Below are 228,546 nucleotides of genomic sequence, written 5' to 3' on the forward strand. Positions count from 1 at the left end.
GTGGTGTGGGGTTTACATATTAGGTGGTTGGTGTTAATGTTGCACTGATTGCACTGTTATCTGAGCTTTAGCTCTGACATACAGTGCCAGAACACAAATCCAAGGAAACCTACAGGCTTTCATAAATAAAGTGTTGTATGGTGGGGATCAGGTCAAAACATCAGGACATTTATATGACTTTCAGTGCTCAAAAAGAACAAGGTGAACTCAATAATTGTGGCTTAGAGTAGATTTAGAGACACAAGGACCCAAGTGCCCAAACTGAGCAAACTAGTTATTATGTCCTTGGCCAGTGAAATGACTAAGCCAACAACCCAAATATCCCTCTAAGAAAGCTTTTAAGGTGGAAGCAGGAAGTTTATTTGATCGAATGAGTCACAAATTTGACTATCTGAGCAGAACTTGAACTACAGTGCATCTTCCTGAGAGTAGGGCAACTAAAATCTGTAACATCTGAGAGCTGAGGATGGCAAATTTGAGTTTAAGATGGCTGCAACAAAAACTTTACCAAACAGGACATAAAAATGTAAGCGCTGATGAAGGGCCTTCCAACGGCTGAACTTTCAAAAGACGTGTTTATCAATGTTTCACTTTTTCAACCTGAATTTTCATCTCCCAGCACTGCTGCTGCCTTCAGTGCACCAAATACTCAGTAACAAATCAACTCAGTAATGGAACATGGAAGAGCATTGCATCATAGCAGCTTGCAAAGGTATTTACACCCCTGCACATGTTTCCTACTTTTTGGATGGGCGGTTTTATGTGAAAAGTTGGAAAAATGATAGTCCGAATAAGTGAAGTGAAATGATAAATGGGGTGCAATCCCCAAGTCAGTACTTTGTGGAGCACACCTTTAACAAAAACTACAGGTCTCTTAGAGTACATCTTTATTAGCTTGGCTCATCTAGCCACGCATGTTCAAAGCAAAACTGCCTCAGCTACTTCACATTGAATAAATGAAGCTGGTGTACAGCAAGACATGCCACAGATTGACAGTTGGATCGAGGCCTTGAAGGGGGCATTCCAAAGCAATTAAATGTTTCCTCTTAAATCACTCAAGTGTTGCTTTAGCAATGTGCTTAGGGTTATTGTTTCTGCTGAAAGCTGAACCTCTGTCCCATTCTTAAAGTCTAAAACAGGTTTTTCTTAAGAATTTCACTGTATTTAGCTTTATCCATCATTCTCTCAATTCTGACCAGCTTCCCGGTCCCTGCTGGTGAAAACTATGCCCACAACATGATGCTGCAGCCACCATGACTCACAGTGGGCATATTGCTCTTGGGGTGATGAGAGATGTTGGGTTTGCGCCAGACGTAGCATTTTCTTTTGATGGTCTAAAGTTAGTCTTTTTGTCTCATTTGACTGAGGACCTTCTTTCATTTGTCTGGCAAGGCTCCCACAAAGTTTTTTTTGTGGGCAATGGGCTTTATAGATCCCAACCGGAGTTCATATATATATATATATATATATATGAACTGAGATCATGTGACACCTATGAATACATATACAAGCATCACTATACGTTTTTGTAGATTTTTAAGTAAAACATTTATTCAAAATGTTTGAGTAGAAGGTTGTCATGCAAAATATAAGAAAAACTCACTTAAGTTTATAGATAGCCATTTTTTTTTGTCTGTGACCTACCACTATGAATACCACAGACACAATTACCTCATTATAGACTTCCTTTTTAGTCACAAATAGCTGCGCTCTTATCAGATGACTTATATGTCTATTTGAGATATTTCAGTAATGTGATTAATATTGAGCTGAATTAGATCAGTCCTCAGTATAAGATTATTTCTTCATCTACATTTGATCAGAAACCCAATTCTGAAAATGATTCATATTTGTGAATCAAAAACAACTTTGATGTATGATACACCGTTGACAGTTGATGTTAAAAGTCAGTTTTTGTCATAATTCTAGTTGACACACGTTTGAAGCCAGACCTTTATTGCTGTCAGGCGACAGTGCACACCACACCTGCCCTTTGTACACCTCTTCCCATAGCAATGACTCTACACAATGACTAATGGCCAGTTTCCTTCCTTATACTGCAAGATCATTTCCCTTTTTTGAGAATAATTAAGTTTTATCTACTGAAATTCACTTCAACAAAAATCTAAATCAGCGATCTTGAGTTTTGAGGCTGAAACAACAGAAAGGCTCAATCCCAGAGCAAACTGGAATTACTTTTGATCATCTAGAAAAAATAAATATTGACAGTACTGTACTGATAATGAGAGGAGTCAAAGTAGCCAGCGGGGGAAAAAAAGCCAACCTTTGTCTCCCTTATCAAATAAGAAACGTTTATTAGTGTAATCTCACTGAGGGCTCTTTCGCAGTTTGGTCCTAGCGGCCCAAAAATAAGCCCAACTGTTTTGCAGTAAAAGTTAACCCTCTTTATTTGAACATAGGAAGTGAAACTAACACCATGCACAGCAGTGAAACATCTTTCGACCCAACTGGAGCTATAAATGGCACAGTCCAGCAGCACAAAGCAGAAAGTGTGAAACGGGCTTCACGATCTCCTGCTATCTCAGTGCAGCTCCGGTTCTATCTGGATGGTCAACTATTAACAGTTACTCTGGTTTAGTTCAGTTTATTTTTCAAACAGAAAAAAACTCTTGCTGTATTATTTATCTTATTTTAATTTATCTTACTTAATTAATTTTCTAACTTATCATTCCGTTTGGACTAAAGTAAGTTCGGCAAAGGGGAGGGAAATGAATGAGAAACCAATTAAATAAACCAATCAGAAAGTACTACCATGTATGTACATGTAAGGTAAAAGCCCAGCATTCTATAGGAAAATAGTTTATTTTATTAGTAAAAAATGTCCCCTTCAGAGAAAGGAAGTAACTTACCCGCCTGTGCTTCGGAATTGTACTTGCTGTAAGTTAATGAACTGAAAACCTTCCATAGAATGTGTTTGTTTTTGTATCAAAGTAGTCCACAATTTCTTATCTTAATTGAAAAAAAATCGATAAATAATATCTTTTACACTGTAGCCTTCAAAAAGAACTGCACCCATCATGTCACAGAATTATATTAAAACTTTCTAAGTTAAAATCAAGCATGTCGCAATTAAAGGATACAGTAAAGAATAGATAAAAGGATGATTTAAAAAATTTGAGGGGAAAAAAAAGAAAAAATGCAATCACATGTGGTAGGAGGTCAGAAGAAACATGGTAGGAGGAATATGTATGTGTATGAGGAATCGCTTGCTACTTAATTTACTGTGCAGCCTGAAGAGTCTGAGATGTAGCTCTTGAGTTTTTGCATTTTTTCTGAGCATTGCACAGTCTGACCTTGGAGTGAACTTGCCAGGAGGATTAGCAACTGTCTTGAATATTTTCACATGGGAATCATTTTTCTCACTGCAGAATGACAGACTCCAAATTGTTTAGAAATGGCCTCCTAACCCCTTCCCAGATTGATGGGCAGCAACAATTGCTTGTCCAGGATCATTGCTGATGTCTTTCCTCCTTGAGATTGTGTTAACACACACCTGAATGCTCCAGACCAATAAACTGCCCAAAACTTCTGCTTTTATAGAGGTGTTCACATCTGCTGATGATTTAGAGAATAAAGTGTGTCTGAAATCTGGCTGCTACCTACCCTCTTAATTCCTATGGAAGCAGAGAGGGTTTTTCCACACGCTACTTCCGCATTTTGGTTCAGTTTTGTCCAATAAATGATAAATGACGTTTTGTAATATGTCATGTGGTGTTATTCATGTGAGGTTAATCTAAAGACCAAGTAGGGACCTGTTGATTTTCTACTCTGTCCTCATATGCAAACCTTACATGACTGTACTTGTGCAAACTGTTCTGTTTACTATCATATTGTGTATTACTTTCAGGTTGGAGGTAGTAATGCCATTAAACTGTTTGAATTCATTATAATTCCACTGTTCGGGTTATTTACATGTTTCGCACCTTTCTGTGTTGTTTTAGTCTACAATTAACAGGAAAATTTGAACAGCAAAGAGGGTCGTAGACAATATTTACCCCTGATCTAAGGGTATCTCAATAATACTTAATGACTCCATCTGTTCTGGGGGGAAATTACACATTTGCAAACTTGGGGAGTACTTGTTTTTTTTTTTAATGGACTAACATCCAGATAGGTAGAGGAGGATAGTTTTTTCTTCTTCTTCTTCTTTTTACAAGAACACCAATGAGTGTTTTAAACACCCCACTTAAAAATAAACCTGGCAAAAATTAAATTTCATAGAAATTGGCGTGTTTACCCCGCAATTAGTCTCTTTTAAGGCGACCTTACAACCCGTAAAATGAAGAGCCGCCGCGTGTGGCAACCAGTGACGCGGCGTCGAGCGGAAGAGGAAGGGAAGAAGAAGAGAGGCCAACGTCCTGTTAGTGGTTAGCTGCTGCTCAGTTGAGTTGGAGTTTTTCCCTCACGGTTATGATTGACAGAGTCAGCAGAGGTTTACATGGGCATGTCAGCACGCTCGCTCGGTTGTTATCTTAACAGAGAGATCTGCAGCATGGCGAGTCAAGAAAGAGCCCAGAGCTGCCGCCGGTCGCATACAAGAACAAGAACAATGTGTATCGGATTATTGAGGATGTTATTTATTGCTTTTATTCACACGACGCGGGCAAATAAACAAGGTTTGTAACTTAGCTGGCTATGTCCGCATTAGCTAGCGCTAACTTCCGTAGACATTTCAGCGAAGTGGGGATTGTGTTAGCGTTACTTTTACGGGCCAACTTTATTACAGCTAGGCTGCTACCCTCCTCAACGCTGCCAATACAGAGTTGTCTCTTCTTGCTTTTAGCGAGGTCTGAGTGTAAAGTGGAGCGCGTTGATATTTGTATGGAAGAATAGTTCAGAATGAAAGAACTACTGTGAGGGAGCTAACTTTGTATGTGGCCTTAAACGTTACAGTGAGGAACGTTAGCTTGGTTTATTGTTTGCTTTCATGTTGTCATCCCTTCCATATATGGCTAAGTTGGGCTAACAGTTTACCTAGCAGAACTATGACATGAACAAGGCAGGAACGGGCAGAGCTGGTTAGCACCATGGCTAATTCTAATGTTAGCTTAAACCAGTTAATGTTAAACTGAATGGTCTGGAATGAAGATTTGTCTGATTGGCAACATTGTTGGCATGGTAGTCTACCTATCCCAGGTATCGCTTCCTCGTACTGGGCTAATTAAGGAAATGAATCCGGCATAATAGAGTAATTCGTAAACGTGGTTTAGCGTTTTGATTTTGACCCATGTCTGTCTTCAAACTGCCACGGTTCAGTCCACAGACCAAATGACAGCCGGTTGTTGTTTACCCAGCAGGCTGAAATGTGCCGCTGTCAGGTCTGCTGATCACGTCAGGTCAGAGGCAAACAGACAGCTGACATCCACGGCCAAGATCAGCTGGGGCTGACTTTGAAACGGGCCTTGGGGTTATTTGCAGTCTGTCCATAAACTTGAAACACACTCAAAGATTGTGATCTTTCAAGAAATAGACTCTGGTGGTAATAGGAACACTGCGTGCACTTTTTGCCAGTGTAGGAACTTCGTCATGCCCTCTACCAATGTCAACACTGCAAGCTTTGAGCCATTAAAACGTGGATCAGCGCATGTTGTGGCTGTCTGTTTAAACTGTACAGATTCACACTCTCAGGCCTGTTTGAGTATAAGTGACATGTGATTTAAAGAAGAGAAATTGCATCTTCCTGTTTCAGTTTGCCAGTCCAAGAAGCATAGGGCAACACTTGACCACTTGTTGTAAGGTATTGTTTATGATGGACGGATACTCATCCGTGGCAGTAGGTGGGACAGAGTAAACCGTGTGTCATGAGTGTGTGAAACCGAATAAGAACGTGTTGTGCTCAGATCTGCTGTAAAACATGTTTTATGGCCAGCAAAAACATGATTGAACCTCTGTTTAGTTTACACGGGTACACACTGGCATCTCTGCAGAAAGTATGCTGCGAACATGATCAAGTAAAATGTGACGGTGTCGGATGCAAAGCTGCTCAGTACAGTTAAAGCGTCCCAAACGCAGAGTCGAGTTTCACGCCTCTCACTCTTGTGGATCATACTTGGAGGGAGTCATGTGGCAGTTGATGCAAAGGATGTCCACTCCTCAAAATCCTGTTGATAATGGGATGATTACCAAGGATTTACTACAACGTTTCACACCCTGACACCTTCTGACTTCTTGAAATAGAGGCGCACTGCATGCACGTTGTTCCCAGTGGTGGTTGAAATGGCCAACCTCAGCTTAACCAGCGGTCGAGCCAAAGAAAAGGTCCAGCTTCGAGTGTATGAGAGCAGAGTTCAAGAAGGGAGTTATCTTTACTAAGAGTGTTACTTAGTGGCTGAGAAAGATACACTCACTGCAAACAGATGGCTTTTGCTCCCGGAGATTTGGGGAGAGGAGTTATTATCAGAGAGGTTTTTCATGTCATCTCTGATTCTGGGGAGTTTCTTTAAAATTCTAGTGCAATCCATTACTGCTATCCAGCTTGAGCCCTCAAACAGGTGTTCTGCCTTGCAAATTTGTTTAAATGGGTCCTCTTTGCCTGCCCAGTAAGTGGCACGCAGATGCCACCTAAGTGTGACTTTATTTGTTTTTGGTGTATCCTTTCAACTGTCATGATGACTGATGTTATGGTTCAAAGCAGGCGATGGAGATGAAACTTACAGTCTGTTGTTGTTGTTTTTGCAGCATTCATTCAGTCAGACACAATTCTAGAGGTCCTACATTTTGGTGAGGGAAGCCTTTTGCAGGTAAGGGTACTACTCCCCCCCCCCCCCCCCCCCCCTCCCTTTTTTTTTTTTTTTTAAACCAAACTTAGAACTCTCACTGAAAGCTAACATTCACACCACCCCTGATGATTCCTATTTTAATAACTGCTTCCTGTTGTGTTCTTTTTGCAGGCAGAGTCTGACATCGATTTTAGTTTATATCATCAACAAAGGTATGAAATATCCCTCTCTCTGTCTTTTGCTCAAAGAACTGACATGCATGTAAGCGACTGTTGCTGTACATCTTCGATGAGCTCAGAAATTTTATTACATCCTCCAACAACAGTGTCTTTTAGAGACGAGTATAAATGTTTTGTCATCTGAGCAGCAGGCTGCCAGAGCCTACAGGATAAGGCAACCAAAAGATAAAAGTTCTACCAATTTAGTTTGCTTATAACCATGAAGATGTACCCATGTCTAGGGTAACCAGGCAGGATTGCATAACTGCCTTGAGCACATACACAAACATGGCTGACTGTAGAGTAGTTTGGGGAAGTTGTAGTTTGCTTTCTAGTGACGGTTACTGACAGATATAAGACGCTGGTATTCTGTTGTTTGTGACTGCACTGTTTTGTTGTTGTTTTTTCCCCGGTGTGCATCTTCAGTGTGTGATTGGCTGAAGTGAGCTGTGCCTCCAATGGGCAGAAGAGTTCCAATGTGGAAATACTCTCCCTGTAGAAGTCAGCTGACATTGCAACATCATGTTCATGTGTTGTGGTCTCGTGTCATGACAGCTACTCTGTCTGTACCCCTCACGTGTGTTGAGTCCAGGTGCAGCGATCAAACGGCCTTTACTGTTTGTCAAGTATGTTCAAATCCATAAAAGGTTATCTTTCGGGGTCAGAGTGACCATAGTACTGTCAGAAGTTGTGACGGGGGTGGTTTGAGTGTTGTTTCAGGTTTTTTTTTTTAACTTCAGACTTCCTCTTTATCTCTCACTGTATGTGCACAGTACTCAGAAATCAGACAACAAAGTTGTTCAAGACATAAAACGTCAATATATATTTTCAATACTTATTCCATATTAAAGTTTGCCTGACACAGGGTATATGAGACGAAGAGGCACAGTCTCCCCCATGATCTCTCTCAGCCACTCCAATTACATACCGACATTCAACACATTAGCTCTGAAGCGGCGAGCGAAAGCCAGCATAGAATTCACAGCCAGGATCCATTTGAATCCTTTATCCCACAAGAATTTTGTCAGTAGTTGTTATATTAATGGGAGAAGCGAGGACAGGCTGTAGATGACGGATTATCCCGGAGAAACAGCGTGGTGGATCACTGTTCGTCCCATGGGATAGAAATCCATCCCATATCCAACCAGGCTGGCTGTTGGAGCACTGTGCTGGGGCCATTGTGTGCTCCTGTACACATAGGCTCGGTAGTAAATTGGTGAAATTGATCTCCTGCAAATTGTCTGACTCCAGGGTGGTGTTAGAGTAATTACATGCGAGTGATTTCCTAAGCAATAGAGTTTCTATAAACAGTTCTTTTATAGTATAATCCGTTTGAAAGATTTGAATCTGTATTTTTGCCTTGGATGTGAAATCTTCTCCACATTTAGTTCTGTTTATACATGGTAAAATGAGCATTTGACAGTCAGTTGCTATTTATCGAGTCAAAGCTCTGCTGAGTGCCACGTCTGCATCTCTGATGAACTTCTCTTTGCATGAGATTTACATAAAAGCTCACATTACACGTTCCTGTTGTTTAGTCCCGCCACCAAAGAGGGTGTTGCTTCTGTTTGGGGACGGCCTTGTCTGTTGTTGAGATACACCTGCTGTTAAACAGGTTAGGTGAGTTGCGCCACCAGGGCGGGTTTCAACCAATGTTCAGAAGCAAATAACTTTGTAAGAGACGCACCGCAGCCTGTGAGTGACATGGAGTCCCTCTTCTTTAAGTTGGTCCATTCTCGGAAGGACTTTACATATGGAAAGGGTGCGCGGCGGATGGGAGGTGTCCCATTTCCGGCTTAATGCTTTGATTAAAACAACTTTGAGTTGGAGTGTGCAGTTAGGCTTTCTGGTTTTAAGAGCACACAAATATGGATGCCGTTTTTCCGAGCCTGCTCCTGCTGCTGTCACACCTTCCTGTGTTTTGCAGCACATCCCCGCACCGTGGGAACTGCCGACCTATACGATTTGAACCTCCAATGTTGGACTTTCATGAACAGTGAGTGTCTTAATTCTCTTCAAATCCTTTCTTGCCTTTCTTGTTACCTGCTTGCTGTCAGTTTTGCCCTCATTTTCAGAGTAAAAAGCCTTCAGACTGGTGTGAAATATTACGGACTGCCTGTCAACAATAAAAGGCTCTAAACAAAACCTCAAGTTGATTTACTTAAGGGCCCACACCTCGCCTGAGCTATGGCAGACATATTGGATCACGTTCCATCCTGATAGTGGGCACGCCTGCTTATTGTGACCGAGTTTTACGCTGCACTTATTGGGCGTAGATTCAGGTGTCTGAGAGACTCAGCTGTCTCGGCCTGTCCTCCCCTGACCCACTTCCTTCATAAGAATTCAGCTTATCAGCGCTGAATGTTTTAAGGGTCTGAAAACCTTGGAAAAGAATTCTCACCTTGCTTCAGATGTGTAAGAAACAATGGTATGGTGGGATCTGAATTAATATGTCCCACCTGGATATGAGTATATAGCCTGTATGATAACAAAATTGCATCGCAGGATTTATGCCGCAGGAGAGTCATAAAAACAGAGCATCTCATCTCTTCAACATGATTTTCATACTAACCACAGGCTTACGGGGAAGTAGGAAATCAAAAAGTTTATGCGGTGCTTTGAATGTTGGATTAACAACGTGGAGATGATAATGCTTACAAGTGTCAAAGCTTCTTTTAAAAATGGTTTAGTCAAAGAAAATATCTTTGCAAATAAACAGTTGAGATCGTTCAGCCCTTTTAGCCCCCCCCTTTGTCTTAACAGTTAAACTCATGTTGTCCTGTCTCCGTCTCCTGTTTTCTTCACAACTGATTAAACTGTCTCTCAGTAGGCCGTTGGCATGCTTTTACAAAGCTATCTCTTCTTGTTTTACAGGCCTGTTGGAATGCCAAAAATGGAGAAAGTTTATTTACATAATCCTAGCTCAGAAGAAATTAGTTTGATATCAATATCGGCGACAACAGCACATTTTCACGCCTCCTTTTTCCAGAATAGGGTAAGTAGTTATTGTTATTTGTATGTTGTCATGTTGTCATGAGAAATCTGTTCATCCATTGTGATAAAGGGGGGAAAAAACAACTGTCACGTGGCCGGTGCCACTTCAAACATTTGAGGCTTGGAAGTGGGTTGTCTGAGGTGCTGTCGATGATTTCTGAGGTTTTTGAATTATGAAGTCCTTCTTGAGAATCTGTTTTCATGTGTTTGTTTTTTTGTTTTTTTTTCACATTTTGTCCGACTGTACTTGAAGAAATATTCAAAGTTCTTCTTCTTAATTTTCCGGACTGTTTCTGTTGCTGTTCTGTTTCTGCACATATCACCGCTGCACAGAGGGTATACAAACGCGACATGGGAAGATGAGAAACTGTCTGAAATGAATTCAAATCCATTTGAGGCGATGACCTCATTAGGATGGCTAAGATGAGGTCTACCCCGCAATAATGGCTATGTAACTTATTTCATTAACTGTATGCTTCTTTTAGAATAAAGCTGTTCTGAGGCCTCACTTTTGGCACAGTTTACTTATTTAAGTGAGGCTGAGAGCTGTGTGGGATTTTTAGGTGAAAGGTTGTCTTGAGGAGAGTGTCTGTTGTTGGAACAAGATGTGCCTCAGGTGTTGAAGATTAAAGAAGCTGATGAATGTGAGAGTCTTTGGCTGTTTCCTCTCTCTGTAGCGCTTTGTGGCTCTTGGCCAAAGCAGCTATCATGGCTCGTTTGTTTTTGCTTGTGTTAACTCAATTGCCATGGAATTGGAGAGATGAGCGGCAGCAATGCTGGGTTTTTTTTTTTTGTTTTTTTCCCCCATCTTCCAGCCAGGGTTTGATTATTTTTTTTTTATGTTACAGATGAAAGCAATATGACAGTCTTTAGATTCTGAACTATTTGTCCAACAAACCGTTCAGAATCAGTTCAGATTAGTTGAAAATATTATTACAGCCATTTTTGCACCATTTCCTGACATTTTGCAAACTAAACACACAGCTCCTACATATCTAGGTTAATAATTATTATTTTTTTTGTCTGCACACCTAAGATTGCGATTATGCTCGCCACATTGACCACTTATTGAGTTGTGACGACAACGCGGCACCATAGTTGTTAAACTGACGCTTCTTCTTAAAGATTAAGTGTCATTACTGAGAAAGCTGCTCGATGGTTCAAGGGTCACGACCAGCTGAGGGGACGCAACCATGAACCAGGCATAAGACTCCTGCCCCGACAACACTGCACTTATTTCTGTCCAGAGTTGTAGTAAGTTTTTCATCAAGTTCTTATGTTGACGATGGGAGAGTCCGGCGTGAAGCGGCTGGGATGAGAATCAGCTCCTCCAAATCCGAGACCGTGGTCCTCAGCCGGAAAAGGGTGGAATGCCCTCTCCAGGTCGGGAATGAGATCCTTCCATAAGTGGAGGAGTTCAAGTATCTCGGGGTCTTGTTCACAGTGAGGGACGAATGGAACGTGAGCTTGACGGGCGGATCAGTGCGGCGTCTGCAGTGTTGCGGGCTCTGCACCGACCCGTCGTTGTGAAGAAGGAGCTGAGCCAGAAGGCGAAGCTCTCTATTTACTGGTCAATCTACGTTCCCATCCTCACCTATAGTCACGAGTTGTGGGTAGTGACCGAAAGAATCAAATCGCGAATACAAGCGGCCGAAATGGGTTTCCTCCGCAGGGTGTCGGGGCCTACCTTAGAGATAGGGTGAGAAGCTCAGTTAGGGAGGGTCTCGGAGTAGAACCGCTGCTCCTCCGCATTGAGAGGAGCCAGATGAGGTGGCTCGGGCATCTGGTTAGGATGCCTCCAGGATGCCTCCTGGGCGCCTCCCTGGTGAGGTGTTCCAGGCACGTCCCACTGGGAGGAGACACCTGGGAAGGCCTCGGGGGTCCCCCCAGAAGAGCTGGAGCAAGAAGGAGAAGCGGTAGATGATTGATGGATGGATGGATGGATGGGTGGAGTCAGGCAATTTAAAAAGAAACCAGTGGATGGAAAAACCCGGTCATTCAGTGTGTTCAGCTAGTAAGTTGAGCTCATCTTTTGGATACATAATGCTGACGCCACAGTCAGATGGTGATGCTTTTTTCTTTTGTTTTTAGTTTTGTTTTCAGGCCACAAAGTGCAACTTCATGACATCATGGACATGGATGATACATTTCTTCCTTAGAGAGCGGCCTCTGCAGATTGCTCATGTTACTATAAATGCATCGGAGAACATTTCTGGGGAATCCGCTGCAATGACTCCCAAACAGTCACCAATTGAAACCGCAGTCTTCACCAAAATGCTAAAGTTGGCGTGTAGCTGTCATGTTTTCATTGCAGCGGGCCCTAAGGTCAGCTTTTTTGAAAGTGAACGTTAAGGTCCTTCAGGTCATTAGTCCAGCTTTAGGTGGGTCAGTACATGGGAATAACCTCCATTTAAATGGAAGAAAATAAGTCTGTTGCGCAGTTCATAATGTGTATGCCACGCTTTCTTTTCTTCTTTTAACAGATAATTCCACCAGGAGGGAACACGTCATTTGATGTGGTGTTTCTTGCTCGTGTAGTTGGGAATGTAGAAAACACTTTATTTATTAATACGTCACATCATGGAGTGTTTACATACCAGGTACAAACCCCAGCTTCTGATGGTTAGTTTTTACAGTCAGTATAGTGTCACTTACACTGCTTTTTAAATCTCTTCCTTGAAGGTTTTTGGGGTCGGTGTCCCAAACCCCTACAGACTGCGGCCCTTCATCGGGGCCCGAGTCCCAGTAAACAGCAGCTTCTCACCTATAATAAACATCCATAACCCCTACAGTGAACCACTGCAGGTAATTTAATGAGATTACTCTCCTTGACGTATACTTGCATATATTTGTTGATGATTCATTTGTGTTGCTTTCGCTTGTTTTTACTGCAGGTTGTCGAGATGTACTCCAGCGGTGGGGACCTGCATCTTGAGCTTCCCACGGGCCAACAAGGAGGCACTGGGAAATTATGGGTGAGGTCCTCTTTTATGATCCAGAGTTTGCATCAGGTCTCATCGTGAGGAGGGCGAACAGTTAAATGCAGACTCCATTGCTGACCCTCTCTCCCTTCCAGGAGATTCCTCCATTCGAGACGAAGGGGGTGATGAGAGCCAGCTTCTCGTCGAGAGACGTGGACAACCACACGGCTTTCATCAGAATCAAAACCAACGCTCCCAACGAGGACCAGTTCATCATTCTTCCTGTAGAGGTGGAGGTCACATCAGGTGTGTGATATTTATTTATTGTTTTCTAAGTTACCGCCGACAGTACATTCATTCTAACCCTTGTGCTTCCCAAATTGTTTTCAGCCCCTGGTATATACTCCTCTACAGAGATGCTTGACTTTGGTACACTTCGATCACAAGGTATGCAGTGATAAGAAGAAGCGGCGCCTCACATTACAGCGTTTCTGATGTAATCTCTCTGACTCACCTTCCTGCTCTCTTTCACAACCACATTGTGTTATAGATCGCCCAAAGCTGCTGAATCTACATCTTTTAAATTCAGGAACAAAAGACGTTCCAATCACAGTGGGTATCCTCGCCAGACTTCAACAATCAAAGTTTTTCTCTGAACCTGTGCGGGATCCAAAATTTGCTTTGTGCTTTTCAGAGTGTGCGCACGACGCCAGCAAACGAAGCCGTCACAGTAGACTTCAAAGCGGTTACACTCAAAGCTGGAGAAAGTAGATATACCAAAGTTGCAAGTATTAGTTTCGATGGTGAGTGGATTTTTTTTTTACGTTTATTTGATTTAGATAAACGTATCTTGAACAAAATGTTGGAGATTGAAGGAAATATAATTGTATGAGTCACAAAGCCCATCTGGTTGAATGTGCTGTTTTGAATGTGCTTCATGCACCAGCTCCACTGAACACAGGCTTATAAGAAGGAAACTCGGTTTCCTTTTCACTGATGGTCAGATATAGCTTCTGAATAAGCCTGGATGTTGTTGACACTTTTTCTGTCAGCGTCTTTTTTAAAAAAATCTCTTGTGTGAAAGTTAATGTTGAAAATGAACATGACTAAGAAGCGCCGGCGCCTCTTTCAGTCTTGTGCTTGCTTAGCAATTTTTCACTTTTTATGATTCGCTGTTTCACAACTTCCTCTTGTGGGGCCCCGGATCGTTGGGGCAGCACACTTATCTGCTTTATTTTTTATTGCAGCCTCGAGAGCAAGAAGGCCATATCAGTTCTCTGGTAAAATAACCGTTAAAGCAAAAGAAAAGAGTTACTCCAAGCTTGAAATCCCATACCAGGCAGAGGTTTTAGAAGGGTGAGCTATGTTATTCATATTCATTGAAAGAAAAACAAAATCTCATGGTAGAGTTGGTTTGAGATTTCATTGTTGTTGTTTTCTTGTCTTCTGGCAGCTATCTGGGCTTCGATCACACAGCTACTTTGTTCCACATCAGGGACAGCCCCGTGGACCCAGTTGAAAAAGCAATCTTCCTCACGAATGCCTTCAGCTTCGCGATCCGGATACACAATGTGTCGCTGCCTGAAGAGGCCAAAACTATGTTTAATGTAAGAGTCTGCTGGACTGCGTTACCACTGTTCAGAGGGCAAAATGACTTTTTAAATGTTTCCTTTTCGTGTTGTAGGTGCAGAACTTCAGCACATCTATCCACATCCCTCCACATGAGTCCCGTTACATCTTCTCCCTCCTCTTCAGGGCAGTCCGACCATCGATTCACATAGACAGCAATATTTTGCTCCTCACAAATGCATCAAAGTTTCACCTGCCTGTCAGGGCTTACACGGGATTCTTGCAGGTATAAATCCCAGATATTGCCAGAGATTAAAGTCCTTTCTTAAGAGGAGCTCTCTCCAGTTTCCTGTTTTGGATGTCCACCGCAGCTGTTGTTTGATTTTCATCTCCGTAATTTGTTCTGTTTTACTGAATTACAACCAAAAGCATCATGGCCTTTACTGCCGCGCTGTGTTGACACGACTTAGTTCAGTACATTCGCTTCAAAGAAGTCCGGAAACGATTCATATTTCTTATTTGCAGCTTTTCACACATTTGCATCCGATTCGCTGCGTTGGTGAATGGAAAGCCAGCTATTATTTCTGTTAGAAATAAACAGCCATATATTTACTCTACTTTATAGTTTCAGGACTATCACCAGGTGATAAAGACTTGATCCACACTTGAGTCACCTGATAAGCACTGTATCACTGTGGATGTTTGTGTTCTTCGCTCTCAAACTACAGATCATATTCATATAGAATTAGTCCGCTTTTTTTTTTTATTTATTTATCTTCTTTGATGCAACGCACTATCAGGATAGTTTTGTTTACATTCATACACTGACTGCCTCTGCTAATATCTAATCCTCGTAAGTCGAACTCAGTATACTGATATAGTTCTTGTTGCCTGGTGTGAACAGCCCCTGGTCCTGCCTCCCAGTCTGAAGGAGAACCTCCTGGACTTTGGTGTCCGCAGTGCAACAGACACCAGCAGCATCATATTCGTGGTGGTCAACAGTAATCCCATAGAGGTGAGAAGTTGCGTGAGCTGATGATGTAAGGATTGCTACATTTTGCATGCATTTTTCCAGTGGATAATGGAAAGAAGTCCCTCAGTACAGTCCCCAGTTTGTGTTTGTTTTCCTTGCCCAATATGCTGTTTGCTGTGTTGTGTAAGGCATGTTTAAACAGTCTTTTGATTGTGCTTACTTGTGCTTTTCAATATTTTGAGCGCAGCTTTATAATGTCGCAACATAAGCCTTTATGCTAACTCCTCAGTTCAACAGTGGTTGCTGATAAATTGTGGGCAACTTAGACTACAGTCGCACATTGTTCAGAAAAAGGGCAAACCGACTTCTTCCAAAGAGAACAATCCATTTTTGTTATTTCTGTCCTCCAGCTTGAGATAAAGTCCTGGCTGGTCACAGGAGACAGTCTTTCCATGGAGCTGTTAAAGACAGAGAAAGGAAACACAACAGTCGCCCTGAGTCGCCTGCAGGAGCTGCGGAACAGCTCAGCCTCACATCACAAAACCGTAAGATCTCTACAGTGTCGCATGTGACCACTGTGGCAATGAAAGCATTGTTGGGGCACCACTGGGCAGGGGTTTTGGATGAATTCCAAACTTTATGAAACTATTCAAATTCAGCTTTTGTGAAAACTAGGCCATGTTGTTTTCACTTCAACGTGATGGTCAGGATTACTTTATTTTATTTGTATTTCATTTGTATTTTTTACATTTTTTTTGTTTTAAAAAAGGTAATATTACATAGTTATAACAGATTAAATGAGGTGACAAGCCTTTTTATGTCACCTATTGATTTGAAAGCTGACATCAGTTACGCAACCGATAAGCTTTTAACTGTGGGATGATTAACAAGTTTTATTCTTCCTGAATTTTTTTTTTATGTTTAAACTATTCCTGTAGTTGGCAGTGGTTACTGGGGGCAAAAGCTTATTAGAAATGTGTCCGAATATTAGAATATTTGCCTGTCATTGCTGGCTATATATTGTGCTGCAATAGTTGGGTTGAAAATGAAAGAAGTACCCTCTCATATTACTGATTATCTCAGAGATGGCGAGCTCATAGAATGGATTTGAAAGAACTTTCCAGCAGCCATAGTTACGTGTTCTACAGTGTTTCCCTTGTACCGTTTGAAAGCATAGGAAATGTGCAACCATTCTGAAGTCGGAACTGTTGAAACATGATTAGTTTTACTGTAGAAAACTAACCTGTATGTTTTAATCTTTGTGCCCCATGTTTTGCATATCAGGACAGTAAGTTTCATGATGATGCTGTGAAAAGCAACGATGCAGTAATCCTGTGTCAGGTTGCATAGGCACTGGACAGATGGCTTCCCGAGAAGCTGTGATGGAAATTAAGCTGTCTAAACAACCTTTTTTTTTGGGGGGGGGGGGGGGGGGGTCTGTTTTAAAAGTCTAAAACCCTAAACGTGAAATGTGTTGTGGCTAAAACTTATACTGTTATTTTTTAATTTTTTTCAACAGAATAAGATAAAAACTAGATCCCTTTTTTATAAGTGAAAGGCCTCTTAGTTAAGGGGATGACCCCTTAATCACTGAATGAGAACTTTGGGACGCATCTGCTTTGCTGTTGCAGATGTGAAAAGTGTTAATCACAATATATGAAAACCACAGAGAGAGAAATGAGATAACAAAACAGAAAAACATCCTCTCTTTCTTTTTCTCCCCAGGTGATATTAGCATCCGGCTACTATGCTGCTTTCAGAGTGACATTAGTGGCCCAGGCACTGGAGGGCACATATGACGGAGCCATACACATTACAACAGATTACGAGGCAGGTTCATCTTTATTGGGGTTTTAGGCAGAAAATATCAACTTGCTTTCAACTTCCTGCTCACTTTACTTGCATTTCCGTACCCGCAGATATTAACCATCCCAGTGAAAGCTCTGATCGCAGTGGGAACTTTAAACAGCTCTCCCAAGCACATCATTTTGCCACCTTCATTTCCTGTAAGTAAGATTCATGTACAAAAGTAAAATCTACCATCCTGTTGAATGCCTGAGGTGTTATGGCGTCACGATTTTTCCAAATTTTCCTCCTTCAGGGAAAGGTTGTTCATCAAAGCTTCAGCATCCTGAGCTCTTTCACACAGAAAGTGAGGCTTCAGCAGATCCGCTCACTGACAGAGGATATTCGCTTTTACTACAAGCGGCTGCGCAACAACAAAGATGAGCTGGAGCCCAGACGCAAATCAAAGGTAGAACATCCTGGTAGAGCTGGGGGTGGGGGGAGGGGACAAAAAAAAAGTTTGTCTCTGCAGACGTAAACTTATTTTAATTTCTCCATGTTTTTCAGGTGGCAAATATTTATTTTGACGCCGGCTTGCAGTGTGGTGATCACTGTTATGTGGGCCTGCCATTTGTGCTTAAATGTAAGTTGTTGTTTATTGTTTTCTTTTTAATTTGCCTGCGAGCATGTGCGTTCGTGTGTGCTGTTCAAATCTCACACTTCTGAAGCCGCTTTCCTTCCCTGTGGGGATGTGGGATCCTTTTAGCATCCTTTATGCTGCTGTCGATGGTACGGATCGTTTTTTTTATTTTTTCATAATTACTGCCGTTAGGGTTTTGTGGCAAATTTGCTGACCTGCACGTAAACTATATTCCTCCGAGAGCGACGCTGATGAATTTTTAAGGAGATTTCTCTTCACACTTTTCCTTCAGTTGATTGTTAAGAGTGTGCTGGAAATGTAGCTGATAATTTGATTTGAACAAAAGTAAAGCCATCAGATCGAAACCTCATAAAAGTTTGTCATATGTTCCGTTTTTTTTTTGTTTTTTTTTTGAAAGTATAAACATTTTGAATATCTTTTATTCATAATAGAACATATAAAATGCTGAATATCAAATGCTGAAAGTGAGACGTTTTAGTTGATCATGACAAATATTAGCTCTTCTTAATGTGATGCCTGCACCTTGCTTAGTATAAAGTTGGAACAGGACCGTGTTTACCGTCGTGAGGAGACCAGTTGCTGGACCTTAGGGAGAGGAACGTCGTCCCGTTCTTGTCTGATGTAGGATTCTAGCTGCTCAACAGCCCTGGGTCTTATTTTGTCATTCATTATACTTTAAATGTTGTCAGTTGATGAAAGGTCTGGACTGCAGGCAGGTCAGTCCAGCACCAGCACCATGCTGTTGGAATAGATGAAGTGTGCGGTTTTAACACTGTCTTGCTGAAATATGAAAGGCCTTACCTGAAAGATGTTGTCTGGATGGGAGCATATTCTCTAAAACCTGTATACACCTTTCAGCATTGATGGAGGCTTTCCAGATGTGCAAGTCGCCAGTTCCATCGGCACTAATGCACCCCCATCATAAGAATAAGAGCACAGTTTTGATGCATTGACTCTGTCTGTAATAGATTTGAGGGGAGGTTTAGAGGAACAATCTCCATAATCATCCCCACAGTAAAATGCTGATGTGGTTTTTCACTGAATTGTTATTTCTATTCAAATGGGACTTAGAGATTTGAAGTAAATATATATTTTTTTCCCTTTTTCTTCCACAGCTGAGTCCAAACCGCATGGTCTCGCCTTACAGGAGGACATCTGGGATGCTGATGTAGATCTTCACCAGAAACTCCTCAGACGATGGAAGGAGCTCAAAGAGCGCTCGGGACACAAGTAAGCGTATGAGAGACTCGGTTATCCTGAATTAACCCCTTAAATTGGTCGTTCCTCTTTTGTTTGCTTTCCAAAGAACGTCACAGTATTTAATTTTTTATTTTTTCCTCCAAAGAATTGAAGCCGTCTTTGAAGTTAACACAGACCTTCAGAAGAACGTGCAAGCTAAAATAACAGCACACTTGACCTGGCCTTCGCTAGTCAACTCTTCCCAGCAAATCACGTTTCCCCTGACCAACACAAACAGCTCCTCTGTGAGTAGAAACCGTCTGGCTCCAGTTGGCACATGTATACACACACACATGCACACAGGTGTGTTTAACCGTAAAGTTGAAATTTCTGGATCTCTAATCAAGATTGGACACGTTTCTAATTGTCTGCAGGATGAGGAGGTGATTCTGCAGAACCCTGCAGATGTCCCCGTATATGTCCAAGTTCTCCCCTTGGCGCTGCTACCCAACCCCTCTGTGTTTTCCGGAAAGCTGGCAGACAGGTGAGAAAACGCCAAAGAAAAAAACTCGGCATGATCTTTATTCCATTGTCTAACTCTGACATGCACCCTCTTTTTTTTTTTTTTTTTTTTTTTTTTCCCAGGTTGCCATTAGGAAATTTGTCCAATATCAACATTGATACCAGCACCTTCGAGTTCCAGGTTCACAGAAATCAAGTGAGTGCATCGTCCATTATTTGCCTCCCCGTTGCTCCCTGGACCTCTTGTCCATGATCGAGGCAGCATGTGAAAGCTGTTAGCCTCTAACAAGGCCCTCTGTTTGCTTGGCAGACATCCCTAATGAAGAGCAGTACAGGGTTTGTCGAAGGCTCGACCAGACCCTTTGTGTACAACCTCCTCCTGCTGCCCGGAGAAGTCAAGACGTTCAGCGTGAGGTTCACTCCTGTGGGCAACCACAGCGTCTCCTCCATCCTCATAGTCAGGTAACCCCTATGTCTAATGCTTCCAAGAGGGCTGCAGCTTTGCTAAATAAATTGCTTCGTCTTCTGAATTTGTGCGCCTCATTTGGGAATCTGTTTAGGAATAACCTGACCGTGATCGACACAATTGTACTTCACGGACGAGGTACAACTGAGAGCCTGAAAGTTGCGGGGAAGCCTCCGGGACAGGGCAGCTCGCTGAGGTTTAAAATGACTGAAGCCCTGCTGAAAGACTGCACAGAGAGTGAGTTTATGTTGCCGGGTATGAAAGTTGATCCACATTTTCCACGTGATTTGATACTCAAATGTTACCAACTTGTTATTCCCAGCCTGAATACACATCACTGTCAGCCCCCTTTAAGCTGTCTGATGGTGCACCTGAAGCATTAATACAAAACCTGGAAAATATGCTAATATTAAAGGTTAGCAACATCAACTGTTAACCAAAAAGTATGTCTGTAATTTAGCCCACATACATTACAGCTTCTTCATGGTCACGTGTGTTGTAGCTGTCAGGGCCACTTTTCATGCATCAAAGGAAACAACGACTAATTTCACTGTAACTTTAACTGTAGTTACTGTTGGAGGGAGCAAGAATAAAAGGGCTAAATGTCACTCAAACTAACATATCATACCAATAGACTAATATTGTCTAAGCACATGCAGTTGAATAAACTCATGTAATAAACGCAATTCTTGGAAATGAAGATCTGCTAAATCCACTCAGATTTCACACACAGACAAAAAAAAATCTCGCCTGTTATGTTGAAAATCTGACTGAAAACTAATAAAACACACTGAGTACAGTAATGGAGGTGACGAGTAGTTGTTTTTGGGGGCTTTAAACATCAACCAAACGCAAACCTTTTTATTGTCTCCATGTTAATTGTAAATTGTAAATTCAGAAGTTCTTTGTCGTCTCTTTGTCTTCTAATGGAATCCTCTAATAACGGGTGTAGTTCACAGGTAGGTACATGAACAATCACTTCAATAAGGGAGGCGGTTGCTTATGTTAGTATGAGGTTATAAAGCAAGTATGTATCTTGCTTTATTGTCTCCTATAAAACACCCTGTTCCCATATACAAGAAGAAGATTTGAATAATACCTGCCCTGTGGCTAGTTTGGCTAGTCTCTAACAAAGGATGAGTAGCTCGTGCTGCACCTTTTTTTTTTTTTTGAACAATCGCAGCTCACTGAGCTTTTCAGGATGAGGGCCTTAAAAAGAAGAAGCATCCCAGACAGAAGATGACAGGCAACCATGGAAAAGATTCCATGGAGAAAGATTTTTTTGTCGTTGTCCGCCCTGGATTAATTGATGAACCTGTAAATAAGAACCTTCCTTTCTGTGTGAAATACTGCTTATTGTTAAAAAATTCACATGCTCGTTTATTGATCGTCCCAATCCCCCTTTGTGTATTTCAGAAGCAAAAGTCAAAGAGCCAAACTTCACTCTCAGAAGAACCTTCAGAGTGGAGAACACTGGACTGCTCCCAATCACCGTCAGATCAGCGGAAATCAACGGGCAAGCTTGTGAAGGATATGGATTCAAAGTTCTCAACTGTCAAGAATTTGCACTGAAGCCAAATGCTTCGAAAGACCTCATCATATTGTAAGTGTTCACACTGAACAGTGTAAGCGCGTTGCTTCTTTTCCTCCGCAGGCTGAGACGAGTTTGAATGTGTGTGGGTGTGTATGGGCTGGGTTCTGAATGTTCCAAAGTATTGGATCGGTCATACAGGTGTCGCTCACATGTCTGCATTCAACTCTGCAACTCAAAACAAACGTGGAAAGAAACGGCCTTGCCATCTTGCTGATTTCTCTGCTCTGCAGCAGAAACATTGCAGCTTTATTGGGAGTTCAGTTATGTGTGTGTGCTGCGAGGCATTAACGTGATTAACGGTGTATGTTGCCAGTCTGGCACAAAATGTGAAATCTGTGAAAGGCTTGCACCCTTCGGCAACTGTAGAAGATCCACATTTCAGGTAGGTCAGGTTACCCTCTTCTATAGTCTGGTGTAAAAAGATATTTTTAAAAAGAAGTTTTCTGAGATGGGTGGCGAAAATGACTCTGAACTGTCGAGTCGCCTGTTGATATTTTATTCTAGTCCGTTTAGCATTTCATTCACATTATCTGTCTGGAGTCAAGACGCTAAACCCCAAGTTTATTAAACGTCTGCAGTTACAGGTGGAATAAAACAAAGTTTTCAGTGACTAATTCGGATGTTGCCACATTTCTTTTTTTTAAGCAGAAGTAAAAGTAAGAAAAGAATCAATAAATAGCGCTGACTTCAGTTTGTTTCAGTTTGACTTCACAACAGAAGTCAAAAAAGAGCACAGTTTGTTTGCCGGCCGAGTGTCGGAATGAAATGATGGAGTGGTACAGAAATGCTGTCCGGATGTTGTGGCCGACAGGAACTTTGATTGAAGAAACACTTTCCTGAAGTTCTCAGTAAAACCTGTGCAGGAAGCGAGAAAATGTGTGTCTATTTCGGGTCAGAATCAGAGCTGTGAAGCAGAGTGTGATCAGAGCGACACGAAGGCAAAGTTAGCTTGGGAGGACGCTGTTTACAGTCAGCAGTGACGTAGGTTAAAGGCAGTAAAATGTTAGTTATTTCCACGTTTAAAGGCCATTAAAGCTGGAAGCAGGGCCATTTTTTCCATCTAAGTGGTTTGTTTTTAATGTTGCTGAGATTTTGAATCATTTTATTTAGATAAGGAATGATTTCAAATCATCACCAAAAGCCAAAGAACAATAGCAATAAATGTCATGTATGGTTTCTGCGGCTTTGTGTCATTTGAATGGCCTGTTACTGACACATCTGAATGGAATTCTGTGATTGTTGTTAATCTTGTCCTGCGTGCATACCTCATTTTGGGCGTGTAGCTCTTAACCGGTGGGTGGTCAGTCAGTCTCCTGACTTGGCCTTGAAACCAATCACAATCACGTTTTCTCTGTTAAGCGGAAGTGTCCTAATACTTTTAAAGACATCATCTTTTAAGTCAGCCACAGCTTACAGCATGTCTTCCAGCTGCATCATGTATGGAGCGCCGGTTGAATTCAGGCACAGCTCAGTGATTGTTTTGTTGCTCTTTGTCCTTTTCCCTCTCAGGTTTACACCCGACTTCACCTCATCTCGAGTGATCCGGGAGCTCAAACTCGTGACATATGGCGGCTCGGAGTTTGTGTTCATCCTGAACGCCTCGCTGCCCTACCACATGTTGGCCTCGTGTGCCGAGACCCTGCCCAGACCGAGCTGGGAGCTGGAGCTCTACATCATAGTGTCGGTCATTATGAGGTGAGTGTGGCTCAGCACTGAAACTTCACCCTTCAGATGCATTAAAGCACCTTATTTCAGTTTAACAACCGGTTCTTTTTTCTTTTTTTCCCCTTTGTTTTTTGCAGCTCCATGTTCCTGTTGGTGGTCGCCACCGCCTACCTGGAGGCTCAGAGCATATGGGAGCCTTTCAAGAGACGTGTGTCTGTAGAGTCTAACTCCAGCTTGGAGACCGGGAGACCCTTTAACCTCAGGGAAATTGTGCAAATTCACAGTGATTCAAAGTAAGTGTAACATGGAAAAAAGTGCTTGTTCTGGTCTAAAATGTTTGGAGGGGAAAAGAATGAGCACACTTACATCAGCAAGCAAACATTAAAACGGTATCTGTCTAGTGCTTCCTGTGCCTCATCTATTAGAAATTGTATATTTTTTAGGAGAAACAGGATTGCAGACATGGAGGTCGGCTGAATCTTGACCAACCCTGCTTCTGGTGAATAAAATGCGGCCTCCATAAACTGACTCAGTTTTGTAGACTTTGAACCAGCCTGTTCATCACTGTGGTGTCCCTCGGTGGAGGTTGCTGGTCTGGTCTTGTTCTTGTGGTTAATTGGTTCATATATTTGCAGATTGGCTTTTGTACCAGATCAGGTTGGGTGTGGATATTTACAAAGAAAAATACCAGACATGCCCACACCTTTTTTAGAGTCCCTGCAACACCCAAATACTAATTTGTCTTTTTGCTGCAGGTACTTCATTCTTTTCACTTTGAAAATCGCAGAAATGCACATTTAACCTGGGTTTTTGCACACAGTTGTGGTAATACAGGGAAAGATATGCCTTGGGAGATAAACGAGTATTAAGAATCTTTGGAGCTCCACTCTATCGGGACATTTTTCTCTCAGATTATCTAAATTTGTGTGTTAAGAAATGACCCATTGAGGACTTTAGATAGTGTTCAAAGGGCTTTCACATATACAGGCAATCTCTGGCTGTTGGTTTATGGCCAAGTACCAGTGGCTAACCACTGTCCACACATTTTACCATATCTGGTACTGTAACCACTCATTTGCCCATATCACCAGCCATGCAGGCAGTTTGCATAGTTAATCTGAGGGTGACTGTGAGGGAGAGGCTCAAAGCAAAGCTTTATTGGGGAAATTTAACTCTATTTGTCAATCATATTCTCAATTTGCATCCTGGTTTAAAGCCAGCACAGTTTCTCTGCAGTGGGAAGAAGTCGGTTTAATTAGTTGCCCCGGCAGCTGACGGGATTGTTGTTCAGACATTAGAACTGACCTCAGGCTGACCGAACAGCTCAACATGAAAACAAAGCCCAAAAATAGGTAGTTTCCTGTAACTTAACACAATAAAAAGGTCCGAGTTAAATGCGGACACCATCAAATGCATATTCCTCTGTTTTCTCTTTCACATTTCTGAAGTTTAGTTTTCTGTGAAATCTACTTTTTTGTCTCGGGGCTCATTACTGGAACCATCCTAAATAATACTGTTAGAATGGACAGAGAATGTGAGCTTGTTGCACAGAAGCAGCATGCGGACTGTAACTAAACAGACTTGTCTGTCACCACTCAGGTTAAACGACTACAACGACTCAACTCAGAGCTCCAAAGGATTATACGCATCCAGCAACGGAACCACGCGGGCCGGAAACCGACAGGGCAACAGCCGCACTTTATCGGACTCAGACAGCCAAGATAAGAGGACCAGGATTACATTCAGCCGACCATCTATGCAAGCTTCTTCTTCTCAGTTGGCCAAAGGAAGTTCATCCCCAGTCCAAGAAGGCTCGTCAGGTGTCTGCCAGATTATCAACCGGAAAACTCGGAACACCAAACAGCTGGACCTTCAGAGTCCAAGTTTATCAGGGCCATCACTGCCTCACAGAGGCCTCTGCCCTGAAGATCCAGATTACACCAACCTGATAGGAGCCATGGACAATGATCTTGACCGTCCAGAGTCTGTTGGTGCCGAAGCTCTTCAAGAGCAGAGTTCTCAATCCATACAAAGCAAAGGTACCCGTGTTTGTTTTAATTGTGGGAACGAGAGGGGCTCTCATATCGTTTACAGATTGTGACACTGTGTGTTGATACTGCTTTCAGTGTTGGATTCCAAAGGGAAGCTGCGAACAAAAACAAAAAGCCAGAAGAAGAAGGAGGAAAAAGAGAAAAAATCTACAGTAAAGACTCAGGGAGACGAGCTCAAAGATAACCTGGGCGACAACGACGACAGCTCCTCCACGACCACAGAGACCTCCAATCCAGATGTGGAGACAAACATAAAAGAAGTACCCTGAAATAAGAATTCTGTGGTCTAGATCATGTCCTCTGTTGGTTATCTTTCCAATGTGTACTTAGAATATGCCTAAATTCTTACAGGAACCAGTGAAAAAGAAAGGGAGGACAGTAATTCCTGGGAAGGTGAAAGAGGAAGCTTCAAATTTCCTGATCAAACCCAAAACAAAGAAACAAGGAGCTACAAAGAAAGAGAACCAAGCAGAGAAGTCCAGGTTTGTTTGGGGGTTTTTTTAAGCTGAAACTGACATGTTTAATTTTCTTTCTCTTATCTCTTTGTGACAAATGTTTGTTGTTCTCAGTTCTCTGGAGCTGCCGTATGTACCACTGGAGAACAAACAGCGCAAGAGCTTTGTGTCCAAAGCTTTCCCGCCCTCTCTAACCAGCATCCCAAAGACCAGACCCCTGCAGAAACAGAGATGTGAGTTTCTGCACTGAACCGTCATCGTGTTGCTATTTCTTTCAGCACCACATGCGTGCGTGTGTGTGTGACGTGTTTGTTTTGGCAGTAGACGGAAAGCTGGAGGACGGTCGCCCCTCCCTTTTGGCCAAACTGTTGTCCAGCTCCTCGGTGCCAGAGCTCGGCCACAGCAGCAGCTCAGAGGGCGAGAAGGAGTTTGCGCCTCCAGAGTGGGACGTCCCTCTTTCCAAAAACAGCATCCGTAAGTCGAGACCTGAAACTGCCCCCGCCACGTGTGCCCTGCCGCATGTCCGCTGGGTTTCAAACCACTGAGTGGTTAGACTTACCACAGGTGCTTTTCCTCTGTGCTCCACATACAGAAGAAGATAGCCTTCAGCAGATCTCCCTCCAGACGATAAACGCAGACCATTTCCTGAAGAGATCTGCCACAGCCGGGACCTACTCCCCTCCTCCGACCTCCCCCAACTTACTGTCCCGAGGCACCTACAGCAGTGTGCTCAACAGCAACAGGTATCCAATTACTCAAACCTGGAAACCGTCTCAGCTCGAAGCATTTCAGAAATAGCAGGCATTAAGAAACCTTGATTTCATTTCTTTTTAAAGGAACTATTCACAAAATGACTAAGAATTTTGGTGCTTTTGAAATAAGTCAACTCGACAGAGATCACCTGAAGCGATCAAAGTGAACAAAGGGAACGTGTGCAGGCAGGACAGATATTTGGACCGTTTGGAAGTTAAATGATGAGTCCCATGGTGCAACATCCTGATGATCCTTTAAATGCCTGTTTGCATTTGGTTCATGTTCCTGAGTGACCACTCGGATCTCAGTTACCCGCTCTCTTACGCCAGCTGAGAAGAACATCAGGAGGTCTGCGGATGTTTTTGTGAAATCACAAACGGGGCTTTCCTATGTTTAAAAATCTAGAGCCAGTCTAGTGTTTATTTGATTCAAGAATTTGATATTGTGAGTCACGCCCAATACAAAGTCAGCAGGTAAGTATAAATCGGGCTTGTATAAATCCAGTTTGTATCGCTGTTCATGAATACAGGTTAGCGTTAGCGTTAGATATTAAGGCTGCAGTTTGCAGGGAAAGTGAGACCAACACTGTAATCAGTTGTTTTTGTGAAGATAAACGGTGTGTATGGTCGTCAACAAAATACAGTGGAGGGGGGGGGGAACGGACATAAGACGCATACTCAGGCACACAAAGCACCAAAGTGGTTTCCTCACATTTTCTGGTGTTTTCCATCTTTTGCTGATGTTGGGCCACTAAAAGGACAGATACCAGCAGGTGTGGGTGTGAGAAGGGTTTCATTTGCACCTCGATGCACCACATTTGCACACACACACACACACACACACACACACACACACACACACACACACACACACCACACACACCGCACATTGTAAGTGAATTTGATTTTGTTAAACATTTCTTTGTTTTTTCTTACAGTGAGATAAACCAGAAGAAGGCCCCAGGAAATAAACTGTCTACCGGCAATCCACTCCCGGGTAAAAACGGTAACCCCACCTTTGCCGCTGTTGCTGCGGGTTACGACAAAAGCCCAGGTGAATATGCCACAATGAGGCCCTTCATGCTGACATTGTTCATACGGTGGTTTGTTTACAGTCATGCTTTGTGCTCTCGTCAGGCGGCTCTGGTCCAGGTAAGACTGACAACCAAGGCAAGACCCTTCCGCACATGACATCAGTGGAAAGTGACAGCTCTGACAGGTAATGAGAGAAAAGAGCTGATTAACGTCCAGGCAGGACATCAACACACCAACTTCATGTTACTGTTTTTCTTTTCTTTTCTTCCCCTCTTAAAGCTCTGGATTATGGAGTCCAATTGACATAGCTAGTAGTCCAAACTACCAATCTGCCAACTCCTTCTCAGCTTTTGGGCCAAACAACACCTTCAACTTGTCAACGGGTAACTTGCGTGGCTCACGTTGTTGTTTTACATGCCAGCAGAGAACAGTTACTGGTTCAACAGCTCATTCACAACTGACAAGCTGAAGTATATATGTGTGTGTGTGTGTGTGTTGGCTTTAGTTTTCGGTGGAATGAATCTCCCAAAGTCGTCTGTGCCTCAGTCGACCTGGCCCGAGTTCACCCCTGCCCCCCCCTCCATCTGGGACATACCCAGCAGTGACTCGCTGCACTCCTGGCCCAACAGTTCCAGCTCACCGACCGCCCCAACTGCCGTGAGCTCCACAGTTTGGTGTTAATGTACTTCCCGTTTACGTATTGTTTATGACTTTCTTCTTTAATTATTTACTTTGTGTGTGTGTGTGTGTGTGTGTGTGTGTGTGTGTGTGTAGTCACTCCTGGGAAACGCTGGTAACCCTTGGTCTGCAACCACACCCTTCAGCAGCTCCATCTGGTCAGCAAACGCAGAGCCAGCCTTGCACCCGTTCTCACCGACAACCAACCCGACAGCTCTGACTGATCTGGTCAACAGCCCCGCCCCCCCACCGCCGCCAGCTTCCACAGAGATGAGCAGGACCTACAACTCCTGGAGTATATGGGGCCCCACCCTGAGCAGGCGCAGCTCGAAGCCCTGGCCCAACTCCTCCGACACCGGCAATTAAACAGAACATGACAGCACTTAACAGAAGTACTTTGAATGCTACATAGAAATTATTTTAAGATCAGAGAATCCCACCAGGAAGAAAATTTATCTGGAGCGTCGCATAGCCCAGAGCATCCGGCCTGCCTTTAGTTCTCTGCAGCTTTTTATTCACAGGGGCAAAAATGCTAACTTTTATTTGGATTTGTTTTTAACAGGTGGCCCAACTTTAAAAATGCTGACGTCATGGTGTAAACGAATCCCAGAGCGGGCACAGCATTTCCTCTCAAAGTTTGGAAAATGGCACGCAATCTCTGAAGTTGATTTTCTTTTTTTTAACGTTGGAACAGACGTCTTCTTTTAAGCCATGTGTCAGTTTGGTTCTTATTGGTTTCTATTAAAAGCCGCTTTGAAAAGTCTCCTTTATGTATGTTCACATTGGGATCGTTGCACTTGGCTTTTATTTGTCAGCAGGGATGTTTGTCAGAATCCGAAATTAGATTTATGTTTGTTTTTTCCCCACACCAACAACCAAAAAGTGTTCCAAGAACTTTTATGTTCCCCATTTCTAAAGCAGGCTCTGCCTACTGATATCAAAGCCTTATGTGGGAATAATTTGGTTGAGTGATCGAAAAAAATAACTCCTAATTTTGAGGTTTGAACTGTACACCTCTCTTGCCTCTATTTGTCCGCAAATTTAAATAAAGGATTTCAGCAGAAACTTGTGGTTTTATGTTGCTTTATTTCATTAAAGATGTTCTTCTGTTTGTCACAAAGTCCTGATGGAAATGTGTGGCTTAACAAAATGTCACCAGCAGCAGAAGAAGCACCAGATGCACATGAAGGTGTTGGCCCTGATTAAGCAGGCTAGAATTTTCTTTGTCTGATTGTTCTGCTGCAGCTTAGAAGAACAAATCAATGCAGAATGAGGTCAGCCGCCTTTAAGCGTGATTGATCCAGTTTTTTTTTCTTGGGAATATAGATTTTTACTGGTAAGTTTCATGTTATCTGTTCCATGTCTTTTCTAAAGGGGGGGGGGGTGTATTGTACATGCAGATAGTTTAGAATAGTTTTACAGAATCCCCCAAAAAAACACCAAAAGAGGGATGTGAGGCCTGTTGGGTCAACGAAAAGCCGAAACTCAATGTACGAGTCATAAAAGCTGCAGATTTGGTTTATAAATCTCTGTAGGATCTTCACCTCGAATAGTGAATTGGTTTCTCATCATCTCATAGATTGTAATGATGACGATTTGGGTAGTAAAAAAAAAAGTCAAAGTGATGTATTGGCTAGAATTAGAGCTGATTCTATAAAAAAAAAAAAATATATATATATATATATATATATATATATAAGTAGTTCTAACAATCCTTTAGGTGTGTTTGGGCGGTATCCTGTGTGTCTTATTACACACACCCTTCTGTCACTGCCACAAATACTCTGATTTAACTTGGTCAAGAAAGCAAATGTGTTCACCTGAAATTAGAGCAGCACCGTGAACATTTGATCAACTTTCACCTGGAGTGGAGGCGGACAGATTGTCAATCTTTGATCTCTTTGATTCAAGATCTGCTCGTTTTTGGAACCTGCTACACTGATAAGATTCACACAAATTTAGGGGTTTTAGCTTTGGTTTATTCACCTGGGACTCTTCAGATTTCTGTGCTCCACCAGTGTTGTCAGGACAAAAATTCCAGACACAGTTTGCTTTGGCTGATAAAAAGATCTCCTTCTTCCATCTTGTTCGTCTGTCATGAACTCTGACTGTGCTGCCTTCGTGCTGTGGTCGGTCAGTTGTTTGTACTTTCTAACAGGTGATATTTGTGTTTCCAGAAAGAAAAAGCCCACTTTACCACTTCAGCACAAAAACTACTGACAATGCTTTGCTCATAGTATTATCAGGTCTATGCTGCTCTCTGCTGGATAGCATTGAAACACAGAACACTTCTGTCTCTCGACCTGTTTTCTTTCTTTTGACTTTACGACTTTGAAGCAAAAGTACTATTTTATATCCATCAGACTGTTTTACCTTTGGTGTTTTTGTAGATGCAACTAAAGAAATGGGAACAAATGATGTCTCTTTGTGGCAGGTTGCTGGTAGCAAAGTACAATTTAAGATTTTAAGATCTTTTCTAGGATGTCTGTTATGTGAAACACTGGTTCATCCCTTGAGTTAGAGACCTTGCTTATACTTGAGTGATTCATAGGTTAGTGTTAAGTGGCTTAATAAACAAACAAACTAAGCCAACACAATACTCTTAAAAATGATCAGGCTCAAGAACTGGACTAAAAACAAGTGGAAGCCTGGAGAACTATAAAATATTATAAGTCTGTCTTCTTCTTGAGGACTGGCTAAAGACTTTTACACAGTACTGTAAATGAAAACAGAATGCAGTGATTTAAAAATCCCTTTAAGCCTTTGTTTAATTAAAATAGTACACAGACAACATATCAAATGATGATGCTGAGAAATATCTCTTTTTCGTAAATGATTTATTTAAAAAATGATGTCATTTTTCCATTCTTGCTTCATAGGGAACTTCAGCTAATCAAAAACAGTGTCTAACTTTTCTATGTTCTTGGTTTCATTTCTGTGAGCAACAGTTGTGGACTGCAGACCAGAGTGTGGCAATGTCTTGCTTTAATAAGCAACACCATCCCTTAAAGAAAAAGATGTTGGCTGGCAGCAAATGTTGCTCCAAAACCTGTGAATATCATGTCTGCCACTGCACTCAGATGTGCACACTTACATAACACTGAAGTATATCCATCAAGGCACCAAACTTTTATTATTATTAGGTTGTCTAAGGGACTCCATTAGAAGCCGACTAAACTTGGCTGCATCACATCTAGTCAGAACAAACACACTGTGGTTCTTCTTCAGGCGGTTTGTGCGATCCAGCACCATCATGCCACGAGCGATGGAGCCCTGTAGTTCCACACGGACGGGACACTCGATGCTCTCCGTCACCACGCTGCCGTCGATGCAGGCCGCCATTGCATAGGCATCGTAAGAGACAAAGCCAGGTCCAAAGTACACGTCTCTCTTATTTATCATAGCCTCTCTGGAGTAGGCCCAGCATTTAGATGTTATCGTCTTCATGAAGCGTGCCGCTGGAGCATCCTGATTTATCAGCTCCTCAAAGAACTCCTGCGCAAGCGAAATCAGCGTGACGAATACACATCAAAGCAGGGTTGTGCAGTTCTGCACAGGTGCTTACCTTACCCATGTCAGAGCATTTCTGCAAGAGTACTCCCATGACGCGACGTAAGTAGGGCAGAGGAATTCTTCCAGAACAACATAAGCAGACTCTGGATCCATTGCAAAGTTAAACTCTGCACAAAGTGTCACATTCCCTTTTCCTGCAAAAACAAAAGCAAATGGTTCAAACCTGCTCGTCTCAAAAACAAACAGATGAAATCTCGGGCTGTGTTACCTTCCATGTTGCCACCCATTATGTACAAGTCTCTGAGCTTTTGGGGAAAACATGGATCCAGTCTGACGGCCAGCGCCAGATTAGTGAGCGGGCCGAGGGCCACCAGGGAGACCTGTGGAGAACACTGTTAGAACACAGGACAGCAGCCACACACTGCCACTGGCAAGCGTCTCACCTGCTTCTGGTTTTCAGACGCCATTCTAATCATCGCGTTGACTGCATGCTCTCTCTGGATCTTCTTCTCCCAATGAGGGTCTTTGTCCTCTATCACATCCCCAAGACCATCACTTCCAAAGTGGTCACTGACTGGATCACTGACTCCAACCAGAGGACCAGCGGACCCACGAAACACTGGAATCTGCAGGAAAAAGTGCAGCATAGTGCAGTTTTTAGAATAGATGGTGCTAAATTATTTAACTGCTCATTCAAACACAGCTTCCATAAACGTACCCCCTCACGCTCACAGATGGAGAGCACCCTCAAAACATTCTGACAGACGTCCTCCACTGCTGCGTTCCCAAACACGCAGGTCAGGCCCAGGATCTCCACGTCAGGCGCTGCCAAGGCCATCATTATAGCCTGAGCATCGTCTATGCCACAGTCCGTGTCGATGATCACCAGCTTCTTTGTCATAGTCCTCCACTGGAAAATTCCAAGATAACAATACACATATTACAAGTATTCAAGTAATGGTTTTATAAACTCCATAGTAGTTGCGTATTATCCTCTTTTCCATGCAATAGATGGTCATAAAGTGTCCTAAAGAAAACAGTAAGGTGTTGTTGTCATCGCTTCCTGTGCCATATCCAACACTTCTTGCTCTACATGTCAAATATAACCCGATGGAGGATTGATGCAGCTCTCTCTGGAACAAAGGGGATACTCAGTCCACATCTTGTCACAAGCATCATTTCCTTAAATTCCATTTGGACATCGGTTCCAAATCTTTCAGTCAAAGATTGAACTGTTGTCTAATGCTTAAACTGACCATTTAGCCCTGTCATTTTTTAATAGGTTATCCGGATGCATTGGAGTGTGGCATCTTCTCTGGCTGAGCGGTTTTGTTCATCCCATGGAGGCTAGATCCAAACTGAGATCAAGATTTTGGGCAAACTAAATAGAGACTTTTATTCTGAAGCTCAAACTTTTCCTCTTTACTTTTCCCTTATAAAATCCCCAATAGAGTAAACCAGCTGCCTTTTACCAATAAAAGTGCTCACAAATCATAGGATCATAGGATTAACTAAGTGATTGATTGATGAAATACGTTGAATTATTTTCTTTTAAGATTTTAATGTAAATCTGAAAGAAGAAGTTACACAATATTCCGTTTACAGCGACTACATTTTTCTATCCTATGTAATGACAATTTCTTTGCTAAACAGAACACGTAAACAGTCCCTTGCTATTTTCAAGTTGTTACAAGAAGTTTAGAAGTTGCTTTGCTTTACAGCTTCGGAAAAGGAGAAACTTATTTTGCTTGGAAAAGTGGGACAGTCAGTGTATGTGGACAGACTTACCTTCCGTCGAAGTTTATTGTGCCACACCAGTCACTCTTGTGATTGGTTTAAAATGGAGGACTGTTTCAGGGTAAAGTGACACGAGGGGCAAGCACCAACCAGGTGACATGTAAAATTACACCTAATATCATATAACGTATAATATGTTTTCACTAAAGGAACTGAATATAAAATTTGAGCTTACTGTCAACATGGGGGGTTTAATTATCGTATGGTATTAATTATTTTCACGTTTCTGTTTTCGGTTTCCCCCGCTTGTCACTTATAATGGTACAGTCCGATGAGGCAGCACAGGAAGAAGATACGGGTCAGGAGGAAGACGGACCGGGGATCATCGTTAATGTTTGTCTAATGCAGGGTTAATAATTACCGAGCATTACTTATAAGTAGTTAGCCTGACGCCTGTTACTCTATGGACCACTATAGTGCTTGGACATTGATTGAAAGAGTTATGAAAAAATAACATGACAGTAGGGCGTGTTTACGTCTGCTAACTACAGGGCAGCGCAGGTCTAACGGTTTTCACCTCGATAGCTGCCGCTTCACAGGTGATATGTCATGTTTAGTTAATGTTCAATAACCGTACCAGCTAACTCTTAGGCGATTAACCAGAGTCAAAGTATCTTGTTTTCGTTTTAGGCGACTTGTCAAGGGTTGATGGTGATGTTGTATGATGTTGTTTAACGTCGCTGGTTTAATTTAAAACAGTGAAACTCAATGTAATCATTTTAAAAACCGTTGTGCAAACATTGTTTCAGATCTGCAGAGTGTCCTCTGTGTGAGGTGTGTGTTACCTCACCTCCTCCATCTTCCCTCTATCTCCGCGGAGACCGACAGCAGGAGACAATCACCTCTTCATCGTCACACTCGTCCTCAGCCAGCTCTGTCATCCATCATATAAGCGGCGGTCCGATGCCTAATACTTCGGAAGGGCAAGCAGCAAACCTCCCGGGGCCGACGGAGGCGTCAGGGCAGCAGAGGCCCGCCGGCGGAGACGAAGAGCACGGTCTCATCAGCTCCCTGGTCCGGGACGCAGCGAAAGTGAGACGCGCTTCGAGTGCGGAGCTCCACCTGCAGTGGACCTGCCCGGTCACACACTCCCGAGAGAAGTTCTACACGGTCTGCTCAGATTATGCCCTCCTCAACCAGGCAGCTTCCGTGTACTGCCCCTCAAACGCAGCCAGGAACAAGCAGGGCGATGGTTCCCCGCTTGTAAAGCCCAAACCCTCGGCTGACTTCAGCTCTGGTCAGACTGGAGGCGCCCATGTGGGGTCAGACGGGGACTGTGACATGGAGGAAGTATCCTCTGGCCACTCCAAGCCTATTTTGGCCTGGGAGATTGATACAACGGACTTCAACGCTGTCCTCACCAGAAAAACAAGACCCAGTAAGCCTGTGATTGGAATTATGACTGAGCGGTTTGCTTCTATTTTCCATTAATCACTGCTGTTGATCCGCTCTATTCTTGTTGAACAGTTCTGTCAAAGCCGCCGCTGACTAACACTGTTTATTTCAGGCAATGGTAAGAAATGCAGCACCAAGAAGATGAGGTCATCAGACAGAATCAGCCGGAATCTGCAAGATGTCCCCCCTCATGCCTCTCTGGAGGAGATCAAACAGAGAAAAGTGCTAGACCTGAGAAGATGGTAATGTTATACTCTGTTTGGTAGCTGGAAACATAGTGAAGAGAACTTAACCAGATTGGGATGTAGATCTGTGGGATTTTCTGACTGGATAAACAATGAGGAAAGCTACCTCCTGAACTACAGTCGTTGGTGGCAGCTACTTTGATCCCCAACTTCCTCAGTTCAAATGTTGAGGTATCCCCTGACTTGACACTCACTTGTAAGTTGCTACGAATAAAAGGAGTTGCTGCATAAATTCACTGCACAAATTTCACGTTTCCTTGCATCTCTGCAACTGGGATGGAGGGTGAAAAGGTTTGCATGCATACACCCACAGTGGACACATTTATGGGAAATACTTGAATTGGAGCAACATTAGCTCAGCAAATGACAGCCTGGAATTTCTCAGTTTCTCTTTAATTTCAAATGGGTAGCGACGTCCATCGTGGATCAAAACATGCCAAGATGCATTTGGAGAAAGGGAGTGAACGACAGAGGACTGAGAGAAGTGATTTTGCTGTATGAAACCAGTGTAACACTTGTCTTTTTCTGTGATAAAGTGACTTAACCCCTTGATCTGTTTTACTTTGGTGATATCTCCTCTAGGTACTGCATCAGTCGGCCACAGTACAAGACTTCTTGTGGAATCTCCTCTTTGGTGTCTTGCTGGAACTTCTTATACAGCACTCTGGGTGCAGGGAGGTGAGCAGCACGTCTCGTCCTCTGTCAGATTTCAAGTAAAAACGCAGCTCATGAGACCCCTGGAGCTGTTTTCCACACATGCACTGCATCACCTGGTGGAGCTGCGTGTGAGAAACGTAAAGATCTCAGTAGGATGGGCATCAAAGAGACAATTTTATGTTCATTCACAAGTTTAGTTTAGATGCGGCGCCCTCTGTCTGTCTTTAAGGCTGAGTCTACCAGCTGGTTTGCCAACCAAGTGAAAATAGAGAAATGTTGGATATGCACAGTAACCTTTATTATGGACATAGGAGTTCAGCCTCATACATCTGAGACAGAATGAGTAAAAAATCCAGAGAGACTCCGGCAGATGTCACTGTTTTGTTCAGTGTACAATGTATTCATGCAGTGGATTTGCTTTTCTGAAATTACTCGCACCCACAACCATTTATTTTCTGTGTTTCCCATCTGGAAATGCTAAGAAAACAGCCAGCTTGTATGAATCGGTCTCTTGAGTTTCCAGAATTTCTGATTTGATCCATCTCTCAGCCTTTTAATTTAGCCCCTGGCTGTTGGAATACAGTCAACGCAAACGGTAACGTTAGCCCCGCTGGCCGTGCCTGGTGCTCACACCAAGGATGTTGCTATTAAAAGATCACTGCATATTCGGTTTCTCAGGTGGGAACACATGCAGACTCCTGGGTTTCCTCTTTCATCCAACTATAAAACATTTGCTGTGCTTTGCTCATGGCTTAAACATTTCAGAGCTTTGTTTGAGGGCAGGCCAAACCAGCCTCCAGGGGAAGTTTAAGTTGGCTTTAATGCTGATGAGATGTTTCAGACGGTTCACTTTATGCTTTGTGACTTTACAAACCTTTTACATGCACAGAAAAATCAAATAATTTGCACTATTTTAACAGACTTTATCCTGGTCCATGGTTTGTGTAACGCCCAGTCGGGTCCATGTGTGAATAAAGTAAGTGGTTTCACAGCGAGGGAGTGTCCACCCAGACAACAAAGCGTGTTTCCTTTTAGTGAACAGCATCTGATCAAAGCTGTCTCCTGTAAGTGTTACACGCTGCAGTCGTTTCCTAACAAGTGAATGTGTATTTGCATTGCTAGTCTTCCACCAATCTCTCAGGAGGAGGCGCTGCATATTCTGGGGTTTCAGCCGCCTTTCGAAGAAATCAAGTTTGGTCCCTTCACTGGCAATGCTACACTGATGCGGTACACAACCTCCTTCAGTTCTTTAAACAAATAGAATAAAAGGAAATTACTGCACTGTCTCATCATTATCTTTCTATCTTTTTTCTTCCAGGTGGTTCAGGCAAATCAACGACAATTTCCGAGTGCGAGGTTGCTCCTATATTCTGTACAAACCACACGGAAAACACAAGACGGCAGGAGAAACAGGCGAGTTCCTCATCAGTCAGCCTCACTTGTTTGTCCACTTGGAGCGTAAGAATAATGACATTTCCCCGCTCTGCAGCTGAAGGAGCGCTGATGAAGCTGACACAAGGGCTGAAGGATGAGTCAATGGCCTACATTTACCACTGTCAGAACCACTACTTCTGCCCAGTGGGCTTTGAAGCCACGCCACTCAAAGCCTCAAAGGCTTACAGGTAAGGCACATCGCTGCATCTAAGGCCGATCTGCTCCATTCCACGGGATAAGAGGGGGATAAGAGTCGAGTCATTACAGCTTCTGAAAAGGAGAAACTTCTTTTGCTTGGAAAATAATCTTAGTTGCTGAGTTTTTTCTTCATGGGCTGATCCTTTAATGAAGTAACTTTTGATTATTAAGAGCATCGTTCTCTTTTATGTGAAGGGGCCCTCTACCCACAAATGAAATGGAGCACTGGATCCTAATTGGTGAACCTAGTAGAAAACATCCCGCTATCCACTGTAAAAAGTAAGTCCGTCTTTGGTTTTTACTGCATTAGATCATCTGCTGTCGGGGAGCCGTTTAACAGGAACTTCTCTGTTCCAGATGGCTGGATATCGTGACCGATCTCAACACGCAAAATCCAGAATATCTGGACATTCGCCACACAGAGAGGGGGATTCAACGCCGCAAGACCAAAAAGGTTCCCCTTCCCATGCTTGTTGTTTTGAAGGTGGCGTGTTTGATGTAAATGTTACCCAGTTTACTAAAAGACCACCCTGCTGCTCGTAGGTGGGCGGTAACCTGCACTGCATCATGGCCTTCCAGAGGGTGAACTGGCAGAAGCTCGGCCCCTGGGCAATGAATTTAGAGAACCTGCGGCACGACTTTCACCACTCTGGCCCAGAGCGGGCGCACGGAAGCAACACAGAGGACACAGAGGAGAGGACGTCATCCAAGCGGCTGGCCCACCTTGGACGCTCGCACAGTATGGGAAGTCAGAAAGAGAGCAGCTGGAAGCGCCTGTCCAACAGCTCAGAGTACAGACAGAGGAGCTCCCCTGACAGCGACCTCCCGGAAGACATCACAGACTGAAAAGGTTCATGGGGACATGCAGGGGGAGGACATAACAGACACTACAACACACTGCAGAGGTGGTGCATTTTAAAGGAGAAGTCTGGTGTTTTTGCCTAGGTTACCTTTAATAAATCCCACGTTAGCACTAAAACCAACTTTGTTAGTGAGCAAGCTCTTTTAGAGAATTATCCTCAAATTGGAATAAATAAAGCATTCACTTAGGACTATTTTCAGCTACAAATTAATATTTATTCTGTGCTCGAGAGGGTTTTCTTTGGTTGGTTGTTTTATAGGATTTACTGACAGTAAGAAAATGACTGAACATCACCAGACTTCCTGAATATTTAGTTTTTAAGAGACTGTCACATGTTGATTCAGCTCATTATTAAGACCATTTTAGTGCTTTTAAACAAATATTTGAATGCTCCGTTAGTTTCAGTAAGTCTCTACTGTTCCTTGGCCTCGTCTGATCTGAAACAGTTTCTCCTCCCACTCTTCCGTCCAGTTGCAGCGTCTGTGAATAATTCACCAACAACGTCTTTAAATATTTAACCATGGCAGCTTCATGGGTTCCCTGCCGTCGTGTCAGCTCCGTAACAGAACTTTTACCAGCTTGAGTGTGGGCGATGGGATACAAATGACTCTCCTCTCCTGTTTTTGGTAGTATCCATCCACTGCAGCTCAGAGGAGCGCTTTGGACTCACATGACTGAAATTTTAAGAGTCATCCTCTTGAGTTGAAAACAATCTAACTTGGCTATCCAGCTGGTTTATATGGGGTTTCAGTTTATTTTTTGCACATGAAAACTTACACTGACAGCATATTAAAGGGACCAGTGTGACGAGGAGGACATAACACATCAAGCAAAGCAATCAGCACATGAGCACCGGACAATTTTATTCTTTATGGGCTGAATTGAGTCAGCAGAGGTCAGCAAATCAATGTGGAAGCATACAAACACACAGTTGGGGGAGAAAAGAAAAAAAAAAAGGCAGAGAGACAGAGCAGGTCGTCAACCCACAGCCTCAAACACGCGTTAAATCCACACCTGTTACAGTTTTAAAGAGTGACCTGGAACATCAGATTCATTAGAAATGTTTCCAACACAAGTGAGATGAACTGTTCTTACATTTCACAGCCGACACGATTTTCATTTCCTTCATCTACTAATCACACACGTCTCTGAATTTCATTAACTTCACCTTAAACTTACTGCAGTGAAACTCCATTTAAAACAATGACACATTCACTTTCCCCTCAGTTTGACGCTGGCGCGCCTCCATAGCTCCTTGTACAGGTACAGTAAGTGGACTTGTTTCGCGTCCGGCGTACTGTGGGTAGTTTAGTGGAAAATGCCGTCCGGGCGAAGTGTTGTGAAAGTTTCGTTGTGCTTCGTGAATCCTCCAGTGACAGTTGTGTAGTTGACCTCGGTTTTTGAAAAGTCTGGAGCTGTATGGACATGACGCGTCTCAAACTTTCAAATGCAAACTAGAGAAAATGAAGAGCACACGGTCCACGGCAGACATAAGCTCCTCTTAACACTTTTATTTGCACCTTTTGTGTCACACGCACAGGTGTGATTGTGCAGGCCTACTCATTTGGGTTTGTTGTAGTTGTTTATTTATTTGTTTTGCAATAAAATCTAATTCTTTTTAAATAAACTCTTGCCACATTTCTTTGTAGCAGTGGTTCCTTTGGTTCGTACTGTATACCACGAATTCTCACTGAAAACCGGACCTCTGTGGACCCAAAACAGCTGCTTTACACGACATAATCTGGGTGTGCAGAATTGTAAATTAGCACTTTAAAATAAAATGATGGTTAACTCATCCTCTTGATCTCGTAAAGGACATCAAAATGCTTTTTTGCCCCTCAAAAACACAAAGACGGTCCGGATCTAAAACTTTCACTTTTTATCTAACTTGAATACTGAGTGTGTGTTAAAGGGGCTGCAGCAGGTCGAAGCAGGTTATTTAATAAAACTAATATAACCCCCAAAATAAATGCACAGATTTGATTCGTTCACAGGAGCAAATACATCAAACTACCAACGGCACATTAAACCAAGTCCACAAGCTGTGCTGTTCAGAAGTCATTTGTTGCATCTGCTGTCCTCTCCTCTGCATGCGACTCGTCAAGCGATTTAAAAGAAATCCCAGCTGATGCCATTTGCATCGTATCTGTCACAAATCACAAGAGACAACACACAGCACGCCCCATGAAAGGGTGGACAGGCCTTTTCTTTCAGAGTGGGAGCAAAAAAATCTAATATGCATCAGAAAATTTTATGGAACTAAATATTATTGATATCTTATTAGCGGCTGTTTGCAAAGCACCTTTATTAACACATTTTACCATTATCACCGGAACCAACTCCTTTTTTCTTGACGGTTTTATTACCGTTTATAATTGATTAAGTTAAGGTATCTTTTTCATGTACTCGTGCATTTGTGGGCACTTACAGTAAGATTTATTAGATTTATAACAAACACACACCTTTAGTCATCCAGCAATGGGTCTGGTACTAAGACTGTCCTGCAGGGGATGCAGATGTGGAGGTTCCTTTTAACTGCCGCCTTAACTCTGCAATGTGAGCAGGAGCAACACGGCAGCATCCACCTGGTGGGTAAAAAGACACTGCTCAGAGAAGATACTTTAAAACAGGAGATAAAAGATAAACAGAAGAGACCACACCTATCAGAGCAGCTCCCTGCTTCAACCATGTGTGACTTAGGGCTGGCATCCATCCTGAGGTTTTCCCTGCTGTTAGCCACCTTTGTTTGGAAATAGAAAAGATCCTGAAATTAAGGAAAAGTAGCACAGCCACACTAGTGGGAGTAAAAAGGAACAATATTTCCCTCTGTAATGCAATGAAGAGGAACTAAAAAAGAAAAGGTTACCTCTGGTCTGCACACTATTAAAAGTCTTCGTTTCTTTAATAGCGTCACCTGACAAAAAGCCACCATTCATGGAATCTTAAAGGCAACGTCTGTGCAGTGATTCGATGATCTCCCACAGAAAAAGCTGGAAGTGACCGAAGGGCTTGAGCATTTTCTCACACAGTCCAGTGTGTGTGGCCAGTAACTCATTTTTGCTCCCGGGCGTGTATACTGGGACAAGGATGGTGGTCCAATTAAATGGCACCTGTAGTCCGGCTGTAACCTTCGCTCGACTCAACTCTGAACTTCCCTTATGTCAAAATTTGAAATAGTGGCTAAGCTACACTGGTAAGCTAGCTAATATCAGCAGGGGTTCTGTAGGTCGTTTTCTTTCCCCTCCGCAGTTGAATCCAGCAACAGCTTCACTTAATTATTTGTAAGAATTAAGTCATTTCACAAGATGTTTGTTGATGAATATACAGACAACAGCTGGATTGAAATCAGTCCTAAAATATTAGCTGCAGCTAATATTATCCACAGCTGCATCACCAGCTAGCTTTGATTTGATGTAGTCATATTTAGTTGTGTGGTTTACTGAAACAAATGTAATTTCTGTTCTGGCACGGTACGTTTACATATATTCATTTTGCAGTTACACTGTGTTGCGATTCAACAACACTTTTGCACAGTCGTGTTCAAAGAGCAGCTAACGTGCAGTATTTTCACGAGGAAAACAAAGCCCAGTTTGCCACCCCGGCTGCACACTCACCCCTGCTCCGTGTCCCATTCCTCTCCGCTGTTAGGGTACACCACCCAGCTCGTGTCTGGGCCGAGCAGCGACCGAGCAGAGTCAAGCAGCGGCTCCACCGTAGATGGAGGACAGCAGTTGACTCCCACAGCGAGCAGCTGCCCACATCTGCTCGCAACCTGCACTGCGTCGCTGAACGGGCTGCCGTCTGAAATATGCCTCCCATCCTGATGGTGTTTTTGGCACAAAACATGAGGGACTCATTTGTGACTGCAGGGAAATGACAAATGAACTGACAGTTGTTTTTACCTTACAGGAGAAGCACAGCCAGGCATTTGAGTTTGGGAACTCTCTCAGCAGCTCCGCCACGGCCTCTGCTTCTTTGATACTTGGGATTGTCTCAAAAGCAATGAGATCAGCTCCTGCTGCTGCTAAACAGTCAACTTGCGGCCGGTGCCAGGCTTTAAGATCCTTAAAGAGATGAACGATAATCGAGATCTGAGTCTCTCAGCATGCAAAGATAGCCTCTGCTCTGCTGACACCCTTACTAACATTGGAGATAATAAAGTCAGTTGCATTCTTGCCTGTATGGCTTCTTAAGCAGTACACAACAAGGAACTACTCACTTCAACGCTCATCTCCTCTGCATAAGCCCCAGAGTACTCTGAGCCGTCATGCAGAAAAGCTCCATACGGTCCAACTGAGCCTGCAACCAAGGGACATGTCTGCCCTTTGGGAAAGAAACAGACAAAAATCGTCACAGTTCACGGATACAATGTCAGCTGAGCTTGGGTTAAAGAAATATCAAAGAATTTATACTTTGTTACCAGAGTCAAATCTCTTCACCATCTCTTTGGCCAGATGAACTCCAGACATCAGCAGCTCTCTGGCACGTTCAGAGCTGACGTCCAGGTGGCTGATGAATCCCGGGATACTCGCCTGATATGTGGCTGTTGTGATAATATCAGCACCATTGAGGAGAAACCTGTTGATATACGGTAGCACTCATGATGAAGTGCGATCACACTAATGTTGACCAGAATTCCTTTGCACTGAGGACTCAGTCGTTAACTCAGTAAGTTATCCATCAAGACAAAAAAAAAAAAAGAGGCTAAAACTGTTATTTAAGAAACCAAAATCTGAACTTTTACATAAAAAAACAACAACAAAGTTCAGACTAATCTTCGTAGGTGTATCATTTTCACAAACCTACCTGTAATGAGCATCTTTTATGGCCTGGGGATCAGTGTGCAAAAGCCTGGCGCTCCACAAAGGATCTCCCTGTGTAGACACACACACACACACACACACACACACACACACACACACACACACACACACAAAGAAACACATTTTTACTCTGATAGTGAAATACTGATACTAATTAATGTCTCATAAAATCTGATCCTATATGAAATATCCTCTGACACATTTTATATGCAAGTTGTGCAACAATATCACACGGTGGAAAAAACGCCTCAAGCATGATGAATATTTATCAACCGAGCTTCACAGATTATTTACCAGCTAGTAAACTGTAATGACTTGGGTGAAACAGCTGAACTGAGGAAGGTAACAGTCTGTCAGCACAGGGGCGTGGCTCCATCTAGTGGATGCATTTACATCATACAGGAACAACATCAACTACAGAAACATGAATCTTGGTGCACAAAAAAAACCAATCACCCAATAAAAACAATATTTTCCGTCAATGTCAGTACTCAGACGTATTAATAGTATGTAGGAGGGTTGGGAGACCCTGTGCCACAGGCCCACTGTCTCATGATCTGCTAAAAGCATTTAAAGTAAGTACATATACATCTCATTTAATTGTGCTTTGATTGTTTTCATTTTTAGAGGCAGATTATTTTTACTCCATTTGTCAGCTGTAGCCAGTAATTTCATTAAATACGTGTGATCATGTGTGTTTTAAAAGAGCAGTAAACTGATAAACTAATGGCGTGCGGCAAAGTTCAGAATCAAGTTGAAGTATGTGATTATGTTTCACCTGCAGTTTGGCTCCATGCGCTTCCAGTTCAGTTGCCAGCCCTCCATCCAAGATCAACGGCCCATTATCACGTATGAAATGTCTCAGATGAGCAGAAGAACCCATGGAGACCCGCTGTTTTTAAGAGGTAGTTAGGTCAAGTCCAAGATTTATGTATAATTTCGTGAGGGTGATGAAACGTATACTACTTATAGATAGAAGACGCTTAACTTTGTTGTTGTTCCGGGTGAGAAAGAGAGAGAGAGGGGGGGGGGGGGGGGGGGGGGGTCGTCAATGGTTGCATTTAAGGCCATCCGAATCTTTGAAAATAACAGGCTGATTCCGACCCTCTCAATACCACCAGCCCCCCACTAGATGGCGTTTAACACAATGAGTGCACCAGAGCCAGAAGAAATGCAGTGTTATTAAACATTTTCTTTGCTCATATGTTGAAACCTCACTTGAATAAGATTAACAGCAACAAAGTTATATCTCTCTGATATATAATTATTCTCGTAACAGGTGGCAGCATTCACATATTTAAATTTATGTAAAACGGCACATCTGGCATGTAAGACTAATATACATCGTGTGATACATTTTCTATTACCGTTTAAGTTCTAAGTAGCACAAATTAAACTTAAAACGTTATACGTTATTCAAGCACGTTATTGGTTTGTTTGCGGTAGATGTACTGAGCAAAATGTATTGCTGTTACTTCCAATATCAGTGAACGCACCTCAGTTTGCAACGACAGTTACTATGGAAACGGAGCACAGCCGGAGATAGCTAACGTCTAATAACAATCTACAACACTCGGTCATGTATAGTTAGTTAATTTATTTAAATGGTAAGTTAAGGTTCCCCTTTGTAACAGCAGTGGTGTGAGGACGCTTTATGGTGCAGAACTTTGGTTGGAGCTCGAACGAACCAAACAGGCAATTGTTTGCTAACGTTAGCTTAGCAACCTCAATATACCACACTTTTATACTCAGATGCTAATCAAGGCTGAACTGCATAGTAAGACTTATATTTATATTGCCATTTTAGGGGTACAAATAAAGTCACATTTAGCATTAATCTGACTGCTAATTCTTGTAACCTGCTAATATGTTGAGTAGAATCTGAGTTAAACCGTTTGCTAATGCTAACAGCTCAGTGCTTGCTAAATTAATGTCTCACGTGTTAGTAAAACTGGCATTAAGGGTAATAGCTAATTGTTTTAAACTAATCTGATCGGGACAGCTGTATCTATGTCTTCTATCTGTGTTTAATCATTCTCGGTACTGATTGTAGGTATTGAGGATTTTGTTTTGAGTTGAGTTTGGGTTACTGTTTAGCTGGGCAACATTTTATGTTAAATAGAAATTTGAAAAGAAATCCTGGCCATGTGAATACAGTTGGTGTCTTGTTGAAAGAGGGTACACTTAAACAGCATTGTCTAATAAGAAAATAAAAAATGAAGGGCTAAAGTTAGACATTGTGTAAATTGATAGTTCAATCAACTTGACTAGTTTTACCATGTGGCCTTCTCCCCCCAAGTTGCTAGTTTTGTCTGTTTTTATTCATTTACTTGTATTTTTTGGTCATTAAAGGATCCTCTAGTCTTACTTGTCTGTATTTACATTGGGAATGAAGGGTTAAACATTTTTAGAAAGTGCAATCTTTAGCAAAAAAAGTTTTTTCTTTCACACTGCATCATTAGCATCCCACATGATGAACACAAGCGCTCCACCTGTATGTGTGTTTATGTAATCCACTGGAAAACGATACTATTAAAAAATGTCCACGTGATTTAATGTGGAACTCCCATGGTGACCATTGACAGATATTTGCCAAACAGCCCGTGTTTCTATGTGGCAACATTGCAGTAGTTATAATCACAGCAAACAAGCCAAGGTCACTTTGTTTCTTGCTTACTACAACAATACCAGAATATGCTTGCTAATTTATGCTTGCTAACTGTTCTCTTTTACTATCTTTTTACTATTGGAGTATTGGGTATATGGTGCTGCACTGCTGCTGGAGCCTTAATTTCCCTGCGGGAACCTCTTGAGGGATCAATTAAGTTCTATCTATCTATCTTCTATCAAGCTTCAGTAGGAGTTATGTTGGGGAAACCTGTAACTTTCGGTTTGTAAGAAGAAACCAGACTAAATAAATATTGAAAACCTCCCTCCCATCGTCTGCCATGGGATTAAACTCTACAATGGTGTTTCTGAATGAATGTTATCACTTAAAAACTCGCTTGAGTTATTTGATCGAACACAGTGCACAACAGCTTTAAACAGGTTTGTTTTTGACAAATCTTTACATTTCTACATCTTTACATGAAAACATTAGTCTGAGAAGAGTCAGTTGTTAATGTAAAAAGTACCTCGTGGGCAACATTATGATACCCTGATTTCATTGTTAAAGCTCAGTATTTTATTTCATTGCATTTATGTGAATTCATCTTTTCCTTGACTTTCTCAGGAGGATCGCTACGCTTTTCTTGCTGAGTGGTACGACCCCACTGCAGCTCTCCTTCGGCGCTACCAGCTATTCTTCTACCCTAAAGATGGCTCGGTGGAGATGGTACCCATTTCCTTCTGCACTTACATTTCATGTGAACTTCAGCTTATTTGGGCATGGCTGCTTCAGTTAAATTGATCAGATAGTTTTGACCTAGAATCAGAATATTTAAGACTTTTAAGGAGAAACATTTGAATGTGTTCTGTTTGTTTGTTTTTTTGATTTGCAGTTTGACGTGAAGAATCAGCGGATATTTTTGAGGAGGACCAAATATGATGACATCCATCAAGAGGACTTGTTTGTGGGGAATCGGGTGAATGTGTTCTCACGGCAGCTAAATCTGATAGATTATGGAGATCAGTTCACGGCAAACAAATTGGGCAGTAAAAAAGAAAGGTATGAATGGTTGGGCTGTGCAGTAAGTCTTTCTTATCCTCTCTAGTTACTTCACATACCTCACAGCTTTGAGCATTATATGCAAGATTAATGACCTTGTAAACAATCCACTTAACTGGAACTTGCTCACAGTTATACACTTCTTCATATTATACTTGCTTTTCGGTATTGTAAAGATTATTGTAAAAGTGTTACTTGATTTTGATATTTTTGTCATTGTGACTGTGTAATCATTTAAAGAGCAGTCTATTTGGATTTATAAATATTATAGGTTATTGTTTTTAAGCAGTACGATTTGTCAACAAAAGTCTCATGTGGTTGACTTTTGATGCATTATATTTTTTTTGCCTTTTATCTATGTGGCTGTTTTTCAGAATTTCTATAATCTTTTACTGATTTACTGACTGATTGAACCTGATTGGAGAAAAAAAATGTAATAAAAATAGCCTTTTTGCTATTTATTATTTGAAAAAAATGGTCAAATCTCCAGCTTCATTACTCTACGGTATTCAAACCCAATTTTACACACTTACATATGCTGTAGATGTGAATATGAAGTGGTGAAGTAGCATTTCTCCTATTAATCTAGCCATGACGCTAATATTAAAGCATGTTTTTAAGAAAATGTAGCAAATTTTGTCTGTTTAATCTCGAGTGTTCCTACTAGCACAGTGACCTTGAGAGTTGTGGAGTGGAAGAAGTTTAGAAACACCAAGACTGTTGTCCGGCCAAATCTAGGAACAAATGGATTTGATCAGGGATGTCACAACAGACTGTGAGCATCTCAGCAGTGCGCTGTCAAGCAGGCCGTCACAGTGCAGCCCCTGGAAAGAAGCCAGGGCTTCAAAAAGGCATGGCAGCCAATGAGGAGTTTGTAAAATGGCTTTTAAAGGACTCTGATTGTATGAGAACAGATGTTACTGTACTGAAAGTTGATGGTGGCAGCGTCCTTGCAGGAGAGAATGACCATTTAGCAGTAAGAACAGGGAGAGGGGTCAGAGTTCAGGGAAGATCGCCAAATAAAGAGAGGTCTTTGAGGGGAAAAAGCAGCTCTAGAGCAAAGTGAGCTGAGCCTGGGGTGACAGTTCTTTCAGAACCATGGCGCTCTGAAGAAAACAGCAAAGACAATCCTGGGATGGCCTTGGGGCAGGTCTCAGATCGAGTGGCCCAGCACAAGACTTCCATTGTAGAATTAAAACCAAATCCACGTGTACAGACTTTGTAGATATTTACCCAACAACACTTGAAACTGTGCGATCTTACGTTGACCATTCACTTCTTTTTTATCCTGTTTTTCCAGAACTCTTGCTTTGATAAAGCCAGATGTGGTTACCAAGATCGGAGATGTCTTTGAATTGATATACTCCTCCAACCTGAAAGTGACCAAAGCAAAAATGACAAAGCTTACATGGTAAGGTTACCTTCAGTAGTGTCTAATGATAATTCTACAATGATACTGTGTTCATGTATCAAACTCTTGTCAAAGAGGGAGACGTGGCCTGATTGTTGCCAATATCCTCATTAGAACAGATGGACAGCCCTGCTCTCTCACACATTGGGAACATATGGCATGCCAAGGGGCAGACGGAGTTGGCATTTAATTAACTGTTTTATCAGGTGCTTAGTCACGGTGCAATCATATTATTAAACTGCTTGTTTCCTCAGATAGAACAATGAGTGCAGCTTTAATTGTAACACCTGCTGGCACCAAGCTGAGTGAACTTTGAATCCAGGACGTTTACTCTTTTAACTGTTTTTCCACCATAAAAATAATCTTTGGATAATCAACTTAAACCAGCTAGAATCGTAATAGAGAGATAGTACAATACAAAAGTATTCACAGCCTCTGGCTTTTTTCCTCTTGTTGCCTTAAAGCCTGGCATTAGAATGGATATTTGTTTCATTTGATGACTACAACATACCTGTTTGGGGTAAAAGTTTGATTGGGAAACAAAACATATGGCACAAAAATGGAAAAGAAGCAGCTAAATAGCAGCATGTGTAAGTATTCACCCACTCTCCGATGTCAGGTAGTCCCGTATATGTCAAAGTATATATGTCAAAGTTTGGCTCATATAGCTGGTGTACAAAATATTTTTAGGCGATAAAACAGATTGTACAGTTAACCTGAGGTCTGGGCTTGAATAAGGGTAATACCAAGTTGTTGTCATGCTGACAGCTGAACCTCCTTCCCAGTCAATTATCTTGACTGGAACAGATTTCCCAAATAATCTGCCTGTTTTTAGCTCCATCCATCATTCCTTTTATTCTAAATAATTTCTCAGCCCCTTCTGCTCCAAATGTCCCCACTGCATGATGCTTCCACCACCATGCTTACCAGTGGGGATGAAGTTCTTAAAGGCAGAGAGAGGTGTTGGGTGTGCTACACACTTTGTTTCCCTTAAAGACCAGAAAGGGAATAACTAGTGAAGATAACTTCTTCTGGCAAAAAAGAGAAACATTTGTTTTTATTGAAGGAAATGCTCTTTTCTTCTTGTTTTGGCCACTGTAACATAAAGCCCAGCTTTGTGGAGTGCACAGCTTGAAGTGCTCCTATAGACACACTCCAGACTCAACGGTGGAGCTTCGCAGCCTCTTCAGGTTGACCTTTGGCCTCCCCGACATCTCTCTGCTTAATGTCCTTCTTGCCCACTCGAGGAATTTTTGCCCTTTTTTCTCATTTGCCCTTTTTTGGTAGGTAGGTTTGTTGTGGTCTCTCCTTCTTTACAGTTTCTACTTATGATTTTATTTGTGCTCCATATTTTTTATATTTTTTAATGACCCAGCCGTAATCCGTACTTCTCCTGAACGTTGCCTCAGACCTGTTTGCTACTCGCTTAGCGGTGAAGCAAACTTGGGCCTTTCCTGATAAGTGTAATTATACTAAGATCACGTCACACTTTGATTGACCCCAAAGTGACTTAGTTGAGCTACTTATGTCTTCTCAGGGTAATGAACAGCTCAAGAGAGGAGAAAAATACTAACATTTAATTTCACTTTAATTTCACATTTCATGTCTGCTCATTGGGGAAAATATAAACATATCAAAAACATATCCATTTAAATTTCAGTTGTGATGCAACGAAATGGAAAAAAGTTAAATTAGGCTGAAATTGAAGTGCAGAATTCTTTTGGGGATACACAATTTACCCCCAAAACTGTGAGGATGTGAAATTAGTGGCCTTGTTAGTAATGGTATAATGTTGTCTGATTTTATTTCCCAAACAGTTTAGAACACAGAATTATCACTGACTGCTCTTAATGTCACTAATGTGGTGCATAGAGTTCTTTGGAGGCATAAAATCATGTGGTCACTGATTAACTTTGGTTTATGGTTTTGTTACATTACAGGAGCCAAGCGGCAGACTTTTATGTGGAACATCAGTCAAAGCCTTTCTTCAAGTGAGTGCCTGTGTAAATGATTTGCCAGATCTCAGCTGAGAAGGTTTCTGATAGCCAGCAACCATGATTACAGAAGCTGTGATAATGATTCCAGTGACATTTAAACACATTTAGTGCTGTTTTTTCCATTCAAATCAGTGGGTTACTCTGGTGTCGCTCCATTTTGCAGTAACCTGGTGCAGTTTTTGTCCTCGGGCCCAGTGGTTGCCATGGAGCTCATGGGTGACGAGGCCATGTCTATCTGGAGGAGGCTCCTGGGACCCGCCGACTCCGCTGTGGCGCGGAAGGAGGCCCCACAGAGTGTACGCGCCCAGTTTGGAACAGATGGCATCAAAAATGTTGGCCATGGCTCTGACTCACTCGCAGCAGCAGCAAGAGTGAGGATGTTGAGCTAAAACTCTTAACTTTATTCATGCTCACGTGTGCTTTTGCAGCCAATGCTTCGCATTTCCAGAATTGATTATGCCCACTCTTGTTTGTTTTGTTAGGAGCTTGAATTCTTTTTTCCTTCCACAATTGGCCATGGTCCCTCCAACACAGCCATCTATACAGACTGCACATGTTGCATCATCAAACCTCATGCCATATCAGAAGGTAAGGAGGACCTGTGTTCATGTTTGCTGAGTAATCTATATGATCACCATGCAGCTGCGCTGACTTGTGTGACCCATTCCACGTATGGCTGCTCACATCCTTGTGGCACACAAAGGCACTACATGGTCGCTGACTCTCTCCTTGGATTTTTCCAAATCCCTGCCTTGATCCCTGTTCATAGAGCATGCCGCAGGAGCTCTGACCTGTGAAATGTGAAATTATCCGAGCAGAGCTGAAGTAAGCACACAGAAAGTTGTTGACCGAGGACTGGCCCGCCCCGGGCATGCATAAACGATGCATACACACATGAGTAAACAGGAGTTGTCTGTCCTCTGCCACAGCTGTGATGTGATGTATGAGCTGATGCACGTTTAGACCGCTGGTTTATATTCCAGTCATTTCCATTTTACCTCTGCAGGGTCACCTTTGCTCTGAGCTTGCACTTTGACTTGCTCTCTTCTTACTTTTTTCATTGAGCAGTTTTTGTTCTGTTAGTGATCAGAGTTCAGATCACCAAATAAATCTGACTTCCTTTTTCTCTGATTCTCCTTTTTCTTCCCGTGTAAAACTGAGCATCTTTGTCACAGAGCAGGACCCAAATAATTGTTTTATGTTTCTTATTTGATCTTGAGTGCTCATCCTCATTGATCATTTGTTTGTTATCTGACACGACCCTAGCACCAGACCCTTTTTTCCCTTTGGCTCTTCCAACCTTCCAACGCCACTATTTGGACAAAATTCCAGTTTCCCCAGTACTTTAATTTATGATCAAATACTTTCAAAACTAATGGCATTCCCATCAGCTGGGGTTGAGCTGATTGCACACTCATACCAAGCTAAACCAAGGTGAATGTTGTCATTATAACTCAACTTCTCATTAAAACTTAATCTTTTCATTCTGTTCAGGGTCTTTTTTTTTCTCGCTCTGATGAGACAGCCATTTTAAGCTATGACATTAATAAAGCCTGCATTCTATGTATCTGTGTGCCAGCACCATGATTCTGTGCATGCTGCTCACTGGCGTGACATTCTTACCACGCCCAAATGGACTAGAGCCATCTCTGATCTTATTTCTGTGGTCACAGTTGTGATTTTCCTGCTCTGACACGTCAAAATATTTGGAGCGAGAGAGGTCTATGGGAGGTTGTTTTTTTTTTCATTGTGTGTAAACGGAACGCTGAGAAACTGTTTAGCAGTGAGCTCCAGTGATAATGACCTCAGTCATAGTGCACGCATGCTTCAGTGAATTCTGTTCCGGACTGGACACAGTGATAGTGTTGTAATTAAAAGCTGCGCTACTGTGTGAGGTTTGTCAAAAGTATGTTACTGTAAACAACAATAGAAGACATTCAGTTCACTTTGGTTTAAGCATGTGTATTCAGCAATGAAAGTACCTAAAACTTGCCTTTCTTGTGTTGTGTTGACCTGGCTCTCCTTTTGCTTTAGTCTTCACGGTATTCTGTTAGTTCTACAGTTTTTATGTGAAAGGAGTTTGGGTTTACACAATGTGACGCAGTTAAACCAGAGATTTCTGTTTGTTCACTGAGGTCTGGCTGCTCAGCAGGTATTTGCTGACATAATTACAAGTAAGCTGTGGCGTTTACAGTGGAAGTGGCAGCTCTTTTGCTCACTAAGCCGAGTATTTTGTCCTCTTATATTGAGGTTGTGAGGAAGTGGCAGCAGTTCAGAGGGCTCAATGTGCTTGATCAAATCTCTCTGTACGTTTGTCCATAGTTTGTTTACATCTGCTGGACATTTTTCAGTCATTTTTAATCAGAATGACTTTCTTACAGAAAGTTTTGCTGGCCTACAGGTGGAGTAGCAGTGGTGAAAAGTTGCTCAAAGATAGCCCTTTCACTGTTTTAATGCGACCACACCATGTTTACCTTTCAGACTAGTGGTGGTATATTTGGTCTGAGCCAGGAATAGTAACTCAGGCTGAATGATTTGTCCAGCTGAGGACAAATAGTACCAAAGCGCCGGCTCTGATTTCCCTCAAGGATCACTTAAGTCGCTAATTTACGCGACAGCTACGTCTGCAGGACACAGCCTATCACAGTGGTGATAAAGGAAGTTGCCACTGAAAATTCACTCAGACATGACCAGAATAGAGAAGCTTCTGTTGCCAGGCACCCAGAATAGGATCTCCTAGCAACAGCACCAGCTGCTTTGGGGAGCTGCTTTGAGTGTGATCCAAGGCAGGCTGCTGGCTGCCGCCTGGGGAGGGCACAGAGGACTCGGGAGGTGGTGTATTACCTAATACACATAACTGGACCGTGACGGAACCGTGGAGAAATTCGTCGACACTTGCAGCCCTCACCTGGTCCAAAGAGAGAGTCACGACTGCACACGGCAACGTTTAGAATTTATGGAAAAATGTCCTGTCTAAGGAGTACATGGCTACTTTTTATCAGGATGACAGACTGAGATTGTGAGACCGGCGCCTTCATTCAATTATGTGTCTGACCTTCAAAGTCACCAGAACACGTTTGTCATTGCAGCTGCACTATTTTTCTTTTTTTATATAATAATGCACGTCCACAGTGACATGTCGTACATCTCAGTGTCTCACTTTCTAAAAGGTTGACTGGACAAAAATAAAGTCACCTTTACACACGGCACATTGGTGAGACAATCTCGCTCTGTCCAAATAAGACACAGAGGTCGCCGCAGTGAAACACAACCCTGATGTCTGAATAGGAGCGCATTCAGTTTTTATCCCATAACTACAGTCCATTCACATGTGTTTGCTTTCTTTCAGTTAAATCTAATGTAACAATTCTCCAGAGCTTTATTGGATCTGGACCACACTCAACAGTTTACTGCAGCATTAAAATACTTTACTCGTAAATCTGTGTAAACTTGGAGAAAAGATCGTAAAAGCTGGGAGACATGAACATCTCTGATGTGTTTACAGGCTCGACGGGGAAGATTCTCAACTCCATATCTGCAGCTGGATTTGAAGTCTCAGCTCTTCAGATGGTAAAAGTTTTCCAAATAATCCTCCTTTTCTTCCTCTTGTGCAAAGACAAGCCTCACATGTAAATGGAATGCACATATATCTTGGCTGTACACGTGTTTTTATGTAATACATGCGCTGTATTGGCTTCCTCTGATCCGCCCCCAAACCTCTTAATTGAACTTTGAGCGCCAGTGATGCAAACAGTGACCCTTCACACTCCATTCATTGTGCCCCATCAGACGTGAGGCTGGAGGGCAAAATAAATCAATCAGCTCCATCAATGTGGCCCCACTGTGGTGCATTAGTAGCAATACATTTTTAAAAAAAACTGAATGTTTGTAATCGAGTTTGTTTCATTTATGCTCTTGATGATACCTTATTTTAAATAGTATTTCTAAAAGATTTGTGTAAACCGAGCTGTACATTGTGTGAGGTACTTCTATCACCCTCATTTCTATCATTTTGTGCGCTTTTTTTTAAAGGAATATGCACTTCTTTTCCTCCAGTCTCTTCATTTCAATTGACATTTTTATCCTTTTTTTGCACTCTGATATCAACTTTTGACAGTTCAATGTTGACCGAGCAAATGCAGAAGAATTCTTTGAGGTCTACAAAGGCGTTGTTGCAGAGTATCCTGTGAGTATAAACACCACACTGTTGTGCCATCATAGCTAATCCCTGCGTCACAGTTCTGTTACTTGCTACTTTTTTATGATTCATACACAAAGTTGACAAGATCTTGCCAAGAAACAAAAGATATCTCAGAAAAACAGCTGTTCATTATCTGTAAAATGTACTCATGTGAGTTTTTTGGGGGGGAGTGGTTGTCATTATCGCTCATTGTGAATTTTACAGAATATGGTGACTGAGCTGTGCTCTGGACCCTGTATGGCCCTCGAGATCCATGGCACAGACACACCCAAGACCTTCAGGGAATTCTGTGGGCCTGCTGATCCAGTGAGTATTTCTTATTTCCTCATTATATTCTACCCCAGCGGCCTGCTCAAGATGTAGAATGTCAAAAGTGAGTTCTGATGCTGTGAAGTTCAATATTTTGTATACAGTGCAAATAATCATCTGTCCATCAGCCTCCTCTTGAAGAGTTTGCGTACACACACCTACTCCTCCACACATGCTGGTATTTATAAAGGAAGACTTGTAACTCGAGCATTCGTCAAACCACTCGTACACATGTTTGTTTAGCGACGCAGCTCTGATATGAGGTGGAAACGGAAGAAGAGGGGACATGATTCACCGTAAAACAAAAACAGACAATTTCGAGGAGTTTGCTCAGTGAGACATCAGTTTTTCTTCTTTCTTCTGTCCTATTTGTCTTCGGGTCATCAGTTTTAACAATACACTCTTATTTACAGTAATTGTGGGCGCTGTACAAGCTGTTTGTCATCCTTTGCAGATAAAACGGGAGGTGTCTGTCTTCTGCCGTAGCCCTGATAAGATGTGTGAGCTGATTACAGTTCCGACCGTTTCTTTTTTACCCCTGCAGGGTCCTTTGCTCTGAACCTACAGAGCCGATCTGTTGTTCCTTCCTTTATTGACAGTTTTTGTTCTGTCAGTGACTACAGAGCTGAGATCCCCAAATAAAACCGTTGTGGCACAAACTTGATATGCAAATGACACATTAGGGAAGTGGATGATGGAGATATATACAAATGGCTTTATTCATCTGTAGAAGACAAATGTGCCCATAGTTTTAGTCATGAAACTCACACAGTTTTACAGATCTGGTCCTTCATAATAACTTCATAGAGGCACACACACTCTTGGCTTTGAGTATGCAACAGTCCTTTATCAAAGCTCTGGTGTTGTTTAGCTGTACTTTTACACAGTCAAGTTTTTATAATATTTACTTTTAAGGTTAAGACAATTCTGCTGCTACCAAGGATTGCTTGTTTATTCTTTACTACACCAACAGCAGTGTTAAGTTTTTATCGTCCTTATCGGAGCTATTTGAGCCAGTTATGTGGGGCTTCTTTTGTGCTGTAGCCTTGCATACTTGTATGCCGGGCTAAATCCTCGAAGCAAAGCTTTTATTCTAAAATCTGGGACACATCTGCTTAAAAGCGGTTCAAGCTGGAAGCCAGGCCAGTGGGCGAAGGAAAGGCTCCGTGTTTGTCATTTGAAATGAGCTCATTACCTGCTTTCACACTCTTTGAGGTTCAAAGCTGAGCACTAGAAAAGTGAAAAACAGCTAAATCTTAATTCAGACTATGTCAACTTATGAGGAGTTATATTTTAGTCATATATCCTGCGTAGTGGGTTGTGGAAATGATGGCTGAAACAGACAAAAGACAAAGACAGAAGGGAAATAATGGTGTGTGTGCATGTGTGTGTGTGTGCGTGTGCATGTGTGTGTGTGCGTGAAGGAACATTTGTGCACATTTGTATGTTCCTGTGAAGAGTGGAACCGGAGCTGCAGGGCTGTGCAGGTGCGTGATGTGAAATCTAATGATAGGATGCCGTGCTTGGGTACCTTAAAAGTGAGAGACTTCATACCTGCGCAGTTTCTCCCTCTGACACAGCAGCTGCCTATGACTCAGCCATGAAGGATGTTAAAAATATCAAAGCTTCAGCTTGGTCTGTCATGTCATTTTCTCTGCTTCTATTTTTTCTGTTAATTTATGCATAGACAGTCGACATTTTACCATCAGTCCTCCCGATGTAGGCACAGAGCACAGATTATTATTAGCTGATGATTTCCAAGTCACATCACGATGCTACACTGCTCATCGATTCCAGAGTCCTGGCCTTTCGGTTTTTCCTCACTTACTACATCCACATCTGCATTCGGTTTTGTTTTCTTACTTGTAGCACTCTAAAGAACCCATGTAAGCGAATTGCATGATCTTTCAGATCCTCTTAATAGCATTCTTATTTTTTTGTAGAAAAATTAAGAAGTGAGTGTCAAAGCCAGTTTCTTATTTCCAACTTACTTAACTTACTTCCAACGTTTTTGTTCTTCCCCCAAAAATTTAAAATATATATAAATAATCCTCCAACAAGGGGCACCAAAGTTGGAAATGTGCACTGTTTTCATCTAAATTGGTGCTCAGATATTTAGCATTTATTTGCTGGAAAAGTACACATGTCCACAACCTATATTTAAAGAAAGCTACATAGAAAACAAAGAAGCAGCTACTGTATGAAGAAGGAGAACAGAAGTCACTGAACTCGTGTGACCTGTGCTGTACGTCTCTATTGTATTACTTGATATATGTTCAGACAACTCTAAGTAGACAAATTCTTCAGCAGCTCACATTTCTTGTCAGCATTCTTACCCCACTCGGGACTCTGTCACCTCTTTTGATTGCTTCAGACTTTACTCACCAACTGGGAGGTTAAGCAGTTTCATCACTCCATGACCTCAGACTCACCTCAGTTTTATCTGATAAATCAAATAAACATTTGCAATCTTACTCCTCAGTAAAGTTCAGTCGTTTGCTACTCAGTAGCAGCAGAAAGTCACAGCAGCACTGAGGTGTCTGAGGGAGGAAAATGTTGTTGGCTAGCTCAGCATGCAGGATGCGAACAGATCAGGCGGCCCGCAGCGGGTGCGTGGCTTTGTGTTTTTCAGTTTGGGCAGGTACCAAAGTACAGGGCATTTTCTTGTTGAATGCAGTGTATGTGTGTAAAAGTATTCCAAATGTCATTATCAGGCTGATGGGTAGAAACACTAACTCCACAACCCCAGACAGTATGAAATGGTCAGAACGTCTACGAACAGTTCAGGTTCATCTGTTTTTGGTAAGAACAGATTATTGATTCAATCAAGCTGGCGCATCTATAAACAGCACAGGTCTAATGTGAATGAGCTCAACTGTAGAGCTGAATTGATGCGCTGACTGTCCTCAAACTCCAGTTTATCATGGAAGTGCTGAGGGAAGATCAATTAAACCGAGTGTTTCTTTACTGGAGAGAGTAAAGACATTAATATATACAGAGCAGGGCGAACAACGCCTTTAACCAGGCGTCACATATCTTGAAATAAAGGACCTGCATGCATTCACACCTCCACACCCTCAGCTGCCTTTCCCTGCACTCACTCAGTCATGAGTGCGCTCTGTCTCGTGATGTGTCCTGATATCAGAGTGGACAGACACAGCGCTCCTCTGTTAGCCAGGCCAGAGCCCGCCTGCACTCCCTTCCACAGCTTCACTTTCTAAAGCTAAGCGCCCCCCCCACACTTCAAATGAGGCACGGCTGCCCTCTGCTACATATAACATGTACAGGGTACCCACCACGATCAAACAGGCATGAAGTCCCTGCTACAAGAGGACAAGATTTTATTATATCCATGAAAACTGCTTTTCCTATTGATCTTTCTACCCGTAATGGGTTTTTTTTGGGGGGGGGGACACCAGAGACAGCTGGTGTCCGCTGTGCTAAATTTACTGCAGTGTAGTACCGGTAAAGAGATGAGCATTGTTACTACATGTTGGCATTGTTCACTGTCAATTTCTGCTTAATGTACGTTTCAGCAACAAACTCAGCTTCAGGTTGTTTTTTTTAATTGGTGAGTGAAAATAAAAGAGGTGAGGTACTAACAGGCTGCAGTGTTGGTTATAACTGTGGCAAAAACATCATTTAATGACATCATTTAAGGGTTTTGTATTGTAGCTCTTTTATTTTTACTCCAAAGACACCCTCACAAACTTTCATGTTATAATTTTATACTATACACTGTATAGGTTTTTTTCTAAAGGCCTAAAAGCTCTGAGAAGTGCTGTAATGGCTCCGTAGTCTGTGTGCATGTACAGGACATCTGTCACCGACTAGAAAAGAACACAGTGGTAATACTTCATGGGTTCAGCTCGTGCTCACCTCAGCGGGGGGGACACTCAGCAGCGCGTGAAGGATCAGACATTTCTGGGCGGTCATGTGACCATCAGGTCACTCTGCTCCGGCCATTACTGTCCATAAAAGCCAGCAGTCATTATAGGAACATGGGTCCTTAATGCTGTGAGACTCATTAAAATCAAATTAAACGCTGACAGCAAGTCACTGATGGGTTGCTAATGCTATTACAGAGAGCACTGCCTTGTTAAGAATTTCTAAGCAAATTTCTAATTCCTTCATCTTCTTTGAGACTCACTAAAAATGAGGCTGCTTGGACAGGTCTGAAGATGTGTGTAACATGCCGATATTTTATTGTCCTGACAGTAAACTGTCATATTTAGGGTCCTAATATGATCTAACTGGCTGTTCAGGGTTTTTTTTTCATGAATATTTTCTTGTATAGACTTATTGAACCAGCTAGTTAGATAATGGCTTCTTGAATAGCCAAAATCGGATTTTGTGCTCATCAGGACAGATTTTTTGTTGCCTGAGTGTGAGATAGGCGCAGAGCCAAGTTTGGGCCTGTATACCTTACGTTGTTGCTTCTCTGTAGACTCCAGAAATGTAAATAGATATCATGGGGAAGCAGACCACAGCAGCTCTGTTTGCTTAACTTGTTACCGCCCCAGTGGAAGAATTCTTTTTTAAATGCAAGGCTGTAGTTGTGTCTTAGTTCTACAGTCATACACACCATCTTCCCTCGTCTCTGTGTTTCAGTAGAAAGGACTTGTTCAACATTTATTAGCCGTCCATGTGCTTGAACTGAAGTCACAGCCAGTGACATTTGTTTTTTCAGTCACCATTTTATGAACGCTCAGAAAGCCCGCTGCCAACAGCGCTTTTGGGGTGTTTACTACAGACCAACACAAAAACATATATATTATATTTTACCTGTAAAGAGATATCTCTTTATATGTAAATGTTTAAAAAAGAGCCATAAACTTGGTTTTAAGGTCATGCAAGCAGATTTGGAGGGCTGGCCAAAAGCTGAACTTGAAGTTGCTAAATGGCAGCTCTCATGCTCATAGTTAATACCAAGGCAGCTCAGTCCATTTATTTAGTCTATGGCTGAGCTGAGCTCGACAGGAATGTGATTAGTTGAAAAGGTATTTGGTCTTGATCCAACTCACATTTGAGTTTGTAAGCTATAATAATCACATACTTCATGTTACTTGACTTTTTCTTTGTCTTTATTTCAGTTTTGTGAAGCCCAATGTTGTTTTTGTCTTTTTAGGAGAGGGCTGGTTCATCTGTGACCTTGAGCCTTGTTCCTGCCTTTTGTGTGTGCTCTCCTGTACCACCAGAGTACAGGAAATGTTCCCCTGCCACAAGACGCAGATTCTTAATGTGACATAATCCTACATGTTACCCATGCGTTTCTGTCACAGCCGCATGATTCACTTCCCCCGGTTTGACCATGTTTCCCAACATTTCAGCGGCTTTCGAGTAAACAGTCCTCTTGGTGAATTAATTATTCACATGCTGCCCCTCCCCTGATGGCATACCCTGTGGGAGGGTTGCATTTCCTGGAGGCTTACAGGGCAACAGAGCCCAGCTTTGACCTTGGGAGTGTCTGATGCTAAAAGGAAATAGTTGCTCAAGATAAATGCTCTGCCTGGGCAGAAGTACCTGCTGTTTGAGAGCAACAGAAAAGGCCGAACACAAGAGCTGAATAAATAAACTGTTGAGGAAAATGTTTCCGTTCATACTTAGAAAAGTGGAGTAATGAGCCCATTTTTAAAGCTTCGGAAATTCCATTTCATTTTGTTAAACATGTCTCCAGTTCCAGCTGATGTGTTTTATCTTTAAATGAAATCAGGGAAATGCAAGTCTGAAGTAATAAGAATCTGACTCCCCTTTACCATTATTGGAAAGCCTGCTGGGTGTGATTTTTTTTTCCCCACTTCTTCTACAGGATCACATGTTCAGTTGCTGAGTAATCACTGTTTTAGTAACACGAGAGTGCAGGATGTTCAAACCATCGCTGTATCAGCCACACAACAGAAAGTGTGTCACCTCGTTGCCTTTAGCTCCCTGCTGTAAATGTTGGGTCTGAATGCCAATAAAATGATTTGCCCTCATTTTTAAAATCAGCAAAGATATCACTCTCAAGATGTTTTCATTCAACAGGAAATCGCACGGCATCTTCGTCCAAACACACTGCGTGCCCTTTATGGCAAAGACAAAGTGAGAAACGCAGTCCACTGCACGGACCTCCCTGAAGACGGCGTTCTGGAGGTGGGTGACACACTGTCCTCTCCAAGCACTAGACTACACCCACGTTGTTTCATCTGCGTGGCTCCTCTCACACTACAAATAAGTTTCCTCTTTGTCCTACGGTCCATGCATAAACAATTACCTTGCATTTAGCCAAGAACAAAACCCCCTCGACTCTGTGAAGCCATGTCTTTAGACGAGTCTCATGACTCCGCTCTGTGGGCCGGGGCAAGCTCAGATCACTGGTTTTGAGGAGAACAAGAATGGCAGAGGAATTTGAAACAAAACCATTGTTTTACAGGGAGTGGGTCTGACCCATCGAACGTCATTGTTCAGGAAAACTCCTGATCTGTAGCCGGGACAAATGCCCCCTTGTTAGAAATTAGCCTCCAACTGACTGAGCTGCCATTTTTCACCAAGACTGGAACATACAGTAATGATCAAGAAAGCGCACGTGTAGCGGAGAGTTTATGCTGGTATTTTACAGCGTCACTACTTCTAACATGAGGGAGCAGTTTGACACATGACACAAATTACTTTAGATGCTGTGACAAATTTCCTTTAAATTCCTTTTCCAGGTGCAGTATTTCTTCAAGATCTTGGATGGATGAAAGCAAAGGAGGAAACGAGTCCCCATTTAAAGACGTCACCATTGTCTCATTTATCTGTTTATTGTTTCAGCCTTATGCAGATTAAATAAAGTGACAAGAGCAGACTCCTGACATGTGTTTTGATCTTCAACATTGAATTGAGTATTTTCACACCAACTAAACATCTTATTACACGGGATACTGCATTGCCTCTGATATTCTCTAATGTTTTGACCAGCGACTTTGGTTTTGGATTCATACATTACACTTTGAAAAAAGAAAAAAAAAGAAAAAAAAATGTACAACTGCATAAATATAAAATTCTTCCACCATGAAAATGGCAAAAACATTCAATAGTAAGTTGCATCACGTAACGTGACGTCTCCAGCAAAAACAGATTTCAAAGCACTGAGTTGCCACTGTTTCCATGGAGGTGACAGTCTTCTAGGCTGGACCCACAAAGCTCTACACTACGACTTAAGAATGAACAGATGTAAGAGTATCAAACAGAAATGTCAAACCATATCTAACAGCTAAGATGAACAAAATGTGTAAAAATGTGTTCTTCCGCAGTCAACTTGAACAAAGAACACACGCAAAACAAAAAAAAGAACCCAACAACAACAAACAAAATAAAAAGATTCCATGGAGCACAGTCATTTACTCGCACACGGGCCTTAAAGGTTCAGAGTACCATGCTAGTATTTCAGTTAGTCAGAGCACATTGACAAACACTCCACGCACTCGCATAAACTGGAGCGCGCACGCGCACACACCTTGGACCACTAAAGCTGACATAAGACAAAGGAGATTACAACAGGACTACAGCTATGGACACTCCAGAAATATATAGAAACCACATGATGATAAAATACCTTGGGGACAGAAACACAACTCGCTACACATAGTAGTGGAATTGCTGCTTTACAGTAATAGATGAACATCCCATGGCTCAAGGAATATTTTCATTTACAGTAGAATAAATATTTGCTATTGCTACTCTTGTATTTTACATTCTAACTCGACAGAAAACACAGAAAAGCTAGTGTAAAGCACACGGATTAAGTGTAGGTCCTGTATATTATGAATGTTCAAAGACTAGTGGTGTTTATCTGAACTCTTGAATTCTTTCTACTCTTAGTTTGTTTTCAAATAGAGTGCTCATCGTGGCTGAGGTCACGAGTTTATGTTGAATTTAATGTCAAAGCGTCCCTGATAACGGTCTTTCTCACTGTAGCCGATGTTATCCCCAAATACTTTGCATTCGATACGGACATCCTGGCCCAAGGTGACGTTGACAAACTGAATGGCCACCAGAGGCTGCAGGTACTGGGGCTGCAGCCCTTTGCCATAGTAAGGGTAGTACTGCAGAGGAAAGCCTCCACCAAAACCAAAGTACTTGATCTCGCTGATCTTCCCTTCATCTTCCTCTCTCTGAAACACATAAATGTGGCATGCAATCAAACCATTTTCACTCACGTCCAACAGTGACTTTGTGGCCAGATAGTGCTGGATGAGACCTACCTTTATTTTGCAGAAAATGGGGATCAGGTTGTCATACGATTTGCCTTGCAGAGTTTCTGGGAGTGACTGATTGTTGGAGGGAGCCTGCAGACAAAGAAATTTATCGATGAACAAAATCGGGATCCAAACCAAATAAAAACCGCCAAATAACTTCTTTGTGTCCCCACAAACAAAACTGCATGTGCAGCAGGAACCAGAAAGATTTATCTTTATGGTTGAGGTTTGATAAGGAATTTGGGTGTGTTACGCTTGTTGTGGCAAACTGTAGGACTGCCTACAGACTTCTAGTCAACACTTCTAATTCGACTCCTTTGAAACAAATTATTTTGTTGAGACAACTGATTCAGTTTACCAAATAAAGCCTCTCTATTTTTAGACATTACAGTGGTTCCCACAGGTTTGAGTCTAAACAAATCCCCCCCCAGTTGCTCTTTACAGTAAAGGCTGCTTGTTTATAGTAGCTCCTCTCATTAAAACTAATTTTATGATTTGTGCTCATACAGATTGATGTACCTGTACCTTAACAAATTAAGTTAACAATGGCTACATATCTTTTTTTTTTCTTTTTTTTTTTTAAACCACAGCAGTTCCAGTGCTGGCTCACGGCTGGTTCTGGAGCGAATTCAAAGTATGTTCTATTAAGAACTGGTTTAGACTTTCCACAGAGAGCCACCAGAGCTGTGTCACTTTAAATGTGTTCAAACCCATCTGTAGTTTAGACCACAGTGCAGGGAGACGAGTTTATCTACACAGATCAGTGTTTGGTCCCTGCAAGCTGTTTTACACAACCATCTGTGTTTGAACACTTTGCAACGTGGACTGGAGATGCCATGGAATTCATGCACGCCGTTTCCAGTGGAATCTATGAAGAGGAATTGCTGCGTCGCTGGTGGTATTGAATGTTTGTAAGCCAAGCTGCGAGCACCGTTTATGAATTCAGTTGAATATAAAAGCCAACTGCAGCGCATTGGGCAAACACGACTAACTAATTTAAAACATGTAACTTGAAGAAACTAATGTTACCATCAAAAATGTATTTACCATGTCCCCAGTTCCACAGGTTCCATGTAAGAAAACTCTCGCAGCTAACATTAGGTGTGTTTAGCTTGTAGCTAAGGAGGCTCCAGCATGGAACTCATGGCAGAACAAGGCAGCTGTTCATCCTTACTAGCTGTGCCTAAACCAGCTGCTAAAGCAGCTTCAAGGTATTGTGTTACATCGTGATGGAGACCAGTACCAGGAAGGAAATCTACACTTTAGGTAGTTCAGGGTTTTCTGTGTGTGGTTTTATTTTTAAATGGTTTAATCTCCTGTGCACTCTTAGCACGTGCAGTAAACTCACCCTTGGTCTGAAGTTGACAATCCTGTTGAGCTTGACGATGATGCACGGCTTCCCGCTTGCGAAGCCGTAATCTTTGTCAGTCAAACCGGAGCAGCTATCGAGCCAGGCTCTGTTGAATTTGCAAGCGTTCTTCTGTCCCTGCGTCCCGTCCAGGCTGCCGCGGTCCTTGTATGGGAGGGGAGACTCTGCAAATGGAAGCACAAAACAACACATTGGACCTGGACGTGAAAGTGGAGACTATATACATCCTCTTTTGTTTGGTTTGTGACAGTTTTGACAGATTCTACTTGCCTCCACAGGCTTCATATTTCATCTCCTTAGTCTGACGCGCGTCATCATAATTCTTAAGCAGAGAGTCCATGCTGTCGACATACTTCTTAAATGATGCCGGATCACTCAATATGAAAGAAATTTCAGATTTCACTGAGATGGGGGTATGAGACAGGCCTGAAAGAGAAAATTTTAAAAAAAGTTTAGAAAGGGAGGGGAAATGTGAGGATTAAATGCAACAAGTCAAACACGCACACTATGAAGAACAGGTTTGGTTTTTTCCGTATTTGTAGAAAACAAAATAAAAATTCTCACAGAAACAACCCTACATGTCATGAGAGCCATTGTGAGTCTCATCTATTATCTTAAGACAATGTAGGATCTTGGGGATTTCCTCAGATGGTCTCTGCCAGCTCTTCGTGGTAATTTTCCACAGTCCATGTGCACAAGGCTTCAGCCAGGCGCGGCATGGGGAGAATTAGATGGGTTTTAAGAGCAATGAAAGGGAGCGTGACATTTGTGAACCCTTAACCATTCTACAGTTGGATTCATTTATTTGTTTTCATATATTTGAGCAAGTCTCTAACTGTTGCAGCAACAGAGGCTGAGAAATAACATTTAAATTACCCTGAAGGCTTGTGAAAGTTCACCAATACCCTGCCCCCACCCATCCACTCTCACGTGTGTCTCTCTCACAATGGAAACTTTTAGCCCCAGAGTGGGAGGCGGGCTTGTGCTCTGAAAGTGAAGAAGAAAAAAAGAAAAAACTACTGCTTCCTTGATCGTGCCTCCGCTGGGAAGTTGCTTCAGCTCAAAGCTCCCCACACTTTCTGTGCAGCATCGCTAATCTCCGATTGTCAACAGTCGTGGACGGAGCGGCAGGCACATGAAGCCAGTCATCTACAATGGCTGCTAAAAATACCGCCGAGGCTGGAGCATGTGCTGCGCAAACAAGTAATGGCAGTGTGCGACGAGGACTGGCGCTTCAGAACCTGCCTCAGAGCTCGCAGGGAATTTTCAAACGCTCGTAAAGTGACTGCAGCGCGGTTTCATGATGTCGAGTGTGTTCTCACAAGATAACAGATTAGACTTTTTGGGAGGGGTGGGGGACAAAGAAAAAAAAAAAAAGCAGCTCTGTGGCCTCCCGGCTGTGAAAAACTCTTTTTGTTTCCAAACTCAATCATTTTATTCCAAACCACGCACACCAAACTCTGGCCACACATGCACATCTAAACATGTCAGCTGTGACTCACAGCACACATGAATTGTTTTAGTTCCCCTGCAGCCTGAGGGGGGAACTATTGACTGGCTGAGAGGAGTGAAGGACAAAATGGCTGAACCTATTTGAGGTCAGAAAGACTCCTGATCGAGAAGCTGCTTAAAGGCACACCCCAACTGTCATTTTCAGCTACATAAACAGACATTTCTCATCGGTGGGAGAATGAGCTGATCACACACCCACTGCCACATCAGACCACTCATACAGCCAGGAGGGTGAGGGAGAGGAGGGTTCATTTACTTACCTGGGGGAGCGACTCTGTCCTGATAGGTGGGTTTGTAGTCGCTTAACGTGAGCAGCATTGCCTGAATGGTCCCGATGAAGATTCCAGCCAAGCATCCGTAGAAGATCACATAGAACAAGGTGATTTTAACTGGAGGGGAGAAAAATCAGTTCCACTCATCAAGTAAAATGACAGAACTGCAAAAATAAATCAATAACTAAAAAAAATAGACTGATTTCTAAGCTACTGTTTAGTGATCAGTAATAAAAACAAATAAAATTTTAGTTTCCGTGAAAAGAAAATCCGTTTTTAGTTTAGGAAAAGTTGCTCAAACGTTTAGAGACATCAACTCAGACTGGAAATAAAGATTAACAGTTTCATCCTAATAAAAAAAAAAAAAAAAAAACTGAACTTTATGAGGAAATGTGTCACATGATGTGCAAACTGTTGAGCAAAACCTCTCCACAGGCCACTTAAGTTTGCTCTCTCAAAAGTTCCAAACCAAAATCGTGGGGCGGACGAGATGCTCTACGAACTCTGGGTGATGCCGTCTTTCTCTCATTGTGGAAACTGTTTCAATTAAACTATGCTACCCCCCCCCCCATTCAACATTTGCCCCAATTACGCAACAACTCGAGCGCTTCCAGTGCCACAGGATGAGTCACTCCTTTTCAGGCACCAAAGCCACCTCTCACGCAGACACCCCCCCTTTCCACTGTCATTTCCAACAGGTTTAAAAAATGCTGTCCTTGTGTAATGAAACAAACTGCTACTTATTCACACTTGGATTGTACATGGACTCTTATTCGCATTCTTTGCTTGCCCAGTTGCATTTAAGGTCACTGTAGGAGTCATACCTCGGAGTTTCAGCATGTACTCACACTGAGCTGCATGTGAGATGAAAGAAATTGAGTTTTCATTTAATTTAATTTGCAATCCAATCTACTTGAGATGCTTGAGATGTGTGGAAATGTTTTGGAGTTGATGTCATACATTAAAAGCATCTGCTGAAAGAAAAAAATAAATAAAAGAGGGTTTGCATGAAAGCTATGAGAAAGAAATGAGATCCGACCACATCCATTAAAAAGGTAGAGCCAGTAATGTTACTCTCTTCTTTTTATAGTAATACTTTTATCTAATTTTCTATGCTCCTCTTGGACTAATATGAATATTTTATGTGTCGATCCGAGATTGATTCCAAGATCAAACTAAGGTCTATTTCAAAACAAAAAAATGCTGAAAACTTGGGCTTATCACTCTTTAAAACCTCTTCCACTACCAAAATCACCAACAAACAATTACAGTGTTGGTATCTGTTTGGCAACAACTCGTTTCTAATTATGCAATCTCAGCTAGATCAGTGCCCCCCCTCTCTATCACGGGGTTGCTGTTGTTTTGGGGCCTTCCGAAGATGTCTTCCGAGAATTCTCTCCCAGGTTCATGTCCAGATCAACCTTTGTAAAACCAGTTTGGCTAGTTGACACACTCAACGCCCCACCAGTCTTATTTCATGTGTGTAGGCCGGAGCCAGAGGTCTGCCTGAGATTCAGCTGTGGCACTGGCTCTCGCCTGCCCATGTCCTCCGTGAGATCGATATCATTTTACTGTTAAACAACACTGAAACTTGTACGCGGCGATTCCAAAAGATGCAAGCAAGAATGAGAAGGCAGTGAGCCATTTTCCATTGATCACGTCAGTGTGGCTCTGTGATGCACCTGTCAGAACAAAACTACGGACAGACTCTTCAGACTGACACTTGTGGGATTAGAATAACGCGAGGCGGTTTCCTTACAGTGTGCCAGCTAACAAATGGAAATGTTGCAGTCAGCACTGGTAACGTGACATTCAGGCAAACATGCATGTCACTCTTAGGAGAAGTCATATCTTCCTTTTCTGCAGTCATGTGACTATTTGTTTTACTTTTACTAACACTGCTAAGCATATTAAAATCAGACTGGGGCCTCTGAGAGCATTACAGCACGACTACAGGAACAGCCAATCACCTGGACATCACTTTTCCGTTTGTTCATGCGACTTATTTGAGTATCAACAGGTCAGAGGTGTAAACAGCAAAGAGAATGGCTTGGTGGTGGTGACTGGCAGTTTGAATGGAGAGCACCTCCCCCACCACACCGCTGCAGCATGTTGTGAAGGGACCTTCCCCATAAATTTACGTTTAACCAAGATGTGGGAGCAGGCTAAAGGCTGGAAGAGTTCTATAGTCTCTGTAAAATAGTCGAAAAACACGTCGAAGAGATTACATTAGCGCCCTGTCAGACAGGGCAACAATTTCTCGACGCTGACATGTTGAAAACTACAGTAAGGTTCATTTGAAACGCAGTAGTCTGATACATACAAAGCAATGAACCGGTTTTTTTTTTTGTTGCTGCGTAGACGAGCCCTGGCAGTTTAAGCTACTCAAGGACACAGACATACCTGTTGCTTTCAGAGCTTACTTTTACTTAGTGCGACATGACTCTCCCTCACAACAAAGGGCAACAGGGCGACAGTAATAGATGCTCACTAAGTATAACGACAGGCTTAGTAACATTAGAGCCATTTTGACATGTGGTGATTAAAATTCTCCACCGGAAAGTAGCTGCTGTAAGTTCGCCATTAAGCACCACGCGCCAGCAGTAACGGTGATCCTGCGCCTTCATAGCTGTGATTTTATTTTTCTAACCGTCATGGAATTGGCTTTTCTCGGAAATTCGCAGTTTGCATGAAGGTTTTATTAAACTTTGACGTATGAGTGCACTAATCTGGCGAAGACACGCCAGCAAATATCTCCCGTCTTTCAATGATATACGAAAGAACGAAAAAAAAAAAGTGGGAGACATAGAGAGGGGGTGGCCCATGAGACATGTGAGTCGTGATCCGCTCCAGCACAACACCGTGTTCCAAGGCGGTGTCTGAACGACGCCGGGTTTGGTTCACACCGTAGTTGGAAGGAGGAGGGGGGCGCTTTCTAATTGGTAAAACGGTTTAGGGAGCTTAATTGGCACCGTGTAACGGCTGGTAGTTATCCTATCAAATATACACCCACTGCTGACCGTATTAGGCGAGCATCCCCCCCCCCCCCGCCTTAAAGTATTGCGAACAGTGGTAAAACGATTAGAACGATTGGAAGGCTCAAATTAAAAAGATGGCAAAGCGATGGACACAACAATCTAGCCCAACTTTCACCATCTGATTCAGTTAAGTCCTGGCCTACCACAGGCTGTCCTTCAAGATGACCTTTTCATAAAGGCCAATAATTAATGACTGTCACGATATGGGCAACGCCTTGGTAATCATTGGCTAGTAAAATGGATATCAACTACATCTATTTGAATCTGGTCAAAATCATCTAGGCTAATGTTAAAGATTAAAAGCGAGCTCAAAATGGTACCGTGTCATTCATTTACAGCACGAGCTGATTGCTGTTTTAATCTGGTCAATTAGCTTCATCATTTTTTTTTTTGTCTACATTCGACCTGTGGCGTTTCTACCTGGCCAACTTTGTGCGTGGAGCTCGTTTCGAGTTTCACAGTTGAGGTTATTCTGATTTAGCAGACCAACTTTTACATACAGTCTCCATTGAAAACCGAAGTCACGACTCAGCATGTCAAAGCCATTGAGCTCTAACAGGTGCTGTCTGTGTGTACAATCAGGAAATAGAGAGAAAAAAAATGGTTTCCACTATCCTTCAGCTAGACGTGCTGTATCACTGAATGCATCACACTGTTCTGTCAACTGTTAACAAGAACTAGCTTGTTAGTTCATTCTAGTTAAGGAAATGGGAGTACTTACACCAACTGCCCCCAGTTCGTCCAAGAAACTCTCTCTTCTCTGAATTCCACACAAATTTCCCCCATCCGCCGTCACTGTCTTTATTTCCCGACATATTAACTCCACGGTAATGTCCCCCCCGTTTCGGTTGGTGCGGTTAACGGTTTGTCGGGTTTTTTTTACAAAGCTAAGACTGTTGACTGTCCCTTACAGGAAACGCAAAAGGACAGTCTCGTACCCGACTCCGTCAATTGTACCACTCACAATTTATCTCACAGGCAGAGCAGCTCCGCCTGCGAACTCCTGCAATAAGTTACCACCGAAGAGGGAGGGCTGAACCCAGCAAATCACAAGCATCCGCTGCTTTTTGCGTAACAGGCAAACGGGAGGAGGGGGCACTAGTTTCAGGCAGGCAGACACACTTGTCAACGAATAGAGGTGTTTCAGAGGTCGCGGGGTCTGCGTGAAATATACAACGTTTGGTTCTGACGTTTTGAACGACGTTTGCGTCTTGACAACCGGCGTGGTCTACGTCAAGCAAACGAACGTGTTTGTTAATAAAGCTAAACATGTTCCTCATATACCTGTGTGAGTGATACTCTGAATCTACCACTTTTAATTAAAGTAGGTGTAAAACGTAATGGTAGGAGTATTACCCACCACACAAGTGCTCACACATAGAGTAACTGCTGTTTATTGTGCTGAACGTTTGGACCCACCCGAAGGGTACATCCAGTACTTACGCTCAGAACTTACTGTAACGACTTCTTCAAGGGGTGACAGTGTCGCTAGTTTGAATGTCAGTTACTTTTTTAGCTAAAAACAGACTTAAACACAAACTACACTGACAACGAAGAACAACCAGCAAATAAGGAGTTGAAAGACCCCATTTTTAAGCTAAACTCTGCTCACAATTTTTATCATTTTGATTTCTGTCTTTTTAACATGACATTTTATTCATGCACAACTTATTCATGCACATTAGAGTGGTTAATTGTGGAATACGAGGTTATGCCTGTATTAATGTGGATATCAGTTACTTTACAAGCACTCCGTAGCACTGTGATGCTACACTTGTTGAGGAGCTAAATTCTAACACACAAATTACTATTTCTGGGGTAAAATTAAAAGGTGCTCAGATAATACCCATTTACAAAGTATGTACACCAAGGCTAAATAGAAGAATAGGTTTGTTTACAAAGAGAAAAATACAGTGGAGCTGCATAAAACCTGCCTATTAAACTGGCACAATGGTTTGATTTTTGTGGGTGACTCCAACATCATCAGTACTGTAGCTCAGAATCACTTGGTCATGAGTCACAAAATGATGACACTGTGCTGGGAAGTCAGACAGTTACGTCATGACTGCACACACAAGATAATCTTTGGTTTTGCACAAGAAAAATACAAGAAAATTACACCAAGAACCGAATAGCAATAAATGATAGGCCTACTAATTTCCTTTGGAGTTGTTTAATGTTTATGATTGAGGTGATGAGGTGAGGTGTTTATATCATAAAGCGGGCATAATATCCTGTAATTTTATTCATGGTGGATAAGTGAAGAGAGCTTTCTAAAATGTAATGTACGTTACAAAATAGATACAGTCAGGTGATACAGTCTATTCTATGGTTTGAAATATCAGGACATAATAGAAAATCATCTGGTTTATAACAGGCCTTAAAATGAGATAGATACAACCTTAGATGAACATCAACACATGTAGGGGGAATTTTCCTTTCATGTAGGTTTGCAGGCATCTGTTTATGCATAGCTTGTTTATGACAGTACATACCAAGTTTATGACAGTACAATTAGAAAAAGTCTGAACAAGCATGGCTTATTCAGAAATGTTGACAAGAGAAAGCATCTTCTCAGTAAAAAGAACATGGCAGGACAGCTTCGGTTGGTAAAGTTACATCTGAACAAACCACAAGACTTCTGGAACAACATCCTCCAGAAAGACAAGACCAAAGTGGAGATGTTTGGTCATAATGCACAGCAGCATGTTTGGAGAAAACCAAACAGTGTACAAACACCTCATACCAACAGTCAAGCATGGTGGTGGAGGGCTGATAATCTGTGCCCGGACAGCTTGCAGTCATTGAATCTACCATGAAGTCCTCAGTATAACAAAGTATTCTAGAGTCGAACTTGAGGCCATCTGTCTGACAGCTGAACTGATAACGGGTCCTGCAACAATGAATACATAGATGAGCAATGACCTGAAGCAACATTATAAAGAAGAGTGGATCAGAATTCTTCCATGACAATGTGAGACACTGATAACGTAGGTATACTTACTTTTTCTTACACTGCTTCTGCATTTTATGACGATCAATCATCTATTATCAAGAGCTGGCAAAGAAGAAAGTTTTGATATCTAAAACTTTAGACTTGACAGAGTGTGTACTCTGTTTTTTACATGACTGTACTTCTGTACATAGATACAATGTTACTTTACCTCCAAATGGTTTGTATATGTCTGTGTGCTTTAGAAACAACAGCAGCAGACCATGAGCACCCACAAATGCTGTGAGACTGCACTTACAAAAATATATCCAGCGGTACAAAAGTCATAAAAGAAGTGTGACAGCACTGATAACAACAGTCATTTTTAGAAGCAGATTGCAAAGGACCAGAGAAGTGTCAGACTTAATCAGTACCTGTTAGAAAGAAGAACGTTTCACAAAAAAACTAAGCAGTTTCCAAAAATATGCCTGGGAAATGAGCACATGTACAAAGTAGAAGTCATGTGGATAATTCAACTGAGAAGCGAGAGGACACTTTTAGATACTGAAATACTTGTTTACTGCAACCGAGCAATCAGTAATTCTGTTTGGAAAGACGAAACAGCGAGTGTAATGTGCTTTTCTGTTTTTTACACCGTCAAAAGTAAACAATGTAATACACTCCTTTGTGGGACCATTGATTCTGCAGTGATAACACAGCAGCCCACTGTTTACTTAGATCAAGGGTTTGCCAAGATTGCCAAGAGGTGCAGCATTCTGAGACAGGTTGTGGATGGAATCTGGAATGCAGCCTGTGAGCTGGACCTGAGCTCATCAACAATAGCGTGTCTATGCAGCTGGATGGAGGACCGATGGCCTCCTGGACTGAGTCTTTGACAGCCCAGTGGAGACGAACGGACGAAGCAAAAACACCTCAGTTCAAAACAGTCCTCCGTGTTTGCATCAGACATTATGAGAACAAAGAGGAAAAAATCTCCTTCAAAGTATACTTATTGGTTGTGAAAGGTTAAAGTGAGGTGACCTTTTCTGGAATTTACACTTGCAGTGTCTCAATAAGTGTCTCAATAAGTCTGACGCCAGAAAAATTGCATATTTGTTGTTTGACCTCACTATTAAATGATTTTGAACAGATTTTGGCAGATCAGTTTATACATATTCAGTTTTAAATACATCATCCCGAACACTGGAATGAGCATTACACGTGTTCTCATTTGCAGCTGAAATGCATAGTTTAATACTGGTTGAATAACATTTGCTAGAAATTACAGTGTCAAGCTGTTATAGGAAATTATTTACCCTTTAAAGTAAAACTACAGACATTTGGGAACCTACAGACCTACAGACATTTGGGAATTATATGGTATAGTATAATTTATGGAGATTTTAACTTCCACTTAATCAAAAGTGTTAATCAGGAAGAAAAAAACAAAAGCCTCATTATTACAATGAGTCAGTGACACTGGTGTTGTTGAACTTCATGAAGAAAAATTCTTCATGGTCGATCTACCAAATTTGTAGCAACAGAAATAAATTTCTATTTTAGTTGCAGTAGTGTTGAGCAAGTAATTCAGCAAGACCCATTGCAAGGGGCTCCAGGGAGAGAAGAGGTCAAAACTATGGCACATTACTGTTGGGAACCTTCAGATTTTGTATCACATGGTTCTGTTATTGTCTAGAGGAGCTGACATGATTTTCTCTTGTTAAAGATTATTCCAGGAAGAGCCTGTCCTGCATATTATTCTCTTCTTTACTTCCTAAACAACAAACACACCCTTTGGGGCACACATGGTTGACCTTTATTGTAGGAAGCCTCTCCCTGTGTGCTAACCTCTCTTTTATTTTGTCTCACAGGTGAATAAGCAGGCCTTAGCACGCGACCGCAGTGTGTGCGAAGTGATCAACAAGACACCGAGCTTCCCATAACAACCTGAGGCTGATTCGACAGAGAAACCTGCCACAGCTGGTTACTTAAATATGATAAAATTTCAGTCTTTTGATACTGCGTGAGATCTTAGTGAAGCGTCACATAATGTCAGAAATGAGGACAATAAGTTTAACTAACTAAATTTATAATATGGAACCCGACAAACCTTCCTTCTGCACAGAATCATATATTAGTGTGTGTATGAGCATTAAGAGGAATTGATGCACGTTTTTCTATGTGTGAGAGAATGCGGTGCACTCCTCTCCAGTAAAAGAAAAGTTTGCTACTTATTTGCAAAACAAATAAGTGAATGGGTAGTCACCTATACTTGGGATGCTAATATACCAGGGTGAAACACCTCTGCTGTATGCTGTTCATGTTTTTGCTGCATTCATAGGGAGTAGTATTGCAGAGTTTTGTAATAATTAAATGTAATTTGTACAGAGCTGCAGATCTCTGTGACATCACAACACATGTATAGGCTGTTTGTGCAGGAGGCTGTCCACATGACATGAATGTAATGGAGATCCATGAATAATAAAAGCTCTAACTATGATTATTCTTCTTTAATAAACATAAGTTTTTCTTTGTTTTTAGGTTCTTGAGTAATGAAACAATTCAATCATAAAACATTTCACAGTTTAGAGTTTTAATATAGACAATATTTCTGAATTATTTCACCTGATTTTCTTTTATATTGCTTCTGTTTCTGCACTTCTTATTTGACAGTATCAGCAGCATGGTAGTAACATCAGTTGCTGTCACATTTAACAGACATGACACCTTCTATGGAAGACATCTCAAACCACTCAATGGTAGGAACAGTGTCAGGACGTCAAGATTCAATTCAAGATTTCTATATTGTCACCATACAAGATGTATCTTAATTCAAAGCAGTCCTTGATGACGGATTTATCGATTATAAACAATGAGGGCCAAGCTTACACTGTAATCTGTTCCAGCCACTGTCCAACACTCAGCTGGCTGTCATATTTATAACTTAGTATCTGCACGCTCAAACACATAATTGAGTGTTTAAAAAGGAAAATCTGCATGCAGGTGAATCATTAGATAAATCTAAATAATAATAATAATAGGAATAATAATACATTTTATTTGCAGTGCCCTTTACATAGCAATATCTCAAAGGGCTACAGTTTAAAAAAGAAAAAAAAATAAGTAAGCAGTTCAGTATAAAAGTAAAAAGAATTTGGCAGACATCTAAGAGGGGGGACCATATGTTTTGGTAAAAAGAAATGTCTTTAGGCCCCTTTTAAAAGAGTCAGTGGGTTGTGGTGTCCTCAGGGTGTCAGGGAGGGCATTCCACAGGCGTGGGGCAGCAGCACAGAAAGCTCTATCTCCCATGGTCCTGAGCTTGGAGGAAATTTAAGAGAGTGGAGCGAGAGAAACGGGTTGTTTTTTGTAGATGGAGTTCTTTGAGGTGTTGGGGGGGGGGGGGGGGGGGGGGGGGGGGCATGTCCATAGAGGCATTGGTGTGTGAGGAGGGAATCTTTGTACTCAATCCTGGCGGAGACAGGAAGCCTGTGGTGTAAGTGGAGGATGGGGGTGATGTGCTCATATTTGTGAACTCTCATCAGGATCCTAGCTGCAGAGTTTTGGATGTGTTTACTAGGGATCCCGATGAGAAGATGCATTACAATAGTCCAGTCTGGAGGAGGTAAAGGCATGGATGAGCTTTTCAGCATCTGAGAGGGAGAGAAAGGGACGGAGTTTGGAGATGTTTCGGAGGTGATAAAAGGAGGTCTTGATATGGTGAGTATGGCAGAGATGGTTGATATGGGAATTAAAGGTGAGTTGGGGGTCCATTTTTACGCCAAGATTTGATTATTGGTGATGATTTGATTTGGTGAGGAGTGCCAACCAGGATGTCTTCGGTTTTAGAGCTGTTTAGTTGGAGGATTGCATGAGTAAATGCCCCATATGAGGACGTATTTTGGTGGAGGTCAGTCTCACCTATAACAACTGCTGCAAAAACACGAACATCTACTCAAAGCACATCATATTAGAAAAATTCCATTAGCCTTATTTGCAAAGGCACAGCCACAGTCCAGCCCAAATTCACAGGCAGAGCTGTGCAATCTGGCAGCATGAGCCTGTGAGCCTGAGCTCAGTGCAAACAAAACCCTTCTTCAAACACATTTACAGACCTATGACATATTTAGCAAACATTAGGTGTTAGAAGGCAGTCAGTCAGGAGTTACAGGTTACAAATTGTCTGTATTTACTGCTGTCAGAGCAAAGCATAATTTCTGTAGATGAGCTTGTGCAACATATCAGCATTGATTATAACCGTGATCATAAAAGAATAAAATATTGATATGGTGTTGATATTACACATTTGATAATATCTTCATTTGATGGCAGCTGATAGAATCAAATACTACTGAATGCAAAATTTTTAACAATTTGCAGTTCCTTTCCATTCTTTTGCCTAAATGCTTTTGGCCATGACAATTGTATAGCAAATTAGATTTATTTACATTTACAGATGCACTCACAAAGGCCGAATAAACATTTCTGGATTTTTTTATAATACATTTAATACTTTGTTTGATCATGGGACGAGTGATGTTATAGTACCAGAAATTTGGTAGTCAGAGCAAAACTGATTTAGATGTTTCAATTCTCAAATCAGTACCAAAAGAATACATTTAACGTATTCATTTCAACACGAATTCCTCTATTTAAAAATAAATGCTGTAAATGCACACATGCAGAGCCCTATATGCTGACATACTGAGTGGTTATTCAACCATACTACTGATGATTAGATGATACTGATGATTAGAGCTGTACTCTCCTCACATTGCTCATTTTTTCAACACTGACGCTTTGCTGCAACAGTAACCTTTCAGGACTTGAAGAGTTCCAGGAAATATGAAAGTTGAAACATCTGAAACTGCCTGTCTGTCTCAGACAAGTTATGAGTCTTTCCTACTTTTTTTTTAATGCTCTGTGACATCATTTGCATGCTGGAATTTGGTTACTGTGACTTCTCCCTGATCACCTGAGTCAAATGCAAAATATCTCAGAACGTGACTCTTAATGTTTGTTTTAAAAAAAAATCTCAAGGTGCAGATCTCCGGTGACTTATTTACTTTCTACTGTTATTTATCAGGGTTAAATTTGATGAGCGGGATTTTGCGTGTTACAGAGGACCTCGCTGTGTAATAAAAGATAGACTGAGACACAATAGGAAGTAGGTGATTGTTTGCTGCTGAGTGTACCGATGGAGGGCTTGCCCTACAGGCTGGGCTGTCTGGGTTACGCGGCAAAATCAATAAACTGCACGTCACATTATGTTCCATAGAGTGACCACAGCAGGAGATGATCCTCACCACTAAATTGAATGGTCTGTTGTTATCAAGCACGTTAGCAAGGGAGTTCTTTTTTGCCACCCTGAACAATCCAGTTCTATCCTACACATAGTATTTAAAGTTTGTTAAACATAATTGCTTCAGTGTATTAACAACGACTCTAATATTTGTGTAGCTGGAGTACTTGTAAAAGACAATTGAAAGACAACTGCTGTTGTTTTCTGTGTGGATTCAATCTTGTAAACAGTTGCTACTCTGAATTGTATGATCATAGTGGTGCATTTAGATTTACTAAATAGATATTTTTCCAGAGTTTAATAGCCAAGAATATTGATTTCGATATTGATTTTACTCTCCCTTTGAATCAGCTCATTGACAAAATCACAAACCTACAACAAAAAAGTTACTTTATTTTTGTCCTTTTTCATATCTATCTTTTGTTGGCTTTCTTTATCCCCAGTCTTAGAAGGAAGTAGAAGGTTGCAGAGCCTTTTACTCTGTAATATCTTTGCAGCTAACTCAGACAGTTGGTCTCCGCTGAAGACTTTAGATCTAAATTTGAAACTTGGCTTTTTGTCTAAACTCTCAGCTAATTTCTATTCAGGCCATCCACCCATTACTATTACGCTAACTGAATCTGTTACAGTAGTATTACACCTTTTTTTTCTGTTTTAGAGCACTGACTGTCCTGGGAACGCTCCCTTTTCAGTGGCTGCCAGTGCCTCAGTAGTTTTAGATCTTCATCTTCAAAAAGAGTCAGATTCTCCTCTTTCCTCTCTCCCCCTGTGCAGACATTATCCTTGTGTCTCTTCCCTTGTTTTCTGTCCTTTTTGATAATTAGAATAGTTCGATGTTTTTTTTACATTTGTTTTTTATCATTGGTTAAAGCTGACTACCGCAGTATTGTAATTGTAGTGTGGGGCATTCAAAATCTGAAAAATATGCTTATAGATATAAAGAATATATCTTGTATATTTCCTTAAACTGTCTGACTGCAAGAATCTGGCTGTATACCATAGGTATCTGTACAGCAATAAGAAAAAATGTCTTTCTGGTGTAAATGACTGTAGCAAGAACGACCAGAAAGACTGTGTCTCTCTGACTGACACGTCTATGTGAATCGGTACGGTTACAGTTGCACAGTGCTACAGCTCGACTGAACCATTTAACTGGACCACCATCCTGATAACAGTTTACATACATGGGACTGGAATCAAGTTCATGACTGAAGTGTGTCTGACACCACAACACAGTGAACCTTGTGAGTAAATGTTCAAGACATTCAGTCGTTGGCTTGGCTGTATTAATATACACTTACACTGATTTTACTGAAAATGGCAAAAAAAATGTAACTCTGGATATGTATATGCTGGAGCGATTCAAACCGCAACCAAATAATAGGGGTGAGTTAATCTGGTTTTGAGATACTTGTTGGTGTAAGATTTCAGTCAGAGTACTATAGTAATAGAGTGTTTACATGTATTCAATGGTCTGATTTTGGTCAGACAAACACTATAATTATTTTTTTCTTGTAACATATAAACATACTTAATGTCTGTTCAAAGCAACAAAGCTACATAAGCAAAACCTTTACAGGCGTGTAGGCGATTTTAAAATCAAGGTCACTTTAGAAGATGGTTTATATGTTGATCTGACCCATGGTTACTGAGTAAAGGGCATTAAAAGAAGGGGAGGCCAATGGCCTCTCATTTCTTGGACATAGTACAGTTTTAAGTAAATAAAAGCTGGGTATGTTGTCATATGTCCCTGTTTAAACTACTTAACCATTTCCTACACACTGGGTAACATATCTGTTGGGACAAATAAAAAATGTCTATTGTGCAATTTAAAAATCACCTTCAGTAGTAGAGCTTTGAAGCTGTGTTGATATGCAGCTCCATCACTCAGTTTCTTTCAGCAAACCCTGACCTACTTTTTGAAAAGCAAGAAAAGTGAAGTCTGTGAGTGTGTGATTTGGAAATTGAAAATCTGGGGTGTGATGTGAATCAGTGAATGTTTTGTCATGGGCAGGAATTGATCACGTAAGCTAAGAGAAAACTGTTTTAATGGCGACATTACACAGCACACCAGATTTTATCTCTTGTACAGGGCATGCAGAATGTTATCCTTGAATAAATAACATACATAAAGTGTGACCTTGGTTCACCATTGAAGCTAACATCACAGAGTTTTGATTTGAATTTTAAATATGCCACAAATCTAGACTCTAGCTGGAAGGGGGAGAAGAAACAGACTGCATATTGAGATAGCTTCTGTGCTATGAATTTTGCCAGTCTTTTGAATAACATTAGAGGCTGAAAAACAATGAGGCATTAGCAGAGTCAGTGTCACTTTTCACATCTATGACCACAACTAGCCCACTTATGATGCAGATTAGCTTGCAGATGACCTGATTGTGGAGATATTACATAAAATTACCTTAAAACAAGAGGTTTTTTTTGCCTGTCGGAAGTATTCTTACCACATGTTGACAATAAATTTAAAAAACTGGTATACATAAACTTCGGCTTGACATGTTTCTTCACATCGATCTTTCATAATTAGCTGTTGTTTTACTTCTATTTGTTGGTTTAATGCTTATGAAGTTGCTCCATGTTTTGCATGTTAAAAAGAGGACCTTGGCTAGTTTTACACCCACCTTTATAAAAGGCCTTGTGATGCAAATTTCAAAGCTTTCTAAGTATTCTGACTCATCAAACCTTATCCCAACATATCACAGAAGTTATCTCCTGCAGTAAAGGTAGCTGCCGTAAAAAGCTGAAGATGGAAAAAGGAAAGCCTCCACAACAAGATGATGATCCCAAGTACACTTAAAAATCTATGTACTTTCTCAAAAGGTTCAAGGAACAAATCTTCTACAGTCATGTGCCAGAGGAAGTACACACTCTTTCAGTTCTAAGACTCTACATTTCAGGACATTCAGTGACATTATCAGCTGCACACATTGTTGTGAAAGATTTTGAGCCCACTCTACAACACTCAGTACAGATACAATTGCAGTTGAGTCGAGTTGCAATCAGAGTTCGACCTGGCCATTTAAATGGACCACAGTCCCAGTCCCTGTATACACGCACATAGAGGGAATCGAGTTCCTGACTGAAGTATGTCTGATGGCACAAAGCTATGAACTGAGAAAACGTTCTGCCTCTTCTAACTTTCTCTTTGGGAGATTATCTTACATGTAGAGATAGCCTAATTCAATGCACAGAGATCTATGTCAATGGTGATCCTGTCAAATAACTTTGGTTAGAAAATCAGGGTTTTATTAGAGCAGAGCGACAGCCTGGTGACAGTTTACCAGAGTGACCCCGTGTTGACACGTAGACTTAATGAGCTGATTTTCAGTTGCAATTCCTGACCTGTTAGCTGTCTTACAAAAGAAACAAAAAAAATGTAAATAAGAGCAGCACTGTTGGGAATTCGACTGTATTAATTTACTTACACTTTACTGTTTTTATAAAAAGATGCAAAAAGGTGGAACTTGTGAGGACTGAGTTTAGCTGAGCTGCATTATCTGGTTGTGTTGATCCTGATTCTTTAAATTTTCAGTCTTTCTGTTGTAGATTTGCTGCTGTGTTTGGGATCATTGCTCTGTTGCACAACTCTATTCCTGTCAAGCTTTGCAATCAGACAGATGGCCTCACATTAGATTTTTATATTCAGTGGAGTTCATGATTGACTTACTGACTGCAAGGTGTCCAGGTCTTATGGCTGCAAAACAAACCCAAATCACCACCGTGTTTGACAGGTGGTATGAGGTGTATGTACTGTGTTTGGTTTTCTCCAAACATGGTGCATTAAATGGTAAATGGACTGTACTTGTATAGTGCTTTTCTAGTCTAGCTAACCACTACGCTTCTAACACTACATGCTACATTCACACACATGCATAACTACGTGCTTCATACACCGTTGGATGCATCGGTAGGCAACGTGGGGTTCAGTGTCTTGTCCAACAACGCTTTGACATGTGGCCTGGGGAAGCCAGAGTCGAACCACAGACCTTCCGATTGATGGGTGACTGCTCTTCCTCCTGAGCTACAGCCGCCCACACAACATGTGACCTAACATGTCCACTTTAGTATTGTCTTGTTGCGCTGCCATCTTCTTTTTAGAGAGTAAAGGCTTACATACGAGCAAAACTTGTTCATTCTTTTTCTAACTGTAATGTCATTACCTTAAACATTTAAAGTGATAACTGGGCTCTGTAGTCTCTGAGATGTAGCTCTTGTTTTTTTTCCAATTTCTCTCAGCATTGTACCGTCTGACCTTTGGCTGAACTTGCTGGGACATCCACTCCTGGGAAGACTGTCAACTGTCTAGAATGTTTTTAACTTGAGAATAATCTTTATACCTGGAAATTGATGGACTCCAAATTGTTTGGAAATGGCCTCGTAACCCTTCCAAGATTGATGGTGGCAATATTCTGTAAGACCATTGCTTATTTCTTTCCTCCTTGTCATTGTGTTAACACACTCCAGACCAACAAACTGCCAAAACATCTGCATTTATAGAGGTGCTCACACTTGATGGTTATCAGTTAATCGAGTACATTTGTGTAACAGCACATGGCTACTAATTAGTCTCTTAATTCCTATGGAAACAGTAAAGATGTACTTAGTTTTTTTTTTAAGTGAATAATGACAGTATAATACGTCATGTGCTGTTGTATTAACCTCATTCTAAGACCTGACATGTACCAAATTAGTTTTTTGTTATGTCCTGATGGATCAAACAGAACTGAAAGAGGGAAAATGTTATGAGTGATATAATAGGCTATGCTCTACTAGCTTTTACATATTAGTTGATAACTTTTATCAACAACGGCAAAGAAAAGACTTAAAGGCATGGCAGTTCTCTCCCAAAACTCTTATTCTGTTTCTTCAAATGAGAAAATAAGCACAAAATCGTTATCCTCCTTCCTCACGCAAAAAAATGTGGAAGCTTCAAGTTTCTGTTCAACTTCAAAAATTGGTACTGAGATCACTGCAGTGGCACTGAGTCAGTGGAAATGAGTTTCCTCTCGCTCTGGTAGTCCCACTTTCCAGGATATGTCAGAGGAGATGAGTAACTGTGCAGCATTTCCAAGCTGAACTAATTTGTAAGCAACAGTGTCAAAATATGAAACATAAATACGGGCAGCAAAAAACATCACAAGGAAATTTAAATAAGAATAGATTAGTATTTAGTGTTTGTGTGACATTTATTGAGAAAGATAATATTTAAATGTCTTGCTGTAGTCCCTTTTACAATCAGTTTAACATTTTGCTCTTCATATATCATCTCCCAGATAACCTTGAAGCCTGAGGGGAACACTGTGGCATCAGTGTACCCAAATAAATAAGAAGACGGTGCCTGAAATACTTTGGGCATGATTATTTTCTGGACAATCATCCCGCCTCACCCATTATCACTACTGTCAGTGAAGCTTATCTCGGGCTGCCTGTCTTTCCAGGGGACACATCCTCCAAGCAGTCACGTTGCATTGTTCTAATGAAGTTACAGCCTAAAGCAAAGTGATTTGTTTTGTAGACGTTATTATGGTGGCCTTTTGGTTGGCCCCTTAATTTCATCAGTGAAGCACTATTAAATGGTAAAGGTTGTATAGGAAAATGAACCATGCTGAGCGACCCTCTGACATCCTCACAGTGGCAGTTGTGTAACCCTGCATACCAGAGATAGTTGTGTTTTTAGAGCTGAAGTATAACACTATTCATTCATAGTCATAGTTTGAGATTCAATTAGTTTTGATAGTTTGTTTTGATGTTTTTTTGAAAAAGGCTCTTGATTCATACTGTCAAAGATAATTATTTTGACAATTGTTCATGCTTTGAAGAGTAATACAACTTGTATGAGGATTGCAGGTAACAATGAAGCAAGCCCCTCACAACAATGTTATTATGATCAGCCTGTGCTTTAATGGCAGGTTTATAGTAACATAGCAGCCTATAAATAATTAATGAAAAATATTCCAGCTCATTAAGTGTTAACTAATGGAATTTCTGTTAAACTGTCCTTATCAGTTAATTACTGCTCCACATATAACAATAAAATCCATGTTCATGGTGTTCGGAGCAATGTGGTTGGTATTTGCATGACCTTTCCATATATGCATCCACTGACCAACAAGTTTGATGCTTTTGCTTATTAACAAACTTCACTGACATTTAACATATTTGACTTTCTTAACATGATTTACGAGTAGCTCAGTAAGGATCCTACACTTCCCATAAGCAGGTGTGGGTATTTCTCTGCCTTAATCAAAAATTGAAAATAACGAGATTACAGAAACTGAGAGAGGAGAGAGCTGGAGAACAGCGTTCTGTGGGAAAGAAGCCAGAACAGACAGAAAGCTGGATGTGTTGATGTACAGTCTGACTCTTAATTTCATTAAAATTTCTGAATCTTTGGCACATTTCCTCAAAACTCTGAAGACAGAACCATTACACGTATCTCCACTAATCTCTAGTAGAAATACAGAAAGAAATGCTGGACTATCTCCCTCAAAAATGTTTTCTTTTTTGTATAAAAGTGGTACATCATGATATGAAGGGATCTACAAGCCAACAACACAACAATTGAGTCAATACAAATCACTACTAAAATATTATCTGTAAGTTTATGCCTTCTGCATTCCTAGTGATAGTTACACTGTGGTAGACTGTGACACACACATACACCAATTAGCCATAACATTAGGACAAACTGCATAATAGTGAGTAGGTCCTTCTCATACCACCCAAAGAGCTCTGACTAGTCAGTGTTTGGCCAAAGAAGCGCTGAGAAACGCCTTTCGCGGAATGCCATTTTTTTCTTTAATGCACATTTAAAGCATCCTCAGAACCCTCCTCCTCCTGCTCACCTTACATATCACACACCCATTCACATAGGATTTTGGGGAGCGCGTGCATGTGTGGGGTGTCCACAATCCACGGCCACCCGCCCCTCATTTTTAATTGCACCATAGACATTTTTTACACATGACACACTGACAACTCACACACACATACACTAAGGGCTTTGTGGGTTGGGTGTGGAGGACTCCCCTGGGGACCTCAGAGTGAGTGGGTGAGTGCCTGGATGTCCACGCTCTTCTGTCTCTATGAGTGTGTGTCTTTGTATCCTACACTATCTGTGGGAATGTATGTCCTCGTATCTCTGAGGCTGGGTCTTTGTGTTTGTGTGAGTGTGTGTCTGTGTATCTGTGGGAGTGTGTCTTTGTATTTGAGAGTGTATGTCTTTGGATCGTGTGCATCGTGTGCATGGTTGTCCACTGTCGGGCCTGGGTTGGGGGCCTGTTGTCCTCTGGCCCCCCTGTGTTGTCTCTGCTACTCTCACTGATGGGTGCATCTGGGATCCTGGGGCAACTTTGCTTTTGCCTTGAATGCTGTGGCGGGTGCTGGCTCGTCAGGGGCAGCTGTCTGGGGTGGCCCATTCTTCCTCGGCGGGTGGTGGTTCTGTCGGGTGGAGGTGTGGTCCTTGAGCACATGAGGCTCTTGGTCCCGCGCTCGGCTCACACCTGGTTCCCTGGCTCCTTTGCTCCATGGCTTTCGGGGCCCTACCTAGGGCCTTTCTCTGTTGGGTTGGAGCATGGCTTTTTTGTGATGGGCTGCCTGGTTTCTCTCTTCTTTATTTGAGGGGGATTACTTATTTCCCCGGTTCGGACCCTTTCCTGACTGCTCATAATCTCTGGAGTGGGTGTGGTTGTGGCCCCCTTCCCACATCAATTAAATTCAGTTTTATTTGTATAGCACCAAATCACAACAAATGTCATCTTAAGGCACTTGAGGCACTCAATAATACAGTCTACTTCAAGCCAATTCATTCAATTCATTGTAATCATTGCAATCCGCCTCGACCAGCAGGGGTTTGAGAGAACACAAAAGAGGGGACAACAAACACCATAACACCATTCAAAGGATACCTGTTGAGATGGGAAAACACGAGTTAATGACAACAATAATGTCACATGTACATAATATATGAGAAATACATATGAGAATACATATGAGAAATTAAACAGGTGGAAAAAAAGAGAGCAAAGTGAGGAAAGGTGTGACATAAGAGGCCCCCGCAGCAGTCTAGGATTATAGCAGCTTAACTATGGATGTTTCAGGGTCACCTGAGCCATCCCTAACTATAAGCTTTATCAAAAAGGAAAGTTTTAAGCCTAATCTTAAAGTTAGAGAGGGTGTCTGCTTCCTGGACATTTACTGTAAGCTGGTTCCACAAGAGAGGGTCCTGATAACTGAAGGCTCTGCCTCCTATTAGAAAGTAATTTAGAAACTCTGGGAACCACAAGTAAACCTGCAGTTTGAGAGCAAAGTGCTCTGTTGGGAAATATCCAACAATGAGATCTTTAAGATATGATGGAGCTTAGTCATTAAGAGCTTTATATGTGAGGAGAAGAATCTTAAATTCTATTCTGAATAAAACTGGAGAAATATGATCTCTCCTGTTAGATCTCATCAGAACTCTGGCTGCAGCATTTTGGATCAGCTAGAGGCTTTTCAGACAATGTGTGGGACAGCTCAATAATGAAGAATTACAGTTGTCCAGTCTTGAAGTAACAAATGCATGAACTAGTTTTTCTGCATCACCCTGAGACAGGATGTTCCTGATTTTGGCAATATTAAGAAGGTGAAAGAAGGCAGTCCTAGAAACCTGTTTTATATGTGCGTCAAGTGATAAATTATGGTCAAAAATAACTCCAAGGTTCCTCACTGTAGAACTAGAAGCCAAGGAAATGCCATCTAGTATAACTTATAAATGAACAATGTCTCCATGAAGTGCTCAGGTCCAAAGAGAACAACTTCAGTTTTGTCTGAATTTAGAAGCAGACAGTTCTGAGTCATCCAGGTCTTATGTCTCTAAGACAGGCGTGTAGTCTGATCAAACTATTGATTTCATCTGGTTTCATGGATAAGTACAGCTGAGTATCATCAGCATAGCAATGGAAGTTTATGCCATGCTGAAGAAGATGGGATATAGGTTGATAATTAGCTAAAACTTAAAAACTAAAACTGAATCAAGAGTAGTGAAGGTTTAATTACAGCAACCTTAAAATCTGAGGTACATATCCTGTCAACAAAGACAGACGGATCAAATCTAATATGGAAGTGTCGATAAAGGCGAAAACCTCCTTGAACAGTCAGTGGGATTAGGTCTAAAATACAATTTGATGGTTTAGGAGACCATTGCTGTTGTTAGCTCAGAGAGATCAACTGGGCAGAATCCATCTAAATACAATTCAGGTTCTAAAGATACTTCTAAAGCTGCTGTGCTTGATGATACATCAGTGATGATAGTGGAAGGATTTCATTAATCTTTTCTCTGATAGAAACAATTTTATTGATAAAGAATCTCATGAAATCATCACTGCTGAGAGTTAAAGGAATACATGGTTCAACAGAGCTCGGACTCTTTGTCAGTCTAGGTAGGTCTGCCCGGTAGTAATTTTTTGAGAGACATTTTAAGAGATCTGAACCACCATGCATGCACTCCATATGTTACACAGGTTCCCGTTATTTAAATACCAGTGTTCGGTAAAATACAGCTGAAATTCAAGTTAATTCAATTTATTTTCATTTATATAGTGCCAAATCAAAACAAATTTCATCTTGAGGCACTTCAAACATACAGCCAAATTCAAGCCAACTGCAATCCAAGTCAATGTAATACAATCATAGTTCAATCAATTCCAATTCATTGAATTCCAAATTAGTCCAATTCCTACAAAACCAATAGAAAAAAGTTATCTAGCTATTGAAACCAACAGATTGCACCACAACTTCTATTTGATCTATATCCCTGTCCTGAGCATGCACAAGCCACAGTGGAAAGAAAAAACGTCCTTTTGACAGGAAAAAAAAAAACAGAACCAGACTGAGGATGGAAAGCCATCTGCCTCTACTGGTTGAGGGTTGAGAGGACAGGAAAGATGGAACAACAATCACCTTAACACCAAGCCAGGGATACCTGCTGAGAAAGAGAAATACAAATTAATGACAACAGACAGAGAGTAAAAGAGAGCAGAGTTAGGAAAGGTGCATCATGGGAGGTCTCCCAGCAGTTTAGGCCTTAATTTACACTTATGTGTGTCCAAAAGGTAATGATACTTTTGACTGCTATTCTAGTAGTTTGTTAGCTTGTTTGCTGTTACTTGATTCAATAGATTTCCCAACAAACAGTTCAGTCTCTCTCCAAAATCCACTGTAAAAGTTAATATCTTTCAATGCAGTTGAGGCAAGTTCAGTAGAGGAAAAAAAAAACAGAAGGCGGAGTTTAGCACATCTATCAAAGATTACAAAGATTCCCAAGGAAGTCAATGGGCTGCAAGTTGATCTCCATCCGAAAACACACTTAATAATAATAATAATAACACATTTAATTTCTAATACACTTTTCATCGAGAAGATCTCAAAGTGCTACAAGTTAGGACAAGGTTTCTGAATAAAAAGGTTTTTAGGCCTGCTTTAAAAGAGTCTTGGCTCTGAATAGCCCTCAGCTGGGTAGGCAGGCTGTTCCAGAGGCGTGGTGCGGCCTAGCAGAATGCTCTGTCCCCCATGGTGGAGAGCCTGGTACTGGGGACCTGGAGGAGCAGGGTGTTTGTGGATCTGAGGGTGATGAGTTCTTGGAGGTATTCGGGTACATGTCCATAGATGCATTTATGGGTGAGTAGCAGAAGTTTTTTTCGGGAGTTGATCCGGAATGAGACAGGGAGCCAGTGCAGTGATTAAAGGATGGGGGCCCGTAAGCTTGTACTTATGGGCTCTCATCAAGAGCCTGGCAGCGCTATTTTGAATATATTGCAGCTTCTGGATGGTTTTGCCAGGTGATGTTATTATTTATTGAGAAACAAGGAAGGGATAGCAGAATCCCCACAAGGGGGAAGAGCTTCTTATAATTTCCAGTGTTCCTTTTGATGAGGTTGGAGCAGAATGTTGATTGAGCATCTTTTAGGGCCTGGCAATAGGCTTTTTGATGTTCGCGGAAGGCCAGTTTGTGAACGGTGAGCACAATGCATCTGAGTTGACGTTCCAGTACACCACCAGCTGTTTCCATAGGTCCTGTGTGTACCACGGAGCAGAGCATTCAAACGCCACTTCACGTGTCTCAACACTTATGTGAATACGAGCCATAATGGTTGGCACAATGTTCACGGCAGTTGCTTCCTGCCTAGGTATGAACAGTCGCTGTCTTCCACTGTGGCCTGATCGTCTCACCGATCTGCAGAAGATCCAAAAATATGACATGACTGATTACAGTAGGCTAAAACTAGATCTTTTCCAATAGAATATTACAGTACACAAATATTGGTTGACAATGAATTAATCACAACACACATACACCAAGAACAGTAGTAATAGTGAGGATAATTGGTCATTCACTGTACTTATCGCTAAACAAACGAGTTAAAGGTTGTACACATAGTAAGTCAATGTAACTACAATCTAATCTGATAACAACTGCTCTTACTCTTCATTTCTTGTATTGTTCTCGATAACTTAACAAATAACCTCCGTTTCACTTCAAAATAGGAGAGCTCACCTGTTTTTTTGTTTGTTTTTTAATAGTAACTTGCTGAGTTTCTCAACAGTCAAGGAATCATAGTAAAGACCTTATGTCCACCTGATCACACAAATTTTCTATTTTATGGCAAACTGGGCTGCCTCATGCAAACAAATGAGACAACAACAGAACACATTATCTGAATGTCTCTAGTCACTAGTTTCTTCATATTCTCTCTTTGGAATAAGTTTTCCGAATTTTTTTAATTCCAAGTGACGCAAAACTGATCTTTCAAGAATGGCCAAACCACAGAAAAAAGCTTTTGTAAAAACTCATGCACATGTGGACAGGGCCTTAGATTTGAATGTAATATCAACTAAGCTTAGCATGTGAGAAACACATGCACAACTTACAGTGAAATATGTGCAGGTTTAATGCAGCCATATTGTTGAAATGCATGACTGAAATCTTCCTCCAACCATAATAAAGTATCTTGATGAAAAGCAGATGTGTGCTGTAGCTTGCAAATATTTACTTTAGAAGGGCTGGTATTCATTTTTGCACATCGGACATGAAGATCTCATGACTTTATTTTCATTCAATTACCCATCAATGGACTGCATGGAAAATCAACCAGCTCAGATTACACTAAACTTCTTCATACTTTAAGTCAGAAACCTGTAAAGTCAATCAATATTTCTTTTGTCTAATCAGCTTAGTCTGACTCCAGGTGATTTCCAGGCGGTCCAGATTTCAGCTGGTTGATCTACACATTGATACTTAGCTCTCAGTTGCAGGCCTGGCTGCCTCCACTGGGTGATCTGCTGCACAGCAAAGCCTGGATGTCAGTCAGATCAAAGTATCGTAAGTGAAGCCCTACATTCTCAACAGGACTGCTCTAAATAGAGATTTTAAAATAGACATTAGCATCTATAAATACATCTCATATCTGCTCCATTTCAAAGTTTGTGGAACTCCTTTTGCAGTGACTCATACACTCCGTTCTTTAACTTGTGCTGTTGTTTATTTTTAGATACTTTGAGGATGAGCTCTCACATGAGGTCAGATTCTCTGCCGCCAATGATCCAACAGATTTCTCTCGTTGACAATCAAAGCTAAAAGATTACGGTATTCACTTTTAAGTAAAAAAAAATAATTCAGGACGTAAAAATACTTTATTGCAAGTAAGAAGTCCTCCATTGAACCTAAAAAATGAAAGTTTGTAAGGAATGTCATTGTTATTCTGTTACAGTGGCAGGAAACACATTAAGAAATGTTTGACTTTAGTGCAATAACACCATGACTTTAGCACACTGATAGAAATGCTGTCAAAAGCAGTAGCAAAATTAAATAAAATAAGGTATATATCTAAGGTATTTTCACGACTAAAGAGTACAATCGAGGAAATGTGACCACATCTATCTTAAATCAGAGTAAAATAAGTTTGGTTCCTTAATGTTTCTTTGACTCCTTTCACTCAAAATGTTCCTCTGGAGTTTATTTCAAGTGTACAGGCTATAATTATGTATGTATCTATTCATTCACCCACAATGAACAAACCGTAACAAACAATGCACCTGTCAACCACAGAGGTTGGGAGGTCTTATAAGCTGCATCCTTCAGTATTAACTGGCAGCCATTTATAGACCGCCATTTACTACTGTAATCCCCAAGTCCTACCTACAGGGTAACCTGATCCCAAAAGCCCATAAGAAAATCTACTACATGAATACTATATAGATATTTAAAATCAAACACTTCGCTGCAAACCATTAACTTTTAAAAGTTGTGTAACTTAGACTTGGTGTTTAGCCCCCAGTGCATTCTCTTGGCCTGAACACAAGAAGGCACAACAACAGAAGAATGACACTTACATTCAGCTTTACATAAAAAAAATAGCTTACTTTTTAGTGTGCTCAGTTGAATTTAATTCCTGAGGAGCCGCTATAAAAGCACCATCACTGAAGAATACATTCAATTCCTTTGATTCTGCCATCATTTTATATCTTTTACATTGTTGATATTAAAGCTAAATTTGAAGTGTTTTCTGTATGTGCGTGGGCTAATTAAGAAGTATTTTATTACATGCATGCTTTATGCATATTTTGTCATGACCTAATTCCTGCTATGCTATGAGGAAACTTTGTTACCTCCTGGTTGGCTTTAGGCAAGCAGAACATCATTTGGTTAGATGTTGATCATGGTTAGGGCTAAAATACATTTGTTTCACACTTCATAAGCAATGTATTCATTTGACTGTAATGACAGCATGAACTGCATGAACATACCAACCATGTTTTTGGAGGAGGGGAGTCTATTTGTGGAACATCTATTTGGTACTCAGCAAAACTGAGACAATAGTAACTCTATACTGAGACAATATTTTTTGAACATGAGTAGTTTTCTTTGTGATTTAAGCTAATATTGTAATACAGCTTTCATGTATCTTTTTCTGGTGTTAAATGTTAAATTTAACTTTCAGGATATGACAGAATATTTCCAAATTCTCATCTCCCCACCTGATTAGAGACAGTCAAGGAAAATAATAAACTGAACATGAAAAATATATTTCACAAAGACTTACAACAGCTGAAAATGAGCTATTCGAGGCATGCAACTTATCTCAACATTTTGTTCTTTCTTTTTTTTAAAAGATGGTTCCATAACTCCCTGAAGTTTGGTAGTTCCTTGAGTTCTATAGTTTTCAGCAAACATGATGCAGGCAGGAGTTAACAGTGTATATCTTTGGGGGGCTGATTTACTGTGTGGATTTAAACACACTTGCAATTAGTATTGGAATTAAAGTATTTTCAACACAGAATTGTGAGTCGACTCAAAATAAGCTTTATTTTATTTACTATTTGTGTATTGTTCTATAACTACTGCTGATCAAGCTGCTGCATACAGTATATCAGCCAGAACACTTTCGTAAGAGATTTCACATTTAAAAAAAAAAAAGTTATATGAATGTTAAATAAAAAATTAACAATATGGCTAAAGTTAGCAATAATGAAAAAAACACTTTATGTAGGAGTACCAGAGGCTTGTGGAAATTATCATTACACATAGAAATGATTTCTACTACTTTGGAATAATAAACAAACAGCACAGATAGTAGACTTTGGTTATTAATTATTATTGAATTATTGAGTTATTGTGACTTCAGATTTTAAGAGAAATATACTCTCCTACCATCAAATTATACTTAACTAATACTACTGTATTATATAATATACTGTAATATACCAGTATATTAGAAATATATAAACAGACTGTTATGAGACTGTTGAAATATATTGTTTGTATGACACATAACTATCAGGCACAACATTAAAACCAGCAATCATATCATTATGTACGGTGCTCAAATCCTGCCAGAGCAGCTCTTACATGTTGAGACTTGGACTCAACAAGATCCCATATTTCCTGCCTATTTCCTGCCAAAACCTCAACTCAAACAACTGACCACTTACCGACTAACATGTCCCACCTCTTGGCAGTTGCTATTGACAATATAATCAGTGTCATTCATTTCTGGAAAAAATAGAGATTTGTATATCTAATTCTCATTGAATGGAAAAACCTGCAAATTCTTGAGCATGCTCGTCATGGCAGTATATCTGATATCATGCTCCAACCTGCATGTCAAAATATCTGCATCATCACTTGTTGATAAGCTGGAGAAATGGCATTTATCTTGTACTGCTAGTTGTAACGCGAGTTTATCTGCTTGATAAAAAAAATTGGAAGGTGAGAAACATGCGTCATGTCATTCCCCTCTCTGTGTGTGCTCACTTTCCTATCTCTAGATTGTCAAATTTTGCCACTAGTGCCAAAGAAAATCTTTGGGAAGGGGGGGAAAACTGCTTAATGATCAAAATATTCAAGTTTTATTCAGATGCTGTAAACCTGTTACAAATAATATGTGATAAAATATGCTTCTACAGCAAAGCAAGCTGCATGAGCATTCAGATGGTTACCACGAAAATGCATTCTCCAGTCAGACAAAGCATCAAATAAATATCTGAATCACATGTAACCTGAAAGAGCTGTTCTCTTAAGGTAAACCCTTATCTGCATAAAGACTTTGTTAATGCTCTGTCTCAGAGTCGACCTTAAAATGTACAGCAAGGACCACTTTTGGATTTGTCCCGGACCAGCAAATTACACATCACCCCTGGATACCAAACATCTGGACAACAAAGGGCTCAGAGGAGTTTAAAGTGAGGCAGCTGTGAGGAAGCACAGCAGACGGACTGATCTCTTCAACATGAATCCTGCTCTGGTTGTGTTGGCATTTTCTTTGCTGGCCCCGGTGGCAGCTCAGTCTCAAGACCATTATGACATGGGCTGGGTCAACGGCTACCGCCAGGGTTTCAACTTCCAGTGTCCCCATGGAGAGGCCCTTGTAGCCATCAGGAGCTACTTTAGTGACAAGGACGGCTCGGACCGCTTGTGGGCATTTGAATGCCAACCAACACCTGAGACACTGGGTGAGCCCAGTGACTGCTGGTGGGATGACATCAACCGTGCTGGGATGGAGTGGTGGGTCTGCTGACTTTTGTCAAGGAATGTTATCTAATTCCTTTGTCTTCTTCAGCTGTACGCTGAAGTGTCAAAGCTGTTTATCGGTTTACAGTGAAATAAGGTAGGGTGCAGCTTACATATAGGAAGCAGAATGTAGTCAAAATTTTGATAATCAAGCAACAGTTTTGTTTGAGGGATGACTTCTCTTTCATACAGAAAGGTAAAGGATTCAATCTGGAAAAACGTTTCTGTTTAAAATCTTGAAATAATAAATGGCAAATAGCATTACAGTAACTGTAATAATGTCATATGAGGAATTTAACAGTTTGTAATATGAATAAGTGATGCAAAATTATATGAACGTGAAATGTTGGACAAGTACTAAAAGAATGATGACAATAGCTTGAAATAACTGTGCAGCTGTGTAACCACACCTGTGGACACATTTCAACCAAGATGTATTCTGAAAGGTCTTCGTTATTCGTTTTGATTGTTCGAGAGTGTGTGACCTCCTGAATTCAAGATGTTTTCACACATGTGCTGCAGCTCTGAAATTTTACAGCCATCAACCGGATGGGCTACATATGAGAAAACAAATATCCCTATCTTCCCATCAGACCAACAGCTCCGTACTCTTTTCTGCTTACCTTTATATTACTTACTTTTCTGTCAGCAATATTGCCCACAAAACACAAAAATAATAGTTAATATAGTTAGGTTGGGAGCCTTGTCTGCCATCTTCACTGTACAGGCATACCTTTTGCATCAATTTTTACTTCCCGTTTGCTCTATTTTTTCAGCACTTCAGTATTTTTGTGATAACATGTCCTATAGTCTCCTGCTGTGTCAAACATGTTTAGGATATTTGTGGTCTCTGAATTAGGACAAGCTACACAACACAACCTATTCCTATGCAAAGAGTATTTGTTTACTCAATATTTCATGACCTGAAAGTGTCATGTGCTAGTATTGTTTTGCCAACTAATATAGTTAGCTTACATGAAAAACGTAGCATTAGTGAGCTAACGTATGTATGACCTGGTTTAAGTAAGGAGTAATAAAGGTAAGTAGTAAGGAGTATAGTCCACGCAATGATTGCATAATAGAATGTTACAAATTAAAAGTTTAAACTATTGCTCTTGGGTAGCTATTCATGAACCCAGTGCTAACTTTGAGTGAATATAGTAAGTATGAAAGAAAGCACAACATGAACATATTTAATTACCACTGTGTATACTTCCTTCTGTGCTGTACATAGAAGTATGATTCCAGCTTAACACTGAAACATGTTTTTGTCCATAAATGCATAAATAGCAACAAAGAAACAGGTTATTCAGTTGGCGTTTGTAGTTAGGATTCATTTTTGTTTCCACAAAGACACTTTTTTGTAAGTCTTACAAGAATGAATTGGAAGTTCCATAGATTGCACTATTGTTTTACACCATTTACAATGTATCACGTATCTTAGGAAAAAAAATAGTTTGAACGAGTGACTTCATCACATTTAAGTTTTGACCGACTTACTAAGTGAGAATGGAGTTTACGAATAGCTTCCGAACAATTATAGATTAAACTTTCAATTTGTCTCTGCTAAACAAAGATTTCACCTCAGACCTTTCACATTTGTATCTTTACTGTCATAAAAAAACTGAATTCTGTCCAGTTTTCTCATTCAGAGGAACAAAGCCAGGTCCTCCAGGGCCAGAATGAATCACTGTCTCACTCCAGAGACAGTGATATGTCTTCAACTGCCAGTTCCTGAGAACACAACCACCTCCAGTGAATTCTAACAAGATTCATCCAACAGGCTTTGTGCGTGGTCCTTCAGAGACATCACATTAAAGTTTATAGGCCACATGTTTGAGCCTTTTCCTGAGCTGCAAGAAGTTGTTCATAAAAACTGGATAGACGAGAAAGATGATGCAACAACAACAATCTTTCAGAGACTCAGTCAGTAAATAAGAACCCACTCAAGGAGAGTTCAGCCTTTAATTTCATATCCATGAATTTTAATTTTAGCCCATTCTAAGTCCCACAACCTCACTTAAACTCATTTGACTAACTATCAGCTTCACTGGAAGGTTGATCTAATTAAGGGATTTGAATCAACCTTTAGAAAACCTGCGTGGAGAAAGAATTGTAGTCTGACAACCGTATCTTGAATCACATAGTTAAACTCTGCTATATTTACCTCATAACTTTTTGTGGTTTGGAGAGCAGAAAACATTTGTGCTTTCTTGATTTACTTTGAGTAAATCAAACCAGTCCACTTGTTGAACTGCAAAAACTGTGAATGATCCTTATCATTGCAAACTCTCTTTACCATAACTATATGTTTGACTTAAACTGGGTGGGATGTTGCCCTGCAGTGATATACCCTCACTGGCTGAATGGCTGAAAACTGAGTTCATGTTGCCATGTCTACAGGTCTACACGTAGTGTACAGGTCTACACATAGTGTAGTGGTAAGAGTGCCACCTTTCATGTGGGTTCACCCAGGTCACCCACATGAACCCAGGTCACCCATGTACCTACATGAAAGGTACTACTACCTCCAGAAGGGGTCCTTAGGCAATGCCCCCTTACCCTGTTTGCCTACCTGTAAGTCGCTTTGGATAAAAGCGTCTGCTAAATGCATAAACATAAACATACACATGCTGCACTCCCTGCTGCTTGGAAGTGGTATTCTTAGATGTGTTATGGTGCCAGCTAGTGTATGGGCCATGAACAAACTACACCATTGAATGACTAATATTTACCTCTAACAACATGGATATTCCTTTTATCAAAAGGTTTTCCCACTTAAATGCCATGTCTAAATGCAGAGAAATTGATTAATTTTAAGTAAGTCTATGCCACTTATGATTTGTGTCTTTGCAGGACTTCTACATGCACCCGCAATGGCCTGGTCGCAGGTGTTCAAAGCAAGTACTTTGAATCTGTACTTGACCGTGAATGGCAGTTTTACTGCTGCTACTACAAACGCCGCTGTCCCTACTCCTGCATGTAAGTTCTCACTCAGTGTTATGGGCATATTAAAGATATAGTCAGTAATTTTGGACAACTTTGTTGTTGAGAGTTAGATCATTAAAATCAAAAGCAATCTCAAATCTCAACAGCACAAAGATTGGAAGCAAGAGGAAACAATGGTTAATCCTTTTCATGCTTTCCGTTTTGTCCATAAATAAAGTGTAAAAGTGACTATGTCTGGGTTTAACAAGAGGCCAGTAAAGGTTTCAGGAAGTCACTGTCATACCCACACATGCATTTTTTTTAAATAGTGCTTTCAGATGAGGTCATGTTAACCATTCAAGTCCAAATAAACACCCCACTCTTTTATCATTCATGACCTTGTAAGTGTAAATTTTCTGAGTTACTTAAAAGACTTACCATGTTTTAATAAAGAGTCTACAAATTCCACTCAAAGGCAGCAAAACACAGAATAAATGTGCTTGAAAGGTGCTGGTAAAGCTAGGCTAGCTGTTTGGACCTTTTTTCCTTTTTTGTGTTTATATGAACTTCCTATTTCTTGGCTGTAGCTTCAAATTGAACAGGTAGACACAAGGAGAATAGATTTTTATCTAACTCTCAGCAAAGAAAGTAAACGAGGATGCAATTATTTTTAAAGGTTTATTCAGTAGAAGTTTTCTCCTCAGAATGTTAATCACTCCCTTGCTGCTATACACAGGAAGACCATTGACATTCCTAATTACTACAGAGAAGAAGGTGAACTGGTTATACCGAGTTATGGTTACTTCATCCGTGGTGCCCAGACCACCTTCAGTGGAGTGCTAAGGTTTGTTCAGACGTTTCATATTTTTCCTCAATACTTTCTCATCCAAAGCAGCGTGAACAAAAATCAAGATCTGTTCAAACAGTCAAAGCAAAATTGCTCGAATCATTTATGGTTGCTGAACTGACGAGTTTTGTCTTGCACTTTTTTGTTTCAGAGATCGGCAGTGGAAGTACATCTTGTGCAGAATGACAGACTTTGACTGTGACTTTGTCAATTTATAGACTTATAAGAAACATTTCATTGTCTCATAAACAGTTTAAATACATAATCACTCTTTATTTGAAGCTAAATCATAAAAATGACTCTACTGATATGGTCAATTTTGTCATTCATTTACCAACTTCAATAATGTTATGTACACTTGTAATCAGTAGTTGTATTAGTCTAGCTAAAGACGGATTCATATCATATAAACATAACAGTTAAAATAAACATATACATACAGGTCTAAAGGAGATTCTCACCTTCATGTTGTTGCGAGAGGAACTAAAAGTCCATCGACAGCAAGTGTTTCCCAAAGCAAAAACAATGATATGATACTTTGCTCCAAGATTTCCTATGAGGTCATGTGACTTTCAGGCTCATTAAAGTATTTATAGAGGAGCCTGACTTGCCTTTTGCCGTATACTCTTTTAGTAGTACTACAAGAGCTGAGAGTAATGAGCCCCAAGAAGAGCACTGCATGTCAATCCATTCCTTCTTCATCAAAATGTCATATTGTGTTTTGCATGTATACCCTGTACTTAAACTTATGTACATGTGTGAAAATGGGAATAAAATGCCATTTATTTAACAAGTAACAGAATGTGATGTATGAAAGTGAAATTATGAAAATCCATGAGCATTTAAGTAACCCAGGAAAGTGTTGTGAGGCTAAGAATAACTGTAACTATGGGAAAGCATAAGCCTTCCAAAAGCCCAGAGAAGATGAGCTCAGCCATGACAATATCAACAGCTCCTTTGGGCTTTAAACTTCTGATATTGCCATAAGACGAAGCCTGAAGGCAGATCAGGTTTGTGTTCACATGCTTCTTAGAAGGGTCTGACATTATCAAAATCTAATCACTTCTGTAACATATCACACACAGTATGAAAAGTGGTGGGAGCATTCTGTATAAACAAATACATAAACTTAAAGAAAATCAATTCAAGAGACTAGTTCAGCATATTAGGTCACGTTGTTTGCCAGGAAGAGCTGCAAGAGTAGTTTAACACTCCCACGTTTGTTCTTTTAAAAAAAAGGGGTACAGCTGCAGCCTTTTTGCTTAGACTGGAAACAAGGAAAAATAGCTAACCTATTCCTGTGCAGAGGCAGATTTGAAAGGTAAGTAAATCTGCATACAACTTAATCAGCTCATCTATAAAAAGAGAGGTGGGGCTCTCCTGTCGTTGACAGGCTGACATTTTATGAGAGTGCATCTTGTCTTCAATCAGATCCTCCATTCTTTCTGTGACAATAACTGACGTCCCAGTTGCTACATGGTGTATGGTCTCACCCTTAGACAGATTGAGGCCAGCTTCCTTCATTTGCTCATGCTCCAACTTTACACAGAGTTTCATGAGATTTTTTGCATAAAAAACTTCCAGGCCGAAAAAACACAGCCAAATAAATAGCAACAATCCCTTACTGGTTCCTTGGCTGTTGCCAAAAAAGTGACTTTGAAAATAGTTCTGAGACGAAAAAACAAAACTAAATCTAACTTAAGCTTGCAGATCTTTTTGTAGAACTTTCAACCACATAATTTAGTAGAAGCTACCAGCTTTTACTGAAAACATATTCTTTTAACAATCCTTGCAGTATGTGAATTCAGACCAAGGAGCCCAAGTAGAAACACAGGACATACTTTACGGGCAAATACAGTGCCTGGCAGCCTCTTTGTCCTCATTCTTACTCCTGTTGTTCTTGATTTCTTTACCAGCTCAACCTTCCAAATCCTTTCAGACTTGGACTTGACTGACTGTAGCTCAGTGGGCTCACTACGCCGTCTTGAAAAGAGCAGGGGATAAGGCCAGTAGCTTTCAGCACTGTTTGTTTATGGCAGCTGCTGTCTCAGGGCACGGGGCCAAACACCGCTGTGTTACACAGCTGTCCCTTGAACTAGTGGCTGGTGGCGAGCCACACGCCTGCGGAGGCGTCCTGCCCTCAGAGACCCACTGTCCCTGTGAGGGAAAGCCTCTTCCTGAACTGGAAGAGATTGGGAGATATAAAGTCCCACTCTATCCTTTCTTCCCTCTTACACGTTTTCATTACAGCTAGATGAGAAACGATCCTTTCAAAACAATATTCACACCGGCTGTAATTAAAGTTTATAGGAGGGGCCAAAAGGCTATTAAAGTCTCCTTGCTGCAGTCACTTCTGGAATCTGTAGTTAACTACCATATCATTAAGAGCTAAGTATAAATGTATGGTATCAAAGTGATATGGATAAGAGGGAAAAGAATGTTCTGATGAAAACCTGTGTCTGTTTTGAACAGAAAGCATGATGTTTGCTGAGACTATCAATTTTTAAAAGCTAATAAAGCATAACATTTTATGGCAGTCTTTTAACGCCACACTTGTGGATTCATAGGTGATGTAAGATGTCTTATTTTAGATATGAAGTCATCGACTGTTAAACAAAAGCAAACAAATGCTGAAAGACTTATGCTATATGGCAAAACAAAGAAAAGAAAAAGCTTCAAATTAAAGTCATGCAGATAAAAGTGTAACATCATTTTGAATTTATCTTTGAAAAGGTAGATTTGTCTATTATCAAACATAGCAAATTTTGAACTTACAACAATTTTTTTGCAAGATGTTGAACTTGTTGACCTCTGTCCATGAATTTTGATACCACAACAATACCACAACACATTACATGTTTACTTTATAAAAATGTTCTACCATTGGCAGGCTTGTCTTTGAATTCTTTTTTTTTTTACATTTAAGTTTATGCTACCCAATCCATAGACACCTCAAATGAATATCATGCTGAATCCAGGAAGCTCTCTTATACAAACAATTCTTTGAATAGAACTACATATACTTTTGTGTAAGTTTGATAAAATTGGAGGTACTGGTAAAACTAATTTAGTCAATTTATAGTAAAAAAGAAATGTTCCTCTTGTATAAAAGTAAATTTACTGCATTTTACGACAGTTTTCAGCTAAAGATTTCTTTCACATTTCTTTTCAACAAAACCAAGGGCTAGCGCACATTATTTCACTTTTATGCAAAGCTATCAAACATAGGACAATAACATTCCATCTGTTTCAACCATTGTAAACTATCACTACAGAAAATAGATCAGAGAATTGTTAACTATTAGATCGCTCAAGGATTTCAGGGGTTCGGGTTAGGGTTAGACACAACACATTTGCTATAAATCGCTTTCGCAGCTCACAACTTTCAGACAGTTCACTTAAACAAAGCCACAGATTACGAGTAACTTTATGCTCTGAGTCAGCTCTGTTGGGGTAAGATGGTTGATGTTTATCACCTGGTCTCGCTTGTTACGGGCTCTTCCTGGCACAAACTTTACATATTAGTCTGTCTGTCTGTCTGGTAAGTCACATCATGACATTAGGGCTGCCATGTGCTGATGAACACCTGAAAGGATTGCCTTAAAGGTTCCATCCACTATAGGTTAAAATCTGTCATCATGTTGGGAAGGTGCGCAGTAATTCATAATGAAAGATAATCTACAATTCCCATTAAATACATTCAAACTAAAGTAGACATACCTCTTTTGAAAATATAAGGAGTAAAAACTGCAAATATCTGTGCTGAAATGTTGCAGGTAAATGTAGAGTAAAACACGAGAAAATTCTGTTAAAGTACAAAAACAAAGGTTTTTTGCTTTGTTACAACCATTACAGTCTAAATTAAGCTACAGTAACTAAGGTAAGTAAAAGGCAAATAAAATAACAAAATAAACAGGAAATGCTCAAAAAGACTGCAGACAGGCCACGACACAATACAAATTATGGCACAAATTATTACTGTAAGATGAAAGCATTTCTGCAATATATTGGAATCACTTTTCACTGTTTGAGAAAACAATGTCATATAACCCCCTTTTTTTTGCCAGACCCAAATATAACAGCCCAATATAAGTTGAGGCTCAGAACAGCAAATCTCAACCTCAGTCATGTGGAGGAAAAGTTTATTGATAATAGAAATTCACTGACCCCTTGCTTTTTGGCAAGCTATCAATTCCTGTACACAATTTTATGGCAATCCCTCCTCTTGATTAGAGTGATAGACCTACGAACAGACTTTGCCATGCTATTAAATACTAAAAATAAATCAATAACTGACACAACAACCTCAACATAGGGATTCAGTGAAGTGGAAAGTTTCTGTTTCTGGTGACGCTAACATCCTAAAATGTTTGAATACTCCACAGATTCCACATTGTAATTGTCAAGATAGAGAATAGCAACACTCTCACATTTTACCACAACATTTCTTTTCATCAAACACCATTTCTAAATTTAAAAAGATGCAACATGTGAGGATTTTGTACTCACAGCCAATCCTTCTTTCTTTCCACACAGAATTTGAGGCCAGCTGGTGCAGTTAATGCCTGACTTCATTAGATTTGATTCGGCACAGCTTCAGTGCAGCCAGAGCTAAGACTGAGAGAAATAACAGCTTCCCAGAACAAGACGCTACTGCATTCCTGCTGAAAATCCATCCTGTTTCAGCTGCCCTTTACAAGTTTAATTTGACTGCTCAAAGGTGCAGGGCTTGGAAAAAATTTATTCAGATCTGGCCTTTAAGATTACTATTGATGACATTTAGAATTCTCAAAATCAACTGATTTAGACATATAAAACTTACCTGATATCTAGCATATTAACGCCACAGACAGGTAACGTAAATAACACAGTTTATTTCTTCAAAGTCCACCCTTGAAGGGGTAGGATTTCCTTATTCAGACCCGAAGAACGCCTAGAGATCCGATCACTCAAACCACATTTGAAGTTGGACAGGGCTGCACATTTTGGGTGGCACATTTTTTTGTCCTGAGCCGCAATGAAGGAGAACATATCTTAAAGGCGGTCTTGAAAATGGCAGTCCTGCACCAGCTGAGGCACCTGCAGCTATTATTATTCTTTGATTTTACATAGGGCCATTTGTAAAAGTAAAAATAAGGGACTTCACAGGGAGTGACGGCCTGTGTTACCACAGAGGCCAGGCTGCAGGACTTACATTGCAGAGACTTGAAGATTACTGGTTGGTTTTGGTAATCTACTGAACTATGTGAGGGCAGGCAGACTCTGGTTTTGCAAAATTAGACCCATGCGCAACTTCAGCATTGGGTCTGTGCAAGTGGAAGTATGTGTTCTTTTGTGTACAAAGCACAGAAGTCAGATCTGATCACAGTGCGTCTCTTGTGGAGACATATGATGGCATCATAGATGCCACATGTGAAAGCCAGGTTTGAACAAGCCTTCAGGAAGCAAGTGAATTATCAACTCTTGAAGTTGATTTGTTAAAAGAAAGAAAAACAGGCAAGGGTACGATTTTTACAAGGAAATCCATGGAAAACCAACTGGATCATGCTCTGATCCAGTTGGTTTTCCATGGTCAAACTAAGTCAAATTTTTGATGTAACTGGGGAAAGTATTTACCTTTAAAATTGACATTTTAATTTGCAGGTATTTACAGCAAACCGTATTCCTTAGTCTTAAGTCAAGTTAAAGGCTTTGTTCTCAGCCGGTGAATAACTGAGGGTCTGTGTTTGGGATGTGTGCAGTGTGAGCAGCATAGAGTATGACCCTGACCCGGTCCCAGGGCTGCACAGATAGCCTGTTTATTTTAGGGAGCCTCTGCACTCACTCTCACTGCTCTCACTTGAGGACAAAAACAGCTGCCTTGATTCCTGTCTGACAACAACGGGCGCACAGTGCAGAGCCACAAGTCAGTTTGACCAAAACTTTATTACTGAACTGCACCACAGAGGACATAAATGATAAAGGTGTGAATTAACATAATATGCGCTCATCAAAGGATATTAAAATTTGCTTTGAAATTTGATATGAAATTTGCTTTGATCCCGCTAAATAAAAAAAGAAACAACTGGTGACTGGGAGATGTTGTAGTTTTTTAGAATATCTAAAGAAAATTAAAAAAAATACATATTCCAACTGCGAGAACTTTCCCTTTTTTTTTTTTTCCCAAACAGCATTCTTGTTAGTCTAGATAATCCACAGACTCCACTCTCAGGAATTTTAATAGGGATTGTTTCTTTTGAGGAAAGTCATTGAAGTGAAAACGTTTGACCACAACTGCCATAGTTGGATGATCAGATACAACTGTCAGTTAGTAAGAACATATGGGTTTTTTTTTTTTTGGTTTGGTTAAACGATTCTCTGAGTTTTTCTGAGAATTTAATTGGTTTTGGTCACATTAAATTAAGACCATGGAAACTTTGCATTACAGCAGTCACAGAATACTGGCTCAATAAATTTCCCTTAACTCCCTAAATGTTCTTGAGTCAGCTAGTTTAAACCTTTAAGACCTGTGGCCACAGATGCTTTCAGTCCACAGGAACCAATGTACAGTTTTTTTGACAACTGAAGGCAGTTGGTTTTCTTTTTTGTGTGCGTGCCAGAGGAACTATGGCCAATAGTAGTTCATTGAACAGCTTTCTTGCCCTTACTTCAGAGCCTAAGCTTCCTATCATTAGGGGAACCATTTTTGATACAGATGAATGCTTTGAATTGATCAAAATTAAATAACTGTATGGGGACTGGATCGATTGGTTGAATGTACAAGCACAACACCAAAATCTGTTTGTACAGAAAAAAAAAGAAAAGTAAAAAGGTGTCAACATTAGTAAAAAGTCCATTGTATAGATAAAAGTTCATAACCTAAACAAAACGCAGCTTTTTCTTTGGATCGATGCAACCAAAGAAAAAGCCCTAGTACTGTTTAGACCAAATATGCCTCCTATCTAGTGGGTCCCATATGTCTTAATGGGTTAAAGATGTCATAAGATGGGACTTTGGGTCTTTGGGTCAGATATTACAGAATTTTAACATCAATTATCACAGTTATGTAGACAATACACAACTCTATGTGTCTCTGTTAACAGACGACTGCAGCCCAGCAGACGTACTGTGTCAGTGTCTGGAGGAAATAAACACCTGGATGAGGGAGAATTTTCTACAATTAAATGAAGATAAAACTGAGGTCATTCTGTTTGGTAGCAAAGAGAAGAGGGTCAGCACTGGTAAATATCTTGAGACTTGGGCCTTTACAATCACTAACCAAGTTCATAACCTTGGAGTGTTGATAGACTCAGATCTGACTTTCAGCAGTCACATCAAAGCTGTCACCAAGGTAGCTTTTTACCAACTCAGAAACAGCAACAGAATTAAAGGTTTTCTCTCCCAAAAAGACCAGGAGAAACTCATCCATGCATTCATCTCCAGTAGACTCGATTACTGTAATGGTCTTTTAACTGGACTTCCCAAAAAGAGCATGAAACAGCTGCAGCTCATCCAGAACGCTGCTGCTAGAGTTTTAACCAGGACTAAGAGATCTGAACACATCACATTAGTTTTAAAATCTTTACACTGGCTTCCAGTCAGTCACAGAATAGATTTTAAAAGCCTGCTGATGGTTTACAAATCCCAGAACGGTTTAGGCCAAAAATACATCTGTGATATTAATTTATCTAGTTAATTTATCTACTCTGTTGCTTGTCTTTAATCATTTGAATTATTTTATGTGTTTCTCTTTATATTCTTTTAATGCTTATTCCACTCCCCGCTGTAATGCTTTTATTTTATGTAAAGCACGTTGAATTGTTTTGTACATAAAATGTGCTATACAAATAAACTTGACTTGACTTGACTCTCACAAAGATTGAGTAGGATGGGAAAATAGAAAAGAAACTGAAAAAAACCTCTTGTCCTTTGTTTGGATGTAACCATGAGAGGAAAATAGTCATAAAGTCAGGAGACTAAACCAGTACTGTTGGTTACAGTCTTAATGAGCACTGACCATAATTAACTACCAGAATCATACCAGACAAAGTGAGGCAGTTTCAACAAAAACCATGAGAAACTAAGAGACAGTGTGTGAAGCCGAAATATCCCTTAAATATGACCACTTCATCTGCTGTTCAAAACTAAATCACGGCTTCTGACTGCAACCTTAGTATGACCTGGATCTCATGTGGCTGTACAGCTTTTAAGAGAAAAGATCTCTGGGTGAGTGAATTAATCAAATACAGAAGTTGCTGCCCAAGACAAACACAAGCAGGTGTAAACCTTCAGCATTCTGGGTGGGATACAGTTTGTCCTCTGCTGTCAAAGTTCACAACTGAAAAGAACATAGGTATAAGACCCACTCTTTGTGATCAACTCATGTACAGCCCGAAACCACAGTCTCATTATTCTCCCAAAATGGATTCCCTAGTGAATCTATGAAGAATAAATTTGTAGGAGGAAACATGAACCGAATGGGAATCTTCTGCTTCCCAAGTGTTACACTTCCCAGTCGTTGGCTCTTGGGAAAGATTTTTTTGCATCGAGGACTCGGGAGGGAGCCCTGCACTTGTGTTTACACAGCCAACTCAGGTTCATCCTGTGATCACAAAATGAAGGTGTTGGATAATAGAAGCTGGTTGAGATTTAAAGTTAAGAATAACAGCACTTTTCCCCCTCTGGATCTGTGCAGCAAAAAGTGTGTAATGTGGGAAGGCAGTCAAAACTTTGTGGGAACAAGAGGTGTGTAAGTTGAGCTCAGTGACCTACTGGTTCCCAGCCTTCCCCTTGGTTTTCTCACTTTCGCTGCTTGCAGTGCACCTCAGACAAAAGCATCATTATTGCTCTTGGATTCTTCACTGGTGAATTCTCGGCTGTGAAATGGCACAGAATAAATCAGATGGTTTATGGGCTGTGATGGAGGGAGCTGAATGGATTAAGCCATGGAGTAAGCCAACATCTGATGTTTCCAGTCATTTGGACTCTTAGTGGGAAATGCTACAGCCCAATGTTTCCTGTATTTATTAATTTTTTCCTACCTCTCATTAGCCATGATGAGCTTGTGTTTGCATACCTCAGAAAGCTAAGAATGATATAAATGGTGCCATAGAGAGCAACGTCTTTGTTAGTAAAATATATTTGGTGTTTTTACTGGGTATTCATGCAGGTGAAAGGTCAAGGCTGTGAGTGTAAAAGATGTACTAAGATTTGTCAGCGTGTTAATCTGCCTGATGCCCTGAGGCCCAGACAGAGAGAAGTGCAGGAATCTAACCGTATTACATTACGCAAAACAGGCTCTTCTCACACCACTGAGCATGTGCTTGTATCTTTGTTGTGTGGAACCAAACCGTGATCCAGAGTTTAGACAAACTCCAGGAGGTTCTCATGATATAGAAAATGCATCCCAAAGTTCAGAGCAGTTCAGAACACACACTGACATTCTTCACGAGACAGTTTTTTTAAGCTGGTGTCTCTCCCACCATGACATATACAGCAGTCAGGACTCCTTGGCATCTTAGTGTCTTCATTTAACTGAATAGATTAATTTGAGCCAAACCATGATCTTTACTTTACCCCAATCAAGCTGTTTTTGAGCCTAACCTGAATTAATGAGAGGAAAACAGAAAAAGTTCAATAGGTGTTTGGTTCCACTACCAACCCTACCTCTTAATGCAGACTTTGTTGGCTTTTCATAAGGCAGCATTTTGAAAATGACTTATGCATATCTGAGAGATGAACCAGTTTACAGACTCAATCTATATACAGTATGGTTACATTTATAAATCTAAATTTTCAGGCAACCGTAATTCAGAGTAGCTGTCAATTAATTCTGTCAAACATGTTAAAATGCAGACTTTTCATAGCTTATAGCAAAAACAAGCAAAAACAAGAAATAAGAAAACAGGAGTGTAGTACGAGACTGGAATCCAAAGTTATGAACTGCGGTATCTCAGCCCCTGGGTGTTCTGGGGCAGCGTCAGGGTCTGGAATGTGCATAACAAAAGATCAGTTTAATTCAAAAGAAGTCAGAGAAACCAGGAGCTGTAGCATCTCTTGCACCCTTACACACCTAGAGAGTTATGTCCTCTTGTGCAGGCATAGATGGTTCATCCTAACCGACGGCCCTTTCATCACCACTGGTTCCTGACATTGCTTTGTGTAAAAGGTAGCCAAATATGAAATGGATACGTTTCTGCTAAATAAAAAATGTAGAAGAAAAATCAACACTTTTCATCAACATTACAAAAAATGCTGTAAGAAACTATCACTTTTACTCCCAAACTGTAGGTTTACTTGTTCCCAGAGTTTCTAAAAGTAGAATGGGAGGCAGAGCCTTCAGTTATCAGGCCCCTCTCTTGTGGAATAAACTGCCAGTAAATGTCCGGGAAGCAGACACCCTTTCCACTTTTAAGATTAAAACTTTCCTTTTTGATAAAGCTTATAGTTAGGGATGGCTCAGGTGATCCTGAAACATCCCATAGTTAAACTGCTATAGGCTTAGACTGCTGGGGGACCTCGTCTGTCACACCTTTCCTCACTTTGCTCTCTTTTTCCCCTGTTTAATTTCTATTATGTACATGTGACATTATTGTGGTTATTAACTTGTGTTTCCCTGTTCCAACAGATATCCTTTGAATGGCGTTATGGTGTTTTTCCCCCCTCTTCTCTGTCTTCTCAAACCCCAGCTGGTCGAGGCGGATGGCCACCCTTCCTGAGTCTGGTTCTGCCAGAGGTTTCTTCCTGTTAAAAGGGAGTCGTTCCTTTCCACAGTCACTACAGGCACGCTCAGGACGGGAGATTGGACTGAAGACAAGTTTCGGTGCAATCTGTTGGTTTCCTTAGCTAGGATATTGTTTTTGAATAGGCTCAACATGAATGAATTGGATTATTTAGAAATGAATAAATGAATAATTAATTAATTAATTATGATTACAATGAATTGAATTCCAATTGGCTTGAATTGGACTATATTATTTAAGTGCCTTGAGATGACATTTGTTGTAATTTGGCGCTAAATAAATAAAACTGAATTGAATGGAACTTGAGTTCTTACTTAATTCTTAGAGCGATATTAGTGAATTTAGCAGTTTCTTTTTGTTCTATGGTTCCCCCTACAGTTAGGGGATGTAACACCACTGTCATAATGCCACATCTTTACAGCCACACACATAATTTGCTGTCACATTGAAGAGGTCACAAAGATGGCATCAAAAGCCAAATTGTCAAAGTACCATAAAGCAAAACAGTGTGGTGCGAGGCTGGAAACCAAAGTTGTGAATTGCGGTATCTCAGTCTCAGGCCTTGGAATGTGCATAACAAAAGTACAGTTTTAAGGTTCACAAACTTCTCTAGTGTTGCTTTAAAGCAGCCACACAAGGGGCTTTTGGAGCTCTAATGTCAACATCTTTGGAATACAGTGCAAACTTAGACCTGGAGTTTAAAAAAACTTGTAATAGAGTTATTTTAATACACGGCCACTTATCAAGTAGAGCAGAACATATACTGGTGATCAAATCTTTGGGTTTTGTTTCTCTAGAGTCTAGACACACAACAATGTGTTGTGCATCAAGCAAGCTGTTTGATTCAGCTACTGACAGATGACTCAAAACCGTATTAGCAAAAGAGAAACAACTAAGCTAATATGTTTGCCTGTGTTCAGCCCAGAGATAAACAATTCTAAATTCCTAATTATAGATATCATGCAATAAACAATATCACATGCTGCTCTACTGCTTATTAGCTCTAAATACACATAAAATGTCAGGCTTTTAAAAAGCCAGACAACAAAGCACTGAAGGATAAGTGAAAGCAGTGACATAAGCAGAGCCCTGATCGTAAGCTCTTACGTCATCGGCATCCATTCATTACTCTCTGTGCTACCATGCTCAGTTTCCTCGACGCACTCTCTGACTGCCAGTCTCCTTCTTCATGCTATATCCCTCTTTAATGTAAAGTGACTGTAAAAATTATTATTGAGCACAATGAATCATTGACATGTATATCTCCCGTTTCTGGATGAAATTGTGAGCCAAATCTTCATCTGCAGGTTGCCATGCTCCCTGCCTCTCCGGTAAATTTACTGCTGGCAGAAAGATCCTCCTCAGGCAGAGCGTAATGGAAAAGTACTCCACTGCCAGTACAGTTGTAGCAAGCTTTCTATCACTGTGTTTGGCCTTGGGTATAACAAGAGCAAGACACAGAAAGATAAGGCAGTCTCTGGTTGCTTGATTCTCCCACTGGCTTTGTTCTCAGACAGACTGATACCTTTATCTTGGCTGGGAGGTTGGGACAGACATACAGTAGGATCTTCCTTTTGACTTTAAGAGCCAGTACAACAACACTACTACAGATGCAGACCTCGAAGACTGCAAATACAGTTTACAAACCTATAGTATCCTTTAAACTCTTTCATCATCTGTACACATCATTTGCAAAGAACACAAATCATATTTTTAGCTTGTAAGCAGACACAGAGGATGTAATTTAGTTAAACAAGATAGACATTTTGCTTATTTGTTTTCTGGCAGAGAATCAAATTAACAGACAGATACTCACATGTCTGTCCATAATATTTAAGGCTACATGGAAAAAAAAGAGTTTTGTCAAATCTGTACCACCTCTAAAGCTCATGAATGAACTTACTGAGTGTTGTAAGGATAATCCACAAAAGTATTATATTATGAAAAACAGTGCCTGTCAGGCAGCTAGCAGAGACGTCAGAAAGTATGATAGCAGTCTAATGACAAACATCCAGTGATAACTGAAGCTACCACCTAATATCGTGTAGGTCCTCCTTCTGATCAGTCAGGGTGTCAACAAAGAAGATCTGTGTCCTTACTAGACACTGCACCTGTTCCAACATGAGGTGATAGCAAATAAGGATCCTTTGGGCTGTGGAGATCGGATTGAGTTTAATCTCCACAAATGCCATTAGATCTGTATTTTAGGAGTTTGACGACCAGGTGAACATTTTTTGTCATGTTCTTTGAGCCCTTTCTTAAAAGTTTTCGCAGGGCCTCCTGCTGTCATGCTGGGGGAGGCTGCTGCTGTAAAGGCCTGATGTTGCCAAATGGACGTGGGGATGTTTAGATAAGTGGAAAGTTTCAATTCAGTTTATTTATATAGTTCCAGATTACAACAAATGTCATCCCAAGCCACTTAAATAATATAGTCCAATTCAAGCCAATTGGAACTCAATTCATTGTAATCATAATCCAATGAAATCCAATTAGTTCAAAGTAACATCCATGTGAATGGCAGTTTTCCCTGGAGAAGATTAAACTGTATCAAACTTTTTAAAATCTTTGCTGCTTTTACAGTTTTATCATTTCCATTTTATAAAAAACAAACCATCCATCCAACCATTTTTTGCATACCTGCGTCATCCTGTTCAGGGTTGCAGGTGAATCCCAGCTGTCATCAGGCAAGACTGAGGGCACGCCCTGCATGTCACCAATATGTCACAGAGCCGACAAAGACGCAGAATACCATGCAAAATTTAGAACCAAGCTACAACTAATTACTGATAATAAAACCAAGAGTGGGGCGCCATGTAAAGAGGCCGTAGTTCTATGATGCAACTGGCCCAAGTTCAAGTCAAGGCCTGGGGCCCCTTCCTTCCTTTCTCCCCCTTCCTCTGGCTCCTTTTCTGTCTACCTACTTTAATAAAAAAGACCACTAGTGCCCAAAATCTTAGAAATTAAACCAAGTGACACAGAGACTAATTCAATTGCACAAAAGTACGACAATCCATAAACACCATAAACAAAGCACTTTTTTCCATTTAAACCCAGCCACATGGCTTAGGAGTTTAAACTCCATCAAACAGAAACTGCAAACAAAAAAATAACATCACTTGAAACTTTGGATCTCCAGGGTAGTCACAAACACTATATTGCCAAAAGTGTTCATTCACCCATCCAAAACATTAAATTCAGTTGTTCCAATCACTTCCATGGTGACAGGTGTATACATTCCAGCACCTCGGCATGCAGATTGCTTCTACAAACATCTGTGAAAGAATGGGTTGCTCTCAGGAGCTCAGTGAATTCCAGTGTGGTACCGTGATAGGATGCCACCTGTGCAAGTCTAGTTCTGAAATTTTCTTGTTACTAAATATTCCACAATCAACTGTCAGTGGTATTATAACAAAGTGGAAGTGATTGGGAATGACAGCAACTCAACTACGAAACGGAATCTCGTTTCTCCATTTGGCAATCTGATGGACGAGTCTGGGTTTGGCGGTTGCCAGGAGAACAGTACTTGTCTGACTGCACTGTGCCAAGTGTAAAGTTTGGTGGAGGGGGGATTATGGTGTGGGGTTGTTGTTCAGGAGCTGGGCTTGGCCCCTTAGCTCCAGTGAAAGGAACTCTGAATGCTTCAGCATACCAAGAGGTTTTGGACAATTTCATGCTCCCTACTTCCTGTTCCAACATGATTGCGCACCAGTGCACAAAGCAAGGTCCATAAAGACATGGATGAGCCAGTTTGGTGTGGAATAATTTGACTGGCCTGCACAGAGTCCTGACCTCAACCCGATAGAACACCTTTGGCATGAATTAGAGTGGAGACCGTGAGCCAGGCCTTCTCATTCAACATCAATGCCTGACCTCACAAATGTGCTTTTGGAAGAAAATGAAAAATTCCCATAAACACACTCCTAAACCTTTTGGAAAGCTTGTCCAGAAGAGTTGAAGCTGTTATAGCTGCAAAGAGTGGGTAGACGTCATATTAAACCCTATGGATTAAGAATGGGATGTCACTTAAGTTCATATGCGTGTAAAGGCAGATGAGCTCCACTACTTACTAAAACTGCTAAACATTGCTAACATATATGTAATTATTGTCCTGTCTGTGTCCAGAAAAGAAAAAAAGGGGAAAAAAAAGTCCTGTCCAAGAACACATTGCTATAGATCACATTTTGTGACAGTTTTGTGACAGTGAAATAAACGTGAGGTTTCTTTTCCACAAAGTATTTTAGAAAAAATAGCATCAAGTCAAACAAGTCTCCACTTGTATGAAACAAAAAGTATATTGCTGACATGGATAAAGTAAATTGCTTACTGACATGATGACATTTTTGTCTCATTTTACACCCTAGTTTGGAAAAATAAGAAGACTGAATTAACAACTTAGCATAATGTTGCTGTTGCCTTTTTGCTCCGTATCACTGACCTGCTTTGATATTTAGAAAATTTTGAAAACCTGAGAATTCTAGGACAAGTTCAGAATTCCTGACTCTTTAGTGTGTATAACTGTAGAATAGTTTAGTTTATCGGACCTTTCATTCGGGAGAAATACTTTTGTCTAAAGGGGGCTTTAGGATTTTAAGTGTTAGAGTCCACGTGAAAAAATATCTTTTTCTTTAAGGACAACACAATATCAGTATCACATAGGATGTTCTACTTTTTTCGCTGTTTCTGCATCCTGTCAATACTGGTTTGCTTCAAATGAGTGGGAAAAAATTAAACTGCAAAATAGGGGCATACATCAGTACTACCTCTCCCCTTCATAGTGCCAGAGGCTATGTTTATTCTCTCACATCGAGGTTAGAGAATAAAGAGAACTTGTTTGTTGTTTGAACAGAGGCTGATGAAGTCAATGAATGTGGCTGTGAAAAGACAGAGAAGGCAGCTGAGCAGCCTCTGAGGTTACATGTATGAGCGCAAGAGAAAAAGAAAATGACTGCCTCAGTGACAGTCATCTAAAATGGATAGTAAATCAAACACAAATCGGGAATTAGTTATCTCATGAATGCAGACATAACACCACCTCCGTCCATATGCATTATCTAAATGTTGGTAAGATTGTTGAAGACAGAGTGTAAATAAAGAGCAGATCTCAGTCTGTTGTTGAGTGGAACATACAAGTATAACCACAATGAAATAGTACGTCTAAATGTAGCTAGTTGGAAACAATGACAAAAACTGTCAGAAACTAGCTAAGTTAGCATGGTACAAGGATTACAATCAGGAGGAGTCGCTAACAAAATCCAAGACCAGCACTTAGAGCTCAATAATTAAGTAATAACATATAGTCTTTATGTTGAAGTTAAGCACCAAATGTTTAGACCCTTACATTTTTCCTTAAGTCATGATAGTGTTGTACTGTCATCAAACTAAATCTAAGTTTCTAATGGTCTTACAAAGCAAACTTTCAAAGACCATTCTGGCAGCTTCTCAAATTCTCCTTGCACGTAAGAAAGAAGCTCCAGTGCTTCCTTTATTATCTTCTGTAGCTGTCACAGATCTTGGAGACCCAAATACAGGTATACCAGGAAGGGAGGCGCGGACTGGCAATGTCTAAACAAAGGCGGTGACTAGGCAGGAAATGAAAAACTACAAACTAAACCAAAACAGAACAAAGGAAACATGAACCGCCCTATTTACAAAACAAGAAACTCACGAAAGGGTTCAGTTCAAAAAGTGACGGCAACAAACGGCATACAATAATCTGGCAATGCACAAAGGAAAATCTGTAACCCGAGGGAGTAATTAACGAATGAACAGCAGGTGAGACAATGAGTGATGGAAACCAGGTGGGACACAGGAAGTAAAAAGAACAAGATACACATGGCTGCAAATACTACAAAATAAAACAGGAAGTGAAGTAACTAAGGCACAAGCAGTAAACTGAAGACCAAAAACAAAGCCACAACATAGAAAAATGTAAATAAATATCAAGACAGGAAGCTATTTAAAGCATCATCAAGCATGGTCTGATTCTCACTGCAGCACAATCATCTGTTCCTTAGGAATTCCTCCTGCTATCTTTCCTTAGTCGCATGTTTCCCAAAGAAGTCAAAGAAAACTGCCATGGAAAAAGGTTATATAAGTTCCTTTTTAAAAACTATTCATCTGTACCCCTTTCCTAACTCAATAAAGCGCCCTTCTGCAATGACTTAAAACAAGCATTTTTTTTTTGGTGCCAGACTAAAGACACTTTTCGGTTTTAAGTCATGGATGTGGAAAAACCAAACAATACTTTGACAGAGAAGGAAATTAATGGTGGAAGAAATACCTAACTAAGGGGGAGTGACTAGATGAGCAAAATAACCGCCATGCTGTGAGGTGATGGCTGGATGAAACGCAGGAAATAAACAAAGGCTGCTCTGATGTGTGTCTGTGAAGCTATCGCAGATTATATTCGACATTTAAGCAAACTATCCTGGGAACCAGACGAATATGAGAGCTTGTGTTTCATTTGCTCTGGCAGAAGAGCTCTGGCCTTCCTCCAGGTCAAACAGGTTTCTTTAAACTATGCCAGCCAATCACAACGTTTATCTAATGTAAGACAGGTTCAATATAGAAAAACTATACAAAGAAGCACCATTGAGGCACATCAGTGTTCTGTCATATTTTGTGGCTTTAACTGGTTGTAGGTTTATCCACTTGAATCCAGAGGCCCTTTGACCTTTAGAACCCTCCATGTCAATTAAAGATAAACTGAGAAGTTCTAAACAAATGTTCAGTGGTTGCTAGATAGAGAAGGACCCTTACAGGATACAAATAACCTCTTTCCCAGTGTTCATATAAACAATCAGAAACTGGTGTTGGGGTTTATGCCAACAACTGTGAATGAACATATTACATCTCTGCCTCAGAGGAGAAGGAATCAAATACAAAAAATCAGCTCTGCAAGGGAAGTTAAACAATGAGAGGCAGCAGCACTTCAGGGAGTGTTTGTGCCTTTATAAAACTAAGACACAGTGCAGAAATAAAAAATGTTTTATTCCGTTACCAAGCAACAGTGAATAACTGTATGTACTACCCCAAAAAAATTAGTAATCTCTCACCAAGGCCAATTAGAGACGAATATTGCTCTTTATTTTGAGTAGTAACTGGAATCTGCCATTTTGTCCAGTCGGTGTAAACTGGAGCGCAGTAGTAGAACACATCACTGTGTTTGATGGCAGGTTTGGTATGTAACACACGGTTGAGCAATAAATGACGCATCGCCCCTCCCTTCTCAGCCAGTGTTATTTTGTGAAAATGTGACACTGTGTCAAGGTGCTGAAATGAATAATTTTTGCTTGCAAAAGCATTCACTGTTGGTCCAACATCAGACACATTCATTTGCGTAAGTTTCAGATAAAAAACACAAAGTAATTCCTCACCTTCTATGTGTGACACAGGCAGTCACAGTAAAACCAGCCAGTTCATCCTGAGGATGCCAGAACAGGTTATTATGTTTCTGGTCATCAGGAAAAGAAGTCTTCAACAACCAGAAAATAAATCCAGTTGCCCTCTATTCATGCATTTAGGATTACCCTGACCAGGAGGACCAGAATCCACACAGACAGATGATTGATGATGATCCTACTAATTTCATTGGACAGGAAGATCACCCTGTTGCTTGGTAGATTAGAAGGCTCTCTGAACATGCTGTTCATGCTGGCTTGTTTCCTGTTAGAAAACTTGTTTAACCTTTACACTGTTTTTAATTCACCCATCCAGACAGACAATCATACAGTGGTTGTTATTATATGTAAGTTAACTATATAAATGACTGTACTCACTGACTGAGCATTGATTATTGATCAATGGTCTATATACTGAGCAACAATCCCATAAGACTCAATAAAAATGTATGTATAAAAATGTTTTTAATGCTCTTTTTTGGTTCCTGAGGCCAACTTTTTTTTCAGTTTCAGTGTTAACAAGATGATTTGAGAAGTGATGCAACAGGCATTAAATGTGATGTAGTCTGCTTTCACTCTGACAAATCTCACAGAGCAACACTTTCAGACAGGAAGTGAATCAAAACCTCATCTCAATTTACTCAGATTATTTAAAATTCTTATAATGTCATTTGAGTGAAGACAGCTTTATTGACAGTAAATATTGTACAACATTAATTGTTCATATGGCCTGCAAACACCGAAGGGCCAGAAGGGTAAATTACTGCCATAAAACTTTGAGAGCTAGTGAACTTGTCTTTGACTAAGACAGAAGATAACAGAAGTGCTACATGCATGCAAGATGGTCTACCACATTGTATTTGATCAACAGGTCTTAGGTAAAGCACCTTTATGTTTTTCTTCACTTTCTCTGATGTGTACATTGTTGGGTGGGTTAGTTAGCTAGAGTGTATGTTAATTTTATCACATCAAAGGTAACTAACGTATCACACCTGCTGTAGGAGTCTACACAGCTTAGTCGAAACTGAAAGCGGTGGAATGACTGAATGCTGCTGAACAAAGGTCTATGCTGTGGCTGCCTCCGAAAACACTTTATCTGAAAATGTAAAAGAAATGTCTTTATTCAACTGATGTGAATGTCTAGTGTTTCTGCCTAAATCTAAAAACCAGGGGGTATTAAAGAGTGACGCACAGTTACTTTTTGAAAAGCCTCCTTTCACTCGAAAATGAGTTTTTAATGTTTTTAATATAGTTTAGGAATTGTATTAATATCTTAGTTAACTAAATAGAATATAAATTATCGTAAAAATATTAAAAGGGGAAAAACAGAGAACAACATTATCACCTAAATTTAATTAACATACATAATAGATAAATACATAAATTTAAAAAAAACTGACAAAGTGCCTATCTGATGGTGTTTTAACTTTGCATATTGTGCCACCTTGTGGTAGATACTTTTCATTGCGTACTTCCGCAAATGGTGCGCAATATCCGGTTGTGCAGCAGCCATTTTGTCTGTTCGGGCAAGTCTACCCTCACGGTTGCGAACTGCAGTTCCACCTTAGCAAACAATTTAAAATGTTGTTTTGATGATTTTGTTTCACGATAACCACGATATAGGCGCCATATAAAATTATATATATCTTTTAAGAGCTGAAGAGGGCTCTCCTCTTCGAGATAAATTAATTTTTCAGCGTGAAAAACGCGGGTAAGCTGAGACATGTCGTGTGAAGAAAGCTACTTGGCTATCATACGCTATCTGACGGATGAACGGGAACCGTACGCGCCGGGGACACCCGGTAATACCAAGAGAAAAATTCGCAAAGCGGCTGCCTGCTACGTTGTCCGAAACGGAACTTTGTTTTATCAGCGTCGTCTGAAGGGCCAAAATGATTTCACGGAGCTGGAGGTGGTGCTGCAGGACAACCGGAGGAAGGAACTTATCAACGAGGCGCACATTATGGTGGGAGGGGAGCACCTTAACCAGCAACTCACCTGGGAAGTCATCTCTCAGAAATACTGGTGGAGAGGTAAGATATCAAGGCTACGTCATACAAGTTAATTACGTGTATGGTACTGTGATGCGACTGATTCAGTCGGTGTTAACGTCTGTGACAAACATAAACGTTCGTCACTGCCATATGCATAGCTCCTCTCTGTCGCCATCTAGTGGTTAGTTGGAGTTGCTTGGTGTTGGACCTTTTAGTCTTTATCCTAGCAGTCATATATATTAAAACTTGAGATGGTTGGGTTAAAGTATTGGATTCAGTAAATGCACAGCCACGTTTTTTAAAATATCTTTATTTAGTTTATTAGTAGTATACGTATCAAAACAGGTGGAGGATCTTGGTGGGGACTGTCATGGCCATTATTAGCTGTTTTCCACCAAAATTATTACAGTTCTTTGATTAAATGTTGAGCCACCCCTCATTTCTTATATTTTGCTTCCAGCCCGACGTTCTTATAATCCTTTAAAGTGGTCTTGAGCAAGAGCACTCCAGGATTTTAGAAGTTTTTGTTTGAACACTGGCGGCTTTTACACTAATTTTCAATCCAGTTCTTGTGCCAGACCATTTCCAGGGGATTTGTTCAGCTGTCGGTTGCAGAGACACATAGTTTGTTCTCATTTCTTAAGTGGCATCTACAAAACATCCAAAGATGATACAGACAGTAAATAGAATTTTTGCATCAAGAAGTTAAATCCCCAAGGTATGACCTGAAAAGCTGGCATTTATCTGCATTGTATTCCTCGAAAAAGATTTAAAGAAGAGTGGCTGTCAAGAAGCCATTCTTAAAGCAGGGAAACGGGAGAAAAGGCTGAGGTATGCCAAATAACACAAGAAGTGGACTGAAAATCAGTGACAACAGGTCTTATGGAGGGATGAATCCTCCCCAGAGCCCGGACCTCAACATTATTGAAGCAGTGTGGGATCATCTGACAGAGAACGGAACAAAAGGCAGCCCACATCCAAAGAAGAGCTTTGGGATGTCCTTCAAAAAGCCTGGAGAACTATTCCTAAAGACTACTTAATACTTAACTACTAGAAAGCTTTTCTAAGAAGGTTCAGAAGGTGATCTAACCAAATATTGACTTTCATGCTTTCTAGAATTCTACATATAGCCTTAAATACTGTGTTTCCATTCATGTTTGCACAGATTCGGTCCGTTTTCCAATTTTCTTGGAGAGATTTAAAGAAACAAGGGATGACTCAGGATTCTATAAATGCTTGTTCAAGAAACTGACCTATCAACAGAGCTGCAGCTCTACAAATTCTTAATTAAGCCATATTGATGTTATTTTATTGATCAAAATGTTGACGACACAGCGTATTTCAGGCAGTGCATTTCAACAGCACCACAAGCTGCCTGCTCATTGTTACTGTGTGGCTGAAGCCTTACTCTGTGTTTGACCCCTTCAGGTATCCTGAAGAACGTCAAAGACCACATCAGAGAATGTGCTCACTGTCAGAGCAGGCGGAACGCTGACGATGGCTCTGGACCCCGGCTGTTCTCCCGGCCGGGGAGGCGCAGGGCCGCTGCCAGCGTAAATGAAGAAGAGGACGAGGAAGAGGAGGACGATGAAGGAGATGACAGTTTGTTCGTCACAGATTCATCCTCCCAGCAGAGATCCAAGTTGGCCAAGGGAATGGCCAAGCATGAAGTTGTCTTTGTAAGTGTCTGACTTCTGAAGTCATTTCAGAAACAAAAACACAACCCAGGAACAGAAGCAGAGTCTGGCAGAAAACTGCAAGGTGGTCATTCTATTCGTTTTGGCCTCATTCTAGGTTGACAGCAAAGGTGAGGTGAATCAGTTCCTGCCCAAACACAGCCAGACCATGTTGGACAAACTCAACAAGCAGCGTCTCAGCAATCAGTTCTGTGACATCACGCTGCTTATCGAAGGAGAGGAGTACCGAGCGCACAAAGCCGTTCTGGCTGCGTGCAGCGAATACTTCAACGAGCTCTTTTTTGAGAAGGGGGCTGCGACCACACATGAAGCGGTGGTCGACCTCTCCGGTGAGCCTGTGGCTTTGTGAACGTCTGTCCAAATTGTCCAAAGTTACTTCGCTTTAATCTTTGGCCTTTCTCTCCGCAGGTTTCGCCAAAGCCAGCTTCCTCCCGCTGCTGGATTTTGCGTACACCTCCATGCTCACCTTTAATTTCTGCATAATGGCAGATATCGCCAATCTCGCCCGACATCTGCTGATGACGGAGGTGCTACAGATATGCGAGTCGGTGCACAAGCAGGTGGAGGAGCAGAAGCTGACGGTGTATCAGAGGGGAGACGTGCACACGGTGGTGTCGAGCCAACTGGCTCCTCAGGAGGGCTCAAAAGACGAGGCTGAGGCTTACACGGTGACCATAGAGGAAGACGGCAGGGCGGTGGTCACACACGGTGGCGTTGCTGTGTCAGACGAGTCTTTGGCTTTAATTGCACCCGATAAAGAAGCCTACATCCAGCAGCCAATTACGGTTGTCTCCCAGACTGTAGAGGGAGAAGCAGTGCATGCTGGAGAGGCTGAACGCAATGAGACTGTGGCTCTGATCACTCACAGCGGGCAGGTGGAGCCGGGAGAGACCGTCACTCTTATCTCAGGCAGCGCTGAGGGAATGGAGGGCGAGACGATGACCGTGGTCACTCACAGCGGGCAGGCGGGAGCCAGTGAGTCCCTCGCCGTGGTGTCAGCCTGCTTGGCGATGGAGCAGCCACTGGCTGCTGAAGCGGGAGCTTTTGTTATAAACGTGGACCCAGACCGAGAAAGCCCCTCAGAGGGCAGCAAGCTGGAATCAGCAGCAGCGTCGGCACAGGAGGGAAACACAGAGCCCCAAAAGGAAGAAACCCCGGCGCCCCCCAAACGCAAACGAGGACGCCCAGCGAAAGTGAAGAAGGAGGTGGAGGTGGAGGAGTTCATGCCGCTGGAGGAGGATCCATCTACAGACGAAGGCTGCAGTGATAAGCAGGAGCTGACATCGGATGACCCGAGCAGGAGGCGACTCCGGCAGCGCTCCATGGCGGAGGGCGGTTACGCTCGTCTGCATATGGGGCTGGACGAAGAAGAGGAGGGGAAGAAAGGCTCAACTCCACCACGCGTCACCATCCCTAAGGTACAGAGTGGCTTCTTTTTTAACTTGGAAATAATTGGTTTGCAGATTTTTGGCGCTCTGTGTACAAGTAAAAGTTGTACGATTATGTAAATTCTTTGTTGAATTGGCTGTGTGAGAAGTTTTATAAACAGCTGATGTTTCTCTCTCTACTCCTTCCAGCCACTTGCTCGCTGTAAGTGGATCTTTGCATCGTAACGACTGCTGCTTGGAGAACTTTTGATGAGCAGAGATTCTTTGGTGTCAGATTGCCTCGATATAGCACCAAACAATAGCGTGGTTCCACCCCTGCCTTTAGGGGAATGCATGTGATGTCATCAGACATGTTGACTGTTCGGACCACAGAAAGAGCTCATGGAGACAGCTCGGGTCCAGAAACATGGATTTGTAGTGAATTTGTACGAAAAATCCTTATTCTAGAATATTTTGACAAATCTAGATGGGCTTTTTTTTTTTTTTTTTTTTTTTTTTTCTCCTTGGCTTAGCAGAAACCATAATTAAAGTGGCAAACGTAAAGTGTGCCCCCAAAACATGTTCCTTCTTACCTGGGCTCACATATAACATGGGCTGCACGGGGTCTTCTTCGCCTCAGTTTCACAATTCCTGTTTCAAGTGCATCAGACATCCAGACTGAACTGTGCTCTCACGCTTTGCTTCATAAATTGCCTGCACAATCTGGACAAATGTTCTATGCTCCACAAATAGCTAACCGCCTTTAATTTAAGATGGTCCTCACATCTGAAGCTCTCAATCCAATGACGAGAGGCAGCAGCTATGATGAGAACATGTCACAGCATCAGTGTCACATTCACTTTACTACAAAGAAAATCTGACTTGTAGATGTCTCCCAAAAAAGTCCAAACATTTTAGAAGATCATTTTATGTTTTAGGTGGGTCCAAGCCAACGGAAGAGGGGAAGACCACCAAAGCAGCCTGTAGAGACTCAAGTGGAGGAGCAGTCTGTGTGTGAAACTGCTGCAGAGGTCAGCACTGTGGAGAACACACCAGCAGAGGTCAGCACCGAGGAGGCTGCAGCGAAGGTGCAGGAGCCAGAGACGGAAACCAAGCAGCATCAAACCCCATCGCAGAGCGCTGTGGACGGAGAACACACGTGTTCCGAGTGCGGCGTGTCCTTCCAAAGACGCTACTCTCTCATCATGCACACGCTCAAACACGAGAAAGCTCGAGGATACAAGTGCAGCGTGAGTGTCGGCCGGTTAGGGATTATTTCTGTCTCTGGGTCTGCGTGTTCTGACTGTAACGTGTGTGTGTCCTCGCAGCTCTGCAGTAAGGAGTTCCAGTACGCCGCCTCGCTCCAAGCCCACCTGGCCCGACACAAGCAGCAGAGCAGCCAGCGAGCGCCCGTCGCCAAAATCTCTTCAGAACAAGGCTCAGAGGGTCGAACGGAGAGCGACTTGGACGATAAGACGTCAGCGCTACACACCAAAAGAGAATTTGTGTGCGACATCTGTGGGAAGACGTTACCAAAGCTGTACTCGCTGAGGATCCACATGTTGAATCACACCGGGGTGCGGCCTCACTCCTGCAAGGTGTGCGGCAAGACGTTCGCCCACAAACACAGCCTGAAGATGCACCGGGCGCTGCACGACGTCACCAAGCAGTTCCAGTGCGAGTTCTGTAAGAAGTCGTTCGTGAGCAAGCGGAGCATGGAGGAGCACACCAGCCTCCACACGGGTCAGTACTCACCCAGGTCCAGTTGGGATCTCTTTCTGCTTTCGTTTCCTGTGGAATGTCCAACATTTCCCACCTCCAGCTGATAAGGTTGTCACACCCAGCAGCTGCAGTTCAGATAATTTGCATTGATTGGAGAACGCCACCCCCACCATATAGCTGTGTAGTTGGAAATGTTTTCACAGCTCTTTTAGCTCCATATTCAGTTTGGACTTTGATCCAGATGTTGTTTCAGACGTTTTAGTGTAATGTTATTTTATAGTCGGTTCCTAAACATGTTTCGTCGAACCGCTTGCAGCCAGGACTGTGGCCCAGTGCTAAGCGCTTTTTTTAACATCTTGTGCGTGTCTGTGGGACTTGAACAACCCTCCGCCTGCACTGTGCAGGTAACTCCCTGAGGTGGAACCCCAGAATAGTTTTTCCTGCAGGCTTAAACTTCTGAAAGCAGTCCAACTCTTTGGATCACTAAGACCACAGAGAATTCCTGATTATTATTGGGTTAAGGTTGGATTAGTGTTTAATCCAAGGGCTCAGGTGTTTGTTTGGCATGTTTAAATCAGACTCTGTCAAAGAGATGGGAGAAGACTTTAAAAATGAGCTTTGTGGTGCAGCTGCCTGTTTACCCTGACCCGAGTAACTAAACAAAGTTCAGGAGTTATTCAAAAGTACACTAACTGCTGGTGTTAATTTTTATGTTGCCTTGACACCCAGTGAAACATTTACTGCTCTGTGTTTTTTTGGAAATGCTCACGCAGGTGAGTCAAAGTACCTCTGCAACACATGTGGCGCCACCTTCCACCGTGCCTCTGCTCTGAGCAAACACCTCAAAAAGCACCAGCCCAGACCTGAAGTCCGTCCGTTTACCTGCTCTCAGTGAGTCTACGTCAGCTTTATACCTGCGGGCCCGGAGGGGGCCCGAACTGAAATGCGTGTGACTAACCCCGCCTTCTCTGTCCCACAGCTGTGACAAGAGTTTTTATGAAGCCAAGGATCTCCAGCAGCACATGAACAAACACATGGGCCTAAAGCCTTTCCAGTGCCAGGTGTGTGGGAAGTGCTACAGCTGGAAGAAGGACTGGTACTCGCACGTCAAGTCCCACAGCGTGGCCGAGCCCTTCAAGTAAGTCCACGTAAAGCACAGAAGAAGAAGCAAGAAGAGCGCAGAGTCTCACGATTGTGTCTGAGCAGTGATGCTAATTAAATCCTGCCCTTCGCCTCTGCTTTGTTTCCAATTTACTGTTCCTTGGCTACCATCTTAATCAGCGTGTGTTTGCCTTTCCTCAGGTGTAATGTGTGTGGGAAGGAATTCTTCGAGAAAGCTTTGTTCAGGAGGCACGTGAAGAAAGCCACGCACGGCAAGAAGGGCCGAGTGAAGCAGAACCTGGAGCGAGAGTGTGAGCAGTGTGGCAGGAAGTTCACTCAGCTCCGAGAGTACAGACGCCACATCAACAACCACCAGGGTGAGCTCGCCGTGCGTTCAGTTAGGAAGAACCCTGCTGCTATAACTTCTCAACTTCATCATATGGTTTCTGTAGATGCTGATTACTCTCCTCTTTTTAGGAGTGAAGCCATTCGAATGTCTGACCTGTGGTGTCGCCTGGGCCGACGCCCGCTCTCTCAAGCGTCACGTCCGCACACATACGGGAGAACGGCCGTACGTGTGTCCCATGTGCCAGGAGGCCCACATCGACGCCCGCACTCTACGCAAACACATGGCCAAATACCACGTGGACAACCTGCCCGGGAAGATCATGCTGGAAAAGGACACCCTTCAGTTTCACAACCAGGGCACCCAGGTGGAGCACGCCGTCAGCATCTTGGCGTCCGACCTGCCCCCTGAGCTCAGGCCGGCCCAGCAGCCGCCCTCAGAGGAGATAGAGACGGTGCTGATCACGGAGGAGACGGTGGAGGCCGTGGAGGCTGTTCAGGCTGTTCAGGCAGTGACCGACGCGTCGGTGGCAACGCTCTCTGATCAGGGCATCATGCAGGTCGTCAACTACGTCCTGGCTCAGCAGGCGCTCACCGGGACCAAGACTGAGGAGGCTCCTGAGGTGATTCAGACCATGGAGGTGGAGGTGGCTCATGTTGCTGAAGTAGAGTGATGCTGGAACCAGCGGACATGACAGACTCATCGCACCGTTTCCTCCCAGTCTGTATAAAGTGTGTAAACATTCTGTATAAAACAGAACGGAAAAGATGCCTATTTTTCTGCAAATGTACAGTGAACCTGTCTGTTTAACCCAGAAATGTGTGCAAACACACATTTCTATTTGTGTTCTTTGTAAATATATAAACGGGAGAAATAAAAGTAGAATGAATTAACTTATTTGGCTGTGTTTGTTACTTCTGTTGACAGAGAAACTGTGAAACTCAGATTTACCAGCTGCTCTAAAATAGATTTTTTCTTGGGTCACATCTGTTACCACAATCATCAGATGAAGTGATGACATTAAAATCATAAGAACAAAGCTCTAATTGGGATTTCTTCAAAACACGAAAAAATAATTTGACACAAAATGTTAACATGCAATACAGCAAGTTTGGATATTTATTTCAAATTTATATCAAAATACCCTTGATAAATTGCAACATATTTACAATACATTGTACAAAAATATGAAACTGCGGTGGTTATCTGCCTTCTAACAATGCAAACTACTTGGCACCAAGCTGAACTCGTGCTTTGGGGTAACAGGTACACACTGTATGCACTGAATGCACAAAATGTCAATATGTTTCATAAAAGTCATGCAGTTCTTTAGGGAGACTATACAGATTTATATACATTTGTGTAAGGTTTAGGCTAATTAGCAAATGAAATGAACCTCTTCCAAAACATGGGTCATGATTTAAAAATAAAAAACTTGTGCTAGGCATCGGCTAAAATCAAAACGGCATCAGTCATAGTATCATTTTATTGTAAAACACTGGGTCAAGAGCATTAGGCCTATATATGGCTACATCAAATGAATGACCATCTTTCACTTAAACACTCATACTTCACAATAGGGGGACACGTTGGTCTCACCGCGCACTCAAAAATTAAAGATGAAAACTACAGCAGAAAAAAAGTTGCCCGTCCAGTGTCATAATACTTCTGAGAGGAAATGTATGAAATGTTTACAATCAACGCTGACTTCTGCCACAAATGAAAACCAGTGTACTCGACTAACTTGCACAACAATAAGGGGGAAAATGCAAAAGTATTACAAAGTAAAGTACATTAGCTATGGTCCATAGCAGAAATCCAAGCCCAGGTAAACCCTCTGATGCATGTTTGTCTCCAGTCGTGGGAATGAATTATGAACGCTCAACAACACCATCTCAAAGCAACATTGAAATACTCAGCATTTCTTAAGTGCTCTCAAGAAATAACAAGATAATAAAAATCACCACTGCTCAACAAAATGAATATCCTCTGTGATAACGAGAACCAGTACAAAAATGAAAATAAGTGCATTTCGCCGATGTGTTTTGTTCTCAGCAGTGTTTGTACCAAAAACGGGTTTTCAAATGAAATGTTCCGCAGGCATGAAATGAAAATCAGGAACATCGAGAACAAGGCTGAGGGCGTCTCACTCTCCCTCCTCCTTGATGCGCTGTTGTTTGTTGCGGCGAGAATCCAGGTCGAAGGAGAAGTCGGACCACTCGTCGCGGGGGGGGAAGGAGATGGTCTGGCGGAGGGTGAAGCGCACGGCGTCGATGACGCGCTCACCCCGGGCCTCGGAGGAGCCCATGCTGACAGCGGAGGCTCCGCTGGTAGTGCGCACTATGTGTGGAGGAGGGGAAAAATCCATGGCCTGTCGGTGCTCCATGATGCCCTTCCAGATGATGTGCTGGAACTCTGCTGGGATCTTCAGCCTGGACAGGTCCTAATGGTCATTACACAGGGGAGCGTTAGTATTCGCAGGGGGGAGGGGCCACTCTTCTCTCTAACCCATCATATGACTCGTGTTGGATAGGCAAGGGCTCACCTCCATGTTAAAGTTCTCAATCTGGTAGATGTTGGTTAGACCCTGTGCTGTGAAGTAATCCAAGCAGCCTGCGCAGCCCAGCCGAATGAGGAAGCTGCAGGAGGAGGAGGAGGAGGAGGAGGAAGAGATCAATGAACAAGTTTTATAATAGAATTTTAAGACTGAGGCTATATCAGTGAATACATTTATCACATTTCTCCATGACTTCTTTGATTTTAAAACCTGTTTGATCAGGAAAGGTTTAAAGCAAACATTCATAATTCTGGTGTCAGTTGCTTTGAGCTCATCATGGGACGTTTTCTGAGCTGACGCATTCAAATAGATTTTTTCCCAGTTTGGGGAAATAATTAATGCAACTGAAACATTTGTTTTGTGCAGTTTACAGTCAATTTTATTCTCATAGGTTGGTAATAAAGATAAAAGATAAGGTGACTTTGACGTGGTGAAATGAGGTGTGGAAAAGAGCAACGGTATCATCAAAGGTCATACAACCCTTTGTTAGTAACTGACATTGCTGTTGCTGGTGGGAGCTTTGATTGCATTTGATTACATTTCGTAGCAGTTGTTGAGCAAGAATGCTGAAGGCATTGTCGCTGTCTGAAATGTGAGGGGACGGAGCTTGCTGATGACGGGGGGGTGGGGGGTGGGGGGGTGGGGAGAGAGAAAAAACCCGATATGACATAAAAGACATAGGAAAAGGGTAATTAGAGATGATCTGATGTTGATGTGATGCGGTGAAACACAGCTATACATTTGGAATTATCACTATTTGGTGAAACGATTTTGTCTTTTGTGGCATCTGAACACTGTGAGCCTCCACACATTTAAAGGTAAACATAAAACCAAAGAAGCGCAGTGGATGTGTGGCACTAAGCTTTGCTGAGGTACCTGGAGATGCTGCTGTCCATGGGGTATGGAGGAGGGGGGGTACAGTGGGAGGAGGGCACCAGGGGTAGCTGTGGCTGCAGTGCGTGTGTGGGGCTCAGTGAACTCATGTCAGCATTCATGGGGATGTGAGTGCCCATCATGGGAGTCACTGCAGAGACAAAAGGAGCTACTGTGAGCCTTCTCTCACTGCTCCGGGCTTTACACATCATGTCAGCTGAAATGTGGGAGGGGACTAGCAGAGGTTACTTTCAACATGACACACGATGCATTATAACAGGTCCTGCGGGAGAATCTCACAGGGATCACATTCTTTTTGAGGATGAAGCTTTCTGTTATTAGCGTGGAGGGTGGGGGGACATAAGCCTGAACATGCTGTCCTATAGAGTGAGCCCAGAAGGGACGGTACGACTGGTGGAGGTGGGGGTGGGTTTGGGGGCGCAGGGCCTGAGACAGACAGGAAAAGAAATAAAGGGTCGCACTTACTGTCAGTGAGGCCTCCAGACATGCTGGATGGGGTGAGCGTGTTGCGCTGCTGGGGGTTCATGAGCTGGCTGACAGAAGGCAGCTTGTTGACTTTTCCATGAGTTGGGGAGCTGGAGCCGTAGGAGGGCTGAGATGGCATCGAGGTTCTGGGGCAGGAGAGAGGAAGTGACAGGTTGTTACAGACACAGGCCTGAAAATAACGTCCCTGAACAACGCGAGAACCTTGAATGAGAATATGACCTCATTCTGACCACTTCATTCATAAAAAAAAGAACTAGATTCAAGCAGTAAAAAGCCATTTATTATATTCTGACAGACAAAAGTGCAGAAGTCACTAAAATATAAGCATCTGTTTCAAACAGAATGGTCACAGAGGGTCAAATCTGCTCTGTCCACCACAACGCACACATTAGAAGCTTCTTCTGTTAAAAGACATGAAACACACAAACTGTCCTGCAGTGACTTTAGAAAACATGACCAGCACTAACAAATAGTTCTTCTCCATGGCAACGTCTCTTCCCACAAAAGTTTGAGTCCAGCTCTCATGACAAAGCAGAGGCACAACATGTTCACTTCGTTAGTCTCTGTAAGTCATGTAAGATTTAAAAAAAAGAAAAGAAAAAAAAGGCAGGTCTTTGTTCCTGTCCAAATTCGGCCTCAACGGCTGAGACATTGAACGGTTCACAAAAAGCCTCAATGCTGGAGATAAAGGGGTGACCGAGGGAGCCGTCACAACAAGCAGCCCCACAAAATACGGCTCAGAGGACAAAAATAACGCATGCAAAAATAACTCTGTCCAACATGTTGGCTGACAGGAAAAACAAACAGTTCGTATCCTCAGAGCAGAATCCCAGGATGGAAATAGAAGGAAGCAGAAGAGAAAAACCAAAGTTGATAAAAAGGAGACAGAGAGGAGGTCCGTGTAACTTGAAGGAGGAGGAGGAGGAGGAATGTGGGGCAGAGTTTCAGGAGGAGCTGCATCGCCGCCTCTGCTCTCCTGCGGACTCCAGGAGCTGGCTACCCAGACGGGTTTTAATCAGGCTGCAGGGAGGAACCAGAAAAGAAGAGAGAAAGCAGAAATAAGGGCTCACTGGCAGATGAGGAGAGAGGAGTTAAGAGACCCCGGAGAGACCCAGAGGTTCTGAAAACAGCTCAACTTATAGGAAAAATCCGACTGCTGGAGAAAGATTTGCACAAACTGAGTGACAGAAAACTGTCTTAAAACAAATACGCTGTACTATTATCACTGACCAGAAGATGGCAGAATACACACACAAGTCACAGCTTTAAACCGCTGATGTATGAGGGTTATTATTTAGCAGGAATGTAGGAGAAAGACGGAGTCTGAAACACAAAGTTTGTGGGACTGAGTTTGTGGTAAATTAAAAAATACATGCTAAGTAAAGAATGAGAGACAAACACACCAAATCCTGAGAGAAATCATCTTTTCTGATGTTCTGACTTTAAACGTTATGGATGTAGATTCTAAAAATATTCAGCAAGTTCAATCAAATCTGAAATGAATCTTGGGAACATTTTACTAAATGTCTGTTTAAAGAGTGTTCAATAGAATTTAGCTGTGACAGTGAGGCTGTCTGTCTCTTAATGGGAAACTATAACATAAGCAGTAATCATCCTCCCTCTGTGGCCTGGTTTCCATACCTTTTGGTGAAAAGGGCGGGACAGGGAAAAGCGTGTGAGCATGTGAATCTGAGACAGTTTTAATTATGCTGAGGCCAATGGATGGAGCTGAAGCAGAGATGTTGTTTTGTTCTGTTGTGCAAACCTGGCAAAGCACCCAAAGGCGTTACCGTGAACCTCTGGAAGGCTCTCCCTAACAAAGCACAGTCAGGTACATTTATCACGATTCACCAGCTTTGGCTCCTATCCCATGGGAGAGCAGGAGGGGAACGAAGGAAAATGGTTCCGCTTGATGCAAGGCTGCCAGCACTGATGGAATTCTGAGTAAATTCTCTGCAGCTGTTTAACACTTAATTACAAACTAATCCAAGCTCTTATTGTCAGCTTTTCAAGATAGCTACAATGCTTCAGTGGCAGCAGTAAATTCAGTTGAGAAATGTCACGCCTTTATCAGTGCGATCCACTTTTCCAGGAACAAGTCACTAATGTAAAGTCAGTTAGTCATCACTGCACACTAATCAAAACAGCAAAACAGGCAGAATACAAGCCAACACAGAAAGTCACAATGAGTCTGAAAGGAGACCAACTGCCCTTTATGAACAATCTGCTCTGATACTCACTGTTTCTGAAGGAGATTCTGCTGCTGCTGTCTGTACGATTCTATTGTGTGCTGGGGCAGAAACTGCATGAGCTCCAGAGACTCTTTGATTTTTACCAAAATCTCATAAATTTCACGGCCTTTGATCTATAGGGGTAAAACATATAGACAGTGGTCAGAACTCAGAACTAATTTTCAAAATGTAATGAAGTGAAGCAGGACAGGAAGCACGTACAGGCAAACAAAAAACTTCCTCATCTGTAGATCTTCTCTTCTTGATGGTGGACATTTGTATGCCGTGGGAAACTTGGCGGAAGGCTGAAGAGAGAAGGATAAGAACAGTGAATATAACTGGCTATATGTTGAACAGTTACTCTAAGCCAGAGCAGGTGGGGAAACAAGCGAGGGAGAGGGCAGGCAGTGGAGAGGAGGTAACATTCCCTGAGCACTGAGTGTTAGTGCGTGCAGTGGTTGATGCTCCTGGACACTGGCAGCATGTCAGATAAGACCCAAGCTCGTCAGCCCGTCACCAACCCCAGCACTACTTACGGCGTTTCGTACCCTCACTGCTCTTTGTGGCGTCCGTTACATGCTGCTTGCGGATGCTGTCCTCGTCTGCCTTCCGGTCTCGGCCCGGGCAGGCGCAGATCCTGGCCTCAAAGCAGCGGCGGCCTAATACTTGTCCACTGAGAGGGCACAGGGACACAGAGCAGGCACAGCCTCTGTCAGACACAATCTACCACTTAACCAGAGTAATGACAGGAAACATAAGAGGGTGATGGTGTCTCTTACTCTCTGGTTTCCAGGGTGACGATGATGAGAATTGGGCGTCTGTTCATTCCGCCCACGCAGCTCGAGTTGCACATGAAGTTGTACAGAATGGTGGTAAACTCTGTCCCCACCTAAGGAGAAGAATGATACTGAAGGTGAGCGACAACACAAGCAAACAGAAAACTGCTTCAATCTTATTTCAGTTTCACTTTTAGCCCCATTACCCTGGATTTATTTATTCTCAAACACAATTTCTTCTTTCATTAACTGGCTGACGCTTCAAGGACTTTTGGTGCATCTGTGGTTGCACCTGCTTCTACACATGATTGAAAGACTATTTCCCTCTGGGGCAGCAGTGAGGTGAAGTACAGATCATACTGAGGGGCTTAAGGGGAAAGCAGTAACTGTGTGTCAGAGATGAGCAGCAGGAAATGAGAGGCTGAAAAGGTGAGGTGTCGCTAAAGGAGCATTCAGCTGGATTCGCTCCTGGGTGATGGACAGCTCACCTGGGGAGGCTCGTATGGAACAAATACGCTTTGTCGTCCAGTGATGGAGTCCTCCACATATTGGGCGTGGCTATTTCCCTCCACACGGATCAGATGGCTTGGAGGAGCTATCTGACCTGGAAGCAGCATGAATTGTGTCATTAAATGTCAACAACAAACAATGATAACTGAAGTGAGACATTTTAAAATGTAATGAACTTACCGTCATTGAACTCGCGGCTCAGCTCGTGGTTCGGGCAGCGCTTCACCACTTCGGTCACATGCTCGGCTTTTTTATAAACTGGCATTGCCCGGATAACAGCTCCCTGTGGTGGGGTGGTCAGCACTTTGATCTGAATTGGACATGTCTTTGCAATTTGGCAGTACAGCTTTTTCAGTTCTGTCGAATACTGAAAAGTGAAAAAAAAAATGGAGAAAACATAAGAGATTACTTTATGTATTTTGAACGGGGAAGCATCCAATGCAGCAAACATCACTTTGAAACAAACTGCTCTGAGGCTTCTTAACAGTCATGCTATGAATTTTAAAGGCACAAATTGATCTGGGTAACACCTGTTGCCTGGACTGAACACTTCTGGTTTCCCTGAAGCAAACGGGCTTAAATACAGCACTGTGATTATGACCTGCTTGAATAAACACACAAGTTTTGGTGCTACAAGTGTGTGTTGGGCAACCTCAAAGATGTCTCACAGAGAGCCTCTGGGACTTCCTAGGCACGCCATAAAATAGACCCCTCAAGGAGCAATTAAACCAGGCCTGGCTTTCATCTTCAAGGGGGAGTTCTCTGCTAAAGCATCTGATGGCCACTCATCATACAGAGCAGTGCTTCTGAAGAAGGTGGTGAGCTCGAGCTACATTAGGCTGAGTGCACATTTCCTAGTGCAGTTGGATTAAAATGACTCAGTTGTAGGTCTGAGTGCAGGAGTGAAGGACTAATCGCAGGAGCCACAGAAGATCCACATATGACTGGTGCCAAAGTGTGCGGGTTGCTCACAAAACTGGCTTACATTCAGTTTTGCAAGCCAGGAGTCATAAATAATGGATGTGCCTTGATCCCTGGCACTGTTAGAATTGATAAGCAGCAAGCCATCAGAAAGACTGAATTGTTACTAATAGGCACAACCCAACTGTGTAAACAAACCATTCAAATCACTGCTGTGTAAGCAAAGCCTTAAATCCTCTGTGTGCTGAAGACACAGGGTGGGGGTGGAGGGGAATATTTTCCTCTCTGGATCATTTCAGAGAGAAGAAAAGTGCACATTGTGAAAACCGCTTGGGGCTGTGTTTGAAAATAATGCAACATAAAATTCCACCTCTGCTAAGTGTGGTTCTAATGAAAAGGAGCTCATCCCAGTACCTGCCTGTGCTGACTTTGGTTATTACACAAGCTTGGCACGGACATTTTCTCATCTGCTCCCCAGGCGCAACCTTTGCTTTAATCAAGACAAACCCAAAACAGCAACTTCTCCTCTCTCCTCTGCATCTTTTTTTCTCACTTGTGTGCTTCACACATTACTGCTGTGCATGTCAACCCCTGCCAGAATATCCCATATCTGTAAGTATAAAAGTAAGTAGAGATAATATCAAATGGGAAAGCAAATGGAAGGTTACACAACAAAATAGTATAAAGTTCAAGCTTGTTGATGTGTGCGTCAATCCAATGACTGAACAGAGTCTTCCTTAAATTCAAATTAGGTCTCCGAAAGGTTTCCTTAAAAAACCCCAAAAAAGACCGGAGGTAAATGCTTGTCCCCTCACTCCTAACCTGATACTCCCCGTACGCCTGCGTCAATCAGCTAAATGAGGTGGAGAAGCCAAGCAAAGACGGGTGGGAGAGAGCGAAAGAGAAAAGAGAGCAGAGGATTAGGGGGCAAAGAGAAGGAGAGGTAGCAGTTTTGAATAATTATTGAGAGATGGTTATGTGTAGCTGAAGGCGAAAACAACACAACTCACTGCACAAAGATCTAATAAGAGATGTTTGCAAGGCAGAAAACCAAAGTTTGTTCAGATGATATCTTACTGTCTCAAGCCTCCACACAAACAGATGCACTCACACTCTCACACACCCACCCACCCACACACACACACACCAGAAAAGCATCCCAGCCCTTGAGCTACAAACTTTGAGTACACAACTATGTGCTGCTGGTGCTATGTTTGCTGAGCAGTGAGAGCAGGAGCTGCCACTGACTGCTGAAAGCAGCGTGCAGTTAAAGCCAACAGCGTTGAGGGTGGACGACAGCCGGTTGACTGATGGGATTCAGTGGCTCACACAGGGTGCGGTGCTCAGGTGTTAACATGTAATTATGGGCCTTTCATTGGTCACAATGTGAATTACACAGCTGAGGAACACACGGCACACAATACAGAGCAGCTTAATCACAATCATTTGAAAGAAACTTGTGTTTGCTGGAATCACACGTGACATATTGTTCAACTGGCACACGTGGCAGCGAGCCACAGAAAATAATGAATGACCTAAAGTGGCTGTATTTGCTCTAACAATGTGCTGCAACTCCACGTCTCACCTGGACGCAAAAAAATGTGACCAACAACACTGCAGTTTGTAAGCTAGTATCATAATGGAAATATGCCTATAATAACCTGACAACATGCAATTTGCACTGATGCTTGGACCATGAAGCATGTGTGCGATTACTTTCTAACTCCTGCAGCACTTGAACACAAACACACTTCCTGTGCAGCGCAGGTTGAGGCAGGCCCACAGCTGTAGCGTTCTTTTCTCCCTGACAGGCGCTGCGGGCGCATGCAGAAGTCAAGTTCTGACAAACATCAGGCCTTAAACAAGCACTGTTTGGCGCCTCTGGTCTTGTCTTCTTCATACCTGGCATGTCATGTCATGCCTGCAGCTTCTCCCAAACCTGTTTAATTCAACAATAATCCAAAGGTTTTTTTTCCTTCTCCCCTTTTCTCTGAAGCCGAAGCGAGGCACCTGCTTCTTATGACAAGATTAAAATGGGGAAACATTTAACATTTTACTGGATACTCTTTCCATCTCCTAATCTGCAAAAATGTTTGATTGTTGCCATCAGCTCATACGTTGACCACCCAATCTCAGTGATGACACCTGTCCTGAGGCTCACCTGTACACTGTACACAGCAGTGAAGAGGTTTAATAAAATGTTCACGAGTTTGTGTGAAGGCATCAATAAATAAAAGAATAAATTCAATTATAAGCAATTTAGGCTTGAGGTAACATCCAAAAACTAAGTCTGATTTTCTAATTCCTGCAACATGCTGCAGTTCATTAAAGTATCAAAATAGGCAAAAAAATATATTAATAATAATCTTGTAAACAAAACTCTAAGAGAATGTACTTTTCCATGACGATTATGAAGAAATCTCACAGCTATCATAAAAACCTTTCCAACTCTGTCTTTAAAAATTTCCCCTCCACCTTTTCCCATCTATAGTTTTTAGGGCTTGTCTCTCAGTGATGGGCGAGTCATGACAAGTTTCTTGACACAAACAAGTCTCAGCTCCATCTCGTGAGGCGTGGGACGGGCCCGCAGATGTTCCAGGGGCAAGCTGTGTCTTGCTGCCTTTCGCTGGAACACTCTTCTCTTTGAGCATTCACAGGCTCTCCTCCTCCTCCTCCGGCGCAATGTGAGATGCAGCCATCAAGCTTAACTCTCTCAAAAAGACAGAGCCCACTCCAAAAGCACAGGGTTCAGGAAAGAGGCAAACAGTATTTACACAAGTATTATCTACAGGCCCTCAATCCATTACTGTAATCCCCCTGAGCTCTACTGCGTCCCAGTGATAGCCCAAACCATGACATTCTTCTCTTTTTTGCTATGTGTGGTGACAGTTAATACACACGGCAAACACCACCAAGCTTTAGCCTCATAATAGTTGCATCTGAGCCCAACAATGGCAGTCTCATTTGCAACACTCCATTAATTCAGCTACGCAAAGAAAGATGAAACATCTTTAGCCAGTGTATTCATTTTAACTGACCAAGTGTCTTCTAACTAAATGACGAAGGTGGGAAGACCATGGAGACAGCAGGGGTGCCAACCAGGAAACTGTGTGGGAGACATTCTGGGAAAGGTTGACGTGTTACACCTTTTTGTGAGTGTGTGTGTCACAGTCATCCTAGACAGGAAGAGGTTAAGGTGTGGGTTAGGGATTAGGTGTGTCTCCATAAGAACAGTCATCAAAAAGTACAGTACACAGTCCACTAAGTCCCGTGGAAGATCCCACAGGCCTTCAAAAGGGCGCATTAGCAGATCTATGCACAGAGCAAAGCTGGGCTGGTGACATCTTCAGTGGCTCTCTGCCATCAGTCCATCAGTCCAGCAGTTCAGCTATTGGGCTGAGATTATAGGAGCTTAAAGAAAGATCTCCTGAGATCAGGTGAGGGAGCCTCCTTTGAGATGAGAACCAACACTATAATCACTACTCTTTAGAAATGAGCAGACTGCTGCAGACAAGTGAAAATGACTCTCTCTGTGAGCACACATGGAAAATCCTCAGAAAAAAATAGAAAATAAAGTCTGGGTGAAGGAAAGTCATTTCAAACAGGGCCGTTAAGTGAGACAGCGGTGATATAATCACTTCTTTGAGAATTCTAATGAAAATACAAAACATAGAAAACAATCAACAAGCAAAAAGAGATTATCTCTGAAGCTCTTCCCTTAACAAAGTGAACTAACTTGATATTCAACTGACTATGACAAAAAACTTGTTGATCGTTAAGTAGTTTTATTCTTTCTTCTTTTTAAATCTCTTAAAATACACCTCAGAGACACTAAAACAGCAGGCTCCACAAGATATTTTAATCAATGTTTTTTTTTCATATTCTTAAAAATTCATTGTGATTTTTTAAATATATTTTCAATAGGCAAGCATAAATCAAAGACTTTAGGTCTAATCTTCGTCGAGTATAATGCTATTGAGTAGAAATCCACTACTTTTTCACATTAAGTCAACCAATCCAACCAGTCTTACATCATGTGTTATGACTGTGGGACACACAGTCTGTCTCCCTACGTGTGTCTATGACAGGCTGTGTACTAAAGCAGCCTCTGGGGCGTGCCTCTCACAAACCACACTCTGAGCTGCCTCACAGTTGCACATCAGACAAACACTTTTGTTTTTGGACTGTGAAAATGAGAGGGATGAGTGAGGCAGTGTGGGAATTGGGTAAATGTCACAATCCCACACTTGGTGTGGCAGAGGAAAAGGTGAGCACTCCCTGAGTTTCTGGAAGGCACGGTGCATAAATTCACTGCATTATGTACAGCAGGTTTTAGGCTGCTGAGTGTATATTTGACAAGGAGGGACTTGAAAATGCTTTGACACATCTTATTCATGCTGATATTTGTAAAGAAGTTATGATAATGAGGGTCCATTAAGTAATTAGCATCATGTTAGAGGAAGCAGATGATGCAAGTCAGGTAGTTTTGACATCCTAATTCTGATTTGGTCAGTAGCAGCTGTGGCTGCTCTCTAGTCATCTGACATGCCAATTTGTGCCTACAAAATTAAAATAAGGCCAAAAACTGTGTCTTATGTTGTCCGCTAGAGTGCATTAATACACTGAATTTGTCAGCCTATGGTGTTTGCATGGAGCGGCACACATTAGACACATAAACAACCAAGAAGGTGGGGCACTGATGCAACAGCTGTCCCTCAGCCCTGTCACACATAATAACAAAGCAGGAGGAGCTGGTTGTGTAGGTCTTCTGAGCATCACATGGTGACATCTAGCTGCACAGAGAAATAACCACACCTGGAGCAACGACTAAACTATCAACAACACATCAGTAAACTTTGCCCTAGATCTGAGTAAACTAGGGTTTGAACGGTGCGAAAAACATAGTCTGATAAATTAGGTCCTATTGTGAGTCAAATAGCAATGTAGCTAATATGGTTTTGATCTTTGGGAATACTTTTGAGGAAATGGTAAAAAAAATACTCCCCCTCCCCACTCTGTTAGCAAGTTAACTAAAAATGCCTGAGGATTAGTCATGATTTGAAGCTATATATCTCAAGTGACATTCCTCCTTGCCAGATGTAATTGTGCAAAGCGGGACTTTGACGTACACCTGAATCTGCCTCGAGCATCCACAATGAGATTAGGAGTTCAAAGGTAACAGTCACTTTGGCCTCTAATCTAACAAACAACTGCCTCTTATGATGACAGGTAGCAGATTAAAATGAGGGACCTTATCTATTATTAGATAGATTAATAGATCAATATGCTTACTCATATGACACATCCATCTACAAAACTGTATTAAGTTCAAAAGCATATTTTGTTTCATTACCCAGATCAAAATAATGACAAGAAACATACTGTGTACTTGTAGAAGTACACAGTCCAACATCAAAAGTATGAAGTATAACATAGTATATGGCATAGTTTTGACAGTCCATTCACATCATGTTGTCATAAACAACTTACCTGGTTTTGGTGCTAGCTGGAAGTGCCAGCCAGCACACCACCCCTGACTCCTGTTTGTCACTTTTTACATTCAGGTAAACTAAGTAACTTGCATGCAGAAACCCCCCAGGGCAAATTTCAGTGAAAAAAAACAAAAACAAAGAAAGTACCCTCAGTGAAAAAACAACCCACAGAGCTGAACGGCTCAATGAAAGAGGGTCTTACCGTCCAAGTGGCAGACTTTGCTGTACTGGACTGCTGGAAGGACACATCGAAGGTGTGGGGCCCAGCATAATCTGTGTTGGATGGGATGGCCGGTGATGGAGAAAGGGCATCAAAGGTGGAGCTGGGCTGGGCGTATGGTGATGGAGCTGTCACGCTGTTCTGTGCATGGTCGTTGTTGTAGGGACTGGTGGAGGTCGAGCCACTGTTCTGAATGTTCTGATCCATGCTGTTCAGGAGCCCCAGGTTTGTATACTGTGACTGAGGACGAAATGGAGGGAGTGGGGGAGAGGGGGGCAACAACAAAGGAACATGTTCAGTGATTACTGGGGAATCTCCACATGCTTCAAGATGCTTCAATTTCAAGACTTATGATTCTTCACAATACAAATAAGAAAACTGTCACTCGTGTAGGACATTTAGGGCCCAATAAGGGTTGGCTCTGCTTGTTTAGTTTGAATATCAGAATTTAAAACTTGAGAAAATCTTCCGAGAAGTAGCTTAAAAATGTACATTAAAATAAGACATGAAATTTGAATCATATTTAACATTAACTGCGAAAAAAATCCATAAAAACTAGAGGAATTAAATAAAACAAACGTGTCGTGCTCCATCAGCAAAACTATTCAGACAGGAGGAATGGAATTAAAATATCTGGCTTTAAACAGGATGGAGAATACGCCTGGGTCAGAGCCAGGCCCTTCCTGCTTGCTCTGCTTGCCATTCACCTCATTCCTTTCCATTTATAAATGGCACATTCCTGGACGAGGTGCCATGTCTCTCGCTCTTTAGACGGCCATTAATCTCTTCAGGGCCTCTTGTTTATTTCAAGCACGGCTGACCACAGCTGTCCGACTCACACCCACCGCACTGCCAGGTGTTAGAGTTGCACCAGATGATCAACGACACAGTGAGCTGAACGTGGTTCACAGAACTACCAGTAAAGGTAGTGACTTGTAAATCGATAATGCGTTTATTACTCACAGATCCACACAAACACACACACAGGCAGAGGCAGATTCACACACTCAAGACAGACACACCTGAGAGAGGTCATCTGAGTCAGCCTCAACATACTTGTGCAACAGCGCCACAGGGTAGCTGAATGTGGATGAGGGCTGCTGTGTGTGCGGTGCAAGGCTGCTTAACCCTCCAGAAACAATGACACCAGAGCTTATAAGAGCTTGTCTGGAGAACAATTATACTGGGCATGCAGGTGTTAGGAGACAAGTGTTTTGTGAATGGAGCACACACACACAAAGAAAGACAGAAAAAACTCCCATTGTGTGGGGGATCCTCCAGCCTTTAGCAGGGGGAGCCCTCCCCAAACACACGCTCTCTCACAAAGGGCTAATTACACACACGTATTAAAAAGGTTTCAGGTCATTGGCCTGCATGTCATCTCAGTGAAGGAAAAACAGGTACTACTACAACTGGTGCTAGTAAAAGCAATAAAACCTTATTACTTCTACCACACAGTGCAAATGTTTCAAAATATATATTTTCAGCATTTAATGGAAATATTTTATATGTCTTATTTCTCCGGGTGACTTCAATTCCTGTTTGGACAGTGTTTTCCCGTAGGTGAGATTGACTGATTGTGATATCAGTGCTATTCTTTTGAACTGTGGTGTAATTTCACTGAGGCGCTCAGGCAGGGAGATGACACAGCCATTCCGAGTACCTGATGCTGGCAGCTGCTACGGTGCCTCTGACAGGCACCAATTATCAATGCCAAATTCTTATTCTAAAGAAAACGTTGATGCTGGCTGGGGACCAAACACAGATGAAAGCAAAAACACAAAGCAGAATGCCTGACATGCCCCCAAATAATGCTTGTCATGCTCCAAATGAAGATAAGGATCAAAGATGAGAATTTGAGGATAAAGCCATAATTGACCTGTTAGTGAAGCCCAGCAGAGTCTCACCTTAACTCGTCATGTTTTAATGTTTAATTGGCTGGAAATGGGATATCGGCTTTAAAAAGTGTTGTGTGAGGGAGTTTCTCACCTTCTCTTTTGTTCCTTTAATCAGATCTTATTCCACTATAATACAGTAACTGTTTAATAACCACTTTAGCAGCTCTTAAAAATTCCTTCTGTTTACAGCTGACGCTGTGTTTGGGCCTTTAGGATGTCGTGCTGCTAAGCAGAAACACAGTAAATCAGCAGCTTTGACGTCCTCAGAAGCCTTTAATAAAGTTTGTGAAAGGTTGTGCTGTCTGTTTAAGGCCTGTAAGCTCATTTCTTTGTCTGTGATGAATGCTGAGGTAGCCATTTCAGGTCAACATGAAAAGGAAACTGTTGACCTTTACAGTGATTGCCTGTTCACTGTAATGTAAGAATCTGAATTATCCACAACACATATCAGAGATATTTGAAATACACTTGGCAGCACTAATTTAGAAGTTACTGCTCGGGCCAAGTCATTGGTATTTGGTATGACATACCAACACATTAAATTGCACCATTCTTTGTTTTGTGTATATCGATGGTCTTGTGACCAAAGAAATACATTTAATATATCTGAGCTCAACAAATATTACTGAAGCATAAACGACTGCAGGTAAACAGTTCCAAATTCACCTTTCAGAGAAGTCACTTCAGGTGATGTCTGACAGAGATGTTTGAGTATCATAAGCAGAGATTTTGTATGCCATGTCATCACTGTTCAGGTAGAGCATTTACCAGAAAATTCAAGAGTCAATCTTCAGACAAAACACGAGTCCTCATGAGCACCATGAACACCACAACATTTACAGAACATTGTTTTATACTGAAACACAGAAACTGATAAAACTCCACTATTTATTACCAGCACTGATAAAACCTACAGACTGAAGGGACAACATGACCCAGAGCAGACTTGGCCTGAGGGGGGAATAGCTCCCATTCCAGCCTCTCTGGTGACTTGCTCCACGTTCAGCATATAAGAGCATCTAAGGGGACTGCGATGAGTGACCACAGGGGAGGGAGGTATTAAAGGCTCAACAAGGATGGGGGTTGAGGTGGGGCTGGGTGGGGGTCTATCTGCACCTTATACCTGCTGGGGTGGGCAGAGCAGGTGATTGTATCTACATCAACATACCATTAAAGCAATTACGACCCAGGACTAAACAGCAACGCCTGGCCAGCCCCATACTAATGGCTGCAGCGGCTCCCTGGAGACTGGGGACAGGGGAACCTGATACCTCACACACTAGAGGTATTGAGTTGGACACCACTTAAAGACCCCCTGCTCAACAACTTAAAAGACAGGGACCTGACACACCTGCTATCTGCAACCTGCAATCTGAGAATCTATCACTGCTCACCCGCTCAGCATCAGTGCCGAATTGGGTTGGTGAAAGAAAGAAATCAAAAGCAGGACAAAAGTCCACTGAAGCAGGCAATGACGGGAAGCTGTGAAGAGTCGCTGGTTACAGACTCATGCTTTAAAAGCCACTTTTTCTTCATGCTATGCACTACAATGGTTGGAAAGATGTCATCTGATTAAAAAAAAAGAACACATTGACTTCAACATAAGTTTGCTTTTTTAAAACTTTTTAATTCTCTTTAAAACTTGTTTGCCACTACCCTCTGCAAACACAGATCCATCAATCACTGCTAACACTGTCGGGGGGGAGAAAATTGAACCTCAGATTTTTTTTTTTCAAACTAAACATTTTCAGCTTGGACTAATATATACATCTAAACACTTTTTATATCTTGTTTTATTTTTGACAGGAAAGAAGAGCATTTAATTCAAAAGTTGATCTCTTGTAGAAAGATAGCCCTCAATAATCAAATTAAAAACGCAACAGCGATACTTCTCTGTCTTTTATGTCTTCGTGTTTTCTGAGCATGTCTTTGAGAGGCTCCGCACAAGAAAAAAAACTCCCAAAGACTTTTAGAAGCCAGAGCCTCTAACATGTAAAACACTCAACGAACGACGACCAGACTCAAATGAAATCACATCATCTGATTAAATCCAAGCCGAGCCAGACAGCAGCCATTTCACAAGAAGAACCCAACAGATTTCCAGGTGTTTACATTCCCCTGCTATGTGGACTGTCACACGCACACAGATGAGCAAAAAGTACACACACACCAACTGTCTGAGTTAAAATGCAAAAACAGAGGAATAATTCGCCCATTAAATCCTCCTCTGGTAATTGTTGATTTAAAAAGTGTCTAATTGTCATGTAGTTTTTTTTAGCTAATAAGAAGTAATTACTTCACTGTGGTTGAACCATAAACATGAAACATTGTAATGATTCTGTTTAGTTCAGAATGTCAACAAAAATTGGAGGGCCATTAACCCAGATGTGTCCTTCATGTCCTTACGCTCTAGGGAATCAACAAAAGGAATGGGCGCGAAGGCTGAGGCCCAATTCGCAGTTCGCCTGTTGATCTTACCTCATTGAAAGAAGTCGTGGGGCCCGACTCCAGGTACAACATGTTGGCGCTGAGATTGAGCAGAGCTGCTGCTGTTTGTTCCACTGGCTCCAGGATTCCACAAATCTCTTTTTCTCACTCTAAAGGAGTGATGTGGACTACAGATGCAAAGTGGACAAGCAGAAGCCTCTATAGGAATCTATGGGAACTTCATATATACCTGGAAGGAGTGGGAGGGGTCTGAGGAGCTACCTGTCCAATCCTTGAGTCCACACCCATCTCCAGAAGAAGCGTTCTTTCCTTAGCCTTCCTTTGAGGCTCTGCAGAGCTGTTCAGGGTTAAAAGTTGCTAATTACTTTATCTATTTGGTAGCTTCGTTCATGTTCGGCCGCAACAAATATAATGAATGCTGCCCTCATACACTGGGACTTCTTTTTTTTTTTTCTTTTTCTTTTACATGTTGATCCTAACAGGGTTGAATATGACAATCCACATTAAGCAATGGAAAAAAAAATCAATATTAATACTTAAAAAGGTTAAATCAAGTGTTTTCTTCTTTTCTGACTACACAACTAATTATTTTATTTAAAAAATGTATTTAAACGTGAATGTCGATGACAAATACAAACACATCATCAATAAGAGAGGAAGAGCCATCAGGCCTGCCGGCTGCACAGTGACAGCTGCAGTCTGGGGCTGGGACAGTGGAACTCGTTTGCATTAGAAAAGCTTTCCTCTGTATCCTGTAATCAGTGGGAATGGGGAGAGCCCCGGAAAAACAACGCGACCCCTGTAGATTGCTTGTATCTATCAGAGATGACTGTTGTAGATCTGTTTTGGAAACATGCATTGTTTCTCAAATGCTGTCATGGTGGCGGAGCTGAGCAACTACTTTTCTGTGATGGCTCCAGGAGAACTGACCTCATGAGCAATTTAGGCCCTACATATTTAATACTCAGTATTTTTTTAAAACATTTTTTACCAAAACTTCACATGCTTGGTCCTTTAAGTGTCAGGGACATCACAGACCCACATCATTAAAATGATGAGAATACAAATGTGTAAATCGATCAGAACTTTTAACTGTCTGAGAAGTAAGGAGTAAAGTAAAACTTCAAATGCAACAGCCGTCAGTAGGGCACAGCAAAAAGGCTGAAACTTTGCCCTGTGGTCGGAATGATTTGAAGCTGTCTGAAAACTCAGGGCCAGCTACGATGTGAATTCAATGTCTCTAATCGCCAACCACACCCTGTTCAGTGTCGGGGGCTACAGCCTGCAGGTCAGCCTGCCACAAAAGGCAAATCAACACTTGAAAGAACTCAATCCAATGACCTCCCAATGTCCATGGCCTCAATGAGGGCCGAGGAAAACCCTCTAAGGGTGATAATTAGTTCAGCTAAACAAACTAATTATGTTAAAACAACACTTGCGTTCAAAAAGAAGTTAGAGTACTCAGTGTAAAGCGTATGCTGTAGAAAAATATAGTACAGAAGCTGTAATCAAGTGGAACGAAATTGGCTATTTATTACAACTGAGCCCCACTGCAGTAAACTGCCATGTGTCAGTGACTGAGAACACATCTGCAATGTTCAATAAAACTGTTTTTCTACACAAAGTAACACAAGACAAGATAACAAATAAACCGTAAAAAGCTAAAGTAAAATTATTCACTGACCAGGAATGGATATTAATAGCAAGAAAAAAAATATTCACTCATCCTAAACCACGTACTGAACAAGAGTAGTTATGTATCTATTAAGTGCTTCACCTCAAATGCTACGCAAAGAAAGAAAGAAATAAGACCAGACGGCAGGGGATCTGCAGATACAGGGGCTCAGACAAAAGAGGCTTTTTTTCTTAAGTTTTTTCCTTTTTAAGAGCCTGTTCCTAAAGTCAGCCAGATTAGTTTAGTATCAGGTGTCAGTGGCTGGGAGGGCACAGACACCTGACCTAAAAACAGTCAGCTCCCATCCACACTGAAAGACGCAGGCAGAGCGACAGAGAGCATCACTTGGGTGGCAATTCCTAAAATCCTCACAATCAACTGATACTTTGTCATCGTTTTAAATACCAACAACGCTGCTAACATTAACACAAAGTGGCACATGCACATAGAAAGGGGTGATTACCCAAAAGAAGACAAAAGAGGAAATCACGTCTATATGTGTGGTAATTTTAAACAGGAGAAGTTGACCCACAGGTGAATAAAGCTTCAAAAGCAATAGAGCTTTTCTCCAAATATCTAAATTGTCATCCGATGGCAACTGAGGCCCCCCTGAGGCACAATTTGCTACATAGGAATTCAGCCAAATTTTAAAAAAAGAATAGTTTGACCTTTAAAATTTCCTTGAGGAAGGACTCTCCTACCTCCCACTGAATATGGCTCCCCTGACTCACAAACTCAACAGTTCTTCTGCTGGAGCATGACCAGCACTCACTCCATGATGTTCTGCCTTAAAAAACATATCTTTACATGCATCTTTTTTTTAAAAAAATGTTGTATTATATTTAGTTTCTTTGATGAACAGGGCTACTTCAAATCACATAAAGAACCAGTTTAAGCTTGAAGTTGTGCTCCTTGTTGTTTTAAGAACAGTAAAACGAGTGCTGTAGGCTGAAGTAAAGGAACCCTAATCGTCTGCATATGAAGATAAATAAAGGAGAAGGTGGTTTGTTTAGTAAACTGCTATGAAAATGCAAAAAAGTGCAGAATCTTTTTAGGTGACATCATCAAGATCAAATTTTGGTTTTCCTATGTTTAGTAAGCAGGATAGAAAGCTGCTCATGTGCATAAACATCTGAGTGATGGGGGAAGTCATAAGAAGAGCTGTAGTGAAAAAGAATGAAACCCAACAAAAACATGTAATTAGATCTCAGAGAAGCCGCGTGTCGACTGAACTACTCCACAGTGAAGTTGTTTCTACTCTAACCTGTGACTGAAGAGGACCTGAGTCCGTCAGCTTAACAACCGCAACGTCCACGCACAGCTGATCAGAGCTTTATCTTGGTGAAAAATCAGCTGTTTGGGGTAGGATATAGTGTTTCTCCAGCCACTATTCCTGCTACATTCCTTGTGTTATTCAACCCTCTTCTTGCTCCACGCCTTCCCTCTCCCTGCAACCCCCACCTTTACCTAAAGAAGACACGTACTGATAGATGAGATCTGGGACCTCTGTAAGACAGGCAGGTGCTGCGTTAAGTTGTTGCCCTGCAGCTACAGAAAGAAATCCAAAATAAAATGGAATTTCAGATTAAACATAAACCTTGCACAATACAAATAAGTCCCCCGGGGCAATTAACGCTGAGCTGTAATCGACTGACTCGAGAAACAGGCATAACTCAACATGGGTAAAAGAGGTGTGGGGGGGTATGGTGAGGATAGGCTTGCCCATCCCTGCTTTTAATCAAAGACACTTTTGACTTGGGAATAACAACTGGAGCTTGGTGACTGGCAAGTCACCACGGCAGCGAGGTCTTAGCTCCTCGTGGATGATGCCTGAGTTGCTGGCGTGCCAATCATCAGACCACCCCCCTCTTTGGTGGAGAGGAAAGTGGGAGGTGGGGGTGGGGCCATTAATCACCAGTTCAAGAGAGCACAAGCCCCCTTGGGGGATGCGCAGGGTAGCATTACTCAGGTCCTCAAACAAAATTTTTATTTGCTATTTTCTTCTCTCCTTGGCTGGACGACGACATTCCAACACAGGGAGGGGAACATCCCTGAGCAGCAGAACTGACAAGGATGTGCCCCCCACTATGGGTCAAACTGCAGGGAGCTCATACAGCACTCTGTTCCATTTAGCACAACAATATATGATTCATATTTCAATCCATTTATTTGAAATCTTATCAGCATTTTGTAACAAAACAGAAGCAGTTCTTTTTTTCCCCAAAACTATACACTATTGATATATGTCCAAGATTATTTGCAAGGTTTTATTCTTTCCCATATTACAAGCATTGTAAAGAAAAACTTTAAGCAGCAGCCATGCAACCACCAAACAGCAGAACTTGCAAGGACGGATATCATGTCCATCTCAATATAAAAATGTCCATGCTTCTGTAATTTCCTGCGACACTGAGTTGTTGTATGGGGTTAGAGCAGAAGGTGAAGTTGGCCTCTTCTAAGCAGTCATGAGTGGCAAGCTCACTTTTAATGCTTCAACTAATTTGACCAAAATAGGAAGCATCATGTTACAATCTGAACGCTCATTCTACCACAAACAGTCTTCTCGGTAGGGGTGTTGGGGGAGGGGGGCACCCAGGTCAAGCACAGCTCAGATCAAATGAGATAAAATCATCCTCATACAGATAACATCTCAGACAAAAACAGATAAACCAGGCTAGCTCACTGGTGTGTTGAACTGCTCTGTGCCACATTTTCACAACCATCGCACGGAAATTCCACCGTTAATATGAAAATTTAGATTTTGTTTTTTGAAAACTCTGTGCTTTACCATTAAAAGCCCCGCTAACTCAAAACGAAAGCGATTCTCAGAGGGTGCATACGTTAGGTGCTCCAGATGACAAACTGTAGATTTTCAAGCCACTAGGAACACTAGCCACAAAGGAATGAAAGCCTCTGGATGGCTCTGTGTTTTATGTGAAAATCAGTCAAAAAACACGTACAGCATAAAAATCTGTGCACTACATAAAACCAGTGATCTTAGTATCAGAAATGGAATGCTCACTGGCTGTAGAGCACATTTCATGTTGAAATGAGAGGCTATATTTTTGTTGTTGTCTGCTTATATTGTGTCTGGGGCAGCTGGTATTGCTGGGAAAAACAAAACAAAGTGAAACTGGTGTTTTGTGAAACCTACATACTTACAGAAACCACCTCATCTGGCTCATGCATGGTTATGCAGTCCATACTGATCTGAATAGTGTTTCCTGCAGACCTGTCAGTTGGGCTGTCTGTGAAGTTGAGCTCGATGGGCTGGACTGAATGAATGGTGGATCTAAAACAACACGAGCAACACTGAAAAGTAGTTGACAGGCACTTTTTTAAAGTAAATGTTTGCTTTTTTCGTAGCATTCCCTTACTGGTCCAGCATATCGAACAACTGGTTGAACACATCTTGGCTGAAGAAGTCAGATGTCTGTGCTGACTGATTCTGGGTCATGGAGGCAAGGAATGAGCTTTCTCTCCAGGACAAGCGGGAGGAAGGGTCCCTCAGTCTGAAAAGAAACATCATCAATCAGCCGCAATCATTTCAGGACACATTTATTCCAAAAAAAGCAGCACTTATTTTACTGCTGGCATTTTTTTTTAAAGGAAAAAATACTTTCAGGAGTAGTTTTAAAAGTTGCATTGTCAGCAAACATTTGGGCTAAAGGTTGATGTGCAGAGCTGAGATTTGGCCACCCAGCCAGTGGAAGCGAAGAAGGAGGAGCCCTGCTGGCAGCCATTCATGAAGAGCACTTCCATTGTGAAGAAGTCAGCCTGCATAATACTGAATATTTGTACTACACATAATGGTGATTATGCACCATTCAGACAGAGGCACTTTGACCTGCTCCCTTGAAACTTTACACCTGCTTCAGAGCTCAGCCTGCCATTGTTCCCCCTGAAGTGGCGCACGCTGCAGTCTGAGACAGATGGAATTCCCCCCATGGTCTATATGATAGCACTGCTACAACTTCTGGTATGTGTACAGCTGTATGAGCTCGGGAGATGGGTTGATGGGGCGGCCATAATTTGAAGCTGGCACTATTTTAGGTTTTGGAATTCCCCAACACTGTATGATGAACGATATTAATACCTAACTAACAAACACAGGCATATCTAATGAAGCAAATAATTCAACTCATGCAGGAGACACACACCAGGGACTGCAGAGTTTCAAAAGTTTAGGTTGCAGTGCCTATAAAGATAATCATGGGTGGAATGTTATAGATTAAGCCTATTAGGCCTATTGATTATTCCATTTCAGCCAAGAAATCTATTGCATTTAGATGCTTTTACAATATCAAGAAAATACAGAATCCTGAATTGATTGAGAGTAACAATAATTTAAAGCGAATAGCACAAGAATACGTTAGCTTGCCTTAGTTAAAGACCAAAGACATGCATTTTTTTTTAATCCTTGAAATGTATTATGACAACGCATTTGGTGAATGTCAGTATTCCTGAATATCATGAGAAAGTAATCAATATTCAAAGGAAATTTTGACAAACTAAACGCACTTACTATCTCCTGCTCTTACATATGGGAAATAACACACACAGATGAACTGAACTGATTCCACTACGGAAACTAGCGTTAGCTGAAAGAATACACATTTTCATATCAGCCAGTTCATTGGACTAAAACAGCTAGTTCAAGACGTTTTGAGACTTAGCCACCTAAACTAGGCTCTTTGTTATTGCTTTGGCATCATTTCTGCATAAATACCTGTATCTTCTGGAATTCGTTAAACAGTGACAAGGGTTGTGAGTGACTTCACACGTGCTGTAGCGAGAATGAATCCTGCTGTTAAATGCGTTCTGCTCCTCTTCTAGGCCCTTATTAATTGTCCTGGCAACCAGAGTGCAGCGGGATTATTAGGCTAGTAAAGATAACGGGCCTTCTTTTCTTTCTTCCTTTTTTTGTTCAAATGTAAAATTTACAGATTTTTTGATCAATTGAATTGGTTTTCAAGCGTTTAATATTAAGTTGGACATTTAATCTGGTCTAAAAAGAATAGCTGTTACAGTGTAAATCGAAATCGTATCCAATGCCCTGAATTTGGAGTGTAAACCCACCATAACTTTAAAGTAAGGCAAAACTTAAAACTTAAAACAAAATAAACGAAAAAACAACAAAAAAACAGGTTGATTGCAGGCAGAGAAATATTTTCAGTATTGTGGGAAGATAAAGGTGTGGCATGCGGAATTCCTCTAACTCAGTATAACTCCATTTGATCCTGTTTATAATTCTCAGGCCATTTAGCAGAACTTCTTTAACTGACTTTTCATCAACGTGTTTAAAAGCACTGCTGGTTGACCAGAGGCCAACACATAATCACCAAAGCTGTACATCAGGTTTGGTGTGCCATCCCTCTAATAATTCTATAAATGGATTTAAAATTAATTATTTAGTAGAATGATAGGTTAAACCTCCTGACACTCAGCACTTACATTTGTGTGTAATCCAGTTTTATAATTTTGTAATGATAATAAATAATATATCCACTTTCAGCTGCTTCTAAAGTCTATCTTATAGCTTTTTAAAATATTCTTTTGAATAATTGAGATTTTAGATCATTACAAAACATTACATCATTACATCAACCGGCAAGATGTAAAAACTTAGAAACTGTAGTAAATTCTTATTATATATACACAACATAATGTAATTTAAGCTTCACTTGAGAAGTTAATTTTACTGAAAAAAAACAAAAAACCTATCACTTTATTACATGTTCTACTTTAGTTATGCTGAAACACCCTTTTCTGGCTGCTGTTTGTCTGATTTTGGGTGTCTGGTTACTCAGAGAGTTTTTTCAGGGAGCCTAAGGCAAAGGCTGTTCAGCATCCACTCAAACACAGTGCAAAGCCTCCAGACGAGACAGGGGCAGAGGTCAGCTCTAAACAGGGACGGCCATTGTGTCTTGGCAGGTTGGGCACACCGACCGATGAAAATGCAATCAAAACAAACAGCCCAGCCGATCGGGGCCCTTCCCCAGTGTCATTATTAATCACTTTTCAAAGGCCTAAGACCCTTTCCCCCTCATCTGTCAACCCTGGCTGGAAGAGGGACATGACTGCAAAACAATAGAAAGGCCCAAAGTTTCTCCTCCTCTTATCCCCTTACTTTTATAGAGTGAAACAGTTGAAAAGGAGCGAAAACAAGGCAAAAGTGGGGAATTTGTGGTCAAAGAAGATGCCTGGACATTTGCGAGCCGAATAAGATCATATAAAATGAATGCTACTATACTTTTTTTTCCTTAAACAGACAACAGGGCCCCAGGTTTTAGCTGAAAAAACACACATGATAACTGGTTGTGGTACATCCACAGATGCTGAACTTTTTGTGCCATCGGAACAAAAAACAACTAATATATTGATAATTTCTAGACAGTGCTGTCAAGGTCTACCACAAGGGTGCTGAGACAGTAAGATAAAAAAAAAATAGCTACAAAAAGCATACTGTATCTATAAACAAATTAAGTAGAAAAAAATGAATAGATAATAATAATGCACAATAATGTGCAGTGTTTTTGGCAGTTAAAATGTCTGTTCTATTGATTTATTTCACCTGAAAATATTATGTTGTTTTTTGGCTTTTTACCTTTTGTTTCATGTACTAATATGATATGTATTTTTCATTTTCAAAATATATTCTTACTTACTGTTTTTTATATTTTTTCATCTATTTATTCCTTTTTATGGTGAAATATTTCTTTTAGTCCTTCTGTTTTGCTTAGGTTTTATCACATTTTTAAAATGTACATTACATTGTAAATAGACAAACGTAACTGTAATTTCAGTGCTGATTAATCACTATATTGTTATCAAAATTTCACATATTTTCATCCTCATCACCACTTTGGCAAACTTGTAAAGGACATTTATGGGTCAAGATAAATAGTGTGCACTCTTATGTGGCCAAGAATGAAATGCACCAGATTAAATTCCGTCATCTAGCTTATTCTGATCTAGAAAATGCCTTTCTACCATCCAAACAATCAACTTTAACGATCAGAAAAAGACTCTTGGATGTCATATAATCTTGTCTACGATTAGCCCTGACTACCCTTTACGCATGCATTGTTGTCATAAGTAAGCCACATGTATAAATATATCGGGACCAAGCAGCAGCTGAGGATCCAGGCAGAGCAACTGTTCTCGGGTCACTTTGGACCTTTCAGAAAGTACCAGCGTGAATGGCAGAGGCAGATCAAACAAGAGTAGGGATATTCCCAGCACATAACAGCAATATTCTTCTAATGATTTGCAATTAGAGTAAAGGTAAGGGTAATTCTAAGTGTCGAAGATTTGGAGGTCCATGTGTCTACGCTGTTTGAGCCGACCAAGCTTTAACAAAATAGGCAGAAAAATCTCCTGAGCCCACATACTTTCTCATATAAAGAAAAACTATCTCTGTAAGTCATCATTTTAAACAATTTGCAAGTACTTACCGATGAAAGGGAAACTCTGGGTAATACTGCACAGCTGTGTAAGGTGAATTCATGCTGTCATGCCAAACTTCACTTCAAAATCATCAGCATGTCATCAAGGCACATGTATCAATAACTGTGCTTGAGCTACAAAACTAATGAAAATAAACAAATATTTGTACATACATCTATATAAATATAATAAAAAAAAATAAAAAAATCAGGCCTGGATTAAAGTGCCGGAGGGTACAGTGCAGAGTGGAGAAAGTTTGAGAGATGTTTTGAATTTAGGTATTTTTTCTTAGGCTACCCAACAAATAGGAGGAGCTTGGACCATTTCTCTGACCAATCCCCTGCTAAAGTTGTACAAGATATCTCTCACTCTCTGTTGCTAGGATATAGATATCGAGCAACTACATTTGACCCCTGCGCCCCCTCCAACCCCACCCCACCCAACACACACACACTTATGGAGACACACACACAGCTAGACCCCATCCTGAAAAGCCCCTCCTGTACCCTACTCTTCCATGTGTTTCTCTGGCCTTGTTCTGACATTTCCACCAAGCCTCCAAAACGGTTTTTGAGGGTCAAGAATACGTCTGTTGCGTCATGCTTCTCACTAAGGCCCATGAGGGTTGAAGCATGCTAAATATTCCCATGAATAAACTCCACATGACAGCAATTGTTAACTCTGTGCCAGTTCAGCAAAAGTGGGAGAAACAACAGAAAGCACCTAAATATTTGAGTTTAAGGAAGTGAAACGCTCTGTTAGGAGATGCAAGTGGAGGGTAATGGAGGGGATAAAATAGCCATAAACTGAAAACAAGACTCCACTTTCAGTTCGAGCAGACATAAACAGACAACGAACAGAAATACCTTACTTTTACAGTAGCCAGCATAAACTCTTATTTAAGCACACAGATATCGTGCCACATCAGAACGCACACTTCCAACTCAAACTCCCTCTCATCCAAGCAGTATGGCGATGTAAACCTAGAGGTCTAGTGTGGTTTTCAGAGATGAGCAGCAGATGAATCAGCATGCTAAATTAAAAAGATAAGGTCATGGTGGGGGAATGATAATAAATAGATGTGGTGTATCCAGGGAACACAAACCTCTAAGCTGCTCTCTTGTACTTTTAATAAAGATGTACAGCCTCATTCCCTGTGCTGACTGCTGGCAGTGCACCTGTGAGAAAACCCATACAGCAGACTTTCATACTCTGTGTCAACCTGGTGATGAGACAGTGTGGTCACACAACTGCTATTCTTGAAATATATAGGTTTTACGTGCGAATGGTTTAATCTTCCATTTAGCACACAATTCATCAAGAATGCAACTCTGTCGTCAGTGTTTCCCTCTGTGAAGGTAATGTTGGGATTTTAATCATCAAGTACACTCCATTTTGATTTGCTGTTATACTGCACAAATGGCTTGGTAACTGTATGATTCCATCCCAAGAATGCCTTGGGACTTGTTGCCCATTCACTTCTACTGAAGCTAAATCTACAATCTTTTGCCTCTTCTGGCAGATTCGACAGCCAAAGTGCCCCCTCTTCAACTTCATGATACATCAGTGTTTTGTTATTCTATGCAGAAACATGAATTCATGATGTTTTCTAGGGAAGAGTGGGCAAATGTTTCTGTTGAACAGAAATAAACTGTGATGAAGTATTGGAAAAAAAGTGGATGAGAGTTCCTACGGTTGTGAAAGTCCTCAGTTTATATGATTCGATTCGATTTAATCAACTTCAGTTCAATTCAATTAACTTAAAATCAGTTTTTTTGTATAACACCAGTTCACAAAAAATCATCTCAAGGCAGTCTATAGAGAAACTAAACAAATTTAACAAAAGTTCATCTGATACAGTCCAAATCAACCTGATTAAATACATTTAATTGAAATACAATTTTAATCAAATTCAATCCAACTAATTACAATCACATGTAATGCTTTGCAATGTAATACAGTTCATCCAAACCTGTTTTAGTCATATTAACTGTAATGAAATCCAATCCACCTCATTATAATTGTATTCATGTCATGCCAATTCATAAAAGAAGTCTAGCTAAAGTAAAACAACAGATCACATCAAATCTTCGCTTTCATTCACTCCCCTATCCTGAATCTGCACTGGGCAGCAGCCAACAAACCCAATGTGTTTTCTTGCCTCGTAATTCTTTTAAATTTTGTCATCTCTGACTAAAATTGGCTTCCCCAGATTGTGTTTCAGTAGCTGGACTTCCATTCATGTTTTCTTTGTACGTCTCATTGTCGCGCAGTTGAAAAGTGCCTTCTGATGACACTACGCAGCCAATAATTTATTCACTCCAAACCAGTTAATGCACACATTTGTATCTTTATTTTTGAGCAGCATGAAGTTTACCTCATATTTGCCAAATGCTAAATTGACAATGAATAGAAACATGGCTCTTGTGTCACTGCTACCTTATCCTCTTTAAGTTTTCACCAAAGTTATATCTTATACTCCATCCTCAGGGGGACATAAATGTCCAAACCATTTTTCAAAACAATCCTTTCAACAGTCAGCATTACACTGGATTACAAAAAAAGAAGAAGAAAAAAGATAATTGTAAATGCCAAATTAATGGAGACAAGTTTTTGTTTTCTGCTGGTATAAATGCCAATCGGTGATGTAGCTGTTTAGATATTTTACCAGATGTGAAAACTCAGACATGCTGGTTCTGCGATTGTAAACTTCAGGGATTCCTTAGACTCATTAGGATCTATCTTCTAGGAATCATGAATTCCTCCACAGAATTTCCACAAGTTGTTGAGATATTTAAGTTTAAACCAGAGTAGAAAACTAAACTGAAAGTGTTATAAATGTGTGTGATGAGGTTAAATCACTATTGCTATGACTGTTTTAGAGGACTAGAACTGAGACAGTTACGATAGATGTAGGATATTACACGGGATTCAGATTTATTTATTATATAAATCAATCATTTGATGCTTTTTTAATCAATTTTTGACAAATGAAGTTATTATTGAACTAAATCATAATAACAGTCTGAATGTTACAGCAACTATGCTACGTGGTCGAGGCTGGAAATGCCAGTCGTTATCGAAGATCAATCGTAACTAATGCAATCATGTTTACAGTTTAAACCCATTTGTAAAATTTCATGGTGATTATTATCCTAACTTTACAAGAAATTCCCCCTAATGACCCTTTTCACTCACACTCTCTTTTTGACTGAGTCCACCTCTCAACATAACAAGGACAAACTGACCTCAAGATGTCATTAAATCTGATATTTACAATGATATCTGAAACCCTTACATCATTAATTACTCTAAGGCTCAGGCTCTGGGAGCCAGTCACCAAACCCCTATTACTTCATTTGAGATGTATGTGTGTGTTTATGAGTTGGCAGCTACGTCAGTGACATCTCTGGTACTGTCATCAGTAGGAGTGCACATATGTCTAATGTGGTTATTATTCTCACAAGGCTCTGGTTAGAGAGCGTTAAGTCTGCTTTAATCTGCAGTCGAATCTGTAGTCAAAACCATAGATGGCAAGCAGTCCATGTCACAGTAAAGCCAAATATCTCCATAACGCATTCTAGAGTGTTCATTGTCCTGAAGGTATTATGCAGTCCCATTCGCACAGTCTTATCAATGTCAGAAGTTTTCATACGGGATGCCAAAGAGCAGTTGGTGGAGCAGCTGATGAAGTGGCACCGATGTTTGCTACACTATGGAGAGGTGTATTATGAGTGTCAGTCATATACACCACACTGTGGCCAATCACTCTCACTGTGAGGGGGATATGCGGGCATACTTGTGTGCATCTGTGTGTATATTCCAGTTGGTGACTAATGCAGGGGAAATCCGGATGAGTCAAAACTACCAGTGTCCGATGAAGTGTCTGCGAGAGGCCATATTTTACAACCTATGCACTAAACTGCCCGGCAACTTATTGTTCATAGCATCCCCATAGGCAAACCTCTTTATAACTAACATTTTTTTGGGGGGGTGGGGTGTGTGTGTGTGTGTGTGTTTGTGTGGTTAAAGGGACTGTTAAGAGGAAGGATTGAGAGCAATGATCCTTGTCTCAGACACATCGACAAAATAAAACGCAGTGATTCAACTTTAGTTTAAATTCACTTCCTGGACCAGGGAATGTTCTCAGTTTACTGCAACCAGTCTGGCAATTCCATAACGGCACAGAATATAAACAGTTGTAAACTGGCATAAGCTTCCCCAGGCAACCAGTAAAACCTGTTTTTCTATTGTATCATATGTAGTAATAATCAGGCTCCCAGACAATTATTGATGCTTTCCCACGATATGATTAAACTTTTTTCACTTATGCGTTCCTTTTGCAATAGTGACTTTGACATTTTCTTGTTATGTTGGGAAAATTGATCTTGCCAGGGGCAACAAAACCGCAATAAATAATCCATCCCATTTATCTACTCTTTTAGTAAGAACCTGATTTGTGGTTAGATGTTTGTGAGTAATAACTTATCACATTGTATTAGTGTATAAAAGAGGCACCTAAAACAATTACAAATATTTTCAAAAGTGGAATTTTTATCAACGGAAACATGTGTAGAACCAGATCAGTCTTCACTGCCTTGTGAAGAATGATCTGCACCACCTTAATATTCTGGTATATGATCTAAATTTTCATCAAACTTGCTGCTTTTATTGCCACACCGCATGTAATCCGGCTACTTTTTAATATATCCATTAACCGTGAGAAATATTCACTTTGAATGGGTTTTTGTGCTGTTCGCACTATGCCAGCAGTTCCATTGAACATCCGATTGCAATTATAACTGGGGTGGTAAATTTTTCTGACAGGACTGGTCTCCGTTTGGGTGCTTAATGAGTGATAATTGGGATTTCACATCGGATAAAGTCTGGCGCTGCTTTATTGAAAAGTCCTCTTTCAGTATCAAACAGGGTTATATTTGGAGTTCTCTTTTATTTTTAACAGGCAAAATCAAAATGTCCTAATGTGGAGGAGGTCCTTCCATTTTTACTGATACCATGACATTTTTACATTTCATTTTTGTACTGTAATGATCAGAAAACATGCTAATTTATTCTGCCCAGATCTTCCTGATCGTCCTGTTCTTCGTCTCTGCATTGAACTGAAAATGGTAGTTTGTAGAACTCTCTGGTGTCACTTAGCTCTTACAAAAGAGTAAGCACACAATAGAAAATATCTGTGACACTACTGTGTGGAGACTATTATCATTGCCATTACAACCTTTATTCAATTAGAAAATCACATTGAGGGCTCCAAGACAAGAAACAACTAAATTAACATGATCTAGAACACTTGAACACGTTATTGCTGTATCAGCGACCTTTCTAAAATAAAGAAACTATTTACAGTCGAAGGTATACCATGATTTGATGATTGATGTAAATGCAAACAGAAACTAAAGTTCCTTTTTCACAGCAAGAACCTTTTCTTATACTATTTGCGGAAGTTCCCCATCTTTTTTGTGTACATACGGCAGAAACCACATTTGGCTATTGTTCATTATACAGTTTTTTGTTCATAATACTTTTTTAGCTCTTCCCTCAGAGTAGGAGCGTTCCTAGCATGAGGAGAACCGTCTGTGACGCAGCTGTACATGGATTGGTCCAGATGATCAGTGTTGTACAATGACATGTTATGAGTGAGTTCATGAGTGTGGTCCATATTTCTCAATAATTTTGAACAGAGCAAGGCTCTTTTTAACTGACAACTGTGAAGGGAAGCTCTTTCTTGTGGCACTGAAAGTGTCAAGCTATATAATGCCTGCGTGCTCCTGCGGAGGCCACGGACCTTGCAATGATTTTCTACATCAGTCGGGGCAGTATAAAAAATAGTATTTAAAGACCTCGCCAAAAGAGTATTTAAAGACATGTAGAACTGCGCAGCAACACTCTCACAATGGACAGCAAGACTGAAACGGACAAAAAGTGGTGTGGAGATTTCTTTGTACAGCAGAAAGTCAGATGAGAGCTTTATATAATGTAAGTGAAACTTTTGTTTTGGCCTTGACACAGACAGCTGCACGTTCATCAACTCTTTTCTAACCTGTGTCCTGCACTGCCTCTAAGTATGATTTCATTGTTGTCCTGCTTCCACACCAGCTTTTGTCACACAGCTGCTGCTCTCCTTTCTTTCTTGTCTTTTTTTAGGCATATGACATTTTGTCGGATGTTTTGAATTTGCATCGTTTGCTTGCTAAAGTTGCCTTATGTCTGTGCAACTGAAACATTTGTCACTGGGCCACTGCCAGCTGATATGCTTTCATTAATGTGTGAAAACGATCACAATAACTAGGCTATCCATAAAAAACATGTTCTTTTGTCTTGCCTTAAATGAAGAGAAGTACATCCGGTGGCTGTGGGGCCTAAGTTCCTGTACTTCATTGCACACCATATGTAACATTGTGTACTATGTTAGGAATATATTCAGAATAGGTCATTCACAAAGTGAGAAATAAGGTGAACCAGTTTAATTACTCCAACCGCAGCAATTTTGATAGAAGTTTGAGGGATAGATATGTTGTGAAATTTTACACTGCATCACTTCTGCATCAGACAGTTACACGGAGTGTGAACATGTAACATAGTTCATGTTTCCACATGGTGTTCCAGCCGGGACACAAACAGTCTGCTGTTGAGAAACTGTTGTGACAAAATGAACAACTATCTGATGCAGAAGTGATGTGGTGTAAAAATTCACTGGAATATTGTTTAGATAACTTCATGGTTTGCGTACTCAAGGAAAATTCAAGGGAAAAAAAAAAACCAACAGTGTCAGTTTCACTCATCTACCAGAGATTACACCGATTATCATAGAAATTAATGGACTTCCGGGTGGACTTGCATACTGATGCACACATTTGTGAAAACAATGCATTTAGTAAACATTGCATTAGCATATATTTAGAGAATTTATGTTCGCGCGATAAATGTCAGCCAAATATTTACTAATTTTCCTTCTCTCAATATGGCAATTATCTGTCCCTTCAGCTATTCAGTTCTCTGCTAGGTTGATTAACTATCTGCTGACTTCTGTGTCTCTCGCCTTAGATTCTAGTCAATCAGCAAATCACGCTTATAGTGAGCTCTCACATTTTGTTTTGGCTCAAAACACTTTGACAAGACACAAATTTTCAGGCATAAAATGAAGAGTTAGCCAGAAGAGGCTGAAAAGGTGTGTAATTGTGTCGTATTATGTTTGTTTTTGTCACGACGGGTTAAGCAGCGGTGTGGCTTGGCAAGAAAGTCAGGACCCAGAAGCAGATATTTATGTCACAGTTTAGTCATCCAACCATCAGTAATTTTCCATTGATCCTGCTTCTGCCCCACTCAGCCTGTCAGTCACACACACCTCATCAGTTAACTCCACTCACCTGTGCACACAGCTGCCTCTCATCACATGCAATCAGCCCAGCATATAGTCACCAGCTCCACACTCTATCCTTTGCCAGATTGTTCTTTGCCATGCAAGTCTTTCCAGCGTTCTCCTGCCAGCTTTACCGGTACCGACCTCGCCTGTCCCTGATTCCCTGCTTCGTCTGCCTCCTGGTAATTCGACCCAGCCTTCTGTCCCTGACCAAGAACTTTGCCTCTCCTCTCCTGATTCCTGTTTGCCGGTTTCTAAACCGTTTGTCTGTCTGCCAGAGTTTCAGTAAAGCCTTGAACTTTTTACCACTGTCTTCTGACTCCTTTGTACTGCAATTGGGTCCATAAACCACCCGTTACAGTACAATCTGGCTAGACATGGACCCAGCAGGACCAACCTTACCACAGGATCGGTTTGAGAGGATTGAGCACGGGCTCATGCAACAGCAGCAGAGAATGGAGGAGGCTGATGCATACGCCAGACGAGCTACAGAGGCCAACACCAATGCCTTTGCAGCCCTCTCTGCCCAGTTGCAACAGCTGATGTCCACTCGCCCTCCTGCAGTTCCAGTCCCCACACTGGAGTCTCCTGCTCCAGCTCTGCCACAGCCCAGAATGATCTCCGAGCCCAGAGTGGGAACCCCTGAGCGATATGATGGAAACCCTGAACTCTGCGGTTCATTCCTGACCTCCTGCTCCTTACTCTTCGGCCTGCAGCCATACACGTTCGCCACCGAGGAGGCCAGGGTGGCATACGTAATTAGCAACCTGACCGGCAGAGCCCTCCTCGGGGGAACAGCAGAGTGGGAGAGGCGGACTTCCGCTTGTGCATCATTCCAGGCCTTCTGAGGAACTACGCAAGGTGTTCGGGTTGGGCACTTCCGGATCTGATGCTGCCCGTGATCTGCTCTCCCTGCGCCAAGGGAACCAGTCAGTGGCTGACTTCTCTATCGACTTCCGGACCAGGGCCTGTCGAAGCGACTGGAACACAGCGGCTCTGCGCGATGCTTTTCTGCATGGTTTGGCAGACTACATCAAAGATGAACTGGTTTCCTATCCTCTACCTTCCACACTGGACAGTCTCATTGAACTTACTGTTCGGCTGGACCTCCGCATACAGGCCCGGAGAAGGGAGAGGAGACAGAACACTCCTGGTCATCTCGACCCAGCCCGCTGGCCAGGTTACTCATCTGCTTCCGGTTCCTCTTTACCCGCTATGGATATTGGCGTAGAGTCTGAGCCCATGCAGGTGGGCCGCACCAAGCTTACACCCGAAGAGCGAGAGCGCCGCCGTAAGGGGAATCTGTGTATGTACTGTGGACAAGCTGGACATTTTATCCCCCGCTGCCCGTTAAAAGACAGGGCTCACCAGTGAGTGAGGAAGTCCTGGTGAGTCACACGGCAGCAAAGTCTTCTTCCTCAAGCTTGCGCCCGCTCTTCCAAGTCAAGCTCCTCCTTCCTGGTGGTGCACACACCCTGCCCACTTTTATAGACTCTGGTGCAGATGCCAACATTATGGCTGAGAGCTTAGCTATACAACTCGGACTTAAGAAGATTCCACTTGACACCCCAATTCCTGCCAAAGCCCTTGATGGCCATCTTCTGGAGACTGTCACTCACCAGACTTCTCCTGTCCACATGCTACTTTCCGGTAACCACCATGAGACCATCCAGTTTCACCTCCTGTCATCTTCCAACATTCCACTGATCTTAGGCTACCCTTGGCTACGTCGACGCAGTCCCCACATCGACTGGGCCACAGGGGGCATCCTCGGTTGGAAGAACTCCTGCCACCAGGTCTGCCTTAAAGAGGCCTCTGTACCCCAGCAGACAACGCACTCCAGTTCCTGCCCTGACTTGTCCAGAGTTCCTGCCGAGTACCATGACTTCCGGGAGGTGTTCAGTAAAACTAAGGCGACTTCATTGCCCCCTCATCGGCCTTATGACTGTTCCATTGACCTGATGCCTGGCACTTCACCTCCCAAGGGGCGTCTGTACTCCCTGTCTGGTCCTGAACGGGAGTTCATGGAGTCTTACATCAATGACTCCCTGGCTGCCGGTATTATCCGACCCTCGTCGTCTCCTGCTGGGGCAGGATTTTTCTTTGTCGAGAAGAAGGACAAGACCCTGTGCCCCTGCATTGATTACAGGGGACTTAATGACATCACTATAAAGAACCGGTACCCTCTTCCCCATATCTCCTCAGCCTTTGAGTTACTTCAAGGAGCCATGATCTTCACCAAGCTCGACCTCCGTAATGCCTACCACCTTGTCCGCATCCGAGAGGGGGATGAATGGAAGACTGCTTTTAACACGCCCACTGGACATTATGAATATTTGGTGATGCCATTTGGCCTCACCAATGCCCCGGCAGTTTTCCAGGCCTTGGTCAACGACCTCCTCAGAGACATGATCGACAAATATGTTTTCGTCTATTTGGACGACATCCTCATTTTTTTCTAAGTCCCGCGAAGAACATATCCACCATGTCCAGACGGTCCTCCAACGCTTGCTGGAGAACTCCCTTTTCGTGAAGGCCGAAAAGTGTGAGTCTCACTCACAGACTGTGTCATTCCTGGGTTACATTGTGACTCAAGGTCACCTGGAGATGGATCCTGCCAAAGTGGACGCAGTTAGGTGCTGGCCAGTCTCTGAAACCCGTAAGAAGCTGCAGCAGTTCCTGGGCTTTGCCAATTTTTACAGGCGCTTCATAAGGAACTATAGCTCCATCGCTGCCCCTCTCACAGCCCTGACATCCTCCAAGACTTCCTTCCGATGGTCCCATTCTGCAGATACAGCCTTTCAGACCCTGAGGGACCGCTTCAGTTCTGCACCCATCCTCCAAGTTCCTGATGCCGAACGGCAGTTCATCGTAGAGGTGGATGCATCTGACGTGGGTGTAGGGGCTGTGCTGTCCCAGCGAGCAGCCAGTGACCAGAAGATCCACCCATGTGCCTTTTTCTCTCGGCGTCTTTCCCCAGCCGAGAGAAAAGATGACATTGGTAACCGGGAACTCCTTGCTGTTAAACTGGCCCTGGAGGAGTGGCGGCACTGGCTGGAGGGAACCAAGCAGCCCTTCCTGGTGTGGACGGACCACAAGAACCTGGAGTACATTCGAACCACAAAGAGACTCAATTCTCGACAGGCACGATGGGCCCTCTTCTTCACTAGGTTCAATTTCACCCTCTCCTACAGACCCGGCTCCCGCAACGTCAAACCTGACGCTCTGTCACGTCAGTTCCGGAGGGAGGATGATGGCACCAGGGCTCCTGACACCATCCTTCCGTCCCCGTGTGTTGTGGCATCCCTGACTTGGGAAATTGAGGAGAAAGTAAGAGCTGCCACAGAGGGTCAGCCTGGTCCTAGTGCCTGCCCTACTGGATGTTTATTCGTGCCTGCAGCTCTGAGGTCGGATGTACTCCAGTGGGCCCATGGTTCTAAGTTGACCTGGGATCCAGAGAACCCGGGAGGTCCTTCTACAACGTTTTTGGTGGGCCACGTTACAGGAGGACACCCAGGAGTATGTCAAAGCCTGCCAGATCTGCAATCGGAATAAAACATCGCGTCAAGCACCATCCGGCCTCCTGCAGCCTCTCCCAGTGCCACATCGCCCCAGGTCCCACATTTCAGTGGACTTCGTGACAGGCCTGCCACCATCGAATGAGAAGACGGCTATTCTTACCATTGTGGACCGCTTCTCTAAGATGGCACACTTTGTGTCCTTGCCTAAGCTCCCGTCAGCTAAAGAGACAGCCCAGCTGCTCCTCAACCATGTCTTCCGCCTTCATGGGATTCCTGTTGATGTGGTCTCGGACAGAGGGCCCCAGTTTTCATCAGTGTTCTGGCGAGAGTTCTGGAGCCTCTTGGGAGCCACGGCCAGTTTGTCATCCGGGTACCACCCGCAATCTAATGGCCAGACTGAGAGGAAGAACCAAGAAATGGAGACGGCCCTCCGGTGTATGGTGTCACAGAACCCATCCTCTTGGTCCCAGCATCTGTTGTGGGTGGAATATGCCCACAACACCCTTACCAGCTCCGCCACCGGTTTGTCTCCTTTCCAGTGTGCCTACGGTTACCAGCCTCCTCTCTTCCCAGCCCTGGAAGGGGAGGCCTCTTGCCCTTCAGTTCAAGCCTTCATCCGTCGCTGTCGTCGGACCTGGAGCCATGCTAGGGCCTCCCTCCTGAAGGCGGCAGACCGGTACTCCTCAGCAGCCAACAGTCATCGCTCTCAAACTCCACAATACCAGGTGGGCCAGAAGGTTTGGCTCTCCACCCGTGACCTTCCTCTGCGTGTGGAATCCAACAAGCTGGCTCCCAAGTTTGTTGGGCCCTTCACTATCGAGAAGGTCATCAATCCTGTGGCAGTCCGGCTCAAACTCCCTCGGTCTATGCGGGTGCACCCAACATTCCATGTGTCCAAGGTCAAGCCGGTCAACGAGAGCCCGCTGGTGCCTGCTGCTCCACCCCCACCCCCCCCTTGTCTCATTGAAGGGTGACTCACATATGAAGTGAGCCGCATCATTCGCTCTCGCCGACGTGGAAGGGGCTGCCAGTACCTCGTCGACTGGGAGGGCTACGGTCCGGAGGAAAGATCCTGGGTTCCTGCTCAACACATTTTGGACCGGGGTCTCATCCAAGTCTCGGGTTCTCCCGAGTTTTAGCCCGCCTTCCTGTTCCCCCTCCTCCCACCCTGGTTCCTTGGACTTGTTTTGGGGACGTCAGGGGCCGTCCCTTGAAGGGGGGGGGGGGTTCTGTCACAGTTTAGTCATCCAACCATCAGTAATTTTCCATTGATCCTGCTTCTGCCCCACTCAGCCTGTCAGTCACACACACCTCATCAGTTAACTCCACTCACCTGTGCACACAGCTGCCTCTCATCACATGCAATCAGCCCAGCATATAGTCACCAGCTCCACACTCTATCCTTTGCCAGATTGTTCTTTGTCCATACACCACCCGTTACAATTTATACAGTAAACATGATTTATTAACACACAAACAAAAAGCATGGCTGAGCCGGATTACAAAAAAACTTAACAAACATGAAAACTAACAAAACAAAACATGACTTGAACGATGAAATAATGACTTTGAGCAAGAACGAGTACAAACTAACCTGACAACATGAACGGTAGTGAACGGTGAGGATCTGGCAAAGAACCGAGGGAACCTGGAAATTAAAATACTGTGGGGAGGAGATTGGTGATGGAGTGCTGCTGTGAACAAAGACGGGTGACATAGATGAACCTAATGATGTGCAAGAGTGACTGGGGAAAACATGGCAAGAAACTAAATACCAAACAGAAACCTGAAAAACCTAAAGTCATAACAGGGAAATCAGAAAACACCAAAAAACCCACAGACGTTACAGTTTTTCTTCCGAACATATCCTTGTACAACTGTTATAGAGAATGTGAGGCTGATGTCTTGCTGTGTTTACTTGTGAGCTAATGGGTTTGTTTATTCCCAATATTGTTCACAATCCCAAAGAGACCCATCATACTCATCTGCAAGATCATGTTCTTGCATATATTTTATAGATGATGCATATATTTTTTAGATAAACCTCTAAAATCCTGTCTTAAAATATTCATATTTCCCATAACAAAACAATGTCCATTGCAAAAATATTCTGACTTCTGACTACAACTACGTAAATGAAAACCCAGTTGAATGTATCTGAAAGTGCTTTAACTGGTTTACTTTATTACACGGGCTGAAAGATAGTTGGATTTTGAGGGAAACAAAATGTTCATACAACACCAGCTCGTTAATTAGCAGATCTCCCATGCAAAGTGCATCCACTCCGTTCAAAAATGTAGTTTGGAAAATGCAGAACTATTGCCGGGAGTCCATCAGAGTCAGTCATTTTAGTTTTAGCAGAACTATCATCATGTTTGTTGTTCTAAATGACATTCAAAAGGCCTGAACGCTTTCAGCGCTTAAATCTACACATGAAAATCTGAGGCTATAACTGTTTCACGTTCTGCTTAAAATGCTCAATAAAATAACATGCATAACAATACCAAAACTGATCAAATATTACAAGTGTCATGTAGAGATAGATATAAATAACCTCACATTGGTTGAAAAAAATGTTTGAAAACACATTATACTTGGAATTGTTCATTATATGAAGACTTCCTTAAAGAAGATATAAATAAATATATTTTTAATAAGACACAAACATAGTTAATAGTTCTTCCTCAAACGGAATCTTGAGTGCAGTTTCTAGAAATAGATAACGAGCCGCCACAAGGGATTGGAGACAAAAGAAAAACATGAAACCTTGGATTAAAACATGCTTCAGTTCAGACGAGTACTACAGGATTGCTTTGTATTTTTTTCCCAGGGGACAGAATCCCTTCACTGACTGGAGCCGAGCACTTTTGGTAAACACAATCAAAGCTTTCTCCAACTGGTTCCAGATCTGAGAAGCAGATCAACCAGTGAACCACAAACCATCAATCACAGCTAATCCAACACTAAACCGGTCCTTGCTGTCTTTTCATGTAAGACAACATCATTCAAGGTGCAGTGTTAGCACAGTGCAATGCCAATAATTTTCAGGGAAACAGGGAAATGAGCCAAAATTCAAACAGTGGAAAACTGAAACAGAGGCCACACAATTAAATAATCATCTTATGTGACATGTAAATAATCCACTAAACAAATACATGTATGCTTTTGGGTTAAGTGTAAAATATTCAATGGTGTCCAACATCAGCTAACTAAAGCTAAAATGCAGCTGAATCTTTATCATTGGAGATAAATTCTATGATGCCTAACATAAAACATTCACTCCTCCTAAACCTACTCTTTTGTTTTACTTGTAATTTCTATGCAGATAATTAATCAGGATTGAATGGTGATTATCTTTGCATGTATGACCAGGCATTAAATCAGGAAATTGTTTGGATTGAGGAGCTTAGAGGTGATGATACTGTACACTGAAAGAGCAGGTGCTGCTGGGACCTGCTTCAGCACTTCTGTAAGGTAATACAATATACTTTCATATTATAACTTTCAGAAATATAGTCCATGATGTAAAAGTTGTGGACTGGTGTTTAGCACCCACACCACCGGTATCCTGGCAACAGGTTGACAAGTGTGATTGGTCTGCCCCTCAACCTATTAAAAAGCATGTATGCACAGAACATAATGATGCTTGCACCCGTCCACATGTAATCTAAGTGAGGGGTTAAAGTGTCCTTTGTCACTGGATACACTTTAAAAATAAAACACGCTGTCGACGTACTGGGACGCTTAAATGAAAGTAGATATTTCAGAGGCATTTCTTCGAGTCTCTGATGAGTAGATGGATATAGTTAATCTGTAACATACCAAAGCCATCAAACAATTAAATATTTTACATGCTGCATATTGCAATTATAACAATATCAGAAAAAATGTCTGTGTATCACAAAACTGGGACATCTGATGAAGCTGAGTTCTTTTTCTCATTTCAGAGAAAAAAAAAGCTTCGGATACACATAAGCTTCGGTTCATGAGGGAGCATATGGTGCATGACTGGATTCATCTGTGCTGAATTCACTATTAAATTCCTGTCATGACTCACGCTCCACAAAACTCTCTGGCCTTTGCCATTCAACAATGACCTTGGTTTCTTTTTATTAGTTTTTCATTCTTCTCCTTTTGCTGACATGAAGTCAGCCCTAGTGACGAACCGTGTAATCTTTATTGCTAATTGATAGGCTTACAGAATTTACACTGCTATGACCACATATGAAAGCTGATCCAGGAGAGCAGGAGGTAGTGGGATTGGAATGTTTGCAGTGTCAGGTAGACCAGGTTCCAGCAAGATAACGTCACATGTCAATCTCTATTAGTGAGAAGTTTTGCAATTGTACATCTGTTAAGGTGTTATGGCATGGCTGTGCAAGCTTGTGCGAAACAGACATGGCAATACTCCGAAGGTCAGTTCCGCTCTTCTCCTCTTACTCTGAGTATAGCTGTACATGACGTGTCTATTTGCTGCCAAATCATGCCAGTGCAGCAAAACGCCTGTACTGTAGAGTGATCAGGATACAGATGCTGATGAAGGAGAACTGTTCTGTACATCTGATAAGTTCATAAATGACATTTCTCAGCAGACGGTGTCTATGTCGACCTCCAGCTTCACATCTCACAACGAAAGCGGAGTCTGAGTCATTTGGCAGATGGTCAGAGTGACACCTGGCCCAGCACTGACACAAACACCTCCAGCTGGTTCACCCTTTTTTATTTCATGAGCTCGACATCAGTCTGTTCATCCCACCAGTTGGGATGTTTCCACAACAATTTAACAGAATAGCACAAAATACTGTTAGTATAGCTTATTTGCGAATTCTGCCCTTTTTAATTGTGCTATGAATCACTACTCCGCAACTGTCTGGAGCAGCACAAAATCCTGTCATGACATCATCACCAGAGAGTGAATGCTAATGATCTTGGTTATCCTCTGACTTTAACTCAGTGTGAAACAGTTCCTTATCTGATGTTATTTTCATTTGAGGATTAAATAACTTTGGTGTTGCCCTGACCTTTCATGAAGCAGCATCATTGAGAAAAAATGGTAATAATTGAATTTGCAGATTGAAAAACTAACAGCATTCTACTCATCCTTAAGACACAAATACATAGAGGATCTTTCAGTTGCTTTTTTCCGTGGCAACCACCATTATTTAAATTAATTCACTTGTTTGCATAAGCTTCATAATTGTTTTGTTTCTACTTCTATTGGATAGGGGAAAGGGGACAATATTAAGACCACTGAAACGTTAGCAGAGGACTTTTCTTTGCCAAAACCAACTACTGACTTCGCAACACAGAGGCCGATACAGACTGTTAATCTAAGCAGCAGATAGATGTCACATTATGTGCATCGAGCAACCCACTGAATCAGCTCCTGGTGCGGCTGGTCATTACCACACCGAGGTTGGCAACCCATATACAGTAAGTGAACAAAAAAGTAAGTCATACATTTTACCATAAAGGTCTGAATACAGAAAATATCCAGATTTAGGGTCAGCTGATTCATGCAAAGTTTATGCATAATCACAACTTTAACCCCACAGATTCAAACATTAGCTAACTTTTCAGTGTCATCCAATATTTTTCCTGGCTTGGTATGTTAGTGACCAGCTTGAATGTTCCAGTTACTTGGCGAGGCAGTAGCTGATACACTGAGTTACTGTGTTAGATAGAAAGAGGATGAATTTGTTAGCCTATTATTGGCCAGATGAGGAGCTGGTTTTGGAAAGCATATAGTCTCCTCTACCTTCTAAGTGGTCTTAATTTTGTCCCCTTTATAGTGCCATACTTTTGAGCATATGCATGCTTATGTGACGTGAAACAAAATATTTAGCCTTGAATGAATTTTCGTCTTTTCAACCATGTAAATATCTGATACCCTGCCTACATGATACCACAACCATGCCCATATGGGTAGACACAAGCCATGTTTGTGTACAAAGCTTTTGAAAATGTGAAATAGGCAAGTCTCTATTAGCTAATTCGTTTACAGTGAATAAACTTTACGAAGACTGATAACTGACAATACAACGCAGTGTCATCAGAAGGCTAAATCAGACACAGCATAAATGAACAGAATAGTGGGTGGACTAGTCCCTTACTAGAAACAAAACTAGTAAAATAAACAGTGTATCACTAAAGTCATATTCATGGTGGTCACATGTGCCCGTGTTGAAGGCCTGTGTGTATGGGCTTAAATTTGTCTCAAAAATAACTGCAAATGCACAGAGGGTGATCTACAAATATGTGTTTTGCTATCCACAAATACAAATATCCTATGTGTAACTTGTGTTTTGTTTTTTACAAATATATGTGTATTTGTAAATATATAATTTTCCATTTGTAAAACAAAAAGCCATTCGTGAAACTGAAAATTCTGTTTGTGAATCGCGACTCAGCATTTGTGGATCACCAATCACGTTCGTATTTTTGAGACATTCTTTCCGCAAATCCACACAGATCCACAAACAAATAGCTTGTGATTCACAAAGCCCCATCCAGTATATGGCACACTAATGTATCTATGGCTCGGCTTACGAACGACGAAGACAGAAGATCGCTGATTAGCAGTAACAACATGGACGTGATGACATTTATGGATGGTGTTTGCTGCTAGTCTGTAGTTTTAAAGTTTTATTTTTATTTTAGCCACCTTTGTTTTGTTTTCAGTCAGTCAGCCTAATGTCAGCAGGTTTTTGTTCCAACTATGCAGCAGCAATGCTTACTTGTGTTATTCAATCAACTGAACTGGTTAAGACCTTCAGTGCAGACAGTTGAGTTGTTTGAATGAAACCTGCAGCCACACTGGCCCTTTCACGGATCAGTTTGACACCTGTGGTGTAAAGCCTAATTTTAACGGCCCTTACACACACACCAGGCCTGCTTTCTGATAGCAACATCAGCACGTTAGTTTAACTGGCTACCGTAATAACTGGCTACCGTAATAATTGAAGGTTGAGTCTGCGAGCAACTTTTTTTCTCTCCCATCAACATCAAAATTGGGGACAGCTTTAACCGGGGACAGCTCACCAAAATCAGGCACGTCTGGTCACCCTAGCTTAATTAAGCCTAGTTTATGCTTCTGAATACCTGCGTACCTATGCCGTAGCTACGCTATAGCTACGCCATCGACGTCGACCCCTACGCCGTAGCCTGACGAGCACCTTCAAAAAAATCCTAACTAACGTGTTGCGTTGATGCGGACCGCAAGGGCTGTGATTGGTCTGCTCAGAACGTCATTTTCTGCAGTTGCTTTTTCTGTTCTTAATTGCTGTATTCGTCTGTATAGTATAGAAGCTCGTCAAATCAACCTGCTGACATTCGGAAGTATCGAAAGTGCATTTGTTCATCCAGGTCCCTCAGTGGGTGAGTGTTGTAAATTCACCTGTTCCCAGCTTTGACCCGTTTAGTGGTCGTACAGACCACCTTCGCAAATGTCTTCTCTGTTGCCTGCACTTCAACATTTGCAATATAAGCATTTGTTCTTCAATATTGATGAGCTCCAACTACAAATACAGCTGCTTCACCTCGGTTGCCATTGTTTACTGTTGTTAACTGTGACCGGAAGAAAAAGCAAGTATTCGGCTATAACCCCTCAAACTACACAAACAAACAGCCACACCTCCCTAGCAGCATGGTGAATTGCAGAGCAACGGTTCCCTTGACGCAGAACTTCAAATGCTCAGTGACGGCGTCAAGTCCTACACCATCGATGTGACATAAACTAGGCTTAAGGCTTCAGGCTGTCAAGATTATCATGGCCTACATGTTGCTGTTCTGCATGAGTCCATTGCTAACATTAGGCTGATTATATGTCTATGGTTATCATCCAATTGATCCTCATCCAACTACTGTCCATGTCGTTACTGCTAATCAGCTATCTTCTTTCTTTGTCATTCTTAATACTTCACAGGATGCTGTTATGGATCATATTTAAGGGGATGAACAAACAAAGTATATGCTTGTTTTGATAAGAGGGCTTGCAATACAGAGGTGTGTTGGTGTTTAAAGCATAGTTTTCACAGTGTTTCATTGTGTCATTTAAGGTTTTTGTTTCACAATGCCTCACTTGAACTCAGAGGTAGAGATTGTTGCCATTTCTGCAAAACAATTATCCTTTATCCGCTCTTATTGCTCAACCTATGACTAGATGGTAACTGATGATAAGAATCTGAGGGTACATAGTATTCTGAAACATTTGAAATTAAGCAACTGTGTAATGATGACACCTCTCATACATGATGTTATTTGTTTTTGTGATTCATTCTAATGTGCATTAAAAAAAGACTGTTGGTTTTCCCATGTACCTTGTAAAAGGTAACAAGGAAATGAGGAGGGCGGTGGAGTAAATATGTTCAACTGACTTTACAGGGAAGATTTTGCATCGTTATTAGAAGATCGCAGATACGAGAAATAAATGTAACAAATAACAGAAGAAACATATCTAAAGCTTAGTGTTAAACATCATGAACCAGAGAATGGTTTAGAAGGCTAAGGAAGAGCAGTGAATGTGAAATGTGTTTGATTTTGCATTGTAATACGAACTCAGTTTTAACCAAGCGGGAAAATAACAGGTCTGAAAAACAAATCTGGTCTTAAAACAGAAACAGAGCTCTGGCTAGGGAGGTTGTAGGACAGGTTTGTTGAGCCCCAGGGGCTTTCGGATCCCATTCGACTTCTGCACTCAGCCTCTCTCTTCACTCAACTCCTATTGCACAGACAGTTATCTCTATACACGGACACGGTACAAACTATTCAAAATGTGTGTAATCCTGACAGACGGCCTGAATATCCCAGAGCCACTTCATCCTCACATGGCATCGACGTTGAGAAAACCCAACCCGATGACAAATCTCTGAACTTTCACTCTTAAAGCAAACACACCATGCTGAAGGTAAGTGTAAACAAATGCAAGTTTGGTGCTGCTGAGGGTGCATGACACGCATTGTTGGATTTTAGCATCCATTATTCCACTTTTTTTTTTGTGGGGAAAGAAAAAAATAGAGGAGTGGAAAATGAGATGAGTTAGCTTTTCCATGTAATCTACAGACGCCAGATTGCTCCTAGTCAGCCCCACCTCATCCTGACATGGCCAAATGACTGGGCTCAGTTGCAACACACACAAACACACACACACACACACACACACAAAAGCTCCAACACCCTCAGGTGTCTTGTGTTGATACACTGTAAAAATACCCAAGTTGCATTTTTTTAAGAATAAATTATAAATCTAAGGCTCCAGAAAGCTGTTTTTTGGAAGAGGTTCTGTTAGCATGTGTTCTTTAAAAGAATAAGATCAATGTAGACTAGAAAATCTCTAAAAAGGCTACTTTAGATAAACTTTCCTTTTAATAAAAACTACTTAGGTGTGCACTAGGTGTGCTCCAAACTGTAGGGCAACTAGTTCCCTAATCAAATCAAACATTCAGATAATTAATGCTTCCATTGTTTCATGTTAAGTATGTGAAGACTTATAGCTTTTCTTTCTGGAATATAACAAGAAACGTTTTTTAAGTCATTGCAGTTCACTTTTTTTTTTTACTTCAGAGGCAAAAAGATTAAAAGTGGAAATGACTGTCTTACAGATGGATACTTAAAGATGGAAAAATATTCCTTAAAAAAACAACTATAACTGCAAATTGCAGCCTGCCACCTCATCCCATGATGGCAGCAAAAATGTAAGAACATTAGCTCAAGACCCAGTGTTTGGTTGGTCCCTTTTTGGGGTACTTGAGTAGCATGGCTGTGCAACGTGACATTTATGAAAAAGACAGTACTTGTTGTAAAGTGAATTAAGAATTGTCTACACAAAGTCTACACAAATGAAAATGTAGTTATGTGATATACACCGAAACTTTAAGAAAGAAAAAAAGAAAAGAAAACTCCAAGAATTCTTACTGAAACACTGACTTATGAGACCCAACGACTGAAGATGCAGCACTGTTCAGTACCAACATGAAGCGAATAACATGAAAAAAGGGCAGCAAACTTTAACTTAGTCCAAATTTTCATCTTCCTGTTGAAATCATATCAAAACCATAATGGAAAATTCATGAAGTGTTTTGTGAAATAAGACCATTGATGATGGCCGCTGTCCTGCTGGTCAAGTTGACATTCTGGGCAATGAACTGCCAGGCTCTAAAAACTTGTAGGCACATTTCAAAATGTGGATTATTAGGATAATAAACATAATCTTGGCAATAACAGCACCCCCAAGATGAGCTTTGGCTAAATAAATCATCTCCAAAGCTATCTTTGAGTAGACAGGCAAAACAGAGGCCCTTTGGTTTCTGTACTTGGCTGAAGATGAACGTCACCTGTCATTTCACATCAAAGCAAGTGCAGAAAAAAACATGCTAGTTTCTTCATATACATTTCCCAGCATGCATTGCACAGAATAAGATGTAAAATCTGAAGCAGAAGCGTTTTTTTACCAGCTATTTTTTACAGTGAAACAGCTGGATGGGAAAGAGATCAATGATGAGGTGAACTCATGCAGATAGTTTAAGTGCCAAGCTTACTGTAAGTCGATTCCATGAAGGCACAGCCATAGTTTGCTGCACACAGAACATACACACACACACACACACACGCAGAAGTGTCATCACACCTTCTTCTGGCTCTGTCAGTGTTAGTCACACAAAGTCGTTACACAAAGAAAAGAAACTTATCCATCAGCATGCAAGGCCTTTCAAAACACCACGCTATCCCACTTATCAAAACAATTCTAAAAGCGGTTGACTAGATTTCAGAAATGCCCGGAAGCACAGAAATGAATACTTATGACATTTCAGGCTTCATTCAAACACGCTTAAGTGTCCGGAGAGTGTCTGTGAATGTCCGTGTGTGCCAGAGTCAGAGTTATGCACACCGAAGGCCCACAGCTAAGATGACGAATTGATGTCAAATTGTGTCTCATGGTAGACTGAAAGTTGCAGGACTGTGTCTGCAATCTGACATTATTGCCACCGGCCCTATCTGAATTGCTAGGAAGTTACTTCTATCCATCTATTTAGAAGGCTGCATTACTTCATTGCAGTTTTGTAATTGTTTGTTTTGTAATTGTATTCCACTATAGTTCCAAGGCAAATATTGCACCACCGCATTTATTTCAAAGTTAGAGCATCTGGTTAGTCAGCACATTTCATTTATTACAATCAACATACATTAGTATTCATTAAACATGACATTAATCAATATTGTAAAAATAAAAATGTTTAAGGGTGGGGGGGTTGATAGAAGCAAATGTTGAATGCAACATTGCCTTTTTTGACTAACATTGAAAATGTATTCAACACACGCTCCAAGGGATGTGATGTCATGAAATGAAGTGGGATAATCTTCACCACCACATTAAATCCATCCATTCATGCATTTTCTATGCCTGTTTATTCCAATTCAGGGATGTGGGGGCGCTGGAGCCGATCCAAGCTGTCATTGGTGAGAGGCGGGGTATACCCTGGACAGCTCGCCGGTCCATCACAGGGCCACATAGAAACAAATGAGATACACAACCATGCACACTCAATTTAGGGACAATTTAGAACCACAAATGAACAGGACATGCCTGTTTTGGGGGCTATGGGACGAAGCTGGAGTACTCGGAGGGAACCCACGCATACATGGGGAGAACATGCAAACTCCACACAGAAAGGCCCCAGCTGGGAATCGAACTCACCTGCGGTGAGGTGATGGTGCTAACCACCACACCACCATGCAGCCCCCACATTAAATCATGCGAAGTAAAGGAATGGTGTGTGACAGTTACTGACATCTAGTGGTTAGGTTGGAGATAGCAACCATCTCAAGTGCTGTCCATCTACTGCAAACAACAAATTGCATCTATATTAATATGCTAAATCACCTGTTGAAGAGAAACGAAGCTTCACACAGAAGAGATTTGTTCTTCATCAGTTCTTCTTTCCAACACTAAATGAAAACTAATCAATGTGTTATGCTAACCAAAACAGTGCTTTTTATAATGCATGTTAGTCTGAATGTAATTCAGGCTTCTCAAAACATGTATCACACGTATAATGCGGTTGAGGTTTGAAAACTCCTGCATGTACATGCTCAACTGAACTCGAATGGGCCAAGGTGCTCTGTACATTCACCGAAGTTCACATTTTTTGTAAAAACAGAAAAGCACAAGTGTTTATAGATACTGAATGCTGAATTCCCACTCAAGCTGCACTCATTCATATACATTTCTGTGGTTTTTCTTTAATCTTTTTATCAGACGATTAAATCAGACGGTCCAAAATGGTGACTGAAAGCCTATTAAGACTATATGACTTAAATAAGGCTATAATAACTATACTATGTCACTTACATATTATGACATACTATGCCCTTTTTATCATTTTCTGAGGTTATTAAGATCTACGACTCAGACTTTGGACAAAATACCTGCTGGTTTAAGCACAGTGCCTCTCTGCCTGTTTTGACTCTTTGTTAACAGTCTGTTTTCTGGGTGGAGTCTTAGCAAGTGCTCAACTCCACCCTTGTGTGGTCAGCAGCTACTCACTCCCCCGCCCCCATGTAGCTGAGTGATTGCTACTCAGCTGCTCAAGTGAGCAGAGCACCATTAAACAATATGATCAACTGTAGTGGATTAAGCCGGAGATGTACACAGCGTAACTCTTTGTAATGCAGGTGTACCGTTAACTGCAGCATTTAAACATTTTTAATTTCATAACGTGGTTAAACAAATGTACTTGAAGACCTAGATCTTTTTCAGAAATATGCCTATAATGAAATATTGGCCCACCGAGAGTGGTACTCAGCAACAAGAGTGAGGAGAGAACTAGCGTCCATCCGGCGTTGAATGTTTTCTCATACAGTCAACAGCATTGTGGCATTGGACATGGTTTGGTTAATGGTTTGGTCAATTTTCCTCTCATATATGTACACTATATTGCCAAAAGTATTGGCTTGGCTTGGCTCATCTGCCTTTACACACATATGAACTTAAGTGACAACCCATTCTTAATCCATAGCGTTTTATATGATGTCGACTCACTCTTTACAGCTATAACAGCTTCAACTCTTCTGGGCAAGCTGTCCACAAGGTTTAGGAATGTGTTTATGGGAATTTTTGACCATTCTTCCTGAAGCACACTTGTGAGGTCAAACACTGATGTTGAACAAGAAGGCCTGGCTCACAGTCTCTGCTCTAAATTCGTCCCAAAGGTGTTCTATCGAGTTGAGGTCATGTAAGTTCTTCCATACCAAACTGGCTCATCCATGTCTTTATGGACCTTGCTTTGTGCACTGGTGCGCAGTCATGTTGGAACAGGAAGGGGCCATCCCCAAACTGTTTCCACAAAGTTGGGAGCATGAAATGGTCCAAAATCTCTTGTTATGGTGAAGCATCCGTTCCTTTCACTGGAACTAAGGGGCCAAGCCCAGTTCCTGAAAAACAGCCCCACACCATAATCCCCCCTCCACCAAACTTTACACTTGGCACAGTCCAGTCAGACAAGTACCGTTCTCCTGGCAACCGCCAAACCCAGACTCGTCCATCAGATTGCCAGATGGAGAAACGTGATTCATAGCTGAGTTGCTGTCGTTCCCAATCACTTCCACTTTGTTATAATTCCACTGACAGTTGAATGTGGAATATTTAGTAATGAGAAAATTTCATGACTGGAATTGTTGCACAGGTGCTATTCTATCACGGTAAAACAAACTCTGTATCTAAAATGTGTCAGCACACATACGGTAAGTGTGTGCTTGCAATCTAGGAATCTCAGAAACTGAATATCCACTAGAATAATTTTATCAGTGGCAATGTGTCCATAACAACAGAAGATCTTTAGTGTTGGGATAAAACATGGCTGATGTGGCTGATATTAGCTTCAAATGAAATGCCCAAAGAAAAGAGCTACGTCACAGCTGTTACCCTGCAGGACAGTCAGACCTTGTGAAAACTGGACGTCCATTTTAAAGCAGTTCATGTGTTTTCGTGTTGCCTTTTATGTTGAGCAGCCCACCGCACAAAAGGCGTCTCAGTTGTTTTCTGTTAGCATTCCGTCACGACCCTCGTGTGAGAAATAAATGGCCTTGTTTGCAAGTAATTTTGAATGTGTTTACACCATTACATGAAAACACTGAACTGCGTAACAGAACAACCTGAAATCTGCTGGTTTTGATTGTGTAAACAGAGTAAATGGTTGAATGGGGTTGTGTTTGAAGCCAGCAGCTATCAGAATGACTATATGATGTATGGGTTTCCAATCCATAACTAATGTGTCCTTTTTTATTTTTTATTTAATTTTTTTCCAGGCCAGCTCAGTTATCAGAGCAGACTGACTTTTTAGGAGGGCGGCCCGAAAGAGAGGATCGAAAATGGAGCGTTTACGACTCATTGTGATAATGGCACAATGTACAGTGTGAGAGACATAGTATTTTGATTATAAAGCATATAAAGCTACTCTAATAAAAGCTGAAAATAAAATCTTGAACCTTTAAATGAGCCTAATATGGTGCCATATTATACAAAATAAGCATTTTCACAGAATGGAAAATAAGTAAATACTGATGAGAGCAGGACACGCCATCAATATTTTAAATGAAGGAAATCACAAACTCTAAAGTACAGACAGATGCTACTGCACTGGTGGCATAGAAGTGTAAGTCCGAATATTTGCAAAGATTTTAACTTAAAATCTTATTTCATGGGGACCTTAAGTAAATATCTGAGCACTTCTCCCATCACTCCACGTCTGACCAATTTGAAGGTGTCACAGTGCCACCAGCAGGCTTTGCAACAAAGAACAAAGTCTTTGCTTTTAAAAATTCTCTTCAAGGTGGAATTCCATCTTTAGGACCATCCAATGAGAACTGAGAGCATAAAGTCAGCACAAACTCACTGTCTGTCACAATTCCAGCTGTGATTCACCTCTGTAAAACACATGCCGCCTCTCATCAGTACGTTCCTCCAGATCTTACAAATTATGGCCCTGAAGACGCGGGCCATGTGAGCTGTGACAAATGAATTCTGGTTTGCTCCTCCCTATGAGGTTCATGAAAATATTTACTGTGTAAAGTACGTGCGGGCGGTGGCCAGTCCACGTCTGCTGAAGGTTAGCAACAGCAGACATCTGGTGAAACTGTAGCCCACAGCTGTTGCCAGCCTGACATCTCCTTGCTCTCAAATTTATCTCCCGCCACTGGGACATCTGCGTACTACATGCCAGCCATGTCAGGGGCATATTTGCTAACTGTGAGGAGGTTAGTGGGTACACTGTGGCTGACACCAGAAGCCCACAGGCTGCTGCTCCTGCTGTTGGAGCGGAGGTGGGTCTGGGGGAAGTGGGTCTGGGGGAAGTGAGAGCTGGGGCGCTTACAATGTGAAGCCACTGCATTCTTCCCTCCTGTGCCAGAGGTCAGGCTGGGGGACAGTTAAAGGACGGCTGTCTTTAACCACGGCTCAGACTGACATCTTAACCTCTCTCATAAACTGCCCCACTTGCTCAGGAAACAGGCCCTTGAGGCAGAAATGGCCACTGGCTCAGACCAGTGTGGTTAACATTCTTAAAAGGATAATAACACTATTTTGACATATGGATCATGTGAGGTATGTTTTTACTCATAGACTGAACTGTCTTAAATTCTTCTTAGGTTGTATGAGCAATGCCGAAAGACGGACCTTAAAATCCCTATAAGATAGCAGTGGTAGGAGAAGTTAGGAAAGAGACAAAACCACACAGAGCATTGGTAAAAGAATAGATAATGAGAACATAATAAGTAATAAAGTCATACAAATCAAAACATTTGTTAGTAGAGTGTAAATAAAATGTGTTTATATATCTAATGACCTGACAGAAGAACATGTTTTCCAAGTCTTTTGGTGCTGTGGGGGATTCTCATTGAATGTTTTTGTCAAGATAATACTATAACAACCGTGCATCATTTACTGATTTACAATAAATGATTTTCTTCAGGAGTGGAAATGTACAAGATTCTCTCAAGTTTATTTATATAGCACATTTGAAATCAACATAAGTTACAAGCTGACCCAAATGCTGCACAAAGTAAAAAAGGTACAACAACAGCGATAAATATGAAATGTAAGAAGTAACAATAAAAACTATTATTATCATATTTTTCTTTTAAAAAAAACAGAACAAAAAAGTATGTTATATTAAAACTGCAGGATGGTGACAATCTCAGCATGTATGGATGGTCAAAGAGAAGACATTTTTTAAGAAGGTTTTTAAGTGATTCATGTCATCATAATTGAGTACCTGCCACCACATATTGTACTGTAGCAACAACATTTTACTGTATAGATTAGCCAGAAATGTAACTATAAATGTAATGTACTTTAGGAAATATAATGAATCGAATTCATTTGAGTAATAGTATTTCAAAGCAAATATACCAGTAATGATACTATTTAGGTTCCTTAACATTTACATGCACTTAGTGGCTTGCGAAGGCATATCTGTTGTCATAGAAAGCTTTGGATTCTTCTTGAGAAGTTCCCCTCCGGCAGCTAGGAATCCCCTTAAAAACTCAATGTTGCTGATCGGCCCTTAAAATTGTAAACTTTAAAGTTTTCTCCATGAAGAAACTCTGATGGACTTGAAATAGTTTGAATATGACTCTACAACACTCTGTTAATGGGAATTTATAGGTATGCTAGTCTGCCCACATCTCTACCCAGCAGTAAAAGATAGTGCCTGATCCCTCTGATGGGCCACATACCAGTGGTTAGCACGTGGTCTCTTGGCTTGGCCAAGTCCTGGTGGCTTGCAGACAGTGGTTTGAACCAGGTCCCTTGGCCTGGCCAACTCCCGGTGGGTTGCGCCTATTGCCTATGACCTGTTCCTTCAGCCGAGTCCTGGCAGCTTGTGGCAGGTGACTATCTTGACCTAACTAGCCCCTGGCTAACTTCTCACTGTAGGTAGTGCTAGCTTATTATTTCATCAGTACCTGATAACGCATACAAAATAGCTGCACAGTTCCACCTGCAAGTAGTCTGAATGATTATTTCAATCTTCTATGTGTAACATACAGGCTGTCTGGTTTTACCCTTCCATAAAACCTGTAAAAATGTAATAATGGGGATTCTCCCACTATTATACTGGATTCCTCTAATGCATGGAATGTTGGTTTTCCATATCTTTATTTCTTATATGAGACCAAAGACACCATTTTTGTTTTTAAGTGTTGTACACCATGCTCGCCTCTGCTTCCCCCTTAAAAATAAATGCTGCTTGGCAGATTTAAAGTAGAACTCCCTGGTTAAAGCACTGATAGCCTAAATTGCTCTTGAAATGTCTTAGAAAACATAAAAATGTATGCCTGCTTGTATGCATGTTAACAAGGTTAAACGTTTGATTTTTAAAAGGGGCTTTAAAATAGGGTCCGTCTGCACAACATTGCAAATGGGTAAACCTAATAAAATGTAAATTTATGGAGGCACATTGCACTTACTCTTGAAAACAGTAGCACTACTTGTGAGACAACTGTACAATTTTCAATGTTTGAATAAAACTCACTATCATGTAATAAGAAAAGCATGTAAGGCAGGTGGTTGTTTTCCCCTGTTGGCAAGGCGGCTTCATGTTAAATGCTTAACTCAAATTTAACATCACAGAGTTCAACATTAATTAAAGTTAATGATAAACTAGTGTTAATCACAACTTTGCATAGGTCAGACAGTGTTTTCCACTGCAGCAATGAAATATTATCATGGGCATCAGGTTGCAGAAAGTTATGATGTGTATGTGTATGAGGACTTGAATGTGGGTTTAGTGTGTGTACATGTTTGAGGCTCAAGCCAGTCCCCACGCAGACTCTGCTCACTCTCTTCCGCTGCAGCCTTTCCAGCAACTTGTCATCAGTGCTTAGTCCACCACTGCTGATAGTCTGCCCAGCGTCTAATGGGGCCATCCTAAAACAAGAGGCTGGATGACTGACATAACAACACAGATTTATTCTCATATTCTGTCTGAAATGCAAAATATGGCAGGGAACGCAGTCTTCATCAAATAACACTCCCTTAATGTTGAATACATGCCAGTGTGGCAATTTTCACGAGCTGCATGTACAGACTGGAACTGGAGCTCAGTCAGCACACTTTCCCTTGACATTTTATAACATAATCACAAGGGTACACTCTGGTTACGTTTATTTAAGTAATGATAACAGACTGAACTGTCTATGGACATACCTGCTTGTCAAATGTTTCATGAATGATTATTTACTGTAAACAAGCTTTCAAAAAAATTTATACATATGCTGACAACTCATTTGGTTCAAGAAAAATATCAAAAGGTATTAAAATAGTCTTGAATAACTTGAGAACTGGCAGTCTACAACTATTACTCCTTTAAGTATTTGAATTTGAAATAGAAAGCTCTCCTATTTTGCTTTGATATGAAGGTAAAATAAGGAGATAGTTTGTTTAGCTTAGCATAGAAAAAACTATTTGACCTAATTGCCAAAATGAAATATTAAAGTAGCACACTACTGATTTCAGCTAAAAAGTAGTATGAAACAAAACACCCATTGGTCCTAATTGCAATTTGAGCTGGCTAGCTAACAGTTTCACTTTACTTGTATGTCAAACAAAGTTAATACTCTGTGCTACAAAGACCAGAATAAATTATAGAGATCTTGAGGAAATATTTTTGTCTGTTTCTTTGGCAAGTATATGAATATATAAGTATAGAACAAGAAGATAGAAACCACTTTCAAGTCTGTCCATACAATATGAATCTAAAGTCAGGTGAAAGTTTAGCATCACTGTGGAAACAACTCACCTGGTTTTGCTTTGAAGTTAAAAAAATAAAAATAAAAAAATCACCTTGACAGCTCTGTAAAGACTTAAAAAAAAAATTCTACCTCAGTTTCAGTAACTTATTGTCAGCTTTTAAGGCATTTAAAAAAAAAAAACATTGGTATTGCTGCGGTATATGCAATTGGTCAATACTAGAAAAGGCAATACATTACTGCTAACATGTTTCTGTATAATCACTTTTCTAACACTTAATAAAACTTTCTGTACCACCACTTTGAAATGTATTTTCAGTTTTTGCGTTTGCCAGATGCAGTTCCTGATCTTTACCTTTATCTGAAAGACAGGACTGTGCCTTCCCTCACTATAAGAATGCTGTCTGAAGAAGCTTATCACTTACAGTATAGCAATTATTATCCATTATTATTTGAAAAAGGGTGTCTGTTTAAGTCAGAATATCCCCCAAGAAGTCAGCCAACAGATAGACAGTACCCGTGGTACAAGAAGAGAAGAGAAGAATCACTTTTTGCATAAAACTGATTGATTGGAAGACTAGATAAAGGTTGTACATTTCTTGAATGTCTTTCTCAGCTTTTGTTTTCCATAACAAGAATCCAGGGTGTGTTCTGGGCTGTAACATTCTTCATAGTTGGAAGGGTTAGTGGATTTGACAGTTCTCCAAGTGTCCCCTGGCCCTGAGTTCAGCGAGCACACTCCAGACACAACAGTGACAGCTGGGGGAGGGATAAATAACAACAGTGTCTATAGCTCTGTTACAAGACAGCAACTCAGACAACAACCCAGTAGCCTGTGCGCTAACGAATCCACATGCGGCACAGTACATGCGTGAGCAAACACATGCGCACTTTTCCTCACACATTCACTCCTTCACACTTACTGTGTTCACTGCTGCGAGGGCAACAGATGGAAAAACAAGCGAGGTGAGAAGAGGGGGGAAAGCACCACAGAATATAAGAAATGCTGTTGGACTTGGCCCGTTAGCAACCAGCATTCCTTTGACAGGTGTAACATGTTTACCAAACAAACAAGCAACACGGATGTCAGAGAAATAAAAATGGTGACTTGAGGTTGCATGACCTGTGAAAAGAAGCTTGGTATCCAAGCTGGCATATCTATGAAGGCTTTGAAGGTATTTCAGAGAGATGAGAAGACTGCGTGCCACACCAGGATTGCAAGAATGTCTCGCAGAATCTGTCTTATATTACTGGCCCCAAGCATCCCAGGCAGCTCTGGTTGTTAGCTGGGGCCATCCGGGGTCACAGGCACTGATGGGCAGTTTTTAAGCCTCTCACTTTGCTGATCAGATGCAACTTCAGGGCAGAAGGAAACTCATCTCACATCAAAATCAAGCAAAATAACCACTTGGACCTGTCGAGCCAGACATGAAGACTTCCGCTGTGAGCTGCAGTGGCCTTGACCTCCCAACAAAACCACTTACATCCAACCATCTCTCCAACAGGCATGTTAACAAGATCATTTGTTCAGTGCTCACTAATATTGTTACCGTACATGTCATGCTTCTTTAGACTCCAGATTAAGACTAAACAATCCACCAGAGAAAGGCAGATTTAGTAAGATTTTTTTCACAGAATTCCCTACTTTTAAGACCTGCCAGAACTAACACACACATCACTCTGTCTGTAACTCCTTTTTAGAAGAGTTCTCTTGTGTCAGTCAATAGTCACAAACTGCAAGTTGATTACTTTGATGTTCTGCTGGTGGAAAATAATTGGAGTGAAGCACAAACCACATTAGCTAGCCCGAGGCAACACCTTACCTTTGCAGAAAGGAATGCTATTGAAAGCAATTTATTTCGTTCGTGGTGACAAAGTATTGCTGTACTGTGAGTATCCAGCCAACTGATTTTAAATGACCTCTTTATTTCAAGAAGTTCTTATATAATGTGAAATAATGAACATTTAGTTTATCTCACATTACACTTCCTATACATTGTCTTCCAAATTAAAGCTGCACTGCAATAAAAAGCAGGTCACATCAGGGACAAATCCACCAGGAATTTGCCCCTGATCCTGAAAATAAGATACATTGATGGTTTTATCATCGTCTGGCTGTTTTCGGTCTCTTTACAATCCTTTTATAAAGTTTGGGTACTTCAGATTACAATGATTTAACATTTAGCTTTTCTAAGTACTTGTCTTTGGTCATCAATGATTTTGTGATTCTATCATCTTTTTTATTTCCAGTAACCATCTTGTGGTCGTTTTATTTTAATCTATGTATTTTCTTCTGTTTTATGATCATGCTGCATCTCTTGCTGGTGTCTGAGTGGTTCTCTAGGGCTTTTAAATCCTGTCTCAGTTGCGACTATGGGATTCACGCGTAATCTTGAGAGCAAATCAGAGCTTTAATTCAGTTGTTTTACCTTCAGGGCAGAGCACAATGATCTCTAATGGAGAGAAGAAAAAAAAAAGATCATTTGAGGACAAAAGTGAAGCATTCCAAGCAACACACCCTCTTGTTTCTTGCACGCACATCTGCACACACATTGACTCGCATTTATCCTATATCCTGGCATTAAAGGCAAGGTAGAGAAGGTAAAGGCTATAAATGTTATCCATGGATACAAAATAAAGACACTTTATTATTTTCCAACCCATGTCTCGCCCTTGCATTACGAGCTGACTTGAATGTAAAACTCTTCAGGGGCTGAGGAACTTTATGGACGCTCATTTATCTGCCAGCTAATACTGTTTTATTTTACAACTTGGAGAGCAGAAATATGGATGAGGCAGTTTGCTCCAGGCCGGAGCAGTGCTTGATCAAGGATAAGAGACACGTCCTCATTCTGGGAGGAAACATGTTAACCCCTTCGAACCCTCTGGTCATGATACATGAAACCAAAGGTGCTGAACTCAGACATATAATTTACCTTGCAGAATTACAGCTGCATGTACTCCTGAGTCACTCACTGCTTAACCTTGTCTCCCAATGAGAACGCCTTGAAATAATTACTGCTGGGCCAGTTTGTCACTTCAGGTTACAATCCTTTTAAACATTTCATTGTTTAGATATATAATCCCTGGTCTTCATCAATGCAACGGAAACCATTCAGTGTATATCTTTGGATTAACTCTGTAAAGTAGTTGTTACTGGGAAGTGTCAAAGCAAGAGGCACAAGTCATTTACAGTAAATGATGACAATCAAATAAAAAATGACTGAAAGGAGTGTTTAGATAGTACATGTGCAATTCGTAATGTTGGATCATCAAAATGAAGGTTTGGCCCTTGTAGGTGTGGTTGAATTTGAACTATCCCCAATCTTGGTTAAAAAAAGAGAATCATTTGATAATTTCTAACTAACTATCCTCACACCTCTACTTACCAAACTTGTATTGCTGATATAAACATCCTGTTGCTTTGCAGGAAACTATGTCATTTGACACTGAAGTTGCTGTACTGTGAACTGGAGGGCCGCATTGGGATTGGGTCTGGCTGGGTCTCGCGGGACCCAACTCAAATCTCGCGGGAGCGGGCGGTATGAACTTTGCTGCGGGCGGGCGCGGGAGCCTAAAAAAAAAGCACTGCGGGATCGGGATGCAGTGTTGCCAGGTCACGTGTACGATAATTATGTATTACTATAATAATTTTGCCCTGTATACGATGTACGATCAATAATCCCAAAAAAGGCCAAATATGTGATAATTTGACCATTCTGTGAATGTGTGGTTGTGATTGGTTTTAATCAGCCTGTCGCAACTGTCTGTCCGATTTCTTTGAAGCCTGAAGGCATTTCCAATTCCATGTGACAAGTTTCAAGCCAATCGTGCTTTTCTATGTGAGCTACGAGTGACGTGCATGCGTTTGCCTCAGACGTTCCTAACAGTAGGTCGCCTCCAGGCCTCATGATTTGGCTCATTAATTCCCACTCGTCAGTGTTTACGGGGACTTTTCGCCTAACGCAACTGCTGATGCAAAGCCGTGAGTGCCTCTTAGACTCTATTCGACACTAGATTGACTATAGCGCATCAATAGACTTGCTATTTTAGTCATGACGGGTGTACGATAATTTCCCTCAAAATACGATCATTTTATGTCTCTGGTACAATAATACTACATTTCCCACCTGGCAACACTGTCGGGATGTATCCTGGCAACAGGATGTCAATAAATGATGTGGAAAGGAAGCTCAGAGAAGGTCTTTACAGCACAAAGACAAAGCAAGGCAAGTCTGACAGTCTGACAAACATGGAGAAGTTTTTCAATTGTCCATGAATCTCTTTATTAATAGCCTATAAAACGACGTGTTTTCTCCTGCGGGACGGGAGAAGACACAAAATCAATGCATTTCTATTATCGTGCGGGCATAAATTCTCAAAGTTTTGCGGGAGCGGGCGGGAGTGAACACAGATTGCGGGAGTAGACGCACATTGCGGGAGTGGGCGGGAGTGGACACAGATTGCGGGAGTGGACACAGATTGCGGGAGCGGGCGGGAGTGGACACAGATTGCGGGAGCGGGCGGGAGTGGACACAGATTGCGGGAGCGGGCGGGAGTGGACACAGATTGCGGGAGCGGGCGGGAGTGGACGCACATTGCGGATGCGGGCGGTAATGGTCAGAAATTCAGCGGGAGCGGTATGAAGAAAACAGTCCCGCGCATGCTCTGTGAACCATCAAAAAACAGGTAAAAATAAATAGCCTCTTTCGGTTTTAAGGTTTTATGTATTAAGACATAATAACTAATAATTTGGTCAGGTCAAACTTTTATTATTAGGTCTGTACTACTTCACATAAATAAAAAAAACTAGCTTTTTTTAAAAAGAAAAACTAAGCCAACATCCAGAAACAGTTCAGCCTTACTGCTTCCATTCCACTTAAGAGGATAAGCAGCTGCCAGATCATTGCTGATCAAGTGTGAGCCCCTCTATCAAAGCAAAAGTTTTGGCAGTTTGCTGGTGTGCGAGATTCAGATGTGTATAAACTATCAGCTGAGAAGGGTGAGGTGGAAAGGACATTTTCAAACAATTTAGTCCCAGAGAGAAAGATTTTTCACAACTGAAAAACATTCAAGACAGTCCTCCCAGGAGTAGATGCCCCAGCAGTTAACCCTCAGATTGTACAATGCATCTAAAAAACCAGAGCTACATCTCATAGGCCTCAGCGAGCATGTTAAATGGTAGTCAAATACAAGTATGGTTGCATGAGAAAGACTCTTCTCTCTCTCTTTCCAAGTTTGCATCATAGGACTTCTGGAACAATGTCCTTCTGACAGATGAGAGTTTAAAAGTATGGCCATGAAGCACAATGCAGAAATGAATGGGCTCAGATTGACTGACTTTTTTTTTAATGTACAATACATTTTGGGTTAGCTTGGTTGCACTGCAAACAGATTTATCAGCTGTTCCTCTAAGCAAAGGAATTTGCATGAAAAAAAACAACACGTAGCACATTACTAAAAACATAGGTCAACAAATCAAGAACTTTTACATCTTTATATCTATCAAAGGCTCAAGAGAACGCCATGGGGTAGATACAGAAATCAGGGGGAATTCCACCACTGTAAAAATACACTGTGAATGATAAAACTAAGATGACAAATGTGCCCCTATGCTCCAGTGAATCTCTAAGGGGCTGAATGGCATGGGAATGAGCTTTTAGCAGAGATACCGGGGGAGGAAGAAAGGAGTCCCGTTGCGAAAGAGTTGAATTACCATATCACTGCAAATACAACGCTCCTTGGGAGCAGTGGGGGATCCGTCATCCAGTGAAGAGCGGTGTTGAAATGTGGATATTTCGGAGTACTCAGACACCACACACTAGTAATGAACAGTGGGCGCTATCCCACAGTTTAACCTCACATAGCAAGTCCTGTGAAACAAAAGTAAACCTGCACACGAAAAACCTTTGTGAAACTTTTAATAAAACTGCTAGATGTGAATTAAAGACTCACAAATAAATGCAAACAACACCAACAACAGTGTTACTATTAGTTTAAAAGCCAACGTTTCCCCGAGCCATGCAGTAGCCAAGTTTGTTCTGATTTCCCAGGAAAGACATGGCGCCCACGTAAGTGTCGATGTGGATCGGTTGCTTAAGCAGCATGACACCGTTGGCTCGCCCAGGAACTGGCTTCACCGTGTGGGCTTTCTGGGCTGCACCTCTGAGCTGCTCAACAAACTTCTGGATCTGTGGACAAGAACGTCAGCTGTTTGAGATTGTCAATTGTTTTTGCACTTTATTTCTTTTTTTAACTTTGAAAGTGAAAAAGGAATTCTTGAAATTATTTTTGAGGAATCAAAAACTGGAGTTTCCCTGATTTGGGTCTTTCTGGCATCACCGACTGGTTTGTGGTTTTAATACTTGTAATAATAATAATAATAATAATAATACATTTTATATGTAGTGCCCTTTACATCGCAAACTAATTACATTTACAAACTAATCATTTGTAACAAGTACTGGATCATGGATCACCATGATATTCCACGATAGCCTGATCAGCCTCAGCTATGTTTGCTACTGAGGTAGAAGTTGACATCCTGGATCAAAATTTGCATGTAGGCCCAGGCTAAAGCAATGAATCATTTCCCACTGTCAGATGAAAGGTTTGTTTATGATCATGTAGCTGTGGGCAGCAAGAAACTCACAGAACTGGAGTTACGTAAAGTTATTTACTTCTTCCCAGGGAACAAGCCTGCAAGCTACAACAACATGACAGGTAAGTATTACACTGTGTCCTACAGGCGGTGCTGAACCACACTTTCTGATGAGCATGACTTTAGGAGAAAATAGGATACTTTCTGTCACGATCTGCATTTTGTTTCTGTCATGATCTGTGTCTTTGTTTAGTCTTTAGTTTACAGTTTAGCCTTGCACTCCTCAGTCTCTGCTGGCCTGCCATCAGCCTCACTCACGTCACCTGTGCTCACTGTCATCAGCTGGACTCATTCACCTTATCACCCTCCTCAGTATTTATTCTCCAAGTCTGTTCAGGTTTACCCTTGTCAGGTTTTGTTTTGTTTAATCCAAGTCAAGTTTTTTTCATAGTCTCAGTTTAGGTTTTTTGTATTCAGGCTCAGCCACGTCACTGTGTTTTTTGTTTGGAATAAATCAAGTTTTCTTTGGAAAACCATCTTGCTGCTGTCAGTTTGGAACTCCACGTAAGACACAGTGGCCAGGAAATGTGTGTTTCTGTAAAGCGAGCTGCGGCCCCCTAATTGAAAATGATCATGGGCACGTGTGCAAATACCTGTGCCTACAGCGACTGTAGATTGCACACTTTCCCACTGCACTGAAAAAACAGATATTAATTAGTGTTTTGTTTTTTCACCTGTGAAAAAGGGCCTTTAAAATGACACAGCTATAATGGGCAAATGTGGAAAGCACATCTCACTGTGCACTCATGAAGACTTTTTTTTGATTCTCCTAAATTATTTCTACAGCAGCACAAAAACCTAAAACACTCAGTTAAAGACACAGAGAAAAAAAGTCATTCTCGAATTACATGAGAACACAGAAGACACTAAGACTAACTGTAGAATGTTGCTCGAGTTGCTGGGACAACTTACAGGAGGACATTTATTTTTCAAAACTCTACATAGGCGTGAACCATACATGCATTTATGGACTACACCAACATGTAGCCTTAAAAAAGAAACTAGAGCTAGATTTTTTTTTTTGGAAGAAGATAGAGCTTGATTGTTCGGTGGTGAATCATTTCAGGTTAACTGTAAAGCAGCACTGTTGGACTTGAACTAGTTTATAATGATGACACTTGAGGGTGAGTAATCGGCTGATGTGTGGGGTAAAGTGAATTTCTTTTTAAGCTAAGGTTCAAATAAGCAAAAGCACCATCTTATTAGCTCAAAAGGGAGCTGAATAACACATTTGTGTGTAGTTTAACTGGATTAAATTTATTCCTGAGCTGAAACTAAAGACTTTCTTTAGATTAGACAAGACCTTTAAAACAACAAGAGCGTGAGAATAAAACAGCACCAAACACTGGCAGCTAGAAAACAGGGCACTTACAAATTGTGTGCGACCGTTATAACAGAAAATCTCATTAACAATTTCAGATTTTACAGTAGAAAGTTTCAGATGGTTGCTTTTATTAAGAGATTTTTCCAGCGTGGAGGTCAGACTGTGGTTACTTGAGTGCTGATTTGTCTTCTAATTTGCAGAAATTTATCATTCTGGCAGTTTTGTTGGAAATAAAATAAATTGCAAAATCAAACAGTTACTGTCTACTGCTATCAGTTACCAGAGTTGAACTGTTTGAATTCCTTAGTTGTGTTGCAAGTTTTGAGAAAACACGTCACAAAGGGTTCCTTTTTTTTCCTACTATGACACAGACCGAGTCATCGGCCATGGTTTTCTTACTTATTCGCCTGGGGGATAAGATAATGTGGATGTCTGTGTAACACAGGTCTTATTTAAAATGTTTCGTTAAAGAAGAAAACATTTAGTTTAAAAGCAAAATCATTGTCTACAGATAGCCAAGAGTTGGACCCATGTGTAACCAAATCGGGCTCAGACAGGTTTGATCAGTACTATTCCATCTATAAAGTTTATGAATTCTGCACATTCATACGCTGACGCCTGCTTTAGAGATTAGTCTGAATCCAAATAAATCAATTGATGTGCTGCTTTTGTATGTTCTTATAATTTTTCTAATACCTGGGTCAAGGTGTGTTTCAGTTCGGAGTGTTGAAAATGACTGATTACACAGAACTTCTTTCAGATGCCAAATTTCAGTTAGTCATTTCCCTGTGATGACTCATTTGGCCACACCATGAATGTCACAACACGCTTGCTTTTGAATTTACTGCCCAGTACAGCTAACATATCCACCTGGATTAGAGAAAGGAAGTTAAAAAACATTTAAGATAGACAGTTATGCCATTTTTTATAGCAAAAGAAGTGTGTTTTAAACAGGTACTTTTAAACACAGGTTTAAACACAGGTTAAAAACAGCTTTCCTATTGCCAGTAAGAGCGTGTTTACCTTCAGTCATCTAAGGGCTACAAATGAACAAAAATCACAATTCTCAGAGATAATTAGGCTAGTTTATTATTCTTAAGGGGAACTGCGGCCATCTTCCTCACACACACCCTCCTGATCAATGTCGTCTCTCTCGAATTGTTACTGTCAGTTTCGGAGCCCCAATGTGAGCAGCTACGTAAAAGTGTATTTCTGTAAGAAAAAGTGAGCTGTGCCCTCTCTTGTAGCCCCAAGTGCAGCGTCTCAGTGAAAAATAGGATGCACACTTGGGTGTTTTGTTCCCATCAGTCGCCACAACAGCAGAGCCATTGGACACAGAAATGAATGCAGATTAAACACCTTAACAGTGCTCTCAAAAGATAGACCTTTAAATGTGTCAATTCTCTGCAACACTATGTTCACTAGTCAACTTACATCACAGAGAGCAGAAAAGGTGTCATTGACGTTCCTCACAGGGTGGTGAGTAAAGGTGATGAAGGGGAAGTCAGTGGCGAACGGGTTCCATCTGGAGATAAAGGAGGGTTCTCTTAGCCGGTCCCAGAAGACACGAATCCCCTCCCCTTCTCTCCTGACAACACATATAACACAAAAATGACACAGTGTCTTCTACTGTGACAGGTACCTGACTCATGTGTCTAAACTTCCAAGGTAATTTTGTGTACACATCAACAACATTAATCAAACCAAAACCCAAACCATGTCGACGTCCAGTAAGCGACAATTATGTGACACTGAGAAAAGCTGCTGGGAAATTAGGATTAAGCATAAAGTTAAACAAAGATTGTTTTCCAAGTCTTTGCTAAAATTTTTATATTTTAAGAAAGTGGCATCTCACATATGTAATGTGTGACAAGATGAAACGGGTAGCTTAAAAGAAAATCTTGACTACACTTGATAGCATGTTGCTAGCATGTTGCTAGCCTTTGTAGCGCAGCAACAACTGCCACAACAAATGTAGGCCTCGTGTGTAGGAACTGTATTGAATTTTAAAATGCAAGAAGATAATGTAGAGAGATCTGAAGTGAAACTATTTCAAATAGAGCAAAGACATAACACTGGTACCCTACAATGAAATTATATTGTGGCTGAAGTCATTATTGGACTCAGATCTTTCTGTTTATGCTCTCTTCATAGCTAATAGACTCCTTTGACAACAGCTGTAATTTTTGACTTGCAGAACATGTAAAATGCTGGTCTTCTAGTTTTAAAAAGCATCTGGTGGCTGAAAAATATAATAGCAACCAGCAATCGGGCGTAAGATATCTAATATATTAATATATAGTTACATATCAGGAACTTCAATATATTTGTTCAGAAATAGATTTTGGTGGACTGCCACAGCAAAACAAGTGAAAGTGTCTGTAGCCGACATACTACATACTTAACCTTACACATGTTCAAGCCTCACTGGGTTATAGAGCTATTGACATAAAAAGAGAGTCTGCTTTTGGACCCTTCTCCCTGGTCTTTGAGTTCATCTTTGCAAACAATGGGTCTCCAGGCCTGAATTGTGTCACATCCATATTTTCATAGTACTAAATTTGAAATGGTCACATTTTTGTGGTCAAGACTTTCAGCAGAATTTTGTCAGATTGAAAAAGGGGGATTCTTTCATAGGATATGTTCTTTTGTAAAAAAACACAAAGCTTTTTATAATGAAAAATTCATTAATTTTTCCTCTGGCAAGGTAAGAACCGAGGTAGAGGTTTGTGATCATTGCTAATATTATAGTATTGGTATAAAGTGCACAGTGGTTTAATGTTCAGAATTTGCATCAAGTCAAATTTAGACTTTTTACACTGAAGTTAACCTAAACGCTAATATCTGCTGATTCTAAACATAGAAGATAAAATCATGAAAAAAAAGAATATAAAAATATAAAAAAACGTCAACCAAAAATAAAACCCATGGTAATTCAGTTTGTCATCGCAAAACCAATCGAAGTGAAAGCTAAACTGATTCAAATGCTACACGAGAGGTGATCGAGGCAACAGTTTAGCTTTTTAGTAGGGCTTCTTTTAAACTACATTGTAAAAATATTGGCCTGTAAATGAGTGTTTATTACATAATTTCAACATTAACAGAAGCTATGCAGAGAGACATAGTTTTACATGAATTTCATCTATAGATGTTGTTTTGTGGACAAACCATGTAAAAGAAAGCTGCAGGAACAGACTCTAAAAATGATAATCTATACAGTATGCAACTTTAATTGTGACATTTTCATGCAGCATTTTGTTTCACATCAGCTGCATGATTTCCATGCAGGAGACAACCAGGCCTGTTGGCTCCACAATGACAATGTTAGAATAATACAAAGAAAAAAGGAAAAAAAACACTAATCTTTCCTCAGGGTAAATACTTAACGTAGGGCAATCTTACATTTACACAGATTAGCGGTAATCTACAGTGTGTGGATCATATTCTCTTTCTTCTGCTGTAAATACAGTAGGTTTTAATGAAAAAGCCCCCAGGTCATATCTTTTCTCAGCCTAATGAAACCTCAGAAGACAAACAGACCTCCAAACACTTCCCCATCTTTGAAATGATGTTGGTACTGATCTCCATGTTGTGAAGACATTGGCAGTTCTCTTTTCACTATATGCCCATCAAATGTGATCTGGGGCTCATATCTGTCTAAGAGTGTCATATCTCAGGTGAATACAGTTTTTTTGTCACTATTGTAAGTGTAAAAGGTCACAGAAAGTTCAACACAGAATCCTCTAATCTCCTTTAAAAGAAATGCTACTTTGTTGAATACCATTTGGAAAAAAACTGAACAAACATCTAAATTGCGAGATCTCGCCCTGTCTTTGTGTCTTCTGTTTTCTTCCTGTTATATTTTGGTCTTTGTGTATTTGACGTCATGTTGTCGATCTTTAATTTATTTCCCAGCTTCTCGTGTGTGGACACACTGAAACCTACATTGCCCTCAACATGCTCATAAGTGTGTGACGGTAGATATAAAAAATTAACAGTGCATACATGGTTTATATAAGAAGGACTGTATGAGTATTTGTGTGAACAAGTGAATGGAAAAACACAAAGAAAAACACTTTCTTAAAACCGAGACCAGATTAAAGAGGCATAAGAGCTCTGAACGTTCTAATTGCTTCTGTTACTTTTTTTCCATTCAGAATTGACTTTTGTTTAGAACAGAGACCACCAAATAAAACTGTTTTGTTTTTCTTTAGTGTCTCGGTTGCACATTCAGTAAAACTTTGCTTCCTCTTTGCTATTTCTTTCAATGCTATGTCCATACAGCTGGGGTGCAAATGTTTACATACTGTATGTAAGTGAAAATCAGGGTGGTGCATGTGCATAACATTCCACAAAACTGAGAATAAAAGAAAAAAGAGAGAAACATGTGGTGAAAAGAATATGGATGCTCATTTGTTTCTTAGTGCTTACACAAAAGAAGTATCTGGCCTGCAACTCTGTATTGCACTATTATACAGTATATATGCACAGGGATGTTGTTTGTTTGCATATATATATGCATCTATATAATATACTGTATATATGTGAAAATACATTTTTACACACAGCCCCCAACATCACAGACACCTATGTTTATGCAATCATTCCCCTATGCTTTTGCGTCACACAGGGCCTTTTTGTCTTCTGCACACTATTAACACACAAAATGTAAAGTATGGAATAACAGTAAACTCATACTGCTTATTATTGTACAAAAACCTGAACTTATTTAGCGTTCAGCAGTGTGGGGAGATGCTACACTTCACGAGAGACATGTTGCACAATTTGACAAATAAAAAAAATCTGCAAACGATGCTCAAAAAGTGCAGCTTGTGATGCAATCTGTGAGTCTACTAACAGCTGGAACTTCCGTCGGTGATGTCTGTGGTCTGAGCTTTTGAGTCATACAAATATTACCTGTGCGAAAGGCTGATCTACAGCGTAAAGTAACTGCTGGTTTTCATAAAATAAAAGTTGACAAAGAAGACAAATAAATCAGGATACAGGCGATTTCCCAACACTGTTCTGATTTTCTAAATGACCTGTCATGCCGATGTGCTCATTTTACCACATGTCTTGTGCAACCGAACACTTCCTGCCAACCAGAATCAAACACCTGAGGCTAAACAATCACTGCTGATATGTCATGGTCCCAGGGAGGGGCTGCATTATAATGCAATCATCGTGCCCTGTTTACACAAGAACCATAGGAATGACAATGCTGAACATTTTGTGCCTCCTCCAGAGCAAATGTGGTGCAGGGAGAATAAGAGGGAAGCAAGACAAAAACCTGAAAAAAATATAAATAAAACCTGGTACAAAAGCAAAGCCCAGCTTAAAAGACTGATTATATTTCAGCAAAAGCAAGTGAGGATGGTGGGGTTACGTTTGTACACATTGCCCTTTGTAAGAGCGAACAGCTATTGCCCTAGAATCAATGGGGATATAAAAAAAAAAAGCTTTGGTGAATTCCACAGGTAAGCTATCACTCAGAGAGGGACCAGCCCAAACAGGCAGAGCAGGGCTGGGCTTTCCAGCCAGAGGCCTTGGTAGTTTTCCCTGTGTTTATGTGGCAGAGCTAGGGTTTGGACTTTCACTGCGCCTTACTTTGATACACTCGCCAAAATGCACAAACTGTAAAAGTCTCAAGGACTTTGTGTAGATGCTGTGTTTGCATCAAAAGAAGAGGCCAGATTGAGGAAAGTCACTCGTTACTGACCTCTTCATCTCAATTCCATTTAACCTGCGGTATTTATACAAAGCGCACACATGCATAAGAGAAACACTGCGCTTAAGGCCAAATGACAAAAAATTCCTCCCCGGGCTTTCAGGCTTCTTGGACTCATAAGTCAACACAAGATAAACATCAAGCCAAGTTCCAGTTGTCATGGCAAGAGTCCCACATTGTCTTAAAGAGCGCAAACAAATCTGGTCCGATTGCTTAATAAAGCCTGCAGGTTTGTCAGTCATCCGTACATGTATCCATCCAACACTCTACATGTGAATTTTTTTTCTTTAAAGAGGGACGAGAAGGTGGAGCAGTGAAAAGAAAAACAAAAGAAAATAAGACACGGAGGTGCACGCAAGTTATTTACATGATTCATGATAAAAACTACTTTTGCAGCATCTGAATCGTATGATGCCAAACGGAAAAAGCTGGGATATTATAGCTGCAGGCTGTTGGCAAATGTATAGCCATCTTGAAAAGCAATGATCCCACAAGCTGGAAGCCCTCCCAGGGTGTAAGAATTTACAGCATGCCCCAGAACAGCATGAATCTATTGCTGTGTATTAATTCATACTGTACACCAGGGAAGCAGCCTGTGTGCTGGCTCATTTCTTGATCTATGCTTTGTTTTTGGGCTCGTTTGTGTTCTTCATCCCTCTAGGCTGAAACCAGACTCATGCTACATGTAAAACTACAATGTGTAGCAATGATTTGCATCAGTTTTTTTGTTATATTTTTGTAGTGTTGGGTTATGGGGTGAAAGTGCAGTTAAAGTGCATAAAAAGTTCCTCATGGATTAGAATATCCTTTCCAAAGGAAATTTGCACTGTTCTTGGAAAGTGCCACGAAAATCCGACTACTTTGTCTGTGTTTCTGGATCCGTGTTAGTAGTTACAGGATTCCATGTGGACAGACTGACTCCCTGGGTGTAAAGCTTAAATATACCACTTACATCCCTGGTAGGTGGTGGAGCATAGATCCTAAACTCAGCCTCCTCGATATTACCAGATGGGACATGAGCCAAACTAAAGAAAAGATAATAAAAGTGCATTCCAAACACAGATATGGCTCCTGTTAGTGGTCTTGGTCATGGGTGAGAGAAAAATATAGTGAGATTGGAGCTCCTGCAATGATGTGGAACTAATACTGTCTTTTCACTGGTCAACCTCTGTTCATACCCCCAGCGATGGTCATGAGTTGTTGACACTGATTGAAAGCATAAGCAGTAAGAAGAGCATTGTCCAAAGAGTGTTTCATCCTTTTATTTAAAGTACATATTCTATGATTTCAGATGACTGCCAGCTGCTCTGAATGAAGAAGTCCTCCTGCCTGAGAACTGTACATAAAGTACATATGAGCAGTCCAATAGGTGTGTGCAACATGTGTTCACATTTGAGCCAGGAACAAAGCAGGACACCAAAATGATATCGCTAGAAGGGCCTATTTCTAAGATATTATGGTCCTCACTGTGCTACACAGGCAGGGAGCAGTGATGTAGCAGTCAGTATTGTACTGCACTCTAGGTAAGTTACAATAAGACGTTCACTTCAAAAAAATCCTAGAAGCGTTTTTAACTTAAAAAATAAAAGGAGATGTCGGAGCTGTCCCCAGCACAAAGCCAGCCTTCATTATCCGTTCAGCCTATTCAGATTCAGTTCCTAAGAGTCACTGGCTCCGATGTTACCGATGTTTCTCCAAAAGAAAAATTGCATCCTGGACTTTGTCCCACACAGGCCCAGCACAACCAGCACATGGACACACAGCTCCTAGCAGGGCTGTCATAATAGCATCTCACAAAACTATACCAGTCCAGGTGTCACAGTCACATTAGCAAGTAACATCACCACCTGATGGTGATTGGGACGAAGTTCATTACGGTGGGTTTTCAAATAATCTGTTGACAGTATTTAGCTCCTACATCTATCAGTCAAACTGAGTTAAACTGAGTTCATCACAGAGCCTGTTTGTATTTGCATGCATGTCAAAGAACATAAATATGAATGCACCCAACTGAATGTAATGCTGTTTATTATGCAGGTGTGCACATATATGACTTAAATTGTTCCTTTCTAAGGTCATAACCGCTGCCCATCTGCTGGCCACTAACTGACTACCTGATCAAAAGGACTAAGTTTATGAGCAATATGAATTATTGATGGTCCTTGTGCTGCTGATTACTTATCTAAAATGAGGACATGTTGACATTTTCATCTAGAGGACTATGTCTGCATTTTCAGTGACTTGCTGGCAAATTATTAACCCGATGATTCTGGACCCAAGGAATAAAGGACAGAAAATTGTAATTTTGGACCTTTAACATAATGGGAAAAAAATACATATATTTTTTTCATTCAATAAAATAAATATGCTTCTCCTTGACACAACCAGCTGGGGGCTCATGGGATTCAGCCATTTCGCAGTATAATCATGCAGTAGGTCTCAGAAATGTATGTATTAAATATTATACCCATGGCATTATAGGGTTAAAGACATTTTCTAAACAATGACACACAAACCAAGCATGGACCCCGCATCTGATAGCATTAATAGTTTTTAATAAGGAATACAGGTATATGTGAAAGTTTTATAAGTTTTTTTTTATACTTTTAACTGACTAGAAGTACTAGTTGCAATGTAAGAAGTATTAATGATGCTACTGATGATAGATAATTAAAACTAAAAGAGTTACAAATAAAAAAACAATACGGAACAACATTTTTCAAACATGTGACCTATTTAAAATGGTAAAAAACTGCCTCATGGATGATAAGCTCACGAACAATTATCCATGATGAAACTTAAACAGAATGAGGTGCTAGCCAATCAAAAACAGTTTGATATCTGGACTTGATTAGTTTAAACATCTGAGGTGGGTGATGAACTTGATTCCAAATAATTTCTTTAATATCTGATTTAACTACAACATAAACTATCCTTTAGGCTGTCCCAGAAAGAAATCAGTCAGTGTTAAAAAAAGAGCAGTCTGAGCCCATGCAGAATAAACAACGTCTCGCATCCTGATGCAGACTGACATCAAAAGTTAATCATGTCTAAGTTGGGCCATGAAAAATATTCATGTAAATCGCTCAGTAACTTTTTTTTCTTTCTTCAACAGTAATTCAGCTAATAAAGAGCCATGCTCTATATCAGTTCTAACACACAGGCACATTTCTAATGTTTCACTATTTTCCTACTGTTCACTATGCTAATGCTACCTAAAGTGTTGTATTTACTTTGCACTGACTCACTGCCCTCTACTGTTTGAATGCTTTGTGTAAAGGTGTGGTTGCAACGACAGCCAGATGAGAGCACGATTGCACCAGAACCAAGCTTTGACAGCTTATGGAAACTGCACTTTTGACAAACTTGTCATCTGTAACACAATAATTAATAGGCTCATGTGTGTCAGCATAACAGCTGACCAAGCAAGGAGTAAATTCTAGTATAAAACCAATGTAAGTAGGCAGAGGGGGAGGGCTAAATAAGACATAAGTCCCTGAAGTGTTGGTTAGTATCAAAGAAAAGAAAAACATCTATCTGATAAGAGAAACATAGCACACATCTTTGACTTCCACACCCAACTCGTTCAGACAGAAATAAAGAAAAAATGGATGATGTACTTGGTAATTAGATTGTCTAGACTGTTTGGAAAGAAGGCATTTAAAACACATCTTTCCCCACAGATGCTGAATATATTGGGCTTTTTCTTCATGAACACACCTGGATGATGTGCAATAAAAAACTAAATAATCAGGACTGGCATAAGATTTTGGGAGGGTTACACCCACACACAGATGCCACATAAGATCTCAGCAGAAGGAGTGTGGTATTGTTTACCAAGAGAAAGACACATTGGTCAGAAAAGATCTCTACGTCTCAGTTTAGCAAGTTTAACTCTGGTATATCTGACAACAACAGAAAACAACTGATTAAGAAGTAGGTTTTTCTTAATCCCCAAAGCCTGAAATCTGATGTACAATCAAACATTGACAGAAGTCACTGGAAGGAAAGCTGGAAACAATGAAGTTCTACATCTAAATGCAACAACTTTTACATGTATAAGCAATAGCTTTCTAGGTGCCATGAGACATTTACATTCAGCTGAATTAACTGTCTTAATGTGACCATGTGTTTTCTACTGAAGCTGTGAAGATGAACCGTTTCAGCTCAAACAGTAAAGAGGCTCTGTAACAGTTGCACAGCGAGATCATATCATCACCAGTGCCGACAAACAGATGAAGGATGTGATGATGTGATGAGGCTCCAGCCACAAACCTTCTCTACCAAGGGTGCACACTGACATCAAGTGGTCAGATGACAACTGTTGGCAGGTGGATCTGACTGTCGCTGCCTCCACTGCTCACATCAGAGGTGCAGGAATAAAAAAAGTCTGTATGAGTTTTCTAAGTGAACTCAAAAAAGCTTCTGAACAGCGATCTATTAAGTTGTAATCTTAACAACAGGTTTATAGAAATGCATCACTGAAGGACAAAGATGATTTCCGAGGACCTTAGATCTAGTTTGAAAAGGTTACAAAACCATCTGCAAAGAGTCTGGACTCGAACACTCCACTCAGACTGATTATATACTTTAGGCGTAAGGCTTGTAATAGCTCGTCCTCGGGTGCATTGGTATACGCTGCACAGCTGAAAGAATAAAGCAACTGCTCTCCAAAAAGAACATTGTGACAAGATCACAGAGATAAGCTGCTGACTGTTAGTAAAACATTTTCTAAAAAGATGAGCAAAAAACCCAAAAAAACTTTGTTATGTTAGACACTACAACACTACAATCCAGCATAAGAACTTTACCCTACTGTGAAACATGGTGGCGGTAGTATCATGGTTTGGGCCTGTTCTACTGTAGCTGGACCAGCATGGGGGTTGTATTTGCTTTGTTTTGTTTTTCTAAATTGCAACAACAAAATGGCATGACTGAGAAACACTTACAAATAAAACATGACAATACATGCAAAGCAGGACAGAAACATTATAGGACTGAAAAGAAGAAGCCAAGTCACAATAACGTGTTTATCGGTTGTGAATGTAAGTCTTTGTTCCTCACTGGTGCGACGCAATAATGAGTCCTGAATCATGTTAGCACATTCTAAGAGCCAGCACATCAGTCCATTAACTCAAGCTCAAAAGAGAGAAGGCCTGAACAAGTTTTTCTGTTAAAAGCTTGTTAAAGAGGAGTAAAGGAAATGCTTTATAATAACCAAGTCAAAGTCCTGACATTATAAAATAAGAAATAATAATGAAATAGAATAGAAACTCTGTGTTAGGACCTGAGGCAAGGTCACATCTCAGAAATTAAACTGTTTTTTGGGGGGAGGAGTAGACTAAAATTCTACAAAACCACAGCATTTTTTCAGCATCTAAACTTCCTTTCTGACATTAATCTGTTTACAACTTTTCCACAACAAATTACAAAATGTCAGCAATCCCATACAGGGGCCAGACCTCGCTGAATTTACATATCACATATCAAACTTAACTGCAGCACTGTCCAAACTTCTCCACTTCTTATCTTTTCAATCAGCATTAACTGTGGAGCCTGCATTACAGAGCGAGAGCCAGCTGAACAGGAACAACTGCTGAATGTTACGCTAGAGCTGCGGCTCCAAGTGGAGGGGAGATGATGTTTTTTTAAAAGTTATGTTCGTTACTGTATTTCCAGTTGCAGGAAAAAGGAAAGTTAGAAGAAAGCCAGAGTGCTTGTTACAAACGCTTAAAGGATGTAAAAAAACTTTTAAAACATCTTCCATTTTCATAAAAAACAAAGCTGATGGAAAAACTGAGATTCATTTTGAAACACAAGGAGCAGATGATGTTCACATTATAGGTGGTCCAGTAAGTTGTCTGAAAAACAGCAGGTAGATTTGGTTACAATCAGAACTCACAAGCTTTAGAATACTGTCACTGACGAGGACAGATTAATTCAAATCACTGGAGGTCTAGCGGTTTAAAAAAAAAAAAGAATTCTGATTATTATTGCTGGGGATGGGGTGCACAACATGATATAAGGAACTAGATAGAGACGGTTAGCCTTGCTTTGCATAAGGACTAAATGCCAGCAGAGTAGTTTACATGCAAAAAGCACAGCCAGTATATGGGGACTATCCACTATCATTGAGAGTGCACGGTTCAATGCTGTTGTCTGCTGGGGGAGTTGCACTACAGACAAAAACTGTAGGCGCCTGGACTAACTGGTAAAAAAGGCTGGTTCTGTGGTAGGCAGAAGACTCGACCCTCTAAGTACTGTAGTGGGGCAACGGATGAGGAGGAAATTATATTCTGTTTTGGATAATAATAGACATCCTCTCCACAGCATCCTGGCAGGTCAGAGGAGCAGCTGCAGTGAGAGGCTCATCTCTCTGCGCTGCAGGACTGAAAGGTTCAGGAGGTCCTTTGTCCCCACAGCCATAAGGCTTTTTAACAGTGACTGCTGACATGTTCTTCTCAAATGTATTTATTTAGTCATTGATTATTATTATCATTATTATTATTGTTGTTGTTGTTTAGTATGATATCATTGTAAATATTTATAATTTTTTGAGCTACTCGACTTATTTTAATTTCCCCCACTGGAGGATGAATAAAGTATTTTTCTATTCTATTTTCTATTCTATTTGTTGTTAGCTGGACTGTGAGTACTTATAAACCATGTTTACATAGAAAATAATAAGCAACAACTGAATGCCAATGAAAACCCACCCATCCATCCATTTTCTATACCTACTTCATCCAATTTAGTAATTCAGAGCCTATTCCAGCTGTCATTGGCCCGAGAGGCAAAGACACACTGGACGGGTCATCACAGGGTCACACAGAGACAAACGAGACACACAACCATGCATGCTCAAACTCCCTCCTAGGGACAATTTAGAGTGACCAATTAACCTAACATGCATATTTTTTGACAATGGGAGGAAGCCGGAGTACCTGGAGAGAACCCACAAATACACAGGGAGAACATGCAAACCCCAGCTGGGATTTGAACAGTACAAAATAGTTATGGCTGGCCATCTATTATTGAGTCATGTATTTGTTAAGGTTGAACACAAGAGGAAATGTGAAAATCACACATGGGGACTTCCCACTAATGCATAACAGTATTCATATTAGTATTATCATTACAGAATTATTAGGAGGACAGACATGAGACATTCCCATCTAAGTATCAGTGGTGTCAAACACCTGCTCTCAGACTCAGTCTCGTAATAGAAATCTCATGTTTTCATTGCACACAAGGCAGGAAAAAATAGGCTTCTGGTCCACTAAGCACTAATATTAGTCTATAAATCTTACAGAGCGCAAAAAGATGTGGGAAATGTGGGAAAAAAAGGGTCTCATGTACAGTTAGTTTTGCCTAATTCACTTAAAAGCATAAAAAATCTCATTTTCATTGCAGATTTATTGTCCATAAAATAGCCCTTTGGGCTCACCTAAAATGTGTCCTTGTGACACTGAAGATGGTGCATGTTTCACAAGATTTTGAGAGTATGTAGGATGTTAAGCTTTCTGACTCGTGTAAAACAGTCAGGACAGAATTAAATAAATGTAGGGTTTATATATCAGCTTATCTCCTCAGCCGACCTTTGGTTTTTCTCTCAAACTGTTTTTGGGGAGGGGAAACAAAGTTTTGTGCACTGTTGGAACAGCGGGGATGACTCACTTCCATATATACATGAATTTTAGTGCAGATCAGTTTCTGCAGAAAATAAGACAAAACGACCTCGACAAAAAAGAAGACGCTTCCTGAGGGGGAGACAGAGAGGAATTTGGTAAAGAAAGGGAGCTGAAGATGAAGACAGAAGAGAAAATGTTTGAGGCTCAAATCTTTCCTTATTTGAAACCGTCTCTTTACTGCTGGACTCCCAGGTGGCTTTCCCGAGCGTTTTATGTATAATTTAATGCAATGTGCAGAGATAAAACCTCCAATAAAGGCTGCACTCTCTAAGCTCTTCACAGCGCATTACGTTTTATTCATCAAATTAGTTTTAGTTGGTTTGGTATCCCCTGAGTCGTTTTTAAAAGGTTCAGATGAAAGGACTACATTAATTTAGCCACTAATCAGTTAAATGACAGCTCCAAGTGACAGCAATGCCCTCCTTACTTCCAAAAAACTCTCCCTCCTTGATCTCTTTTCTACGCTTGTTTCAGCTCTCCCATCCCTGTTTGCTCCCTGCACCGATACACAATGTATATCTTACATTTTTCATTACGCACTCGAATGTTTCTTTAAATTTGACACTGTGTTTTATGGTACAAGATTATAATGAGGCAAGAAACTGAACTATCCAGGCCAAAAATGTGACCAAACATTGTGGCAAAATGTGTCGTGCACAAAGAATTTCTCTCAAAGGGAATTTAGCTTTTGTGAAACAAACTAGTGCACAGTGTCGATAATTTGGGCTAATATTTGTAATCCTCTAAGCTGAGTTTCACATTTGTTTTAATTACCAACTGAACCAGAAAAGGGGCAATTAAGTTGTCCCTCTATCAAAGTTTCCTGGTTGTGACTCAACTAGAACTCAAAATCGTCGAGTTTAAAGCCTGATAGAAATGCCTCATTCCTACATACACTATATTGCCAAAAGTATTCGCTCATCTGCCTTTACACGCATATGAACTTAAGTGACATCCCATTCTTAATCCATAGGGTTTAACATGACGTCGGCCCACCCTCTGCAGCTATAACAGCTTCAACTCTTCTGGGCAAGCTTTCCACAAGGTTTAGGAGTGTGTTTATGGGAATTTTTGACCATTCTTCCTGAAGCACATTTGTGAGGTCAAACACTGATGTTGAACAAGAAGGCCTGGCTCACAGTCTCTGCTCTAAATTCATCCCAAAGGTGTTCAGTCGGGTTGAGGTCAGTCAAGTTCTTCCACACCAAACTCACTCATCCATGTCTTTATGGACCTTGCTTTGTGCACTGGTGCTCAGTCATGAACAGGAAGGGGCCATCCCCAAACTGTTTCCACAGAGTTGAGAGCATGAAATGGTCCAAAATCTCTTGGGATGCTGAAGCATTCAGAGTTCCTTTCACTGGAACTAAGGGGCCAAGTTCAACTCCTGAACAATAACCCCACACCATAATCCCCCCTCCACCAAACTTTACACTTGGCACAGTCCAGTCAGACAAGTACCGTTCTCCTGGCAACCGCCAAACCCAGACTCGTCCATCAGATTGCCAGATGGAGAAGCGTGATTGGTCACTCCAGAGAACGCGTCTCCACAGCTCCAGAGTCCAGTGGCGGCGTGCTTTACACTACTGCAACCAACACTTTCCATTGCACTTGGTGATGTGTGGCTTGGATGCAGCAGCTCGGCCATGGAAACCCATTTCATGAAGCTGTCCATGCACTGTTCTTGAGCTAATCTGAAGGGCACATGAAGTTTGGAGGTCTGTAGTGATTGACTCTGCAGAAAGTTGGCGACCTCTGAGCACTGTGCGCCTCAGCTCCTATCATGATGGATAGGATGTCACTTGTTGGTATTCTCTGAGCTTCTGAGAGCGACTCATTCTTTCACAAATGTGTGTAGAAGCAGTTTGCATGCCTTGGTACTTGAATTTATACACCTGTGCCCATGGAAGTGATTAGAGCACCAGAATTTAGTTAGTTGGATGGGTGAGTGAATACCTTTGACAATATAGTGTACGTGTACTTGGTCTGTAATATATGGACTATGCCTCCTAGTACTCAACATAAGGAAATACTTTTTTTCTTCTTTTTTTATGGATTTAAACTTTCTGGCACAATGTCCGGCCCCTCTTTGAAATTCTCTGCAAAAGTTAAATCATTTCAATGTAACTGAGCCAATGAATCACAATGGAAGCCAGAGTTTTGCGCATCTATCAGACATTATGTCTGGTTGACTCACACACGAACACTCATGTATGTTGAAGTGGGGTGTAAACAGCAGGTTTAATGTTGGGCGAGATGGAGGACTTACTGAAGCAGGGAGTGCTTTGGGAAAATGAAGGTGCCGTGACAGAGGCGGTCCACAAAGTTCAGCTGGATCCTCTGGAATTGCTCACATTTCAACATGATGAAGTCATACTTGAAGACCAGGAGAGAGTTGTCCGTGATGAGGACGAGACGCTCCTTTTCATTGTTCCAGTGATCTACCCTGAAACAACCACACAGTGAGTGAGACAGTAATCCTTTGTCAACATCAACATAAAAACAATCCCCTCCACCACAGACAGGTTGCAATAAACATTTATGAGGCACTTGAAAACTGAAAAAGGGCTAATATCAATGATCACAAGAGGCTCTTTGCAACTTTGTCAAATCTTGCTGGCATAAGAGGGAATATCAGGTTTGAACAGACAGGTGGAGTCCATGCAGCTCGAGTTTTACTCTCATTAATCAAGAGTAATTTCCATTAATAATAAAACAGTCATAGATAGAACAAATGACATAAATAAAATAAATGACTCACAAAAACAAACAAAAAAAAGATACCAAAATGGTTTACACAGAGTTTGTAATTGCAGATCATTCAATTAATTTTGGGCATCTCATTTTTTGAGCAGGAACTCCAGAGAGACTCCTAAACAGGGTCATCGGCAACAGGTCAGTAACATGACTGGGAATAAAAAAAGAGCACCTTATAGAAGCAGAGTCTCTCAGATGTAAAGATGGGCAGAGGTTCAACGATCAGTCTCAGAATAATGCTCCTCGATGCAAAATTTCAAAGACTCTGAATATTCCATTGACTACAGTATGGAACAGGTTAAGCCAAATATGAGGAGTTCATTAATGCAAATGAGCTGTGTGATACCTGTGTTTAAAAACAGAACAGAAGAAAAATGGCAAAAGGAAAAACTCCAAAGCTTCTGTGCATTTTTCTAACACAGCCCGGACTCTACTTTAAATGTTTTTTTTTCTTTAACAATCCAATTCCAGTTTCTATATAAAACATTGAAAGTTCATTGTTCTTTCAAAGGGTGGACCTGAATTACTATGCTACTAAATTATTATCTCAGTGGAGTTCACTGGTACTCTAATGAGACCACATGCACTGCAATTATTTATAGTTGAATACACAATTTATAGTTGAAAACAAAAGTAGTAATTGTGACAGGACTGACGGCACGCTGGGAATTAATGCCCTGACAGAGACTTTTATTCCGTGCATTTGAGTGTTTCTGTAAGGTTCAGGTCAGATGTTAAAATTGTACAAGAGGTTATTTTAGGATCCCACACACATATGTATTGCAAAGCTGCTCAATTATGTACTGTAAAAGTTTCACAATTTCCAAAAGTGCCTTTGGCAAAGGTCGTACAATATGCATGCAAGCCTTCAAAATTCCTGAAATTTTTATTTCTAAAAGTAAAAAATGAAAAAGAAATGAAGGAAAGTCAATTGAACAGAAACAACTTTGAGAGCAACAAAGCAAAATCTATCCTGTACACGCACATTTGATTCATGGTGACATGGATTCTCTCAGAGTGGCTCTCTTGCTTACGGGCCGCTGAGTTGGATGCACGTGGCCAACTCTGAGTGAAACACTCTTGATTGCAGCTGGCAACCATAGGCCAAAAAAAGGAAAGTTCACTGAACAACTAAGACATCACGTGAAAGGTGTGGGTGAAGAGCATTGACTTGACTAATGAAATGAGTTAACCTTGACCGGGCATGAGCATGACAATACAGAGGTGTTGCAGAAATCCAGGATCAGTGTGTGGGTGGACCAACACGCTTGCTGCCACTTGGGCCTGACACAACCATGAGGCGCTTCTTAGGAAAAAAACACTGAGAACTGATGGGAAATACCTTTTTGAAGGACAGTCTGCAGATTCTTTGTTGTCAAATATCGTGTATTCTAACAAAGAATCTGCAGAGTGGCCTGTGGGAGGGGGGCGTGACTACATTATTTACAATATTTGACAGAATATAGTCAGTTTCTCTGTCAGAATCATTGAGCATGACATTAAACCCATCATCTCCCACTGTTTTGGAATCGTAGAGGAAAACGTTACTATAGCACAGCCTTCCTTTCTTGGATCGTAGTCACTGAATTCTCCACATGTGAAAGAGCTACATAACACCTGCTAACATTTCCGGGTTGCAGTACGTAGTGCTATTTTCAAATCTAGAAAAGTACTATTTGTGGAGTAATAGAATTTTTTTACGAACACTGTCATATTTCTTTAAAACATTTCAGAGTTTAGCAATGCATTGAGATGCCGCACAAAAGAGGATCTGCACCTACGTCACTACTCCTACGTCACTGCTCCATCTAGACAACATAGAGAAGGCCCATTAAGTGGCAAAAAAATTCAACGTTGCTGCAGTTGATAGTCATCGGAAATTGGAGAACAACATATGAATGTAATCTTAAATTAAAAGTTTTTTGGCCTTGAAAAGGATCTTTGTGACATACCAAAGAATTAACATCCGACCAGATGTTACTGACTCCTGACAGCCACACGTAACTCTTTTGTACGCAGCTCATGTTATATGTGAGCAGAGTCATGACTCGTCACAAAGTTAAAATGTTCTGGGGGCACAGAACGTTTTTGCTGTTTTATTGTGGTTTCTGAGAAGCTTTTTTCCCGCTTACCACCTTTATAACTTTGGGAAAACATTCGATTTGCAGACCTGATGATTAGTATAAAAAAAGCAGATTAGGAGTGTGTTTTAATCCACACCCATAAAAAACAACGGTAATAAACTTAAGTCACATTTATGTACAAATGACATTTTTCAGAATGCATAATGTTACAATAACATTGTCATGTCTACCGGACCTCCAACCCTCGTCTGCACTGCAGACCAAAAGCAGGGCTCCTACACACATTACACATCCATCACATCCAAAACACTGCAGATGCATATCATAGCATATCATATAAGGGGGAAGCAAAATAACCTATCTTGGTTTGTCAAAATGTTGAGGCCAACAATAATGTCTTTCACTATCTATCTAAGAGTTCACAACAAATCCTTGTTTCCGAGCAAGAATTCCAGTGGGCTTGGTGAATTGCAGCAATCCATTTGGCTCTCTGCTCTTTACTTTTTTGCAAGTAAAACTCCAAACTTATTTCTGAATCCGTTGGTACAGTTGAGTGCACAACGTTTCTTCCCCATTTTAGTGAGTTTTCTTTGTTTTTTGATTCAGTCAAACAGTTTGGAATCATTCAGACAGCTGTCTTGTTGTCACTCAGTGGGACATAACCCTACACAGTCACATCGATTGAAATTAGAACGTTTTTGCTTATATATACATACGTTTTTGTGGCAAAATATATCATCTGTACTGTCACAGTTGGGGTGACATGCTGAATGAAATGCTTTACTGTTGTATGTAAAGACCACATCTAATAACCATTTTAAACTTGACTGATTGTATAAATATTATTAGATGTTTGAAACACTATTCTTGTACATACACAGTCATCATTTCAGATGTAGATTTAGCTTATACAAGATAATCAGATCATCATATGCACAGTCACTGATAATTCATGTAACAACTCTCCCCTCAACTTCACGCTGACATATATAACAGAACATGGTCTCATGAACTCACTCTGCCATCAGCCAGATGCTGCAAACGCTGCCATCCACCTCCCTTTTCACCAGAGCTTCAACGTCTTTGATGGCCTGATCAAGACTGCCAGGCTGAGGAGACAAAAATGCACAAGTGTCACTCTATAATTTTCCATTGTGACAATCACAGCATGTGCGAAGAAAGCTTACAGCGTAATCTTGGAGGCAGACATGCAGCTGGGACTGGTAAAATGTCAGCTTCCCATAAAAAAACGGAAAATGAATTTAAAAAAAATCACACTAAACAAAAGCATGACACAGAGGGATCTCTAAATAAAGAAAGCCGAATACGTCAACATCTGAGTAACTGAGGCATTTGTGCACACTTTGATACATTGTTCTGTGTGCTATGCATTCACTGTCAGCTATGAGCATTTTCTGCAGATGCTACTCTATTCTTGCAGCTTGTTTCATTATTTCAATGTCAACTTGGAGAAATCCTGACAGTCTTACAGTAATCTAAGGTTGGTGCTGACCTGGCCTGGCAACATGGGATGTATTCCTACCACAGTCCACTGTGTTGAGCATCAAATGTTCTTTAGCCATTATTTTCAATTACAACCGAAAAGTTTTGATTGCTAACTCAACCAGAAAGTGAGAGGTTTTGTTGTAACGTGTTGTGCTTACGTGTAACCAAGGAAACCAGCATACTGGCACCATGGTGCATATTCTTTAGTCATTTTGGGTTCTTTAAATGTAGAATTCTCATCATTTTCATCAACTATTCGGACTTATCAGCTAAATTTTATATTAGGAACAGCTCCTGACCTAATTTGGTTAGTCAAATTAGTGATTTTATAGCCTACATCTATGTGCCACACAGGCAAATTATGAAGGAGACATCAGTGTTTGTGTTTTCTAATGAGAGTTAGGAGCTCTTGGCCACCCCTAAAGACGGAATTACCTCCGCCCCTGTAGCTCTTTAAATCAGCATAAAGGAGGCAAACAAACTGAAATTAGTTCATGGTTCTGAACCAAATAATACCAAAACAGGCAAAAATAATGAGGTGGTAAAAATAAAGAGTAAACCAAGAAAACCCATCCGAGATATAGTTTTAGAAATACAACTAAAGTTACAGAAGTCCAAAATGTGCTTGCAAGTCAGCATTCTAATCCACATTATAAAATCCTGTTGGCTACAGCGATTCAGTAAACAACATTATACTGGCAGTATAATAAGTTATTCTGTAATACTACTGGTCTTCACCCGCAACACGAAGAACTTTCTGATTTTAAACTGCTCCAGGCAGGAATCCTGAGTGAGGCCGCCGCGCTGGGAGTCGTTTTCCCCGCAGTGCGCCTGCCGCTCCCCCGCTTCCTCTGCGCGGTGTTCGGCCGGCTCAGAGTCCGCCGATCCGCCGGAAGGGCAGCTGAGCTGACCCTGCTGGTCCTCAGCGGGCGCTCCTTCCTCCTCGTCTGCCATGTTGTGGCTTCAAAAGAAGTTTGAGAGAGGACTGAAAACATAAGAGTATAGCTTGTTAGTAATGGAACAATGCGGGTGGTTGTGTAGCTTCTTCCAGTCTGAGAAAGGGAATGTTTCCCTCCAGTGACAGATAACAGATTTAACATGAATCGAAACTATAGTCAAGATATAGAAAGTGAAAATATAGACCTTCCACTGATGACCGAGGCCGTGGTAGATGTTGGAAGCTGGATAGAAGGACGACAGCAACAGGTGCACAACTTCCTTGTTCCGTGTCCTGCATTTGTTTAAGAGGGCGTCTCAAAGCGGAGCATCTCAGCTCGGGGCGGATGAGAGTTATAACCTGCCAGGGCCAGCATCCAGCTGCTTATCTGGGGGGTAGATTGGGTAAAATTTGTATCTTTATTTATGACACAAAATGTTTTATATAAGGAAAGAACATTAGACAGTACTGGTAACATGAAAATCAGTTCCCAGTACTGCAATGCTTTCCAAGCACTGCAAAACAATGACAGATAGTCAGTGAAATCCATTAAGCATAAGGTTGTAGTCTTTTGACAATTAGGTGAAAGCAAATGTTTGTAAAATGATGTAGTCCAGTTAAACGATTTCTTTTGATCTGAGTCAAACAGCACAGCTGAAATATTTTCCAACAGTTTTATATGTAATCATGTTTATGGACTATTGTGTGTGTACTAAAAACTAGATGTTCTGGTTTTGTTGGTACGAACTTCATTTCTAGGGAAGTTGTTAAATTTTCTAACACACAATGATGAACTTAAATCTGTAATTTGTTGATTCATTTGAACCTTTGTTCAACAGACATTTATTGAAATCAAGAGATCAATTAAGCATAAGCAGCAGCCTCATCAAAGTTTTTGGAATACTTTTGGTTTCACTTTGAACGGAAAGCCTGCCCTATGGCATTTAAGTCTTTAGCTGTCCTGACAAGATGGGCAAAATGCAACACTATTCAAGGGATTTTAATGTTGTGGCTGAAACTATAACACCATTTTGTTTAGTTTTTGGGTAACTTTAAATTCTTGCTCGCCCTCCAAGATTTAAACATTTTGTCTATAAATACAGACTTGCAGTTCAAGATAAAATGTTCATTTTACAAAAATTTTGTAAAAATAATAATCGCTAAAAGATGCAGAAAAGATCAGCTTGGAGCAACTTCACTTTTCCAATAGTTGTCAGTTTAAAAACTTGTGATTATCAAGAATATAACACCTGGAAATTCCTTATAAAAATGGAGAGTAAAACTAGTTGTAACTATTTTATTATTTCAAGAAATTAACTTTCAAACTCTAGTTTATGCACCAGTTTAGTAAGTGATAATTAGTAATTCTTTAGATAGAAATTGAAAAGCTAATTCAGTCATGAGTCACTGGGTCCAGGTCTTTGTCTTCTGCGTTGTGTAATTTTTCTCCCTCCCTGGTGTGTGTTTATTTATCTCATTGTCTGTGGGTGTGCGGGTGAGAGTGTGAATGTAGGCGTGATTTGAATCTTCTCCAGCAGGTTTTCCCCGCACAGCGACAAGCCATCTACTCATCAAGGCAGTTGTTCAGCACTCTTTGCCAGATCACTGTTTTCACAAGTGGGATAAAAGATTAGGCCAAGAAACTCCAGTCTGTTGATCCTGAATGATTCTCAGTTTTAGGAACCAGTTTCTTCTGTCTAGATTCCCTGCCATTCTCTCCTGCCACCTACCTGGAAACTTACCTGCCTGCTCAATGTCCATCCTGCCTGCCTCCTCCAACGCCTCAGTCCACCAACCATCACCACTACCAACATAATCAAGCCACTCGGCCACACTCACCTTTTAAGACCTCTTCGCCAGCATGGATTACAATTACTGACTCCAGTCGGAAATAAGGACTCATAAGAAAGAAGTCTAGAAATATTATTCTCCATCCTTTTTCATCTGCTATTCATGAAAAATGAATCACTTGAAATATTTTCAGTCTTCTTTAGAGTCCTTCACACTAAATTGTGCAGGAGCTGCTGAACTGAACTGTAAACATCTTGAGCCTTTCTTCATTGATCTACATATTGCCAGGAAAACTGGAAATAGGTGGAGCAGTTTATTGAAACCTGTTCAAACATAAATGGAAATACAGTATGTAAGACAACAACAGAGTGTAAAATTCTCATGAGCTCGAAAGTCAAATATTTGGTTTGGCCACCTTAATTCTTCAACAGAACCTGAACATTCTTAGTCAAGATTTCTTAAACTTTCTTTAAGTAGTCTTCAGTTCTCCAGGCTTCTTGAAGGACATACCAGAGTTCTTTGGATTCTAGTTGTCTTTTGTTCTCAATTCTATTCTCGATTCTAGTTGTCTTTTGTTCTCAACGATCTCACACTACTTAAAGAATGTTGAGGTCAGGGCTCTGGGGGAAGATTTGTCACTAGTCTTTGCTGAATTTTTTCCTATTTTTTAAGCACATCACTTTTAGATATCATTCATCTGCTCTAAATAGTTTTTTAGACCTGTCACTTCTTCTTTTGTATTTACTCGTCCAGTTTTCTCTGCAGGACAACCAGAACTGGAACTGAACCAGTCAGTGCTTACAGTTGATTTCAATCACAAGATTAAAACTGAGGAGTTGTTGCCTCGGGTTATATTTTAAGCCATACAGGCACAAATCTAACTGAACCAAAGAGATTTGTAGACTAAAGCCTTTTGTAACATACTGTTTATTTTACTAGTGATAGATTTAGCTTGCTTAAAACTCCCTTGCTTTAGTGATTATTCTCATCTTGAGATTTTCCTAAAATACCAGTAAACAGCATTGATGATTTAGCTGAACAATAACACAATCAAGCAATTGTGGGATGAACCAGATCACTGAAAGCGAAGACGTTTTCCACCCACAAATCCTCGAATAGCATCACCATTTAAACATCAGTCTGTATGTGTGCTAATGCTTTCTGACAGACCATACTGTTAAGGCCACTCATTCTCAATCACAACTCTGTCAGGGGTGTTGTTGGGAGTTTTAAACCTATCCATTGATAATTTTCAGCTGTCAACAGCATGTAGACAGATTTCTTAAAGCATCATTCCGGTACGGCTGCTTAGCTACTCCCACAGACTGCAGGCTGAGATGCTCTTTAGTATTGTGTGACTGGTTAGTGGCTTTCAGTCAACATCTCATTTGTTTATTTTGTTGTTGTTGTTTTTTCAAATGAATATATTTTTGGTCAGCTGTCAAGTAATTACTTCCAATAAATCCAAACGCCCTTTGCTTCAGTGATGGGTTAAAAAAAGAATTTTCTTAAAATACTGCTCCAAAGGAAGCACAGGTGCAAGAATTCCTTAAAACGCTCCATTAAATCTCGAAATCTCCGTACCATTGTTCAGTTTTAATTCATTCTAGCTTAGGTTTTGATAACTGCAAACTGAAAGAGGAACATAAATATATCACAGGCCCGGTGGTAATTTCAAGGACATATGTCATGCAATTTCAGTGTGTGCTTTTTGTAAACCAGTGAACTTAAGAACCTTTTGCCCTACGATGTGTCACATCATCCGGAGGAATGCAGATAAGAGTAATCTGAAATGTTGTATCTAGGCCAAGTAATCAACACAGCATATCTGGAAGTGTTCACTGTTGTGTTCATCTCAGTTTGCGCTTCGGCACGATACATCTTCTTAAGTTTCTGACTCAGCCTCTCCCCACCGTTTTTTCGTGGCTCTCCAAAGACATACATGTTTATCAGAGCTGGAACAGACCATGAATTAATAATAGGTTGAATAATACATGTTATAATTCTGGTGAATGTTTTAGGTGTAACAGAACTGTATGTAGTGCAACATCAAGGCAGGATGAGTAGTGAGGCATATGTTCTGCTTTTAACTAAGTGCATTCAATGTTCTCAAGTAAATTAATATCATTTCATGGTTTAGTATGTGTTTCCTGTGGTGTGGTCATGTCAAGAACCAACTGCAGATATAACAAATGCAGTTATGCTCTGTGGTTATAACTGCAATGGGGGGAAAAAAGGAAAAAAGAAAGAAAAAAAGAAAAAAAATCTGGTCCTTACAAGGTCTTACAATATCAGATGAAAAACAACACATTACATATTACACTGTGTCATTATTTATCAAAGAAAAACCAAGATACTGAATCACTGTTTGAAGTCCACCCTCACAGCTTCCATAGGAACTAAGAAGATAAGTTGCAGCCAGCTGCTGCTAATCAAATGCACTTTATTTTGCCAATATAGACCATTGAGGTGTGTGTTAACACAATGCCAAGGAGGAAAAACATCAGCAAGTATTTTAAAGAAACAATTGTTCTATATACACCCTCAATCCAGGGAGGATGTATAAAGCCATTTCCAAACAACTTGGAGTCCATCGTTCGACAACGACAGCTGCCAATCTTCCCAGGAGTGGGCGTTCCAGCAAGTTTACTCCAAGGTCAGATTGTGCAATGCTCAGAGAAATGACAAAAACCCAGTTGTTACATCTCAGACTCTACAGACCTCAGTTAGCATGTTACACTTTAAAGTTCATGACAGTACAATTAGAAGAAGTTGGGAAGGGCAGGGCTGCAGGAAAAAGCCTCTTCTTCCTAAAGGAGGTTTGCAAAGTTGAACAAACCACAAGACTTCTGGAACAATGTCCTCTGGACAGACAACATCAAAGTACAGATGTTTGGTCATAACGCACAGCCCCAAGTTTGGTGAAAGCCAAACACAGCATATCAAGACAAACTGCAAACTACTAACTGTAAGGCACAGTGGTGGAGGGCTGATGATCTGGGCTTGTTCTGCAGCCACAGGACCTGGACAGCTTGCAGTCATTGAGTCCACCATGAACTCCTCTGGACACCAAAGTATTCTAGAGTCAAATGTGAGGCCAACTGTCCCACAGCTAAAGCTTGGCTTAATTCAACAGGACAATGATCCCAAACACATCATCAAACCTACAACAGGATGACTGGTAGAAAAATTAAAGCGGTGTTGCAACTGTTCAGTCAGAATCCAGAGTTTAACCTGGTTGTAATATTGTGGCAGAACCTTTAACTTTACTGAGATGTGCAAAACGAGTCCTAAGCTTCAGTAATCTGGAACAAATGTTGTAAAGAATAGTGGGCCAAAATTCCACCACAGAAATGTAAGAGACTGATATAGATAGATTACTACATTTACCTGCTAAAGGTGGTTCAACAAGCTACTGAATCATGGGGTGTACTTAGTTTTTCACACACTGCTTCTGTATTTTGGCTTAGTTTTTCTTCTTTTTCTTTAAATAAATGAATATTGGCATGGTGTAATATGACATATGCTGTTTATCTGAGACTGTATTTACCTAATTCTAAGACCTGATCAGGACCAGATGACTGTCATTATGACCTGACACATAAAATCTTAGAACTTTCTTTTTACTATGACAGTAAAAAATATAAACTCAACAATATAAATCAAAATAAAATCTTTTCATATATCCCCATATACTCCCACCGATCCTGATCTGATGCAGCAGCTCAAACAAGGGGAAAATCACAATTCTTTTTTGATGCAGTTGTCAATTTCCTCTTTCTCTAAAAATCAAGTTTTTAATCTAGTTAACATATCCATAAAGCAGCCAAGTCAGCAACAGTGCTATGGCTGAGGATTTCTGCTTAGAACACCATCTGCAGTTTCAGAAAGGTGAGGTGAGACAGTCCATATGTATGTAGAACACTGGAGGAACCAAACTATTTGCTGGATGGGGCTGTCCAGCTAATTTGCATGTACTGTGGGGAACAGATCAAATAAGGAGCTAGCAAGCTACTAGGAAAGGTTTGCACAAGCTAGGTGGAGGGATTACTTGCTGTGTTCTTGTTTCAGAAATGACCCAACACCTTCTGTTCATGACTGTGATGGCAAGCAATCCGATTCTATAAGCCTTCAAGCCATAACCAGATATGGTAAACTACAATAATTTAGTTTGATTGCAGTGGCCCATCAAAAATTACACAGGGGACATAGGTCTGTAGTCTTTATTTTGAGGATGGAATGAATGTAACAAATTTGATCAAAAAACACATGCGTTTAGCAGCTTAACTAATTTGGAAGACTAATGCTGTTCCAACCATTTATCCAGAAGAGTACATGAGTACAAGCAGGCATGTGAGTCAACCATTATTTGTAAAATTTTTCTGGTCATTTCAAATTTTTGGATATAAACTGGAAGGCTTTTGTTCCCAATAGGACAATAATTTACATCAATTTCAAGTAAACAATATCTAAGGCATATAGTCAAGTCAAGTCACATTTATTTGTATAGCACATTTCATGTACAAAACAATTTAAAGTGCTTTACATAAAAAAAGCATTAAAGCGGGGAGTGGAAGAAGCATTAAAAATACATAAAAGAATATAAAGAGAAAGAAGTAAAATAATTCAAATTAAATCAAACGATTAAAAATAAGCAACAGTCTTGAGAAGTTAAAAGATACCGTGCAGATTTCATGCATAGACACATGAGAAAAGAAATGTTTTTGACCTGGATTTAAAAATGTCTACATTTGGTGACAGTTTAATCTCCACTGGCAGTTTGTTCCACTTGTTTGCAGCATAACAGCTAAATGCTGCTTCTCCGTGTTTAGTCTGGACTCTGGACTGAAGCAGCTGACCTGAGTCCTTGGACCTAAGAGCTCTGCTGGGTTGATATTCTCTGAACATATCACAGATGTATTTTGGGCCCAAACCGTTCTGGGATTTATAAACCATCAGTAGGCTTTTAAAATCTATTCTGTGACTGACTGGAAGCCAGTGTAAAGATTTTAAAACTAATGTGATGTGTTCAGATCTCTTAGTCCTGGTTAAAACTCTAGCAGCAGTGTTCTGGATGAACTGCAGCTGTTTCATGCTCTTTTTGGGAAGTCCAGTTAAAAGACCATTACAGTAATCGAGTCTACTGGAGATGAATGCATGGATGAGTTTCTCCTGGTCTTTTTGGGAGAGAAAACCTTTAATTCTGTTGATGTTTCTGAGTTGGTAAAAAGCTACCTTGGTGACAGCTTTGATGTGGCTGCTGAAAGTCAGATCTGAGTCTATCAACACTCCAAGTTTATGAACTTGGTTAGTGATTGTAAAGGCCCAAGTCTCAAGATATTTACCAGTGCTGACCCATCTTCTCTTTGCTTCCAAACAGAATGACCTCAGTTTTGTCTTCATTTAATTGTAGAAAAATTCTCCCTCATCCAGGTTTATTTCCTCCAGACACTGACACAGTACGTCTGCTGGGCTGCAGTTATCTGGTGACAGAGACTGTTGTGAAGAAAAGAGTAGTCGGACTCGTCGTGTCAGCCTCTTATGGGGAATTTATTGAACAGACCGTCACAGAGACATGTACATTTCAGCATACACGGAAATTCCCAATGACCTCAGTTTTGTGACATCTCTTTATACCTTTCTATATCATTCAGTGTGTACGTGGCCCAAACCCAATCTCTATTTGACGCCTGCTGTCTGAGGACGCTACTGCGTCTTCGTTATTATCTAGACAGTGTTCATTCTGACCTCAACAACATGTTATTCGTGCAATATGTGGATCGAGAGTCAAGGTACAATATGTGGAGCAGAGTGAAAGCTTTGCTCTCCCACATAATTCCCCCTGAAATCACTTATTAGTGATTTATAAAAAGAAAGAAATAACACAAAAATAAGCAAAACTAGCTAAACCTACTAAATCAGGAGTGCTCATCATGATGCTGGGAACAGAACTGCTTTCCCAGAATAGTTCAACCTTCATTATTCAACTGACTGTCAACTCAATGCGCAGATACCTTCAGAACATTTTTTTTAACAAAATTATTCTAATAATCCAAACAATGATCACTTGAAACATATCTGCTGATATCTATCATACAGAATAAAAAAGAATCTACCGACTAAATTGAAGTATTGCAAAAGGGAATATATGCGTGTCGTAAAAGAAATACTAAAACTATGAAATCACACTAATAATGAATGAATAATAAAATGAATGAATGATAAAATGACTGAAGAACTTATAAAGTGTGAGTTTTACACCTCGAATCAACAAATTAGACACTGTAAAAGCTCATAATTTCGTACCAATAATATCGAATGAACAATCATCATTTAAATTTTGTCCACTGTTTGCAGTGCATAGAAGCGAAAAACCCGTCAGCTGCTACTTACGTAACTCATGTTCTTATTTACGGGAAAATTCTCCAATGGCCCCACCCCCACTTGGCGACCGACCACTTAATTACTCTTTTAGTTCTAAAGGTCGCGTTCCGAACAGTTGACTGACACAAATGGCAATGGACATATGTGTGATTAGTTAATGATAAACATAAAATTAATACACAACTAATATCAAAGGAATGACTCAATAAATCACAGTTTTGTACCATGTACAATACAGAAAATCAAAAATACTCAAACAATAACAAAAATAATAATAAACTGTAATGTAGCTCATCCAGTCCAGTCCCGACACCACTCTGGAGTCGTCTTCTTCTGGCCGAACCTCAGTCCGGCTGGTTCTGGAACTGCTAAGCTATCTTGGAAGGACACATTACTAGCACTTCACTTCCATTAAAGAGGTCTTTACCACCTCCTCTCCCTGTCAGGCTATCTTTGGTTCTACACATAAGGAAAAAATGTTGAGGTGTGTGTAGTCGTCCCAGTAGAGTGCCTGTGTAAAAATCCCTCCATTAGGTCTCCTATAGCCGCAAGTAGCTTCATAACAACACCTATGAGCTAACAGAGCTATAGTACACGTTCGTTCATTCATTCGTCTTAAAGTATTGGTGAAATAAAGACAGATAATGCCTTATTTAGAGGCTGCATTGATTGCCCCGTTCACTCCGTTATATGGATATACACCGATCGTGAGTTATCTAAATAGCTTCCGAAGGACGCCGACTTTCGCCAAACTGTCCTCGGTGAGTAGATAAACGTATTTAATGCCAGAAATAAGGTCAAGTCTTAAAAATACCGGAGTTCCCCTTTAAGGACCGCTCCAGAAAGTCCAACCCAGTTTTTCAGCCTGTGCAACAGGATTCTGTGCACAGCGCTGAGATCCAACAGAAGTAGGACTGAAACATAACCAGATTCAGTTTTCAACCTGATCTCGTTTAACACTTTGACCAGAGCTGTTTCAGTGCTGTGATGATCTCGGAAGCAGGATTGAATGTTATGAAGATTTCACTTTAATTCATAAAGTCGTTGGGCTGGTTCAATACAACTTTCTCAGTGATCTTGGATATAAAAGAGAGATTAGAGACAGGTCTGTACTTGTTCATCACAGAGAGGTCAAGAGTTCTCTTCTTCAGGAGTGGCTTAATGGCAGCTTTCTTTGTGACTGATGCCTGATGCCAGTGAGCTGTTAACTATTTGTAGGAGATCACTTTCTACTGAGGTAAAAACAGTTTTTAAAAAGTCAGTTGGCATTATGTCCAGAGTGCAAGCTGTTGACTTCAGAAGGCAATGAATGTTTTGTCTAATTGTTTTGATTTTTTGGCTAAAAAAGTTGGCAAATTTGTTGCATTTCTCAGTGGAGAGGAGGTCTGGGTTTAACTGTTTAGGAGGATTTGTGAGTTTTTTCCAATCATAGCAAACGGAGTTGGAGAATTGTTGGCATTCTTTTTAATCATTTCAGATAAATGCAGCTGTCTGGCCTTGCACAGCTCATTGTTATAACTACGCAGGCTTTGTTTGTACAGCTCATAGTGAATCTGAAGCTTTGTTTTCCTCCACTTACATTCAGCTTTTCTGCATTCTCTTTTCAGGTTTTTGACCGTAGAGATGTTTCTCTATGGTGTTTTCTGTTTGCTCAAGGTGCTCTTGATTCTTATCAGTTCAACAGCTTCCATTACATTAAAAATTTTCAAGTTGAAATGCTCCAGCAGTCAGTCAACCGACTCTGTGCTCATAGTTGGTAACATAGCTATGGCCTCCCAGCTGAGCACTTGTTTTCTCATTAATGTACTTCTTCTTAACTGAGAAGCTGGTTGGGAAGGATTATATAATAGGGGAGGATGATTTAATTTAAACATTTCATCAAAATAGGCTATAGAGGTTCTCAAATGCTGAATTATGTGATTAATATGAACAGGGTTAGTTTACTTCAGGACTGCACAGCGATGCCGGGGTTAGCACTGTCACTTCACAGCAACAAGTTTCCCGGTTTGGATCTTGGATCTTCAGTCTTCCTGTGTGGGGTTTGCATGTTCTGGCTGTGCACACGTGGGTTCTCTGTGGGCACTCGGGCTTCCTCCTATTGTCCAAATAAATACATGTTAGGTAAATAGTGATTCTAAACCGACCTTAGGAGTGTGTGTTAGCATGCAAAGTTGTTTGTCTCGTTGTTCTGTATGATGGACTGGCGGGGTGTACCCTGCCTCTTGCCAGATGGCAGCTGGGACAAGCTTCTCTGCAACCCTGAATTGGATTAAGCAGGAAATGAAAATGGATGGCTGTTTTTTTTATTATCGTTATTTTTACTTTTTCTAAAAGATTAACTATTTAATTTCAACCCCCAACAACCTTTAACCTCTACTCCCACTACTGCCCTTATCATCAGCAGAATTAAGTCTCCCTCGGGTCTGTGGTGCACTTCAGCTTCTTTAGGCTCACTGTTTTGATTTTAAAGCATGAAACTGTTTTCAGGAGAAAGGGCTGACAATTTGTTTACATGACTCTTTCTACAGCCATTTTTCACACAGGCACGTCACAGCAGGAGGCTTTCTGCAGGAGATGCACACTCCTCGAAATGCGAAGGCAGGAGTGTGGGAAATGCGATTCAGAAATTACACTGAAAATCACTGTTTTCTCCTTACATATGAGGACTTGATATGTGTGCTGTATGCATTTGTACATATCCTCAATAGCGGACAGAGAGCAGAGAACAGCATACAGGTCAACAGAAAGGACAAACTCCCACCAGCTCACACACTTGCTCAGTCTCACAGTGGCAGTAAATACTCCAGATCATTTGGTGAAATTCATACACTGCCTCAGCCAGTGATGTTATTATATTTTATGTAAAATATAAATTTATATTTCATATATTTTACAAAGGGACTGGGAGGAAAATCAAGAAGTCTGGAGTGAAGGAGCATTGGTGTTCTCACATGCTACTGCTTCAGAACATCATGAGAACATTTCAGTACACCAGTCTGGCGTGAAAATGGCTTTCGTGTTTTTTAGTCACACCATGCAACTTTTAAACGCTCTTAAGAATACCACAAACATTACCTGCCCCGCATTAAGCTGAAGAGATGGAGAACCTCTACATTATTATAACAGACCTGAATTTACAATGAGATCAAGGTGTTGTGAATGAAGGACACTTGGTAAAGAAAAAATATACATATGAAGAAACAGCTTTTATAGGTCATGTCCTGGTCTGGATTTAAAGTTTCAGTTTTCTCAAGTAGGTGCCATTAAAACGGAGTAGAGGAAAAGTATCCATCGAGATGATGTTATTAAAAGAGCTCCAACAGTGAGCTGCATCTTGTCTCATTTTGCTCGTATCAAAAATCCAATGCAGGTAAATTTAAAAATGTCTTTGAATCAGGGTGACTTCCATGCAAAATAAATTTACTCATAGGTGGTTGGAAACATGGCTCCATGTAACATGCCATTAAGTGAGCTTTAGAGAAGCTGGCAGTCATGCTAATATCAAACTATTTTTAAAGGATGTTGGGGAATGCACTAAATCAATGTGTGCTTGTGTCTAAGCCTCTTCCTGTTTGCTCATATATATTTTTGTACATGTAATATTGACATGATAAATTGAAATCATATTTCACCATAATTTTCCTGTTTTTTCCCTTCTGAAAACCTATGAAGATTCTTTAAATCTAGGCCTAATAGTCTTTTGCCAAAGTATCGTTTAACTTTAGCTCAAATCAACACTAAAAAAACAAATCAAGAGGGCATCGACCCTTCATGTTTAATGTTGTTGGTGATTGGAAGTAATTTATTTATGTCCAAATGTGGTTCCGTTCCTTCTCCTTTTTCTAATCCATATCACACAGATGGCTTATTTAACTTTACTGAGATATCAGATGTTGTGTAGACCTCTGTGACCCTGCAAGTTCCAGAGTCATGATCCATATGAGTGTGCAGCGGCTTGCTGAGGCGCAGTGATAGTGTCAGCTTCTTTTCCCCCCGTTTAGCCCCTGAGTAATGCTCAGATCAGAGCATGGGAGATGGGCCATGAGGGTTCATTAACTCAGCAGAAGCCTGATGAGCTAGAAAACTCCAGACCGTCAGTGTTTTATTCCAGCTTTACTGAAAACTGCAATTTCATTTAGCACAGAAAATGAGTTGATGTGAGGCTCTTTATAAATTTTTAAATACAGATTAACCAAAAACAAAGCTGCTTTATTATTAGTGCAACTGTAAATAAGAACATTTACTTTTATGTCCAAAGTATTTAACATTTTTTTAACCATCATAACCACTTTATTAATCTAATGTGATTTTAACTTCAGCATTTCAGTTGAACTGTATCTAACTCTGTCAGACAGTAAAGTGCATGTGAGGACCACTGTATGTTGTCTTGAGCTGACAATGATGTGGTGTGGGAGAGCTGCACATACTGACCACAAGCTGACCACAGCGTTTACCGCCTGGAGGCTTCACTTCAAGATGACTGCAGACAACTGTTTCACTTGACCTTGTCCGGTAAGACCAGCAAGCCGACTCCTGACCTTTCAGATATGGTTCACGAGGACTTTTTAGGTCAATAATGGAGAGTTTCAGGAGACCCTGTTTGGTGCCTTGCAAACCTGAAAGTGATATTACACATAAATCAGAATGGTAGCTGTCTGTCATTAAAAGGTTCAAGGCCCTGACCTTCTCAGTCCAGACCAAAGACAAAGTTTCACCTGGTTCATAGACTCACATTTGGGGTTAGGATTTTGCATGTAAAACTAAAGCTCAGTGCACCTTGGAATACACTAGTCAAAAACTGTAGTATTGTAAAAGGGTGTACTTTCACATGAATGTTCTGTATAAGCAAACAATCAAACAAACTTCTGATGCAAAGCCTTTTTGCCAGATAGGGACAGAGCTTGTTAGCATCTCAAATGAGCGAACTGCACAACGTGGCAGCAGCCAGCCCGGTCTTAGGGAAAAACATGAAACGTAACAGAAAACTGTGTATTTGGGCTGACGACGTTGAAATCTAGATTTTCTTTTGTGCCATTCGTCATTATTTTCAAAGTGATATATCATAAGACGTGTGGTTCGATTATGTTTCAACTGAGGGGGCATGAGTTAGTAGCCAGGAATACAGGAAAAGGCAATTTTGATCCGATACATAATTACAGGGTGATTTTTTTAATACAAACCATGATATTTTCCTGACCATAACTGCTTGGTTAAGGTTAGGTATTAACCGCAATGATAATGAAACACCAAGTGAATGCAAAAACTACATTTCAAAATAAAGTCACTTGAAGGGTTAGTTGTCAGGACTAGACTATCTTGATTCCCTTTTGCCAGTTGCGTTTGCACCATCCTCCAACCTTTCTGACCTCCAGTTATGGACTTTGACACCTACAGTACTAACTGTGACACAAAAAACTGTTATTTTCGTGTTCTGTTGCACGAAAATGATGTCTGTGTTGAAAAATAAATTAGATTTACATGACTATTTCATGTTTTGCCACAACACTCAGTTGCAGCAGCACAGTGTTGATAACCCTAAAACTAACCGAGACTAATTCTGATTGAATGTAACTAAAGTATGCTAAAAAAAAAGTAGTTAAAAGTTGCTAGATCACTAATCTGTGAAAGAACATAATCATGTCATCACCAAGTTACATTTGTGTTCAGCTTTGTGCCAGCCCTGTACGTCTGTTTGCTTCTCTCCGACTCTCTGTTCACACATACAGTGTCTTAATACTTCTGAATTCTTAATAAAGCAGTTCTCATTCACACACTTTTCAGGTTCTGTTATCAAACAGTGGAATGAGTGTGAAATTTAGACTCATTAAGGCACATTAAGACAACATGTTCATCCATGATCCCATTAAATGCGTTACCGGCCTCTGTTCTGCTCTAATAAAACCCTGCTTTTTCATGCACAGGGTCATCGGACTAAACCTCAGTTCACTAAAGTTAAAGACAACATCTTTCTGTGATTTTGGCTCTATTTATATGTATGCTGATTACTCTGAGAGAAAGATAATAGTGACATGTTTCTGCTGCTCCACTTTCCCCTCTCTGTGCAAGAGAGCCTGCTTGCTGTGGTTATATAAGATCAGGATTTTATTAGAGCTGAGTGGCAGTCTGGAATGTTGACACATTTTCTTAATGAACTGCTTTTCAGTCACAATTTTGGACGCATTTAGCTGTCTGAAAAAAGGAACAAAAAGTATTTGAGAAGCTCAATGTCCGATAAATTTGGTCGGACCAACACGTTTACACGTATTTTAAAAGTTCGGATTCGGTCGGACTGACACAGCATTTAATGTTTATAACAAAAGAAAGGGCAGCTTGAGAAAGTTAGCCAGCAGATAATCTAAACTAGTGTAGAGCAGTATAAACTATAAACGATTGTACAATCATTTCCACCATAAAATGCAATAGCACTATAAAATGGGTTTCCTCATTCCCTCATCTGCAGCCTGGAAAATGGCTCCTGTTAAAGAGAATGATAACGTGTAAGACCAGAGTGGAACTTTCCTCACCATGTTTCCATGCAGTTTGGCTTATAAAACACAGCAGCTTCTACTATATCGAGCTGCTTTGCACTGCAGCGATGTGGGAATCATTCAGAGGACCTAAACATTCAATTTTCAGAAGAGCAGTTCAAGAACACAGCTTATGAGTATGAAACATTTTCAATTTTAATCTCATCCATCATTTTTATTAATTCTGTTTACATCTTTATATAAAAATGTTGCTAACTCTTTTATTTTCATTGCTATATTATCTATATTTTGTATTTTCACTTGCTCACCTGTAAGATTGTCAGTGTTTTCGCCTGCATGTAAACAACCCTGGATTTGAAAAAACACTGCTGCATGAAAAACTGGATGATGAAGATATTTTGCAGCAAAACAACAACAAAAAAAAGGACAGTGAAATGTCAGAGTGAAATGGAGGCTGATTCACTGAGTGAGATTCATAGAAGTACAGAAACTTTACTTCAAATATATGTATAGCCCCTGAGGCTGAAATAAAACCATGGCTAAGCTGGAAATAGCAAAGTTAGAAACTAACATTAAGCTCCACAGACATTGGTGGTGTGAGGTGGTGTAAATATCACTTGGGTAATAACAAATAGGATGGTATGAAATCATAAACCCCTATGCCCTATTCTTCCCTGTGCCCTAGATTTGAGCATGCAAAGCCTGTTCCCCCCATGCTGCTGCACCTCAATCGATTATGATAGTGTAGTTATGTTGCAAATATCACACAGGGCTAAGAGCTGTCTGAGTGAAATGAAGCCAATTTTGGATTGAGTGCTGTCCAGAGGGAGAGATAATTCAGCCACTAAGTGGCAGTGTTGTTCCAGTGATGATCTGACAGCAGTGGAACAAGCAGAGAGGCACCACAGAGCAGATTCATGTCATACATGGGTAATTACAACGTGATTATCATGTATAAAAACTCACAAGACGACTTGTTCTTATCAACTATTTGACAGGAGATGCATTAAGACTGATAGAACGCCTCATCATTGTTCCAGTTTATATCTGTATTGTCAATCGCCTTTGCTCTCTTTCCCGAGTCTCATGCCAGCCTGATTCTGTCTCATCTCTCTCTCATCACCTCTGATTGTAAAACAGACAAGGCCTCCTGGCACATGTCATCACCAATCCAAACTGTTTCTCTGTGACAAACACCATCACCCTGGACGTGCTGACTGCTCCTACTTGGCCCTGCCAATCTGCAGGAAGCAACGATCCGATATCGTATAATTCATCAGGAATTGTGATGTTTCTGATACACGAGGAGCACACACGCCTTGAGCTCTGAGCGAGACTTGCACTGAAACGTAGCCAGAAAAATGACTGCCTGTATATGGTGGACTCATGTCAGGAGGATGACAGCAAGATTGGAGATTATTAATTCAGGGTGGCAAGCAACACATTTACTCTTAACTGCTGCCTTTGAGCAAGGCAGCATATTTTTAGCTTTGTATTACACAACCTCATTAAACTTTTTTCCCAAACTTGTCTTTGGCTTTTGTTTTTTCCAAACAAACAAGAGCACTACAGCAGAACTTTACAAGAATCTGCATCATGGGAGTTTCACTGTGTGAGACATATAAATGGGGTTTCCAGGAAACACGAACTCCATCACTTTCACTGGAAGGATGAAGGGGGTTGGCCTCTGGGTTGGGATGCAGCAGAGATTTCCCCTTTGGTAATAAACAGCTTTACATTTTTCCCATGGCATTGAGGTGTCACCAGCCATTACATGAACCCCCTGGGAAAAATGTTCATGGAAATGCCTGCATACAAAGTGGCACCGCTTCCTTTAGACATCAACAGCATTTTATATAAATTTGATGTGAACAGGAAACTTCAGTTGAAGGCTGAAATGAGCCATAATTTAATTTACAATGCTTATGTGTCCTTTGTCGTAGGTTTGCTCGAGGTGAAACAGCCATTCAAGAATTCCTACTATTTAGTAGGAGTTCACAGATTTGTCATGCAATGCCTGTAGGAATACAGTACATTTTCTGCTCGGCCGCAAAATGCCTTTCTGCTTCACTGACATTCTCATGCCTGTTTGTTGGGGCAGTGCACAGGCCTCTTTGTGATTTATTGAGTCTGATTTAAAGACGCATTAATTCACTGTTACACCGCCTTCATTAATAGTGTGTGATCTAGGAAAAGGCCCTGTCTAATTTTTATTGTTCATTCCCTGGCTTCTTGCAGAACATGAGGCTTCTCTGCATATCTCAGATTTTAGTTTCAACACATGCCACTTCATGCTCTGTTAGTTGACAAACTTTTGCTCGCACTAGTTGCGGAACATTAAACCAGGTAGGTGCATGTGAGGACGCCGTCTCTGGTACGCTTCCTTCTCATCGTCGCCCACTGTGTCACTTTCAACAGAGGAGAAGGCAGAAAACAATTCCTTTTCAAATGATGTCTTTGGGAGAAGAAAGGCAATATGAGCGAGAAACCGAGAAAATGAGGAGGAATTACAACAAGGTAGCCACGCGCAGCATCGGGACTTGGAGATGATGAAACAGAAGCCCACTTTAGAACAGAGAACCCCAAAAAATCTTACAAGTCCCCCAGTTTATCAAAGTCAATCCGGGAGGCAAAGCCGCCCCCTTCCCAGTCATTTCATGCCCTCACACAGCTTCTCATCTCTGCAGGGAGGTGAGGTTTGAAACCAGATAAATAGCTTACCCCATTTACCGGCAAGCTGAACTCCTTGATTTCCCCCCCAAATATTTGTTCAGCGTAGCTGGGTACCGTTTCATCTGGAATTTTTGCATTTGCTTGTTTGCAAAAAGGGGTGTGCAATGGCTACTAAAAATAGCTCCATTGACCCACTTTTTCAATAGGACTCGCTGGCATTGTTGTATAAAGGATGTATCACATCACACAAAACCTTTAAAGAAATATCCAGTAACCATCTTTTCAGTATAATCTTGAGGTTATGATGACATCATCTGCAGCATGTTTTTCTTTTATTCAGATGCTCAGCGGGGCCAGTCTCTGGTTCCACTGCGATTGATGTGAAGGCCATGAATGACTGAGGTTTCTTCAGTGACAGTAATCTGTTTCATCTGCCTTTGTAGGTATTCCTTGCTGAAAGCAACTACAACCATGCTTTAACCTTGGACTGCTGTGAATATCTACCTTTATAGACATGTTAGTGATACACGTGAGAACAGGTGAAGTCAGACACCAACAGCAGCACTTTCACGCCTGGAATAATTTGTGGTCGACATGATCAATAACCTCACGAACCCTGTAGTCATATGCAGAAACAAACAGCACTCAGCCAGTGAACCAAAGGGAACTGTCTGTAGCCACAGACAATTAAAAGTATGCGAAAACCTTCTTAATGATTGTTAAAGTAATCCTTACACAGACATGTTTTGGCCTGCTTTAAACCTGGATCCAAAGCTCAAGTGCAGCTTGTCTAATTCTAGTTGTTATCATTTGGTGTTAGTTTGGCAAGTGTCTTTAGAATTGCTCACACAAAAAAAAACATGGCTCATTGGAAGTGCTAGCATGGTAACAGCGAGACTGTCAAAAGAGAAATTAGCCTGAAGCAATAGATGTGTGAAAGAAATGGCTAAAATCTCCCTAAACCCTGGTCAGCTTTGCGCATAAATTTCAGGGTTTATACATTCCACATGCAGGTGATCTTATGACCACTAGAGTTCGCATCGTCTTTGAATGTAATTACAAGTCGTTTCTGCCTGCATGAGTAAATGACCCATAGGGTCGTTTTGGGGAGGAGGACTCGATAGTTCACATAATTGAGTGTCACAAAAAAATATTCTATTCATCAACACCATATAATCCGGTCTTTTTCCTTTATGAACACTTTCCAAAACTGAAAGACATCTCTAGAAATTGTTTGGCAGACAGTTTAATACAAGCAAATAGCTATTTGTCTGCTAGCAGTTGGTTATAAAGAGTATCTGGTAATATTTAATTTTTTGCTCTGTACATAAATATCAAAGTAAAACACAATTAAATTTACCACTTTCAATATTTTTGACTTTAAAGACTGTTAGTGCGCACTACTGAGTACACATTAAGAAACAGTCTCACAGCTCTTGTCTGTAAAGGAAACAGCTGCTGTAAATTACTTAGAAATTTGCTGCAACACATTTCAACACAGTAACTAAATCTTGCATACGTATAACTTTGGCAAAAAATAAAGACATTCTCAGACAACCTTTTCTTTACTTAAGTTCATTTATAATTCATTACTACACACATAAACTAAACTTCTACTACTCTTTCAATATCAACTCCATCCGTAGACAAAGATATGGCCTCATTCTTTTATTCATTCATTCATTTTTGACTGGCAAGTACCATAAATTTAGCCTTTAAAAATTT

At 41.1% G+C, this 228,546-nt stretch overlaps 10 protein-coding genes and 1 long non-coding RNA gene across 15 annotated transcripts; 5 read left to right on the forward strand and 6 right to left on the reverse strand.

Moving 5' to 3' along the window:
- Window positions 1–4,370: 4,370 nt before the first annotated feature.
- On the forward strand, window positions 4,371–29,323 carry tmem131 (transmembrane protein 131). 2 transcript variants are annotated; one of them, XM_072390077.1, is made up of 41 exons: window positions 4,371–4,637; window positions 6,700–6,761; window positions 6,912–6,952; window positions 8,886–8,954; window positions 9,833–9,953; window positions 12,436–12,552; window positions 12,635–12,757; window positions 12,847–12,927; window positions 13,029–13,179; window positions 13,264–13,320; window positions 13,424–13,485; window positions 13,568–13,676; window positions 14,121–14,229; window positions 14,327–14,480; window positions 14,558–14,728; window positions 15,347–15,457; window positions 15,826–15,960; window positions 17,141–17,245; window positions 17,335–17,421; window positions 17,517–17,669; window positions 17,768–17,843; window positions 18,977–19,091; window positions 19,207–19,345; window positions 19,475–19,584; window positions 19,686–19,758; window positions 19,873–20,024; window positions 20,123–20,265; window positions 21,445–21,631; window positions 23,132–23,317; window positions 23,425–23,580; window positions 24,887–25,326; window positions 25,414–25,598; window positions 25,690–25,820; window positions 25,908–26,026; window positions 26,115–26,267; window positions 26,386–26,536; window positions 27,484–27,599; window positions 27,683–27,764; window positions 27,860–27,963; window positions 28,086–28,237; window positions 28,355–29,323. In XM_072390077.1, exons 1-41 carry the CDS (start codon window positions 4,460–4,462, stop codon window positions 28,622–28,624), a joined length of 5,436 nt encoding a protein of 1,811 aa, XP_072246178.1. In that variant the 5' UTR covers window positions 4,371–4,459; the 3' UTR covers window positions 28,625–29,323. The 2 variants fall into 2 exon arrangements, with proteins under 2 accessions (XP_072246178.1, XP_072246179.1); XM_072390078.1 differs by having other exon boundaries at window positions 26,118–26,267.
- A 2,041-nt stretch (window positions 29,324–31,364) lies between these two features.
- LOC140311371 (inosine-uridine preferring nucleoside hydrolase) lies at window positions 31,365–33,227 on the reverse strand. Its single transcript, XM_072388750.1, has 5 exons — window positions 32,490–33,227; window positions 32,215–32,397; window positions 32,040–32,151; window positions 31,829–31,965; window positions 31,365–31,753 (listed from the first exon to the last, which is right to left on the reverse strand). The coding sequence occupies exons 1-5, from the start codon at window positions 32,670–32,672 to the stop codon at window positions 31,373–31,375; spliced, it is 996 nt and encodes a 331-aa protein (XP_072244851.1). The 5' UTR covers window positions 32,673–33,227; the 3' UTR covers window positions 31,365–31,372.
- A 609-nt stretch (window positions 33,228–33,836) lies between these two features.
- On the forward strand, window positions 33,837–39,986 carry LOC140312310 (basic immunoglobulin-like variable motif-containing protein). The gene is made up of 10 exons (XM_072390088.1): window positions 33,837–34,107; window positions 34,318–34,946; window positions 35,076–35,205; window positions 35,791–35,886; window positions 36,988–37,092; window positions 37,184–37,278; window positions 37,355–37,487; window positions 37,693–37,776; window positions 37,855–37,951; window positions 38,041–39,986. The coding sequence occupies exons 2-10, from the start codon at window positions 34,472–34,474 to the stop codon at window positions 38,341–38,343; spliced, it is 1,518 nt and encodes a 505-aa protein (XP_072246189.1). The 5' UTR covers window positions 33,837–34,107; window positions 34,318–34,471; the 3' UTR covers window positions 38,344–39,986.
- LOC140312312 (uncharacterized) lies at window positions 39,757–217,580 on the reverse strand. The gene is made up of 10 exons (XM_072390090.1): window positions 217,568–217,580; window positions 43,961–44,123; window positions 43,166–43,233; window positions 42,780–42,937; window positions 42,579–42,682; window positions 42,262–42,423; window positions 41,974–42,179; window positions 41,020–41,099; window positions 40,822–40,944; window positions 39,757–40,505 (listed from the first exon to the last, which is right to left on the reverse strand). Exons 2-9 carry the CDS (start codon window positions 44,063–44,065, stop codon window positions 40,850–40,852), a joined length of 978 nt encoding a protein of 325 aa, XP_072246191.1. The 5' UTR covers window positions 44,066–44,123; window positions 217,568–217,580; the 3' UTR covers window positions 39,757–40,505; window positions 40,822–40,849.
- On the forward strand, window positions 44,682–62,081 carry nme7 (NME/NM23 family member 7). Its single transcript, XM_072390089.1, has 12 exons — window positions 44,682–44,789; window positions 46,415–46,516; window positions 46,683–46,849; window positions 48,150–48,260; window positions 50,201–50,251; window positions 50,421–50,628; window positions 50,740–50,845; window positions 53,763–53,827; window positions 54,375–54,443; window positions 54,663–54,764; window positions 60,792–60,899; window positions 61,457–62,081. Exons 1-12 carry the CDS (start codon window positions 44,787–44,789, stop codon window positions 61,487–61,489), a joined length of 1,125 nt encoding a protein of 374 aa, XP_072246190.1. The 5' UTR covers window positions 44,682–44,786; the 3' UTR covers window positions 61,490–62,081.
- Window positions 61,531–70,172, reverse strand: atp1b1a (ATPase Na+/K+ transporting subunit beta 1a). The gene is made up of 6 exons (XM_072390091.1): window positions 69,899–70,172; window positions 66,128–66,256; window positions 64,626–64,781; window positions 64,335–64,519; window positions 62,993–63,076; window positions 61,531–62,902 (listed from the first exon to the last, which is right to left on the reverse strand). Exons 1-6 carry the CDS (start codon window positions 69,990–69,992, stop codon window positions 62,645–62,647), a joined length of 906 nt encoding a protein of 301 aa, XP_072246192.1. The 5' UTR covers window positions 69,993–70,172; the 3' UTR covers window positions 61,531–62,644.
- On the forward strand, window positions 93,102–97,578 carry dpt (dermatopontin). Its single transcript, XM_072388751.1, has 4 exons — window positions 93,102–93,468; window positions 96,331–96,456; window positions 97,139–97,246; window positions 97,401–97,578. Exons 1-4 carry the CDS (start codon window positions 93,194–93,196, stop codon window positions 97,465–97,467), a joined length of 576 nt encoding a protein of 191 aa, XP_072244852.1. The 5' UTR covers window positions 93,102–93,193; the 3' UTR covers window positions 97,468–97,578.
- On the forward strand, window positions 116,893–124,474 carry zbtb11 (zinc finger and BTB domain containing 11). Its single transcript, XM_072390079.1, has 10 exons — window positions 116,893–117,403; window positions 118,793–119,043; window positions 119,159–119,390; window positions 119,470–120,479; window positions 121,367–121,678; window positions 121,757–122,171; window positions 122,924–123,041; window positions 123,130–123,288; window positions 123,453–123,628; window positions 123,729–124,474. Exons 1-10 carry the CDS (start codon window positions 117,094–117,096, stop codon window positions 124,268–124,270), a joined length of 3,525 nt encoding a protein of 1,174 aa, XP_072246180.1. The 5' UTR covers window positions 116,893–117,093; the 3' UTR covers window positions 124,271–124,474.
- tp63 (tumor protein p63) lies at window positions 124,688–151,230 on the reverse strand. 4 transcript variants are annotated; one of them, XM_072390083.1, is made up of 14 exons: window positions 151,163–151,230; window positions 147,083–147,217; window positions 146,868–146,997; window positions 137,667–137,924; window positions 131,232–131,418; window positions 131,030–131,145; window positions 130,545–130,654; window positions 130,314–130,438; window positions 129,988–130,070; window positions 129,775–129,899; window positions 127,514–127,659; window positions 127,031–127,178; window positions 126,143–126,236; window positions 124,688–126,040 (listed from the first exon to the last, which is right to left on the reverse strand). In XM_072390083.1, exons 1-14 carry the CDS (start codon window positions 151,213–151,215, stop codon window positions 125,744–125,746), a joined length of 2,007 nt encoding a protein of 668 aa, XP_072246184.1. In that variant the 5' UTR covers window positions 151,216–151,230; the 3' UTR covers window positions 124,688–125,743. The 4 variants fall into 4 exon arrangements, with proteins under 4 accessions (XP_072246184.1, XP_072246181.1, XP_072246182.1 ...); XM_072390080.1 differs by lacking the exons at window positions 146,868–146,997; window positions 147,083–147,217; window positions 151,163–151,230 and adding an exon at window positions 142,061–142,240 and having other exon boundaries at window positions 130,302–130,438; XM_072390081.1 differs by lacking the exons at window positions 146,868–146,997; window positions 147,083–147,217; window positions 151,163–151,230 and adding an exon at window positions 142,061–142,239.
- tprg1 (tumor protein p63 regulated 1) lies at window positions 186,125–209,774 on the reverse strand. Its single transcript, XM_072390084.1, has 6 exons — window positions 209,692–209,774; window positions 209,287–209,520; window positions 208,060–208,151; window positions 204,471–204,647; window positions 190,217–190,370; window positions 186,125–186,988 (listed from the first exon to the last, which is right to left on the reverse strand). Exons 2-6 carry the CDS (start codon window positions 209,500–209,502, stop codon window positions 186,794–186,796), a joined length of 834 nt encoding a protein of 277 aa, XP_072246185.1. The 5' UTR covers window positions 209,503–209,520; window positions 209,692–209,774; the 3' UTR covers window positions 186,125–186,793.
- LOC140312306 (uncharacterized) lies at window positions 203,098–203,786 on the reverse strand. Its single transcript, XR_011916952.1, has 2 exons — window positions 203,587–203,786; window positions 203,098–203,198 (listed from the first exon to the last, which is right to left on the reverse strand). It is a non-coding gene; the product is annotated as an uncharacterized lncRNA (long non-coding RNA).
- Window positions 217,581–228,546: the final 10,966 nt, after the last annotated feature.

The sequence above is a fragment of the Leuresthes tenuis genome, unplaced genomic scaffold, assembly GCF_036924035.1.
Source record: "Leuresthes tenuis unplaced genomic scaffold, fLeuTen1.0.hap1 SCAF_7, whole genome shotgun sequence".
NCBI classification, from domain to species: domain Eukaryota; kingdom Metazoa; phylum Chordata; class Actinopteri; order Atheriniformes; family Atherinopsidae; genus Leuresthes; species Leuresthes tenuis.

What these genes read in the sequence shown, in the direction of transcription:
- tmem131 (XM_072390077.1), top strand. Translation starts at nt 4,460, where the DNA reads ATGGGCATGTCAGCACGCTCGCTCGGTTGTTATCTTAACAGAGAGATC. An exon ending in ATGTTGGACTTTCATGAACA is followed by an intron (nt 8,955 to 9,832) that starts GTGAGTGTCTTA and finishes CTTGTTTTACAG; the next exon opens with GCCTGTTGGAATGCCAAAAA. An exon ending in AAAGAGCGCTCGGGACACAA is followed by an intron (nt 19,092 to 19,206) that starts GTAAGCGTATGA and finishes TTTCCTCCAAAG; the next exon opens with AATTGAAGCCGTCTTTGAAG.
- LOC140311371 (XM_072388750.1), bottom strand. Translation starts at nt 32,672, where the DNA reads ATGACAAAGAAGCTGGTGATCATCGACACGGACTGTGGCATAGACGAT. An exon ending in CGTCTGAAAACCAGAAGCAG is followed by an intron (nt 32,152 to 32,214) that starts GTGAGACGCTTG and finishes TGTTCTCCACAG; the next exon opens with GTCTCCCTGGTGGCCCTCGG. An exon ending in AATGGGTGGCAACATGGAAG is followed by an intron (nt 31,966 to 32,039) that starts GTAACACAGCCC and finishes TTGTTTTTGCAG; the next exon opens with GAAAAGGGAATGTGACACTT.
- LOC140312310 (XM_072390088.1), top strand. Translation starts at nt 34,472, where the DNA reads ATGCCTAATACTTCGGAAGGGCAAGCAGCAAACCTCCCGGGGCCGACG. An exon ending in AAAGCCTCAAAGGCTTACAG is followed by an intron (nt 37,488 to 37,692) that starts GTAAGGCACATC and finishes TTTTATGTGAAG; the next exon opens with GGGCCCTCTACCCACAAATG. An exon ending in CCCGCTATCCACTGTAAAAA is followed by an intron (nt 37,777 to 37,854) that starts GTAAGTCCGTCT and finishes TCTCTGTTCCAG; the next exon opens with ATGGCTGGATATCGTGACCG.
- LOC140312312 (XM_072390090.1), bottom strand. Translation starts at nt 44,065, where the DNA reads ATGGGTTCTTCTGCTCATCTGAGACATTTCATACGTGATAATGGGCCG. An exon ending in GGTGAAGAGATTTGACTCTG is followed by an intron (nt 42,683 to 42,779) that starts GTAACAAAGTAT and finishes TCTTTCCCAAAG; the next exon opens with GGCAGACATGTCCCTTGGTT. An exon ending in GGCTGTGCTTCTCCTGTAAG is followed by an intron (nt 42,180 to 42,261) that starts GTAAAAACAACT and finishes AAACACCATCAG; the next exon opens with GATGGGAGGCATATTTCAGA.
- nme7 (XM_072390089.1), top strand. An exon ending in AAGATGGCTCGGTGGAGATG is followed by an intron (nt 46,517 to 46,682) that starts GTACCCATTTCC and finishes TTTGATTTGCAG; the next exon opens with TTTGACGTGAAGAATCAGCG. An exon ending in CAGTCAAAGCCTTTCTTCAA is followed by an intron (nt 50,252 to 50,420) that starts GTGAGTGCCTGT and finishes TCCATTTTGCAG; the next exon opens with TAACCTGGTGCAGTTTTTGT.
- atp1b1a (XM_072390091.1), bottom strand. Translation starts at nt 69,992, where the DNA reads ATGTCGGGAAATAAAGACAGTGACGGCGGATGGGGGAAATTTGTGTGG. An exon ending in GGACAGAGTCGCTCCCCCAG is followed by an intron (nt 64,782 to 66,127) that starts GTAAGTAAATGA and finishes TTTCTCTTTCAG; the next exon opens with GCCTGTCTCATACCCCCATC. An exon ending in TTGTCAACTTCAGACCAAGG is followed by an intron (nt 63,077 to 64,334) that starts GTGAGTTTACTG and finishes CTTTGTCTGCAG; the next exon opens with GCTCCCTCCAACAATCAGTC.
- dpt (XM_072388751.1), top strand. Translation starts at nt 93,194, where the DNA reads ATGAATCCTGCTCTGGTTGTGTTGGCATTTTCTTTGCTGGCCCCGGTG. An exon ending in AACCGTGCTGGGATGGAGTG is followed by an intron (nt 93,469 to 96,330) that starts GTGGGTCTGCTG and finishes GTGTCTTTGCAG; the next exon opens with GACTTCTACATGCACCCGCA. An exon ending in ACCTTCAGTGGAGTGCTAAG is followed by an intron (nt 97,247 to 97,400) that starts GTTTGTTCAGAC and finishes TTTTTGTTTCAG; the next exon opens with AGATCGGCAGTGGAAGTACA.
- zbtb11 (XM_072390079.1), top strand. Translation starts at nt 117,094, where the DNA reads ATGTCGTGTGAAGAAAGCTACTTGGCTATCATACGCTATCTGACGGAT. An exon ending in TCAGAAATACTGGTGGAGAG is followed by an intron (nt 117,404 to 118,792) that starts GTAAGATATCAA and finishes TGACCCCTTCAG; the next exon opens with GTATCCTGAAGAACGTCAAA. An exon ending in GCACACCAGCCTCCACACGG is followed by an intron (nt 122,172 to 122,923) that starts GTCAGTACTCAC and finishes ATGCTCACGCAG; the next exon opens with GTGAGTCAAAGTACCTCTGC.
- tp63 (XM_072390083.1), bottom strand. Translation starts at nt 151,215, where the DNA reads ATGAATTCACCTTACACAGCTGTGCAGTATTACCCAGAGTTTCCCTTT. An exon ending in GAGCCGCGAGTTCAATGACG is followed by an intron (nt 131,146 to 131,231) that starts GTAAGTTCATTA and finishes TGCTGCTTCCAG; the next exon opens with GTCAGATAGCTCCTCCAAGC. An exon ending in GTCACCCTGGAAACCAGAGA is followed by an intron (nt 130,439 to 130,544) that starts GTAAGAGACACC and finishes GTGCCCTCTCAG; the next exon opens with TGGACAAGTATTAGGCCGCC.
- tprg1 (XM_072390084.1), bottom strand. Translation starts at nt 209,502, where the DNA reads ATGGCAGACGAGGAGGAAGGAGCGCCCGCTGAGGACCAGCAGGGTCAG. An exon ending in GAAAGTTCTTCGTGTTGCGG is followed by an intron (nt 208,152 to 209,286) that starts GTGAAGACCAGT and finishes TTGTCTCCTCAG; the next exon opens with CCTGGCAGTCTTGATCAGGC. An exon ending in CCTTTTCTGCTCTCTGTGAT is followed by an intron (nt 186,989 to 190,216) that starts GTAAGTTGACTA and finishes TCTTGTCCACAG; the next exon opens with ATCCAGAAGTTTGTTGAGCA.